At 46.5% G+C, this 203,592-nt stretch overlaps 2 protein-coding genes across 4 annotated transcripts; one reads left to right on the top strand and one right to left on the bottom strand.

Moving 5' to 3' along the window:
* Window positions 1-34,592: 34,592 nt before the first annotated feature.
* Window positions 34,593-118,985, bottom strand: LOC142571194 (uncharacterized). Of its 2 annotated transcripts, none has more exons than XM_075679464.1 (9): window positions 118,829-118,985; window positions 100,637-100,754; window positions 99,922-100,064; window positions 87,118-87,223; window positions 75,660-75,817; window positions 51,856-52,000; window positions 44,646-44,785; window positions 37,772-37,892; window positions 34,593-34,767 (listed from the first exon to the last, which is right to left on the bottom strand). In XM_075679464.1, the coding sequence occupies exons 1-9, from the start codon at window positions 118,884-118,886 to the stop codon at window positions 34,611-34,613; spliced, it is 1,146 nt and encodes a 381-aa protein (XP_075535579.1). In that variant the 5' UTR covers window positions 118,887-118,985; the 3' UTR covers window positions 34,593-34,610. The 2 variants fall into 2 exon arrangements, with proteins under 2 accessions (XP_075535579.1, XP_075535580.1); XM_075679465.1 differs by having other exon boundaries at window positions 100,637-100,751.
* A 15,306-nt stretch (window positions 118,986-134,291) lies between these two features.
* On the top strand, window positions 134,292-150,007 carry LOC142571193 (uncharacterized). Of its 2 annotated transcripts, XM_075679463.1 has the most exons (4): window positions 136,609-136,693; window positions 143,669-143,754; window positions 147,129-147,384; window positions 149,595-150,007. In XM_075679463.1, exons 2-4 carry the CDS (start codon window positions 143,670-143,672, stop codon window positions 149,875-149,877), a joined length of 624 nt encoding a protein of 207 aa, XP_075535578.1. In that variant the 5' UTR covers window positions 136,609-136,693; window position 143,669; the 3' UTR covers window positions 149,878-150,007. The 2 variants fall into 2 exon arrangements, with proteins under 2 accessions (XP_075535576.1, XP_075535578.1); XM_075679461.1 differs by lacking the exons at window positions 136,609-136,693; window positions 143,669-143,754 and adding an exon at window positions 134,292-134,427.
* Window positions 150,008-203,592: the final 53,585 nt, after the last annotated feature.

The following is a 203,592-nucleotide window of genomic DNA, read 5'->3' as shown; positions in this document are numbered from 1 at the left end:
TCGCAAGGAAGGCCTCAGATCCGTGACAGGCACCTCAGCGGTAGGGTTAGCGACTCGCGATGCGATTGACGTGACCATCTCGTCCGCCAGAACGTTACCCTCGATGCTACTATGGCCAGGCGCCCAACATATAATGATATGCTGGTTAGATATGTACGCTTTACACAAGACGGAATAGAGCTCATGAAGTACTGGATTTTTGTGTCTATAGAGTGTCATCAAGGCCTTCACGACGCATAGGAGTCTGTATATATCGCTGATTTTTCAAGTTTTGATTTTCTTATGTGCTTCACAGAAGACAGTAATGCGTAGGCCTCGGCCGTAAAGATACTTGTTTCCGGATGCAGTACACCAGACTCTGAGAAGGATGGGCCCACGGCAGCATAGGACACCCCGGCATTTGACTTCGAAGCGTCTGTGTAGAACTCTGCGCAGGAGTGCTTGTGCTGGAGTTCTAGAAAATGCATTCGGATTTCGATCTCTGGTGCGTGTTTTGTTACTTCTAAAAAGGATATGTCACATTCTATCAACTGCCACTCCCAAGGTGGTAACAGCTTGGTTGGATGCATTAGGCGAAGCTCGAGGAGTGGGACATGCATTTCATCACTAAGCTCCCTCACACGAAGCGAAAAAGGTTGTCTTACAGAGGGACAGTTACGGAAAAGTGTAGTACATGTCATATCGTTAACAGTGTTAAAACATGGATGCTGATGATTGGAATGTATTTTCAGGAAATATGTAAGGCTGATGTAAGTTCTCTGTAGATGGAGTGACCATTCATCTTATTCTGCGTATAAGCTTTGAATAGGGCTTATCCTGAAAACGCCAATGGTTACGCGGATACCTGGATGGTGGACAGGATCTGGAATCTTTAGTGCGCTCGGAACGGCAGAGTTATAAACGACGGCACCATAGTCCAATCGTGATCGCATTAGGCTCTTATAAACATTCATCAGACACTTCCTGTCGCTACCCCACGTAGTGTGGGATAGAATTTTAAGTAAGTTCATTGTCCTTAGACATTTTTCTTTAAGATATTTAATCTCTCTTTCTAGTAAAAAGAACACAAGAACTTTTGTGGGGGTTGATTTTAAATCCGTTTTTCTCTGCCCACTTGGAAACCTTGTTCAAGCCCTGCTGCACCTGTCTCTCGCATACTGCAAGGTTACAGGATTTGAAGCCGATTTGAATGTCGTCCACGTAGACGGAATAAAGAATGGCAGGTGGTAATAAAGCACGAAGCGTGTTCATCTTCCCTACAAAGAGCGTACAACTAAGCACGCCTCCCTGGGGTACACCTGTTTCTTGTGTGAAAGGTCGCGACAATACATTGCCGATTTTCACGCGGAAGATGCGATTCAACAAATAGCTTTCAATTATTTCAACATATTTCCACAGATGCCGATTCCCGACAAGTCTCGCAAGATGCCGTAACGCCATGCTGTGTGATACGCTTTCTCCAAGTCAAGGAATATTGATAAGAAAAACTGTTTATGTACATATGCATCACGAATATATCCTTCAATGCGTACAAGATTATCTGTTGTCGACCGGCCTTCTCTGAAGCCACACTGATTGGGATGAAGTATATTGTTGACTTCAAGGAAATGCATGAGTCTCCGATTAATCATTTTTTTCAAAAAGCTTACACATGCAGCTTGAAAGAGCTATCGGGCGATAGCTTGCCGCCAGGGATGGGTCTTTCCCCTGCTTCAAAACAGGGACCACAATTGCTTCTTTCCATGTGTGTGGAAGGTATCCAGCAGCCCAAATAGTGTTGAAGAGTGTGAGTAGTGTAACTTGTGTGTCAGTGTGCAAGTTTTGGATCATGTCATACATGACTCAGTCAGGTCCCGGTGCAGTGCTCTTGCATGAGATCAAGGCAGCTCTTAACTCGGCAATACTGAATGGCCGGTTACACGCTTCGTCATGTCTGCATTTACGTGCAAATGGTTTAAGTTCTTCTATTTCCTTGTATTTAAGTAATGATTCAGAATAGTGTATTGAGCTCGACACACGCTCGAAGTGTTCCCCAAGAGAGCCTGCCTGGTCTTGCAAGGTATCCCCTTCGTCGTTCACCAGAGGCAACGGATGGAGTTGTTGCCCTTGTAGCTTTCTCAAGCCATTCCACACTTTTGCCTACTGCGCGTATGAATTAATGCCGGAGAGGAACGTCACCCAGCTTTCTCTCTTTCCCTGACGTCGCGTCCGCCTTCCCTGCGATTGAATTTGTTTAAAGTGAATTAGATTTTCGGCATTAGGCGATCTGCGCAATACGCCCCATGCCTTGTTATGTCTCTTTCGCGCCTCTCTGCAGTCTTTGTTCCACCAGGGAACACGTCTTCTTAGTGAACCACCATTCGCCGGTGGAATACACTTCTCGGCTAAATCAATAATAAAAGCGGTAAAATATGCAATGGCATCATCTATAGTAATATTATTTATAAAATCAGGTGATAAATAAGATGATTCTTTAAGATGCTCCCAATCCACCGATGCTAATTTCCATCGAGGAAAATGCGGAGGGTTCTCATGCAAAGTTATCAGGTTTAAAATTACAGCGAAGTGGTCACTTCCATACAATTTATTGATCACGGACCATTCTAGGTGAGACAAAAGAGAGGAAGTACCGATTGCTAAATCTATTGCTGAATATGTGTTGTGTTAGATACTGTAATACGTCGGCTCCTTCTAGTTAAACAGGCAGGCACTAGAGGTCAAAAGAAAATTTTCAATTAATCGACCTCTCGCGTCGCATCGCGAATCTCCCCACATCGTGTTGCGGGCATTAAAATCACCCACGAGTATGTAGGGGTCAGGAAGCTGATTAATTAGGTTATGGAAATCGATTTTTTTCAGGTGACAGGTGGTATGTATAAAGAGCACACAGTCACCAGTTTGTTAAAAAGGATTGCCCGAACCGACACGGCCTCAAGGGGCGTCTGGAGGGCAATCTGTTGACAAGCTACAGATTTATCCGCAAATACTGCAACACCGCCGGAGGCGTTAGCCTCGTTGCGGTCTTTGCGATAGAATATGTACTGACGTAAAAAGTTTGTCTGTGTGGGTTTCAAATGTGTCTCCTGAACACACAGCAACCTTGGATTATGTTTGTGTAACAGTTTTTTAATGTCGTCGAGGTTACGTAAAAGTCGTCGTAGATTCCACTGTAGTATTTGTGTTTCCATTATGATAATGTGTTGGGTGCTACGTGTTTAAGAGATAAGGATTGGCTCACGGGCCTTTTTTCAGGCGCCGTGATGGGAGTTTTGTCTCTTTTGGAGCGATCGAGAGTGCCCCGCCGGTCCTTAGGCGCTATTGGCGCCGTGTTGCTGGTGCTTGTGTCCATCGCCTCTTGCGAGGCGCTGAACACGCGCTCTTCCAAGCGCTTTGTTTGGCGCGAAGGCCTCGGCACATTGGACGAGGCCTTTAAGGTCACCTGCCCGGAGGTAGATGGCCCCTTCTGCTGGGTTGGCGTAGCAGCGCTAGCTGCAGGTGCCGGGGGGTCAGATGGCGTCACTGCCGCCTCACTGGGTGTGAGTCGGACAGTCGCCAGAGACCGCTGTGGCGCTGCCCCCTAACGCGCCACTTCGGCAAGTGTGTTCTTGGGGAGGTAGGATACCCGCCTGCGTGCCTCCTTGATACTAATATTTTCCTTTACTTTTATCGACGCAATTTCTTTTTCTTTTTTCCAGTATGGGCACGACCGCGAGTATGCGGCGTGCTCCCCTTCACAATTTACAGAATGGAGAGTGTTCTCGCAAGCTTCAGAAATATGTTCATGGGCACTGCACTTCGCACAGGTTTGACGGCCTCGGCAGCTCTGCGAACTGTGGCCGAAACGTTGGCATTTAAAACATCTGAGCGGATTGGGCACATATGGCCTAACACGGAGCTTGATGTACCCTGCCTCGATTGACTCGGGCAGGACACTTGATGCGAAGGTGATAATCAATTGTTTGGTTTGGATTTCTTTGCCATCTTGCCTCATCTTAACTCTTTTGACATAGATTACATTCTGTTCACTGAAGCCCTCCAAGAGTTCAGCCTCAGTGAGCTCCAGCAAGTCATCGTCCGTCGCAACGCCGCGGGTGGTGTTCATAGTACGGTGCGGGGTTACTGTTAGTTGGGTCTCCCCAAATGACACTAGTTTCGGCAGTTTCTCGTATTGCTTCTTATCGCGGAGCTCAGCAGGAGATCGCCGCTTGCCATCCTGGTCGCCTTATAACCGGCTCCAAAAACATCAGTCAAAGTCTTCGATACAAGGAAAGGTGAAATGGTGCGCACTGGTTTGCCGGGTGTTTCCGAGTGAACTACTTGGAAACGTGGGAAGTTGTGGGCTTGGCGTCCGAAAAACTGAAAAACTTCATCGGTGCGCCCTCTTTCTGCGGGTGATCAGGGAGTTGAGAAAAGGAGCTATACATAAAGATATGTGATATTTCGGCAGTAACGCCAGCCGCCAACCGTGGAGTCATATAAGGGGACGCTGCAGGACCTGTGAAACACGGCCTGCAAACGCCAGCTGTACATTACGACTATAACCAAATATGAAATAACCTAGGTTGGCTATTCACACAAGGTTAACCCTTGCTGCCTGGAAAAATTGGAAGTAAAAGGAAGCCAGAAGAACAGAGGAAAGGTGGAAAGTAAGGGAAAGACGAAGGTTGTAGGGAGAGAAAGACAGGAAAAGGCAACTACCGATGTCCCCCGGGTGGGTAAGTCCGGGGGTGCCGTCTACGTGAAGCAGAGGCCAAAGAGGTGTGTTGCCTCCGCCGTGGGGGCTTAAAGGTCCGAACACCCGGCATTGGCTCAACCTCCAGGATCCCCGTTTCCCTGGACACGGCTAAGCCGCGCATGGTTAGACGCGGGAAGGTCCAACCCCCATGTGCTCGGGTACGTGGTGTCGCAACACACCAAACGCCTGCTGACGCAGACGCTTCTGCGGGGAGTGACACGTGAACTCGTTTATCCTTTACGGGTGAGCGCTTTTAACGTCTAAAAAATGTTATCGCTCAGCGCAGGATGCTGTCTACATGTATCGGAAGTTTCTATATGTTATCGATGCTTCTATCCGCTGTCTGTTGTCACCGAACCTTGTGTAATCTTCTTGCATGTATGCGCGACGCGAATGGTGTAGAGCTTTGTGGAAGGCACGCGGGTCCCAGCGGTTACTCTGGAACATTCGACAACTGATCTATAAAAGCCGACGCGCTTGACCCGCTGATGATATTTTGACGATCGCCGACTGTGTTCGCCGTTGTCGCCGTTCTTTAGTGTAGCCTGTTTCTGTGGGCACAGGCTCGCCCAATAAATGTTAGTTTCGTCTTTCACAGTATTGCTACTGTGTTCTTCATACGTCACTCCATGTGACATCTGGTGGAGGTGCTTTCCGTTCACGTGCCGGACGCTCCCGACAAGCCGTGATCCAAGCCCGGACCGCAAAGGGAACACCAACGTAGTCCCGGACCATCGAGCAAGCCGCCGTCCTCAACAGCTGCTCCCGGATCACGGACTTCTACCTGAGAAGACCAAGAAGATTGTGGCCAAAGCAACCACAATGGCAGCCCCAGTGTCACCCAACGTATTTCAACAGCCCAGGGAGCCCCCTACCTTCCGTGGAGCTACGTCAGAGGATCCGGAAACCTGGCTCGAAACCTTCGAAAGGATCTCGACCTTCAACAACTGGACCTTTGAGGATAAGCTATGAAATGTGTACTTCTCCTTGGAAGATGCCGCGAGGACTTGGTTCGAGAACCGGGAGTCCACCTTTACAACATGTGACCTGTTCCACAGTAACTTCCTGAGGACGTTCACGAGCGTTGTCCGTAAAGAAAGGGCCGAAGTTCTGCTGGAAACCCGAGACCAACTACCCAATGAGACCATCGCCATCTTCACGGAAGAGATGACCCGTCTTTTCAGGCACGCTGAGCTGGAAATGTCCGAAGAGAAAAAAGTGCGTTCCTTGATGCGAGGCGTAAAGCAAGAACTTTTCGCCGGACTGATCCGAAACCCACCGAAGACCGTAGCCGAGTTCTTGACAAAGGCAACACCGATTGAGAAAACTTAAGAAATGCGCACTCTGGGCAATATAACCGACAAGTGCTCACGCCTCAGTGCGCCATCCAAGCAGTGGGCTCCGGTGATCTCCAAGAGACCATCAGGGCCATTGTGCGCGAAGAATTGCTCAAGGTCTTCCCTTCGTCGCAGCCTCAAGTGGCCTCGATCGCTGACATCGTGAAAGATGAGGTTCAGCGATCGCTTGGAGTTCCTGAGGTGCAACCTCAATTACCGCAGCCCCAGCCAGAAGCGATGACCTACGCCGCCGTCGCACGCCGTCAAGGTCCTCCTCCGCGACCGCGCCAGGGCACTGTAACGCCGCAATTCCGTCGTACGCCGCCGCTGCCGCCGCTGCCGCCAGCACGCCCACCCGTCGCCAAGCGCACCTATGCGAGGAAGACGGACATTTGGCGCACCCCCGACCACCGCCAGCTCTGCTAACACTGCGGCGAAGCCCACCATGTGTACCGCCTGTGCCCATACCGCGACCTGGGACTGCGAGGCTACGCCGCCAACGCAGCGCGCCCGAGAGAAGGTGAACGCCCACGTGACATCACCGACTACCTCGCCGCTACTCAGTGGAGCCCTCGACGACCGTCCCGTTCGCCGTCTCCATGGCGCTACCTGTCGCCGCAGCGCCGTCCATACACTGGTCCAGCCCGGGGCCGGTCCGTGAGCCCATATCCGGAAAACTAAAAGCAGCAACCGATGGAGTTGCGGTTGCTGTTCGTCGAACTGACAAAGACCCTCCGCCGCCTACGAAGACTACGAAGAGACTACATAAGGACACGCTGCCGTCCCGACGAAGTCTGGAAGCAAAGATTACGCAGACGAAAGACCACCTGACGACGCCACGTACCAGCCACAGGTCAACGCGACGCAGCCGTGACATAGAATAAAGAATAATCCGACGCCAAGGCCTAACTGTAACGCAAGACAAAGTACCACCGACCTCGACGCGCTTCTCGACGGCCACGAAGTCACCGCCTTAATAGACACAGGAGCCGACTACTCCGTCATGAGTGGACCCATCGCCGCCCAATTGAAGAAAGTTAAGACTGCATGGGAAGGGACATGTTCACAATGGCCTCCCTCTGCCGGTAGGGCTTGAGTAGATTGCTGTGGTGCACTTGTGGTGTCTTTCGTTTTCCCGGTACCGTGATTACGTAGTTTGTTTCAGATAATTTCTGAATTATGTCTACCGGTCCTTCCCATTGAACCTGCAGCTTGTTTTTCAATGAGGGTTTCAGGATCACCACCTTTTCCCGAACTTCAAAGCGTCGCGTTCGAGCCTTCCTGTCATAGAAATGCTTAGCCTTGCTTAGGGCCCTGCGCATTTCCTGCCCTGCTAATTCTTGAGGTGTGTGCAGTCATAATGAATCATAATGAATCATTTTGCATAATGAATCCCTACCAACTAGCTCAGCTTTCTGTCATTCATTCTAACAGCTCTAGCACGTAGGCCGCAACCGAAGGGTCGTCCGCCCGGCCTTCCCAGGCTTCTCGGACAATGCGAAGAGGGGACCACAGGCAGCTACCGTAAACGAGCTCTGAAGGTGAAAACCCTGTTGACTCGTGCGGTGCAGTTCGAAGCGCGAACACTGCGGCAGGCCAGCATACCTCTCAATCGGGTTTGTGCTCATAACAAAGGGCTCACAAAAGTCGTTTCATGACTGAGTGGACTTTCTCTACCGCGTTTGACTGCGGGTGGTACACTGAACTGTGAATGATTTTAATACAGCATGTTTCCAGAAACGTCGAGGTCAGTGCGCTGGTAAAGACGGATCCTTGATGTGACTGGATTTCTGCGACAAACCCTACTCGCGCGAAGATAGACAAAAGCGCGTTGACGATCTCCGCCGAGCTTAGTTCTTTGAGGGGCACCCACTCTGATAATTTTGTTGCGGGGCATAGTACAGTGAGAATATGCTGATAGCCAGACTGCGTTGCTGGAAGTGGTCCCACTGTGTCTATTATGAGCCGGCGAAACGGCTCCATGATAATGGGAACAAGTTTCATTGGCGCTTTAGCCTTATCTCCGGGCTTCCATGTCAACACATGTCAGCGCCTATGCGTTGACATGTGTCGCAGCTTCTTACGAATGCTTCCACTTCCCGAATGCATCCGGGCCAGTGAAATTCCTGCCGTAAGCGGTCCTTTGTTTTCCGAATGCCCAGATGCCCTGTCAAAAAGCCCCCGTGAACCAGGTGCAGCGGCTACTCACGATAGGGATGCGGCACCACGAGTTGGTCCAATTGCACTCCTTTTCGACTGGCGTACTTTCTATAGAGGACGCCTGCCCTCTTGAGGAACTTACGTTCTGTTTGGCCACACCTTCTTTCGCGTCGGGCCCTAGGCTACCCAGGGTGGAATCTTTTTCCTGGTCAGCAATCAATGTGGCAGTGCTTACATTCAATAACTTTTCTCGGTATTCTGCCTCTCGAGACATTTCAGACTCCGGTGCTTTCCTGACCTCTTCATAAGCTAGTGTACTTTCCACAATATCCCCTATTGGGCTGTCCTGTTCGGTGCTGGTTGACGAATCCTCCGTCAAGCCTGCTTCCTTGACCACTGGACATTCGTACACTGCCTTGGCCGCGAGCTCCCTTTCCTTGGAACGAGTTAGGGCTTGCACTATTCTTTCACTAAACCCGATTCCCTTGCGTCGCAGCAAATGCTCAGATTTGTTAGAAAACAAATAAGGATACTGTGGCGGGAGTTGAGCCGAGACGGCGGCTTCAGTATCCAGTACTCCAACAGGGCCTTCGATACGAATCTTTGCCACATGGACACAAACACTGGAGGCCTCTACGGCTTGCCTTATGCAAGCACATTCTCCCGTGAACTGGCCTTCATCTACGTACGACGGGTGCACCACGTCCATTGTGGCTGCCGAGTCGCGAAGCAGCCGACACAATTTCCGGTTTACCATGAGGTCTCGAATGTACGGTTCTAGTAATTTCAAATTTTCCTCGTTACTAGTTACTGACATCAGCACTAGTTTGAGATTTTTGCACCTCACGGAGATATGCCCCATTTGCTGGCAGTTGTAGCAAACTACTGGTTTCTTTGTCTCGAAAGCTTTTTTCTTTTGCCTTTCTGCCCTCTGTTCGGGTGACTCCTCCTTTCCCTTGTTGTTCTTGCCGCTAGTTTTCACCGAATCTGACCTTTCCTTGGAGTTATACTGACTCGACTTTGACCATCGCTCTGGCTTGGAGGGTCTGTATTTGTTCATTGTCTTCTTAGGAGCTTCGTTGCCTTCGAACGCACGGCGAGTTACGTACTCCTCAGCGAGATCGGCCGCTCTCGAGGCACTGTCCACGCCTGGTCCATCCTGAACCAAATACTTAACCAGAATGCGTTGTTGGGCAAGTTGGTTCATTGTATTGGGAAAGATTGGATGCGCTTTGTAGACGATCACAAGGAAGGGGACAGGACAGGCGCAACTCGACATGACCGCTGATGCTTGGCATGATGAAGGGAGAACACTAAAGGAAGAGCCCGATGTAGAAGAAATGTAGTTTAGCCGAATGCGTTGTTGGGCAAGTTGGTTCATTGTATTTGGAAAGATTCGATGCGCTTCTTCCTTGTGATCGTCTACAAACGCATCGAATCTTTCCGAAACAAATACTTGATGTTTTCTGGCAGCCGGCGGTAGAACTGTTCTAAAGCAACGCACTGCATTGTCTTTTCAGCGTCGCCGAGTGCACCCTCATTCTCTGAGCCATCTTCCAGGTTTACCTCCAAGGTGTATGCGAAATCTGAGTATGACTCACTTTTGGTTTTCTCGACCTCCCTGAATTTTCGCTGAATGGTTCTGCTGTGAATCTATACACCTTAAGCAGACGCGCTTTGACTTTATCAAAGTCCTCTGCTTCTTCTTTCCCCATGCGGGCAATGATATGAGCTACCTCACGTGGCAGTAACGTAAGCAAGCGTTGCGGCCACGTGTTTCTCGCGAATTTTGCCTTCTCACACGCGCGCTCAAACTGCACCAGAAAAAGACCTATGTCCCCTCCTACTACGTAGGGTGCCGTCAAGTCTGTCATTCTGCTTTCGCTTTCTCGTGCCTCTGTGGTAGGTCTGGTATTTTGAGCCTTCAGAAACTCCATATTTAGGCGCCTCATTTCGAGTGCGTCGCGTGCAACACGGTCGCGCTCTTCTTTGGCTTTACGTGCTGCCCGCTCGCGCTCTTCTTTCTCTTCTGTGCGCTTACGCTCTTCCTCCTTATCTGCAATGCTCTCTAGGCATTCCGTCAGTTCATCGTCGTCTGCCCCGCTCGCTTAGATCACCTTAATGATCTCGGCTTTTTTCTTCATTTGGCAACTTAGAAGCCCAACTCTCTGTCCAAGCTAAACAATTCCGGCTTCTTTAGTGCCTTAAAGTTCATGGCTGCCCTTAGTGCTGCTAACTCTTCACTCTATAACAAGCTCGACGTACTCAAAACTTCCGTCCACGGTTAAAGAAAAATCACTGCTTTGAACTTCCCCAAAAAATGCGTACAGCCAAGTGACATCTTAGCGAAGAAAAGCCGTGCACTCACCGTATGCAGTCGTGAATACTGATACCTTCCTTCCGAACGTTGTCACCAGGACGAAGAGGAGATGATCTCTTAGATGTCATCCAAAGTTGGGGTCTCCAGGGTAGCGTATTCCTCCGCTGCGAAGCAGTTGTTGCGACGCCGTTTCTCGAACCTCAACCGGCGTTACTATTGGGTAGCATGGCGTTGTCGGTGGGCTGCAGGCGTCCGGTAGACCAGGGCGACCAGGCAAAGACGAGACGATTTCTAGTGCGAAACTTGCACTGTTTATTCAATGGTTGGTGAAGGATAAGAAGAGGTAGAGAGAGAAAGCACTTTATTTGCACCCGTCAGGGAGTATGGGTGATCGGGGTGAGACGCAGCTCCCCTTTCACCGTCTACCTCCCCCCTAGACGTCGGCCGGAATTAGTTGGCTTCCGGCGGCGGCCGGGACCTGACCGATGACTTGTTTTTGGGCTTGTTCTTCCTGGCCGTGGAAGGAGGATTCCCATGAATTTATTTCCGTGTAGACCGTTTAGTGCTGGGCAAGCCCAGAGCATGTGATTTAGGGTCGCTATGCCTTCACAGTTTTTGCATTTGGAAGGGTGCACCTAGTGATGCCATTTGTGTAGGATATACGGGTTTGGGATGGTACCCGCAGTTTTCGCCAGATTACTTCTTCCTTCTTTGTGAGAGATCTATGGCGGGGAGGGGGGGGGGTTCTCCTGCCTATTCTATAGTGTCCTAGAATTTCTCTGTATGTGGTTAGGCCTCGCTTTTTGGACAGGGAGTGGCCTGCCTGCGCTGAGGCCCAGTGTGTGAGTCCTCGGGCGACCTCGTTGGCGATCTCGTTCCCTGTGAGTCCACTTTGGGCGGGCGCCCATATTATTCCAATTAGGTCATTGGGTACGTTTTACTTGCCTACCTGCAGAATTTTTCCGGCCTCTTTGGACACCTTGCCGGTGTCATAGGCTTTGATTGCAGTTTTAGAATTGGTGGAGAGGAAGAAGTGCCTCGGAAGAGGAACGCCCATAGCTGTGGTCTCTTCATTTTCCTGTGCCTCGGACGTTTTTCGACATCAGAGGCTGTGCAAGGGGCACAACGTCATCCTCCGGGATGGGGGATAGGAATCCCAACCAAGCGTTTGACCCTGGTCGTCCACCACTGGCTGCATCGAAGACAAGGGACCGCACTGGCCCTTCCACTATCGCCCTTGAATCTTCCGACAGCTCAATGGTTGAAGAAATGGAATCGGACAACGATTTCACAGTTGCCGTGGGTCGCCGTTTGAAGAGAAAACTCAGGAAGACATCAACAGACAGTGAATCGTTGCCCAGGCAGGACACTGGTAAGTAATCATTCACTGTTGCTTACGTCCCTACAACAGCTACCGACGATCTGAATACCTTGAACAGGCAGAGCTTAACAGAGTATTTTGAGTGAATTGTGCCAGGCCAAGTCAGCGAAATCAGAATTGACGCACGGAGGAACATCCTCTCGGTTGACGTGAACAACAAGTCAATTCTGGATACGCTAAAGGCTGCCACACTGCTAGGAAACATCCCAGTGTGCTCCTTCTTTGCGTATGGAAAAGGAACCTCGACTGGCGTTATCTCTGACGTGGACAAAGAAATCGCTGACACTCACCTCAAGAGGCTTTTGAATTCCACCGCACCAATAGTGGAGATTCACCGCTTCGGTCAATCCCGGTGTATTAAAATAATCTTTGGCTCTGAAACATTACCTGACTACGTAAAAGTAGGATACGTAAGACACCGTGTGCGCCCTTACGTGCCAGAACTGGTGCAGTGTCGGAAGTGCTTCAAAATAGGACACGTAAGCGCAGCTTGCAAGGGCGGCGTAACCTGCCAACGGTGTGGAGGGGCCCATCAAAATGATAGCTGCGATGCTACTACCTTATAATGTCCTAATTGCGCCATTCCACATGAAGCGACATCAAAAGAGTGCCAGAAAATCAAGGACGAAATGTCAGTGCTTCGAAAGATGGTGCGGGACAACTCCACTTACAGACAGGCTGCTACATCGATACGCCGCCGCAGACGCCGATCGCGACACAGACGACAGCAAGACAAGAGTACTTCCCGTACAGATGGACCATCGTCCACGTGGCAAACTCCTCGCTTACCAAGTTTGCTCCTGCGATGAAGATGCGGGCCCGACGCACCTTCTTCGGCAGCAGCACGTGGAACACATGCGCAGCATAACACGCCGATTCCACCGACCGACTCTGACATTGACTGGCCGTTGCTCCCATCCAAACAAACAGGCTTGAATGCGTCGGGTGATACGTCTGCAAAGGTGGCTGAGAATGATAAGACAGAAAGTGAAAATGTACGAAGTATGCTGAAACACCTGATAACTACGATGCGTTCACTTCTCTGCGGATTACAGACTTCGGTTGCTAAGACTGCGCTACATGTTCTAGATGCTTTGGAACCGCTCCTCGCGGCTCTACAATAAGACATCATGGCGCTATATTTTGAAAACCAATTTCGAAGACCTGCAATAATGCAGTGGAATGCCAGAGGCCTACGAGGCCGCCTCGCAGACTTTCGGCAATTGATATTCAAATACCAGTTTCCCGTGGCTGTAATATGTGAACCAAACATGACGTCTTTACTACGCGTATCTGGATATGTGCCACTGTGGTCAAGGAATGACCACAATTTAAGCAAAGCGCTCACTTTTGTTCGTAGGAGTTTAAAGTGCCTTTGTAATGACATTCCTGCACACGCTTCCAACGAATACGTTTGCATAACGCTGAAGTACAAGCGGCGCATATTCTCAGTAATTGGCGGATATATACCCCCAACATCGAGCATAGACTGTTCATATTTGCTGTCCATACTGAAAACTTGTCCGGGTCCCCACATAGTCATGGGCGACTTTAATGCCCACCATCCCATGTGGGGCTCTGCTTCTGAAAAGCCCTGAAAGCAGCAGGAAAGAACCCCCTATTCATAGTAGGAGACCTAAACGCGATGCATGAGGAATGGGGATACAACAGAAGGGATGGCAAGGGAAGGCAGCTGTGGGAGGACATACAGGAACTGAACCTCCCACTACACACCGACCCAGGAAACCCAACTAGAAAAGGAAACAGCGTCACCGCAGATACCACACCCGACCTAACACTCTCCAAAAACACCAGACAGTAACGTGGGAAAATACAGGACAAGACTTAGGCAGCGATCACTATATAATTGCCGCCACATTAATGAAGGGAGTAAAGGAAAAACGACTAAAACAGCCAAAAGTTACAGAATGGGATAGATTTAGAAAGCGGCGAGAGGAATCTCCAACCACAATCATCACAGACCTAATAGAATGGACAGACACACTTAAAAAACACGTCACCGAAGCAACGGTTACTTTAGAAGGCCAAGACGCTCCACTTATAGCAGACAACAAGCTATTGCACATGTGGGAAGCAAAGGGTAGTCTAGAAAGCCGGCTCAAAAAACAGAGATGGAACCGGAATCTAAAAAGAAGAATAGCCAGAATAAATCGAGAGATTGAAAAATACGCACTACAGCTATGCGAGCAAAACTGGTATAGCACATGTGATGACATGGAAAAAGGTTTGAGTTTAGCTAAAACATGGAACATCCTAAGACACCTGCTAGACCCAACCCAATCAAAGTCGCAGACAAACATAAGGCTAGCCAAAACACGACATAAATACGACGGAACAGACGAGAGCTTCATGGAAGAGATCAAACAAATATACATAGGAAACGTGACTAGCACCAACCTACCAGAATATGGGGGACCCCTAAATGAGGAGCTAGATGCACCCATAACAGAGGCAGGAGTGAGAGCGGAAATAATCAGACTTAAAACGAAATCGGCCCCAGGCCCAGATGGGATAACAAACAAAATGCTGCGGAACCTAGACGATGAGTCAATCACAGCTATAACCAAATACATTCTACAAGTATGGGAGAAAGGCGAACTCCCGAAACAATGGAGGGAGGCTAGCATCATACTAATCCCCAAACCGGGCAAGTCCCCTAAGCTAGAGAATCTCAGGCCGATCTCCCTCACATCATGCGTAGGGAAATTAATAGAACATGTAATCCAGACAAGGTTAACCCGACACATGGAGGGAAATGAACTATGGCCGAATGAGATGGTTGGATTCCGACCTGGCTTAAGTACCCAGGACGTGATGCTGCGGCTTCAGCACGACATCATAAACTCAAGATCGAGGGATATAAAAGCAATCCTAGCTCTAGACCTCAAGAAAGCAGCGATCACTATATAATTGCCGCCACATTAATGAAGGGAGTAAAGGAAAAACGACTAAAACAGCCAAAAGTTACAGAATGGGATAGATTTAGAAAGCGGCGAGAGGAATCTCCAACCACAATCATCACAGACCTAATAGAATGGACAGACACACTTAAAAAACACGTCACCGAAGCAACGGTTACTTTAGAAGGCCAAGACGCTCCACTTATAGCAGACAACAAGCTATTGCACATGTGGGAAGCAAAGGGTAGTCTAGAAAGCCGGCTCAAAAAACAGAGATGGAACCGGAATCTAAAAAGAAGAATAGCCAGAATAAATCGAGAGATTGAAAAATACGCACTACAGCTATGCGAGCAAAACTGGTATAGCACATGTGATGACATGGAAAAAGGTTTGAGTTTAGCTAAAACATGGAACATCCTAAGACACCTGCTAGACCCAACCCAATCAAAGTCGCAGACAAACATAAGGCTAGCCAAAACACGACATAAATACGACGGAACAGACGAGAGCTTCATGGAAGAGATCAAACAAATATACATAGGAAACGTGACTAGCACCAACCTACCAGAATATGGGGGACCCCTAAATGAGGAGCTAGATGCACCCATAACAGAGGCAGGAGTGAGAGCGGAAATAATCAGACTTAAAACGAAATCGGCCCCAGGCCCAGATGGGATAACAAACAAAATGCTGCGGAACCTAGACGATGAGTCAATCACAGCTATAACCAAATACATTCTACAAGTATGGGAGAAAGGCGAACTCCCGAAACAATGGAGGGAGGCTAGCATCATACTAATCCCCAAACCGGGCAAGTCCCCTAAGCTAGAGAATCTCAGGCCGATCTCCCTCACATCATGCGTAGGGAAATTAATAGAACATGTAATCCAGACAAGGTTAACCCGACACATGGAGGGAAATGAACTATGGCCGAATGAGATGGTTGGATTCCGACCTGGCTTAAGTACCCAGGACGTGATGCTGCGGCTTCAGCACGACATCATAAACTCAAGATCGAGGGATATAAAAGCAATCCTAGCTCTAGACCTCAAGAAAGCCTTTGACAATGTCAAACATGAGGCAATCCTGACAGAAATGCAAGAAATAGGTGTAGGATGCAGAGCCTACAACTATATAAAGAACTTCCTGACAAACAGGACGGCAAAGATTAGATACCAGGATTTGGAATCGGAAGAAATAGAACTGGGAAACAGAGGTACCCCGCAAGGATCTGTACTCTCCCCACTCCTCTTCAATCTGGCTATGAGGGGCCTCCCGGCTAAACTCAGGAAAATAGAAAATATAAACTTCAGCATGTACGCAGACGATATAAATGTTTGGATAAACAAAGGTAACGACGAGGAAATAGAAAACAAACTGCAAACAGCCGCGGACACAGTAATCGAGTATGCAGCAACTAGGGGGCTTACTTGCTCACCATAAAAATCGGAACTCTTAATGTACAACCCCAAATCATTAAGGCTGAAAAGAGACAGCGATCTCAACACCACGGTTGGAGGCAAACCAGTACCCAAAGTTGATAAGATAAGAATATTAGGACTTTTCATCCAAAGCAATGGATACAACGACGAAACCATAAGGAAACTGGAAGGTTATGCAGCACAAGTCACCGGGATATTCAGGAGAATATCTCTCAAGGGGAGAGAGCTAAGAGAAAGAAGCCTAGTTAAGCTAGTACAAGCGTACGTCATCAGCAGACTTAGCTACGCCACACCACACCTTAACATCCGGGCTTCAGAAAGACACAAATTAGACTCGCTAATCAGAAGATGCTATAAACGAGCACTGGGACTACCCATAGGCACCTCCACTGAGAGACTCCTAACAATGGGAATTCACAATACATGGCAAGAAACAGCCGAAGCAGTTAAAACCGCCCAACAGGAAAGACTCCGCCAAACATATACAGGCAGAGCTATCCTGAACATGGTGGGGCTGCAGACAGACAGAGGCATGCAAAAGAAACGTGACATCCCAAGAGAAATCAGAGAACAGCTAAGGATAGATCCACTTCCCAAAAACATGCACCCCACCTTCAACAAAGAAAGGAGGGAAAAGAGAGCCGAAGCACTGGTCAGACGCTTCAGCGAAATAGATAGGGAGTTAGTGGCGTACACGGATGCGTCCAGCGGCAAACTGGGTGCGGCAGTAGCCTCGGTGGCAGATGGCCAAGGCGAAGCAGTCTCAGCAGCAACAATAGCAGCCGCAATCCGGAAGCAGCGGAAGAAGTAGCAATCGCGCTTGCCTGTGTCGGGACCAAGGCGAGCTACATAATAAGCGACAGCAAAACAGCCATCCACAATTACGGAAAAGGCAGAATCGCACCGGAAGCGATACGAATACTAACGGGAAAGAAAATTGACAGAAAAATCAGCCTCGTATGGACACCAGCTCACACGTCGGTCCCAGGCAACGAGGCGGCACACTTCCTAGCCCGAGATCTCTACTTCCGGGCAGGAACAGAGCCTCCCGCTTGCAAGGAACTAGACGAGAGACTACAGACCTACACAGAAATAATTGAAAACTATAAGCTTCAGCGTATAACTGTCCCCCCTCCGGACAAGGAGCTCGGAAATAGAGAGGCGAGAGCCTGGCGCAGACTGCAAGCAGAAAACTACATAAATCCAGTATGGGCGTCACACGTACTGAAAGACGAAGATATAGACGATAAATGTAAGAGATGCAGGGAGAGGGGGACCCTCGACCATATAATCTGGCAATGCGTAGTCTCCCCAGGTGTCAAGGAAGAAATAAATAGTAGAGAAGCCTGGGACACCCTTCTGCAAAGCGCGGACCCCGCCATGCAGAGGAGAGCCATCCATCTGGCGGCAGAGGCCGCGAAGAGCCAACAACTTTTTGCCTGCATCTAGTAGCGGAGACCCCCACCCCTGTCCCTAGGCCTGCGCGCCAGGGGCATAGAGTAGGGGGTCTCCTTCTCTGATGGAAATAAAAGTTTTTGGAACGGAACGGAACATACCTTCGAGGCTCTTACTACAGCTGTTGTCTTGACATTGCGTTTGTTTCAAAAACCCTGTTGTCTGCTACACGATGGTGCACCGATCTCGACACCATGGAAGTGACCATCTACCAACATATATATAGTTGAAATGGTTACATCCCCCAGCTCCGCACACTGTGCGTTCTATCGATTGGACAACATTTCGAGAATCTGTGAACGCCGCATGTCAAGCCATCCAAGCACCATCCAATATTGAAGATGTCATCGCGACAACATTACGCGACACAACAAAATACATCAGCGCACCTTCACCTAGATCACCAATAGATGACCAGTACGAGCAACTTCGCGCGATACGGCGTCAAGCAGAACGGAAATACAGAAGGACTAAATCACCATTAGACGTCACTGCATCGCGCCGGGCGCAGCGTCATGTCCTGCGCCACCTTGACAAACTTGACAAACAACGCTGGAGATCATTCTGTGGCTCTCTGGATCCGAGAAAACCTCTCTCTAGAATTTGGAAAATTGTACGAAGCCTTTGCTAGCCTCCACAACAGCTTCACCCGTTCAGCGCTGTGGCCATACGGCAAGGCCGGCGTGAAGTTGAGGTCGCCGATGACTTCTGCAAATTACTTGTGAGCTCCTCTAACGATATACCAACACAATCACGGCTTACTTTCCCACCATCTAGTGATCACCGTCTAGGCGCGCCTTTTACTATGCACGAGCTTGACGCTGCGATATCTACTTCCCGCAGGTCAACTTGTCCAGGACCAGACGGAATTACATACTCCGCGATTTGTCATCTTGGAGTAGAAGCTCGAGAAATTCTCCTGACGCTCTACAACTCTACGTGGGACACAGCAACTGCGCCTAATCACTGGAAGTGCAGTCGTCTTGTGGCTTTGCTAAAACCTGGGAAATGCCCACATGATCTCTCACATTATCGGCCAATAGCCTTGGCAAGCTGTGTCCGTAAAGTGATGGAGCGGATGGTACTGAGCGGACTGGAATGGCTACTCGAGAAAAGTGGCGGACTTCCTGATTTTATCAATGGATTCAGAAGAGGCCGATCGTCCATCGACGGTGTGATCGACCTAGTATCTTCTGTTCAACAGGAAAAGAGACGCCGTCGTCTGGTATGCTCAATATTTCTGGATATCAACGGTGCCTACGACAATGTTTTCCACCATTCCATTCTTCGGGCGCTTGAGGATATTGGAGTTGGTAGCCGGATGTATGCATGGCTGCAGAGTTACCTCAGTGGCCGTACCATCTTCATGTCCACTTCGGATGGCGAGACTGATAGACATGACGTTCGCAGGGGTGCTCCACAGGGTGGTGTCCTCAGCCCAATATTATTCAATATCATACTGGTGGGCCTTGCAGACGAGCTACCTGCAAAAGTGCGTATCAGTACGTACGTGGATGATATTTGTATCTGGTCATCTGGTGTCACACGTCCACAAGTGCGTGCAAGGCTTCAACGTGCGGTTACCACAACGGCGAAGTACTTGCGCCATAGAGGCCTGCAACTCTCAGCAACTAAGTGTGCAGTCATGGCATTCACGCGCAAATCAATGCCAAATTATCCAATCGTTGTCGACGGAACGGCGCTCCCTTTAGTCACCCACCACAGATTTCTCGGCGTGATAATAGACTGCAGTCTTTCTTGGACCAAACATGTTACTGCGCTTAGGGCTAAACTGACCAACTTCATACCCCTTCTTCGTGTAATATAAGGACTGAGATGGGGCCCCTCTGAGCGAAGTCTGCTCCAAATGTACCAGGCACTTTTTGTGAGCTACATACGCTACAACATGCCTGTGTTATCTAACATGGGTCATCGTGTATACGCACGCTGGAGAGCCTTCAGGCACAAGCCCTACGGATAGGTCTTGGCTTGCCACGCTGCACGTCAACTAAGGGCACAATAGCGAAAGCACGGGCTTGTCCAATCGACATATACAGGTCTTGTGAACCTGTGCAAACCTATCTTCGCCTGCTAACCAGACACCCACACCATCCACTGTCAACACTTCCAAGCACCAACCTTGACTGTGGTTTTTCTAAAGCTATTGCATGTCACGCAAGTATTATACCTGCAAGATTCCAGGCCACCGACATCCCCGCAGCACCTCCATGGACATTGCCAAGACCACTAGTGAGGCTTCAGATACCCGGAATCATGAAGAAATCTCACGTTTCCTCCATTGGCTTGAAACAGCTCACCCTGTCCCATATATTTACATTATATAGTGGGACTGTACAAGTATATACCGATGGTTCGGTCACGCCATCTGCCACAACGGCCGCATTTGTCATCCCACAACTTGGAATTACTCGACGATTTAGATTAGACCACAAATCGACATCTACGGCTGCGGAGCTTGTGGGAATGCGGGAGGCTGTCCGTTTTATGAGAACGCAGACACCTCATATATGGACGATATTGTGCGATGCCAAATCAGCGCTACAGGCGCTAAAATGTTTTTTTTAAAAGAAAGGACCATACTACCTGCTCGTGCTGGAAATCGTCGAACTTCATCACAGTGCCGAGTTAAGTGGCCACGTGATCACCTTTCAATGGGTGCCTAGTCATTGTGGTGTTTTTGGCAATGAACTCGCTGACAGTGAGGCAAGATCGGCGTCCTCTTCCTCTGATGAAGTACGGATTGCCTACTCGCGACCTGACACCAACTCCATGATCAAGGCACTCATGCAGGACCTTACAAAAGCTTACAGAGCCCACTATGACAACTTTCACAGACGTCTACATATGATTGACCCAGATGGTAAATTCTGTTTGCCCCCGAAGCTTACACGGAGCAAAACATCATTGCTACACAGGATTCGGCATGGCGTTGCTTTCACCCGTTGCTACGCGCACGTCATCGGCCAATCGAACAGCCCTGATTGTGATCACTGCCAGACGCCTGAAACACTGCAACACCTACTGTGCGACTGCCCAGCATATATGCTGGAGCGAAGGACGTTAGAAAGTTTCTTAGCCAGCGCTGGCAGGCAACCACTGTCGGAGTAAGCTATCCTCGGCCCATGGCCTGACACTGCAATTTCAATACGCGCAACAAAAGTATTGTTGAAGTTTCTGCAGGACACCAAGCTCGACGAGCGGCTCTAGCAAGGCAACTGTCTCATGTACCTAAGCACTCACCACTTCTCTTATCATCATCATCCATCCCAATACTTTCACTCCCCTTCCCTCTTCCCCAATGCAGAGTAGCAGACTAGAGCACACTAGCTCAGGTCAACCTCTCTGTCTTTCCTATCAATAAATCCAATTCAAATTAGAATTGGTGGTAATTTTTCTGGTTGATGGGTTTGTGATTGCCAGGGCAATCGCCGCCATCTCTGCCTCCTCTGGTGAAGAGTGTCTCACGCTACAGCTCGAGATTAGCTCGCCGTTGTCGCTCACCACTACTGCAGCGTAGTGCCCGTCTGGGAACTCTGCCGCATCGTTGTACACTACCCCTTGTTTTTGGAGGAGGGAGCTTTGGAGTCTTTCGACTCTGCTTCTCCTGCGTTCCTCTTTGTGTATGGGGTGCATGTTTCTTGGGAGGGGGGGGGTATTCTTAACCTGTTGGCAATTTCTTTGGGGATGGTGGTTATCCCCTCTCGCGATTCTGGGCTCTGGTAGCCCAGTTTCCTAAGGATAGATCTGCCCGTTTTGCTGCCAGTTAATCTGACATATTGTGCCGTGAGTTTCACCTTGCACATTTCCTCTAGGGTTTTTCACACTCCTAGGTTGAGGATCGTCTCGGTTGATGTGCACGGTGGTAAACCTAGGGCTGTTTTGAGACCTTTCCCGGTGAGGATGTCTACCTTGTCTCTCTCTGCTTTAGTTGTCTTTAAGTACGGGATAGCGTAGGTGATACGGCTAATGATGAAAGAGTGGACAAGCCTAAGTAGGTTCGCCTCCTTCATCCCGCATTTTAGTTTGCTATCGTCTTGAGAAGCCTGCAAGTTTGGTTGGTCGTGGCTTCTAGTCTGTTTATCGTTTCGGTGTTTCTCCCATTTTCTTGTATCCACATACCCAGTATCCTGATCTTGTCCACCCATGGAACCGGGGTGTTGTTGACCAGGAGCTGGATATTGACCTGCTGCTTGCTCATGATTAGCATCTCCGATTTTTCCGGCGAGCATTTAGCCCTATGGGTCTCAGATTGCTTTCCGTTTCCCAGATTGCCCTTTGTAGGGTGTCTTCTATTTGGCCATCGCTCCCACCTTTGTCGACCCAATGGGTGAGGTCGTCAGCGTAGAGAGTGTGGCAGACACCCTCTAGCTTTCTGAGTCTCTCTGGCAGCCCGATCATTGCAATGTTAAAAAGGGTAGGGGATAGCACCGATCCCTGCGGTGTTTCCTTGTTGCCTAGCTTAATGTTTTCTGTTATTGTGCCCCCAATTTCTATGTTCACCGTTCGGTCCGTGAGGAAGCTTTTGATATAGTTGTATAGCTTGCTTCCTACATTTAGGTGATTGAGGTGTGACAGGATCGCTTTGTGTTTGACGTTGTCAAACGCTTTGCTGACGTCCAGTCCCACTATGACTCTCGAGTCACTAGTCTTCCTTTCCAATACTTGTTCTTTGAGTTGTAGCATGATGTCGTTTGTGGATAGTTGTCTGAGTGTAACCATGCTGTCTGAGTAGAGTTCCTTACTTTCCAAGTATCCGTTGAGCCTCTTCTGTATGACGTGCTCCATGGGCTTGCCGACACATGAGGTTGACGATATTAGCCTAAGGTTCTCTAGTTTGAGTTCTTTCTCTGGTTTGGGGATGAGGACTAGATTTGCTTTCTTCCACTCCCCGGGTATCCCCCCGCTCCCAACACTTTTGCATGAATGCCGTTAGTTGCTGAAGGGAGTTGTCATCGAGGTTTCTAAGCATCTTGTTGTTGACCCCATCTGGGCCAGCCGCGGTTTTTCCTCTGAGCTTGTTTAAGGCAGCTTGAACCTCTCTTATGGGGAATGCTTGGTCTAGCTCCTCGTTGTTTTCGCCGCTATAATCGGGTAATGTTTCGATGTTTGTTTCCCCTATGTACTTCTCTTTCATCTGGTTGATCATATCCTCCTCCGACCCTTGGAAATTGTGTGTTAGTCATTGAATTTTTCTCCTGGTCTCTGCTTTGGTGTTGTCTGGATCCAGGAAGTGCCTCAATAGTTTCCAGGTGGTGACGGAGCTTAATTGCTCGTCTAATCTATCGCAGATGTCGTTCCAGTGTTGTCTGTTTAGTGTTTGGGCACGGCTCTCAATTTCCTTGTTGAGAGCTGCTGTCCTCCTTCTCCGGTTACGGTTGCCCCTTTTTTGGGCGAGCTCGGTTTCCGCCTCTTTTTCTTTTGCTACAGTTGTCTCGTGCGGCTATCAACCCAGTCTTGTTCCTCATCTAATTCTATTTGCTCCTCAGCCTCCTTGCACGCCTGCTTTATGCTATTGCTCCATTCAGCTATGTCGGTGATCTCCCCGCAACCGCCTCCGTTTTCGTGGAAGGATTGCCAATTGATGGATTTGAGTGTTTTCCCCTCACGTTTGATTTTGACCCCATTTTGGACAACAATCTCTATGATTCTGTGATCACTGCCTAGGCTCTCTCTAGTGTTGTGCCATGTAGCCTCAACGTCCGCCCCGATCATGGCCAGGTCGGGAGTGGTGTCGTATGACACCACCCCCGACCCCTGCCTGGTCCCCTGCCTGGTCGGTGTGAGTGGATCGTTGAGGAGTGGTTAATTGCACTGTATCATGGCGTCCCATAATTCCGTCCCCTTTATCTGGGAGTGGTTGTATTCCTATGTTTGATGTGGCACATTAAAATCCCCTACTATTACGAGACGCTGCTGCCCTTGTGCCAGTGCTTGCGCTTTGGCAAAGAGCTCCCTGAAGCCACAGCCTTTCCTTAGTTTAGGAGAGCTCTGAACGTTGAGGACTAGCAGGCTGCGTTCTTTCCTCTTCTGCGGTATAATCTCCGTTAACACGCAGTCAATCTGCGTGCATCCTACCTCATGCTGCATGACGGTGATATTTCTCTTCACCAGGGTAGCAGTCTGAGTGTTTGGTGACCGGCCTGGGTACGTTTTGTATCCGCTCAGTTTAGCGTTCTTTCCACACTCATGGAGCGCGATGATGTCGGGACCATCGCGTCTCGCAAGGTAGGCGTGGAGAACGTTTCTTTTGTTTGTGAAGCCCCTACAGTTCCAATGCCATACTGTGTTTGCCCTAGTGTTGAGAAGGGCCATAATTCAACCACAGAAGGATTTGCTTTTGCTGTTCTGCCAGTTGGTCCATTCTAGTTCCCATTGGGGTGACTAGTTGGCTGAGCTGGGCTGAGAGTTGGTCTACCGTCTCCGCGTTACGCCGGTTAACTATGGCCATCTGTTGTACTGCCTCTTTGAGTTGCTGCATGCCTACCTCAAATTTGTCTACCCTGCCCTCGGCCTTCTCAAGGCGCGAATCGGTCTTTTTAACTCGCTTTTTCTTTGGCGGTGCAGCCGCCTCTGGCTCGGTTTCGGATCACTTATCGTTCATGGCCTCCTGATGTGCTTCCGGTTGACTGAGTTGAGCGTTGAGCTTATTGTTCTCCCTTTGCAGCTCGATAAAGTGATTACGGAGCTCCTGCATCTGAGCTTGTGTTTGCTCCTGGTAAAGCTTACATTGCTCATGTTGCTGTTTCATCATTTCGTTTTGTTGTTTCATTTGCTCTTTGAGATCCCTCACTATGTCTGAGTCATGGGAATTCCCCGCTTCCCAGCCTACCTTTTGGTGGGTGGTGACCCTTGCTTCTTGGGCGGTGGCGGTGGCCTGCTGTGGTAACAACGGTAAGGATGTGGACTGGAGTCGCTCCTTGTTCGTGGCCCTAGTCTTGCTTTCGTCCCGCCTGCTGCGATGTTCTGGTAGTTTTTTTCTCCTCCTCCTGTTGCTGGAGCTTCTCCCATTGTCGTTCCTTAACGATATATGGGGTTCTGAAGATCTCCTTGCAGGTTCTGTCGCCGGTGGGGTGCGGCTGGCCGCACAGCTTGCAGGTGGGGTTGCAGTCGTGTCCCTCGGATAGGTTGGGCATACTGGCCCCCGCATTTCTCCTCCTTGCTCTCGCATACGTTGGATCGGTGTCCCAGGTCTCCGCACTTATAGCATACGTCATACTTTTTCTTGTACAGGTAACAGTTCAGGATGGCACCTAGGCACCGTTGTCTTCTTCGCATGCCCGGATAAGAAGAAGAGAATGAGTGAATTGAAAAGTACATTGGGAGGCCCTTTAAATAGACTCCCTAAAATTGTAGGCGGGATCTTGCTCATGTCAACGGCACGTGACAGGCACTGAGTCTGGTTGTGGACGGGCGGCTGATCCCTGCTCCCAGGTGAGTGTTCCCGGGCTTGCCTCCTCTGGCGGCAACACATGGAGTCTGGTCGGGGATAGGCGGCGGATCTCTTCTGGGTGAGTTGGCACGGGCTTGCCTCTGGCGGAAACCTGCGGGTCCTGTTTGGTTCGCTGAAAGCGTTCTCCCCTAGAGTTGGACAGTTCGTGGAAAGGATTCTCTCCTTGGTCGCACACACAAGGGGGCCTTTCATCACTGCGGGGCGCCTGCCAGACCGGCAACCACACGAGACAACCATAGCAAATTAGGAATCCATCCTCCGTTTCGGTTGAGCAGGGTCTTTCGAGCATCCTTTTTTCCCGGGGTGTTACTCGCCAACCGTAACATGGGGCTTTTTTTTCGATGAGGGATGCTTTGGTAATCTCGACGATAGATTGTTTTCTTTTACGAGTACTGCTCCAGGAAGGTGCATGTAACGGCTAACAGAGTCTTCTGGAGAGCACGTGACATTACAAGCGTTCCCGTTGCCGCTTTAGTGCACTGGAGGCGCCGTCAATAATTCGCAATATTGACACGTTGTTACAACTAGTAAATAAAATCTAATAGAGAAATACAATCACGCCGAGGCGCCAAATTCTGGCGCAGTGCTATATACCGCGCCCGCGCGAGAATTACGAAACGCCAACGAGGAATTTACCGGCCCACGAACAACTACGATCAAAGTGCACATTAAACACCCCCAGGCGACCTAAATAAAGTTATCCGGAGCCGTATCTTTAGCTCAGGACGTTGAAAACGTTAATCACCACAAATCAAATCAATACATGCGGGCGTACATTCGAAGGTAAACGACAGCATCCGTAAGTCATAGTGAGCCTTGCAAAATCATCGATAATATGCTAACTTCTGGCGGAGCTCAAAACATAGCATGAATAAAGTCGCTTTTATGTCACAGGCGAGCTGCAGATGCGTACGCTTTCGCCGCAAGACGGAACTATATGAAAAAAGTTAGCACATTCGAAAGAAAGTCAACTTAAACGCGCTAAAAATAAACACAGCATGAACACATCACTTTTTCGAAGCGGCAGGCATGAATTAGGCTCAAAAGAAGAAGTTGTGGGGAACCGTGGCACTTCTCAAAGCCGTGCGTTTTTTGCCACTTCTCCCAAGTGAGCCTGCGCTCTCCTATGTATCCACACTTTTCGTCTTTGTGCGTTGCGCTCGCCGGATGGTTAAGAAGCTTTTTGCCGGCGCTGTGTCGGTTGCGGCAACCGAAGGAGCAGCAGCAAGGCATCACAGTTAAGTTCTCGTCCCTAACACCTCGATTTGTTCTGCCAACGCACTCGATCAGTTTGCGCGTACTTTCGTCGCGCAGGGCCAACAATGGCGGTGGGAGTGCGCTGGAAAGAAAAAAAAATGTACAAAAGCGCGGTGCCTGCTTTCACGCGACACAGATTGGCCAATGGGGGAGTGGAGAAGGCTGGGGCGGCAGAAGACGTGGAGGGGAAAACGTTGGGGAGAGCGGGGTAGCGTAAAATCTAAGAATGGCGCTACTTTTGGAAAATTGCGGGGTTTTCAATGCGTGAGCCCCCGCGAACGGAGCAGAGGCGAGTGAGAAAGCGCATCTAGGCGCCCTACGACGCGCGCTACTCTGACGCCATGTCGCAGCCATCGTCGCCATAGTCCGTCTTGCGCGGGACTACGCTTTTGTTCTCACGCTTTTGACATACCCTCCTCCTCCGCTTTCCACCTCACGGTTCGGCTGAAGCTTCCTGCTACGCTTTCCTCCTCGCGTTATCTTCGCTCGCGCCATCATCTTTCATTGCCCACTGCGCTCCGCTTCCACTCTCATCTTTCGATGTGCTCGTTCACTCGGTTACGAGGTACGAAGCGAACGCTCGCCACTGGGAAAGTCCCTAGATGCAAAGCAAAATAATATCTAGAGACTTTAGTCGCAGGAAGAGGCGCCTTATATTTGCGCTCGCAAGAAAAGAGAAAGAAAGGCAGAAAACGCTCGGACGCACGCTGCTGCAAACACTCGTGTTCCGCGTAGAAACTCCTCTGGTTGCTCGACGTCGGTGCGGTGCCGGAAACACAAGACGTAAGACTGCAACTACAATTTAGAACACAAAGCGGCCCGGGTTTCGGCCGTACCACTGGCGGCACCATGAGCCACTTAGCGGCCCCCTTTCATTGAAAGCTAGCAAATTTAACGTGCTTACACTTGGTTGCTGCATCACGTTGCTGGCGAAGTCTAATTCTTTCAGCTTCGTCCCTCACAGCGTGTGCCAGCTGACATCACGTAATCGTTTAAGGCGCGGTAACACTGGGTCGATACGAGACCGACAAGACGCTCACGCGCACGATTGACCGACTATTGTGAGTCAATGAAACCATTTTATCATACCAGGCTGACAACGGCGTAACCGACGAGCGCGAGCTGTAGCGCTGCGACGGGCTTTGAGCGAACCTCGCGCGATCGGCCATTGAACCGACAATGCGATAGCCTCAACGCCTTCGTTTGTGCATATAATTAATCGTGCTCAAAGTGAGTCACAACATGCCTAGGAAGTTGAAATGCACAAGCATCAACCCTCTCAAGCGGTGCGCATGAAGTTTGAACCAATGTTGTTCCTGTTCAGCGCAGCTTAGGCCTCGCGCCGTCGAGTTCGTGCGCCCAATAGCGGCAGACCTGAACTGAAAAGTAAGCAGGTTAGGACGCAGGAAACTGATCTTATAGTTCAGTTCTGGCCTTAGCTATTTCAAATCAACTACTTTTCGCCTCGCACGGCGCGTTCACAAGCGGCGACATCTGTACGTCACCGTTCCTGTATGCGCTGCCGGTCGCATACGCTATACGTAGATGGGTAGCTCTGTACATGTTGTCATGGTGACACATTTCTTAATTCCAGAGATGCACTGCTTACCTCTGCGTCAAACGCGAAACAAGATGCGGTGCATTCGTTACAGCGACATGAATAACCACTTCGCTGTGTTCGTCCGCTCGGTTACGGGGGACAACGCCGACGCTCGCCGCAGGAACGAGTGCTGCTCGAAAAGTGAGAATCAGTATTAAATTAACAAACCGTAATATAAGCATATGGATGACAGTTGCCGTTGTTTAAGTGGCTCGGCGCCGCTCATATTGATTAGCATCAGGGTGGAACAACGCGGCTCACGTGTGCAGATATGTGTGTTTTGCTACGTTTTGACATTATTTGACATGATATCAGCTATGCACCTTTTCCCCAATAGTTGGCGCTAACAACGATCTGTGGCTGTAGATGTCGATGCAAACAAGTGCACCGCTCCGCTAAGTCAGACGCGAGAGGTGGCGCTCGAAAACTTCTTGAATATGCGAAATGTCTAAATAATATGCGTGAAAAGAATACAAAAAGTGAGGTCATCCGGGCAACCGGTCAAAACTGAAGAAAATGCGGTCTCTGGCCCCCAACCCTTTGTGCATGACTGCCTTACATACGCTAGTTAGCGCCCGAAAAGTTACAAAAAATATTGCTTCCGAGTTCTTCCTAAAGTTTGATCACAATATTGCTCAAGCTGCAACATCTAGTACGCTGAAGTTTTATTTCTCCTTTCCAATAGCGAAGTTCATAGGATTCATTTTCCATACGCTTCACTTTCATCTTGTTGCACTGAGACAGGGTTGCCTGCGCTCTTTTGAATGCCAGCGGTCTGTGAGGGCGGCGGCGCGGGTTTTGCGTCGCCTCGACAGATGGAGCCAAGCTGCGTGGTGCCATAGTTCGGATTTTGATTTTGTGGCGGATGGACGTGCTTTTCGGGGCTCCGATCATAAGTTTTTGTGCATGATTTGAGCTTGCTTCTGTTTTTTTATTTGCTGGTTTTTTGCATTTAAATAGTAATTAGAGGTTTTCCTTTTCTTTCCTTTTTCACGTCTCTCGTATTTCGGGTGCGCGGGTGTGCTTCGTGTACATTTGTTTTTCAGGGTGATTAGAGCGTCCTTTCCTGCCATGTGTTCCAGCACGTGCAGCCGGGTGGGACGTTGAGTGTTTGTAGTCTTTAAATAGTAGCTTGGAAGTAGCAAGACCAATAGCTATTAGTGGTTTTACTTTGCGTGTTTGGTGGAAAAGTGAGAGCGTGGCCGCGTGATTGAGCGCGTGCGAGAGCGTGTCATACCTTCGGTCTCCGCGACATTGATTGTTTTTGAAACAGTGGTGAGAGTTGCTTTGCGGCATTTTGAGGATTTGGATCCTGTGCGTATCGTTTTTTCTAAAAGGTACGTGCTCTGCATTGATATAGTATTATAGTATTTGCAAAAAGCCGTGCAATACATGGCGAGAAAGCCGGTAAAGCAGGCAGTAGGCGGGGGGGGAGGGGGGTCCCTCGAGGCAGATGAGGAGACGGGTGAGAATGGAGAGGGCGTCGAAACAACCGGCACACAATGTGATGTCGACACTAGGCTGCAGAAAATGTACGCTTTCCAGGAAGAGCTTCTCAAACAGGTGCAAGAGCTCAAAAATGAGCTAAAGAGGGAGCGTGAGGCACGGAAGGTAGTTGAAAAAAGACTTGAAGCAGCCGAGGAAAAGCTGAACAGGGCCGCCATTGTGAACGAGAATGTGCGTGACAATGGAACGCAGACCCCCGATGCGACACGCGAGGGAGGCTCAGAGAAATACGTCGAACGCAGGAAGGGTGATGAAGGGTTAGCTGGAAAGAGCAGCACCTACCTTGAGGCCGCCACCCGGAAAAAGCAGGAGCCCAGGGGACAATGCCCCTTGTCGAGTCCGAATCACGCGGAAGATGACAAAGGGAAGCAGGGAGAGGTAGGAGAAAGTGAAAGGGTGATTATCGCTGGCGATTCAAACCTGGCTGGGTGCTCAAAAGCAATTGTGGAGAGGGTGAAAGGCGACAAAAGAGTGGCGGTAGGGACATTTCCAGGGCGCACGCTGGGTTCTGTCATGGAGCGAGCAAAAGAAAAGCTCGCGGAAAATGCCCACGTGCGTAACCTCGTCATAGTAGCAGGTGGGTTAAATAACATCCTAAACAGGAAAGGGCCAGGACTAGCCCAGCGCTTGGCGAAGGGGGTGGGCGACTTGCGTGAGCTATCCCCTAGGTGCAGATCGTGGTGTGCACGGTGCCGGAGGTGCCTGTGCGTGACAGTCACGTACAAAGAGCCGTAGTGGCTGCTAATGGGGCAATATGGAAAATGAGCCGAGACAAAGGCTTCGAGGTTGTCGAAGTAAGCAGGGAAGTCAGAAGTTGTGGTGGTTTTAAACGAGACGGGATCCACTTCAATTACAGGTTAGCACGAGAAGTGGGCTGGCGACTTGGTGGTCGTGCTGTTGCTTTATTAGGGGGCCCGCGGGCGCTCAGGAGGTCAGAGTAGATAGTAATGAAGAAGGTCCCCTTGGGGAACATCAGAAGAGCATCGCCGTCGATAATAGAAAAAAGAGGAAAACAAGAAAAAGAGCTCGCCATGCAATAGGCTACATAAACATGCAGGGCGGCAGAAGAAAGGAAAAGTGGGCAGAGATTGAGGAGCAGTTACACAGAGAACAAATAGGGGTGTATGCGATTACAGAAACGCACCTTAGAGACTCGGAAGAGCCGCCAGTTATTGAGAATTATGTTTGGGAAGGGTGCAACAGAACTAAGTCGGAAAGAAAGGGAGGGGGAGTCGGAACGCTCATCCATCAGGGAGCCAAATGGAAAAGAGTAGATTCACAATGTCAAGAGCATCTTTGGTTATCAGGTACAATGAGTGGGAAAGAAACTTGGCTGGGCGTTACGTATTTGTGGACTGGAAAAAATTGCACAGAGAAGAATAAAGAGTTAGTGGAATGCATAAGCGCTGATATTAAAGGTTTCGGGAGTGGTGCTGAAATTGTCGTATTAGGTGACATGAATGCCCACATACAGGATTTAGATGGCTATACCGACAATAACGGGAAGTCAATGCTGGACCTTTGTGAGCAACATAACCTCGTGATCGTGAATACAGGGCCTAAGCGTGAAGGACAGATCACGTGGGAAGTGGGAAACCGGCAATCGACCATTGATTACTGTCTGATGACAGAAGGAATTCATGATAAGTTGAGAGAGATGGTCATCGATGAGGAAGGGTTTAACAGCATAGGGAGGGACCATAAACGCATCATATTGAAAATGGGATGTGTAGTTGGGAAAGAGAGCAAGGAGTGCAAAATGGCCAGTCCAAATTTGAACGTTGAACAAATAGCAAATACAGTCACTAGAGTTCAGGAAGAACTTGGCAAATGACCAAGTAAAGAGTGGGAATAGGGTGAGCTTCTAAGTGTAATAACGACAGAAATACGGAAAGAGAAACAACATGTTCGTTGGAAAGGAAAAAAGAAACCGAAAAGCTGGTGGAACAAGGAGATACGAGAAGCGATCGCCGAACGACAGAAAGCATCTCGAGAGCACATGCAGGCAAAGAAGGCGCAGTTGCCACAGGATGCCACAGGATATCAAAAGCACACCGTTGTATGTGGCCTTTTTAGACATTACAGGAGCCTACGACAACGTAGACCGCAACATTTTGTGGGATATTCTGGAAGGGGAAGGCTTAGGTAACGATTGTATACAGCTTTTCAGAGAGATTTAGCTAGAAAATACCGTTTGCATTGAATGGGAAGGGATGAGGAGCGAGGAGAAAGTTCATATCAACAAGGGACTGAGGCAGGGGTGCCCTTTATCCCCGCTGTTGTTTATGATGTACATGGTGAGGATGGAGAGGGCGCTAGAAGAAAGTAATATCGGGTTTAATCTCTCATACAAACAGGCGGGTGCAGTAATAGAGCAGCAACTCCCAGGTTTATTTTATGCGGACGACATTGTGTTGCTAGCTAACAAGCAAAGTGATTTGCAACGTCTGGCTAATATCTGTGAACAGGAAGGCAACAATTTAGGTTCGAAATTTAGTGTTAGACAATCAGGTGTTATAGTAGTGAACAGACAGTGGAGATACAGGGCCAAGAAATACCTCGGAAAGCAGAATATAAATACCTTGGTATATGGATAAACGAAGGCAATGGATATATGGAAACACAGGAAAAAACCATAACAGTAAAGGGGAAGAGAAATGCAGCCATAATGAAGCACAGAGCGCTATGGTGATACAATTGGTACGAGGTCCTCCGAGGTATGTGGAAAGGTGTAATGGTTCCAGGACTTAGTTTGGGAAATGCGGTTGTTTGCTATAAATCAGGGGTACAATCAGGACTCGACGGGAACCAAAGGTCAGTGGGTCGCCTTGCATTGGGCGCTCATGGGAAGACTACAAATGAAGCTGTGCCGGGTGATATGGGCTGGACTAGTTTTGAAGTGAGGGAAGCTCGCAGTAAAATTGAGTATAAAGAACGGCTGAGGAATATGGAAGAAAGTAAATGGGCTGGGAGAGTGTTCAGGTATCTGTACAGGAAAAACATTGATTCACAGTGAAGGAAAAGGACTAGGAAGCTTACCAGCAAGTATGCGGCCTGTAGGGTGGGCAACACAGCAACAAAGAAGGTCAAGTGGAAAGTCAGAGGGGCTGAAATAATCTCATGGGTGGCGGCAATGGAAAAGAAACCTGCCTTGAATAACTACTTAAGAGGAAAAAACGAAACCAGGAAAGAAACAATTTATGATAGCTCAAAGAGAAGCTCATTACTTTTCGAAGCGAGATCAGGATGCCTTAGAACACGCACCTATAAAGCGAGATATAAGACGGAAGAAGAAGCATGTGCTTGCTGCGGTAAAGCTAGGGATACTACGGAGCATGTTTTATTAGAATGTGAGGACGTCTACCCAGCGGTCGATTTAGGCGCTACTGGCCTCCTTGAAGCACTTGGGTTCAGAGAGAAGAGTGGAAAAATAAACATGTCCGGCAGTAGGCATTAGTAAGAGGCGATTGAAGGATTGGTGGAAGAAAAGTAGGGAAACGACAAAAAAGGAGACGTACAAAAGCGCAGTTCGAAATAGGAAATCAGAAAATTTGGGTGGGGTAGTTCATAGTGTTTCTTTCTCTTTTTTATTGTTTAACCTAGGTAGGACATTAGGCAGTATAATAGCAAGAGCTTGGTGGCGCAGCCCACCGCCCCGTTCCAAAGGGGACGCTCATAACATCCATCCATCCATCCATCCTACTTCAGGCGATTTTCTTCTTCTAGCTGGGCAGCGCGCTCTGTGTCCCTGGCATCTTTCGCTTCCTGTCGTGCCTATTTCAACCGGTTTTCTTCTAGCTGGACAGCGTCCAAATGGGCCATTGCACAGTATGGCGTGATGTGGTGTGGTGGGGTGTGCCGTTGATAACATGCACTGCACCCATTTCAAGATTGTGGCTATAGTGTCATCTCCAACCACTCTGCTTTGCCGGTTGCCATTTCATGCTTATATCTACTCTTGATTACAGAAGAGCCAGCAATCTTTTTTTTTTGTGTGTGGGAATTATTGTTAAGGGCAAGCATTGTATTAGCGACTGTAGTCTTTAACAAAAGCGTAACCTTTCATGCTATAGAAAAGTATCCAATCAATCTAAACTATCCACCGATGACATGTAGCATGCATTTATCGCTAATTGACTACAAAGCTTTGCTTCCAAATATTTTTTGTACGTAAAAGCGTTATGCACGGCAGACATATCTAGTTCATATACATTAGAAAGTAGCTCATTTATAACAATGGGCTGTGATTGATGGTACAAATCCTGCTATTAACTTCAATGTGCCCTGTTCAATGCCTTAGTGGGCAGTTATGGTGCGCAGGTGAGGCTACAAAGCGCTTGTTAGAATGCTTCGGAAAGGCTGCCATGTATTTTCATAGAATTGATCCGAACTGTTCAACAAAACGCTTCAGAAGAGTACATTTGTTTCAAACCGTTATGAGCCTCCAGCCGAGACGGTTTGAAACGGTTCCGCAGCATTGCGCGCGCCATATATAGTGGAAAGCAGCGCGGGGAGGAGGGGGCGGCTTCGACTTCGCCAAGTGCGTACTTTGCACGGTCACGGGTGCCGTATCTGAAAAGGGATCTGTAGATGGCTCATACCTTTGCGCGCGCTGTGTTCTCGCCGCTCTTGCGCTGAGTTGATAGACCTCACAAAGGCCACTTCGCTCGCTGCTGCTGCCGCGATTGCTCACACCAACGTTTTGAGAGCAAGTGTCCGCGCTCAACCAGTATAATGCGTTCATGTTGGCTTGTGAGCGCTGATACCATTCTTGTTAATTCAGTTAGCAAATGAATGTTTGCAAGTTTATACAGCCGACAAAACTACTATGCTTACTTAGTATAGCTGTCCACTAATTTGTCATCGCAATCAATGGTTCGCCTTTCGGGCGAAACGACGACTTTTTTTTTGCCATTTGTAAACTTCCTGGAGTGGGTGCGGAATCAGTTCCTCTGCACACCTTCGCTCCAAACCGTGAGCAGATCCACAAGATGCAAGGGGTTCAGCCAATAACCGAGTGAAAATTTATTTCCGCACTTTCGCGTCTTCTGCGCACGGCTGCAACCTGTCGAGGAAGTCCATGAGTAGGCCACGTGCACCCTGCACATCGGGCGTCTCCTCGCAGCGACGCAGGCGGGAATAGCTGCGTTCCAGGCATCCGGACCAGCTGGAGCGTAGAAGCCTACGCGGTGCGACAAGAGTGCATGGCTGTTTTGTCCTTACTTTAACAACAACGCAACAAGCTCTACAACTACGACTATACTACCAGTTACTACACTGAGAGCTACAACAACAACAACAACAACTACTACTACTACTACTACTACTACTACTACTACTACTACTACTACTACTACTACTACTACTACTACTAATACTACTACTACTACTAATACTACTACTAGTACAATTCCTGTGCGGTGACAACGCCGCGCGTGTAGCCTCGTGGTTTCTGTCCTAGTTATTTGCCAATCACTGCTATGTACGGCCAGAGCGTGTTTCATGGTGCAATCATCCCTCAGACAGACAGACAGACAGACAGACACACAGACAGACAGACAGACAGACAGACAGACAGACAGACAGACAGACAGACAGACAGAGACAGACAGACAGACAGACAGACAGACAGACAGACAGACAGACAGACAGACAGACAGACAGACAGACAGACAGACAGACAGACAGACAGACAAAATGCTATATGCGTCTTCACAAATAATATTTTAATGCTTTATTTCAGCTGCGGAATTACCACACTGTTATTTCGGATCAAATGGGTGAAACATAAAAACCTACGTGAAGCGTCAGTACCCATATAGTGTCAAGCTGAGCGAAGTTGTTTGACATGCCGGCTCTTGATTTTGCGTTCGCAGCGGGCATTGGACGGTACAGTATGTGGCCATCATCAGCACCTCTACGTAAAGATGTACACATCACACACTTTGATGCCCGTTTTCTTGTCCTACGTGCACTAGAAGGTCTTACATTGTTTAATTTACGAGACGAAAGTGGCCAGAACCCGCAAACCCGAAATCAATCTGAAGTCGACAAAGACCTTGTCCTCAAAATGAAAAAAAAAAAAAAGATGTATTGCTTGAAACCAGCCGGGCTTAAACGCCAAACAGCGTGCTGTGCAGTGAAAGGGAAACAAAGAGCTGCTCCGCACAACCTTGTGACTGTGCAGCTCAAATTTTTTCTCACTTAAAACTAAATTTACCGTTTTAAATCTTTCTGAATGAATTGGCAGCAAAGCATACAATATAATGCTGATTAGGCCATATATTTATTTTGACCGCTACATTGTGAAAATTAAGTCACAAAGTGAGTCAGAAGGTAATTTTTTTCATTTTTGTCAGAATTTTAACAGAAATTTAAGGTATTATTGTTTCTCAGAATAATTTTTTGTCATATCGTATGCATTCTTACCAAGCCCACATGTGAATATATTCTTCATGGAGCAATCAGTTCTTTCTCTAAAAAAAAAACATTAACTTGTCGGCCATTCTCATGAGTAAAAATAATGTAAATTAAAACGAAAAGTAGTAAACTACAATAGTCATGAAATAGTGATGCCTACAGAATATAAGAAACCATTTCATAGTAACAGGTCCAAGCAACAATCCTTTAGAAATATTTCTGCCCCACGTAGTTTCACTTGTGTGCGCAACCTTCGAAGCGCCCGGACGGCATCAGAAAATTATTTTTCAGAAAGAAATCACTCGAGTAATTTCGTCTCACACTGAGATAAAATAGTACGACTTTCCTTTTCATCAGAATGGGAGGTGGTCGAAAAAACACTTAGTACTTTTCAGATGAATTGACCCATATATACATATATATCAGTGAAGCATAGCATATTACAGGATCCGACACACGAATAGTTCGAAGAACGCAAGCACGTCGGAACACAAGCACGTCGAAACACAAGCACGTCGGAAGACAAGCACGTGGAAACACAAGCACATCGGCCCGATTTTACAGATGTTTCGGCCGGGGTCCGGCCTTCATCAAGATCAAGTCGCTTCATGAAGGCCGCGCCCCGGCCGTAACATCACTTAAATCCTGTTGATTTTACTAGGCGCTTCTATTCTTAGAACTATATGTACATATATATAAGGTGGGAGTCTGCCGGGATACGGTAGTTGAATCGGCGCTTGTAGGTTGAGGACGCACGTACAAAACAACAACAACAAAAAACGATTCTTTATTTCTTGGGTTTAGGCCGGAGTCCGGCCTTTGTCATGGAAAGCCACGTATATATATGCATGTATATATACAGGCGCTCCTCTAAGCTCTCTCATTACCTGTATATCACGTGACCGGCTTGGCTTGCTTCCCACATTTCACACACAACCTTTTCTCCACTTTGATACTCCTATTCCTAACGGATTCATAAATAAAGGGAAATGAAACCATGCTGCGTTATTAGTATTTGTAACTATTGCCAAGGTGGCGACAGTCAATATCCTGCTTCAGAACCTTGGCCGGTTAGGTATTTTTGGCAGCCATCCTGCCATCGACAAACTTTTCACTTCAGTGCAGCCGATGTGCTTGGCTGCTGCATTTTCGCAGTGTCGTGCTTGGCGAGGCTAAATCGTTCGCTGAAAGTGTGCTCGCTTTAGCATAGGTGACATTGGCGCAGAGGCAATTAGAAATGTTTGGCAAAACAGAGGGGGCACATTGGAAGCAACATGAAGTGTATGGCGCATGAAGGGTATGTATGTGTATGTAACTGTATGTATGTATAAACGAGAAGAAAGGGGGTTAACCGAGGGGCCCGATTTTTATTAGTCATATCATGAGAAGCCAACAAACACTGACACCAAGGACAACATAGCGGAAATTACTTGTGCTTAATAAATGCAATCAAGAAACGATAAATTAATGGAAATTAAAGCGGATCAAAAAACAACTTGCCGCAGGTGGGAACCGAACCCACAACATTCGCATTTCGCGTGCGATGCTCTACCAATTGAGCTACCGCGGCGCTGCTTCCCCATCCGCTTTCTTGGGGGTTTGCTGGCTTCTCATGATATGCGTGTATGTACCACCAAGTGTACGCATTGGAAGCGACATGACGTGTAGACGCATATGACTGACGCAATGGGGACAGCGGTACTGCTGGCCCTCCGGGGCACTCCAGTCGTCCGTGCTGCGCCAGTGCGTCGTCCGTGTCGTCTCACCTGCATTGCTCGTTCGTCCTGACGACTCCCAGCAGGTGTCGACCCAGAGGCTTGGTGGCGTCGCCCAAGGCGCATTCGCGGAACACCTTCTCGTCCCAGCACAAGTTTGTCGCCGTCAGGTCTGCGTCGTTCAATGAGTGGGCGTGACTTTTATCGGCGATGTGACGTACTAACGGTTGGAAGACGACAAACTTCCATTCGATGGAAGGCGATCCCTGACAGTTGAGGTTACGTTCTTTGAAAAAATACACTAAATTTAGCCACTAAGAAAATGGCGTGGCCAGCTCGTACCACTTTTCATGCGCACTTAGTAAGTTTTAAGAATAACTTTACGCCGAAATAAGGAATTTTTCCTCCTGCACGAGTTTGCTGCACGAGGCATTTTGTTTACTAGGATGTACCAAAACACACTCTCAAAATTGCGACTAGGGCAAAATCAATTTCATAAGATTATGTGAGCGAAGATTTTCTCCTGAGGAGATATATACCGTGAACTCTCGCCTTTTCTTTGGTCGTCTACATGTAATTGTTCATGTATACATTTTGCCTTTGTTAAAGCGATACTGACATTGCAGTTTCGAATTGTAATCCTTTTCCTTAAACGAAGGTCCTAGACCTCGAAGCCTTAGAAAAGTTGCTGGCAAGCCTCAGAAAGTCATAAAAAATTAGTGCCCTTCCCCTCTGTGAAGAAGTATGACCAGCGAAGCTGTGTATGTGGGCCCCTTAAGGGCGAACTGCACCTCCACCGCGGGTCGGCCCGGCATTGCGCTATCTTCTTGATCTGCCCACATATGGGGAGGGCAATACACATCCTAGAAAACTAAACAGAAACTGACCCGTAGAGACGCAAATATAGTAAATTATTTTGGACGCTTTGAGGGCTCTGGTGATATGTCTTCTAAGGATTCGGGGATCAGGATCTTCATATATTGCATGAAAATAAAAATAAAAAAGTCTACAAAATCCAGTAAGTACACTTTTAACCTGATCGAAGTAGCTTTTAAATATACAAATTCTCCTTTCATCTCCGTGCTTGACTCATTCACATGTGACTGAAGGAGAATACATTTTATTAGCACATTCTATATAATTTTCCTGCGTTGCATACTGCAATGACAAATATAATCTACACTCACAATTTTGCCTTTAGCCCTAGTCATCAAACCCCGACCCCTAATTGCCCCTAACCCCCTTTTCCTTCCACGAGATCAATTCATAAAAAATAAAACTAAAGCTTGGAGTAGCCAAAAGAGACTTCTTCTTTAATTGATCCCTTATCAGTCCTACACAGTCCCTTTATTTCATTCAGTTATCCAATAATTCCTCTTGAAATCTACTTTCCTATAAGTCAAGTCAGCGTCGGGCATTTTATCTAGTTTTTTTTTTCCTCTCCGATGCGTTCGCCGCAACTTCCGGTTTAGGCGTGCGCGGCGCCCGAGACGCGTTATGGCACGATCACGCGACTCCCAGCCACCGTGCTTCATTTTCTTCATTTTTTAGTCCCGTGTTGCAGAAAATCCGGCGTCGGCGTCTGGGGTCGGCGTCCCGTGAGAGAGAAATATTTTACACCACCATAAAGTTCTTCTCTCATTACTAAAGATGCTCGTGCCTTGTCTTACGTTCTTTACAAAACCAGGGAAAGCAGGTGGAATGCGGGAAATGGAAATTCAAGGCGATGAGCAAAACGAGAACAAGTTAAAAGCGGACCCAATGTTTCGAGAAGTGGACTTGTCTTTTTGATATCTCGCTTTGACAAAGACAAGTCCACTTGTTGAAACGTTGGCACCTGCTTTAACCTTGTTCTCGATTTGCTCACCATTGTTTTACAAAGTTATTCCTCGGAATTTGGAAAACGATAGCCCAAAGACAAATGTCATAAAAGAAAAATCTGACAACGCATGCTTTCTATGCTAAATCTTCTCAGACTAAAATATTAACACTGCGAAACGATAACAGAAAATCGGTACAGGCAAGAGGCCGTGTTCTCCTAGCTACCTCGCCTTTGGGCATAGCGTTCGCCGCCAGCGTTTCTCGGTAAACAATACGTTACATAAGCTGCAGCCGGGAAGCGTGAAAAGGAGTCAGGGATCTTTGAATGCTGTGGTGTTCCATTTATTAAAGGCTGAGCTTAAGCGCCCTCCATTTTTGTTACAGTAGAGCTGTACATGTCTACCCTGCCATAGAGTTTTCAATGTCCGTGCCTCAAAACTCCCGCGCCCTTCATGACGAGACAAAGAAACCACTAAGGCATGTGCTGACACCTGGCGTAGCAAGAGGAAAGCTAAGAAACTTCAAACTATAGGCTGTGTGGATGCGCGACTCTCGCGCGTCCCCTGATATGTTTTTCCCGCATAGCGCGTCTCGTGTAATCCGGCTTCGCGGCGTGGCCTGGCGCCCGCGGCGGTCGGAGTGGTTGAGGCGCAGTACGAGTGATGGCGCGAGTGTTGCGCTGCTAACGCCGCCAACAGGCGGGGTTACTTGGGCGCCGAAAGACAAGGCGCTTGCTCTCTTGGGTTCGGGACAGCAAGTAGCACGGACGTGCCGTGCCGCGCGTGCGCCGATCCATGCTTCTGCGAGACCGTCTCGCATGGCCGCCTTCGGACGCGCCACCATTCGGGTGACCGTACGCGCGAACGACCAGGCGTTGGGATTCAGCATGGGGCGAACATATTCGCTCGCTATCCGGTCGCGGTGAGTCGGACTTCTAGATTTGTCGCGCGCCCATCGGCATGTTTTGTGGATAGCAACTCGGCTAGCAGGCATTGATCTATGAAAGGTGCAATAAATGCCCTCGTGATTGTTTGCACTACTGTGTTGTCGTTCCTTTGTCCCAAGAGCACGGAGGAGAATCCCACAAGGCAAGAGCACTTAGTTATTTATCAGTGCGCTGCTTAGCCTTATCTTTGTTAATTGGGTTGTCATATTCCAAGATCCCTTTCCTTACATTCATTCCTTTCGTTCTTTTATTTATATATTTATCCCTTTTCTCCGCGATCGAGCACCATTTTCTGGGGCTACGTTTTATTCTCTCTTTCAGATAGATGGATGGATGTTATGATCGTCCCCTTTGGAACGGGCGGTAGGTTGCTCCACCAAGCTCTTCTTATTTTATTGCCTAATGCCCTGCCTATGAGAAAGAAAACCGAGGATTAATTCCCATAAATAATGTTTCTGAACCCCTATTGTGACCTTTGTGTTTGTACGCCTCCGTTGCTTGCAGTTTCCCTACTTTTCTCCCTCCAATTTTTCAATCTCCTCTTACTAATCCCTACTGCGGACATGCTTACTCTCCCTTGCTCTCACTTAACCCAAGGGCTTCAAGGTGGTGCCTAAATCGACCGCTGGGCAGATATCTTCACGTTCTAATACAACATGCTCCATCGATTCCCTAGCTTGGCCGCAGCAAGCACATGCTTCATCTTCCTTCTTATATCTCGCCTGACAAGTGCGTATTCTAAGGCATCCTGATGTCGCTTCGAAAAGTAATGAGCTTCCCTTTGAGTTATCATAAATTCTTTTTTTCCCGATTTCGTTTTTTCCTCTCAAGTAGTTACTCACGGCAGGTTTCAATTGGCGCCACCCATGAGATTTTCTCAGCCTCTCTGTCTTTCCGCAGAGAGACGACAGTTAACTGACCCTCAGCGGAGGACGTATCCCTCCCTCTCCTTCCCTTCGTCCGGGCTGCTCTCGCGAAAAGAGAAACCTGCTATGACACGTCAACCGGCTGACACACGGCGCAGCCTCGCATTCCTTCCCGACGCACTATAGCGCATTATCTCCCTTTTTAGTTCTACACCCTCGCCGCTAACACATGCTCGGTCGTTACGTCACCCAACCGCTTTACCCTTTCTCCCCTTTAGAAGAACTGCACCTGTATATACTGTGACGAGAACATATGTCGCCTTGAAAAAGACAAGTCCACTTGTCGAAACGTTGGCTCCCACTTTTAACTTGTACGCGTGTTGTGCATCGTCTTGAATTTCCATCTCCCACATTCCCCACGTTTTCCCCAAACCACAATGCTTTATATAATAATTGTAAGAGGAAACTCTGGCGCTAGGGTCTACGGAAGCTGCAATCGGGGCGGTTCAGCCAGCAAGGGAATTATGGGAAGTACATAGATTTGCCTAAACTTCGTCCTTCTGGCTTGAAACGGCTTCGTGAGTTTGTAAACTCGACCTTTTCAACAATGTACTCTGTGATAAACCATTAAATAAACATTATTAAAACTGTCTGACGACAGGATTCAGACACTGGACATCTAGTACAGAGGCCCGATATTGAAACCATTAGGCCAGGGACGCACGCATCTACAAGCGGCATAGAACGCCCTGACGAATTACGTGCTGGCAAGTCAGCGCGTTGAGACGCTTGGCGCATTTCGACTGGGCCACCTCGACAGGCTGGCCCGCTGCAATTAGCAATTGTGCGCGTTCGCACACAATGTGTTTGCAGTTGCGAGTATGCTGATCAGTGTATATCGTAGCAACCACAAAGCCATTGCGACCGTCGTTACTAACCGACAATAAATGTCTATCACAATTACCAATTACCACAAATTTTCTTACCACGACATTTATAAGTCCGCTGGTCACCCACCTTCGCAGGGCGGAATGGGCTCGAATTTTTAATTGCAAAATTGGCAATTACTCTATTCCTGAAAATGTTCTCGCGATCATATCCTCTAATATCGCGAATATCCTCGCGAATATCCTCGCGAATATCCTCTACTGGATCCTCTCGCGGACACCTCCTACTTTTTGTATGGAATTGATGCCACGGTATGGCATGCTATGGTACGCGGACCCAGTCAAGCCTTTTCAAACTTTTTGTCCGTGCTCCAAACATCTGGCAGACGTAGAATAAAGCTGAATTGAATTGAATTCAATCATGAAATTAACCAATAGCGTTAGTGGGTCTAGCTACTTGCGATGACGCTACATGACAACATTGTGGAGGCGAGAGCGAGCGATTCTTCACTGCTTTTGACGCGAGATTGTAAATTCCACACAGCATGCAACGCAGTAATATTTGGCTCGCATGTTCACAGCAATCTCGACGACAGATCCGTAACTTTGTTTTACTATGTTCAAGAAGTGTTTGAGGCCTCCTTTAAATGTTGACCAACTACATGTCCCCCTGGATCTCTTCGTTTGTCGTGCTGCCATACCATATAAGTTTTCTCCAGCAGTCCTACAGGTCAAAAGGGTGGCACACACATTCTCTGGAGATGATTGTCGACGTTAGTGCAATTATCAATCCATCTTACGACGGGTGTGTAATTGGTGATACGTTTTATATATTATGGTGATTATCGTGAAAAGCTGCACGCACCTATTTGCACATACCCACTGCCAGAAAGCGTGCTAGGCAGTTAGCTCTTGCCCACTGGTAACGAGAATTCGCCCACGTCCTAGTTCCAACAACTGACGCAACTTGGTGTCAGCGTTGAAGGGTGGCACTTTCCTAGTAGCACATACTTAGTGATCCAAGGTGGCATTAAAGGAAAACAGTTATAGATCCACAGGATACCGGAAAGTGAGTGGAGTATACTAAAATTGCTAGTCGCATTAATGTAAAAATAACATAAATTGGACGTGATGAATTCCGTAATTACTCGTGGTCTCTCAACGAAACTCTAAACAACCACTTGGTCTTATTTGCATAGAATGATTGGTGTTCCTTTAAAACTTGGTGCATACGTGTTAGCTGAGAACTTCGTATACCACATAGCCGCCGAGTTTCCCACCCTAAAGTTATATCCAAAATATTCTGCCTCCTTTCCCTCTAATGTTCACGAGCTTTTGAATTTAATTTGCATTGTTAGCTAAAACGACGATTTCACAGGCATACATTAGTGCTGGCAGGCGATTCCTGTACGGTATGCCTAGTCGTCGACAAGTCGAATGAAAGCCTACAAGCCACTTTTGTGAGTGTTCATTTCATTTTCCACAACAACAGTAGTGGTGATAGAGGGGTATTCTTGCAGAAATGACAATTTTCTTCTGTCGTTCCTTCCGAAGTGATCGTTAAGTATTCTCATTATTCACGTAATGAAGAACGACGGCGTGGTCGCACTACTCCAATCTTCTTGATGGAAGTTATGCCGCAACGGCCGTACGCTATAGTATACACGTGTTTGATATCTGGGCCCGCTATCTAAGGACGTCATTTCTATTATTCCGCAATATCAATACAAAGGATAATAAAGAACAGACTAACCCCTTAACAGTTACCTTGTCATAAAGCCGATCTGTGATTCGTCGAAAAGCCCGCCCTCTTCGGCTCACTACTGAAGCTGGAAATTGCACGCTCGAATTCTTATCCGATACAACAGCTACTCGTGACCGTTAAAGGCATGGACAACTTTGTGCTTACCCTCACTCTTTATGCTGGTCATCGGAAATATATGTCGCTCATAGTAGCGTGTTTTCGTTACCGAATAAAAGTCGGCAAGCACTGAAGCCATAACCAGAGTCCTTCAATACTTTTTTCGCCATAGCCATTTGATGGGAACGATTTGCACAGCACCGGTACAGAGAAATACAGACTGATGCTGCTCTTCCAGTTGTCACGTTTATGCACGGCAGTCTTCCCCATTGCGAAACATGCTAACTTGAATAATAGGGCATTTCAAACGTTATTATATTTCGTGGCGCCACACTCAAAGCTCCTAAAATTGGTGCTATAGGTACGGAGCAAACGGGCGAGCTGTCACGGGCTCGTGCGCCTTAGGCAAATTATAATTATATCCAATTATGGCTCATCGGTCGTCGCCCAATACTCGGAGTCTTGTTGAGCACACCAAAACGCCTATCAAAGTCGGGCGGCCATGCCGGTGACTGGTTTTCTTGCAAGAGTGCCGGCGACTTACTGGCCAGCAGTGCTGGCGGTGCGGAGCACAGTGTTTGCTGCGCGGCCACCGTGGCCAGATGGAAGCGGTGCATCGCGTCCCTCTGCTCGCGTGTGCACCTGTCCAGGCTGTCCTGGGGCCGGCACGCAGCTGGCTCGACACTGCGCGAAACAGATCCCGTTTAACACACGGCACCAAGGTAGCGTTCTGCCGACCCGCTGATCTTGCAACATATTTTAGCGAGTCGAGCAAACGTCTCAGCGGTGGATCACATGCAGCTTTCCACAGTGGTCTCAGCTTGCACTAACGTTTAGACTCTTGCGTTTCTCGCCCATGCGGTTGCTATATTTGTCACGGACTTGTCGAGGATCCCGTGAAGTGGAAACGCGATGTATGTGCATTTTTCCACGCCAACAGCCGTCTCCTTAAGAGGTAAGATTTAATCTCTAATGGAGGGAAATCAAGCTTTCTTTCTCGACAACGTTTTGTGACAATTTAACATCACGACACGATAACGACATTAAGCAGTAGACCACAGGAAGGCTCCATGAAATAAACTTCTATTTAGCTATGAGTCTGAAACTCTCATTTCATACATTTCAATGCGCGCCAGCTGTGGTCAGAGTGAGTACAAACAGTTTTTCACTATGCTTCTCTCATTGCAGGTAGATTGAGCTAGCTGTCTTGCACAGTAATTTTTTAGCCCCTTAAAAATAGGGATATAAGCCATCGGAAAAACCAGCATCCTTAAAAGTGTGAAAACTTTTTGCTGTGGTGGCGCCTGGTGTTCCGGATCGAAACAGGACCGCTGTCTGGATCGACGAACCACTTGGGTGTCATGGCGTCGCTGCCGTTAGCTGCCTGTCCAACCATTACTATTATTCATTAACATTAACATTATTTAGCAACGACCAGCGAACGGCAAAATATTTAACGTCTCTGTTATCGCATTGTTTACGATACGTCGATCCGTATTGAACCCGCAGCGTGATGTTACGGATCCATGCTTTCGGGATTTATTTTTTTCAGGTGACGTTAGTTTGTATAGGTGATGGATAGCACGGTCAACGGGTCCTGCGTAACATGACTGCATCGCAGTCCCACCGCATGCTTATGCTCCTTCGTAATGGTCACCGACACAGAAGTTCGTTTCCTCTAATACAATTGGCATCCTTTCGTCCTTCTGGATTGATCTGTGTAGCGCTCGTGCTTGTAGCCATACTTTAAGTTTATTTTATGTTTACTCCACCCTGTATTGGCCTCTGGGCTAACAATATCAATAAATAAATTTAAAAAATGAAAAGACAAGGTGAACTGCGTTAGCAGATGCATCGGCTGAGGAAAAAAAAATATACAGTAGAAATATGGAGCCGCAAAATGAAGAATCATCTATTCATTCACTTACAAATATATACATAGCAACCAAATATGCACGAGGAGGTCTCAAAGCTCTGGCATGTACGGCCTGTACATGCTTTAAAAAATGAAAATCGGGCTAGCGCAGATGCGGCAAAAAGGTAAGGGTGCAACTAAAACAACAGACAAGTGCTAAACCACAGAAAAAAGTGAGCTACATATAATATAAGAAAACGTAACATGTTATACAGAGCTAAGGATTGAAAACTTATTAAAGCGCGGTAAATGACATTGCAGTAAAGCAATCACAAGCCGAGCAACAAGAAAAATAGACTCCTCTTAAAACTGCCTATACTCAGATGCAGCTTAGTGTTAGCAAAAACAGAGTTCCAGAAGAACAGCGTCATGAACAAACAAGCGAATTTTCCGCAATTATTCGTAACTTTAGGCAATATTTCCTTCTTTCTTACACAATAAACAATTGGAATAACCACTCTAACGAAGCTTTGACCCAAAAACCTTTGGTATCCCTTGAAAAGCATTTAATTTGATGTGTTCTGTATCCTGTTAATACTGAATGTTATTGGTTGTCTTTTCTTTATTTCCCAAATGTATGTTTGCTTTGAAAATGAACCAATCTGCCATGGTCTAACCAAGACCGCAGTAAAACAAACAAACAAACAAACAAACAAACAAACAAACAAACAAACAAACAAACAAACAAACAAATAAATAAATAAATAAATAAATAAATAAATAAATAAGCTGATGTAAATCGAATTCCGTTGTGATAAACAAGTTGTTTTCAGCTGAAAATTATTGAGAGAACGTTTGAGTGAAAGTTGGGTGAAAGGAGCTATACACAAGGATTGTCATGCTTGATTTTAATAGCGTATAAATTCTGAGAATCTGATGGTCTCGCAAGAGTACCGATGTGCTACATCGTGATGATCGGAAAGTAATAATGCAGATGGCCTGGCTTTGAAAAAACAAGGTGAGAGTGATAAGTATTACCCCATGACGAAATGCAGTAGATGTAGTAACGGTGAATGAGCGCATGCTGTAGAGAAATCAAGGTTAGCAAGAAAGCTGAACTATGGGCATGCTTTTTAAGCACCCGGATACTATATGCTGCTTTTTGCTTTAGATGTGAGGTATAGAAAGTGACTTCAAGTTAAAATCAAGGACAACCCCAAAAATCGGCAAAGAATAATTAGTAGCCTAGATGGGGTTATCATTGAGAGTTATGGTAAATGTGAAAACACTGTGGACATAGGTTTAGGCGCACATTAAAGAACCACAGGTAGTCCAACTTTGCGGAGTTCCCCACTATGGCGTGCCTCGCAATCAGATCGTGGTTTTGGCACGTAAAACTCTATAATTTATTTTTTTAGCGTTATTGTTCGAATCAATTTCACCTTCTTTTTATGCGCAGTGAAATAGCACGAATACCGTTTTATTGAGTTTAATTTCCAACAACTTGCAACGGTAACAGTGAATGATGTTTTCAACGTCATCATTCTGGCAGCAGTGGCATTACACGACCCATATCTAAGCTTGAATCCTCTGCTTGCGCAGCTGTCCTTGTCGGCCGCTGTTTCTTCAGCGAGAGTCTTCGCACTGCTGCCCCGTCACTCTGCTTTCCTGGATGGCGATGAACCATCCACACGGGGTGAACCTGCAACTGCGTAGCCACATCGTGGTCTGCTGTTGGCATCGGCAAAATCACCTCTGGAGATCGTTGCTATCACGGCGTGCCTGCTCTTCACTGGCAGCAGCGGCCTTGCACGACCCACATCTAAGCCTGAATCCTCTGCTTGTGCAGGTATTCCTACGCTGACCTTATTTTTTCTCTTTTTCTGCCACTGCTGCTGCTGCTGCCATCAACCATGCTTTTTTTCTTTTCTTCTGTCTGAGTATGTGTTCAATACCCATACCATGCCAACGAATGCAGAACTGTAAAAAAATTGAGGGACTATTTAAGATAAAATTAACAACATGGCTAAAGGCACCTATGAACTCATATTTGGTAATAAGATCTTGCTGAGAATGAAGGAGTCTAGGATTGATGTTGTTGAGCTCAAGAAAGGAGTTGATTCTTTGAGTACAAGTGCTGAGTTCTCGAACGGACTTGCTTAGGAACTGCGAAACGCTAATCGCTGAGAACAAGCAATTCAAATCACCAGAACCACTGACTGATTCGCAAGGTTGAGGAGCTTGAGCAGTACTCTCGCTTTAGCAATGTCGAGATCAAGGGCGTTCCCTACTCCCAAGGAGAGGACTGTGTAAATGATAAAAACAGTAGTGGGCAGAATTGGCTGTCCCGTATCGCCTAGCGATCTGGACATTGTTCGTCGCGTACCCGCCAGATCAAATGACAAGAAAAACATAATCGCTCAATTAAACTCTAGAGCTAAGAAGGCTGACTTTGTTAGCAAACCACGTAAAGGCAAACTTTGACATAGCGACATTGCATTCTCTGGCCCTCTCAACGCTCACGCTTTTGCAAAAGACCACCTAACCCCATATAACAAGGCCTGCTTTTCGCAAACTCTAACACTGAAGGAAGAAAGAAACTGGATGTTCCTATGGGCTGACAACTGCCAAAGCAAGGCTAGGAAGACTACTAACAGCAAATTTGTGCGCATCCGAGAGGAATCTGACCTAAGCAAAATATACGAGAGCTCCTTCTTTGACCAAATGACATAACAATTATGACTTCTTTAGTTAAAGCCGATGAAGTGAATTACTGCTTAAGCGTACTTCATTCCATCATTCATTTCAATGCAAGGGGTTTTCGTAAACACTTCGATGCAATCAATAATTTACTCGCATTGCTAACTTGTTCGTTTGCATTTATTGCCATAACTGAAACTTGGTTATCCGACGATGACAAAAATTTGTATTGCTTCCCTAACTATATATCGGAATACTGCAATAGACTAACGAGCAATCACAGCGCTGCAGTCATATATGTTTCTTCTAATATTGCTTGTCGAAGACATGACCTATGCTTAACCGTTACTGATTGCGAATCTGTTTGAATTGAATTCAGTAACTCCTTTCTTGCTCAAGACAACAAGATTTCATATTTCGCTGCATTTACCGTTCTCCTTCATCATCAGTTAACGAATTCTGTACCAATAGTGATAATATCTTGCATACCGTATCACTAGAAAACAAAGATGTTGTTATAATGGGTGATATAAACATTAACTTACTCGATGAAGCATCACCGATCTGTATTTACTATACTAGTTTGTTCCATAGGTACGGATATGATTGCTTAATTGACGTGCCCACACGCGAAGCCTCTAAGGGCACTGGCACACCTATTGATCATTATCTTTCTAACTTGCTCTATTCACCAGACGCGAAGTTTTGCAGATCGACATCAGTGATCATTACCCCCTGCTCTTACGCTTTAATTATAATGTACCAGCCTGCCTACTTTCACATACTAAACATGTTCTGGACAAAGACCGCTTCATAACCGCTGTTAATACAAATTGGTGTGAAACAAGATCACTAAACGATGCTGAGAAAGCCCTTTCCACATTTTTTCACTAGTTGTATAATACTCACGACAGTTCACCTTCAAAAATAAATGTAAAAATACCGTGGCATTTTGTCACAAGCCATAAATCTCACAGCACTTATTAGTAGCATTACGCAAACGGGACAACTTATGCCTGCAAAAGAAATTAAGATCGTCGTGCGCGCCACGCAGAGGGCTTGATATTTCCAAGGCAGGAGCTGCATGCGGGGCTACTGCCATCATGGCGGCAGCTGGAATTGAGAAGGCAGGTCGAGCTGAGCATATGGCGTGTCCCACTACCCAGCAGAACATTATGGTGCTCAGCACTCCGAGCGGGAAGCGAGCGGAGAAGTGTGCTCGAATTCCAGCTATCAACGTCCAAGGCAAAATATACGAAGTGAGCGCTTACGGAAGGACCACCCACGACACAGTGAAGGGCGTGATCAGGGGCACAGCGCTCGAAGACAGTGAAGCCGAAATAATGCAGCAGATCGTTATCGAGTACAGCCCCATCGCCGCGGGGGCGAAGCGTATCGGGAACACGACAGTAATCGTAGTGTTTAACGGTATCAAGGTTCCCAAGTGTGTGCGTTACGGATCCACGCTGTACCCGTGCTGTCTTTTACAGGAAGCAAGTATAAGTTCGCAAAGTATGCGCCAAGGTCGGCCCCAGGCGCGACGTGTGCCCCACACCGAAAGTATGTTTGCCTTGCATGCGGTGTTTCTAATCCTAGAGAGGGCCACAAATGTCCCCAAGTGCAAGCTCTGCGGCGAAGAACACCCCACCGGGGACCGCCTCTGCAGAGCCAAATACAGGGTTCCATACGTCGTGTGGCGACGGCGATGGGAACGTCGTTACGCTGAAGAACAGCAAATGCAAGCATTCGAATGAAGCTCGTTTCCACGCCTTGGACACTCACACTCGCGCAGTGCTTCCCGTAGCGGATCCCGCAGCGCGCCGCGCCATGCCTCACGCCACGCTGCCCGTCATGCCTCGCGCAGCGCATCCCGCGGCCGTGACTCATCTTGCAGGAACAGCTGCGGCGCTAAGCGATCGCGCTCCCGTGACAGAGTCAGCTGGACCAACGCAAGGGCGAATAGCGCCACTAGTGGCCGAAGCACTCCGAGCAGCTGGCAGGCGTGGATTACCAGCCCCTACTACAAGGAACTCGAACAACTCCGCGCAACCAACGCGACACTGGCAGAAACCCCGCGCCGGCTTGCCCAAGAGCTAGCCGAGCTCAAGAAAGAACTCCAAGCACAGCGAGCCCAACCTAGCACTGGCTCAGCTCAGTCACCCGCGATATCTACACCCATCGTTATTCCCGAGCAGAACACCGACACTCCACACCAAGGCACACAATCGATGGACACAACTCAAGACGAGCCCCAGGAGGAGAAGACCACTGACCCAACTCTCAAGAAACGAGCACGCACCTAGAGCCACAAAACAAACCACTCTTTGCAGCAGCAACTTTATTTTCTGAAGCAATAAAGCGTGCAATGGCGCGGCGTCGGCCGACAGCTTGCCGGCGAGATGCGGAAGCACGCGCGAGCCCATGTGAACTAGGGGCGGTCGGCGCACGGCAGGCATAGCTTTGGTTACAGAAAGAAAAAGAAGACCCGTTCATTTTCCTAGTCCGCACGAACTGTTTTATAAGACTTCCTCGGTAATCTTTCACTGGGATGTTGGTTTCCAAGCATGAAATCTCAGAGCACATCAAAATAACCTTACTGTGCGTGCACGAAGAAAATGTTGATTTCGTCCATTCGCACTAGTTGACTGTCTCTAACGTGCACCTGTAACTGCTGTCCCAGTTTGATCGTGGGTGCCGAATTCGTCATCGTGCGCTCGCTCGAAACAAAATATTGTGAACATACAACTGATGGCGTCCAGTTATTTATGTTTACGCTGCCAATTCGAAGTGGGCGCTTGTGTGCAACCGCAGCGACGGAGTCTACGAAGTCGCCGCGTTTGAAGATGGAGTTCGCGTTCGCTTCCGAAAGATAATTTTGCAGCCAGATGCAGCACAATGGTAGCCCGCTGACCACGAGTTATCTGCCATCGCAGCAATCACAGACGGAACGCTTTAGAATCGCCCTAATTCGCAATAACACCGCTACCGTTCTAGGCTGCCGGTGGGGAAAACGACGGTCTGCACATACCAGTGCGAGGAGGAGAGCGCCCCGGCGCGCTGGTTTGAGGCTGCGTTGCTCCTCGCCGATAAAACGGTCTACATATGGTCCCAGAGACCTGTTCAGTTGACATCTGGATACTATTTTTATCCCATTACCATTATCGCGTACGATGTTCCCTTTGAAATGGGCACGGCTCACCCGCACATCTCTTCGTAGAAGAGACTGAATTTCCTGTGGGGCTGTCCGTAAAGTAGGAGCAGGGCCCTCGCCATGTCCATGCTCTGCGTCATGCACATTTCGTGCAGTTGGAAAGGACACTCCTCCAGGAACGGATCCACCGGCCCTGCGAGCACAAGCGGCACATTTACACAGGATTCGCATAAAACTCTTAAACTAGGTTGTTTTGCGCCTAGCTCCTTGCCATAAGAGCCTATTTTTGAGCAGCAAGGACAGAGTGTTTCATTTCTATGGATTGATTCACGGTATATACACAATGTTGTAGGCGACCTAAACTATTTATGCCATGGAAATAGATGTTTTTCTTTAATTCGCATACTCGCACCTCCCTCATGCCTAAAAAGTAACGAACTTCCTTATTTCTCTCGAAAATAACTGTCTTCGATCGCAACTCAAGTAGCTAAACATATAACAAAGTTACATTGACACCAAGGCTACGAATATTGAAGTTGGAGGGCGCAGGTGACAATGATGACCTGAAGTAAAGTGTGCCAAGGTATCACAAAGCATGACGTCGAGGACGGATATCTACAGAGGAGGCAGTATGACAGAGCTCGAAAAATGAGAGTAAGACGCAATGCCTTCATAAAAATTGGAGATAATAGCAGAAGAATAAGCAGATATAAATAATGCATTTATTTCTTCAATACACCTTGCCTGTATTTCAGCATTTCGCAAAGAGCATTAGTGCAATGATATTGCAATGTAAAAAAACATAAAAATAGGCCCCCATAACGTAAAACTATTCTAATATGTTTGTATTCCAATCTCCTGACGTCAAATTTGCGTTACCGCCGACGCAAGCCTAGGGCGGTGACTCGCGGAGTTGTCTGAACAGGCCAATCAAACGCACTCCTCGTTTATAGGAAGTTACTTCTGTTTGCTTTAAAAATTAATAGCATTGCCTGCACGGAGCAGCTTATCTTATCTAATTGGCTGATAAGAAGTGAGGAGCGCGCTCAAGTGCAGAGTGATTCGATGGGGTCGAGATAGTGCACTGAAGATTGGTAAACGGGTGAAAAGGGTGGTGCCGGCGTCTGCTATCGGTTAGTTTCCAGTTTTCCCTTACTTAACTTGTGGTGGCTGGTCGAAAATCGCGGCGGCATGCAACGGAAGGTTAAGAGTTCAGTTAAACAGGATCCTCAGCAATGTTGGCTGAGCGAGGTGACAAACGTGCCGAAAGTGCTCGAAAACGTTACACGGCAACGCAAAAAGTTTTATTATACGCAAATAAACCCATGCTCTCCGGCAGGTGCAAGTAGCCAATGCCTGAGGGATCGGCGGCAGCCATCTTTTATTTCTTTCGAAACAGTGCAGCCTGTGGCTATTCAGAGAAAAGTTCAGTTTTGTTCGGCATATTATTGGATCTTTAATGTGCACACGTCACTTTGACGCGGTGCGTTTTCGCAGTTTTGTGACGTCGCGTGACAGGCAGGTGGAGTGGGTGCAGCCCGAGAACTTTTGACCAATAGCTGAAGGCCAATAGCGAAAAGGCGTCGAATCAAAAATAACAATATTTCTTTTGTTCTGTCCACTCATGCATAATCAGAGTGTACACGTCATATCAGATGGGGAGCTCTCTCGGTTTGCGGGACGTCGCGTGACTGACAGGCGAAGTGGGGGTGGCCCAAAAATGCTCTTTGACCCACTGCGGAGGGTTGATTAAAGAATTGGAATGAAAAAGTTTGGAATAGGTTTACATTATAGCACCCATAATTTAGTAAAATTATCAAAGGATATCAGCAATACATGCATGAAACAAAACAGACAACGTAGGCATGAATTCGAGCAGTTTAGGCAAATCCATATTCGGTTTTAAGATTAAAATTTTCTATTTGGTCATCCTCATTGTCGTTGAAAAGGAAAGCATATAATCAGTGTGCTTTGCGAGCACTAACCTACGGGGACAAAGCTTGGAGGATGAACCGCGCGATGAACGATGGAACGGAAAATCGTGGGCGTAGCTTTAAAACAACACAAAAGAAAACGGGAGTACGGAGGGAACAAACGCGGGTAGCTAAACTTACCTTGGGGTTAATTGGTCCTGAATGAGCAGTATATACCTCTAAAGCAATCTTGGCCACGCCACAGAGCTGGTGGATGTATTATCGTCCAATTAGTAACCTGTAAGTAGCCCCTAAGCAGACGACGCGTGGGTGGTAGCGGCTATGACGAAGGTCCAAGCACGTTGCCTCTGAGATTTTTTACCGCGCCGCGAGCGCCACCCAGTCTCACAGGTCATGCTGAGAAGCAGCGTATTGTAAGTCATGCGTCAGTTCCAGCGAGGGGGAATGACGTCATTCTTTTTTCAGTGTCGCTGTCGAAAACGGCCAGTTTTGTGAGGTTTTCGTGGCACTTTCACTCACATTTGCCACGTAAGCGTAAGACTGCACGGATGCTCCTCAACATCAGCGCCACCTTAAGATATGTTTTTTACGCATTCCAAAATGTTGTTGCCACTTACCTTTAAAGGACCCATCACCAGGTCTGATAATTTTGAGCTGACAAGCGCAAAACATACATTGCGCGATAAAGATCGTATCTGCAAAGTATTCCATCGCTACACACCGCGGAAAGGCCTGAAATTTCAAACCGAACGCCATTTTTACTTCTCCTCGCGGCCGCCACGCTCCAAGCCAAAGGATGACGTACTCGTGCACCCGCGCCTACGCACTGGGGTCCGCAGTGTGACGTTGCTCGTGGTGACACGTGACTTCGAGAATTATTCAAGACAACATCTGTTGTCTCTGTGATCTGCTGCTTGAATTGACGAATTGTAGTTTAGAAAAATAAAAACACACAAGCGGAATGTCTGCGTGTTTTTTGTTTTACTTCGCACTGAAGCAAGTGAGATGTACTTCCGCTTCGTCTGCTTGTTACTACGGTCGTGCGGTCACGTGCGCAGGTACGGAAACTATGCCATTTTCTACAGTGTTCCAGCGCGTGATCGTGCTCAGCGATCCGCTTGTTCTGCCTCAGTATTCGTGTAGCACTGAATTATACCGCTAGTCATGTGTCTTTGTGCACAGCGTGCAAAATCGTGCGCTGCCCGAACCGATAACAGCTCGCGCGTAACGCCGCCAGCAGAAGTGCGCATCGCCGAAAAAAAAAAGCGAGAAAAAAAGTTAGAGCAGGGCCCGTGAAGTATGTGTCACGCGATCCTCGAGGTCCGGCATGGGTACAGTGAACTAGAAGTATATTTTCTAGTGCACTGTAGGCATGGGAGAACGCAGGGAAGGAATTTCGCTTGCGGAGGCTAGACGGGGCGAGTGGAGAGAGAGTCTCGCTTTGCAGTGGAGCTCGCCTCCTGAACTCACGGGTTCGCGGCGCTGAAATAATTCTACCTTGGCTATTAATAAGCCGATTTGAAAAATGTCTGCGGCAGAGCGCTCCCTAGAGGAAATGTAACTTCCAGCGTATAACCAAAATTTGCTATGGAGCCTGGTGAGGGGTCCATTAAGAGAAAGTAGTGGAGTTGGTCGTGTCTTGTAATGGGCGCGTAGAGCAGACAACCAAATGTCGATTGGAAAACAGTGTATGGCCGCAACAGAGGCTTGCAGAGGTTTAGGTGCTGCGATGAAATGGGAAAATCTGCACGCATAAGGTGGTGTCGGATGACGCAATACAGTAGGAATTGGAGATGTTTGGAAGAGACCCTCGTCCAGCGGAAGACACAAATAGGCTGATGGTGAGGTACTATTCTTACGGACATCACTCTCTGAACATCGCAATACTTGGTTTCCGGTTGCCGGCTCTCTATTACGCTGCAGGACAGACCTCCACCTTGAGTAGAACCCCATACAAAAACAAAATACGACGACACGTAAGCACTTATTATGAGTTGTGAATGCGAAAGCATTAATGTCCAATTGAACGCCGTTTAGCGTTCCTTCGAGTTATGCATAAAATCCTCCCGGGAAAGCGAGCGTGTTAAGACGCTTGGCTAACGTCTCCGGATGGCACAAAGCCGGCGCATTTTATTCCGTGACGTCACGCTACCTCGTACGACTGCCGTAGAATCTAATGGGGACGCTCCCGAGTAAGCTGCGGTGATTTTGATGTCATCGCTTTCGCCACGCCGGGCTTGGCAATGAAAATTTCGGTCCAAATAGCATAACGTCATAAAACAGGGTGCACAGGCCTGCTATTTAGGAGGCGTTGGTATAGGCCAGTGGGCAAAGCGTGCGGTCGTAGGTGCGAAGCTCACCACCGCCAATGTTCTTTATTTCGAGTTTATTGTTTTTAATGAATTAATTTCTTTATACCGATTGCCGAGGTGAAGTTAGAACGCAGGCGAGAGCTCGTGCGGTCAAGGAACGCGCGGATAAGAAATGCTTCCGACTGTGCCGGTGACGTGGCGTCGCGGCGATGCCCTCTCCACTCACGCAACACGTGGCGTGCCATCGCGGCAGCAGGTGTCTGCTTTCGCCGCCCGCTCTGTTCAGCCGAGGCGCTGTTGCGTTTCGCCTGCGACACGCGGGTTTGCCGGCGCGACTGCGGCGGGGCGGCAGACATTTTGGCCCGTTCGGCGTCGCCGCAACGCTCCCCGCCAGGCGTTGCCAGGCGTTTCCAGGCATGTTCCGATGCCACGTGTCTTCATGTGCGTGTGTGAGTGTATGTGCCATTGTGCCCAAACCAGGCGATGCGACAGCAGGGGTCACCCTCTCCTTCCAGTCATTGTGCCCGAACCAGGCGATGCGAAAGCAGGGGTCACCCTCTCCTTCCAGTCTTTGTGCCCGACCGGCGGCAGTGTGCGTCACCTTAGCCCATTGTACAATCACGTGCTCGTCTATTGAGGGGTTCCTTCTTGCCCTCAACTGCGAGAGTATAAAAACAGCTGCCCCCGGACGCCAAAAGGAGGGCTCCGATTTCTTCTGTGGAGTAAAGTGCTCTCCCGTCTCTCTACTTCGGTCAACCTGACCACCAACTCTTTGCGATGTTAAAATAAACAAGTTGTTTTGTTGTTACCAGTCGACTCATGCTTTGCCGGGACCTTCGGATGCTTCCAGTTGTACCCCAGGCCGCCAGGCCAACGCTACCCTTGGGGCTTGCGACCCAGGTACAACCACGGGCGTCAGCGCCGAGTTCCCAACAGGTCGTACCATCGGTGCGATCCAAAACATCTGGTGGCAGCGGTGGGATCGCCTCCGACTCCAAACAACTGTCTGCCAGCGGTGAGATCGCGACAACGGAGGCCAGCAGCGAAGAGATGCAGTTGACTGTATGCTGAGCAGCTCAACGACGATCCGGGAGCAGTGCAACGAGCCCTGTGTGATGACTGGTTGCCTGCAGCGGAACGACTGCGCTGGACTCTTGGCTGCGAGGTTTGGTGAGTGCGGGACTTTCTTCTTCTGAGCTTTGCCAGGCTTTTGTTAGTGTCAGAAACAGAGCTGGTAATTGTGGTTGTCGTTGCTGCCGGGTTAGTTTGCGGCAAGACAATAGTAAGCAGTAGAGAAAGCAGCATTCAGAGCAGCCATGGATTTGAAGTCGTTGCGCAAACCGAAATTGTTGGAGCTTGCAAGAGAGTTGGGTCTGGATGTCTCGGACAAACTCAGAAAACCAGAACTGCTAAAGGCTATTCTTGAGTTAGAGGCTGAGGATGACGAGCTGTCGGAATGCCTTGAGACTATTGAGGAGAGGTCAAAAAGACAGGAGCGCGAACTTAAAGAGCAAAAAGAGAAACAGGAGCGCGAACTTAAAGAGCAAAAAGAGAAACAGGAGCGCGAACTTAAAGAGCAGAAAGAAAAAGAAGAGCGCGAACACGCTTTGGAAATGAAGCGTCTCGAGGTAGAGATGGAACGCGCTCGTAATGGAAGTCAGGCACACGGTGCAGGAGAACGAGTATTGTTCAAAATGTCTGACCTGATGCGGCCGTTTAAGCTTGGAGAGGACATTGGTTTGTTCCTGGTTAACTTTGAGCGAACGTGCGAGAAGCAGGGGTTCTCTCGGGAAACGTGGCCACAGCGCTTGCTCACTTTGTTACCCGGCGAGGCGGCCGACGTAGTCGCTCGCTTGGATAGAGAGGAGGCAGAGGATTTCGACACAGTGAAATCGAGTCTTCTAAAAAAGTACCGGCTGTCTGCGGAGGCGTTCCGTCGGAAGTTTCGGGAAAATGAGAAAGGCAGAAGTGAGTCATATACAGAGTTTGCGTATAGGCTTATGTCAAACATGCAGGAGTGGCTCAAAGAAGAGAAAGCGTTTGGTGACCACGATAAAGTTCTGCAGTGCTTCGGGCTAGAACAGTTTTATAGTCGGTTACCGGAGAACGTGCGATACTGGGTCTTGGATAGGCCAGACGTTTGTACGGTGGCTAAAGCCGCTGAGCTAGCCGAAGAGTTTGTGACGCGTCGGGCTCGCGGAGCTAAGGACGGTCAAAAGGGTGAATTTGGCTCGAAGTTTGAGAGGCCGAAGTTCACACCCATGAGAGCAAAGGGGAACACGCGTAGTGCGGATGCGAGTGGAAGCAGTGCGACCGAACCTAAGGAGACGGCGGCAGCCGAAGCCGAACGCAGAAAGCGGTTCGAGATGAGGCAAGCGCGCGTTTGTTATACGTGCCAGAAGCCGGGTCACTTTTCGGCGTAGTGTCCGGAAACAACACCAAAAGTTGTGTTTTTTTCAATAGGCAGCACTGACGAGAACATGAAGCTTCTCGAGCCTTACATGCGAGACCTCCTCGTGAACGGGAAAGAGTGCCGAGTGCTTCGCGATTCCGCAGCTACGATGGATGTAGTTCACCCGTCTTACGTAGAACCCCATATGTTCACGGGCGAGTGCGCGTGGATCAAGCAAGCCGTGGAAGCTCATAGCGTGTGTCTGCCAGTAGCAAAGGTGCTTATTGAAGGACCTTTCGGAGCGCTTGAGACGGAGGCGGCAGTGTCATCTATGCTGCCCCCCCAGTACCCGTACCTATTTTCAAACAGGTCCGATCACCTCCTGCGCGAGAAGCGGCTTTTGTTTGGTGAAGCTAGTGTTCAGGCCTTAACCAGATCGAAGGTTCGGGAGCTCGCTGCAAAGGCGGTAGTTGCGGGGCCGACGTCATCAAACAACGAAAAAGGGTCAGAGGCGCAGCAAGCTGATATTCAGAGCACGCCCGAACTGAATAAACTTGAGTCTGTAACGTTAAAGGCACCAGATACCGGAGAGGAAAATCCCGATGCGGGAAAGTTAGAAGAGCTATCTACTGATTTGCTCATCGCGCCTACGTCAGACGGACTTGATAGGTTGCTAAAAGTCAGACGGTCGGCTTTGATAGCCGAGCAAAAGAAGGATGGCAGCCTAGAAAACGTGCGCTGCAATGTCAAGGAAGGTATCGCCCGGAAAAATGCGCGTTTTGTGGAAAGAGGTGGAGTCCTGTACCGGAAGTATCTAGACCGCCGAGGAGTGGAGTTCGATCAGCTGATCGTTCCTCAATGCTATCGTCAGGATCTGTTGCGCTTGTCACACGGGGGTTCGTGGTCCGGACACCTAGGAGTTAAGAAAACTAAGGACCGTCTCTTGCAAGAGTACTATTGGCCAGGGTGTTTTCGGGACGCAGACCATTTCGTGAGGACATGTGACACCTGTCAGCGGGTAGGCAAACCAGGGGACAAATCGAGGGCGCCGTTGAAATTGGTACCTATCATTACGGAGCCTTTTAGACGGCTCGTTATTGATACAGTGGGACCTCTGCCGGTAACAGCCACGGGGTACAGACACATTTTGACTGTGATCTGCCCAGCGACAAAGTTCCCTGAAGCAGTGCCGCTTAAAGAACTCAGCTCAGTTGAGATAGTCAATGCACTACTGTCCATATTTGCGCGAGTTGGTTTTCCTGCGGAAATCCAATCAGATCAGGGCACAGTGTTTACTAGCGCTTTGACGACAACTTTTCTCGAAAGGTGTGGGGTAAAGCTGCTACACAGCTCAGTGTACCACCCACAGTCGAATTCCGTTGAGAAGCTCCACTCCGTCATGAAGCGCGTGTTGAGAGCGTTGTGTTTTGAACATCGAACTGACTGGGAGCTGTGTCTGCCTGGGGTGATGTTTGCTTTAAGGACCGCGCCGCATGCGGCTACGGGGTTTTCGCCAGCTGAACTGGTGTACGGTCGCTCGCTTCGATCTCCGCTTCGCATGCTTCGAGAATCGTGGGAAGGTAGGGGCGACGACCCAGTCGTGGTGGAGTACGTACTTAAGCTCCTCGAACGCTTAAGAAGGGCACAGGAGTTGTCAGGTGAAGCAATGACAAAGGTCCAGCAGAGGGCCAAGGTTTATTATGATCGGACAGCCAGGGCCCGTCGTTTTGAGGTGGGCGATGAGGTCATGATATTGCGCACATCGCTAAACAACAAACTAGACGTGCAGTGGGAGGGCCCAGCACGAATTGCTCAGAAACTGTCGGACGTTAACTACGTGGTAAGTCTGCCAGGAAAGCGGAAAGCACAGCAAGTTTACCACTGTAATCTGCTCAAACCTTATAGACAAAGGGAAGCAGTGGTGTGCATGATGGTAAACGTTCCTGAAGAGCTTCCGGTCGAGCTTCCGGGACTAGGCTCAGTGACGAACAGGGAAGACACCGGTCAAGTCATTAGTGACCTTATCAGTAAAGCACCGCTGTCGCCCGAGCAGAAAACCGAACTACACCAGCTATTACAAGAGTTTCAAGGTCTGTTCTCTGAGAGGCCTGGTAGGACTTCTGTACTTACTCATGATATAGAACTTACCTCCCCAGAGCCAGTACGATCCAAGGCGTATCGGGTGTCACCCCGCCAGAGCGATATTATGGAGGCTGAGGTAAAGAAAATGCTACAGCTCGGTGTTATTGAGGCAGGTGAGAGTGATTATACCTCCCCTTTGATTTTAGTTGAGGTACCGGGCAAGGAACCTCGTCCTTGCGTCGACTACCGCAGGCTTAATTCCATCACTAAGGATCAAATTTATCCGATCCCTAACATCGAGGAGCGCCTTGAGAAAGTTAGTAGCGCTCAGTTTATTTCCACCCTAGATCTTGTCAGGGGTTATTGGCAGGTTCCACTTACAGAAGAGGCTAGTAGGTATGCGGCGTTCATTTCACCAATGGGAACATTCCGTCCTAAAGTGTTGAGTTTTGGTTTGAAGAACGCGCCATACTGTTTTTCAAGCCTCATGGATAAAGTGTTGCGGGGACAGCAAGAATTCGCTTTACCGTATCTAGACGACGTAGCGATATTCTCCGCATCCTGGTCTGAGCATATGGCACACTTGCGGGCAGTGCTAACCCGCCTGCGCGAAGCGGGCTTGACAGTCAAGGCTCCTAGTGCCAGTTAGCACAGGCCGAGGTTGTCTACCTCGGTCACGTGATTGGTCAGGGTCGTCGCCGCCCCTCTGAAATAAAAGTAGCCGCTGTGCGAGACTTTCCGCAACCGCGCACAAAGACCGATATTCGGTCGTTCTTAGGTGTCGCCGGCTACTATCAGAGGTACATCCCCAGGTACTCTGATATCGCGGCTCCCCTGACGGATGCTCTAAGAAAAACAGAGCCCCAAACAATCGTCTGGGACGAGACAAAGGAAAGAGCGTTTAGCGCCCTAAAGAGTGCCCTAACAAGCCAGCCTGTGCTACGATCGCCAGACTATACAAAAGGGTTCATTGTTCAGTGCGATGCTAGTGAGCGGGGCATGGGCGTTGTACTGTGCCAACGGGAAAAGGGAGAAGTAGAACACCCCGTCCTGTATGCTAGTCGTAAGCTGACCAGTCGTGAGCAGGCGTATAGCGCCACCGAGAAAGAGTGTGCATGTCTCGTGTGGGCCGTTCAGAAATTGTCATGCTATCTAGCCGGCTCGAGGTTTATCATTGAGACGGATCACTGCCCTCTCCAATGGCTGCAGACCATCTCTCCCAAAAATGGCCGCCTCCTGCGCTGGAGCCTCGCTTTACAACAATATTCCTTTGAGGTGCGTTACAAAAAGGGGAGTCTCAACGGTAACGCCGATGGCTTAAGTCGAAGCCCCTAACGTAGGAATCAGCCTCAAAATTGTTTGTTACTGATGTTTTTCTTCCTGAGGCAGGATTTTTTTTTAACATATTGCTTTTGTTTAGTGTTTCAAAGTGATGATATGCTTTCTAGTGCAATTTTTCAATTTGTGGACGCGTTCTGAGTGATGCTAGACTACTGTAAGGAACTAGGCAGTGGTATAAAAAGGGGAAAGAGCCTGGCAGGGCTTTGTGAGGGTTGTGCCGTGCTTGCTGACTGAGCGGTTGAGTTTCAGCGTAGTTCTAACGCTTGCCGGGAACGAGAACAAAAATGTGAACTCTCCCGAAGTCACTTTGCAGTGTCCCGTGCGAACCTGAACGAGAGAACGAGGCCTTCTCTGTGCGCTGCGCTCAAGAAACGTCGAGGGACGCCCGACATCGGTTATGAGCATCATCGAGCGACATCCCTCCGGACAGCGGATGCAGTCCCCTGTCCATCGGGATCTCCTTCCCCCGGCGGGGCGGTCTGTTGCGTTTCGCCTGCGACACGCGGGTTTGCCGGCGCGACTGCGGCGGGGCGGCAGACATTTTGGCCCGTTCGGCGTCGCCGCAACGCTCCCCGCCAGGCGTTTCCAGGCGTTTCCAGGCATGTTCCGATGCCACGTGTCTTCATGTGCGTGTGTGAGTGTATGTGCCATTGTGCCCAAACCAGGCGATGCGACAGCAGGGGTCACCCTCTCCTTCCAGTCATTGTGCCCGAACCAGGCGATGCGAAAGCAGGGGTCACCCTCTCCTTCCAGTCTTTGTGCCCGACCGGCCGCAGTGTGCGTCACCTTAGCCCATTGTACAATCACGTGCTCGTCTATTGAGGGGTTCCTTCTTGCCCTCAACTGCGAGAGTATAAAAACAGCTGCCCCCGGACGCCAAAAGGAGGGCTCCGATTTCTTCTGTGGAGTAAAGTGCTCTCCCGTCTCTCTACTTCGGTCAACCTGACCGCCAACTCTTTGCGATGTTAAAATAAACAAGTTGTTTTGTTGTTACCAGTCGACTCATGCTTTGCCGGGACCTTCGGATGCTTCCAGTTGTACCCCAGGCCGCCAGGCCAACGCTACCCTTGGGGCTTGCGACCCAGGTACAACCACGGGCGTCAGCGCCGAGTTCCCAACAGGTCGTACCATCGGTGCGATCCAAAACAGCGCGCACGTGACGTGGCGTTGCAGCGAATGGGAATTTAGGCGCAGTTTCGCTGCTACAGACGCTGGCTTATTCGCTCAATGGTTCACTTGATGATCAATAAATGAGTTAAACCGAACCGGTAGGCTGTGTACGATAAACATGTGCCTAGCGGAAGTTTCTCGTGCAAGTAGGCAACATTTTTAACGAGAAACAGACGTGGCGACGCCACGCTCAATTTCCTGCAACAACTTTCTGTCAAGTTGTTCTGGGCGTTGCACGTGATTCGAACCAAACGTGCCAAAAATTGATTGATTATTTGGTTCTCATGGCACAAGCGCTATTTCTGGCTAAAAAGCGCCGAGGATTTTACAAAAAAAATAATTGCGCACTACAAGCGAAAGTGACAAATGGAATATTGTTCACAGTCGTGAGTTATTCAGAATATTTTTGTAGTACATTTATTTAGAAAACCTGTTATGCTCATGCAATTGCGAAAGTTTTAATTATTTGTCTTAAGACAAAGTTTGTATTTGGAAAAGCTGTCGAGCTTTGAATAAAGTTTTCTCTTCTAATTTATCTTTGAAGCGATACATTTTCATCGAGTTCTAAAGAAAAAGCCAGAGAGACATCAAACGATGACGTCACTACTCATCAGCACGCCTGGAGTGCAGAACTGTCTATTGCATGTTCAACAAAGGACGCCGGAATAGGCACAATCAAAATTGCTACCAACCAGAACGGAATCGAGGTTACTGTATAGGGCTACTTATAACATGAAGGCTCCTATAAAAAGCCAGGACAGAAAAAAAGTCACAGGCCTGCCCGGCACACGCAGCACAGTCACAGCGTCAGCTGGAGGAACGGCTCCACAGGAGCTCAGTTTTCGGCATCACGACGCACTACATGTCTTCGCGGCAAAGTTTTTTTGCGCCGTTGTCACGAAAGAGATCTGAACTGTCCGCCCGGCGTCGAAGGCGGGCTGCGGCTCGTCCTGATCTCTGCACAGCGGCGTGCTCAGACCGATGTTGCCTGGTTGCGGTCGCGCGCGTAGCTCTAGGAATCGTTTCTTCAGGTTCGTCCCTTGCGAGGAGGCGCCATAACGTGTACCGAAGCGTAAACACATGCACCCAAACTACGGGGCGCACATGTCACATCCCTTTACCTGGCACGGTACGTTGCCGTTGATCATTGTAAAGATAATGATGGCGTCCCATTCGAAACCGTATGGCGAGAAATAGTCACCTAGTCTGCTAGGTCCAGGGTCAGCTACATGCAGCATACAACGCTATATAAAAGTGCTACACGTCGGGACATGTTGAGAAATATAGCGGAACTGCAATGCAATTTTTAGACGTATCGACTCTACGCGGTGCGCATGTCAAGTACCACAATGCGATGGTACTAATGATGAGGCTGATTTAATGCATTCCATTTGAAACGGGACGGTAGAAAACAGCCACATAGCCTGCTTGAATCAATCAGATATCTCGTACATATTTGTCATTACATCAATATTTATACATCTCCACAAACTTCTTTTCCTTCGTCAATACTTTCTATCTACCTTGCACCGCTACCTATGCAGCTGCCACATGGCGTGCCACCTGGTAAAATAATATGCAACAGCAATGCAAAGGGCGCACGCGTACACGCTATGCGGCGCAAATATCACACTGCAAGGCAAGTTGCACGATGCAATGTCAATGATGATGATTTGCTGGCATCCCCATTGAAACGCGACGGTGATATAGCCGCCTAGCCAGCGTGATTTAATCAGATACACAACTAATATTTTTTTCTACCATTCTTATATACCTCTCCTTAAACGTATTTAAGTGCAATGAAAACGTGCACCTGTCGCAACGCAGCGCGCATGCCACAGCGCGTATGCCACAGCGCGTGTCTCCGCCCGCGCTAGAACCCGTTTATAGGGCATTTTTCCGTTGCATGCCAGCTGGCGTGGCTCAGTGTTACAGTAGCAGACTCCCACGTAGCGGGCCTGTGTTTGGTCCTGGCGGGAACTCAGTCTTTTTCTCATTCCCGGCGACAGCTGCTACGGACACCCCACACCGGCGGCCGAGGGGGCGGCGGACTGTCTGGCCACCCGAAATGGCCGTAGGAATGAGCCCATAGAAGTTTACGCTTTAAAAATCAGCAGAACGCATCCGCCTTACGATGTTTCGCATTTATAAAATATAGCCGAACAACGTACTGCCAACGTCGAAACGAGTTTTATGTGAGGTGTGTTGTGCAGCGGCGGAATTCTATTTCGCACTTCTCTAGGAACACGCCGCGCCATCTAGCGCCGCCGTCACGAAGCCTGCGCGAGGCCTCCGAAATGCGTGGCGGTGTGTGCGAACGCCTGGAAACGCGTCATGCGGCAACCGGGCTGCTCTATCGCAGATTTTGAATGCGCAAGCATTACTATGCCAACCTAGCGAGAAATCTCGACCGTCCGTCCCGTAAGACGAATCGCTATAACAAAATAAATATACAAAACAAAATGAATTCGAAAGAAAAAATTCACTGACCATTACGATACTGCTTAAGGCAAATTTTCAGCGCAGTTGTTTGGATGTTTTGAATTCGCGACATATTGTGGCAAATAATTCATTCTGAACGACTGGGTCCTCTCGGCCTCGCCGCTGAGCCTCGGCTAGGGCAGCCCGTTTAGCAGCAACGGCAGAGGAAGCATTTCCACCGGTTGCGTCGCTTGTAACTAGCAAGGACGACGGAACAGCATGATGACCAGAACAAGAAGAACGATTGCTTTTTCAAGCATTTGATTATATAGGCGCGGGACCGTGCGCCGAGAGTATCTGCACATTTAGGGCGCGCAGTCCTGCTACAGTTGCCTTATCGGATACATCCCTTTCCGGTAACAAGTAAATTATTATAATTGTACACCTTACTAAAAACTTGTTGAAAGTTCATCGCACCACACTTAAGGACTATACAGACACTTGATTAAAATGTTCGTCATACTGAACACGTTGCGGTGGCATCACGGTTCGGGTCGACTTTCTCAAAAGTGGCGGTGGTATAACCGGGATCGCTGGGTCGCCCGTTGTCGATGGGTAACGCGTGACTGTTTGAGAGGTAGGAGCTCTCGCTGTTGAATGGTGGCCAACGTCGTTGCCCGCAGGGGTGATATTGATGCAGTCATCGCTTGCCTCTACGAGCCGTTCGCCGGTTTGCAGTAGGTGACGACGGTTGCGCCTGAGGAGATTCTGGTCCTCCGTTTTTTACTAGGTACGATCTTGGGTAGGGCATGCCCATCACTTGGGCTTTTCGGGACCGTGCAGTATCTCTGAGCCTCACGATGGTACCCTTTTGGAGAGGAGGCAAAGGCCTTCCAGCTTGTTTTTGACTGTGCTTATTGACGTCGGTCGCAGTCACAGCACTGAAGTCCGGGAGGTTGGCGCGAAGGCGCCTTCCTTGCAGGAGTTCACCAGGGGATCGCCCGTCCTCCAGTGGCGTAGTGCGCTAAGCCAGCAGTCCCAACCAGAAATCATCCCCCGACTCTGCAGTTTTCGTCAACATGCGCTTCACAATCTGCACACCTTTTTCCGCAAGCCCGTTAGACTGCGGATAGCGAGGGCTGGATGTAATGTCTGTGAGGTCAAATTTCCTTGAAAAAACAGCAAATTCATAGCTAGAAAATTGCGGACCATTATCAGTACATACTTCAATTGGCACGCCAAATCTTGCAAAATAGCACTGAAGGCTGCAATGGTTGATCGCGCCGATGTGTCTGGCAGTTTCTGAACTTCTGGAAAGTTTGATAAGGCATCAAAAACAACTATGTACGAGTCTCCCGCAAACGAAAAAATGTCAGCCCCTACTCTATACCATGCACATCCTTGCACGGGTCGCATTTTTAGCGGTTCCTGCGGCTGTTTGTATGCGTAGTTTTGGCATGTAGGACACATTTGCACCAGAGAAGTGATCGCAGCGTTGAGCCCTGGCCAAAATACGAGATGTCTGGCTCTTTCCTTGCATTTTTGCATGCCGAGATGACCTGCATGAATTTTTTGCAGCATTGTTTCACGCATGCTTTTCGGAATAACCACTTTCGATGCCTTTAAAGCTATTCCATTGACAAATGAGAGCTCTTGCTGAAAAGGCTTGAGGCCACCTTGTACCGGTGTACCTTGTACCTTGTACCTTGTACCTTGTACCGGTACCAACGACAAGCTATTGATTACAGACTACAGGTAGCAGTCACGAGCTGTTGCCGCCTGCAGTTCTTTCTGTGTTTCTGCCGTGACTCTGTTGCCTAGTAGCTGGACTGCGTGAACTTCGACGTCGTACGTGGCACTAGCCTTGTCTTGCTTGTCAGCAGTCGACTGGGACAGCATGTCAGCATGCAAAAGGTGCATCCCAGGAATATACTGCAAGGCGAAATTGTACTTGAGCAATCTCAAAAAGAATCGTTGAAGACGAGGCGGCATGTCACCGACTTCCTTTTGAGCAATTGCCAAAAGTGGCTTGTGATCCGTTTCGATCGTCACTTTCCGCCAATTGATGAATTGGGGAAATTTTTCACATCGGAAGCAAAGTGCTAGGGCCTCCTTTTCTATCTGAGCATAACGATGTTCTGCTTCAGTGAGGACTCGGGATGCGTAAGCTACGGGCCGCCATTCGTCGTTGTGGCACTGCAAAAGAGCGGCGCCGACGCCGTTCTGCGATGCGTCGCAAAATAACTTTGTGTCCCTTCGCGGGTCGAAGATCGCTAACACGGGCGCGGTGGTCGAAATTTGCGTGACGCTTTTCCACTCTTTGGCGTGGTTTTCCGTCCACTCAAACTCCGTGCCAGCTTTGATAAGAGGTCTTAATAGCGCTGTTCTTTCAGATAGCTGCTGCACGAACTTGCCCAAGTTGTCCAACGCACCAAGCATACGGTGAACATCGGCCTTGCATGTTGGCACCGGCATTTGTACCAAACATTTAACGAGCCCTGAGTTTGGCGATATGCCTTTTTCGCCTATGATATCACTCTGAAAGCGTAGCTCTCTTACGCCGAACTTGCACTTCTGAGGATTAAACGTTAACCCAGCTGCTTCAGCAGCTTTCAACACAGCCACCAGGCGCTTATCATGCTCCTCTTTCGTTGAGCCCCAGATCAGGATATCGTCTATGTAAATAAGCATGCCAGGTAGACCATGAAATATCTGACAAAGCGCCTGCTGAAATACCTCAGGTGCGGACGAGATACCAAAGGGTAGCCTTAAGAAGCGGTATCTGCCGAAAGGTGACGCGAACGTACAGATCTTGGACGCTTTCTCTTCCAGGGACACCTGATGGAATCCGGCGTGTGCATCCAGACAGCTAAAATAGGTAGCTCCTGTTAGTCGTGATTCCAAGTCCTCGCGCCTTGGTAAGGGGAAGTGTTGCCTCTTGATGTACATGTTTACTCTTTTGGGGTCCATGCAAACCTTTAGAGCACCCTCTTTTTTCTTTACTAAGACCAGAGGACTTACCCAGTCTGTGGGCTCCCTTTCTCTGACTATGATTCCCGCACGTGTCATCCGCTGGAGTTCCTTCTCCAGAGGTTCCTATAGTGCCAGTGGAACCATACGGGCTGGCTGAACAACTGGGACCGCGCTTGGTTCCAGGACCATGCTGTACGGAATCTTGAAGCAGCCCAACCCTTGGAAGACTTGCCTAAAATCTTTCAAAAGTTCATACTCACAAAAGGCATTCACAGTGTCCACCGAGCACCTCACCAACCCGAGCGCCTCACTGGCATCGAGTCCTAGAATGGCTTGACGCCCATTCTTTACGACGAAAAATTTGATGGTAATCTCTGCGGGTCCAACGGACACTTTCTGTGACGTTGTTCCGTAGCTTGAAATTACACCCCCGTTGTATGCTCGCAGCACTAATCCGGTAGGTTGCAATGATTCTTTGGTTCGAAGCTTTCGGTATATTGAAAACGGTAGCAAGCTTGCCTGCGAACCTGTGTCCACCTTGAATGTAACTTCACGGCCACTTACACGTGCTTTAACTGTCCAGTCCTTCCTGTTACCATTTTGGGAGCTTATTTAAAGAATTTCAAAGTCATTCTCGTCGACTTTACCGACTTCACTGACGGCGGTCGACTTCCGGCAACAACTTGCAAAGTGATTGAACTTGGGGCAAGAATGACATATCTTACCGAACGCTGGACACTGTTCAGGCCTATGTTTACGGTTGCATTTCCTGCAGCAGTACTCTTGATTATCGCGACACAGCTCTTTATCGCGTTGCTGCTGTTTTTTCATTGACACTGTGCGACTTAAAACGCAGTCTTCCGACTTATTCCAAACTTGGCTCCTTAGTGCCGCCGATTCTGCAGCCTTGCACAATTCTTCAGCTTTTAGTAGCGTTAGGTCTTTCTCGACGAGCATTCTTTCACGACGCTTTGAGTTATTCGTACCAAACACAATTTGGTCTCTAATCAGCGAATCGTGCTGATCCCCAAAATTGCACTGGCTTGCCTGTCGCTTTAAGTCGCGAAGAAATTTCTCAAAAGGTTCCTTCTCCATCTGGCTCCTTGTACGAAATACACATCTTTCATGAATTACGTTGCTCACCTCGGAGAAATAAGCGTCGAACTTCTGCACCACAGCTCCGTAGCTTTCCTTGCTTTCACCGGGGCCGTACTGGAAATTGTTGAAGATGTCGAGCGCTTCGTCTCCGGTGAAGCTCAGCAAGAGTGCAGCTTTTGAAGCATCACTTTTCGGAGCCTTCTCTACTGCCGTTGCTTGCAGATACAGCTCGAACCTTTGCTTGAAGCGCTGCGAATTTTCTGATAGGTTGCCCGATAGACGCAAAGGCTCCGGCATCTTTAGTAGGTCCATTCCGCGCTGTTACTGCTCGGCTTCGGTCCGCGGTGGCCGCTTCTGACACCATGTAATTAGCAAGGACGACGCAAAAGCATAATGGCCAGAACAAGAACGATTGCTTTGTTCAAGCACTTGATTATATAGGCGCGGGACCGTGCGCCGAGAGTATCTGCGCATTTATGGTGCGCAGTCATGCTACAGTTTCCCCATCGGATACATCGCTCATCGTTCAGGAAGCCAGTGCGAACATGGGAACGCGTGGCTCGCGCGGAGCGCATTCTCTAGCGGCGGCGGTGCAGGCGAAGCAGCGCATGCTCATTGGGTCCGAAGCCTACGCCAACGCCTTGTTTTCATATACGGTTCGGTGGACGCGGTCGCCGCATGCAACGTTTGCCACATGCCCGATTGGCGCCGTGCAGCAGGTCTCGCTAAAGCCCCTTGATAATTTGAAAGTAGCGACACTCTCCTCCTCACGGCGCTTTCCTCCTCGATTCTCCTCGCCCGCCGGCTGCGCACAGCGCGCTTTTCCTCTTGGGCTTCCCCGGACGGGCCGCAGGATTCTATGAAGGCGTGTTATTTTGGGCCAGTTGCGCGCCCCAGTGGGTTTGAAAATTTTGAGAAATGCTAATAGTAGCATCGATAATGCTGGAGGTAACGTTTATGAGGAGTTTGGTTTTTTCTTAAAGCCGTATGAACGGGGCATACCGATGCAAAGGGAGCTTTGAGGCGAGTTCTATACTCCAGACAATTTTTCTGCCACATGATCAGATGCTTTGCTTCGTGCGTCTGATCTAGTATTGCTTGTGACACATCTCTTTGTGTGTGGCGTAATAAGCGAAAGCCTTAGACCTCTGTTTCAAGGTCCCGTTGTGAGCTAAGAAAATATCACGTGACCGAAGGAAGGCGGAAAGCGAACCAAAGCATGTGCAGCCGCGTATAAGAGATGATTAATGATAAGCAAAGTAATAATTGATTAGTGATTGAATCAAGATGAATTCGGCTGTATTAAGGAGGATTAAGGTGGAGAAAAGTCGATGAAGGTGTATTAGGGTGAAAGAAGGTAGATTAAGGTGCATAAAGGAGGACTAGGTTGGATTAAGGTCGATGAATGTGGATTAGGGTGGATGAAGGTGCATTAAGGACGATTATAGTGGATTAAAGTGCATGAAGACGGATAAGGGTAGATTAAGAAGGATTAAGGCGCATTAAGGACGATTATGGTGGCCTAGGGTGAATTAAAGTGAATAAAGGAGGATTGTGGTGGACTAAGGTAGATGAATGTGGATTCGGGTGGATTAAGGTGAATTAGGGAAGATTATATGGGATTAGGGTGGACTAAAGTGAATTAGGAAGCATTAGGGTTGATTAAGGAGGATTAAAGTGCAATAAGGAGGGTTAGAGTAGATTAAGGTCGATGAAGGTGGATTAGGGTACATTAAGGAGGACTTTCGTGGATTATGGTGGATTGAAGGTAATGAAGAAGGATTAAGGTCGATGAATGTGGATTCGGTAGATTAATGTGCATTGGGAGGATTATGGTAGACTAATCGGTCTTAACACTTAATGAACCCTAATTCACCTTAGTCCGCCCTAATCCACCTTAATGCTCCTTCATCCACCTTAATACTCCCCATCCAGCTTCATCATCATCATCATCATCACCAGCCTGGTTACGCCCACTGCTGGGCAAAGGACTCTCCCATACTTCTCCAACAACCCCGGTCATGTACTAATTGTGGCCATGCCGTCCCTGCAAACGTCTTAATGTCATCCGCCCACCTAACTTTCTGCCGCCCTCTGCTACGCTTCCCTTCCCTTGGGATCCAGTCCGTAACCCTTAATGACCATCGGTTATCTTCCCTCCTCACTACGTGTCCTGCCCATGCCCATTTCTTTTTCTTGATTTCAACTAAGATATCATTAACTCGCGTTTGTTCCCTCACCCAATCTGCTCTTCTTATCCCTTAACTTTACACCTATCATTCTTCTTTCCATAGCTCGTTGCGTCTTCCTCAATTTAAGTAGAACCGTTTTCGTAAGCCTCCAGGTTTATGCAGCCTACGTGAGTACTGGTAAGACACAGCTGTTATAAACTTTTCTTTTGAGGGATAATGGCGACCTGCTGTTCATGATCGGAGAATGCCTGCGAAACGCACCCCAGCCCATTCTTATTCTTCTGATTATTTCAGTCTCATGATCCGGATCCGCAGTCACTACCTGTCATAAGTAGTTGTATTCCCTCACCACTTCCAGTGCCTCACTACCTATCGTAAACTGCTGTTCTCTTCTAAGACCGTTAAACATTACTTTAGTTGTCTGCAGATTAATTTTTAGACCCAACCTTCGGCTTTGCCTCTCCAAGTCAGTGAGCATGAATTGCAGTTCGTCCCCTGAGTTACTAAGCAAGGCAATCCACCTTAATAGAACCTAATCAGCCTAGATCACCCTTAATGCACCTTAGCCTACCTTATACGGTCTTAATCCTCCTTTATGAACCCTAATCCATCATAATCCGCCTTAATCATCCTTCATCCACCTTAATCCTTATTTATGCCCGTTAATCCAACTTAATCCTGCTTAATAGTCCCAATCTACCTTAATACACCCTAATCCATCTCTATCAAACCTAATCCAGCTCCATGGTCCCTAATCCTCCTTTATCAACCCTAATTCACCTTAATTCACATTAATTGACCTTAATCTACCTTTATCCACCTTAGTCCTCCATAACCCTTGTTCATGCACCCTAATCCACCCTAATCGATCTTAATACCCTTTCCTCAACCCTTTATCTTAATCCGCCATAATCAGCCCTAATCCTCCTCTACCCACCTTAATTTTTATTCATGCATCTTAATCCTTCTTAATGCACTCTAATCCACCTTAATCTTTTTTAATACACTCTAATCAACCTTAATCCACCCTAATCCACCTTACATCAATCACTAATAATTCATTAATTAACTTGGGTAATCATTCTCTTATACAGGGGTGGACATGTTTGGGTCACCTCTGGCCTTCCTTGGGTCACGTGAAACTTACAGTTTACAACGCGACCTTGAAACAGAGATCTAAAGGCTTTCACCTAAAAACTTAAAAGAAAACAATGTTGAGTAGCTAACGCTCCCTCTCCCCCTTCCCCATCTTTCATCTCCCCCATCCCTCTCCCATGTGTAGGGTAGCAAACCGGTTAAGCTAAACTTGTTAACCTCCCTGCCTTTCCTTCTCCACTTTTTCCTTCCTTCCTTCCTTCCTTCAGGGCGCAAAGCAGAATCTATAATGCTGCACTTCCGACTGAATAACAGTTAGCGACGTGCAAGGTGATGGAACCGCCCCAGAATATTAAGCATACTGAGGACAACCGCAACAAAAACACTGGTGAGCAGGCCGGAAGAATGAAAAAAGAAAATTCAGCATTACGGGATGCTTTGCTACGAGCTCTAAGAAAGACGCCTCAGCTGGCAAACAACGCTGTTCTCTGTCGGAACAAAGTTCTTTCGGCCAATGTCATGCAGCCACTGCTTCCTACGCAAGCCTTCACGCTTTCCTTGTGGTATCATAAAAACGGCCTAACCATCTTCAGGCTTCTTGCTGCAGTTATATGCGCAACAGCCCGGCATAGCGCTAGCACATGGATCAGGAAACACAGCGTACAACGTTCGCTACGCCGAGCCAGCCGTGCTCAAGAGGAAAATGGCGCGAACGAAAAAGAAAAACACAAGCAAAACTCAAGATCCGCGCGTTTCCAAGGGCAACGGCAGGGAGACCAATCGTCGTGCAGAAAAACAGGGGCAAAACTGATTGCCGGGGGGGAACGCGCAAGGGACGAGGCGGAGGTGAGGAGATGGCGCGGCGGCGGCAGAGTTCAAAGAGTGTTGCTACTTTCAAATTATCAAGGGACTTTAGGTCTCGCGCGGCAGTCCGCTTTCCTCCTCTCCCTATCGCTACACTATCTTCCTCCGCTTTCCTCCTCATGTGCACTCCTCCTTCGCTTTCTTCCTCACGCTCTCTTTGCTCTCGCCGTTTACATCAGCCGCTGCGCTCCGCGACTTTTATCCTTCGCTGTGCTCGCTCGCTCGCTTCCGCCGAGGGGCGCCGACGTTCTACGGAGGATCGGCGCTGAGAGCTACCCTCGAAAACGTTGGCGAGTTTCCTACATACGACTCCACGTCCAGAAGCTGATTGTCTTACTCAATGGGCTAAAGACCCACGCTTGCAGACGGTGAATGTATCTGAACCATAGAACGCGTTGTACTGGCGGTACGACACAAATGTAAGAGCAGAACAGTTTATATGAAGGCTTTGTTCAATGATTTGATGATGGTGGAATAAAAGCCATCTCTAGGACCACTTGTAGAGCCGACTTGGAGTATTGTCGACATAAGGAAAATTCCAAGCTTGCGAAAATTCATTGCCAAACACGACACATCCGCGATGCCTCTCCGCGGTCGCGGAATGCGCCTTCCGTTGGGCGTTTCTTCACGGACCGAAATGCAATCTATATCTGAGGGCTTCTGCGCTTCCCGTCGGGCAGCATAGATAGATAAGCAGTCAATCACTCGATAAGGATGGTAAGGAGCGATGGAGGGTTTTATTGGTCTCATTACAGTTGATAATAGTTTGGCTCGGATATGTAAGGTGCTGTAGAGTGATAAGCTTACAATGGCTGGCGCAAAATCTGATAATGTTAATAAGCACCGATGGGGGATTATAAGGGTTGGTTAAGTATGTTATTGGTTGATACGGACTGATAAGAGTTCATAAGGGCCAAGTCACTCTGATAAGGCTGATAAGGACACGTAAGGGTCGATAAAGATAAAATCGATTGCGATCCGGTTGATAGCAACCTATAAGGGTTGATAAGGGTGGGATCAAATTCGATAAGATTTATAACGAGCGATAAGGGTTGTAAGGGCTTATACTGTTCAGCTCCCAGAGTTTCTGCGTGAATTCTGTGTTAACTTTTTGGGACACTGCGCCATCTAGTGGTTTTCCCCGGAATTCCGCGCGTGGCTTCCGAGACGAGTAGTACGGCGCGGCACTGCCCGCGAGCGCCGATTATTCCCTTGCTTGGCGCACGCTCGGTGGCACATATTCAGTCATCCAAGTTGGTGAGAGGTTGACTGAACAGCGCCGCATACCGAGTGCGCTCCTGGCGCAGCTCGGTAAAGCGTTGGCGTGAACGATGATCATTGAAAAGTGGCACATACCAAGTGCATTTGTGGCGCAGCCTGCTAAAGCGTCGAGTCGCTGTCGTTGCGCAACCCTTTTGGCGTGGGCTCGATATGACTCAGCATTAGACGAATTTAAGGAATCCATTTTTTTCATTGAAGAGCGGCACATTCCCAGTGCCACATACCAACTTACCCAAGTTGGCGTGAAAGACGTTCATTGAAGAGCGGCACACACCTAGCGACCCAAGTTAGCATCAAAGAGGTTCATTGAAGACCAGCAAAGCATGACTGGCAAGTGCCCATTACTCCAAGTCGGCGGGGAAGAGTTTCCTTGAAGACTGATACCTACCCAATCCTGCATCTATAGTGACCCATGTCAGCGTGAAAGATGTTTGCTCAATTACGTCACGTGTGTAATCATTGCCAGATACTCAGCACCCCAAGTTGGTCAGGTGGTTGGTTTCGAAATCTGTGCCTTCAGTACAGCAGCCCGTCGTGTTAGCCATTCGACCACGGACTATCCAGTGACTTAGGTAGGCGGGAAAACGGTTAGATACACACATACATTGATAGGCACAAACATATATAGCCTTCGCCAAATGCGTGAAGTACACAAAGATTGCTAGCGCATTAACAAAGATATCGACAGCAGACTCACTAGGACTCGTTGTGGGCAGCAGCTCGACAGCGTCCCGGCATCCGTACCAACGCAGGAAGGCGGCGATAGAGCGAGTGGCAAGCACGGCCCGCTCTAGTGGACGGCTGCACACACTGGCAGGCTCTGAGAGGCACCGCACCAATTCCCCTTCCAAGGCACTGCAAAAAGGCATACGCTCCTGCACCATGCTGTAGCCATAATTGGTGGGCTTTAGGTGTCCAAAGACACTGGATACTCAAGATAGGGAGGTTGCACTCCACAGCTCGAACAAGGTACGAGACTCGGAAAGATGGTCACACGCATAGGAGCTGTGCGCCATCCTGCGCTTATGACCACGTTTTCCTGCTAATTGCCTTCGTAAGACTATACTGCAGTCGCGTAGCCAGAAATTGTTTTCTGCGTTGGGCCCGTACTTGAGCGTGGAGGGTCAGGTGGAGGGATGGGTAGAAGGGGTGTCTGCAAGCCGCATACTAAGACAGGAATTTCGGGAGGAGGGAGGGCTGGCAGCTGTTGTGTTACGCTCTGGCTATGTCACTGCTATATTGTTCACTGCGCAAGTTAATTTTTATGGTAAATAATCTACTAGCCTTCACATAACTTTTACTTAACTAGATACAATGAGTGAATACGCCGTCAAGCAGGGATGAGTGCAAACAGTCTGCTAAGGTCTGGGAGGCACGCCGCAGTTACGGGAGTCCAGAACCAACGGAAGGCCCACTCACATTAGGGAAATTACAGAGTGCTCAATTGAATTCATACGCCCGTCGGTGTTTCAGCTCTCGTTCATAGCCACACAACGAAAACTGGCCACTTCTCTCAAACTGTGTATGGTGACAAAGGCTCGTAGATCTGTGGTCACCTTAGAGGAGTTGGCATGGTGGGGCGTGGCATTAAGGCAGCGTAGATGCACAATTTGATTAATATAGAAATACAGTGAAGGGCTCTGGCATAGATTACAATCCACTTGCCTTTGCGTGTTTTAATAGTGCTTCCGTGATTATGCATAAGGAAAGATAAAGAACTGAGGCTTAGGAAGTTTCAGTGCAATGCATGGAGCGCAGAACTGGTAGAACTGACCATGTTTGTGCATCCTTTAACTCATTCAACACGCCTTGGTTTCGGCAATACACAACATGACGTAAGAAATTATGTCTGGCCTGGTATTGAGCCGGGTATCACACACCTTCGAGACGAGCATTTCACCTACTGCTAAGTGGCCGCTTCGCGCAAGTGAATGTATAGTACTTGCATCGCATGAACGCTCAGACACACAAACGCTTTTCTTTGGGTGTCGCGCTGTCCTGTGTGTTACAATGCCAGCGTTGATCAAGACGCGCAGTGCCTTCTAGGTTCGTGCACATAGACCGCGGGGTGACCTACTTTTGCTTCACGTACATCCGCACTACACTGCATGTACTCCTTGTGATATTCATTCAGTGCTTTGTGAAGCAGGAAGGAAAAACAAGATGTTCGGAGAGCCATACCGGTCTCACTAAATGTAGGATCACGAACGTCTGGCTAACAGGGGCGAGTCTTGCATGTCCTGCTTGCCAGTGGGCAGCCCTGCAAACCAGGGGCGTAGCCGGGGGGGGGGGGTGTCTTATGGGGCTTCAGCCTCTCCCCCTCGAAATTTTTTCGTGCTGTCATGCACCACCGTCCGAAACAACCCCGGCGGCGGAACTCATTCTGTATTTTGTCTAGACTGTCTTCTTTTATGCTCGAAAAGGCATTTCGGCGCGAATATTGATAGCTAGGGCTGGATTTCATGGCACCTCCCATGCACCTGGAGTCACATAACGCAAGGCACCCCATCCGAGCACAAAGTTTCAAGGGTGGTGGCACCTCGCGGAGGCCGCGGAATCCACAGAGTGCTTAGATTTTAATGCCGAAACTTTATGGGCATCAAGATCTCATCAACGTGTGAATCGAAAGGTGCATTGACATTTCCAAAGTCGTACTTTAGATTTTCAATTCCGGAACTTCGTGGGCTTAATGTTCTTATAAGCATTTGATACCAAAGGTGCATTGACTTTTCTGTCATACATCGGACCCTAAACGAGACAAGCCAAGTCAACACACTATCATGCAAGTTGACAAAGCACGCAGCCAGGTCCTATGAGACGAAGCATTGTCGTGGTTCATTTGCGCCGACATGTCACAGAAAAGAATATCAAAAATTTTTTCACCTGCGCCAAAGCATCGACGTCAAGACAGTAAAGCCAGCAAAGGTAACTATGTTCTTATTTATATTATCTACTTTGACTTTTATTCGCGAGGACATATTCAGCCTTTTCAATTTTCTTGTTCTCGCTACTCGCGGGCTGCGAGAGCCAGCCAGAGCGCGTGCGCTTTTCTCGTGTCGCCCCGACCACCGCGCGGCGCACTGTGGTGCGCGTTCGTTTTTCTCTGGCCAAGTGGATTTTGGCCTGCCAGAGTTTTGGACGCCTTCTGGCTAGCAGACGAGAAAAAAATGGCAGTGGCTTAGTTCGGCTATGCCAGGATATACGTAGCGAAAGCTAAGGCAGAGCATGGTTAGCCTTGGTTAATCTTGATTGCAAGTCCACGTTAGTCTGGTTGTCTAGCTATGTTACGATGTTTAGCCAGTCGTTCGGCGCGCTGTTCGTCTGTTTCCTGGGCGATTCGTTTCCTCTTCATCTCGTTCCGATGTCCATTCCAGGCCTCCTCCTGCTTATCAGAATTGTCGCCGTCCATACTGCCGCCTCAACTGTGGTTGCGGCGCACGCGAGCTCTCCTTTTCAATCCTCCGACATGTTATCAGGCATGCGACGCAGCTAGCGAAGCGAGCAGAGGCGAGCGCAACAACGAGGAACGCGGTGTGACGTCATGTGCCTCCTCGGAGCACGGCCATGGCGAAATCGCAAGTTCGCGGCCAGTAAAGCTTTCGCTTTAAAAGAAACAAAGGAAGCTCGCCACCATCACTGTGGGGATTCGATGGATTGCAACGCCGCCGCTTGAGAGCATCACCTTCACTTTGGTGTTATTGCATCCCTTCCGGAAAGTCTTTTATCTCTCCGGTGTAGGATACTGAGCATTATACGCATGGTTCTCTGCGGACCAAGCGTCTTACGTTTTCTTCGATATTCCTTCGGTACCAACATTAGGTGCCCAAAGTAGACATTCGATTGTGGCCAATATGCTTTCCTTTGCGTTTTCTTCCACTTCGGTGCACCCGCCTCACGAAAGAAAGAAATACATTGTTGCGGCGTAGCGAATTGTCTCATGGTGAAAGTTTGATTTCGTTACTCCTTTTGCGGAAAGTGATGGGCCACGGGACTCTGATACTCTTATTATATGTTACGCGAAGGACGAGTCAGTAAAACGAGCAACTATTTACAGGTTATATTTACAACAGTGGCTGCAGCGCTGACCGGTTAGATTCACACCGTGAGCCCAGTTTGTTCTTCCTCCTCTTTTCTCGAGGGATGGCGCCCATGCGCCTCGTTCAAACAAGCAAATACCACACCCGTGTAGCAATATTATTGCGATAGCAAATATATGGGCACCTCAGGCGCATTCCTGCCGTTCGCGTCATGTTCCGTGTAAACTGCAAGAGGTCAAATTGAAAGTTTGACGGCAGCTCGTCTGGCCGGAAAAATACCTGTTCAATAAACGCGAAAAGGCTGCGTGATTTCAAGGGCTAAACGACTACAACTACAAGCAAGAATAATTGAGTGGAAGGCTAAGGTACGTATACTGAAAAATGATACCTTCTATGCCCGTCGCCGTTTAGAGTTCCTGTGCCCTGCCAAATTTGTTTCAATACAGCTACACGCTAACTTTCTAGCAAGCATTAGAGCACGCAAAAACGACGACATGCACAATTCCAAGCTGGAGAGGCTGCTACCATCCTGAAAGGGCACGTCCTGAAGTTAACCCAGAGAAGCTGCACACATTCTTTCTTCCTATAAACCTGACAAAGTGGAACTCTTGGTCCTGAGCCTTGGTCTAAACTTGAGCACAGGGCCCTCACGAGATACGAAGTAGCGGATTTGTGCTGTTGAAGAGGATACTAAGCCAAGTCGACGTCACTAGACATGACGAAGCTCGCACGCGTGTTATTAACGTACTTTCTAGGTTTCAAAGCCCTTCTTCAAACTCCGTGCTGTCGCTAGAGGAACATGAGGGTATCGACTGGCTTCGAAGCAATCTTGACATCGTATTTCTTCCGGAAGGCAAAGGAAACGCAACTGTTTTGCTTGATAGCGGTGACTACAGTAAAAAGATGCTGGCGCTGGTTATTCATGCCAATACCTATACTCGCCTGACGCGTGATCCCACAGGAAAACTGCAAAGGGACTTCCAAAATCTTTTAGCAGAAGTCTTCCATTTGGTGCCGCCCCAACATAAATCACTCTATTACCGACTACTTTTGCCACAACGGATCAGCTACAGCACTTTATGGCCTACTAAAGATACACAAGCAAGGTGTTCATATGCGGCCCATTGTTGACCACGCTCGTTCACCTCTGTACAAACTTTCCTGTTTTTTACACCGGATCATTTCGCAACTTGTTAGAAAAAGCGGCCCTCACGTACGCAATTCTGGCGACTTTATTGAAAAGATACGGCAAGTTGTTCCTGCTCATGATGACGTCATGGTCTCATTTGATGTTAAGTCACTATTCACAAGCGTTCCAGTAGAACTGGCTGTAAAAGTTTGCACTGCTGCCCTCGAAGTTGACGGGTCGCTGCCCGATAGGTCGCCGATTGACGTTTCAGACCTGTCTCGTCTCCTTAGGTTCTGTTTCTCAATACATACTTCGTCTTCCAACAGAATTTTTACCTGCAGACGCATGCTACGGCTATGGAAGCATTTATATCAGTTTCTGCTGCGAATCTGGTCATGGAGGACGTCGAACGTCGGGTGTTTGCATCTTTTGTCCCTTCTCCAAAGGTTTTCCTGGGATATGTAGATTACTGCTTCTGCATATTTCGCAAGGATGATTTCGCTACCTTCACTGCTCGTATTAACAGCATGGAACAGGCGATACAGTTTACTGTCGAGCAAGAGGAGGAGGAGGAGGAGGAAAAAACTTTATTTTGCAAAGGAATTTGGGACCTCCCAGGCCCCCTGGGTCCCCGCACGACCCCACTGCACTCAAACGTTCATGTTTAACATGTCCATGACACTGGCAGCCCGGTTGGCGGCGATCTTCTGCTTTGCCGGGTCCGTGGAGTGTAGTGAGGTCTCCCAGTCCTCCCAGGTTTGGAGTGGTACCGGCCCGCCGGGGGGAGGAGAAGCCGGGCAGGGCAGGAGTATACGGGTGAGGTTTGCTTTCGGCGCGTTGCACAGAGGGCAAGAAGGGGGGATGGGTCGGTAGTGGGATAGGAGGAAGCATACAGTTGTCTATACCGTTTCTTGATGTTATTGTCAAGCGCGGTGATTTTGGCCTTTCTTTCTACGTCTGCAGGAAGCCCACACATACAGGCCGGTACTTGCATTTTAACTCGGTACAGACCCGCCGAGGTTGCTCAGTGGCTATGATGTTGGGCTGCTGAGCACAAGGTCGCGGGACCGAATCCCGGCCACGGCGGCCGCATTTTGATGGGGGCGAAAACACCCGTGTACTTAGATTTAGGTGAACGTTAAAGAACCCCAGGTGGTCAAAATTTCCGGAGTCCCCCACTACGGCGTGCCTCATAATAAGAAAGTGGTTTTGGCACGTAAACTCCCTAATTTAATTTTAACTCGGTACATGCGCTTTCACACAAAAGGTCTGTTCTTGCTACTCTGTTGCAGCCAGCAAAAACAATATGCACAAAACAGGAGGACTGCATGCGTGATATTGGGAGCATCTGTGAAGATTTAAGAACCTGCGGCTACAAACCGTCTTTTTGTCCTCGTGTCACTCCTGAGTGTCACTCCAGGAAAAACAGCGTTCTACGTCATCTCCGAAGAATTAAGTGAGCTACCATTCCATATGTCCCTGGCACAAGTGAGACCATCGCTTGTACCATGCGCAGGGCGGACGCCAAATTGCGCATGTGCCAACCCGCAAACTAAGAAACGTTTTCATCATCATCATCATCAGCCTGGTTACGCCTACTGCAGGGCAAAGGCCTCTCCCATACTTCTCCAACTACCCCGGTCGTGTACTAATTGTGGCCATGTTGTCCCTGCAAACTTCTTAATCTCATCCGCCCACCTCACTTTCTGCCGTCCCCTGCTACGCTTCCCTTCCCTTGGAATCCAGTTCGTAACTCTTAATGACCATCGGTTATCTTCCCCCCTCATTACATGTCCTGCCCATGCCCCCCATTTCTTTTTCTTGATTTCAACTAAGATGTCATTAACTCGCGTTTATTCCCTCTGCCAATCTGCTCTTTTCTTATCCCTTAACGTTACACCTATCATTCTTCTTTCCATAGCTCATTGCGTTAGCTCATTGCGGCTGTTAAACATTACTTTAGTTTTTTGTAGATTAATTTTTAGACCCACCCTTCTGCTTTGCCTTTCCAGGGCAGTGAGCATGCATTGCAATTAGTTCCCTGAGTTACTAAGCAAGGCAATATCATCAGCGAATCGCAAGTTACTAAGGTATTCTCCATTAACTCTTATCCCCCATTCTTCCCAATCCAGGTCTCTGAATACCTCCTGTAAACACGCTGTGAATAGCATTGGAGAGATTGTATCTCCCTGCCTGACGCTTTTCTTTATTGGGATTTTGTTGCTTTCTTTATGGAGGACTACGGTGGCTGTGGAGCGGCTATAGATATCTTTCAGTATTTACATAGGGCTCGTCTACAATTCCGTAATGCCTCCATGACTGCTGAGGTTTCGACAGAATCAAACGCTTTCTTGTAATGAATGAAAGCTATATATAAAGGTTGGTTATATTCCGCACATTTTTCTATCACCTGATTGATAGTGTGAATATTGTCTATTGTTGAGTAGCCTTTACGGAATCGAGCCTGGTCTTTGGTTGACAGAAGTCTAAAGTGTTCCCGATTCTATTTGCGATTATTTTAGTAAATACTTTGTAGGCAACGGACAGTAAGCTGATCGGCCTATAATTTTCAAGTCCTTGGCGTCTCCCTTCTTAGGGATTAGGATTATGTTAGCGTTCTTCCAAGATTCCGGTACGCTCAAAGTTCTGAGGCATTGCATATAGAGAGTGGCCAGTTTTGTAGAACTATCTGCCCACCATCCTTCAACAAATCTGCTATTACCTGATCCTCACCAGCTGCCTTCTTCCTTTGCATAGCTCCCAAGGCTTTCTTTACTTCTTCCGGCGTTACTTGTGGGATTTCCAATTCCTCTAGACTATTCTCTCTTCCATTATCATCGGGGGTGCCACTGGTACTGTACAAATCTCTATAGAACTCCTCAGCTACTTGAACTATCTCATCCATATTAGTAATGATATTGCCGGCTTTATCTCTTAACGCATACATCTGATTCTTGGCTATTCCTAGTTTCTTCTTGGCTGCTTTTAGGCTTCCTCCGTTTCTGAAAGCATGTTCAACTCTATCCATATTATACTTCCATATGTCAGCTGTCTTACACTTGTTCATTAACTTCGAAAGTTCTGCCACTTCTATTCTAGCTGTAGGGTCCGAGGCTTTCATACATTTGCGTTTCGTCTTCAGATCTTTCGCCTCCTGCGTTAGCTTACTGGCATTCTGTCGAACGGAGTTACCACCGACTTCCATTGCACACTCCTTAATGATGCCCACAAGACTGTCGTTCATATCTCCAACGCTAAGGTCCTCTTCCTGAGTTAACGCCGCATACCAGTTCTGTAGCTTGATCCGGAATTCTTCTAATATACCTCTTACCGCTAACTCATTGATCGGTTTCTTATGTTCCAGTTTCTTCCGTTCCCTTCTCAAGTCTAGGCTAATTCGAGTTCTTACTTTCCTATGGTCACTGCAGCGCACTTTGCCGAGCACGTCCACATTTTGTATGATGCCAGGGTTAGCGCAGAGTATAAAGTCTATTTCATTTCTAGTCTCGCCATTCGGGCTCCTCCACGTCCACTTTCGGCTCTCCCGCTTGCGGAAGAAGGTATTCATTATCCGCATATTATTCTGATCTGCAAAGTCTACTAATAACTCTCCCCTGCTATTCCTAGTGCCTATGTCATATTCCCCCACTGCTTTGTCTCCAGCCTGCTTCTTGCCTACCTTGGCATTGAAGTCGCCCATCAGTACAGTGTATTTTGTTTTGACTTTACCCATCACCGATTCGACGTCTTCATAGAAGCTTTCGACTTCTTGGTCATCATGACTGGATGTAGGGGCGTACACCTGCACGACCTTCAATTTGTACCTGTGATTAAGTTTCACAACAAGACTTGCCACCCTCTCGTTAATGCCCTAGAATTCCTGTATAGCAATATTCTTATTAATCAGGAACCCGACTCCTAGTTCTCGTCTCTACGCTAAACCCCGGTAACACAGGACATGCCCGCATTTTAGCACTGTATATGCTTCATTTGTCCTCCTAACTTCGCTGAGCCCCATCATATCGCATTTACTGCCCTCTAATTCCTCCAATAGCACTGCTAGACTCGCCTCACTAGATAAAGTTCTAGCGTTACACGTTGCCAGGTTCAGATTCCAATGGCGGCCTGTCCGGAACCAGGGATTCTTAGCACCCTCTGCTGCGTCGCAGGTCTGACTGCCGCCTTGGTCAGTTGCTTCGCAGCTGCTCGGGACTGAAACGCTGGGGACTGCCGGGGTTAAGAAACGTTTTAGTAAACGTAAAAGACAAATTGCCACAGGAAAATTTCCCCAGCGTAGCCTACGCCATAACGTACGAGAACTGTGATTACAAGTATATCGACGAGAAAGGCGACTTCAAGAAACGTGTGAAACAGCATGAGCATGACGTCAATATACGGCACGTGGCCTCGCGAGTACCCTTGCTGAACATGTGAATATTACAGACCACAATATTGACTGGGCACGTGCACAAACTTGCGTCATGTCTTCATCTGTAATTTTTCCCCATACAGGCCATGGCGGACACGCTGAATAGAAATGACAGGACACTTCCAACGGTGTACACTTGCTGCTTGCGTCACGTACTGCAACGTACTTAAATACGTTGTATCTCTGTTATGGGTTTTATTGTAAGCAAGGCTCTCGTATGGGGAGCCGAAATGTCAATAAATTATCAGTTATCTAGATCGTTGCATCTTTTCACGCTTTTCCATCCAACTTCAAGGGCGATAACATCGTCACCGCGTGCCGCATGCTGTAGGTGTGAGTGAAAGCGTAGGAGGTATGGGGGGCGGGCCTTAGGATTCTGTGATCTGTGAATGTGTAGTTGCGCAACATGTTTGTTTGCCTTGTTTGATGCATTATATAACGTGATTTCTTTATATACGTAGATTTATTAGAGACGTATACATAAATTTAAATATCTTGTTCCGAGCTTTTGTGTGTGCATGCAGTGAACTTTGTTTCCAGTGACACATTTTTTCCTTTTATCAAGCTGTATCTTCGTATTTGTAGATTACTTGGTATCTTCGGATTTCCAAGGTATATATTGCAGAACTTTCGCTTTTGATATATGCTCTCTGTTGCGACTATAATTTGGTGCAATTACTCAGAATACACGACCGGTGACAGTTGTTTCTGCGCAATACATTGGAATGAAGGACAGCGTCATTGATATTTTCCCCTGGTCATTGCATATGTACAAAAATGTGAAGAAGGTTCTTGAATTACAAAGCTTCATCGAAGTATCTGTACTCAACTTGTTCATTTCATGGCCTTCACGTTTTTCATATCACCGGCATGTACTGCTTTGCTGATCTTGAACTCATATAGTTCTAAAGTTCGTGTGATATTTCTTTTTAAATAGACAAAAAAGGTGGAAGCATTGATAAGAGTTATTTGTGGCGCAGTTTTTTGCGACATACGAACATATTCTTTTATGAAAAATTACATATTTTACATGTATGCTCAAGAATTCGTTTGCAGCAGTTTTGGCTATGTCAATGCAGTTATCATTGATGTACTTGATCCCTCAACAAATTCTATAAGGTGCAGGCCGAGCTCGAACGTCAGAACCCCCCCCCCCCCCCCCCGAGCGAAATGTCTGGCTACGCCTCTGCGGCGAACAGTTGGCGTTTACTGCATGCAACCGACAAGCAGCATGCTTCTCGTACTGTGCAGGAGTTTTCAGAAGCTTTTCTGGTGAGGCGGGGGTTCTCTCAAAGATCAGAAAGAATTACCGCGATATGCTTCTCAATATTACGAGGAGACTGCTGTTCGCAGCAATTTAAATAAGGGATCTGAATACACACGAAGTATGGGGCTTTTTCTATGGTGCGTCACTATACAAATGGTGGCGTCTAGGTTGGCGTGACCACTCAGACCAGTTGCTCAGGCTTGCTTGAACGTAGGCTAAGCTTAACGCTACCGACGTTTTCTGGTGGTGATACATGCAGGGGACTGCTGCGTCTCCCACAACCTTAACAATTTTTCTCAGTCAAATATGTTGCTAGTTAAAGGAAGGCGGACACTTTCCGAAATGTCGGCCTTCATTATGGTGTCAGTGAATACTTCTCAAATGTGAGTGAGAATGAGCCCCATAGTCACGATTACCGAGCCGTGGATAAACAATGTGGCAAGGCGTCAAGGGATAATGATCGATTCAAGTGGTAGCCATGTGAGAAAAGAAATTGTATTTCTAATTGATTATCATCAGTACAGAAAGTGATGTTTAACAGTCTCGGAAGAGAACAGCAGTTTACGATAGGTAGCGAGGCACTGGAAATGGTAAGGGAATACATGTACTTAGGGTAGGTATAGTGACGGCGAATCCGGATCATGAGACGGAAATAATCAGAAGAATAAGAATGGGCTGGGGTGCGTTTGGCAGGCATTCTCAGATCATGAACAGCAAGTTGCCATTATCCCTCAAGAGAAAAGTGTATAATAGCTGCGTCTTACCAGTACTCATCTAGGGGCAGAAACCTGGAGGCTTACGAAAAGGGTTCTACTTAAATTGAGGACGACGCAACGAGCTATGGAAAGAAGAATGATGGGTGTAACGTTAACGGATAAGAAAAGAGCAGATTGGGTGAGGGAACAAACGCGAGTTAATGACATCTTAGTTGAAATCAAGAAAAGGAAATGGGGGGGGAGGCATGGGTATGACATGTAATGAGGAGGGAAGATAACCGCTGGTCATTAAGGGCTACGGACTGGATTACAAGGGAAGGGAAGCGTAGCAGAGGGCGGCAGAAAGTTAGGTGGGCGGATGCGATTAAGAAGTTTGCAGGGACGACATGGCCACAATTAGTACATGACCGGGGTTGTTGGAGAAGTATGGGAGAGGCCTTTGCCCTGCCTGATGATGATGATGAGTACAGCAACCGACTGCGAGGAAAATGTTCTCGCGCGGTTATAGGTTTGCACTGTCGGCATTGGACGACCTTATGCGGGTGCTATCGCAGACGGAGGACAGCATGCGTCTCACCTGCAAGCAGTGGCTGTGCTCCCGGCTGCGAAGAACACATCTAGCGGTTGTGCCATGCACTGCCTGATCTTGTCCAAGGGGCTGCAGTCGCCGTCGACCTCAAAACCTGCAAATGCACGGGTTGCGAACACACTCACGGAACCCGGGCGCAATACTTCTCCTTAACGCGAAGCCCGTAGGACCTTTGCAGGGTGCTTGTACCCACGCGAACCCTACCTGTGACCTGGAAAACGTCGGCACAGAACTAACATTAAAGACATGCAAACAAAACGAAATTCGGGACCATCTCGAAGACGAAGAAATAATAGAATGCTAGTTGAGTTGATCTATTTCTCGGGACATTAAATGCGCATACATTAGCTCCGTTTAAATTTGCAGAATGAATTTCACAAACAGCATGAATTTGCATTTGTCGGCTAACGCACCCACCATTATTTTCTATACAATTTCACTTTACAAACTTAAAGCCTTTGTAGTTGAAACATAGCGCAATATACGGGAACAAAGTGAGGAGGGATAGAATGACACTGAACAATATTAACAGTCTCAAGGTTGAAAAAAGCAAAATATAATAACATATAACAAATACGAAAAACTGTATGTGAATGAGTATGAGGGATGAAAAACACAAAATGCATTATATTACTAAAACTCCCAAGAATCATAAGCAAACAATTGAATAAGTAACAACTAAGTTGCATGGCAAACAATTTGTAAGAGAAGACGTTGAAGAAAAAAAAAGAAGCGCGATAAAATTTAACAATAACAGCAGGGCAAAAAAAATGCGGCTTGTGAGTGACAAAACAATATAAAAGTGCAACAGCGTACGTATTTCCTGGCTGGTTGGTTCGTGACTTGACCAGAATGCAAGGTCCAATATGAACAAATGCAAAGTTGACAGTGACAAACGATTCTCGGATGCTAATTCATTTGTTGGGAGCTCGGTTTAGCGGAGGAAAGTAGTACAAGTTTTGACAGGTTGAGAACGAAAGTAGACTGGGCGACTGGATTTATTCCACGGTAAAACAGGTTTTCCGAGTGTTCGTGGTGGCGCCCCTGTCGGGCAGCCACCCGTATTTTTCCAGGGTTCCGTGGTGGCGACGAAAACATAATTTTTGTGTGCACGCTTTGAGGTTGCTTCTGTTTTTAATTTACTGATTGCTTTTTGCCTTCAAGTAATAATTGGCTAGCTTTATTTTTCTGTATTTTTTGTGTGCGCGGATGTGCGTTGTGTATATTTGATTTTAAAAGACAGCCATAGCGTGCTTTCGCATCACGTGTTCAACACCTGGAACCGTGTTGGACGGCGAGTCGTTATAGCCTTTGAACATTATTTTGGAATTGGCAACACTATTAAATATTACGGTTTTAGCATGTGTGCGCATTGTTATAGGTAATATTGCTGTGGTAGAACCGTGAGAGCGTGGCTGCTTGCTTGAACAAGTGAGAACACGTGTCATACCTTCTCAAACATTGTTAATTATTTTGCGGCCTTTTAAGGATTTAGATTGTGAGCGTATGGGCCTTTTCTACAAAGCCCGTGCTTTGAAAGCTTCGGTGTTTGCATTACGAAGAGTTAAGTGCAACACATGGCAAGAAAGAAGGTCCCCTCAAGGTAGACCAGGGGAAGGATGGGAATGCAGAAGAAGTCGAGTCAATCGGCAGACACTGTGATGGCGATTCTAGGCAAAAGAAAATGGAGGATTTCCAGCATGGGCTTATAAAATAGGTCGAAGACCACAAAAATGAGCTAAATTTTGAGCGTGATGCACGGAAGGCGCCGGAAAAACGACTTCAAGCAGCTGAGGAAAACCTGAACAGGGCCGCCATCGTGAACGAAAATGGTCGTGACAATGGAACGCAGTCTGCTGACGTGACAGGAGAGGGAGTGTCAACAAAGCACGTGAAATGCGTGCAACGTGGGGAGTGGTTAGCTGGAAAGAGCTGCACCTGCCTCGATGCGGCCACAAAGGAAAACACGGAACGCAGGGGTCGATGCCCCATGTCAAGTCCGAATCACCCGGAAATGTGTGACAAAGGGAAGCAGGGGGAGGCCTCGGCAGTTGGAGAGAGTGAAAGGGTGATTATCGCCGAGAACTCAAAGGTGGCTGGGTGCTCAGAATGAATTGTGGAGAGGCTAAAATGTGATAAAATAGCGGTCGTAGGAACATTTTCAGGGCGGACATTGGGTTCTGTCATTATGCGCGCAAAGGCAAAGTTGGTGGAAAATGCCCAGGGATGCAACTTTGTCCAAGTAACAGGTGGGCTAAATGACGCCCTTAACAGTAAAGGGACAGGACTAGCCCAGTGCTTGGCGAACAGGGTAGACGACTTGCGCGAGCGGTGTGCGAGGTGCCGGAGGTGCCTATACGTGACAGTCACATACAAAGAGCCGTAGTGGCTGCTAATGAGGCGATATGGAAAATGAGCTGAGAGAAAGGCTTCGAGGCTGTCGAAATAAACAGGGAAGTGAGAAGATGTGGTGGTTTTCTATGAGACGGGTTCAATTTCAATTACAAGCTTACACGAGAAGTGGGCTGGCGACTTGCTGGTCGCGCTGTTGCTTTTTTAGGGGGACACAGGCACTCAGGAGGCCAGAGTAGGTAGCAATCAAGAAGGTCCCCTAAGGGAACCTCAGTATAGCATCGCCGTCAGTAACAGAAAAAGGAGGAAAGGAAGAAAGAGAGCTCGTCATGCAATAGGCTACATAAACATGCAGGGCGGCAGAAGAAAGGAAAATTGAGCAGAGATTGCGGAGAAGGTAAATAGAGAACAAATAGGGGTGTATGCGGTTACAGAAACGTACCTCACAAACTCAGACGAGCCACTAGTGATTAAGAATTATGTTTGGGAACGGTGTAACAGAACTAAATCCGAAAGAAATGGAGGCGGAGTAGGAATGAACATCCATGAGGGAGCCACATGGAGAAGCGCAAATTCAATATGTCAAGAGCATATTTGGTTATCTGGTGCAATGAGTGGAACGAAAACTTGGCTGGGCGTAACGTATTTATGGACCGGAAATAATTGCACAGAGAAGAATCAAGATCCACTGGAATGCCTAAGTGCTGATATTAAGGGTTTCGGGAATGATGCCGAAATTATCCTGCTAGGCGACATGAATGCATCCATAATACAGCATCTAGATGCCTATACCGACAACAATTTCAAGTCAATGCTCGATCTTGGCGAGCGGCATAACATCGTTATTGTGAATACAGGGCCTAAGTGTGACGGGCAGAACACGTGGGAAGCGGGATACCGGTAATCGACCATTGATTACAGTCTGATGACAGAAGGAATTAATGACAATTTAGCAGGGAAGAAGTTTGGGCGTGTTGGTGGGATACATACGGACTGGGATACATAGCGCAAAAAATGACACAGGGACAAGCAGAACACAGGCGCTCGTCCTGTGTTCTGCTTGTCCCTGTGTAATTTTTTGCGCTATGTATCCCAGTCTGTATTCATGACAAGTTGAGAGAAATGAACATTGACGAGGGAGGGTATTGCAGCCTACGGAGTGGACATAAACGCATCTTTTTGAAAATGGAATATGTAGTTGGGAAAGAGAGCAAGTAGCGGAAAATGGCCAGTCCAAATTTGAATGCTGGACAAATAACAAATATGGGGCGCTATAACGTAAAGATATTCCGAAATTTTCTTTTCCAATTCTGCAATCAGCCCTCTCCTATTGGTCAAAAACTTTTTTGGACCACCCCTACTTCACCCGTCTGTCACGCGACGTCATGGATACCGCGATAGCGCCCCGTATGATATGACGTGTACACACTGATTATGCATAGTTGGACCGAACAAAAGAAATATAGTCATTTCCGATTCGAAGCCTTTTCGTCATTAGACCTCGGCTATTGGTCAAAGGTTTTAGGGCTGCACCCACTTCACCTGCCTGTCACGCGACGTCACAAAAATGCAGAAACTCACGCGTCAAAGTGACTTGTACGCGCTAACGATGCCTTCAGATGCCGAACAAAACGAAACTTCTTTTCTGAATGGCCACAGGCTGCCCTGTTCCAAAAGGAATAAAAGATGGCTGCCACCGATCGCTCGGGAACCGGCTACTCGCGCCTGCCGGAGAGCATGGGCTTATTTGCCTCCGATAAAGCTCTTTGCGTGGTCGTGTAAAGTTTTCGAGCACTTTTGGCACGTTTACGACCTCGCTCTGCCAACTCTTCCTTGCTGAGGATCTGTTTTAGCACCATTGTCAACCTTCCGTTGCATGCCGCCGCGAGTTCCGACCAGCCACCGGAAACTAAGTAAGGGAAAGCGTACCAATCGCAGACGCTGGCAACACCCTCTTGATCCGGTTGATCCCGAAGGCGAGAATTAGGTCTGGAATTTAGGGCTAAAAAATCTGATATTGTGGTACTCAAAGAAAACCGCTGACAGCTACAATGCAGGACCAGGAGATACCTCGCGTAAAAGAACATAAATACCTTGGTATATGGATAAACGGAGGCAATAGATATGTGGAAACACAGGAAAAGAATTATAACAGTAAAGGGAAAGAGAAATGCAGCCACAATGAAACACAGAGCGCTATGGGGAGGCAAGAGGTACAAGGTGCTCCGGGGTATATGGAAAATTGCATTGGTTCCAGGACTTACTTTTGGAAATGCGGTTGTTTGCTTAAAATCAAGGGTACAGTCAGTACTCAATGGCAACCAGAGGTCAGGGGGACGCCTCGCATTGGGCGCTCACGGGTAGACTACAAATGAAGCTGTGCGGGATATGGGCTAGACAAGCCTTGAAGTGAGGGAAGCTCACCGTAAAATTGATTATGAAGAGCGACTGAGCAATATGGAAGAATGTAAATGGGCTGTGAGGGTTTTCAGGTATTTGCACAGAAAAAGCATTAATTCACAGTGGAGGAAAATAACTAGGAAGCTTACCAGCAAGTGTGCGACCTGTATGGTGAGCTACCCGGCAACAAAAACATCAGCCGGAAAGTCAGAAAGGCTTAGATAATCTCTTCAGTGGCAGCAATGGAAAAGAAACCTGCTATGAGTAACTACTTCAAAGGAAAAAACGAACTCAGGAAAGAGACAATTTATGATAACCCAAAGGGAAGCTCAATACTTTTCGAAGCGAGATCAAGATGCCTTAGAACTAGCACTTATAAAACGTGATATAAGAATGAAGAAGCATGTGCTTGCGGCGGTAAAGCCAGGGAAACGATGGAGCATGTTTTACTAGAATGAGAAAATATCTGCCCAGTGGTCGTTTTAGGCATCTCTGGCCTCCTTGAAGCCCTTGGGTTCAGCGAGAACAGGGGGTAAGTAACTAGGTCCGCAGTAGAGATTAGTAAGCGGCGATTGGAAGATTGGTGGAAGTAGGGAAACGACAAAAAACGGAGACATACAAAAGCACAATTCGCAATAGGGGATGAGAAAATTTGGTTGTGGGAGTTCATAGTGTTTTTTCTTTTTTATTGTTTAACCTAGGTAGGACATTAGGCAGTATAATAGTAAGAGGTTGGTGGCGCAACCCACCACCAGGTTCCAAAGGGGACGCTCATAACATCCATCCATCCATCCATCCATCCATCCATCCATCCATCCATCCATCCATCCATCCATCCATCCATCCATCCATCCATTCATCCATCCATCCATCCACCCGTCCATCCATCCATTTATCCATCCATCCATCCATCCTACCACCAGGTTCCAAAGGGGACGCTCATAACATCCATCCATCCATCCATCCATCCATCCATCCATCCATCCATCCATCCATCCATCCATCCATCCATCCATCCATCCATCCATCCATCCATCCATCCAGTTGTCTGTTGCTGGTGCTCTAAGCAGCCTCCACAGAGCACAGGCCACGCGCTCGCGTGTTCCCTTTCATAAAGGACCACCCTATACCTAACCACCTTCCCATCAGCCTGGGCCACTGGGTGGGGTTCAGGCAATAGGGGTTCAAGAGAGGTTCAGAAATTTTAGTTAGTATAATTCATCGGGGGCTTTCTTTCTTTTTTTAATATAGGTATGACATTAGGCAATAATATAAGAGCTTGGTGGCGCAGCCCGGTACCCCGTTTCAAAGGGGACGCTCATAACTTCCGTCCATCCATCCCAACCTTACATGCCTTACATGTAGCTGAGGTTGGATATCATCTCATCCGACCTCAGCTGGAATACGCACATACAGTACGTAGCTAAAAAAGCCCTAAACAAGCTGTTATACCTCAAACGCACCTTATCGCATTCTACCAGCCAGCAAAGCAGCTTGCTTACGTCACTCTTATCAGACCGGCACTCGAACATGCCAACATAGTAGTTTCTACATACCAAAAACCACATTTATACACTCGAACGCATAAAAAGAAAAGCAGTCCGATTTATCTATAATCGTTTTAAACGCACAGATTCACCAACCGAACTTCTTTCTCGCGCAGGCTTCGCTACGCTCGAAATTCGAGCTAAGTTTCAACGATTAACGTTCCTTTACTTAGTATTACACAGTGCACTGAAGTTGGATCCCGCCGCCTTTGTAAAGCACAAACACACCAGACCAACTCGGCATAAGCACGCTTTCACTGTAGAAGAATTTCTTCGTGATAACAATATTTTTTCTTTTCATTCTTTCCGCGAGCTGTGCGAGAGTCGGACTGATTTAACCCTGCTGTTACTGCCCGGCCCACGTTAGAAACATTTACAAATCATTTAGAAGGAACAGTCCCCATCACAACTTAATTTTTTTTTTGCAAGAGCAATTGTGTGCAGACCATTGTGTTACTCATTGAATGTAAGTGTTTATGTTTTATATGCTAACTTCTTGTTTGTTCAGTGTTATTTTGCTCATATTGTACTTTTATGATGACCATATGCCCACTCCTGTAATAATCCCTATCGGTATTGACAGTATTGTGAAATAAATAAATAAATAAAATGTCAAGAAAGAGCAGGGGGCAATGATTCTCACGTGGAGGCCAGGCGAGTTAACTGGATTTTACCGATGCGGGTTACAACTCACAGTTAAAGTGGTCGCTGCAAAGGCTCCTACCCAAGAATGCCGGAGGCTTAGGTGTGAATGGCGGGAGGAGTGAAGCGTTAACGTTCAAGGTTGGCGTGTTTCACGTGATCGCCCGACACTGTCGCTTCTTTGCCGCGTAAATCAATCTTCAAGGTTTTCTCTGAATGCGAAGCCACACAAAAGGGGCTTTCATAGGAAGGAGCCACCGGTGGCTTGATAGAGTCGCGCCGCAGAAAGACGTGCGCGGTTGTTTCAATTGTCGAAAAACTAAACACAGGCTGCTCGCGGGAGATACGGGGAGGTGCAGGTCGAAGCTGGTCGAACCAGGAATGTAGCCTCTCTAAGTGCTGCGCCGCCGCCCCTGGCGGAATTCCTTACTCGGCGCCGAAAAACTGGCCTGGAACGCGGATTGCTGATCCATAGAGCATCTCGACAGTGCTGACTCCGAGGTCATTCTTGATGGCTGTTCGCAGCCCCAGTAGTACTAGGGGTAGCCTTTCCACCCAGTGCTGTCTGTCGATCGTGGCGGTGAATGACGCCTTCAGTTGTCGGTGGAGACGCTCGACCATGCCGTGGCTCTGTGGGTGGTAAGCCGTGGTGTTATGCAGGTGTGTGCCGAGCACTCTCACCAGTGCAGAAAAAAGCGAGCTTTGGAATTGTCAGCCTCGGTCAGTAGTATTCGCAAAGGGCAACCGTACCACTATACCCGTGTAGCAACAAATGCTTCTGCCACTGCCATCTTGAGTACCACTCGACAAATGCTAGAAGGAACCTGAAACCATGCTAGGGCGGAAGAGGCCCCACCAAATCAAAATGCACGGGATCGAAACGGCTCTCTGGGGGTTGAAACGGCTGCACCGCTGAACGCGTGTGCCGGGTCACTTTCACGCCTTGGCAGGCTTGGCAGCTTCTTGCCCAGCTTCGAACATCTTTGTTGATCCCTGGCCCTATGAAGTGGTCTGTGATAAGCCACTGTGTCGCTCTGATGCCGGGATGACTTAGCCCGTGCAGTGAATCGAATAATGGCCGCCGAAACTGATGGGGCACGAACGGGCGAGGAGCGATGCGTCGCTGTGTCGCATGCGATTTGCCGCTCGCGACCAATGTTGTTGTGTAGGGAAGCGGCTCCTCCGCAAGCTGGAGTGACGACCTTTTTTCCCGCAGTTGGTGCAGCTAGGGTTCGCTTTTGCTGGGCGGAGGCTAGAGCTTGCAGATCCGCAGAGCTAGCAGGCACAACGCCGATCAGCGACAGTGCATCAGCCGCCTGATTTTCGGTCCCAGAAATATAGCGGATGTCCGTAGAAAATTTGGAGATAAAGGAAAGTTGTCGAAGCTCCCATTCTGAGTACTAGGAACGGTTGTTCTCGAAAACGAAGGTGAACTGCTTGTAGTCGGTCAGTATGTAAAAGTTGTAGCCTTCAAGAAAAAGCGGAAATGCTTGACAGTGCAATAGATGACCAACATATCCATCCCGAAGGTGCTATAGCGAGCTTCTCTGGGTTTGAGGCACTTTCAGAAGAAACTCAGCTGCCTCCAGTCTGTGCCATCGTACTGCTGTAGTATGCTGCAACCTCATAAGGCGAGTTGGGGCGTCGGGAAACGGATGAATCAGCAACACTGCAGTAGGCAACCGCGTTTGGCTTCCTAGAAGGAGTGTTCGAGCTCCGAGGACCAGTGGAAGGTAGGCGGTTTTTTTTAGTCAGGACGCAGCAGGTCGGTAAGTGGCTTAAGAACTTGCGCACAGGATGGTATGAAGCACCTGTGAGAATGTATGAGCACCAAAAACTCGCGCGACTTTCTGAAGGAGGTTGGAGAGGGGAAGTTCTCGACTGCCTGCACCCGCGATTCCAGTGGCTTGATGCCTTGGGGTGAAATGTGATGGCCGAGAAAATCTAGGATTTAAACTCCGAAAAGGCATTTCTGGGACTTTAGGACTAGGCCGTGTTCATCCAGTTGCTCAAATAGAAGGCGAAGGTTGTCATTGTGCTCTTCGTCTGCGCGACTTGCAATGAGAATGTCGTCAAGGTAGACGATCGAAAATGAACGGAAGTCTAACCTTCGAAAAGTTTGCGCCTCATTCTTCAAACCGCAAAAGCATACGGAGAAACTCAAACAGGGCCAAATGGAGTAGTGATTGCTGTATTCGGAATGTCACTGTGCTCGACATAAATTCGGTGATATGCTCTCATTAAATCGATCTTGCTGTGTATTTTCGTTCCTGCGAGACGAGCGCCGAAGTCATGTATGTGGGGACGGCGATAATGATCCGGAGTAGTGATGATATTCAAAGCTCTGTAATCACGGCAAGGCCACCGGTCACCACTGTCCTGCTTCGGAACCAGATGGAGAGGAGAAGACCAATTGCTGGAGGAGGACGAAACACCGAGCGGAAGCATGTGTTCGAACTCACGGTGGGCGACTTCCCCCCTCCGTCCAGAGGCCCTCCGTGGCCGTGTGGCGACAGGTGGGCCGGTGGTGGTGATATGATGCGTCAACTTGTGTTTCACGGGCAGCGCATCGTTTCGGGGCGTCGTGAGTTGCGGATACTCAGCAAGTGTCTTGTCGTACGTTGAGACCGGCCGAAACGTAGGGATGCCAGATGAGGTAAGGTTGGACTGCAGGCCAAGTACAGCGAGGGATGTGAGGTTATCATTTAAGCGCCGATCGCGAACACTCACATGTAGGTTCAAATGGCTGAGTAAGTCCGCGTATGGCAAAGCAGACGTCGGCAATCACAAACACACACCTGTGCAAGCGCCGGAATCCGACGTCCATCGTTATTGACCGGAGCCCATACGACGCGATGGCAGTGTTGTTCACCGCGCGGCGCGTGGTTGCGGTCTTGCCGCGTTGGCAATTTGCGGCAGTGGCGGGAACGATAGAGAGCTCGGCCCCGGTGTCGACGAGGAGGCAGGTGCCGGTGATGCGGTTGACTACGAAGAATAAGCGGCTTGTATGAGGGCCGATGTCGCATGACGCCATTAGCGACTGGCCAGTGCGTTTCCGTCTAAGAACAGGGCTGGGTGCAGCGACTTGCTTGTTCGCGAAAGCGACGATTGTACCAGCACAACTGGCGCGGCGAGTCCCTAGGTGCGCTGCGAGACTGTGAAGGCGAATGGTTGCGCCGAAGTTGGTCGCCAATGTTGCCACCCGTCGTCAGCTTCTCCGGCGCCCTGGTAAAGCGTTCGACTGCTCCCTCCAAATGCGAGAGTCGGTCTCCTGACTTTGAGATTCTGGCAGCGGTGATAGGTAGCTGTGATGCAGACGAGCAGTCGTATATGCGGTCACCGAGTGCAACCAGCCGATCGAGACTCGTCTCGTCGGAACCCTCGAGCACCACGTGCGTGGACTGCGGGAGGAGCTGCAAGAACAGCTTGCGCAAAATTGGAAGCTGGCTCTCGTTTGGGGAGTGGCCACCCAGTAGCTGACGTAACCGGTGCAGGAATTGTGACGCTCGTTGGTCGCCGAGTTCCTCGGAGAAGAGCTGTAGAAGCCCACTCTGTTGCCATGGCTCGAGGTACTGCAGGACCATGCGTGTCAGGTCGTCGTATGCTGTGGCCGAAGACGTGCCCGCTAGCAAGTCGTCTATGGCATCGGCGATGTCAGTGGGTAGCGCAGCGACGACGTGCAGCTACCTTGCTCTCTGTGAGGTAAGGCCCTGATAAGGCCCAATGAAAACGAGCCATGCGTCTCAACACGCTCACTTGCCAACGAGGCGCTCATAACTCGACGGATGCTCAGCAACGTTCAATTGGACATTGGGCCACCCCGAAATATCAAGTCGGCTCACACCACATTTGAAGTTTGACCACCCCGAAATTTAAGTAGGTCCACCCCTAAATTTAAAGTTGGTCCAACCCCACATTTTCTTGTGCCAACCCCAAATGTCAATTAGGCCCAGCCCGAAAAAACTTAAAGTTGGCCCACCGCCTAATGTAAGTTGCCCCCCAACTTTCAATTGGGTCACTCCCCACCCCCCAACTTCAAGTTGACCCATCTGTAAATTTAAGTTGGCGCACTTCCAACTTTCAAGTGAACCCACCCCGAAATTTAAGTTGGCCTCCCCCTAAATTTCAAGTTGGCCCACCTCCAGATTTGATCTTCGCCAACCCTCAAGTTTAAGTTGACCCTACCCAAAATTTCAAGTTTACCCGCCCCCAAATTTCATTTGGCCCACATCCAAATTTCAGGTTGCCCCACCCACAAATTTATGTTCTGCCTCCATGAAAATTTCGAGTTTGCCACCCCTAATTTAATTTTTCCCACCCCCAAGTTTAAACTTGGCCCACCCCCAAATTTTAGTTGGCTCAAGTTCAAATTTAAAGTTGGCCTAGCCGCAAATTTAATTTTGCCCCTGTCCGAATTTCATGTTGGCCCACCCCCTAATTTAAGGTGGCCCAATCCACATTTCAAGTTGGTCCACCCACAAATTTCAAGTCGGCCCACTCACCAATTTTAAGTTCGCCCTAACCGAAATTTCAGTTGCTCCACCTCCAAATTTCATGTCGACCCACCTCCAGGTTTCAATTGGCCCACCCCTACTATAAGCTTATAACGAGCGCTATATGGGCATGGTCTTATATTATTTTTTTGCTTTAAGTTGTTCCTGATCGCTTGAAAGCTACCAATCATCTACATTTACATGATCATTTAAACTTTCATAACTATTCAATGTGCTAACTTTGCAAATTACGTATTTTTGTGTAGATACAAGGCATGACACTTTTCGCCATGACAGGGCTGGGGAGCTTGCCGAACATTGCTTCCGCATTCAACATCGCTCTTTCTGGCTTTAAAGCTTTCAGCGGTTGTGCATTTGTGCCGAGTTATGCGTGCCGTGGTGGTTGCCTCTTTCAGCGGCTTCTGTTGCCATTCCCGTGCACACAATCAAGCAATAAAATTCAATAGAATTCAATGAAAGTTAGCGCCTCTCCGTGCCTATCCTGGTTGTCACCATTACCTTTTCGCACTTCAACGCTGCTCATTCTGGGCGGCTAAGCTGTAGTCTTTTGTATTCTTGGGAGAATTTGGCTTTGAAGTTAATTATAATACGCGGAAATGCGTTTAGGTATAAGAGCGACGTAAGGAGCGCTTTTACGTTACCAAATTCAGTCACTGTTTCCTTACAATGTGCAGCCAAACTGGGCCAATAGTAAAGGGCGCTTAGTCCCGAAGAACCCCTGCTATAGTCATTCGAACGCTAATTAAGGAGGACCGGTGCTTTTACACATTTAATCGGGAGCGGACGCTGGTGACTAATGGTGCATTCGGCTGCTCTCTAGCACGCTCGATCCGACTCAGATTGCAACACCGCGGAGCTCTCGAACGGAGGATGCGAAAGCGTGACCCAGCCGACCTCGCAACTGCTCACCAGAGCAACAGGTTGCCGGAACAGGAAGGCTGCAAGCCGTTTCTTTTGTGTAAGCAAACAAGGCTCTACTCGCGTATGCCGCCCATCCAGACCCAACGCCAACAAAAGCTGCGGGGATAACGGGACCAGAACTCCGCCCGATCTCGGTGGCGCTCCCAAGCGTTCCAAGCTGGAGCGCGGCGCTCTAAAAGAACCAGCAGAATGTGTTCCGAGAGCTCGACTTGCACCAGTCGAATGTCACGCGTGCCACAACAGCGCTCTGGGGCGCTCTAAAGCAACCAGTCCAATGTACCCTAAGTCAGTAAGGAGTTCACAGAGTAAACGAAATGGTTTAGACTAAGCGAATAAACTCATGTCACATCTCGAATCTGTCATTCGAGGTTCGAAGGATATCGAGTGAGCTGTCTGAAGGAGCCGCTGCTGCTTACTCTTGAGCAGCCGGTGTTGCGCGTCGTCGCAGAGCTCGGCGCTCACTTGGCGGTAGAGGCGCTCCATCCGGTCGACCACTTCTTCTCCCCGGCAGGCCTTCGTCTCCGCTTTGCCGGAACACGACGAGTACTCCCAATAGTGGCTGCACTTAACAACGTCGAACGTGAACGAGCGCGTCCCGTTGTGGAAGCCGATGTCGGCACAGATTAGCACAGTTAACTAGAAGACGGCACTGCGACGACATGGCTCGCGTGGAAGTGCCGGGAAGTGAAGGCTTCGGAGCGACATCTTTTGCAAACAGCCAGCACGCCTCGAACGCAGTCGATGTGTCGTATGTTACGATGCTTTAATTTCTACTGAAACAACGCGTAAGAAGCTGTTCTTGTTATAATATTATGCACTCTGGAAAACAATTCCATTATCAAATAAATAATTGGGTGGACAGTTTCACTAAAGGTAAGCAGTAATATTAGTTCGTTGAAATAGGAGGGAAGACAACCACCTGCAGTCATTTCGCGCCAATTTATGCGTGCAATTCAATTTTGTTTAATATATTTTATACGTTAACTGCGAGATGTATTCCGGGGATCGGATACATTGTACCTCCGAGAAATCGTTATTCGCGCGGACATGACCATAACCATGGTATCGTTAGCCATAACTATTGTACGAGCATAATACACGTTTCCTCGTGATTTCTCGTGGCCCATTCACCTGCAGAATGTGGCCGCCGCGTCCCCACGCTGTGCACGGGAGGCGAAGAACAGTGGCACGCTGTCCATGATGTCCTCGTAGCAGGCACGAACCGTGGCCAGGTCGCAGGTGGCGGCTGCTGCGTGTGCGCGAACAGTTGTGCCCAGCTAAAGTCAGTCGCCCAGATCAAACAGCGTCTACGTGACACGATCAATAGTGCCAGCTTGCGACCGCCGAAGACAGGAACAAAGACGCGTAAATAGCTGGAGCACACGCTCGAAGAAGGGAGTAGCTGCTCAGGTTTACGTACTAGATAAAGAAGGTCGTGTGGAGAGAGCGCCGCGGTGGGGGCTTCTTGCCCATGTGCGCTTGAAATAATGGGTATATATACATATAATTTATATATATAATGGGTATGCTCTGCACCATCTTGTGTGGCATTACTGCGGATGACTGCAGCGCAAAGAAACCGGATGTTTAATTGATCTAAAATTGTCTTACAGAATCCACTTGGAATGTGAACACCCGCGCCTTATGCTGTGCTCAATAGTGGGTTGATATAATTCCTGAGATTACCTCGGAACGCAATCTCGCGCCGGTCTCAGCTGTGCCATGATCGATCGCACGAACGAAAGTGCAGTAAAGCCGTTCTAAAACCTGACAACCAGTGTTGCCGTAATTTTTTTAAGCGTGTCCCAATTGCGAGACGAAAAAAGTCAGTACATTTCCGCAAAATTTTGCTTCAATGTAGCTTTAGTTGTCGCTAAGAAAGCTCAGTAAATTTTAGGCAACGCTGACGTCTTGGAACACCTTAACATACGCTAGTGTGGCGTAAATCATTTACTTAAACGTTTCACGTTGGCCTATGGTCTGTGTGAATCAGGAATAAACAGTGAATTTACTAACCATCTGTACTGAGCTTTTACCTAACCATTAAGAATACCTGACAAAGGATGACGACAGCTCAAATTCGACGTTCACCCTTAGACTGTGAGACTGAAAATGTAGCATCATTCAATAGAAAACATGTGATATAACTTTTGTAGCACGCAAATGCACTTGGTCTACAATATCCTAGAACATTGTCAGGTTCTTGGCGCTTCCGAAAGCACAGAAATTTCCTGCAAGACGCTCAGGTCGCCTGTTGAAGGGTTCCTGAACCACCCGCCGGGCATGGTGAAAAAACGCAGTCCACGGACAGCATATACGCTGCTGCGAACATCTCAGCTAAATGTTACAGTCGTGCGCGGCGCGTGGGGCCTGCAAGCAAAGCGCGAAGTCACCTTTTTCTCAAAGGCTCTTATTTTAAGAGGAAGCTTTAAGTTCGGGTGCTCCTATATAAATACACGTAAACGGAGAATTCGTTTTTCTCGGCAACCACTGTACCAAACATGGCGAGGTTTGTGGCATTTAAAAGAAAAACCTTAAATCTAGTAACCGCTTGCTGCGAATCTTTTATTTACGTCGTCCATTCTTTATTAAAAATTCGCAAAAATGCCAACTTTCCAGAACAGAAACTATCATGTTTAAAACTCTGCAACTCAACAATGAAAAATGATATCACAATTATGTGAATGGCATCTAACGGTATATCTAAGGCCGACAAAACTGATGCGTTTCACATAAATCTCAGAAAAGTTATTTTTTAGTAATATGGAAATATAGCTTTTGCAGAACCCTTGTACGCAACGTAACAAATTAACGTAACATTTAAAATGACATGTCAAATGTGTCCCATTTCAATGGTCTAGTGGATGTCGTTTACAAAACCGCGATATCTGTTCTTGATGCAGAGCTATGAAGTTGTAAACATTGTGCTTCCATTTTTTTGTTCAAACTTTCGAATATTTGAGAATCTTTCTCACAAAATTCAGGCCCTGAATCGAAATTCCGCTTTTAACAGTCACTAGAACTTAACTTTCTCTCTAAAATTCAGCAAATTTCAGCAACATCGGTTCAGGGATTTTTTCAGAAAAACGTTTTTGCATTTCACATGCAGTTGAATAGTCCGCGTCGGAGTTGGGCCGAGTTGAAGCTTCCTCTTAACAGAAGCCTGCTCTTTACTCTTTTCTGGGAGCTTCATTTCGTGATATAGCAGATTCTCATACGCGGCTTCATTGATGTCAATAGCTGTCATCAATGAAGAAGGGTGTTTGGATCAGTGTGCTTCTTGTTGTACTGTTACAGTGTCTGTTTATGTTCGTAGACTGGCTACAGTGCATGAAAACCGCAGCTAAAAATCTCAGAAGTGTTCCCTGCCCAATTCCTTGAGGCTTCGCTAGAAACCTTAGACGAGCTGTCTCAGTCTTGCAGCCGGAAGGGTGGCACTTAGTTTTAAAGATGCTAGTGAACCAGCTGTAGGTGAGCGAAGCCGTCGTATCTTAGCGTAACCGAGTTAAAATGTCACAGAAATTCGGTGAATTGCCTACTAATTCGTAAGCTATCGTTCGATCGGCTGCTACTTCGCTTTTGCTTACTTATTTAGCTAGCTTATGCATTTATTTTGCAAATATATTGTATCGAATACGCTAAAATGCCGTCACAACCAGTTTTGCCCCGCCATAGCTTTCGTTTTTATTTTATTTTTATTACGACCTTGACGTGGCGAAATTGGAGCCGACCAGTGATTTTTTCATTCTTTTTTTTTCTAACGCTACCAGTCAGTGTGGCTCATACAGTCAATGTGGCTTTGCCTGGCACGATGCAGTCCCTGGTTCGAATGCTGGTCAGAAGTATTTTTCTGCTTTTTTTTCTTACGCTAGGAATCATCTACTATTAAACTATACACTATATAACTATATAACTATAAACTATATAAGAATGCTTACGCATTAGAAAACAATAGGACAGCGCATCGGCAACGGAACACTTGAATTATCAGTGAAACTAAAGACACGTTAGACACTGCCGACATAGGAACAATCATAGCATTCCTTGAAATGCTTTAATGTAACAACTATGACCGCCTAAAGATTAACGCAGATTTAGAAGAATTCATAAGCGATAAAGATTTCCCGACAGAATATGCCAATTCTTCACGTATGAAGACCCAGGAAAGCACGTGCTATAGGTCGCTTTAGGGCACCATACCGCGTTGAGAATCACAGCACAACGTTTGCCACCAGAGTGGCAGCTTAATATATTTGACGGAGACGTTTTCAAATGGCCGAACTCTTGTGAGCAATCGAACAAGGTTGTGCATGAGAATCATAGCTTGACAAAAGACGAGAAGTTTTTGTATTTACGGGGTCTATTAAGCTGCCTCGATTAGTGGATTGGATGCCACAGGAGCCTGTTACGATGATACAGTAGACATTCTAACTAGGTGATTCAAAATGAATCCGCGAACACCTACTGAAGGTGCGGTTCAAAGAATGTGCAAGTTTCTAAGACTACCTTCATTGCAATATACGCGGAGAAAAAGAACTGAAAATTACGCCTGCAATGTATTCCACGATGATGACAGATATCATCCTGAAGGCCGCACCGACAGATATACGCAAAGTATCACGGAAAAGTCGCTAATTCGGCAGGGTCAAGGACACGCGGCGATTCTAGGAAGCTCTGCAGTATCAACACCAGCACTTGCAGTAGGTACGGCTGCAGAAGACGAGCTCAATTTTATACTAGATTACCTCCTGACTAGAAGTGGGTGAATATTCCAAGTTGAAATTAAGGATGGAGTACTACACACTAGCTATTCATATACGTATTCGAAAATGAACTATTCGTTGTTTTCGAATGATCGAAAATAAGCAATTATTTCCATGTAATGATAAGGTCTGGTTACAGTTCTCCATCTGCTAACCAATGTATCGCAATTTGTCAGTAGTGAACAACGAGAGAAGTTTTCCGAGCAATGGCGAAACAAAATTAGGAACGCAAGCTTCGTTTTCGGCTTCCCAGTGAAAGTCTATGTGACAACTTGTGACTTAATTCATTAAATTATGGAGTGTTACGTGCCAAAACCACTTTCTGATTATGAGGCACGCCGTAGTGAAGGACTCCGGAAGTTTTGACCACGTGGAGTTCTTTGACGTGCACCTAAATCTAAGTACACGGGTGTTTTCGCATTTCGCCCTCATTGAAATCCGGCCGCCCAGGCCGGGATTCAATCCCGTGACCTTGACCTCAGCAGCCCAATGCCATAGCCACTGAGCAACCACGGCGGGTGACATCCTGTGCTCATTGTGGTGTACTTGCAATTTCTGCCAGTGTAGTCATGTAGAATTTTTTTTACGCTATAAACTGACTCGAAAGGAGGAGGAATAACCTTTTATTTTGGAAACAGTATTCCGGGGTAAGCCCCGGTTCTACTCTCGGTGGGAGGTCTCCTCAATCCAGGAACCCTCTGGCCTTCGCTGCCTCCTTGGCCCTGGCGACGAGGCGTCGTTGTTGTTCCAGGTCCTCGGAGACGAGCTTGGCCTCCCACGTTTCTATGAGGTCTTCGCTTTGTCTGGTGTTGCAACAGTCTCGCGGTGAAGGCAATGCGTCTTTGTCTAGATACCATGGACATTCGAGGATCAGGTGCGCTAAGGTGTCCGGTACGCCGCACATTGGGCAGTGGTTTCCTTGTAGCGTTGGGTACAGTCTATGCATGATGATTCCGTGGATATAAGTATTACTTTGCAGTCTTCTGAGTGTAGTGCTTTCTTCTTTGTTGAACTTTGGGTGAGGTGGTGGGTACACCCTGCGTTCCAGCCTGTGATGTTGAAGGATCCCTGAGTACGTGATGGGTACGGTCTCTGCCTCCGCTGGCGTAGACCGGGCGTGTCGAGAGTAGAAAGGTTGGCCCGGCAGGTGTGGCCTCGGGCCGCGGCGTGTGCCGCTTCATTCCCCTCTAGCCCCTCATGCCCAGGAACCCATGTCACGCAGGTGTAGGGGGTCGAAGTACTGCGGTGCTTCAATAGCTTCAGTGCTTCTGTCGCACGTGACGCTTAGCGTAGTTCCTGACCGCTGCTTGAGAATCGGAGATGACAGCTGCGCCCATGCACGTGGTAGTTGCTAGGGCGATTGCCGTATCTTCTGCAGACTTGGGGTTTTGTGCACGGACTGTGGCAGACGCTAGCTCTCTGCCCTGAGAATCTACGACGCTCAGGGCGTAAGGGTTTCTTTGCGCGTATTTGGCTGCGTCGGTGTATCTGGCGTCCGGATCTTGCCTGTGTCTTCGCCGTAGAGCATCTACTCGGGCTTGTCTTCTTTCCTTGTGGCACGTGGGGTGCTTGTTGCGTGGAATTGGAGCTATGCACAGGGATTCGCGGAGGTTTGAAGGAATTCTTTCTTTTCGGTCCGTGGTGGCTATAAAGGTTTCACCGTAGCTCAGCCGTTGCAGCACTGATCTTCCGCGGTGTGAACGATCACCAAGGCGATACGCACAGAAAGCGATGTGTAGACAGGGAAAAGAACATTTTCACAGCCTCCGGTCGGTTTATGTGCATCGTCATCCACTAAAACTACGACGTGGTTTTCTTGCGGCTCAGATCAGCACAACAGCAAAGTTTGTGATGCGTTGCTTAGAAAAGAAAAAGAAGTTGAGAAAGCTAACCAAGGACAGTCGCTGCTTCTAATACAACATAAGCGACAGCCTGTCTGTAGGAGTTTCCGACGCCCCGTACATTGTAAGAAGTGCAGCGGAAAACATGTGTCGTCAATAAGCGATCCTACGAGGTGACCAAATGAGAAACGCAGGAAACTACGACGAAAACCATAAACCTACATACGAATTCACCTTGCAGAGATTTTTGAGTAGTATTGGACAGAGAAAGAGAGATGGATATAAGGAAGGCAGGGATGTTAACCAGTCAAGAGTCCGGTTGGCTACCCTACGTTGAGGGAAGGGAGAAGGGGAAGAGAGAGAGAGAATATAGATACGTGCACAGACAGTCGTTGAGTTTAAGCCGCTCGTGCAATACAGACATTCTTAGAAAACACAAAAGGGCCTTCACTGCATTCTGAGCTGATGGTCGGTGGGGACGGTGCTCTAGTACTGTCTGTTCACTCAGAGGACGATCTTCTAGTTTCCTCAATGTGTTGGACAAAGATTGTCTTTGTGCTTGAAATTGAGCAGACTGGCACAATAAGTGGTTAACGTTCTCCTCGCTTACGCAAACATAACATGCTGGACTATCAGCCATTCGAATTAGTGCTGAGTAAGCTTTCGTGAAGGCAAATTCTAGCCACAACCGACGCGGAAGAGACGCTTCGCGACGGTGCAGTCCAGCCGGAGGTCTGAGTTGCAATGAAGGGTCTAGTCTGTATAGTCAGATGCGCCTTGTATGTGCGGTATTCCACTTTGCTAAGGAGAGCGTGTGTGCTAGAATGCGAAGTTGTCTTGCAGGGTCGGTCCTAGAGAGGGGAATGGAGACGCAAGTAGTACTGCAGAATTTCCGATTGTGGATAGTCTTTGGACAAAGATGCGGCTATCTTCGAGGCATGATAGATAGCGGAAGTCATCCACGAGATATTTTCGAAAGCGTTAAGCCTCAAGGAACTCAGACGAACAAATTTGCGACAAAACACGTTCCGCGAAACAAGATCCTCTAGGCCGTCGGCTTGTAGAAGCACGCCTGGGAAGTCAGTACGACGAAAAATACACTGCAGAAGCAATTGAAGTTCCCTTCATCTACCGAAACTTGACTCAGTTGGCACTTGACAATGACTTTGTCAAAGATATGAAAAATAGTGACCATCACCGTTGCAAACAAACTTCTAGAACCAAATATGGCTGCGGTCCCCAGGATGATGTCTTTTGGATGGTGTGGACTATTTGCGGAAATTAATGATAACGGACATTAATCATTTGCCAAGCATTTCTAAGTTGATAATACCCGGTTCTGTGTTCTGATGGATGACTGAAGGATTGGTTTCTATCAGCGATTCTATCAGTGTAGGATTCCACGTATGTGTTAGCGCCGCCACGGCCAAGCAATCACTATTTTACGGGCTAAGAATATTCCAGTAAGAGTAGGTGTTTGTGACGAGCGTCGCCGTCCAAAGGCCATCTCTTGGCGACGCAGCGACAAACGTAGGCCTTAAGTTCAGCACGGAAAAATTGGGAATTGTGATCTTCAACAAAGAAAGGAGTAATTACGTGGTGCCAATTTAACAGCAAATCACATCCACCGTCAAGCAATATAGATACGTCAGTGATACCTCAATAAAAGGGAAGCGGAATGCAACAATAACGAAACGTAGAGCAATTTGGGGCCAGAATAAATATGAGGTGGTGCGTGAAATCTTGAAAGAAGTAATGGTGCCAGCGCTAACGTTCGCAAATGCCATTCTGTGCTTAAAATCGGATATCTTGTCGAGGTTGGAAGCTAACCAAAGATCGGTAGGCCCGTTGGCTTTGGGAGCTGTAAAACCACGAATCAGGCAGCGCAGAGTGAGAGCCTACAATGACAGCCTACCCAGGTATAAGAGCTGCAAGCGGGACTCAAGAAGTTTTAAATTCGCTTTTGCAAAAGAAATTCTGATTATCGAAGGAAGCACTCTAGCTAGAAACTGGAGTCACGGTGACTTGAAGAGAGGGAAGAATTTTCTACAGGAGCCAATATTTACGTGCCTACTACAAGAGACGATTTGCGCATGAAAGCAGACTTGCACGAGCGCTAGAAGGCGATATCCTTCCACCGAAGAATCCAAGGCTTACCGCAGAGCACGGATACTCACGGAGGAGAAGCAAAATGCGTAAAGAATTTCAGTAATGATAGTCGTAGAGAACGATATACGTTTCCTCAGAATGCCAGAAGAATTCACACCTGGAAAAGACATACGATGTTCTGAAAGCGGGAAAGAAGGCGCATCAAACGCAACAGAGAAACCAGATCCAACTCAAGCACACCTCTTCCTAGGGCCTTTATAAAAGGTGGAGGCGAATATATATGCGATACACCAGGACAAGAGAAAGGGCCATTGCCGCACTTGTTTGAACATGATTGTCCGGTGACATTTTTGCAATTGCTATTACGTACATCGGGACGTGGCGTTTCTCGCGAAGCTCGGCGTTTCTGCGCAGGCGCGAGTAAAAGCGGGTGCAAGAGAGAAAATCTGGGGACTTTGCTTCTTGAATATTTGACTCTTCCTATAGAACTACTGGGGAGAAGTTTCTTTACGCGTGTTGTATGCGTTTGTCCCCAGGCGTGCCGGCATTGCGGAGTGGGGTCGAAGTTGTTTACGCTCGGACGCTGGCTGCCGGCGCTGTGAAACAAGGGAACCAGCGCGCACTGACGCCTCATTTGGTGACCGCTGCGTCTAAAGGCTGCAGCGGTGGCGTAGAGGTCGAGCATCCGCCTCGCGTAGTTCGAATCCCGGTGCTGCGCAATTTTCCACCGGATTAAAAAATCCACGTGTTGATAAAATTGCATAAATAAGGCCTTGAGTGCGGCCTGATCCCGCTGACCAAAACCGGTAACGCACTCCCTCACCAGAGCAGGATGGGCCATCCTGGTGCAGTACATGGCCACAATCTCCTATATGAATACAACAATCAAACCCCGGCCCTCAGTCCCCAGCAGCTGCGAAGCAACTGACCACGGCGGCGGTCAGACCTGCGACGCAGCAGAGGGTGCTAAGAATCTCTGGATCCGGACAGGCCGCCATTGAAATCTGAACCTGGCAACGTTTAACGCTAAAACGTTATCTAGTGAGGCGAGTCTCGCAGTGCTTTTGGAGGAATTAGCGGGCATTAAATGGGATATAATAGGCCTCAGTGAGGTTAGGAGCACCAATGTGAAGCATACGCGGTGCTAAAAAACAAGCACGCCCTCTGGTACCGGGGCTTAGCGGAGAGACGAGAACTGGTGGTCGGATTCCTGATTAATTAGGATATAGCTGGTAACATACAGGAACTCTATAGCATTAACGAGAGTGTGGCATGTCTCGTTGTGAAGCATAATAAGAGGTACCAATTGAAGGTCGAACAGGTTTATGCGCCTACATCCAGTCACGATGACCAGGAAGTCGAAAACTTATAAGACGACGTGGAATCGGCGATAGGTAAAGTCAAAACAAAGTACACTATACTGATCGGTAACTTCAATGCCAGGGTAGGCAAGCAGCAGGCTGGAGACAAGTCAGTGGGGGAATATGACATAGGATATAGGGGAGAGTTAATAGTAGAGCTTGCAGAACGGAATATTTGCAGATAATGATTACCTACTTCCACAAGCGGGATAATCGAAAGTGGGCGTGGAGGAGCAAGAATGGCGAGACTAGAAATGAAATAGACCTCATACTCTGCGCTAACACTGGCATCAGACCAGAACAATTACAGACCAATTTCTTTAACTTCCCAATCGTGCAAAATGCTGGAACATATTATTTACAAACACATAATAGATTTTCTGGAGTCCAACACCATTCTAACTAATGTTCAGCACGGCTTTAGACGTGGTTTCAGTACTGTCACGCAGTTAACCGACTTCACCCATGACATCGCTTATCAGTTGGATCTCGGTAAACAGATTGATGCTATCTTCATTGATTTTTCTAAAGCTTTCGATTCATTACTTCATTATCACCTCTTGCAAAAATTAAATGCAATACTAAAAAATTCCCATCTGGTCAATTGGATCGCTAGTTTCCTTTCTAACCGGTCCCAATACGTCGACTTTAGTTCTGCAAGGTCATCCGTACTTGAAGTAGGCTCCGGGGTTCCTCAAGGATCCGTCCTGGTTCCTTTATTGTTTTTAATTTATGTCAATGACCTCCCAAAACATGTTTCCTCTAATATTCGTCTTTATGCTGACGATTGCGTCTTATACGACGTGATTGATTCCCCGAATAGTTTTCAGCGATTAAACGATTCCTTTGTCTCTTTCAGTGCTTGGTGTGAAAAATGGAAAATGAACATTAATTTTAAGAAAACGGTTGTTTTGTCCTTCACGAAAAGAGCAGCACCTGTAATTGCGACATATTCATTGAATGGGTCACCTTTAACCAGAGTTCGACAATAAAAATACCTTGGCGTAACATTTACTCACAATCTCTCATGGACTACACACATTGACCAAACATGTTCAAAGGCCCTAAAACAGCTTGGATACCTACGTCGTACTATGCAAAAGGCTCCGAAGGCAACAAAACTTTTAATGTATAAAACTCTTGTTCGCCCCATTATCGATTATGCCGCAACAGTCTGGTCACCACATAACCAAAACAACATAATCAAACTAGAAGCAGTTCAGAAAAAAGCCGTCCGTTTCATTTTACATTGGTATGACGGCTATTTTTCACCCTCGTCTGCCCTCCCTACACTGTATCTAACATTACTTTCAGTACGTCGTGATGTGGAATCATTAAAATTTTTGCACAACATAATTAACAAGTCATACCAGACTTCAAACACAGCTTGCATATCTTTCACCAAGCCTTCTTGCACGCGTAATTTCCACGAGCTTAATCTTACACCTCTCTATGCCCGTACAAATACCTTCAAGTACAGCTTCTTTCCCCGCACAATAGAAGTATGGAATTCCTTGCCTGGCTGCCTTCGTTCACTCCCGATAAGCGAATTCGAAAGTGCTGTCTATGAAAACCAGTATATGTAACTACTTAGATCAGGTTTAGTTTATACTTTATGTGTGCGTATTGCTGTGTCATTGCTTTTTAATGATCGATGAAAACAATTTGTAAGATTTTGTAAACGATTGTAACGATGTTGTAAGAGTCATTGTTGATTTTACTTTATTTTTGTTCAACACTGTTTTTACCCACTCCTGCAATAGCCCTCCTGTGGGGCTGCAGTATGTATAAATAAATAAATAAATAAATAAATAAATAAATAAATAAATAAATAAATAAATAAATAAATAAATTAATTAATAAATCATACAAGGTGTGGACGCGCTCGGCAAGGTGCGCTGCAGTGACCATAGGATGGCAAGATCTCGAATTAGCCTAGACTTGAGTAGGGAACGGGAGAAACTGGTACATAAGAAGCCACTCAATGAGTTAGCGGTAAGAGGGAAAATAGAGGAATTCCAGATCGAGCTACAGAACAGGTATTCGGCTTTAACTCAGGAAGAGGATCTTAGAGTTGAAGCAATGAACGATAATCTTACGGGCATCATTAAGCAGCGTGCAATAGGCGTCGGTGGTAACTCCGTTAGTCAGGATGCGAGTAAGCTATCGCAGGAGACGAAAGATCTGATCAAGAAACGCCAATGTGTGAAAGCCTCTAACCCTACAGCTAGAATAGAACTGGCAGAGCTTTCCAAGTTAGTTAATAAGCGTCATAAGGAAGCCGACATAAGGAAGTATAATACGGATAGAATTGAACATGCTCTCAGGATCGGAGGAAGCCTAAAAGCAGTGAAGAAGAAACTAGGAATAGGCAAGAATCAGATGTATGCGTTAAGAGACAAAGCCGGCAATATGATCACTAATATGGATGAGATAGTTTAAGTGGCTGAGGAGTTCTATAGAAATTTATACAGTACCTGTGGCACCCACGAAGATAATGGAAGAGGGAATAGTCCAGAGGAATTTGACCTCCCACAAGTAACACCGGAAGAAGAAAAGAAAGCCTTGGGAGCTATGTGAAGGGGGAAGTTAGCCGGGGAGGATCAGGTTACAGCAGATTTGTTGAAGGATGGTGGGCAGATTGTTCTAGAAAAACTGGCCACCCTGTATACGCAATGCCTCATGACCTCGAGCGTACCGGAATCTTGCAAGAACGCTAAAATAATCCTAATCCATAAGAAAGGGGATGACAAAGACTAAAATATTACAGACCGATCAGCTTACTGTCCGTTACCTACAAAGTATTTACTAAGATAATCGCAAATAGAATCAGGAACACCTTAGACGTTTGTCAACCAAAGGACCAGGCAGGATTTTGGAAGGGCTACTCAACAACAGACCATATTGACACTATCAAGCAGGTGATAGAGAAATGTGCGGAAGATAACAAACCCTTACATATAGCTTTCATTGATTACGAGAAAGCGTTTGATTCAGTCGAAACCTCAGCAGTCATGGAGGCATTACGGTATCAGGGTGTAGACGAGCCTTATGTAAAAATACTGAAAGATACCTATAGCGGCTCCACAGCCACCATAGTCCTCCGTAAAGAAAGCAACCAAGTCCCAATAAAGAAGGGAGTCAGGCAGGGAGGTATGATCTCCCCAATGCTATTCACAGCGTTTTCACAGGAGGTGTTCAGGCACCTTGATTGGGAAGAATTGGGGTTAAGAGTTAATGGAGAATACCTTTAACTTGCGATTCGCTGATGATATTGCCTTGCTTAGTAACTCAGGCGACCAATTGCAATGCATGCTTATTGACCTGCACAGGCAAAGCAGAAGGATGGGTCTAAAAATTAATATGCTCGAAACTAAAGTAATGTTTAACAGTCTCGGAAGAGAACAGCAGTTTACGATAGGTAGCGAGGCATTGGAAGTGGTGAGGGAATACATCTACTTAGGGCAGGTAGTGACCGCGGATCCGGATCATGAGACTAAAATAATCAGCATAATAAGAGTGGGCTGGGGTACGTTTGGCAGGCATTCTGAGATCACGAACAGCACGTTGCCATTATCCCTCAAGAGAAAAGTCTATAAGAGCTGTGTCTTACCAGTACTCGCCTATGGGGCAGAAATCTGGAGGTTTACGAAAAAGGTTTTACTTAAATTGAGGACGACGCAACGAGCTATGGAAAGAAGAATGATGGGTGTAACGTTAAGGTGGGGCCGGGGCATAAGAAGAGAACCGATTGGGTTGGTTGGTTTACACGCTTGCGAAAATGGTCAAGGGGGGAAACATATTCTTCGCAGGAAGATGGAGATTGACTGACATACGCAGAGAAGAAAGAAGCGTCAAGAAGGGAACTGGGCGGACGGTGATAAACAAGGTAGAATAGCGAGTAACCGGTTGTGCGTTGAACGGCGGTGTTATACGCGAAGGTGACAAATATATATATATATATATATATATATATATATATATATATATATATATATATATATATATATATATATATATATATATATATATATATATATATATATATATATATATATATATATATATATATATATATATATATATGCATATATATATATATATGTATGTATGTATGTATGTATGTATGTGAACGAGAAAACAGGAACCAAGAGGCCCGACTTTTATTAATCATATCATAAGAGGGAGTGAGTGACAGAATAAACTTTTATTTGGTCCAGCAAAGCGTGAGAAAACGCGCACCCGGCTAATCCGACGACGGGACTGCCAGATCTAGTCTGCCTGCCCGATCGCGGGCGCGCTGGACGGCCAGGATTTGGTCCTCAAAGACGGGACTTCGCAGGAGCGCGTCCCGCGCTCTTCCTTGGTGAACTTCGGGCCCAGCGACCCGCACTCCCAGAGCATATGAGGCAACGTAGCTACCTCACCACAGGCCACGCAATAACAATTCGGATAAATCTCGGGATATATGCTATTAAGGGACGCCGGATTTGAGTATGAGTTCGTTTGCAGAAGTCTTAGTGTGACCGCCTGCGGCCTGCTTAGCTTGGAGTGAGGCGGGGGGAATACCCTACTCTCTAAGTAGAAGAATTTAGTGGTTTCGTTGTGTGTGAGAGGAGGAATCCAACGAAAAAAGACACCAATAACAACATAAGGGTACCTATTTGTACTTAATAATAGAATTAAAGAAACAATAAATTATTAGAAATGAAATTGTATGAAAAAAGAACTGGCCGCAAATGTGATACGAACACACGGCTTCGGATTACGCGTGCGATGCTCTTACCAACTGAGCTGCCGCGGCGCCGTTTTCTCATCCACTTTCTGGGGTAATTATATTTATCTAGCAGAACTACCAGGTTACTTGTGGTGGATAAATATAAATGCCACAGAAAATGGATGAGAAAATGGCGCCGCGGTAGCTTACGTGGTGATGTCTTCGCTGACGTCTTCGCATGCATAATGCGAAGACGTCAGCTCGTATCCAAGCTGCGGCCAGTTGTTTTTCATCCGCTTTAATTTCTGTCAATTTATCATTTCCGTATTTCTATTAGTAAGTGGAAGAAATTTCGCCTATGTTATCCTTGGTGTCGTTGTCTGTCAACTTCTTACATGATTATATATATATATATATATACACCACCCGACTGGCTACCTACACTCGTATTGGTAACGCATTAAAAAGGCCAATCTGGTTCTTTTTAAAACGTGCTGATCTTGTTTACTGCATGAGCAGGCTCCTACTGAGTGGCGATATTGAAACAAACCCGGGCCATACAAAACGCTCCACCATCAAACGGATGATTCTGGCTCTATGGTATCCGAAATGTTCGCTCAGCTTCTTGCCGGGCAAACTAACATAACAAAGGATATAGCAGACATGCGAAAATCTATCGACGCTCGTATTGAGGCCATTGAAAAACGCGTAGTTAATCTTGAGCAGCAGGCACCCACGTTTAGGGCAGCACAATACGATAACCTACAGAGCCAGATTCAGAAAATGTCATCCACTATTAACACACTTTCTTCCTAAAATGATGATTTAGAAAATCGCTCGCGTCGCAAGAATATTAATGTTTATGGTCTAACAGAATCTGAGCATGACATTAATGAATCGCTGCAATCGCAAGTTAAAAATTTTTTTACTGACGTACTAAAGCTTGATTTTCCTCAAGTTGAGCCATTGCATATGCTTGGTAGACCTAGACGTGGGAGGCCCCGGCCCGTCATTATGAAGCTCCTAGATATTCGTGAAAAGAATAGTACCCTAAAGAATGGCTATAAACTAAAAGGATCCCAGTGGCGCATATCCGAAGATTTTTCTTCGAACGTGCGCTCTATCCGTAAAAAACTATGGGTCGCTACAGCACAATTCCGTAACAATGGTTCAGTGGTACACCTCCGGTATGACCATGCGTTTGTTGATAATGAGCTCTAAAATTGGGGTGTTGTTTCAAAATCTCTTGTAAAAGCTCGTGATGGTACCACTCACCCTCATTTACCGCACTCCTAGGGGAACAATCCTTGACTTAATAATGACATGCAGGATAAACTTTGTATAATAAATCTTAACGCAAGAAGCCTATCTAACAAATATTCAAGCTTTTCCTCTTTGGTGACATCACATTCCCCGCATGTGATCGGCGTTACTGAGACCTGGTTGCATAGCGACATCTATGACGGCGAAATACCCCCCCCCCCTTCCCCAGGATATAACGTATTAAGAGTAGACAGAAAAGCGGGCAGAGGTGGAGGCGTTCCTTTGTTTTTGCGTTCCAACCTACAGTTTTCTGGACTACAATCCCCACTTGAAATCGAGGCGAGCTGTTGTAAGGTGCACATTAATAAAACAAATGTAACCATTGGTGTGTTTTATCGACCTCCCAGACATACCTCAAATGAAATAATGATCCTTAACGCGTTCATCCAAGAGCGCCGTTTTGGCTCTTCAAATTTAATCTGTATTGGGGACTTCAATGTACCAAACGTTTCGTGGGCTTCATTATAGGTAATTGGTGATAACGTCCCTATTTCTAGAGAGTTGCTTGAATTTTCACTATGCCTTGGATTGAAACAAATTGTATCTGATCCTACAAGATTTGATCCTACAAGCCTTATTAGATTTGATTTCGTAAATGTATCGCTCTTTACAAGTGGCTTTGAGTGTGAGATTACGGACGGTATTTCCGATCACATAGCTGTTATTGCTACTATTAATCTTTCAGTTTCAAAGCGCCACTATGAATATATCAGTTTTTTACGATTATAATCATGCAGATGATACGTCCATACTTAATACATTAAGCATTTCATTCGACAGATTCTCCCGGTTATGCACTACCAGTGATATCAATACTATAGTATCCCATTTTCAAAACATTGTTCATACTTGCATAGAGCACTATGTGCCATTAAAAACAAAAAATAAAAACCTTGACCTTCCTTGGATGACAAGGGAAATACTGCATTTGAAGCGTCAAGTAGCCAGAGCACGTCGGAAGCGCCACATGAGAGCCGAAACAAATGAGCAGTGTCGCTTTATGAAGGAAGAGCTCCGTCAAAAAAAGGATCCAGTTAAGAACTTTTATAATCAGTTCACTCTACCTAATTTAATTTAAAATAACCCACGAAAATTTTCGAGCTCGATTTCGCCTAAGAAAAACACCACCTAGGCATTTATATTAGATGATCCCAAAATAAGTGATCCTAGAGCTATTTCTAAAGCATTCAATGAATATTTTCAGCCGGTATTTACACAGGACAATGCGGTAATTCTTCCCTGCTCCACAACAACTAGCATGTCCTGAGTAATTAGCAATGTTACAATATCAAAGCAAGGAGTCCTGAACTTTATTTTAAATCTTGACACCAAAAAAGGCTGCAGTCCAGACAATGCCAACGATGTGTTCCTTCATCGTTATGCGCTTTGAACGTGTCAATGCCTCACATAAATTTTTGAGAAATCAGTGTCTAGTTGTTCAGTTCCTTGTTCATGGAAACGGGCTAGAGTCATTCCGTCGTTCAAATCTGGGCAGACACAATATCTTCTAAATCATAGACCCATTTCTTTAACTTCTCATGCATGCAAACTCCTTGAACACATAATTTATAAACACATTATCACTTTTCTCGAGTCTAATAACATTTTGTGCAGCGCTCAGCACGGATTTCGTAGTGGTTTTAGCACAGTGATTCAATTAACTGAATTTACACATGACATCAGTTTTGCTCTTGATTTAGGTTATCAAGTAGATGCGCTCCTCATTGATTTCTCCACAGCATTTGATACTTTACCACATCCTAAACTATTACATAAACTAAGCCTTATCCTTAATAACCCTCTTCTCGTTGACTGGATCCGTAGTTTTCTTGATGATCGTTCACAGTGTGTTTCTTTTAATTCATTCAACTTCCCTGACACATGAGTATCTTCCGGAGTACCCCAAGGTTCCATTTTAGGGCCATTGCTTTTTTATTTATATTAACGACATCCCAAACTCTGTTTCAGTAAAAATTCGGCTTTACACTGACGACTGCTTTCTCTACAATGTCATTTCTACACCTAACGATCATAACACTCTGAATCGATCTTTTATAAGTTTTTGTGAATGGTGCGAAGTCTCGCAAATGAACATTAACTTTAAAAAAACAGTCGCCATGTCCTTTCCTAAGCATGCTTATTCCTGATATTCCAATTACTCCTATAAATCCACTTTTCTGCAGCACGCATATGAATATAAGTATTTAGGCCTCCTTTTCACTCCAAGGTTATCCAGGTCAGAACATATTCTAACTTGCAACAAAGCATTAAAAAAACTTGGACCCTAAGTGCTGCCCCCGGAGAAACTAAACCCATTACACACAAAACACTTGTAAGACCTATGCTTGAATGCTCGGCTACCATATGGAACCCTTACACAATTTCGGACATCCACAAAATTGAATCTTTGATGAAAAAGGCGGTCCGTTTCATATACAGCCGTTGTAACAGAATGATTTCAACGTCATCTCATCTGCATATGCTCGGTTTAACCCCTCTTTTCCACCGTCGTCACATTAATTCTCTGAAACTTCTACACTCTCTATTTTACTCTCCGCATTATGCTTCCCCTAACACATATCTGACCCGTGCAAAGCCCCTAATCACGAGAAACAGCGATGACTTAAACTTATCTGTCTTCTTTGCTCCCACCAACACTTTTAAATACAGTTTTTTTCCTAGGACAATTGATCTCTGGAATGACCTGCCTGGTCCCATCCGTTGTTTACCACATAGCGAATTTGGGGATGCTATGTAGTGCTCTCCTTAGCCATGTTACTCACATGTGCTTCTCTTGTATGGTGCTTTGTATTTTCCACATTTTGTATTCACCCACTTCTGCAATAACTATATATATATATATATGCCTGTACGACCTGACCGGCTTCCTACACTCGTATTGCTAACGCATTAAAAAGGCCAAGCTCACTCTTTTAAAAACGCGCTAGTCTCTATTTGCGGCTGTCACAAGTATCAGTTCTCGTGCCAATGTCGCCGCCGTGGTACCCTGGAAGGCGTTAGGCATTTACTTATACGGGGGTAGTTTGCGTGCCGCTCTTATTTCCCTTGCACGCCAAGACATCGCTCGGCAGCATAAATGTCCTAATGTTACACGCAGTGGCCACCTGTGCGAAGCAATTTGTGTGAGACTACGAGATCTGACCATGTAAACCATCGATGCGAATTGCAGGTTGAGGGCAAGTGCTTACCTTTCGTGGCAGTGCAGGAACAGGCAAGTACAAGGGCGAAAACCACTGCCGGCGGCATTGTGTACTCCGATGGCGGACTCTTCGGCAGACCTGTTTCGAAGGCGGACACGAATTATCTGGCACATTGAATGCATTGTCTCGGCCGATACAGCATTGATATCTGTAGTGGAAGGCAGGTAATCGCATGCCACGCTGTGTGTTGAGTTATATAGGCGTCACGCGATAAGAGCATGGATCTATATCACGAGCGCGTGCTAACAAACGAAGCGTACAGCCCAGACAGTCTGCAAGGCTGGTAGTCTTTCATCTGCTCTTGAAAAGCCTGATTGTGAAAGCTGTGGCCCTTAAGGCTTGCATCACCCTTAAGGCTTTCATTTGACAAACGCACATAAGGCAGATATATCATTATGGAAGTTGGAGGAAGGTGGAGAAGACTAATAAAACACATCTTTGAAGCCGCGAAGGGAATTTGTTCGCAAAAATTTGCTTTCACGCCTTCCACCGCTCCTACACAAGCTTTGTGGCAATATCTATCTATCTATCTATCTATCTATCTATCTATCTATCTATCTATCTATCTATCTATCTATCTATCTATCTATCTATCTATCTATCTATCTATCTATCTATCTATCTATCTATCTATCTATCTATCTATCTATCTCTTATGAGAGAGAGAGAGAGATAAAACATCGTTATTGGAAAGTCCCTGCTGGGTTCGAAAGGGGAACGGAGAGGCTGGGAGGCTAGCTCCGTAAAGCTACCTTTTACCGTTAGACGCACGCCAGGCCTTGAACCTCAGCGGAGGAGGGTATAACAAAAGCGTTAAACGAAAAGCGTAATGCCGTGCAAGACGGGCTTTGCGGTGATGATCGCTACGAGATGGCGCCAGAGTAGCGGACGTCGTCTGTATAAAAAAAAAGAAAGCGCAGCATGGGCGGAGCTGTGGCGGCTGCTGCCGATTGCGCCCACGCGTTACCCACGCGCCGCCTCTCGCGATCTTACGATTAGCGACGCAGTGGTGCCACATCTCGCTCCGTTCGCAACGTGCCGCACGAGACAAAAAATAATAAAATTATGGAGTTTTACGTGCCAAAATCACTTTCTGATTATGAGACACGCCGTAGTGGAGTTATGTTTTATGCGGTAGTGGAGGACTCCGGAAATTTTGACCACCTGGGGATCTTTAACGTGCACCTGAATCTAAGTACACGGGTGTTTTCGCCCCTATCGAAATGCGGCCGCCGTGGCCGGGATCGACCCCGCGACCTCGTGCTCAGCAGCCCAACACCATAGCCACTGAGCAACCACGGCGGGTATCACGAGACAGATTGTCCGCGCCAACCAATATATTGCGAAATCAAAGCACGTATACAGCTGCGCTCAAATTTCGCATTAGGGAGTATCGTAACCGTAGGTGAATTTTTCGATTGGAATCTTTTGCAGTGCAACACCTGTGGTGTCGAGGAGACTACAGAACACCTCCTGTGAAACGGAAGTTTCATCATTTAAAACTGAAAGTCATGACCTCTGCACAGTACTAAATCAGTCGCATAGAAAGCCATTCGCCCTGAACAAGACTTTGGGGTCATGGGCTCGCATATCGCAGCTACAAAAGGTCACTAAAGCGCTGTTGCAATTTTTGAAGGCTACCTGACTGAGTGACCGTCTGAGATATAAAGTATAAAACCGCCTACTGCGGCGATATATACCTACAGCGCACTTTCCCTTCTTTTCTCAATCTTTCCCCGCTTTTTCCTTTCCCTCAGTGCTTAGTAGCAAACCGGGCTCAATCCTGGTTAACCTCAAGCCTTTTATTTATCATTTTATCTCTCTTTCATGATGGGATACTCGTCACGCCACTGTAGAACAGTTTCAGTCATTCGTTCACACTTCGAATCCTGATATATCTTATCGTGAGTCATACAGAACAGGGAAAGTGGGCCAGCAAAATACAAAGACGCAAGGCAAGCAAGAGATCTGTGTATCACCTGCAAGAAAGAAGCTCAGACACATCAAACCTTGATCTTTTTCTGTATTTTATGGGGCTGAATTATATTGAAGTTTAATGGGTGTTGGTTTTCCCTCAACGAAGTTCAGTGTTTGACGGAAGCCCGTCTGGTCAGGATGGGAGATGGTGAAAAGGTAGACGAAACCCAGGGGCACTACGCCGACCAAAGTAAAATTTAAAAGAAAAGAAGACGTTTCGGCTCCCACACGGGAGCCTGGCTCACATGCAAACGTAAATCAGGTAAGTTTTACATGTGAACAAGGCTCCAGCCAAAACGTCTTCTTTTCTTTTAAATTTTACTTTGGTCGGCGTAGTGCCCCGGGTTTCGTCTACCTCTTCACCTTTTATCTAAACCTTAATACTGGTTTTGATAAGACACTTTGTTTACTTTATCTTATTCGATTTTATACTCTTCTTTGTAGCTTTTCTATGTACTGCTTCAGTCACCAGCCGTCCATTAGTGGAGCTCGATCGCACCTGACCTGCTCATTGGCTTCTAGCCTGCTGGGCACGTACCATTTTGCTTTCTTTAGAGCGTCAATGCTGGTCATTTAAGCGCGCTTGTGTGTTGGCCGCAGGCCGACACAAACACGAGATTAGAAATGGTAGATCTGACGCCGTAGTTGTTGAATTGTCATGGAAATGTGATTGGCTACAGAAAACTATTTTTTCTACCATTTGCATGACCTCGTTAAGGTAACACACTGAAATTGTTTCGTACCTTGCCCCTTGTGGTTCAGCTGGTTTGTGCGCTAGCAGCATATTTCTTTAGAGCAAATAAATTTACGTTCACAAATAAACTATTCTGCAAGACAATTTTCAGTGCATAACTAGGTCGTGAAAATTTTGGCCAAGCTTTTCGTTAGTTCTAGATGACATTTCGGCGATAATGTGGCGCTCATCATAGTAGAACTTTTTGTAAAAGTTCGAAGAGATTTTTACCTGTAACTTTCTGAAAACAATACGATGGTGCGACAAGGAGGAAAATTGAGAGTATCTTCATAGAACGAATTTGCAATGAAAGATTTCGCTAATATAACAAACGAGATGTTTGTTCAAAACCAAATGCGGCGAATTTTAGACAGATCCATGACCTACATATTACTCCATAACTAGATGAAGCGAGGTACTGTCAGAGTGCGTAGACACTAACTCAATTACACATAGCATTCTTAGTGTGAAATACTGTGACACGATGTCACACTCATTAAGTATAAACGCTGCATTGTACCTTTGTGATTGATGTCTTCAGGTTGCGCTTTTTGTGTTGTTTTGTCATGTGAACTTCAATGCGTATAATTAGCAGACTAGCCATCAAATGGAGCAGTTGAATGTTCGGCGCTACCCAAGTATTTATTTTGTATGCCTCTACAGCGTCATCATTCCTTGCGCCCTTTTAGTGCTGGGCTGCTAAGCACGAGGTCGTGGGATTGAATCCCGGCCACGGCGACCTCATTTTGATGGGGCGAAATGTGAAAACACCGGTTTACTTAGATTTAGGTGCACGTTACACAACCCCAGGTGGCCCAAATTTCCGGAGTCGCCCACTACGGCGTGCCTCATAATCAGGTCGTGGTCTTGGCACGTAAAACCCCATAACTTCATTTAAATTTTTTTTGCGTCCTCTAAAAGTTAGTGTCAAATTTAATTCAGCTAACCAGAAGAAACTTTCTCGATGCGTCAAGTTTTCCTGTTTGCAGCAGCAGCGCGCTAGTTCCTCGGTATCCCAAATGACGCCGTTGACTGTTTCCAAGAAACGTAGCCTTGGGATATGACCCAGACGTGTAAATTATGCATTATGGCGTAATTGATATGCGCAAAATTGTGTTTGTCAAACATTACTTCTGAATAATGTATGAGTATAATGTTATCTCATGCTCATAAATCGATGCATATAATTAATTGCGTGAATAATTGATAAGAAGAAGATTTTGGGTGCAACATGGCAGCCAGTTGCCGACTGCTACTTTCTTGGTTTTGCGATTCTCGACGCCGAACAATTTATTATATTCAAAGGTAAGCAAAAAATTCTTGCACAGGATAAGAGAAAAAAACACAGAAAAGCTCACAAATTAACTAGACTGCGAAATAATGTTTTTAGAGTTATATAGCATGCAAACTATTATAAATGAGATGTTACTAAACTGGAAGAAATGTATATGGCGTGCCAAGAGCACGTGACATTGAAAAACATAGGGGATCACAAAGTGGGAGACGCCTATGAAAATGGGGAACTAATTTTTTCGAAACAATCCTAGTTAAGGAGATATAAAACCGTGGCCAAGAAATGAGACATCAAAAAGAAAATAATTGATAAGATTATATAAACATAAAGATGGCATGAATAATTTGATTGATTGCAGAAGGCTTACAAGAAACACTTGGAATGTGATAAATGTAAGCAGACGACAAAGAATAGCATTGAAATTATCAGCAATCATTTAGGAGATAAGGGGCGCTATAACGTAAAACTATTCCAAACTTTTCTATTCCAATTCTGCTATCAGCCCTCCGCGACTGGTCAAAAACATTTTTCGACCACCCCCCACTTCACCTGTCTGTCACGAGACGTCACGAAAGCCGCAATACCTCCCCATCTGATATGATGCGTACACACTGATTATGCATGACTTGACATAAAAAAGAAAAACAGTTATTTCTGATTTGACCCCTTTTCGCCATTAGCCCTCGGCTATTGGTAAAAAGTTATCGGGCTGCACCCACTTCACCTGCCTGTCACGCGACGTCACAAAGCCGCACAAACTCAACACGTCATAGTGACGTGTACGCGATAAAAATGCATTAATATGCCGAACAAAACTGAATTTTTTTCGGAATAGCCGCAGGCTGCCCCGTTCCGAAAGGTATAAAAGATGGCTGCCGCCGATCGCTGAGACGCTGGCTACTCGCACCTGCCGGAGAGCATGGGTGTATTTGCGTACAATAAAACTTCTTGCGTCACCGTGTAACGTTTTCAAGCGCTTTCAGCACGTTTACTACCTCATTCTGCCAACTCTTCTTTGCTGAGGGTCAGTTTTAGCGTCATTCTTAAAGGGACACTAAAGTGAAAAATGATTTCTTCTGCATCAGTAAATTACTTTTCTACAACATCAAAAACACCACCCTTACAACGATAAGACGTTTGGTAAGCCAGAAAAATCGCAAGAACGAAATACGGGTGGCGACGCCTACTTAAGTTCCCGCACCTGGTGGCTGTGACGTCATGGATTTTTATGGCATCCTTTAGGGCCTACTAATTATATATAGCGGTACAGATACTACAACTACAATAACTACGGTACTACAATGAACCAAATATTAAACATGGCAAGTTTCAGGAACCTTTACTCAGCCAACGCGGCCCAAATGCGAAAACATACTTTGGAATCCATGACCTCACGCTGACGTACCGGCGCTGGGGTTCTGGCGCGAAATTCAAACACTGATACCTGGACCTTCATTTTCTCATCTAATAATCAAACTATTTTTTTGAAGTGACTGCCTGCAGGGTTCTGAAACAATGCTTCATTAGTCTAAACTGATTTATTGTTTCGCTTTAGTGTCCCTTTAAGCTTCCGTTGCATGACGCCGCGATTTTCGATCAGCCACCACAAGCTAAGTAAGGGAAAGCCGACCAATCGCAGACGCCGGCACCACCCTCTTCATCCGGTTATCGATTTTCAGTGCACTGGCTCTGCCCCAGTGAATCCCTCTCCACTTGAGCGTTCTCCTCGCCTCATGTCAGCCAATTAGATACGACAAGCCACTCAGTGTAGGCAATGTTATTCGTTTTTCAAGCAAACAAAAGTGACCTGCTATGGACGAGGAGAGCGTTTGATTGGTCTGTTCAGACAACACTGCGGGTGACCGCCCGGTGCTTGCGTCGGTGGTTACTCAAATTTGACGTCAGGAAATTGGAATAGAAACATATTGGAATAGTTTTACGTTATAGGGCCCAAGGATTCACTTAGGCAATAAAATCGCTTAGGAAATGAAACACAAGAATTTGCTGCTACTTTATGGACAGAGAACAGGATGTGTCGTTTATTTGTAACTGGAGAGAATAAATGACATCAAAATTATTCACGCCAGAGCTCAACCTCGTTGCTCAAGATACCACCACATTACACTTCATGCTGATGACACTTGAAAAACAAAATATGATAATGCTGGATAGCTATATGTTAAATGAGTACATAAATATGCTAAATATGCATACAATATGCATAGAAATATGCATAGAATACGGTAAATGAGTACATAATTCTTAAGTGCAAGACGCAATAAAGTCGGAAAGAAAATTACTCAGAAGGAATACGATCCCAGAGATTAAAAGAAGTGCACCGTAAAAATATTCCTTGGCAATATACTCCACTTAAGAAACACAATCCCATTACTTGAACAAGTTAAAAAATTTAGATATAACATGATCCCTTTAATTGGAGGCTAGCTACAATCTACCAGCCGGAGAGGAATAATGATGCCTGAATTATGGGCAAACAAAAGGCATAATCAGCACGCACATGCCAATGGCTGTGCTGAGCATCTGTACTGCAATGGACCACTTCACGATATTTGTCGTACGCAATTATATAACCGAACGAACATTTACGTAAGAAAACCTCAAGATTAGTCTTTAGTTGGATGCCGCACTGCGCCGCTTATTTACTGTTGCCGCTTTGCGCCAACGCTAGCGGACAAATTATTCGTAAGTGGCGGTTCGGCTTGTCGGTGACATTGTGAAGTTTGTAGTTTTCCGGTCTATGAGACACAGACGTTTCAAGAACAAACAACTTCCCCGAAGACCACAACATAACACAGAAAAGGGATCGCAACGGTCAGGAAGAGCGTTGAATGCATCATGAAGTAAGGTTGTTGCTGCTTCAAAAAACGTCGCTTGTACGCACTAGAGCGGTAGGCTGTATAGGATAAATTGGAAAGTACATAAAATACCAAAAAGTGGTAAATAGACAAACACCGAGAACGAAGCATTAGGCAACTGATGGATAACATAACCTTTGAGAGGGCTAATTTATAAACATAGAAAAAAATAAAGTGCATCATGGTCATTGATGCACTTCTGGACGTTTCAATTAATTTATAACACTAATCACAGACCAGCGGCTTGTGCCTAATTGACAGGCATCAAATAACAATATGTTTGGCGTTACGACTGCTGATCCCAGTTTACCAGTCAGAAATATCAGCAACATTCTGCGGAGGGAGGAGAAGCAGCGGCACGAAAGAAAGAAAGAAATGGTCAATAATTTCTGGTTCGTTACAGAAGGGGCAGAGGTTAGTTGTAGATAAACCATGCCTACGAAGGTATACATTTAGGCGAGAAATTCTGGAAGCGAAGCTTGATAACGTCACATCGCATGCTTGCTCGTGTTCCACGTAAATTTCAGATGTCCAATATCGTCAGCGGAGAGTAGGGATGATTCATTACAATTTAAAAATAAAAGTTATTTAAATGTACTTCCTGTTATGAAAGATAAATGAGGCAAGACATTTAGGATCGGGCCATTTAGGAACGATGACGCGAGCGAGTCACCAGATTCAATTGAAACGATCGCACTATGTCCTGGCACCCCGAGAAAGCATACTTCATGCGAACAGTCCGGGGCAAGTGTCGGAAATATACTCAGCGGGTGCGACAGCTTATAAACTCATCGTGTGCAGACCAAAAGCGCATATGCAACAATTATCGCTTTATATTTCTGCAGGCCAAATTTTCTGATGGCCAGGATAATTGCCAGATATCCTGCAAGAAATGTTGGGCAGACAGAAAGCGAGACAGAAAGCAAAAGACCAGTTAAGCTCATTGGAAAACATAACAACTCAGCCTCCTCTGAACTTTGTGTTGCGTCTGTAGAAAGAACAAACGGAGAAGAGAATTGACCAACATGAACTTGACGGAGACCTTCAAGTAGCGTGCTGGAAAGTGTTTCGCCTGTTTTATAAAGATATAATCAAAAATCAATCAAACCTTCAACGAATTTCTTTTTGAATATATCAGGCACGGTAGATTAACTTAAAGTTTTGATAACAGCGCCTGAACAAAAGCATCCTTTGGCTGTCTATAACGCCATTAACATGCTCTGAAAAAAGAAACAGAAGTGATAAAAACGGATTGCAAACGAGAGTGAGATGCATCGTGAAGCTTCAGGAGAGTCGGACCAGCAAGCTGCTTAAATGTGGACTTAATCGGAACAATTCCAACCTCAAGATGAAGGACGTATTTAGCCAGAAGTCTTGGCCGGCCTGAGACAAAGACGCAGCGCTTGCCTTTCCAGTAGTATTATAAGTGGTGGCTTGTATGCTGCACATCCTAAAATAAGAACACAGACGAAATTTAGAATGTGGCGGTCGTAAAGGTTTTACATAATCGGTAATGCGGTTCCGCGCTCACGCATGTTTTTATTATTAAACCGGCGCAACAGTGTGATTGCATGTTATCGTTTACTAGAGTTTCTCTCCATTTGCTGCTACCAGTTTAGCTTACCGTTATATGTTATTTCCAAGTACTTGAAAGCTGAAACTTGCGGTACCGGCTCATTTCGATACTGAATAAAAATAAAAGCCAGATTTGAAGATGGAAGCAAAAGTGAAAAGCATTTATTGACGTTAAGAGAAAGAGACAGTCCGTCTAGTTGGGACTCGAGTGCAAATACGATTGTAAAGTGTGGTATAACATTTCATTATTCCGCGATAAGCAGAAAAATGCTATGTCATTGGCTTAGAGGTAGAGCTGAACATTCTAATGAACTGGCACAAAAGTTAACAAAACGGTAAACAAACTGGGAGAAAGAACTGATCCCTGGGGTACACCGCTTGTCTGTTTATATATACACGACACACCCCATCCTTGAAAAAAAAAGAAAACAATTGCCTACCAGAAACTCTTGTATCCAGGCCACTGTATAGACGGAAACAGCATAGCTTGCTAATCTCCGCACAGTCATGCAAGTCGAATGCACATTTCTATGTCAACATGAGCTAACCATATCGATTATTCAGTGCTAAATCCTATTTGTCTCGAACACAGAGCACCCCGAGAAGAAGCAAATTCACTTAGACGAAGATGGATTACTTTTTTAATTAATTCGGCTAGATTACACGTAGGGTAATTTGGCCGAATGTTATCCGAGACATATTCGACTTCCACGGGCACCCTCACTAGCTCTGGTCATTTGAGCGCACAGTGCGTGCAATACGTGCTAAGAATCGTGTCTGTCAAGTATTACCCCTCTACGCGCCGCGAAAACAGCTGAAATTTCAAAGCAAACATGGCGCGCGCTTCTCCTCACAGTCGAGGCGGTCCCAGCCAAAGAGACGGCATACGCTGTGCTGTGACGTCACTCACCGTTGTGACAGCGTTAGGCTGTGCTGTAAAGTCACCGCTGTATGAAAAGAATCCTGATCGCGTGCTGTGATAAGACGTCACACCTTGGTTATATATAAATTTATCCGTATGGTTGCACTGCATAAACAGGCATTTGTCCGTCGTCCACGTAAGGCGTCAGTCGTATTATCAGGTGCAGAGAATCCTTGGCCTTGTGGGGTCACGGCTTGGAACGGCATCGCGGCAGAAATTGTCTGCACGCAAGCAATGGGCACCGGAGCACAGCTGGCATGCCCTTCGATAACGCGCTCATTTATCCCGTGCAGATATCGTCCTATCGTCCTTCTCAGTGGAACACGACGGATCAATTCCTTGGACGTATTCTTCCTAGACAAAAAAATAAATAAATAAAACCCCGACTCGCGCGCGGAAAGCGAGCCGTTTGACCTGGCGACCAATAGTTTTCCAACACTTCCGACGGTGTACACTCTATGGCGACCAACGCCAACTCTTTCGCCGATGTATGCTTGCTGCTTGCATCACGTACTGAAACGTACTTAAATGGCTGTGTGAACAAGGCTCACGCATGGGGAGCCGAAAAGGCATCAAATTTTCAGTTATCTTGGTCCGTCCATTTTTTCGTGCTTCTTCAATGGACTGCTGCACATGCACCCACATTGCCCGATGAGGAGCTCAGCGCCGACACCGTGTCGCAATCAACACACAACGCTGTAAGAATGGCCAGCGATCCTCGGACAGTTCATCGGCTCGGCAGCACAGCTGGGATGCACTTCGTTAAACCTTTCATATACCTCGTGCAGCTTTTGCTTCTAGTGCGCAATCACGCGCTGTCTTATGTGGAATAGCTTTCTTCATTTGTTAAAATATGATTGTAAGCCATCCTTACAAGCCTCCATCGAACGTGTAGCATAATAATTTTAATCTAGACGCGAGACACCTTGTGAAATGAAGAAACGTTTATTTTTCCCTAAAAATGCTCGTTCCTCCTTTTGGTAATTCATCTAGTGTTGTGGCACCATGTAAGCAAGACTAGTTCCCGTACCAAGCTTCACCGTACGGCATCAGGTGAAAAAAGTGAATTACATACATGTGTAATTTTGTTATTTAGATGTTACAGGAATATTGGGTGTAGAGGCGAAACACGCGAAAGTGGTCAATGGCCAACGTTACGAACAAGGACGAATAGCTTTTACAAACATGCCATAGAAAACGCCTCACTCATCCCAAACAATACCGTACGTAACGTATGACGAACAAATATATGATTTGCAAGCATTCACGCAATCCTGGGTCTTATTTCCTGCTCTTTAGGAACGCAAATACACGGATGACGGCGTGTTTTCGACACAATTTGGCCTCAGCTGACACGATGGTTCGCCACGCGCATACAGGTGGCCACAACGCAGGTCTACCAGTCACACGCTCGCAGAATGCCTTCTACTCGCACTCATGGTAAACGTGCGGGTGCAAAGCCTGTTTTCAGTTGTTCAGAAAACAGGATTTTCGAGCTAGAAGTTAGAAGTTCATGGCTTTTGAAGTCCTAGGCGTTATTCTTCGCGCGTTCTGCCGGCGCGAGCAATACACTCCCGCGTTATTGTTCTTGACAATCGCTCGTTGCGTTTTCGAAAAGCGTGAGTACCCAAAGAGGGTATATGTAGTTGGAGGGGGGGGGGGGGGGAGGTCATAAAAAGCGTCACAAACTTGGCCCCGCATGATTCAGCCAACGCGAAACTAACCAAAAACTTTAAACTAACAGCGCCGACGTGCCTTTCGCTAAATGTGTCACAAAGCGCTGTGTGGTGAGCGTGCAAAAAAAGGGCCCCAGAAATATCAGAAATAGGTTAGACTAATGTTTAGGCCTAATGTGTTTCACCGGCGCCGAAGGTACCGGTGAAACACGGTGTGCCTTCTTTGAAAGAGCACGCCCTTTCAGTTTTACCCGCCGACACGGATTGTTATTCTCGCTGTTATTTCTCATGGGTTATTCAACGAAAACTGCTTAGAAGCTGTCACAAAAGCCTTTAACCCTGGAAAAAACATGTCCGTGTCAAGAGTAAAATCTTAACCAAAAAATATTGTGTAGTACGCTGGAACTAATAAGGCTTGTTAAGGGCATAGAAACAACCAAGCGGAATTGCCTAGAGGTCTTTTTTAGTGTCAAAACACACAAGGTTCACGCCCCCCATTAGGGCAGTCGTCTCGGAAAAACACCACATGGCAAGAATCAGTTGACCGGCGTGTAAGTTGTCAAAAATATGTGCAATGACAAACAAAAGAGAAGTAGCCGCACTGCACGACTCAGCACAGGAATAAATTTACAGAATGTATGGTAAACGTTACCTATGAAATTCGTTTCAGTTGCGGTCGCCGGTATGTCGGCCAAACGGGCAGCTGTTTCAACGCGCATCTCATGGAGCATAATCTTAATGTACGCAATAAGACTGGTGGCTTTCAGCCTGAACATTGCAAGCTGTGTGGCTGGAAGCCAATTCGGTGCGCATTTGTTCGGCTGCCCTGCCGTGGCTCTGCCTCAATCGTGTTCTAACGTGTTGGCGTATGCTCCATCCTACCTCTTTATTGCGTAGCGCAGCACTACACAATAACGAAGCGACTGAAACGCCAAAGCGCGTTCTGTGCAAAGGGGAGAAAACGAAACTCTTCGACCGCCCACATCGTTGTCGAGGGTAGCGTTACTCAGTTCTTTTTTTCTAAACGTCGAATAGGACTGGACAAGTAGCCTTTCCTTCCGTCTTACAATAAACTGCGATTAAATTTTTCTATTAGCAGTGGTTGAGTAACAGAGGCAGAATTGTAATGCTCAGTGCCTTCATCATCGGGCTAGTACTTGAGTGTCCCAGGGGAGTCTCTAACCTTGCCCTGGATTTCGCTCGATTTCTGGCTTACTGAAGCTCCGTTCCCTACAATATTGACGCCTAGGACGTTCACGCACACTAATCTATCACTTTAGTTTGGCCTAATATTTGCCTGTGGTGACGGCACTTGGGTGCGAGTGCTGCTGTCCCAAACGACTGCAATTTTTTCTCGTAAAAGCCTTTTAAGACGTTTTGTATTTCACGTGCAAGGAGTCAGTGCGTTTGAATTCCCTATATCAGTTCTGTCACCGGCGCTGCTGTCTAATCGACAGCTGCGTCAGGTGTGTTAAATCTGCCGAACTTCAGTTTTTTTCGATTGGCGGTCGTGGCGGCTGCATTCCAAAGGGCGCGGATCTAAAAGAACGCTCTTGCACCGTGACATGGGTGTACTTCAAGAAACTACCGCCGATTGAAAGTAATTCCGAGTCCTTCATTATACGGGAATCCTCATGACCACAAAACCCAGGTGATTTGCCTTTTCATTCGATCAAGTCTGCTTTCACATCTCCAGAAGAAATTGTCGCTCGTGAAGTGAAAAAATTATTGTCCAACGCTCTCGACAGGGAGCGCGGTCAAGGACGTTCTGGAAGGAGGCGAAAAAGACACGCACGAATGCTGACCTACGAGGGTCTTATTTTTCCAAGCAAGCCTTCACTACGACAGGTGACGAAGGGCAGTGCAAAGTTCACACTTTTCTATGACGTCGCTTGGGCTGGTTATTGGTTCAGTCGCACGACTCCCAAGTTGTGGAATTACACTGTAAGGAAGGCATGCTACTGTAGCCGTCAATTTTCTCTAAATAAATGGCTCTTCATTGCAGTCGCTTGCAGACAGAAGGCAGTTTGCCTTAGATTACCCTAGTTTGCCCTAGCAGCTGTCCTCTACATATATATATATATATATATATATATATATATATATATATATATATATATATATATATATATATATATATATATATATATATATATATATATATATATGTCCTCTACACACACACACACACACACATATATATATATATATATATATATATATATATATATATATATATATATATATATATATATATATATATATATATATATATATCTCCTCTACACACACACAAATATATATATATATATATATATATATATATATATATATATATATATATATATATATATGTGTGTGTGTGTGTGTGTGTGTGTGTGTGTGTGTGTGTGTTGCCAGTAACGTATCTTGCCTACCTTTCCTTGATGTTTTCTTTCTTTATCGAAACCTTTATCTCTACATTTAGATATGCATGTAACGACTCCGGGTCCATCAATCTCTCCTCTGCTCTTTCCCAACAACACTCGAAGCATCTTTGTTTATTTAGACTGCCTGATTATTTACTATCAAGAAAGGCGCTGACAGGTGGAATAGCACACTGTGGTATAAAGTGAGGCACCTTAGCCCTGTTTACAAACTTTATATAACAGTGACTATTTAATAGGGTTTTGCGCGTCCAGTATTCCGCTATACGTAAGGGCGCTTGCGTAATAACAGATAATCGGACGCTGGTAGTGACATATTGTGAAGTTCCATCTAGCGACAATGCCCTATATAAAATGTCTTGCCTTCTATAAATGTTCCTGTCGAAAAAAAAAACATTTAGAAAGGCTGCGTGTTCATGATCACGTCACTGCCGAAACTTGAGATCAACGGGGAAGTAGAATACACTTGGATACTGCAATATTTCCTCTGCGTTTGCTCGGCTTAGCTCTGCGCCACCACGTGGCGGCACCAATACGTCGGCTAAAATTTAAGCCTCCGCTAAGCCCGCAATCCGCTCACGTATAATGAGAAACTGGACACGCTAAAACTGTCTAATTCTTCCATCTCTTTTGGAACAGAGTGTTTTTGAAAAGTAGACGTTCCCTGCGGGTCTTGCTGGGTGAATATCGCGGCATTCATTGACGATGTGCTCAGTTTTTCCCAGATTTTGTCTGCAGCAGACATATGCTTCACCATGTTACAAATGTTAGTGTCGGAACGATTTTGTCCTCGCGCAGCCAGCTAGAAGCTAAAATAGCGAGGCACTGCACTTTTTGGTTTTTAGTATACATTTTCGCTCCTCAATAATGTTCTGCCATACCTGTAAATCTCTCTCGTTTTCATTTATTTTTTTGCATCATATATACCGACTTCATTTCTCTTTCTTTGTGATTAGTACTGGATGTCTATCTGCGCTTCCAATTAACCTGTACTTCATTGCCAACTTCCATGTCCTCTTTCTCCATTCCGTGCCCATGCTTTCGCGGTACAGGTATATGTGTACTTTAGTCGTCCGTTTTTGTTATTCGTGTTCTCGTATCTTCCTTCAAAGCTTATCTTGCTCTGCGCTTCTCCGTCGTAAAACAGCCTCTAACACACGTCCCCCTGCACTGCTTCGCTTGTAGTTCACCGTGTGCCCCCCTCGCCGATCGGGCCTCTGACACTTGCTTAACTTCGAACCCCGGCATTGTCTCAAACTTTAAGCACAAAATAACATTTGGTAACATTAGCACTAGCACATTCAATCCCATTACAATTTCTTCGCACGCCCTCATATGTATTTTGGCCGCTAATTGATGTTTAATTATTGCTACGTCACGTTTCCCCATCACCCTCAGATTATCTCTGTGGTTGTATAAGTAAGTGTTTCCTTCGGTTCTATCTGCACATAGACTTTTATATTGCTTGGCTATAGGCATGGGGCAATGGCGAGGCTCCGATGAGAAGTGCAGTGAGCCGCCCTTCGACTGGCTAGGACACTGCGCTTCAATAGCGCTTAGCTTACCGGCAATTCGCATACAATGGACAGTTGCTCTGAAAACACATCCTCGCTCCAGCGTACTTGAGTTTGGGCCAGAAGCATTTGGTTACTAAGCCTTTGGCCAGGAGCACCTTGGGCGTTTCATTGCAGCAAAGTTCAGGTCAAAGGTGGCACTGCCGCCCAGTGTCTTGAGATAGAATACCGAGCGGAGAAACCCTCGGGGTACGGGTGTGAGATGGTGCGTTATGTGGCTTAATTTGACGAGTTGTTGAAGGCAGTCGTATGGCAGCATGCGGCAAGCAGGCCACATCTTGGCCATGCCTTGGCATAGAGCGCCTGGGCAAGATACGGCCCCCGCTTCGCAAACTTCCCGTTACGCCCCTTCCTGTGTTTTATATTGGAACGAGATTAACCGTAGAAAGAACGTGAGTTCCATGACACTCTCAAGGACCGAAGAGTACGGCCTGCGGCCGGATGTGACGGCGATCACGTATGCCTTAAGGGTACCGCCGCTACGACGCCGCCTTCTTCAGCTGTACAACGAGGACACGTCCACATCCACTTCAGGTAGGCTGCCTGAATGCATTCTTGCCTTTACAGATGCCTTCGCTTCTAGCTTCAGCTGCCTTCGCCTATCTAGCTGTTCAACCACTCAATTCTGACGCGGAGTGCAGCCTAACTGCGTACGTAAGGCTGAGAGCTCGTCACAACTTTTAATGATTACGATAATACATTCCAATATATCTTAAGTAATCCGTGAACCATGTATTACTATTTTACGCGTGCTACATGATTGCTATTGCTAATTCGGGAGATTGAAAAATAAAGTGTGAGGCAAGCACACAGTAAAAATTATTGTACCCTTAAGGGTAACTCGTTTGTCCCATGGCTAACACGTACCATAATATCTTACTTAAGGTGTAAGGTCGAGTTGTTGATAGTAAGAAATACCAGTGTTCATACATGGCGGCTTTTCGTGGCAAGTGAACATGATTGTCGCTGCGACAGACAACACGAACACTGCACGGAATAAACTTTAATGCTTATCAGTGTCAAACTCTCGCGTCGGATATTGCGGTTCGCACCAGCCGGTCGGAATTATTACAGGCGCTTCTACTGCGGGTATTACAGCCTTAAGAGGAAGCTTTCGCTCAGGGGTTGCTATTTAGATATATGGAAGAGGAGAAATTGTTTTTCGCAGCAGCCATTGCACCAAACTTGATGAGGTTTAAACCAAAGGTCGATATATCTAAAAGAAAAAGTGGAAAGCAACGAATTTTTTATTTAGGCTGTCGATTTTTCAACAAAACTTGTTTAAAATCGCAAAAGTAAGAAAAGCTAAACGATGAAGATTACAACTATTAACTCAACAATGAAAAATGACATCACTAAATTGGACTAATAGTACATCTGAAGCGGGCAGAAATGACGTTACAAACATGGATCTCAACCGTACCACTAAGACGTGAGTGGGACTTTTGCACAACCCATGTAAACATTGTAAATAGCTTGCGGCGCACGCGAATTAATACATCAAATTTGTGCACTCAGGATGTTACAAGGGTGTAATTGACAGAACTGTGATATCTGTCTTTTATATGCAGTTACGAATTTGTAAACTTTGCGCTTCTATATTTTTAAACTTGGCGATTTTCGGCAAGTTTCCTTTTTTTAAATTCAGGCCTAAATGAATGTTTGGTTGCAACAGTCATTATAACTTAAACTATCCCTCGAATGCAACAAATCTCATTTAAATCGCTGCTGAGGTGATGGGAGAAAAATATTTCTGCGTTATACATGCATATAGATAGACGGCATCGGGGTTGGGTTCGAGCTCGAGCTTCTTCTTAAGGCCAAGGGCATTGGCCATGGGACAAAGCTGCACACTAATGTGTGTGCCACTGATTATTAAACAAACTTCTTCAACTACATGAAAACAAAGAAAGCGCTGACTCATAAATAAATTTGTTCAGGAAATAATTGGGCTTAAATAGCGCAAGGAAATAAATGGAAAGCACCACTAAAAACCATACAAAAGCCCCGGACAGGCTACGATAATGACGAACTGTTCAATCTAATATAAAAATTCACGGATGACCTCAGCGCGCGAGGTGGTTGTGCCGCTCGTCACGTGTACCAAATGTCAAAGAAGTGTCGCACGAAATCTTTATATCTTTTTTTACGGATTTGTTCACAGAAATATGCATGCACATTTTAGTCTAGGAGCATGCAGCACATTGAATGTCTGGATAAAACTTCGCTGCCAATCAATACTTCCAAGTATCTTTTCACAGTGATAGTCTCTTTTCTCATGATACCTTTTCTCATGATACAAAATTTTAAAGTGCTTTTCGTTTTTTCTCTTGGGGTGATAAGTGAGCACAATATGTTGATTTCAGTTGTGAGTTTTGTTTTTCATTGTTCCTGTTTCATTGTTCTGGTCGGTTCATACGTACTTCATGACACAAATATCATTCGATCATAGTTGCGTGTTTCTCGCAATGCAGAATTGTCTTGGTCCATATGTTTTCGTTTTGATGCATTGTTGCCAGTGCTTTCCACTGATTTATGTTGAAAGTTTTGTCGACAAGCAATGTAGTATTTATTACAGCGATGTTGGGTAAGATGTTTGGGGTGTGTAGGGAAGGGGGCTGACACTCTGTCAGGCATTATATGCCTTTATGTCTGCCTTCTAGACAACCGTTTCTGACGCTTAAATAAAATACTTTGACTTTGACTTTGTTTAGAGCCTCCTGGAAAGAGTCTGCTTTAGAGTCTCCAATTGAAATGACACATCGCCACGCTTCCCGGAGTCGTGCTTCACTGCCAACGTGTATATGCTTTCTCGTACTGCCTCGACTAGCGTCCGCAAGCACCTTTTTGTCCTTGCCTTCTCCCAAACCGGAGCTAAGGGACCGCGTCACGCTTACGTCCCGACTGCCGCTTCATTTCTTTTCCTCTTTCTGCTGCACTCCCAGTGGCGCTACTGGACATTCTGCATTCAATGATTTACCTAGGTCACATGTCATAATCTGTGACGTTACAGGCAGTGTGCGGAATTCGTGCACGTAATGTTGACTCCAACGCGGCCCGTCCCTCGAGAGAGAGCTTTCAAATGTTTTTCGAATTTCAAATGTTTTGTGCTCCTCGCAGTCGCTTGATAGTTTGCAGACATGATTGCCACCACGTGATCTGCGTGCTGCGCTTGTTTGTTTGGAATGGCCAACAGGGGTGACAGGCCCCTTTAGAAATTAAATCAGGTAATAAAATATTTTTCCCCATTCCATGTTTCTAGCCCTACAGCATTTCGTGTGCTACTTGAGCAATCCTTTTTTAATGGCTTAAGTATTACTATTGGCAGCATATTTCATTGAACAGATCACTGCAGGGTAGCTGTAACTACTCAGCTTAACACAATCTAGTGTATTGAGTTACTAAAAATACACAAAAGGAAACTATTGCGCTGCTTGTGTCTTATGTAGGAGAGAGCACAGGGCCTATGCCAATCGTTAAGCAGAAAAAGGAAACAAAAATGCTAATCCACCATTTGACCAGCAATACTACTTTGCTGTTTGAGAGGTCTCTGTTCCCTGCTGAAAAAATTATTTCGAGAGTGTACTATTGTGTACATTCAGATACCAAAATACCGCAGAGGAGGTTTATAAACATTTGTTGAAATAAATAATGTCAGGAGGAACTATTCTCATCTGAACTAGAAGCAGTTATATGATGGCACTTTGCACTTGCAGGATCAGTCTTGAAGTTGTGTTTATCAGACGATGTATGACTGCTATCAACTTCCTTAAATAATAAAAAAATTAGAAAAGTTGTCCCACGAAATAGAATCACATGCGATGCCGCAGGCATCCAAACAGATTTAGCCCACGCTCAGGCACTCTATAAGTATCTTGCATACTTAACTTCGCTGAAAGCTAAGTGCACAAAGTTCGACGGGCGGCCTGTGGTGAGATGAAGTTAGTTGTTGAAATATTTGGCGTAAACGTGCCCATTTATTTCTCCTGGGATAAGACGAGCCCCGCAGATTCTGGAATGCCCGCTCGGTTGCCATGCCGAGCCATCGGGGTTGACTCACTTTACGGCTCGCATCCACGCTGCTCTCGTCGTCAGATTCTTCTTGTCGAACGGAAACCAAAATAAACTCGTCCTCCGTTTGCCACTGAAGCAATATGAGCACCCATACGCGGCACAACTAGCCGGTGTTTTCACAAAAATATTATGCTCACAACGATCACTAAACGGCGTCTCAAGGCGAACTAGGCCCAGCGTCGGTTGTTCGCCTGCTTTTTGCATATAACCAGGTCGAGGACCCTCGTGACAGTGCTGTTCACGCATGCGGAGGAGTATTTTTCGCAAATTATCCATTACGTTACGCTACGCATTGTAATTTATAAATTGCAGCTGGACAGTTCGCAAGGTGCATCCCCTCGGAACAAATTCTCAGCATGACACCAGTTTCGAGATATTAGGTTTCGAACTGGCTTAACGAGTGGTCTCAGTGCACGGATGATATTGAAATTTTATGTCTTAAAGTAGAAAACTGTGTATTTGTTGCAGTATACAGACCACCCGATGGCAGCATAAACAATTTGATACAGTTTTTAGATAACATATTTTCCTTCGGTAATGACAATGGATATAAACTCGTGTTGGGAGGTGACTTGAATATTGATATGTTAGCAAGCACAAATAAGCAAAAGTATCTTTCGGCACTTCTTGATTCCAACTTTTTATCGAATGTTATTGTCACTCCTACTCGTATTACTGACTCGAGTGCAACATTAATAGACCTGTTCATAACAAACTTTCCCTCCGATTCCGTACTTGCTGGCACTATTTGTACTGCTATCAGTGATCACCTACCTATATATTTTATTGTACACCAATCCCACTGCACACCCAGACAAGCTGGTTCTGGTATATATTATAGAGCTGTAAACTTAAACTCCCTTTCGCGCTTTCGTGATGAAATTGCGCAAACGCAATGGGATGACTTATTTCCTTTCTCCTGTGCTGACTTAGCTTACGACAGCTTTCTCCGAACGATCACTTCAGTTTATAATAAACATTTCCCACTTCACGTTTTTAAAAAACCAAAGCGTGCCCGCAAACCTTGGATGACCACAGAGATCCTAAAAATCATGAAGGAAAAGGATAGGCTTTTTCATGCATTCTTAGTTAACCGAAGTCCAGATGCTTTGAGGATGTTTAAACAATGTAGAAATTTGGTCATTAAATTACAACGGCAAGCAAAACGAAATTACTATTATAACATGTTCGAGGGCGTCACAGATATAAAAAAAATGTGGAATAAATTACACTCCATTATATCTCCAGGTAGAGCAAGAAGTAGTTTAGAAGAACTTGTAGTTGATAATGAAGTTAACGAAGGCAAGGAGTTAGCCCACAAATTTAATGAATACTTTACGTCGGTAACTGAGAGCTCACATCAAGATAGTGCCTTTGATTACTTACCCGTGCCGCTCAAGGAATCAATATTTTTTTTTACCCAACTGATGAAAATGAAGTATTAAGAGTATTTAAAAACTTTAAGATGAATAAGAGCGAGGACATAAATGGTCTAAAAATGGAACCGATTAAATATGTTATTGATCTACTTAGCCCGTGTGTGACACATATTTATAACCTTTCCTTACAAACTGGCATTTTTCCAGAAAATATGAAGAATGCTAAGGTGACGGTAATACACAAAAGTGGAGATAAAAACATTCTCGGGAATTATAGACCTATTTCAATCGTTCCCCTATTCTCCAAAGGACTTGAAAAAATTATTCATCTTAGACTGTCAAATTTTTTTGACAAACATTCCGTCATAACTGAATCGCAATACGGATTTAGATCAGGTTTTTCAACAGAAAGTGCTCTACTGTTTCAAAAAGAATTGATACTTAAAAATATTGAAGCAAAAAAAGTCACACTCGGCATATTTTTAGATATGTCCAAGGCCTTTGACAAAATCATCCATGAAACATTAATAGGAAAGCTAAAGTGTTATGGAGTTCGTGGTGTTCCCCTAAATCTAATTCAAAACTACTTAACAAACAGAAATCAATGTGTATCGATAAAGAGAACTCTGTCTTCTATGCAACCTGTTAAATATGGGGTTCCCCAAGGCAGCATATTGGGCCCACTTTTGTTTAATATATTTATTAATGATATTGTAAATGTTGACCATTCAGCCCAATACGTACTCTATGCTGATGATACAAGTATTTTCTTTTCAGGAACAAATATGCATGATCTCGTGAATCTAGCTAACTTAACATTAGAAAAAATATGCAGCTGGACACTTAGCAATTCTTTACAAATTAACTGCTCAAAAACTAAAGCTATTCTCTTTCGATCTAAATCTCCACTTTATGAGCTCTCTAATTCTTACAATCTCACGTTGAATAATAATAAAATTGAATTTTCTTCTACAGTAAAATCTCTAGGTGTAATTTTTCACGAATATATGAAATGGGATCACCATACGGAACATTTACAAAACAAACTTTGCAAGCTCTTGGGCGTACTGAGAAAATGTCAGCGTGTATTGCCTGTTCCTCAAAAACTTTCGATATTTAAGGCACTCTTCTCATCACATCTGCGCTATTGTAACTTAATTTGGGGTAACGGAACACAGCAATCCATAAATAATCTTGTTATCCTATAAAAAAAAGGCACTACGTTCTGTTGCAAACCTACCATTTAATGCACATACTTCAGAACTATTCGTCAAATATAATGTAATTAAATTAAATGTGCTATATGAATACACTTTATTAGTTTCCTTTAGGTCTGATACCGTAAGAAATCGCGGTCATATACACAGAGTAGCTAACTTGCAACTAGATCCTTCTTCGCGCCTAAACAGACACTCTGAAAAATGGCATGTGCCACGGCCGCGCACAAATTATGGCTATCAAACATTAAGTTATTGCTTGCCGAAGACATTAAATAAATTCCAGATTTCTTATGAAAACGTTCGCACACTCTCTAACACTTCTGTTTTAAGCATGCTGTGTTAAATATGTTCAGTTAAATCTCACTTTTTGTAAAGTATGTTTTCTGTGCATATCATGTTTTTCTCATTTGTTGCTGACGTTGAAATGTATTTTTCTTTTATTGCCATGCTGCCTTAGTGAACCGGGGACGTGGGGCCAGTCAAGCTGTTTGTAATGCAGCTTTTTTCCCTCGTTCCAACCACTTATGTGGAACTCCATGTATGTGGTAAATAAATGAACTTGAACTTGAACTTTGCTGCGAAGAAAGTCATTGGCGGTCCAGTTACTTTTGTGCTTCAATGCATGAAACACATTTCGTGCAAAAGTACAATGAAAGTGCATTTTTATCACAAGTTTGATGTCGCATATCGCTAAAATTGTGTGATTCACAGAAGCTTTTTTTCAATTGAATATGTCTTGTAGTCTGAGCGGCTACAATTTGTATAGTATAATGTGCATTGCAAGGTGATGGGTGAAGTAGTTAATTAATAATTTGTCGTTAATAATTGAAATAGGCGTTTTGATTTATTGTGCAAGTAATGCCGCACGCTACGAATAGAAAAGCTCAAGGGCTGGTACTGTGCACTGCATGTGCACAGTGCATATAGCACTGCGCTATATGCCACAAGCGATCTTTAAAAATTGCTTAACATCTTAACAGGATCGCCTGGTGTATTGTAATCACTGCATCTCAATTGAAACTCTGCACTATCCCCAGCAACCTCGTTGCAACAGCGTTTCAGTTGCTTTCCATCAAAACACCTCGAAACAGAGTTGTTTATTGTATATGGGACATATGGCTACATACCCCTTGTGTCACCCAAGTTGTCGATTTGTGTACACATCCCCAGTGGCCTTATCGGTAGGACAGCCGCCTGCGCACACCTAGTGGCCAAGCTAGTGAACAACTTGGGTCACTGGGTATCTGATGAGGTCAGATACGCACTACGAACTTGGTGAATGTTCCCAAGAAATGCTAATCGCAGTAAAGAGGCCATTCATTCAACCCCTAAGTGTGTTGCTAGTCGTGGTAGGTAGTAGAGAGAAAAGCGGGTTTAACGTAAAGTCATGGATGGAGACACACACGGGCGCAATGAAGACTAAACTAGCTATGGAACTATATCGAACAGTGTAGAAGCAATTCAGAGTGAAAACAATTCTGCAGTAATTCAAAAAGCCTTGCTCTACTAGCATGGCGAAACTCTGCGATACGAATCACTGCTTAGGACATGGACGTAAAAACTACGGCAATAGAAGTACTTGAAGCGCACAGACTGTTTATTGACAGCGACGAAAAATAATGTATGTGGCACAGGGGTACATCATATCACACAACCAACCGACTTATTAGAATACATTAGTGGCTGTGTTCTACTATTCGACCGCAGATCAGAGTGTCTGAGAGTCCCGTTTAATAGCAGAACGTTGTGAAATAATGATTCGGGCATGGCATATGGAGATGTAGAAGTAAACATTGATCACGTCCGTGTATACCTACCCAGTGATAACCGTGGAAGTATTTAGCCTGCCTGAGGCACTCACTTTTCAACAAAGTCGGGGGAGTGCAAATGAATCTGTAGTGGACACTAGCAACAAGGGACTCGAAGACTGATTTCGGAAAGAAAGACGAGATATGCATAGAAGCAAACCTATATGGAATACGGTAGTTTAACGCAACAAAAATCATTGTAATATTTACATACACAAGAATTGTTAAACGAAGGAGCATAGGGGTGACATGTGTCACCACCTCGTCTCAAAGGACATGCACACATTATCACTTGAGCCCCTGCTGGTCATGCGCCAGAGTTTGCGGTGGCTGGAGTTTGATTTCATTTTGCTGAAAGTTGCACGAGTTGGTGTTGATTCATGCTCTTGTGTAATTGAGGGCGCACAAGCGACTAGAGGCACACGAACGCAGCACTGACTCGCGAAAGAATATAAATGTTCTCACGAATGTTTTCTTCTACCATATGCTGGAAATTAGCACATCTTTCACTTTAGGATGATCAACATTCCCGCTTTGCCGAATAGTGTGTAGATCAAGTTCTGTTCTCCAAGTTTTAAGGAACTAAAGTGACGTGATGAGTCCGGCATTGTCGAGCTGTCAGCCTGGCAGGAGCGAGGTGATTTTATTAGCACCCCAGTTCAGGAATCTGCCTGTGTGAATGCATATTAAGTCCGTCTTTTTTCTGTCTTTATTTCTTATGTGTTCCTTTATATCCGTATTTTAATGTTTTTCCTTCACCCCACTGCAGGGTAGCTGACCAGAAACTTCTCTGATTAATTACCCTGCCTTTCATTTCCTCCCTCTTCATCTCTCGTTTCAGACTTCCTCTGTCATTCGAGAGCCTCTTTAAATGACACTCCCTCACCTTCGTATCATTTCAACACGCAGAGGCACAAATATGGAACTTGTTGCTTATAGCGCACGGAAACTGGAATGCTGATTGACGCTTCTCTCTGTTGCTTGCTGCCAAGGAAGCGGCCACGTTGATAGCCTTCATATGACGTCGCACATCGCATTAGCATATCTGGTGATCGAGCCGTCTAGTGAAGGGCAAAACAATAGGAGAACCATAGATGTAGCGCACTCTGTCTTGATGCTTTTCTTCTATAGGCACTTTGAGTTTATGTTTTTACTTTTTCTTACACCCTGCATTAAAACTTTCAATGTTCTTTGTTACGATAAACTTTATTCTAAAACACTCTATCTATAGGAATACCCGCATTTCTGCGATTTTCTTTACACACGTATCCTGACTTTTGTCCCCACTGCATAGAATGGACAGCTGTGTCACGATGAAGACTGTCGGAGGACTGTTGCTGCTTTCAGCGCTGGTGTCTACACAGGGAGCTGCGAAATTCGGTGAGATCCTCGCCTAGCTTACGTCCCCTGCACTAAGCCTGCCACGTTCTTAGAATACTGCGCGCATAGGCGCCTTCTCATTTCGACGTTGTAGCAATGAACCATAGTATTCTGCACGCTTAAACTTCGACAATCAGCCACACATAAGCTACACTATAAAACAGTTTAAATATTCTTGTCTAACATTTGGTCGTTGGTTGGCGGTTAAGCTCCATCTTCAAACTTTTGCCCTACGAATGTCCAGTGCTGGATCCTTTCTTTTCCCTGACCACATCGCTTATATGTCGCTGCGGAAGGGAAGTTAGTTCCGCTCTGAAATGTGCAGCGTGCGCAAGCCTAAATGTGCGCCTTTGTAGGAGCCGTCACCGACATACGAGGCGTACCGGCTAACTTTAACGAACGTTTAAAGATATTCTGACGTGCTTTTGGAATACGTAGTAAAATCGTGTTGTCGGCAACTCTGTGCGGAAAGCAATTGAATTTTAGAGCGCTGCTGTTCGGGGGGAATTCCACAGCTGGCTTCGTGCGGCGAATGCGTGCAGAGCCGTGCTCGGTATCAACCGTCATTCAATAGCCACAACGCAACGTGTGTTGCAGTCCAGAATTTCCGCTTTCAAATTTATTTATCAATTATAAGAAAGGGTACCCTGCTCACGGCAACGTCTTTTTTTTTCTTTTTTGCGTGGGTTTTGAGCCGGCAGCCTGCAATTATTGTTTATCACGTGGCGTTTCCGGCAACGGCGGCGAAATGTGACGCCAGCAGCGCAGCCTGCGTGGCAGCCCCGGGCACCGGCCGCATGGCCTAGGGTGATGAAAAATCACCAAAAACTGCCATCAAAGAAGCAGTACTTCAGTACTAGTTCTTCCGGCGAGAACTCGCTTATCTAGCATCACTGTGTTTCGCAGATATCACTTGATGGCATACATCTTTCCTAACCTTTCTTGTTGGATATCTAGTGATGCTCAATGAACGCCTCAAGACTTAAATATTGTAACAAAAACTTGCGCTCAGGACATTGTATAGTGTTACAGAAAACACCTGATTGAGCAGCATTTGCATTCGTGCTTATATGCAATGCTTCTTTTCCCGCATCGCCAAGGAACCTGGACACATAATAAGGAAATATCAAATGAACCCGTGTTCACGACAACCCCTTTACAAATTCGTCACTATGCACAAAACATTTTTAAAAATTCTATTGTTAGAGCATCCAAACAGCACAAATATATTAACTTACAACATACGTGATATTGTTACAATATTTACAAGGTTATTGTAAACGTTCTGCTAACAAATTAGTGGTATATTAAAACCCGCCGTGGTTGCACAGTGGCTATGGTGAAGGGCTGCTGAGCACGAGGTCGCGTGATCGAATCCCGGCCACGGCAGCCGCATTTCGATGGGCGCGAAATGCGAAAACACCGTGTACTTAGATTTAGGTGCACGTAAAAGAACCCCAGATGGCCAAATTTCGGGAGTCCCCCACTACGGCATGCCTTATAATGAGAAAGTGGTTTTGGCACGTAAAACTCCACAATTCTTCCTAGTGGTATATTACAGAGTATTGTATAATATTCATTTTGTCCACTTTAGATTTTAAAATGATATGCAGTTATCAGAATTACGGAATTATTCATTCCTGAGTTGCTATTCCTTATTTATTCCACACTTGACGCTTCACTTTTTTAATTTAGAGTTTTCAAGAACTTGCGTAAAGCACTTACGGCCTAAAGCGACAATGCGCTTTCTGCAGTCATTAAGGAAATTGTGACGTTTTCTCTAAGTGCAACACACTTCATCAAGATGGCTGCAATGGTTATACAGAAAACATTTTTTTAGCTCCTGTGTTTCAGATGGGAACTTCTGAGTTAGTTCCAGCTTTAATGGGAACAGAGAGAAAAGCGAGAAGGGAAAGGCAGAGACATTGATTACCCTTCTTATCGTTGAAAAAAGATATACATGTATTCATTGCGAACACGCCGGTAGAACAATGTTCGCTAACAGCGCTAACAGTCCCAGTCGGTCGTTCAGCCAAATAGTCTTCAAGAGAGAGAGAAAAGAATACAGAGAAAGGGGGTCAAAGTCGCCTTCAAGGAGTGCCATAAAGGATTAGCCTTGTGCAAGAAGACTCTTTAGGCCAAGTATTCAGGATATTTTCCTCCGATATATAGTACGCTGCCACAAAAAAAAAAAAAAGAGGAGGGGGGGGAGCTGAGCCATTGATGTGGCGGCGGATTAGCCAGCGAAGCTGTCGATCGCAGACCGAGCAACTGCGGCCAAACTACGCGTCCAGAAAGATTCTCTTGAATTCGTACTTCGCCCCAGTGAAACTCGGAGGAGACGGAAGCTACCCTTCTGCCGCTTGGACGATGACTCGAACGACATAGTGTGACGCTCACGAGCGGCCTCCAATGCGCGATCTTCATAGGTAGCTTGCGCTCGATGTCGATGATTACACTCTCGCATCTGCTCTGGCTGACGTTCTTCGGAGGCAAAGTCACTGGCCGCATTTTCCGCTTTATCACGTGCACGTTGTCGTTGGTTATAGTCGCGTCTCTGCTATCGACGCCTAGCCTCGTAATCGGCTTGTTCCTCGGTCGTGCGCGCCAATGCGGGGTCTTTCCGATTTTACCATTTTGTTGTACTTGCAGATGCTGCAGTGGTCTATCACTGCGATGAACAATCAAGTTCTTACCCACCGTGGCGGCTGCCGAGCGCATATCCCCGTGTTTTCGCGCCACCAATGTAGCGCCGTTGTAATGAGGGCAGACGACAGCAGACGCAGCCGGCAGCAACGGAGGACGCGGTGAAATCTCGGGCGCACCGTTCTACCATTCGTTATCTTTTTGGCTCACTTTACGGACGTTAGCCAGTCCAGATACCCACCCTACGAGAACACGCACATACATACTGGTCCGTCAGGCAAAGAGCTTTTCGCTGTAAAGATGTCAGGAAGGCGAGAACTCAAGATTATATAACCCATTTATCGCAATCAAAGAAAGACTCGTATCCTGCTTCCGGCTTCAACCGCAGGTTGAAGCCGACGTTTGCACTGTTGCCGAGTCGCCTCATCAGTACCACTGCGCTCGATTAAAAGAGACGGCCGAAAAACATTGAACTCCGATTCGTTGTCACTGTCGCTACAGAAAAAGCAAAGAAGTGCCGCAGCATACTATATATCACATTCCGAGTGCGTTCAATTATTGCATTCATATTTGTAACATTGCCCTTTGTCCAAGCAAGGGTAATATTTCTTTTAAGGCGCCCGAACCCGGGGCGTGTAATGTACAGAAGATAGCAACACCGCATGCAGGGTTTCTCTCGCGCTCACGTGTGAAAACCAGCTGAGGAATATTCTCGCGTTGCCTTCCAGGCAAGTGCACCTTCCCCGGCGTGGACCTGGAGGAAGCGGTGGACGCGTTCCTGCAGCGGCTGCCGATGACCTACGAAATCCCGAAATCGGAAGGCGGCGAGCTGTTGCCGGGGCTGCACATTGGCAACACTACCCTGCTGGGACTGTCCACACTGGCGATGCGTGGCGCACCGCGTCCGTTTTGCCGAAAGGGCAAGCCGATGCTCGAAGTCGCCGTGAGCACGCAGGGAGCGCTGCGTTTCGTGGCTCCGTGGAGGTACGCAAGTCGTCAAGACGTGACCATGCTGCAAACAATGACAGTTCTTTTGGAAACAGCGAGACAGTGTGCAAGATTTATCCGGTTGGCTTTTGTCCAGCATATGGCCAACACCTTAGACGATAGGAAAAGAGAGATGCCTCTCGTGCTAGTTTCGTACTGTACTGTACGAGATGCCTCTCGTACTGTTTCCATGTCCGACGAGTTCACGCCTGGCGCTTTGTTGGAGCTAGCTGGAGAGCGTCTATTCACGTTGATTTTGCGCTCGCTGAGATTCCTTCATCGTATTCACTCCCCATAACAACTTCTAACCAGCTCACAATTTTTTTCGAACGATACATTGCCTTCTGTCAGGATCAATCTTCAATGACGTCGCTTGTGAACAGGAGCGAGACTTCATAGCGAATTCCACGAGGCGATGAGGATCAACGAGGCGCTATTGCAGCGGTGGGGTCAGCAACTCTTCCACCAATGTTTTTCTTCGTCCAGTGAAGGTCTTTATTGAAGCACCCGGACCTAGGGCGACTTGCGTGCCGTGGAGGCAGTGCTGGAATAGAAACTACTCATTCAGTGAGTTAGCAGAGTTACTCGGGCATCGAGAGTTCTACCTGACAAGGTGCCATTTCCCGTATTGGATGGAGGGCCAAAACATATTCGCTCAATTAGTGCTGGGCACAATGTCTCCGTTCATGAAAGGAAGTTTTTTTCTATATTGTCCACTGCCATTCGTTTTAAAGCCTAAGCAGGCGCAGCCGTATTTCTGGCGCGCGGTTTTAGAATTCCGACGGTGATAATTTATCCACACTCTGTTTATTTTTCGGGACGTAAAACCCAAGATTGTCTTATTTTGATGCCCGAGTATGCTTTATTTGGCTTCCTTGTTGGATGTATTACCCGTGGTCTAGCGTAGGCTACCAGGCAGACGTAGGCGCGAACTGCCATGTCTAGGAAAAGCGAAAAATAGCAATATGCGAAAGGAAGGCCTGATATTTATACTTATCAAATTCTGTGTATACTCTGATTGACAGGTTGTTTAAGACATTGCTGGTTTTCAATGAGCGAAAATCATCCAACCGGTGGACGCAATTTGCCTTCTTGTTTATGAAAAACAATTGTCTTTGATTACGATCAGGGGAAGCCAAGGGCTGCTATTTTTTAATAATTCTATGAAGCGAACAACTTATTAAGCCACGGAATACATAAAGGAATGGAAATGAAGAGCATTGAGGTAAATAAAGAGATAATTCGACGAAGGTAAAATCTGAAATAACCTTCCCAGTCATAATAAAGCTAAAGGGACATGAAAGTAAATGAAGATATGTATTTTCGACAGGGGTGATCAAACTTGCAACCTTCACAAGATTCGCACGGTCCTCTACCCCATGAACCAGGGATATTGCCTAAGCTCATTTGGTAGAACACCGTAGGCGCCATAAAAAAGGTTGTGTATATGCAGAGCCTAGATGGTTACTGGCCCACACCGTTGCGTTTGGCGCCTGCCAAGGCAAGTAGTCTTTCCGCTCTATTGAAGATATAAAGCTTACCACAAATTAAACCCCCACGACGTCTAAAGAAAAAAAATCTGATAAATTCAAGTTTCATATGTAATATGTATGTAAGTTTGTACACTTAATATTTACACAAAAATTGAGGGTTTGGACTCCTGAATAATTGATTCCTCAAGGCAACATACTATACAGTTTACGAGGGCTCATTAGCCAATTGCCTGTTCGTATGATCCAGTATTTCACGAGGCGCACGGTTCCGTGGACGTTCCGCGTACTCTATCATGTCCACTAGTGGCGCTAACACTCCCTGTTGTATGTCAGAGACATGTCCGCATAAAGAGCCGGGGAACTAAACGCAGGTACAATTACAGCTCAATTTATCGCAGTCGTGAAACAGAGGATGTGTATTCCAATGTATGTGGCAGTAAGTAGTCCTAGAATTTTATTTCGCTTTTGTTCCATTAGGCGTATGAATTTGATAAAAAAATTTACTTATCGTACACAATAATTGTTATAGTAACAGAGTGCAGTCCCCTTTTCGTTCTCCTGCATGCTTGTTTTCTTGAAAGTCTGTTAGCTGTATACTGTACGGCTGTCTCTATTTGGCATGTGTGAAAGGAGTTAAAAGCTGTCGCAACAAATATTTTATAGAAAGTTGGAATAATGTTCAATAAACCTGGGAAATATCCGACGCCAATGCAGGTACTGCGCTGGTCACTCGGGCGAGGTGTCGACAACCTCCAGCTACGTTACTCTCAACGTCCTGTTCGAGGTGACGGAAAGCGGGCTGGTTCCGGTGGACGTGTGGCTCACCTGGCTGGAGGGGACATACGTGTTGCTGCACGGTGCCTCGGATGCTGGCAGCGTAGCGGCCGCGGTGCTGACCAAGCTGCTGCCGGCCGTCGTCAGGGACTTCTGGGTCGAAGAGGTGGCCTGGCGCTCGAGTTCCGTATTCCAGGCAATCACCGCTAAAGGGAAGAACTAAAAAAGCGTCAACGCATGTCCTGCTATGTTGTTTTAACATTTCTCTTTTGTAATTTGCTGACACACCTGACCGTTACGCTTCAACAGAATATAAATGCTCTTTTTTTGATTAAACATCTACATGCACTCTATGTTCTACGCTGTGTGGACAACTCATTCAGCGGACTGTACGTGTGGAAGAACTTCTTATATTATGCGATAGCAATTATATCGACGCTCCAGATTAACTTGCGCCGTCGGTGTTGCCATCATCGTGATGTTTCATGCGAAGTCCAAGTGCGATAAAATTTGACATTTATTTATTAATTTATTTACCATCATCATCATCATCATCATCATCATCATCAGCTTATGTTATGTCCACTGCAGGACGAAGGCTTCGCCCTGCGATCTCCAATTACCCCTGTCTCTGCGCCAACCGATTACAAGTAGCACCCGCAAATTTCCTAATTTCGTCGCACCACCTAGTTTTCTGCCGTCCTCTAGTGCGCTTCCCTCCTCTTGGCACCCATTCCATCGCCCTAATGGTCCAACGGTTATCTAATCTTGCCATTACATGACCTGCCCAGCGTCATTTTTTTCTCTTGATGTAAATTAGAATATCGACTATACCCGTTTGCTCTCCGATTCAAGCCGCTCTCTTTCTGTCTCTTAAAGTTATGCCTAGCATTCTTCGTTCAATCACTCTTTACGCGTTCCTTAACTAGTTCTCAAGCTTCTTTGTCAGCCTCCAAGTTCCTACCCCATATGCTAGCACCGGTAAAATGCACTGATTGTATACCTTCTTTTTCAATCACAACGGTAAGCTTTCAGTCAGGAGCTTACGATGTCTGCCGTATGTGATCCAACCAATTTTTTGTTCTTCTATGAATTTCGTTCTCATTATCATGGTTCCCCGTGCTTAATTGACCTAGGTAAACGCACTCCTTCACAGACTCTAGAGGCTGACTTTCGATCCTGAACTCTTGTTCCCTTGCCCAGTTATTCATTATTATATTTGTCTTCTGCATAATAATCTTCAATCTCTGTTAAGTTCCTCAATTACTTGTTGTAACTTGTCTGCAGTATTGCTGAATCTTGAGGAGCTGGGGTTCTTTAACGTGACCCTGTGCACGGGGAAAGGGCGTTTTTGCTTTTCGCCCCCCATCGGAATGCGAGCGCCGCGGCCGGGATTTGATCCGGCGACCTCGTTCTTAGCAGGGCGACACCACATATGCTAAGCCACCGTGGCGGGTAGGCCACTGCCATGAAAGATAGAATCGTATGTTTCCTGTAGCCGCAACATTTGGCACCTTAAGCGAACTTGAGGATAAAATGTACGCAGATATTTAGCAGCTTTATGAGGTGGTATGCGAGAGCGGGATGACGTGATGTGCAGTCGCGGTCGCTGCACGCAACATGGAATAGAAATATCATGTCACGATCAAGCAGTCATTCGCGCAAAGTAACAAGGCCCAAGTCCACCAATATCGGTTCGTAACTATATAACCGGCTTCCGCCAGTGTCCCTGTCGTAGACAAGGAGCAAAAATTTAAGCTGCGCTTTAGCTGAGCTGCCGTAAGAACGTGACCTACAGTTCCAAACGACTGATGCAACTCTCCTCAATGGCGCTGGTGTACGGTAACTCGCTCTCAATCCAACCCAGCGATCTCTTCGTCGTCGGTCTCCTTGGCACGACACTGGCGCGACGTCAGGTTAGGAATGTATAGGTGAACTAACCAGAACTGCAAGCTGGGGCAGAACCTAACGGTGTAATGGGAGAACTGCAGAATGGCTTCAGAATAGGTAGGCGTCTACACTATAACTTATTTGTTCATACTCAGTGTATCTAAATATCCAGAGAGCAAGAGATACCCTCATATGTGGCTGTTTTTAGACATTACCGGAGCGTTTGACAACGGGGACCAGAACGCTTCGTGAGATATTCTCAAAGGGAAACGCTTATGGAATTACTGCACACGGCGTTTGAGATATTAACGATCGAAAAAGTGCTACCAAAAACGGATACCATCATGAACGTTTACCAACATGCCAAACTGACAGCTATATTCAATTATATGTACTGTAAGGCGGTTTAATTAACAAGCCAGAACGTTGCACGATACACAGGCAGGTCCGTTGATCAAGCGTCGGGCACCGAGCGCGCGAGCTCTGTCCTCGAGCGAGGCGTTGACGATGCGCCTGAAGCACACGCCTGTCCTCTTCGCTGCAACTTCCCCCCGGAGAAGAGGGCGCCATCCTGGCGAATCAAGGGGAGGAGAGGACGACCAAGTCGTGGTAAATGTCTCATTCGCTGCACGAGCACCGTCTCAGTTCCACGGCGGCCTAAGTCAGCTGACAGCGTGTGAGGCTCGACAAAGTAATTGACAGGAGACGTCTGTTGCACGACGAGGTAGGGACCGTGGTACTTGGCTAGGAGTTTAGAGGAAAGACTGGGTGTGGTGCAAGGTATCCAGATCCAAAGAGTCCGGCTGATATGAGCTGGTGGCTCGGTCGTCATCGCGATAAAAAGTCATAAAAGTCATAAAAGTCAGTCATAAAAGAGCGGACTATATATATAGTTGGCTGCATTCTTCGACGTACCTGGAAGTTTCAGACAATTGCGTGCACTCCGATGGGTCAGGTTCGTAGGGGAGAATCGTGTCGAAGGTGCAGGACGGTTCACCTGCCATATACGACGAAGAATGGGGAAACGCCTGTCGTGGCCTGTGAGGCGGTATTGTATGCGCAGGTCACATATGGTAAAACGAGGTCCCAGTTTGTGTGGTCGGACGCAATGTACATGGATAGCATGTCGCCCAAAGTGCGATTGAATTGCTCAGTCATGCCGTTAGTCTGCGGGTGATAGGCAGTAGTCGTACGGTGGACAGTACGGCATGCAATAAGGAGCGCGTTAACTACCTCGGGAAGCTAGACACGTCCTGTGTCACTGAGAAGTTCCCGGTGCGCATCATGTGGCGGTGGCGATGTAAGAAGTGTTGCAATAGGTAGGACGCAATGTCGCGGGCTGTGGTGGTTTGTATGGCAGCTTTTTCTGCACAGCGCGTAAGGTGATCTACAGCAACAACAATCCAGCGATTCCCAGCAGGTATGTAGGGTAGGGGGCCGTAGAGGTCGATGCCGACGCGTTCAAATGATCGAGAGGGGCACGGGATTGGCTGCAAGGTACCTCAAAGACGGTGAGCAGGAGACTTGCGGCGTTGGCATTCTGAACATGAGCAGATGTACCTCTGCAAAAACTGTACATTCCACGCCAATAAAAGCGCAAGCGGAGCGTGGTGCACGTTTTGAAGAGGCCAGCGTGGGCGCATTGTTGGTCTGCATGGAAAGCGAAGCACACATCTGCGCGGAGGTGGCGAGGGACGACGAACAACCACTTGCGACCGTTTCAAGCGTAGTTGCGGCGATAGAGTGGTCCATCCCGTACCGTAAAGTGAGAAGCTTGACGGTGGTGAGGAAGGGAAGTGTGAGTCGCCGGTAGTCTGCCCAATAACTTAGGGCAGACGTCGTTTTCGGAAAGTGTCAAGGCTCGCACGCTCACAAAAGACGGTGTGCGAATGCATCAGTGCTCAGTGAACGTGTAAAAAATGAACTAATTATACTTCACGGGCGTGTCCAAAGGCGTGTGAAGTCAAAACTGAAATTCTTAGCAGGACATGCAACGGCAAAAATAAAAGTAACAAAAAATACCCTCGCTGACACTGAGGGCTTTAACAAGATATAGGATTTTTGGTGCCTATTATGTAGCCCTATGCCAAGCATTTATATATTGTATTTTGCTGCCATGTTTGGAAACTACATTTATTTACCAGGCAGTAGCATGTAGGATGGTAAGCGGTCTGGTTGATTCATCAGATACAAAATTTACCGTGCTGGAAGACACCCTAACCAGAAGGCTGACATTATTAAACTAACGCCAAGTTCAGATTGATCAATACAAAATTATCACAAAAAAACTTGAAAGCTTTTTGGGTATCGATATAGTTAACAAAAATCTTTCGATGAAACTATACACATGCACACATGCGAAAGGAGTGAACGCCCGGAAAAAATGTTCACCAGAATACGATCGCTAAGAACACTGATTCAAACAAAACTTAACAACACACTTGCTGGAGAAAACACGAAAAATACATATTTCTCTGCGTCACGCGTTGATAAGCAAAATAGAGTACAACAGAAAAACAAAGCAGTGTGAAATCTCCCGCACCAGGCAAACAAAACGATGAGGTAGACGAAGGCCGCGCGGTTCGTATGGATTGCAAAGCTTTTTCATGCGCGTAAATTGCAACATTCCATCAGATGTTTGGACGGACATATCCCAAAGAAATTGCACATTTGCAATGAAAGAAACAATTTAAAATAACATTTGATGCACAAAGAAAATATATATTTTATCGGACTTCTAAGAGTACAATAAACAACATTGGCAAACAAAAAAGCACTCTATTACATAAAATTTACCGATAACATACCAAGGCCGAGTAACAAAATCTGTTTGCGAGCTTGAGAAGAGCTAAACAAGTATTCCAGATGAGCACAATATATGCAGCACAATAAACAGGAAACTTACCATATGCAGAGCATTATGGTATGGTTATAGTAGCATTATATGTAGAGCATTATAATATTAAAGAAATGTAGGAAGCGCTCAGCCCCTAAATTCCTAATTATACAGCGTCACTGGCAGTAGAAGTACATGGTAGTACACAAAGGGCACTCAGTCCTGTGGGACACACAACTCTTGCGTAATATCTGCAGCTTGCAGAGCATCATCCTCTGGCTTTGATTGCGGTGCCATGGGGGCGAATTTTGCCACTACGTCACCTAGCAAGCTATATCCGTGGCATTTCTTGTGCTCGCGAAGCCCGTCCCGCACTCCTAATAGCGCGTTTAGTCTGTCAATCTCCAACCTATTACGACGCTTGCTCATGACAGTGTTCATATCGCTAAAGCATCTTTCTAATCCTGTGTTTGACTGAGGCAACGAGAGCACTCTCATGGCAAGCGTGGCCAGCTCGGCAAAGGGCTTTTTATCCTTCATGTCCCTATAGGAACCGACTTCTGCCCAGAAACCATCGGTTGTATTCATAGAGCACCATTTGAAGTGCCGCAAATTCCTCCACTGCGTTTCGCACGTGGACACGGCTTCCGCGGAGAGGAACTGTGACGCCAATTCTACAAGTGGCGCTTGCATTGCTTTCAGTGCGGGCTTTAAAAAGGGGAGAGAAGACTTTTGCAAGCACTCCGCGTTTTCTGGAAGCTGTTGGTGCAGCTGGTCGAAGAGTTCCGCAATGAAACGTCAAGAGTGAATGCGCAGCTCTTTTTAATCATCGCGCGGCAAGCATGCATGCCGGAGTGCTGTTTTAAACCGGTGACCAAAATACGGACTTGGGTCGAGATACTCGTCGATATTCAGCGTTAACACATCGTATGGGGAAGTTGGCAAAGATATTTTGTAGCTGTCGACTTCATAAGGATGAGATCTTTGAACAATTTCATCGGGTCTTGTTTTTCCGCTTGAAATGATTTGTTGACACGCTGAACTTCCGCTAAAACCCAGTCTTACAAGCGTACGTAGCATTTCCTTTTTGGGGTCGCTGTACATTGAACTAAGCATCATTGCCGAGCAGCACTTTTTTGTTTCTCTGTGTTTTTTCAAACATTTCCTTCAGTTCAGTCCATTGGGCAAGTGTGCTATTTGCTGTCGTGTGTATTGTCAAGCAGCGTGTGTCAAAGCCTTGCGGTATAGTAAGCGAAGTAACTCCATCATTTTTTTGGCGGTATAAGCTTTGGTATTCGAGTTTCTTTGTTGAGGGGTGAGCGAACCATCGGTATGTTTTCCTCACCAGAAAGTTCGTGTTTTGCGGCAATGTAACCAACGCATGTGGAACTGCAAGCTAAAGAGAATGGCAGGCGCATGGCACTATAAGAAAATAACGAATTTTGTTTCATAGTCAAATGTATACGCCACTATTCACGGCGGCCATGAGGCTTGCATTGTCTACTCCAATGCCAACAATGTTTCTAGGGTTCAAACCCTTAAACCGCAGCCCTTCTAAAAGCGCTGAGGCGATGTCTTCAAAATTGCAATGTTCGAGTTCTTGCAGGGTAACTAAAGTCGAAATAACCTCACTGTTTGACTGGGAAGAATACCTGATGACGATGCCGAGGACCTTCACGACACTAATATCGGTCGAACGCTGGTACTTTTGTTTGGAAATATGTTCCCGCAACAATTCTTAATAATGCGGTCCAAGGACATTTTTTAACAGATTAGCACACTTTGTGCGGTGAATCTTGATCTTAGACGCGACTGGCTATTCTGAAAAATCCACTTGCTCCCAAGTGTTCCATGGTTTTCATCGCGCACTGTTCAGCAGCAAAATGAGCAAGGACGGTTTCTGGTTGCTGTACAGGACTCTGCGTTACACATGGCATGACATCAGTTATAGTAGGCTGCTGAAATCCTTTGTGTGGCGCACATGCCAGGTGTTTTGTGACGTGGCGTGCTTGTCGATGCCCGCTTTCTTCGTCTTGACAGAACATTTACAAAATTGTCAAAACGCCCTGAAGGGGTCCTCGGATACCGTCACGAGCCACTTGTACTTATTCTTTTTGAGCCAGCAGTCTCTGAAGCCCTGTTAGCGCCTTTTGCTCTTGCCTGCCAAGTTTTCAGAGTTTTTAATAATCCTAAAACTACATGTACGCGGCACTCCTAAATTACTTTTTGCAAACAGAGGAATGATAAAAAGGAATGATCAGTGGCCACAGAAACAGTCCTGTGACCGCAGGATCCCGTTGTGGCCGTCCCGATGAATGGAGCAGAGTCGATAGCAATATTCGAGTCCACTCACGCTTTACACTCGTGAGACATGAATGTGAGTAGTGAGGGTGCCAACCTATGGACATAAGAAGTACATTATTCAATGTTTGAATTAGGGGAATAAAGGGTTGAAAGTGTTGCGTTGTTTCTTCTGCACATAATTTGATGTTTAAGGAACTGACTGTGATCGGAGGGCTTCTTTTGAAGATTAGTTTAGCATGGCATTTGTTGGGCTAAAGTGGATGTTTAAAATTTATTTTTGCCTTCTTCAAGAGCTTTATATGTGACCTAGCTGAGTATCTCGCACCCACAGGATAAATTAAAATGTATTGTTTTTTGAGAGCAGATTATTGTAGCTATTCTCAAAGTGCAATGTGTGCCTGAGAGATGCAAGCATCACAACTAAAGTAAATGGCCAGCTCTTAAAGTTGTGGCTCTCTGCCCCAAACAGCATGAATTCGTTTGAAACATTAGCCCTCAATTGGACCATTTGCTTCTGGGAATGTGCTTAATGGAACAGGAGTTCTCTTTTTTAGCCTGAACCTAGCGAAGTCCTTGCAGATGCTGTCTTCGGTAAAGGCGGCTACCTTGTCGGAGAGGACATTCTTCCGTCATCAGTAAAACCTGTTGGTTCGGTCTGTGCAGGAGTGTTAAAAGTCACGCGGACCTCAATTTGAACAGAGAAAAAGTAAAATTAGTCAAGAGAAAACAAGTCAACCTAGAGACAGCATGGGTAAAAGCAGACAAATTAAGTCTGGTACTTGTAAAGAAATATGCAGCCTTAGAAACAGAGAAATGAAGATGACATATGGGTAATGACTGAAACCGTAACTAGGCTGGCTTCAGAAGCATCAATTTAAGTTTCAGGTAAGGCCCCAAGGCAGTAGAAAAGCTCTCCCAAGTCATCATCATCTGCAGCAGCCTGGCTACGCCTACTGCAGGCCAAAGGCCTATCTCATACATCTCCCACTACCTCGGTCATGTGCTAATTGTGGCCATGTTGTCCATGCAAACTTCTTAATCTCATCAGCCGAACTAACTTTCTGCCGCCCCATGCTACGCTTCCCTTCTCTTGGAATCCAGTCCGTAACACTTAATGACCGTCGGTTATCTTCCCTCCTTATTATATGGCCTGCCCATGCCCATTTCTGTTTCTTTATTTGAATTAAGATGTGGTTAACTCTCGTTTGTTGCCTCACCCAATCTTCTCTCTTATCCCCCTAACGTTAGACCCATCATTCTTCTTTTCATAGATTATTCCGTCATCCTCAATTTAAGTAGAAGCCTTTTCGTAAGCCTCCCCTCCCCCGTTTCTGCCCCGTACGTGAGTACTGGTAAGACACAGCTGATATACACTACTTTTCTCTTGAGGGATAATGGCAACCTGCGGTTCATGATCTGAGAATGCCTGCCAAAGGCACCCCAGCCCATTTTTATTCTTCTGCTGGGGAGATCAACTTCCGGTTCGGATGAGAGCGCACGTCTTTTCCTGGCGCTCTGTTTCTTTTCGACAGTTACGCGCGCTGTTCGCGTCTCAACGTCTTCTGTCGCACAACCTCTTCATCGGTGTCGCTTCGGCCACACGTCGAGACAAGCATCGGAAAGGTGCGTTGCTTTCTGGCCGTTTTACGGCCACTTCTACGCGCCAGCGGGCGGCCTTGCTAAGCCTAATGCATGGCCATGACTGCGTAGATGACCGAGCCCGGGTCATCGAAGCTACCTCCATCTGACGACCACGAACAGCGCCAGGGACAATCAGCTTTGATGACGCCTACGCAAGACTGCGGCCATGAAGCGGCTACGCCACGTCCCGAACGCGTTCCGGAAGCGTCTACCACAGAACGCTCTGCTGGGATGCATGAAGAACGCTGTGGGCATGCTACCGCTGACCAACAACATAGACGCGAACACCAAAGACGAAAGAACAATAGGGAACCGAACGAACGCAGCCGCAGCCGCCACCGTCGTGATAGCGACCGCTCTGCAAGTCTGTCAACGACGGCCAGTGCGGCATCGAAACGAACGCGGCACGATTCTTTCACGTCATCGACCTACGAAGACGCGTCCGCCCCTTCCAGTGACGAAGACGGCATGCAAGCATAAGCACCACCGACATCCTCAAGCCTACAGTCTGATGTGACAACACCACGTCAAGCAGAGACTGCATTGCACGGGTCTCAAGAACTGTTTTCTTACGCAAACTCAACTGAGAAGCTAGAGACAATTCGAGACACCACAGCCCTCTTCCAGGACGCGTTTGAAGAGTGCGGTGACGAAGGAGCGTGGAAAGTGCAACGCCGTAAGCACAACCAAACGCTGCCCGAGAAGGAAACATCGCCAGAAACTTTTGTGCTAGTCGTGAAACCACGGGTAAACATGGCGCTCACGACTGTACCAGGCAAGGACCTCCACCGCAACTTCGTGATGGCCACACCCGCTGCCGCCAACACCAAGCCTTTGACGTACACGTTGCAACCAGCGTCTAACACCATAAGATTGCTCGTTCACGACAAGAGGCAAGCAGACGGGCTTCTCAAGCCTTGAACCACATCCTCTGGGGCTGCCCGGAAGACCCCCCGCCCGCCGACCTCGTCACATCACCCCCCACCGACGAACAATGGGAGGCCCTTCTCTCCAGCACCGACCGAGACATCCAAACACGGGTCCTGGCACGAGCTGAGGACGCCATCGTGAAGCACAACCTGGAAGCCTACGTAGCTTAGCCTCCCTTATCCCTTACCCCTTCTAATAATAAAGTTGACACTCACTCACTCACTCAAGCTTTCACACCTAGACGTGAACCACGGACAGATACCAGTACAAGTGTATCGGGCACCCGGACGAGACATGTGCCGAGGTGTTATATGCAACGTTGATTGCAATGAAACAAAGGCTGAACTCCGGGCAGCCTTGACCTGTGATCACCGGCGTATCCTTGACGCGCGCCCAATGGGAAAGCGTGGGGCATGTCTACTGACTTTTGAAGGACACCACCCCCCTAACAGAGTCGTGTATTACGGCCGCATCACCCGAGTTTCAATTTACGAACCTAAAAGCATCGTGTGTAATCGTTGTCATCGCTTTGGTCACAAAAAGGATGTCTGCCCGCACGAAACGGTATGTCCTACATGCGGCAAGACACACGAAGGTAGCACTACTGGCAATGAATGCAAACAGACGACGCCCAGATGCCGCAACTGTGAAGAAGAAGGTCACACGGCGACTGACCCGAAGTGTCCAGCTAAACTGAAGTCCGACGCAAAAATTGCTAAGAAACTACGCTCAAGACCCCGCTCTCGTCGTACAAGGCACGGCGCACACCGATCGAGAAGCCGCACTAGAACTGTCCAGTGCCATGACGTCAAATCGACGCAGCAGCTACTTGAACGTGAAAACATCTCAACGCAACCACGTACCATAAAGGAAGCAGTGAACGAGATTGTTTCAAAGAACTGCGCACAACCAACAACGGGAGGAAACGGCTGCAACCTCAACTACGCAGCAGCGCTCAAGCGAACTCAACCAAGTGGAGACAAACCGGCGAGCTCTTCACCTTATACTACACCTATGCTACCTTCACCATCGCAGCTGGTTGATACATCGAAAGACAGTGTAGAAGCTGAGATTGCAGAACTCGCACGAGAGAACGTCGAACTGCGGCGGAAACTAGGATAGAACAAAAAGAGGCATGCAGCACTGCTCGAACGTGTTCGTGCCAAGCGACAGCAGCAGCCATGCAATCCGCAGGAGCTCACTAAAATGCAAGAAACAACCTCTACTACCACACAGCAGACAGACCTGGCTCTGCTGGTACAACAACTTTTGCACCCTCTCCTCCAAGCGCAGGAGAAGCACTTCCAACGACAATATGGCTTGCTTCAACAGCTCTTCGCCTCGCGTCAATAGCCACCCGGCTTCGCGTACAGCCCTCGACAGTCCCACTCCACACGTTTTACAGTGGAACTGCCGAGGGCTCGGAACTTGTGCGACAGAACTGAACCTCTTGTTTGACTGTGTCGGACGCCCCCTTGCGCTTTTACATCAAGAAACTAATGACACAGATCGGACACTACGGCAGTTCAATTGTTATTACCAACCGTCAATAGAGCATAGAAACAGGAAGCGACACCAAAACCCGCAGTACAATGGTATCACCAGTGCAGCCGAAGAATTTGTAATACGGGAACAAGCGGCTGTCTTTGTCCGCACAGACATCCCTCAAACGCAGATTGACACTTCTCAGTACTCGACTGCCCTGCAGGAGGTGGTGGCTGTCCGTTGCACGATTGCAAAGCGAAATGCAGTGCTGGTATCGGTATACATGCGCCCTGAAGTTAGCTCCTGTACACGCGGTTCATTCACGTGGATTCGCGCTTTGCGGAGACGTTACCCAAACGACGACTTCCTTATAGGAGGCGATTTCAACGCCAAGCATCCACAATGGGGCTATGACTATCACACGCCCCGTGGAACGGTGCTCGCAGATGCCACGGAGTCAGCTGACTTAGTGCTCGCAAATGACACCGACTAACCCAACCGCGCCGCCCTGCATAGTGGACAACGTAACACGACCCCAGACCTGACGTTATCCACACCAACCTACGTGAAAGACTGGCGATGCGATCCGGACGCCTGGGGCAGCGACCACTATCCACTGTGGATTACTTTGAACGTGGGACGAAAGCGTGCAGCCGGGCGCACTGTGCGCACGATCAGGTGGGATGCCTACAGAAGAGCATTTGCGGAGCAACCCAAGACTTCATCCGTACGGGAGCGGGCGTCCCGCGCCGTGCGCAAGGCCACTACTGAGACTGAGGTGAGAGCTGATGCTCCGGCGCCGGACATACATATGCTAAACCTTTGGGATGCGCGCAAGCGAGCACAGTTGACGTACGAAGCCAATGGCCGACGACATCGCGACCGTGTGCGACTTCGACGTCGCACTGCCATCGCTAGAAGATACGCCAAGCGCCTGTATCGGGAACGTTGGAGCCAGCACTGCTCATCATTCAACGAAAGAACTGGCCTCCACAAGGTGTGGCACACGTTCAAGGCTATGACAGGTCAGCGTAAAACACGCAGCGCTATTTCAAACGTCTTGCTCAAAACTAGCCAGTCAGTCAGCCAACTCCAAAATGATGCCGCGAACACGTTTTTTCCCCAACCGTCGACGCCCCCGAACGTCGAAATTTACCGGAAAACGCCGCCAGTGACCGATAAGGGCATCCAGGCCCCATTCTCACTCTTCGAGCTCGAACAGGCACTTTCTTCCATCAACGCGCGCAGCGCGCCAGGCTATGACGGCGTGACGTGGGCGGCTCTGAGGAATCTGGAAGAATACGCAAAAAAGCAACTTCTCGAGGAGATTAACGAAGTGTGGATCAACGGTGAAATCGCGGCAGGATGGAAGCATTCGATAGTCACACCCATACCGAAACCAAACGAACAGCCAGATGTACTGTCGAACATGCGCCCTGTATCTCTCACACTTACTACGTGTAAGCTGGCGGAGCGAATGACCTTGACACGCATATCTCACTTTCTAGAAACAGAGGTTCGCTTTCATCCAGCACAGACAGGGTTTAGACCTAACCTTGGCACTCTTGACAGCCTCCTACTTGTGAGGGAGGGTGTACTGTGTCGAAAGACAGTCGGCCGCGCAAAGCGACACCCGAGCGTCCTGATGGCGGTGGACCTCCGTAAAGCTTTTGACACTGTGACGCATGAGGCAATCATCGAGGCAGCTGAGAGGCACGGAATCAGGGGCCGCCCCCTCAACTTCGTGCGTTCCTTCCTTCATGATCGCACTTTTGGCATACGGGTAGACGGAGACGTCGGGAAGGTTTAGCCAAACATAATGGGAGTCCCACAAGGCTCCATACTATCACCCCTCCTCTTTAATTTGACTATGATAGGCCTGGCTGAGCGACTGGAGGCTATTTCTGAACTGGGCTTCACAATTTACGCAGATGACATCACGTTATGGACTGCATCACGATCAATCGATGAGCAGCAGGAGACCCTGCAGGCGGCACTTGACGTTATTGACCACTACCTGCCACAAACTGGCATGCGGCCATCTCCAGAGAAGACAACCTATGTGGTGATCCAAGGTTCAAAGCAGGACGAAGCAGCCCTCACGCTCACTCTCGCAGGCAAAACGATGCAGCGAGCAGAAAAATCAGTGCGCGTTCTCGGGATACCTATTGACCGCACAGGCACAGCGGATGCGTGGCTCGCAGACCTTCGTCGGACATGGCACAACACTCTGCAACTCATAAAACTAATCTGTTTCCGCATGGGCGGTGCTGGTACCGACGTATGCCGAAAGCTTGTTAGTGCTTTGCTGACATCCCGAGCGATATACGGAGCGCGCTGATATGACCTGCTTGCTCGGCACTGGACACAGCTAGAGGTACTCCACAGATCAGCTCTCCGTGTTATCACAGGGCTCCCGAAACACACACGTGTCGAGGAGCTACATCGCTATACGAAGTTGCCTACCCTCCGAGCAACCATCGAAACATCGAAGGCAGGACACGAGGAACGCCTGAAGCACACCAGACAAGGCAGGACTCTATTGGCCTACATGGGAAAGGATACATCAACTTTGCCACAACTGCCATCCGACATCTCAACGTGGGATGACATTGCTGTCATCGACACTACACCAACGCCCCGAAACATGGGCGCCCAACATGCGCACCGCTGGGCAGCATTCGCTGCGCGTCATGTGCAGACATTGGCAGACGCACCACCAAGCCATGAACAAGTGTACACTGACGCAGCTTTCGACCCACGCACCAGCGAGGGAGCAATCGCCTACCACGTAGTGGGTTCTTGTGAGACACATTCTACCTTTACAACTGCTGATGCTGACGACCCAACGGAACTTGAACTCCGCGCAATAGTCTGGGCATTAGATAGAGTTTCAAGCACCACGCAAGCAAAACACATCGATATATACACCGACTCTCAGTATGCGCTGCATGCCTGCAAGTAGCGCCACACAGTATCATCGGAAGTACTCCTCGTCAAGCAGGCCTTCAGGCGTGCGAAGGCCCACGGGATCACTGCAACACTTCATTGGATCCCTGGCCACCAGGGCATCGAGGGAAATGAGAGAGCCCATGAGGCGGCGCGCGCCCTTCTTTCCAACCGCGTCGTCTCCCGGGATCCTTCAGAAACCCTCACAACCAGCACAAGCAACACGGAAAATGGAGCCCCGTATGACCCAGACAGAGCTCTGAGAGCAGCAGCCAACCGACGCAAGAGGGAACTCCGTGCGAGTGTGCCCTCAGACCCAGACCCACTTCCAGCGGGTCTTCCCAGGTCGGGGCAGGTGCTGCTGCATAGGCTCCGTTCCGGCTTCATCCTCACAACAGATGTGTTGGAGCGGTGGCGGCAGTACCGGCGACGCTGGGAAAGACGCCCTCCATCTCCATCTCCGCCTCCCAACTCCCTTCCATCGCAGGAACCCGGCCATCTCACAGCCTCCGCGGACCAAGAAGCGCTCCAGACGCCACACAGGTGCCCTGACTGCGACATGGCCACGCGGCCATCCGCAGCCCATCTGTTGTGGGAGTGCCAGCGACACGCTCAGCAGCGGGACCACCACCTGAGGGCGGTGCGAGTGTCGTCCTACGAGGAATGGATTAGACCGGCAACTGGCTCGATGGATTCCGACAGGCTCATTCTGGACTCGCTATGGAGAACTACGGTGGCCGTGGAGCCGCTATAGATATCTTTCAGTATTTTTACATACGGCTTGTCTACACCCTGATTCTATAATGCCTGCATGAATGCTGAGGTTTCGACTGAATCAAATGCTTTTTCGTAATCAATGAAAGCTATATATAAGGGTTGGTTATATTCTGCGCATTTCTCTAGCACCTGATTGATAGTGTGAATATGGTGTATTGTTGAGTAGCCTTTACGAAATCCTACTTAGTCCTTTGGTTGATAGAATTCTAAGGTGTTTCTCACTCTATTTGCGATTACCTTAGTAAATACTTTCAAGGCAACGGACAGTAAGCAGATCGGTCTATAATTTGTCATCCCCTTTCTGATGGATTAATATTATGTTGACGTTCTTCCAAGATTCCAGTACGTTCGAGGTCATGAGGCATTGCGTATAAAGGTTGGACAGTTTTTCTAGAACAATCTGCCCACCATCCTTCAACAAATCTGCTGTTACCTGATCCTCCCCAGCTGCCTTCCCTCTTTGCATAGCTCCCAAGGCTTCCTTTACTTCTTCCGGCGTTACTTGTGGGATGTCAAATTTCTCTAGATTATTCCTTCTTTCATTATCGTCGTGGGTGCCACTGGTACTGTATAAATCTCTATAGAAGCCGTCAGCAACTTGAACCATATTATCCATATTAGTAAGGATATTGCCGGCTTTGTCTTTTAGCGCATACATCTGACTCTTGCCTATTCGTAGTTTCTTCACTGCTTTTAGGCTTCCTCCTTTCCTGAGAGCATGCTCAATTCTCAAGAGCCGCAGCGATGGCGTGGAGGTAGAGCATCCACCTAGCGTGCCAAAGGACCGTGGTTCAAATGCCGGTGCCGCGGCATTTTCCACCGGATTTAAAAAACATCCGCGTGTTGATAAAATTGCATAATGAGGCCTGGAGTACGGTCTGATCCCCGTGACCAGAACCGGTAACGCACTCCCTCAGCAGAGAAGGGTTGGCCACCCTGGTGCAGTACTTGGCCACCACCTCCTATATGAATACAGCAATCAAACCCCGGTCCTTAGTCCCCAGCAGCTGCGAAGCAACTGACCACGGCGGCGGTCAAACCTGCGACGCAGCAGAGGGTGCTAAGAATCTCTGGATCCGGAGAGACCGCCATTTGAACCTAAACCTGGCAACGTTGAACGCTGGAACGTTATCTAGTGAGGCGAGTCTAGCTGTGATATTGGAGGAAATAGAGGGCAGTAAATGGGATATATTAGGGTTCAGTGAAGTTACAACAGAAGCATATACAGTGCTAAAAAGCGGGTACGTCCTATGCTACCGAGGCTTAGCGGAGAGACGAGAACTAGGAGTTGGATTACTGATTAAAAAGGATATAGTTGGTAACATACAGAAATTCTATAGCATTAATGAGAGGGTGGCAGGTCTTGTGACACATCAGAAGAGGTATAAATTGAAGGTCGTACTTCTCTAAGCCCCTACATTCAGTCATGATGACCAGGAAGTAGAAAGCTTCTATGAAGACGTGGAATCGGCGGTGGGTAAAGTCAAAACAAAATACACTATACTGATGGGCGACTTCAATGCCGAGGTAGGCAAGAGGCAGGCTGGAGACAAGTCAGTGGGGGAATATGGCATAGGTTCTAAGAACAGCAGTGGGGAGTTATTAGTAGATTTTGCAAAACTGAATATTTTGCGGATAATGAATACCTACTTCAGCAAGAGGGATAAACGAAAGTGGACGTGGAGGAGCCCGAATGGCGAGACTAGAAAGGAATATTCACCAAGATATTCTCCAATAGTATAACGGCAGCACTGGACTTTAGTCAGCCGAGAGAACAGGCAGGTGTCAGAAAGGAATAGTCTACAATGAATCGCATTCATGTCATCAATCAGGTAATCTGGAAGTCTGCAGAGTACAATCAGCCTCTCTATATAGCTTTCATTGATTACGAAAAGGCGTTTGATTCAGCAGAAATACCAGCAGTCATAGAGGCATTGCCTAATCAAGGAGTATAGGACGCATACGTAAATACCTTGGAAAATGTCTACAGAGATTCCACAGCCAACTTAATTCTACACAGGAAAAGTAGGAAGATACCTATAAAGAAAAGAGCCAGACAAGGAGACACAATTTCTTCAACGCTATTCACTCCGTGCTTCGAAGAAGTATTCAGACTATCAAAGTGGGAAGGCTTAGGAATAAGGATCGACGGCGAATACCTCAGTAACCTTGGGTTTGCCGATGACATTGTTCTATTCAGCAATACTTCAGACAAGTTACAACAAATGATTGAGGACGTTAACAGAGATTGAAGATTAATATGCAGAAGACAAAGGTAATGATGAATAAGCGGGCAAGGGAACAAGAGTTCAGGATCGCAAGGAAGCCTCTAGAGTTTGTGAAGGAGTGCGTTCACCTAGGTCAATTAAACACAGAAAACCCTGGTCATGAGAAAGAAACTTGTAGAAGAATAAAAGTGAGTTGAATCGCATACGGCAGACATTGTCAGCTCCTGGCTGGAAGCTTAGCATTATCATTGAAAAGGAAGGTATACAATCATTGCATTTTACTGCTGCTGACATATGGGGCAGAGATTTGGAAACTGACAAAGAAGCTTGAGAAGAAGTTAAGGACCGCGCTAAGAGCGACTGAATGAAGAATGCTAGGCACAACTTTAAGAGACAGAAAGAGAGCCGTTTGGATCAGAGAGCAAACGGGCATAGCCGATATTGCAATTGACATTAGGAGAAAAAAATGGAGTTGGACCGGTCATGTAATGCGCACGTGAGATAGCAGTTGGGCCATTAGGGTCACAGAATCGATACCAAGAGAAGGGAAGCGCAGTCGAGGATGGCAGAAAACTAGGTGGGGCGATGAAATTAGGAAGTTTGCGGGGGCTAGTTCGAATTGGTTGCCACAGCACAGGGGTGATTGGAGATCGCAGGGATTCGTCCTGCAGTGGCCATAAAATGGGCTGATGATGATGATCTTTCTATACTGGTCAAAAATGGTGACTCGGTCGAGTGAGCTGTACAGCGAGTATGCTCTTGGAGACGCTCCATTGATATTTATTGAAGCTGCCGGCAGGCATTGCCCCGGCCAAACGTCAGCCTTGCTATTTTTTTTACTGATATTTGGTGCAAGAAAGCAAGTTGAAATAAATGTTCAGCCAAAGCGAACATCAGGCAAAATCCTTGTGGCACGGACGCCTGCGTCCGGGAATTTCTTTAGATTTGCCGCACGCAACTACGGCAGCAAAAAGGAACTGGCGTGAATGCACGGCAACTTAAGAAAATCGTAGTTTTATTGACCGGATCCGAGAGATATGCATGCATATGCATGCCAGCAAACAATCTACGCGCATAACCATTTAGATTGTCGCTGTAGCGCCGGACTTCGTTTCACGTGAACGAATGGCTAGGCAGCGCCATTCCGACGTGAAATATTATGCAATGAAGCCATAGAGCTCACGAGAGCGGAAGAGCATCACCACTGTTTCGCGCACCACCATTGCCATCATCTCTGTTGAACACAGTTTTCTACCCCGGCTTCGTCACTTAAGCTGGTGGCGATGGGGCGGTAGTAAACATGGCCCAGCGCGTACGACGCCATAATCGCTTCTGCTGCTCAGACACATCGCTTGCTTCACACAATGGAGGAAAGAAACAAAATAGGAGAGGCCCTGACGTCACGTTTTTGAAGCCGGAAATGCAGCCATGTTGGTGTGCCGTCACCCTTTGCGCCTTCAATTAGCTCGCCGGTGCATTTAAGCTCGAGCTTTGGTCTTTCATTGCTACGAGGCGCCGGAAGTGTGTGCTGTCAACGCGCTTCAGAACGCCTAAGAAATTTCTGTAACCGCTTTAGTGAGGCAGAAGCGCTCCTGTGCCTTTCCGTGGCGCGTTGAAGAAGACGAAGAATCACACCGCGATCGCTTGAGCGTCTCTGCTGCTGGCTGACACTCACACTCATAGGCCCTATGCATAACTTTCAAGCTTACACACCACGCTCCAGTCAGCTTGTCTCGCGAAGAAAATGTGCTGCGAGAAAGACATGGGCTGGAAAACCTTGCCTCACTTTTCACAGGCCGAGTGCAGCGGCGAGAGCCTCAGGAGCGCGGTTGCTATGGCAACGTTGACGTTTGGGGTACCTATCCCAGTGCTCCTGTGCGAAAAAACAGCACATGACTTCCGCCCCACTTTCTCCAACACATCCGTGGGCCTCTTCGATTTTTGGAGTTCTGGCAGCCCACTGGGAGCCAGCTAGTTCCGGTTCTGATAGGAAGTCACGTGAGCTGGGATGCCAAGACAACCTGAATCTGTCCGAAGTTTGCAAAATCAAACGCCGGTACAGCTGGCCAAATGTAAACATGCCACCAGCATGGCAGCGCCCGGCGAGGCTGGCGCGCGCTCTGCGTAGTCGGTCCATTTATGCGTTGCCAGCTTGAAAATGTATAGTTGCCTTCAGGGATACGATCACTCTCGCGCGACTGGGTGCAGAACGTGCACTGGGCCAACCTCACCATTCGCAGCGCAACAGATGGCCTCCGATCGACGCGTCCGATGACAAGACGCGAAATCGCGTGATTGTATTCTCGAAAGCGATAGCTCTAGGATCCCTGCTCGCAGCGATCACGTCGTCCACCGGCGACGTTGATGAGTTGGCGTTGTGTCATCCCTTCACAAGACATAAAAAAGCAGGATATCGGGTACGTCTCATACGCATAAAATTTCGTGCCATCCTGCTTGGGCTAGCTTCGATTTCAGAAAGTTTGTTGTGCATGGCTGATAGTGCTTCTCAGTTCGACCCTATAAGGAGCTGGGGACGCGTCTGGCGCATGAAAATGCACGCCGCCTCTGACCAGCGAAACATTTCACACGAAAAACAACATTGATCACGATCATGAGAGCATTAAGTCAATGTACGTGTGTCTAACGTACGTGTGCCTATTACTCAATCAGTGCATTCTTAGATCAACGGCCTGCAGTTTGAACACATATCGCTTTCGAGCTGCCACCCAAGCATACGACGGAGAAAGGAAGCGAACACGGGTTAGCTGCAAAGCCTTCGCTAACTGCAGAAAAAGGATATATCTCCGCATACATACGCGAAATATGTGAAAAGGGACGCCACCAGAGACAGACGAACCGAAAACGTACCGCAATGTGTGAATGAGCGTCTACAACTTGCGTGGAACACGATGCAGAAAACATGCACGCATGAGAGCGCGGCGCGCTGATCACGGCCGCGAAGAAGCCTTCAGGGGACACACACACACACAAAAGCTTCAAACGGTTCACCAATGTTCGTATCACACCGCTTCGCAATGCGGAACTGAGCGTTAGCACCTAAAAAGATAACGCTAGAAGTAAGAAAATCCGAAAATGACCGCAGACAGTTGGCCGAGCGGGAAAAATTTAAGTCCTCAAGCGCCCGCGTTGCAATCCCGTGAAGTCCCCGCAAAAATGGTGACGAGCGCCTATCGCCTGTTTTCGTTGTCTGCTAGCCAGACAACCTCCACAGAGCAGCCAGACCAAAATCGTCCTCGCAGGTTCTGGCAGCCCGCGGGTAGCCAGAACCGTCAAGCCCGAGCAAAACGAACGCCCGGCGGAAGTGCGTGGCGCGGTGGGCGGAGCAAGCCTAGAAAAACGAAGACGCTCTGGCTGGCTCTGGCAACCCGCGGGTAGCCAGAAGTGGAATATCGAAGAAGCCCACACGTGCTGGCCGGGGCATCTCCTACGCTATGGTTATACTATGGTGGTTAGAGAGGGAGGTGTGAGCATCGGCTGGGCTGCGCCGCGTATGTGGTGCGGCATTTTTTCAAGACAACGACAGGTGGCACGCTCGTCGTCTCCAAGATGCCTAGCGCAAGGTTGTTTGAGCAATCTCTCCGGCTCTAAGTGCGCGTTGTGAAGTTAGCTTCGCCTGCGCCGCTTTTGTTTGCTTGTCACAAGGAGTTCTGAGTAGCCCCCCTACTTGACCCACGCCACTGCAAAAATTTGGTCGGTATGCAGAGTAAGCTGGATGATCTCCTGGATGTGGGCCACCTAAATGAAGTTCACGAGATGGTAAAGCATTGTGCTGCGATGCCAGATCATCGTGAAATGGTGCGATCAAATTACTACTCTCGCATAGCCTACTACGTTAGCGAGTATGTGAGCAGGAAAATGCTAATGAGAACAAAGTGCGAAAAGTGTTCTCTAGCTGTTGCTTCAAGCAAAAGACTCGCGCTTGCTTCCGAAAGAGTCGTGCCTCACCAACCACAAGGATAGAGGTGGCCTACTTTACCAATCTCAGGCACTAAAAGACTTGGTTGCTGCGAAGGAAGATGCCTTCTTGCATAGTTTCAGCTTTAACAAGTTGAAGGCTGACAGCGTCATGGGCCTTATTTTCTGCCTGTCAATAAATAAGCTGGATATGATTGGCTGTGCGCAACATAGCGTAGAAATCACCAACCAAGTGATACGGCTTTTTGTCATAACGAGGTTGCACGTCCTTGTCGCAGGAGAGAACGCATCGAAGCAAGGGAAGCGAGAAAAAATGAAGTACCTCAGGCTGAGGCGCACAACATAACTGCATAACTGCAAAGTTTATATCAGCAGGACACATATAGCGTTTGTATATGCATGTAGTACAGGAATTGTTCACATCACATTGTATGCCCAGAAATATCTGCATATCTGAACAGAACTTCCCACCCGACAAATTATTATTGTTTGTACTGCACCTTTTTCACCGTTTCTGGGCGTATACCTCCATTATATATTGGATTTGCGCTCCATTTCGTGTCATATTGTTTGTTTGAGAGCTAACAACCATGTATATATTCTTTTTTTGTAAGGCAGTTTTGGCATTATCTGAGCGGTACTAAATACGCGTACTTAGTTTTTTGCAGGTTTCTAATATTGGAGACCAAATTTCCCTTAGCGCTGTCATTATGCTGAGTTTTGACCATTGGGGCCTACAGTTCTACCTTTCATTGCAAAATTTGAAACATTGCAAAACTTGAAATAATCATGGTTCACTCGAGCGGCCCGTTTCAAGTGCTGAGGCGCGCACCATCCAGTATACGATTAGGACAAGGGCCTGTTGCTCAAGGCACTAATAAAGTCACGCCAGACAGAACTGCATACGGCACCACATAATAGTCCCTTAAATGTAAAAGCGGCACTGGAAAACCGCAAACAACCGCCTACTGCGGAAGCTTTCTCTGTTCGGTGCAATTATGAGTTTCACAAGTGTTGCACTGAGCGCGAAGCTAAAGCACGGCGATAAAATGACCAAAATTTAGTACATAGTACGTTAGGCCAGCTGCAGTGGCAAAGTCGCCTAGCCTTTAAAATGATTTTCCGATACGCGTATTGCGCCCCAAGAAGCCGCGAAGCGAGAAAGCTCTTCACAACGGAACCACAAATAACCGCTGCGGACCTCAGCCAGCGTACGGGAGGCATCTCGGAGCCGACAGCAGCGCCGCCGCATCATCCTGAACAAATGCTGCCTCTCGGGCGCTCCGATGCCGACACCTCCCTCTCTAGCCACCATACCCACGCTTTCCTTCCTCCATGCTTCGCACCAAGTTGGCGGTGTCGAAGACATGGCACGCGATACGCAAATGCGGCAACAAACGACAGCTATGCTACGACCTCGCGTGGTACGGTGGCTGAATTTGTAGCAATGGATGGCTTTGTTCCATGCAGCAACATGACGTCAGACATGACTTGTCAATATGGCGGTGGGCGCCAGAGAGCGCGACTTAGAACCGGCGAGTTCTAGCTCATATTGTGGAGACAAATATGCTTCTATGCGGGCAGCCCAGTTATACGTCTATAGCCCCCCACAGTAGACCTTCTACTACATTTTCTCGCGGAAAACCGCTAATTCCTGGGTTGCCATGTCATGCCTCCTTTAACCGCGCTAATAAGCTAACGCTCAACTAAAGCTCTAGTACCGCCTTCTTAAGATACGGGCCTTAGGTTGCTTTCAAAGCATATATAAGCTTTACCACTAATTCGATATTTTTACTGGCTAGAAAAACTTGAGAAAAAGGTCTGCGGGTATAAATAAGAAACAAGCATCACATTAAAATTTTTACTATTCCTGCCGCTACATCTTCTCATTGACAAAGATGACAGTGATCTTGTAATCACACTCAATAAAATATTCAACAATGTCTACAATAAATTACGTAAATGAAAGCAATTTATATATCATATGAAGCTTTTTTATAATTACAAATTTATGCGGATTACAAATCAGAAAATCAGAGGGAGCAGGAAATGAACGAGAAAGACATGTAGATTCTTCTGAAAAAGTGATGAGCTACATAATATAGGTTGGTTACCTCAATCTAAACCAGTGTTGGCATTATCTTACCATAAGGCAGAAAAGTCTGTCACAAAGATGTTTAGCTATCGCCAAGCAAACCACGCAACGGGATTGCAATGCAATAAATCTACTGCAATTGCGAGATAGACTACAAGCAGTTTTCAATGTTTCTCTCTCCATTGTATGAAATCCTGAACCTTTTATTATTTTATGCGTCATTCATGTTGGAATAGAATGTCTTCAGCTTCATAAAATAAATGGAATTGCACTTGGTGGGGGCCAGAAAGCAGCAACGAAACCCCTCCTTGTTAGGTGCCTAATTGGTACACCATGTACACTTCAACGGTAAAACATCAGCCTAACAAGAAATAATTACCGCTAAGTCACTAATCTAGAATTGAAAAAGAAATTACTGGGTATCCGTAAAATTTGGCGTGCTTCTTTGTTATAAACATCGGTTCAAAATTTCCGAAATAAGATAGTTCGCCGACATGCATCGGGTTCACCTTATAAATTTGCGTTGTAGCTATGGGAAGAGTAACACACATTTCATGAAATTTACCCAATGCTGTTGCTGTGTTAAAATGACATTAAAAATAAGAAAAATTGTTACAATCTGGCAGATTCATTCCTCTTGGCTAAAGGTTTAAAGCAGAAGTGGCAATTGAACGTTACTGTTGTTGTCCATTTGCTGCAGCAAAATGTGCATTCACATGTAAAGCACGAGCAGATTTCATCAGGTAAAGAGTATCCTTAGCTGCACGAAACTTAACATAACGAGCGTCAAAACAGACTTGATGGTACTTTAAGTGGTTTGAGACTAACCTATAGTGGGGGAATTGTTTGCTGTGTAAGGGAGGCTTTGAGCCTTCGTCAAACGTTTGCCCCCTGACGGATCCTAGCAGTGCCTCCCCAAGGCCGTCTTAACCGTTTGTCTAACGTGTTCGTAACGGCTACCATATAGGTTCTGATTCGGGTTGGTTTCCAAGATGGCGGGAAAATAACAGTTCAGTTTGGGTCCGGTTAAGCTCCGGTTATATTCGACGCTCCTGTGACGATAGATTGAAGTGTTGGAATGGTGTACCTCCTATTCATACAGCCTTTCAAAGTGTGGTGCCCGTTTGACTTTAATGTGACGAGAGTTCCTAGCCTAGCACGTTTCAGGGTGTCAGCAACCGTTTTCCCGCCGACTTGTCACTGTTTAGTCTAATTGGTATAGCGTCAGGTGGCTGTGCTGAGGTAACCGCGCTCGAAACCAACTCTTGAAAGAACCTGAGTCACCGAGTCTGTAAGACCGCGTGCGTGCTGCTCGCCAACGAACTTCTTTCACGCCAACTTAGGCCCCGGCGTACGTGCTGCTCTGCTCTTTAGCGAACCTCGCTGGGGACTCACTAGGTATGAGCCACTCGTTAGCGAATCTCTTTCACGCCAACTTGGGCCACCCCTCCATCAATGACAGCAAAAACAAAAAAAAAACTTTAAAAATTTTTCGGTGCTGGGTTGAATAGAAGCAGCGTCGTAGACATTCTGACATTCTTGTCTAAATATATGTTTTGACACGTGCAGTGCACGGGAGAAATACCCGGCTCTGTGTTCACTGCTCCTGTATGACGAGTTTCGGCGTTGCCCAGGTAGCACAAAAGAGATACGTAACGTCTTCGTAGCGTTTATCCAAGACGATAAAAACGGGTTAAAGAAGACACGAATGAGAGAACTTCGGCGGGAAAACGTCGGATATCTCTGCTAATGTCCGGCTTAATTACTTTCTTGAGACGATCTAGAACAGGTCTGCAAGACGTATTCGAAAAGCTGGTCTAGAAATAGGATTGGGAAAGACACAAGTAATCCCTTTGCCAAAACTATTCGTAACCAATTTCTAAACGTTTTTAGGACGTTATCAAAAAGCTGGTCTAGAAGCGGTCTTGAAAGGTTTACGATCATCTGAAGCTAATTTTCGCGGGTGACGGACGCGATGAGACATCGTTGTTCAAAACACGCGTTTAGTTTCGCCTCACGCGACTGGCCTATGCCGCGCAGACGTCGTCAGCCGCAACCGTTGGCACGGCCTAGGCCAATCGCGTGAGGTGAAACTGATCGGGCGTTTCGAACAACGATCTCCAATCGCGCCCCAGATGAGTAGAAGCGTCGGTGTTGACTGTAAGAGCCATGGCGCAGTGCCAAGCACTGTTCCCCGCATGGCCGGCGCATCGTCTACCAAGTCGCACGAAAATGAGCCTGTTGGGAATAATAAATCCTTAATACCGCCTTTAGTAAGCTACGATACTTACAACCACAATGGGAATGACATCCTGCAAAGAACAAATGGCCACGTCTTGGCAGGTGGCCAGACCAAGCCCTTCATGCCAAGAGTACATGAAATGAGAACATTGTGACAAAGCAAGAACACTTTATTAAAATGTAATGCTTATGCAAGGTTCGAACAAACTGTGTGAGAAATGCAAATAGAAATAAAAGTAGATCAACAATGACAAAAGTCGCAGAAAGGATTCGTAATGAACTCGAAAGTGAACATTCACTAGCACATAAACAAAATTCCAAGTACACATACAAAAATGAACAGAAAAACCTGGAGTGTACTAAAGTGTCTAATTTATCATAGTAAAGTGCGCGTGCTATTAGATGGACTAGAGTTATGCAGAAGTGACATCGGAGCGAATGGAAGAAGTAGACTGCAAAATGCAAGAGTATGAATTGGATGGTAACTGCCTCCAAGCAATGTTACCAATCATCTAGAAGCTTGAAAAGAGCACAAAAAGAAATACCACCGCATACCATCATAAAACAATCCTGTGACAGAAATAAAAAAAAATGGGAACAATGCAAAATTGGAAATATTGCCTTTAGGATATATCAAAGAAGGTAATGGCGAGAAAAAATAACCATACAACAAAAAAGCAATAAAGTGAAATTAGTGCAGAATACTTAAACGGGGGATTCAGTGTAACAAGTGAACACTACTGTAGTACAGCGAACGATGAGACAGTAATGCTGCATCTTGCCACTCCAGAACGTGAGAAATGAATATGCAAGCCTCATATTAGAAACTTACATAAACATGGAAATAAACTGGAATGCACTGGAAGCTGCATTTGTGTAACAAAGGAAGCAATGGTCATAATAAATAGTAAGTGTTTTATCTAAAAAGCCCTTTACAAGAGGCAAAGTTGTACCTCTCTGGCAAAAATAAAGTTGCAACGAATAATTTGCAAACCAGCAAATACATTAATTAGCACACTGACATGTCACACTTTGCGCACATCTCCAGTCTCCTAAAGTAAAAAAAAGCACTCTGAATGAGAAAAACCTTTAACACATGTAGCCCAGAGCAAATTCTTTGCCAGTTCACTCACACTTTCACATCCAAAAACATTTGCCACAAAGTTCAGGCACAGTTCCACTGATGTTTACTAATTCACCCCCACTTTCAAGTCCAAAAATATTTGGCACACAGTCCAGGCAGAGCTTCATAGATAAACAGCTTGAGAGCACCCTACTGATTATTGTGCAGTCCCGCTGCTGGAAATAGAACTGCCGCACATGCTGGTAGTGGTTTCAATCTAGACACACTTGCTGCCCTGGACAGGTATGTTCAGATATCTGCACTGGTGCTCTATTTTGTCGAAGTAGACACATTGATGCACTACGCTGGTAATTGAAATGTTTTGAATGCACATGTATTGGCTTCACCAGAAAGACTTGCCCACATACCACCACTGGCATATATATGCACTTGCTCTTCACTCAGTAGCATTGAACTTAAAGTGTTCCCTATGTGGGAGCCATGTGTAAAACCGGTGTCACACGAGCACTCTCGATCGCGATCAAGCCTGATCCGGATCGAAATTATCGATGCGACTGGCTCACTCTCGTAGCTTGCGCAGAGGAGCCATCACGACCGAGAAATTCGATTTGTAACGGACTGGATAGCGGCTAAAAGAGCCCCGTGTGTAACCGGTACCAAATAATGCACAGACGTACGCTAGGAAAATGTGTTGCACAAGGACAAAGAACTGCGACATGCCCTGTTGTGCGAAGCGCGCGAACAGAACACATGTATATATATACTAAAAAAAACTGCGAGAGCGCTTCGCGAACTCCATGCGCACACATGGCACCCGCACGAACTCGGCAGGCCGCCGTAAAGCGCGAAGGGCGCACAGCGTACATTCCGACACATGTCCCAAACTGCAGACAATCGTACTACCTAAAGCATACAAGTTATTTTATACCAAGGGCATACTCGACTCACGTATGCAGTATGCACAAGCGAGTTATGCAGCGTACATGCTGTATCCATTCGCCAAATAGTAAAATTGATAACAAGCACAAAGCTACAAGGGACTCAATACATTACTACCATTTGAGGCGTCAAATAAAATCGAATTTGGCCGTTTCATATATTGGACACAATATATGGACACATGTGGTACCCGGTAATACCATGAAATACCCATCACGTGGGTAAAGGGGGCGAAAACACAATCGAGAACCTCAAGCGCAAACGATAAAAGCACGGTATGGTGCACGCAAAATTCTGTCAGTGCGCTGTAGCGCGAGGGAAGAAAATAGGGTGAGCACTTGACCTCACCTTTTGGGATACCGCACTAGTAGTGAATCATTAAAAAAAAGCCTGTTTGAACCAGTTCCCTTGTCTGCAACACTCTTGCTAAACGGGAGACTAAAATACCACGATGATGGCTCTATTGCGGAGATCGGCAAGGTGCGCACAGACAGAAATTTTGCCGCCTTTCTTCGCATTCTGCAAAATGCTTTCTTGTTAGGATCACGCATAGCGGCCGACCCCGACGCTAGGGACACACAGGCACGATTTCGTCCCTCTAACTTTCGTCCTTATACTGCCCTTAACGCCTTAATTACAGCGTCAGTGAAAAGGCGCCTCACATAACATGACAATGAACTTGAAGAGCTGATTAGTGCCCTCCACTCAGCGCCCTCCAATTGAAAACACTACTGATTTCCAAATTAAACTACACAAACAGATCGCCCAAACCAAACTAATCACACAACGTCGTTTTCTTGACGGCAAAACCCTGCAACACTTACATGACAAAGGGCAGCGGCAGCACATTCAGAACAGCCGCTATCATACCACAGCGCAATGCAAGTGCGATAACGTTATTATGCCCGGCTCAAACAGATCGCACAACCCAAACTAATCACAGAATGTCGTTTTCTTGACAGCAAAGCACTGCAACACTTACATGACAAAGGGCAGCGGCAGCACATTCAGAACAGTCGCAAACAGACCATAGTGCCATGCGAGTGCGATAACGTAACTATGCCCGGCTTCACGAATAACGTGGCCGCCTTGATCACATAACAATTGAAAACACTACTGATTTCCAAATTAAAACCACACAAACATATCGCACAACCCAAACTGATCACAGAATATCGTTTTCTTGACAGCAAAAACACTGCAACACTTACATAGCAAAGGGCAGCGGCAGCACGTTCAGAACAGCCGCAAACACACCACAGCGCAATGCGAGTGCGGTGACGTGACGACGCCATGACGACGCGACTATGCCCCGGCTCGCCTGGCTGCCCGGCATCACGAATCACGTGGCCACCTTGGTCACATGATTTGACGACGGTATCGCCACCTTGCGCAAGGTTGGATCGCGTTGATGGGTTGTTGAATATTGTAGAAGCCGCTAAAGAGGCTGACGCACCGTGGCGTGGCGGTGGCGTTTTGAGTCGTTTGCAAAACGTATTCACCCCTCGTTTTTAAGCTGTCTGGCTTCCAACGTTATCAAAACGTATTCACCCCTCGTTTTTAAGCTATCTTGTTTGGAACGTCTTTGATGCGTCGATTTTGGTCAAAAATCCGTTTCAGACGTTGAATCCCTTAATACGACGTTTTCAAGACTTTGTGTGCTACCTGGGTGTCGATGTGTTGTGTCGCTTGATTACTTTAATGCTATTTGAAATAATAGCGTCGTTAATGTTGTGATAGGTTCGGTGGGAGTACTTTTTATTCTACGGCTTTTCTCACTACGCATAGGACCATGATAGCTATTCACATTTTCTTTCGATAATTCGAAGGCATTAAAGGTTTGCTCTAGCCGCTTAATGCTTGACAGTGCGGCCAACATCATTGCAAGCTTCTTTTTTTACTATGCCACGTTTTAAAAAGCTTACAATATATTATTGCATTTATTACAAAATTAATAACATTTTCGTATTGTAACGAAACTGTATAGGAAAGGTAGCGTAATTTTGCTGTTCCAAGTAACTTGTTTCTAAATCTTGAGAAATTCAGCTTGGGTCACCGACACAGATCCTGTGATATGTTTTAGGTACACTGCAATGGTGACAGAAGATTCAAGAGAGATGTTATCACTGCTTTCATTCGAACTGAAGCAGGGGACTATTGTTACCTTACCTACCTCAGACATGAGTAATTTATGAGTTGTTGCCGGTTCGTTCATTCAACGAAAACAGTGGGGTGCATCCTCACCTCTGAAGTGTCAATTTTCTGCCAAACCATGACTATAATCTTCTCTGCTTTGTTGTTAATAACGTCTTGCATCGCAACGGTGTATCTCGCTTCGAATTTGAAATTCTAAGTGACTATTCATTCCCACAGGAGTTGGAGGCAAGGCAGTCTAACTTGAGCTGTTCTGCAAACTCCTCCTGAGAAAAACACTATCAGTACATGACCGCAACTGTGAGGGGGCGTACTGCACTGAAGCGAACCTACTAGCCAACGGCAACATATGGTGTAGGTACCAAACCTCAAAAATATACTTCCCGATTAAAAGAATTACCGCAAATAAATTTTCTGAAACAAATGGTAAAGTGTCCTATGAAACACGCAACATTTGATGTTTGTAGGAGATAACCTTCAATGGGCAACTTACGGCTAAAAAGGTGATCCAAATGGAACTTTTCGAAACTCCGAACCACTTTGGCTACAATTATTTGCGGTTGTTGCAAGTTAAATATTTTAGCGGAATCTTTGAACTACCAGGAATAAGTTTACAAGAAAACCACGAATAACTCTACAGTTGAATTATTATAAACTATCTTTTAAAAAAAACCCTATCTAGCCTTTCTGTCCACATGAAGAATGTACGTAGTCGGGCCTTGGACAAGAGTGCGCGTTGTAAAGCCCAATGTTCTTGTGGTACTGATGCATTTTCGCTTTCTGAATTATTTGCATTTTTATGCTTTCCTATGTTAGATCATGTTTTGCTCTAAAGAGTACAATTAGAATGGGGCTCATTAATTTTTTTTGTTTGCGAAAGAAGCAATATCATGAGAATGTGTTCATTTAAACCAAGGAAAAGCGTACATCTTTTTCAGAAAAGATCGGTGCAGTTCTAGCCTATGGCTGGTGCTTTTGGCTTGGAATGAACCGTAGTGTCGTCTACCATTTTGCCTACCTCTCCATCAGCTTATAAAGTTATCTGTGCCTGTAACGACGGCGGCACCTTTTGTTACTAGCTTTCTCTTTTTTTGCGAATACTTGGTACATGTACGGCATAAGTCTACACTGGTGTCCAGTTAACGCTTCGATCAGGTTTGAACGTAGGCAGTCCGAGCAGGTAGACATTTCCTGCGGTTCTGGCTAGAAAGTCTTAGCTTACCCGCAAATTTCTTACCACTTGCGAATTACCTTGTTATTGGAGACGTAAACGTGAGAGGTAGAATTGGTGACGCCACCTGGTGGGGGAAACCTGAACTAAACAAACAAATAGCTATTTTTGCACTATAAGCAAATGTATTCTACTTTTCTTCTGGTATAAATTCCGAGAAGCTACGTAATCTTGAAGACGTCTTTTAAAATTATATTTCATGAAAAGGACACTCATCAACACGAAAACGTATCTAAAACATTGTAGTTCGACGGAGCGTCACAAGATGCCGCTGTAAGCTTCGTGGCCGTGCCGCTGCTCTCTCTCGAGTGAAACCGAAGGAAAAGGACGAGCGGTCATAGCAGAGCAAATTCTCGGGGCAGCTGGAGCAGAGCGCGAAGCGAAGAGCTTTATTCCTTGTTTTAAAGCAAAGCTATATTTGCCTCTTTTTCCGACTTTCCCGCTGCTGCTGCGCTGCTGTCGAGCACACCACGTACAAGACAGGAGAAAGGCGACGCGAGAAACTCTTGACAGCTGTAAGTACCCGCGGCTTGAGTTTTTCGTAAGGCAATACCAATATCGACGCCGACACGAGTGAGGCAAACCAAGCTTCGCTGGAAAACAACGGGTCATCTTGCCAAAGGCCAGACTAAATAAGTACGTCAAAACAAGCTAGCAAGTTAGTGAAAGAAACTAGCTGACATTTACCACCGTATCCAATCACTTGAAAAAAAATCGGAAGTGCTTCTAGTAATTTGGTCAAACTTCAACCGACAGCAGAACGATTCGAAAACAGCAGGTCGTCATAATTGCGCGTCTGGATGATTTCGAGAAGAGGTCAAGGCGTAACAATCCATTTTATTATGGTATACCAGACTCCCGTGAATCATGGCTGCAAGCTGAAAAGAACACAGTCGCTGCCTTGTCGTCTGCTATGGAAAGTGACCTCCCAATGAACTCGGTTGAACGCGCGCATCCTATAGTGACCTTTCCACACGGGAAGTGCCGCCAAGTCATAATGAAATTATCGAATTAAAGGTTAAGGAAACCATGCTATCGTCGCGCAGCAAGGAGAAAGCTAAGAACTTTTCTGTGTCTGTGGACTTCTCACACGCAACAAGACACGCAAGGCACGATTTATTATTTTACTGGCAGACAATCCTTCATGTACATACGACCTAACGAGTGACAGCGTCAAGCAAATCCAGCGCGCACTCCCTGATGGCGCAGCCACAAGAGTCTCTTCACGCAGACACTTTGCCACACAGAAGCACGCGAGGGGTAGATGCGTTGCTTCAGCAGTACACGTCCCAATACTTGCTAACGCAAGAAGCGTGATGAACGAGCGCGACGCACTTAACTGGCTCGTCGCCAACTGTGATGTCGGTATTGCTCTCACTTAAGCATGGTTGCATCCTCAGGTGTATGACTGTGAAATTTTCGACATAACTCGCTTTCGTACCTTCCGTTGTGATTGCACTGCTGGCCGTGGTGGAGTCGCGTTGCTTGCCATTTCGAACCCCTTACCTGGCCACCACGTTACCTTTCACAATGACATTGAAATAATGTGCGCCTGCGTTGACCTAGGCCATCTAAAATTTTTTTTCGCTGTTTGTTACCGTCGTCCCTCTTGCCCGCCCTCTTTCACTGCCGAACTTCATCGCGCACTAAACAAACTTTTTGTGCTGCATCCAACCGCGCCGGTTATATTAATTGGGCACTTTAAGTTCCCGAATATAATTTGGAACACTGATCCACCTGTTTGTTATCCATGCTCTTCAATGTGTAGTGAATTTCTTGTTGACCTTTGCACTTTATCTTCTTTAACTCAACAGCATAATTGACAGCAGCGACAGCACACTGGACACCGATTTAACGCGCTTCCATGCACGTGCAGCTTTCGACGCTGGCCGCCTCACGTCACGACACGTGCAAGAACGGAAACGTTGCGCCTAAGTCATCAAGATGCCTGTACTGCGACCCTAGCAGCTGATGCGGACACCAGAGTTTGTCTCTACTTTAGCGTGGAAGCTTCGACCGGCGGCATCATTGGCAGCAGCGACAGTACAGTGTACGCCGATTAAACGCGCTTCTCGGCTTGTGCAGATCAGTAATTCTTTGCTTTGGCACGCAACTGTATATCTGCTTTTGTTTCTTTGCTGTCGCTGCTGCTACATATATTCCGTGTTTTGTGTGCAGTGTAGTTTTACGAAGGTTCTGTTTTCTAGCATGTGTGTTTCCTGGCTAAAGCTTTCACTATGCTCACTTGTGCTGAGCTCGCGAAAAGAATCGATGAACTTGAATCAAAATTAGGAAATGGGGATCGATAGATTTGAAGAAGACATATTTGACAAGCTAATGGTAACATTCAAGTCTACTGGCATAGATTTTTGATGGAATGAAAGAGCAGATAGGTAAGCTGGCGTCGAGGGCTGAATTTCTCAAGGACATGGTTGAAAAACTGCGCTTAGAAAACGCCTCACTTCTAATGAAAACAAAGAGCTGAAACTGCAATGCACCTGGCTCACTGCTGAATGTCAAGAAATCAAGTTGGAAAACAGTACCCTCTCTCGCAACCTGTATGATCTAGAGCAGTATTCCAGGGTAAACAACGTCGAGAGTAAAGGCATTTCGTGTACCCAAGGTGAAGATTGCAACCAAATCATTCAGACAGTCAGAGATAAAATTGGCTAGCCTGTCTCGCCCATCGATCTGGAAGTCGTTCACCACGTTCCAACCAAACTTAAAAGCAACAAAGCATCACAGCGCGATTTTACTCTCGAACAAAGAGAGCAGACTTCCTGAGCAAGGCGCGAAAAGTGAAGCTTTGCCCCAGTGACTTCGGCTTTTCTGGAGCAAGGTTTTTGGTATGGGCTAGTTGGTATTACATGGTATCAATGGCTTTTCTGGACCAGTTGAGGACACTGAAATGTATGGCAACGATCATTTGACACCGCAGAGAAAATCACCATTATCTAAGGCCCTGTCATTAAAGAAGGCTAAAAAATGGAAGTTCCTCTGAACAGATTTAAGTGCACAAGAGCATTGGCAGTAATTTGTTTCGTATTTCTAACGAATCTGACATGGTTGTACTTACTTAATACAGCGCGGAAGCTTAGGAAACGTTTCATAAACCCTCGTTAAGAACAAGAACAAAAATGTCTGCGTATTCTTCAACTAGCCAGTGAAATAAACTAAAGTATAATAGTTCATGCTCGGCCGTTTATTCTAACGCACGAAGTTTGCACAAACACTATGACAACTATAATCCCGCTCTGTCTACCCTGTCTTTCCGATTTTCGATCTTCAGCATTACTGAGACGTGACTCTGCGATGAGATTTTCCTTCTTTTCCTACTCAGCCGAATACTGTCATAGACAGACTAGCAGTCATGGTGGTATGGCCGTTTACGTATCATCACGTCTTAGCTATAAGCATCGTCATGACCTAGACCTAAAGCTAACTGTGAATCTGTTTGGTTAGAATTCAATCATCTTTTTCTTCAGGCTGATAACAGAAACTTTAATTTTGGTGGCGTTTACAGATCACCGTCTTCATCTTACACTGACTTTTGTTTCATCCTCGATTAATCCCTGGAGAAACTATCATTCGAAAACAAAAATGTGGTTATTATGGGCGATATTAATATAACGATTGGCCTGACTGCGTAACATCCTCACACTATGTACTGTACGCAGACGACACAAGTATTATTACCTACGATAAAAATATTTCGCCCTTGGTTACTAAACTCAATAGTGACTTAGCTAAGGTTACAAACTAGTGTATCAATAACATTCTTGCTATTAATCCCTCCAAAACCAAGTTTGTTGTGTTTAATTCCCCCAGAAACCTTCTTGTTCAGATCCATTGCTGAATCTTGGTTCCCATTTAATTCCTCCCAGCACTCATTGCTCATTCTTAGGAGTAGAATTGGAGTATAACCTCAAGTTTCATTATCATGTCTGGAATATTAAAAAATATTGCCTGCGGCATTCGTTTACAGATCAGAGCCCGCCAATACTTTAACCGTGCTGCACTTGTATCGCTATATGACACTTTGATACACTTATACATTAACTACTCGTTAGTATGTCGGAGAAATACATGTAATATTCACCTCAGTTCACTTTAAATTATACAAAAGCGAGCAATTAGAATAGTTTCGTCTAGCCCCTGTAATACTAGCGCTCTCCAATTGCTACACCCGAATAACATTCTTTCTGTCAACGAAACAGTGTTGTATAGCTTGGGTACATTTATGTTCAAGTTATTGAATAATAAGGTTCGTACCTGTATAATTCCCAAAAACCTGCCTAATAACGACTAATCTCCCTACATTTCCTTTAAACGAAATGTCATTATAACTCAGGTGTGCACCATGTATGGCAAACAATCAGTTAATTTTTCAGCTTCTTCATTTTCGAATTCCATACCACTTTGCGTCAAGACATACGTTCAACGACCATATTGAAAAAAAAAAACATTGAAAAATTTTCTTCTACAGAAAATATTTAACTATTTTTTTACCCCTATTACTTCAAATATTCAGCTGTTCCGGAACTTTTCTTTTTTACTGATGGTCAGGTATTTTCTGAAGCTTTCTTCTTTGTATTGTTGCAGCGTTTGGGTGAAATTGTTTGTGTTTTTTTGTCTGTCCGTTACTGTAAATTTTGTTTAGTCCATTTAGTTTTACTGCATTCGCTCCTTGCGATTGTATAATTTCCTGTGTTAGATTTATTGCAATGAATAAAGAGAAAATCAAACATCCACCCTTTCGTAGCAATTGCTACAAAGGAAACCCGTGCGGGTTCCTCGAAAGAAAAGCCTCATAGTTGAAGAAAAATTCGTCCTGGCCCGGGGCTCGAACCAGGGACCACCGCCTTTCCGGGGCAGCCGCTCTACCATCTGAGCTAACCAGGCGGCTAGCAGATGGTAGGGCGAAGTCGAATTTGTCGACAACATGAAGCAAAGGCAAGTGTTTGCCGTAGCAGTTCTGTGAAAACCCGCAAGGCGTCATTTCAGCCTGCCATCTGCTAGCCGCCTGGTTAGCTCAGATGGTAGAGCGGCTGCCCCAGAAAGACGGTGGTCCCGGGTTGTAGTCCCGAACCAGGAAGAATTTTTCTTCAATTATGAAGCTTTCCTTTCGAGGAACACCTACGGGTTTCCTTTGTAGCGATTGCTACGAACAGGTGGATGTCTGATTTTCTCTTTATTCATTACTTCTCTCCACCTTGCGGGTTTCCGCAGAACTACTACGCAAAACGCTTGCCTTTGCTTCGTGTTGTCGACAAATTCGACTTCGCCCTGCCATCTGCTAGCCGCCTGGTTAGCTCAGATGGTAGAGCGGCTGCCCGGGAAAGGCGATGGTCCCGGGTTCGAGACCCGGACCAGGACGAACTTTTCTTCAACTATAAGGCTTTTCTTTCGAGGAACCCGTATGGGTTTCCTTTGTAGCAATTGCTATGAACGGGTGGATGTCTGACTTTCTCTTTATTCATTACTTCTCTCCACCTTGCGGGTTTCCTCAGAACTACTACGTCATAGATTTATTGTGACTCCCAAATGCACAAGTATATCTTGTTTTGTATGCTCCATTACTTACTTTCTTTCATGATTCCTTCTATATGATTTTAATGTGGTGCTCCTGGTTGCTTTAGAAAAAGCATATTAATAAGTAAAGCAGGTCCAGAAACAGCCATCGACAATGGGACCTCCTGTATATTATTGTTCTTGATAACCTGTAATCTAGTATGAATATGTCAATTTCAAATCTCTGAACCAAAAGGAATTTCACAGGATACTGCCAATATTTTAGACTTAATATTATTAATATTATCCTGACCTTATTACGAATGTTTAATGTATACATGGCATACGCGACAATCTAACTTTTTCGATTAACATTACGTCTCCTTTGTTAAAGCGAACTATTAAAAATTGTTAATATTCGACTAGGATAAAGCAAACTTATATTATATAAACACTGAACTATCTAACTTCTTTGACATATATTTAAGTAAGTTTGATTATCGCATGGTAGACGATAACTGGATCATATTGAGAAACAAAGTACATGAATTCGCTGATACGTTTATGCCTTCGCGTATAATACCATCAAATTCTAAGTCGCCTTGGTTTATTTCCCACCTAAAGAGGTTTTGCAATCGGAAACAGTGCTTGTACCGCCTCGAAAAAAGAAGTACTTTGGTGTCTAAGTGAGATACTGACCAGAACGCGAACGAAGCTTACATAGCAGCTGAAAAACTTGTGAAAGTCTTCAAAACCAACTTTGCCTACACTACTCAGAGATGCTCTGAAAAAGCTTTGCCGCGTTATTGCCCCTTCCAGAGATAATACACTAACATTAACTAATTGTAGTGGATCAACAATACCCGATACTTAATGTCCCCGTATCCTTAACTCCATATTCTGCAGTAATTTCGTCCTATGACCTGATCCTGTGCCTCCAACCCTAGAGAGTTGCAATTACCCGGCTATGAATTTTATTACGATTGATCCACTCGGGGTAGAAAATCTAATTAAAAATCTCAAGTTGTCGTCAAGCCTTGGCGCAGACCTGGCTAACGCAAACTTTTTGAAAAACACTGCTGTTTACTCATTTTTCTTACTTTAAAAAATATTCCGGCAATCTTTGGACGCACATCAGCTCCTTGCATAGTGCAAAATTGGGAACGTGGTTCCATTTCACAAGTCCGGCAACAAAGATTCGCTTCATAACTACTACCCCATTTTCCTTGGTAGCATTCCTTGCAAATTACTAGAACATATTTTGTTTTTACACTTAGTTAAGCACTCAGACGACAACTCTCAACCCTGCAGGGGCGTCTGCGTCAGCAGGCATTTGGTTTGTTGCGCCACCACGTACCCGGGCACATGAGGGTTGGATCTTCCCGCGTGTAGCCGTGCGCGTCTTAGCCGTGTCTGAGGAAAAGGGGATCTTCGGGGTTGAGCCAACGCCAGGTGTTCGGACCTTTAAGGTCCCCCGGCGGAGGCAATACACCTCTTTCGCCTCTGCTTCACGTAGACGGCACCTCCAGTTTGACCCACCTGAAGGAAATCGGCAGTCGCCTTTTCCTGTCCCTCTACTCAAACTCTTGCTTTGCCTCTCGCTGTTTCTTTTTTTCCTTTCATCGTATCACTTCTCACTTCCGAATTTCTAGGCCGCAAGGGTTAACCTGGTGTATGTATACAACCTTGGGTATATTATATTAGGTTAAAGTGGCTACGTACAGCTGGCGTCTGCGTTTCCTCTGGACTCGTGGCGTCCCCTTGTTGGGCTCAGTGTTGGGTCGCTGACGTAGCTACCGAAATTAAATCAATTCTGTTTGGCTAAGACGCCGTTTCCCCCTCTTTCCGATCTTCTTCTTTCCAAAAGAGGGCGCACCGAAGAAACTTTCCAGCTGTTCAGCCAGCACAAAGAAACATTCCCCCGCTTCCATGTGATACACAGTCAAGATCCCGAAAAGACAGTCACAACTATTTTACCTTTCATCGTAGCTAAATGTCTTACCGACAGACTAGGTGTTGTCTACAAAGTGACGAAAATGAGCAATGCGACCTTCTTCTTGAGGCCCGCGACACTCAGCAGCATGCCAAACTCTCAAATCTCTTAGCATTCCATAATGTGGCAATAACTGTTACCCCCCGTCGATCATTCAAGACATGTAAAGGAGTCACCTCTGATGAAGATCTCTTGAGCCTGAGCAAAGAAGAGTTCCTGGAGGGCTAGGAAGAACAGAACGTGATTCAAGTGCAGAGTATAAAGATCAAGCGGGACAACCAGAATATTCCAACTAAACATCTCATCCTCACCTTGGCGTCGAGCATGCCACCACGAACCCTAGAAACAGGATATACCGAAATTCGAGTCGGACCTTACATCCGAAATCCCCGAAGATGTTTCAAGTGTCAGAGACATGACCATGGTTTGCAAAGCTGCCGTGGCCGACTGACTTGTGCAAAATGTGGAGAACACGAACACGAATCCCACAACTGCAGTGGCACATTCCGCTGTCCCAACTGCGACGGTGGACACGCAGCATATTCTCTAGCTTGCCCCAAATGGAAAAAAGAAAAAGACATAATCATAATGAAAATCAAGGGGAACATCTCATTTCAAGAAGCGCGGAAACGTGTTTCCTTTTTCTATACCTCAGGGTATGCTGGATGTGGCGCGCAAGGGAGCAACGTTGCAGCAGACTCCGTCACCAGCCCGGCCCACAGAGTGTGGTTGCGGCTGGGCCACCAGCCCCCTTGTCATCAGCAGCCAGCGCTGCTGCGCCGTCCCTGGAGGAGGGCCCATTGACCTCTGGGTTGGTGGCCTCCAAGGCCCTGCTTTTCGGGGCAAGGCCTAAGGTGAAAACACCCCGCTCGTTTGAGGGGAAGTCCAGCGGCTCCTAGGAGTCTATGGACGCAACCCCGAGTCAGACAGCGCATCTAAGGCCTCGGGAGCGGCGTGAATCTCGCGACCCCTCCAAGAAAGGCAAAACCCGAATCACGGCGCCTGAAGAGGCTCCGTGAGCCATCTGTCCAACTTGACTCCTCTGGACACACAGCTTAAGATACGAACAATATGTCTACACAAATAATACACTGGAACGTTAGAGGTCTTATCTACAACCTAAATGACATTAAAAATCTCTTACAGAAATACAACCCAAAGGTGGTGTGCGTTCAGGAGACACATCTTAAATCTACACAAACAAACTTACTTCGTCAGTACGCCACCTATCGTAAAGACCGCAACGAGGCGAACACCTCGTCTGGCGGTGTAGCAAAAGTTGTGGACAAGTCTGTAGCGTGTCATCACGTCGCCCTTCAGACGTCCCTTGAGGCAGTGTCAGTTCGGGCTGTTCTTTTTATTGAAGTGGTCACTGTATGTTACATATACATTCCTCAAAATTATCATCCCGGAAAAAGCGATTTTTATAACTTAATTAGTCAACTTCCGGACCCCTAGATTAGGCGATTTTAGTGCCTGCAACACCATGTGGGGAGACTCGCGATGTGACGCGAGAGGTAATTTCATTGAAAATTTCCTTGTCAACTCCGGTGCTTGCCTTTTCAACAAGAAGGAGCCAACGTAATATAATATGCATGATAATTCATATTTATCATAGACCTGTCAATTGGCTCTGCTTCAATTTTCCCTGACTTGCAATGGCATGTAACCAAAAATCTTTATGCAAGTGACCACTTTCCTAAGATGTTAAATTTAGTACGTCAACACGAATGCCCCCCCCCCCTACCCCTCGGTGGAAACTAGCCTCCGCCAAATGGAATCGTTTTAAGGAATCCACTTACTTGTCACAGCATGTTATCACCGATTTTAGCGTAGATAAAGCAGTAGCGTATTTTACTTGTTTTGTACTCGACGCAGCAGAAAAATTCATTCCACAAACACGAGGACTCCCATGTAAAAGACGAGTTGCCTGGTGGAATGAACAGTGCAGACTGGCACGAAAGAAACAAAACAAAGCGTGGGTTTTGCTGCGTCGCTTCCCGACGGCAGAAGACCTCATAGACTTTAAACTGGCACAATCACAAGGAAGGCGCACGCGGAGACCGCAGGGAGGGCTACCTGGGAGAGGTTTATCTCGGATATCACTTCCTATACCCAAGAGCCTAAAGCCTAGGATGGCGTAAGAAAGCTAAAGGAGGAACAAATCCACCATTGCCCTGAGTGGACGATAAAGGGGCTGCCTTGGAAGACCAGACCAACGCTCTGGGCGAACACTTCGAAGATGTATCACGCTCCGCACATTACACAAAATCATTCCTCAAACATAAAGAATTTGCTTAACATAAGGCACTGGATTGTTAATGCTGTCCGGTTGATCCATACACCCGTCCTTTTAATATTGGCGAGCTGAAAGCTGCCTTGAGCGCATGTAGAAGCTCTGCACCGGGAGCTGATCGAATCAGGTATGGCATGATTAAAAACTTACACAAAGACACACAAATAACACTTCTGGCACTTTTCAACCTATCTGGACGGCCGGATACCTCCTATCCTCATGGATGGAAGCTATTGTTATTCCCGTCTTGAAGCTGAGTAAAGATCCTTCCTTGGCGGCAAGTTATCGCGCGATAGCTCTTACAAGTTGTCTGTTTAAGCTACTTGAAAAAATGATTATTCGTAAACTAATACATTTCCTTGAACGAAACACTATGCTTGATCCCTATCAGTGTGGCTTCACAGAAGGACGCTCCACGACTGATCATCTTGTGCGCATTGAAAGAAATATCCGTGATGAATTTGTACATAAACAGTTCTTATCAATATTCCTCGATATGGAGAATGCGCATGACACAACGTGGCGATACGGTATCTTGCGAGACTTGTCGGTAATGGGCATTCGTGGAAATATGTTAAACCTACTAGAAAGCCAATTGTCCAAATGTACTTTCCGCGTGAAAATCGGCAATGTGTTGTCACGACCTTTTATGTAAGAAGCTTGCGCACCCTAAGGGGGTGCTCTTAGCTGCACGCTCTTTGTCGTGAAGATGAGCACGCTTCGTACGTCGATACCACCAGCCATTTTTTATGCTGCTTACGTAGACTACATACAAATAGGTTTCAAATCCTGCCACCTTGCAGTGTGTGAGAGGCATGTACAACAGTGCTTGAACGAAGTGTCCAAATGGGGAAACGAAAACGGATTTAGAGTGAACCCCAACAAAAGTTTTCATGTTCTTTTCACAAGAAACAAAGGGCTCATTGCACATCCCAATATCGAAATGTATGGACAGCAAATACCTGTGAACAAAGAGCACATGTTCTTAGGCCTCATACTTGACTCTAAACTAACTTTTATTTCATACATAAAGTATCTCAAGATGAAATCCTTAAAAACAATGAACTTACTGAAAATTTTATCCCACACAACATGGGACAGCGACAGACACATAAAATATCTCAAGATGAAATCCTTAAAAACAATGCACTTACTGAAAATTTTATCCCACACAACATGGGACAGCGAGAGGAAGTGTTTATGAATCTTTACAAGAGCCTGATTCGATCCCGATTGGACTATGGTGCCGTGATCTACCATCCTGCTACCCCGAGCGCGCTAAAATGCTAGATCCCGTCCACCATCTAGGGGTCCGACTGGCCACTGATACTTTCAGAACAAGTCCCATTGAAAGTTTATTGGCCTCGAGCTCCACCACTGGAAAAGCTGGCGCCACCGTCGGCGTGACGTGCTAGGAGGGATCACGTGGACATAGCGGCCGCGTCGGCTGCTTCGGGAGCGCCGAAGCCAGCGGAAAATGAGAGTTTAAGTTCCCTCGTACGCTGCGGTCCTCACTTAGTGGCGAGATTTTCCTGCTTCGAGTGTCTCTTATACAACGATTGAAAGCACTACAATAGATAGTGGCTGCCTTTGAAGGCGTGCAACATGGTATACTGCTCGGTGCCGCAGTTCCAGAACGTACGCAATGGAGCCCGGTGTAAGCCTTATTCACAAGTAGCCGCAGGACAAGAAGCTGCGTGAAGCTTGGCTCGCGAAACATAAAACCGGCAAACAGACATCGGCTACAACTCGGGTATGCAGCAAGCACAGACGCGAGGAATATTTCTACTACGGCGCCCCGTCTGCGATGTTCTGAAAACGCGCACTGAGACGCTCGTCGGAGCACGCTGCCCGACTAATGTCATGACGGTGTGATCTATGAATTTGTCGATGCTATAGATAATGGCAAGTTCAGTCGAGTGGAAAGGCAGCGGTAAGAAGCACATTTTAAAAAAGCATGGCATATGGTCATGTGTGTGTTATGAATTAATGCACTGGATTACAAAAAAGGAGCAGCGGGAAATTGCACGTTGAGAGCACCGATAAACATACAGTGCGACACAACTCGAGAAATAATATTGAAAGGCCAAAGAATTTCGAAGATAAAAGATTGAATCGTCGCGACGGCACATCACAGTCCCCGTAGGCGTCGAAGTCTCTACAATGAAATTGTTCTTGAACAGCTCTGATAGCGCCCACGCAACAATGGTTGCTTGTATACTGTCAAATGCTCACATTCTGCGGCCTAACGCTCATGGCACGGTGGGAAAACGCGCGCGCGGAAAAAGCGAAACAGTGCGCGGACAAGCGTGCAGACGCGCAGTCGGTCGCTGCGAATCTGCGCGATCGCTGCATTGAGGCTTCGTTCTATTACGCTCCATTTAGTTATACAAACACTATAAGAATATATTTGACATAGTTTGCTCTCAGCGTTTACCTACCTTTCACGCAAGAAGCCGGTTCGGGAGACCCCATCGCGGCTACCGCGCTAAGTGGCGTTCACGTATTCGGTAAAGAGATAGCGTCTGTAAACGATTGTGTGCTTTCAGTTTGCCCAAGATTATTATTTAGACAGTAAAAAACTTCTCTCGTTTCGAAAGTACTTACAGAAATGTCCGGGAGAGCTCGCACGTGGTGTTTTCAGTGAGCGCTGACAGCAAAACCTATAAGGAGCGCGCCGCGTGATCCCTCATACTACGCCAGCGAGGCGCTTCCGATAGATGGCGACTCCGTAACTCCTCGCCGCCAATACGTAGAATCTAATGAGTGGTCACTCCATCTGCAGAGAACATACATCAGTCAAGCACATTTTCTGAAAGTTCACTCTAATCATCAACATCAGTGTTTTAATACGGTATGGTAATACGATATGACACGTGCTACACTCTTTCGTAATCGTCCCTCTGCAAGGCAGCCCTTTTCACTGCGTGTGAAAATGCTGAAAGCTTAATGTTGAAATGGATGTCTCACTCCTCAAACATCGCTTAACGCCTCCATCTAAGCTGCTACCTCCTTGGGAGTGGCAGCTGATATAATGTGATATATCTTTTCTACAATTTACAAAACACGCTTCAGAGATTAAAATCCGAATGCATTTCCTGCAACTCCAGCGCAAGCACTCCTGCATGGAGTTCTACAGAGACGCAACGAAGTCACACGACGGGGTGTCCTATGCAGCTGTCGGTCCATCCTTCTCGAAATCCGATGTGCTGCATCCAGAAACAAGCACAGTTATGGCTGAGGCCTACGCACTTTCGTCGGCTGTGAAGCATATAAGGAAATCAAAATTACGAAAATCAGTTATATATCCGTACTCCCTAAGTGTCGTGAAGGCCTTGAAGTCATTCTGTAAGCACAAAAATCCAGTAATTAATGAACTCTATTCCGTCCTGCGGAACGTGTATATATATCTTACCAGCATGTGATTATATGTTGGGTGCCGAGTCATAGGGGGATCGAGCGTAACGTTCTGGCGGACCAGATGGCCACGTCAATTGCATCACATGCTGTTAATCTTACCGCTGCAGTCCTTGTCACAGATCTAAAACCCTTCTTACGAAGGAAACTGCGAAACTACTGGCAACGCAGTAAGACGTGGAAACAAATAATAAGCTGCGTGTAATAAAGTCATAATTAGGTTTCTGGCCTTCTGCAACAAAATCACGCCGAACAGATGCCTTATTCTGTCGTCTGTGGTAGATGAGAGGAGCGGCTGACCGTCCTGCACGACCTCCTGGAGTGTCGAGAAGTCTAATCTGAGTGTAAGAAACATTTTCCCCTTACATACCGGCAGCACATCCCCCTTCATCCTGTAACGCTACTCGGCTCACAACCTTTCTTTGACACCAACGCAGTCCTAGGTTTCCTGAAAGATGTGTTACATGTTATTAGCCTCATACATTCGTAACGCCTCCACTCTGAAGAGGATGCTGCTGTGATAGTTGTTTCGTAAAGCCCATGCCTCTAGGCTCTTGCGTTTCAAGGGCTCTGGGGAGGCAGTAGTGCTCTAGCGATTTTAGCATCTCACATATTTTTATATTACATCATTCTTTTAGTGCGCATAGTAGTATTATAGGAGCATATATTAGTGCGCATAGTAGGCGTCATTCGTCATTGCCATAATTTTATTACGCGTAGATTTTATGCAATTTAGACCAACTCGTTTAGGCCCCTTTACTGCCACGTCACATTAACTTCACAGAACCCATAAGCCAGCTACGAACTCTTTAACACTATCAAGGCGCTCTTTGGCCATACCTGGCCCTTGCGCCATTAAACATCAAACATTCAACAACTCTCTCTTCACACGCGCACAGCATAGTTTTAGCAAAATTTTCTCCTGTGAAACACAACTGCTATTGTTCACTCACGATCTTCATCTTATTCTTCATAAAGGTTCATGTGTTTCTTCGACATTCCGAACGCCTTCGTGAAGGTACGTCACAAACTTCTCATTTTCAAACGCAGTAACCGGAATCTTGAAGCTAATCTGTTTGTATGGCTAGAACACTTTCTTCTTAACCGATAACAGTTTGCTGCATCTAATAAGCACTTCTCTCCATTTAGTTCTGCTGAATCTGGCGTTCATCAAGGGTCAGTTTTAGGCCCTCTCCTCTTTCTAATTTAGATTAACGACTTGTCCAATGAGATATCCTTCTAACCTTTATCTCTTTGCTGACGATTGCGTTATTCTTCGTAAAATATATGAGGATGCTGATAATAACGCCTTGCAACATGACACAGATGTTGTCTCTAACTGGTGTCACTTTGGTTAATGTAACTAAACCCATCTAAGTAATAGACCATGCATGTAACCCGCCGTCAACTTCCTCGCCAGCCTATTTATTATCCTTTGCAATACTACCATAGAAGCGGTTACATGTTACAGATGCTTCGGTGTTTGTTTAACCTGTGCAATTTCCTGGTCTTTACACGCCGACAGTGTGAGCAATAGAAGTAATCGTATGTTAGGTTATATTCGTCGAAACTTCTCTTTCACTCCGTCATCATTACAGTTCACTTTGTACAAAACGTTAATTAGAAGTAAAATAGAAAACTCCTTGATTAATTTGGGACCCGTATACTGAAACAATAACCAAGCCTCTCGAACGTGTTCAAAACATTGCCTCGCGTTTCATCCTAAGCAACTATAACCGTACGACAAGCGTAATCTCTATGAAAAACATTTTGCGACTTCCACCGCTTTCTACTCATCGCAGATGCTTTCGCCTAGCTCTGTTTTATAAAACACACTTCATGAATTCATGTCAGCGCGATAATCTTATTTAATCGCCTACCTACATATCTCCTCGCATTCATCATCACCACGAAGTTTGAGTTTTGCAGTATCGCATTAGGGCTTGTCGTGAGTGTTTTGTTCCCAGGTCCTGTAATGAATGGAACCATCTTTCAGGCGCAATTATTCCCATTTAAGAGGACGCACAATTTCGCACGGTCATAAGTGACACCATGACTTTGGTCTTCACATGAATATCACTACGACACTTTTTGCCTTTTTTTCTTTATTGCTTAGTAACGTTCTCATTTTTCACCCCACTCCCCTTTGTAATACCTGTGGGTCTAGAGGGTGGAATAAATAAATTGAATGGAACTAGCTACATGCTTTACTCGCTTTTAGAATTTTACCTAAACTCAACTTCTGTCGTCCATGACAGTACATTTTATGTTCAACGAGGAGGTATTTGATTTTGGTATCCAATCGCTCTGGTGCTGCGTAGCACTTTCCTGTCCGTCTTGACAAATGCATTTCCAACCCTCTCGGTGATAATCCAGTGGTTAGGGTTTAAAGTTCTGTGGGCGATTTACTCATTTTTGCGAGTTCAGCAGTTCAGGAGCTTCGTGAAGTCGCAAGCGATGTTTTATATATGTTTTACCATTAAACTGAAGGCCCAACATTCACGTCTGAACTGCCGGTCAAGGAGGCGACACATGATAGCTCTAAACGTTTCGTTCGGTCCGGGAGCGCCCATTTTTGGGGCGTATGATCGCCTCTGCAAGAAAGCTCTTTTGTCGTGCGACAGTGCCCACTCAAAGGTAATAAAGAGAGGCATTCTTACCACGTATATAAAAGCAGCCCTCCAGAAATCGCATACTCATGAGCTCCCAGCTAGCTTCAGAGCCTAGCTCACCCGCATCAGCGAAGCAGGATAGCCGTCGGTATTGATTTCCGGCGTTTGCGAGAGCGCCTTGGAGCAGATGTCAGGTGGAAAGGAAGTGCCGAATGAAAAAAAGCAATGAGGAAACGCCTCTGCAAGTGATTCCATACTTTTATGCTCTTTGGCAAACTGCCAAGAAGATAGCCTGCGGCTATTATGTAACAGTTGGCATGTCATCACCATGCAAACTATCCGGTTTGTGCGTCATGATGAGTCGTTGGAAGAACATGTGTTCCACAAAGCATGTTACTATGTTTACGAAAAAGTGCAAGTAAGATTGTCCATTAGTTGAGGAAAAGTGTACCTAGGCCTGTGTGGCCAGGGCTACAATGATCGTGCCAGACAATGCCGCCCCAATGTAAGGAATGGTTCCGGCACCTTAATGGCAACAGCTTTGCGGGTGCTATTACAGGTTCAATACAACGAAGTTCATAGACAGGGCAAGAGACATAATGGAGAAGGAGCTGATAGCGGCGTTTTGCATAAAGAAAACGGGTTATGCCTGTATCAGCAAGCCATCATTATCCCTTCCAGATAAGGAGCTGAGATTTCTCGGCAACAGTTTACGTTTCTTCGAGTAGTAGACGAAGGTCTACGTAAAGAGTGGTGTGATGCGTGCATACTTTTATCACGTGTGCTGGACTGTGCTATCAAATAGTCTTTCTTGTGCGGAATAAGATCGGTTGGAATTGGCACCCGTCTTCTTGTTTGTGTTCTCCGTCCTCGTTTGATTTGTGCCAGAAAGTTTGCTGTAAGGAAGGAGGAGGCTGCAGTGAAAGCATCGGGCGCAAAGCAGAGAAGGAAACTATGGCGAAATGGTGAGGAGAATAGCAGAAGAGTACGATAGCGAATAGAGCGCGAGGAGGAACGCAGAGGAAGCCTCCTTGAAGTCCCACCAAATGGCGCTCACGTCCGTGCGTGGCGGATGTTGGTGGCGGACGGACGTGTTTTTCCAGGGCTCCGTGGCGGCGACGAAAACATCAGTTTTTATGCGTGCTTAGAGCCTACTTCTGGTATTGATATACAGATTCTTTACTCCGTAAATAATAATTGGCTAGAAGCGTATAGACTGGGCCAATTGATGCATCATGTAGTGCCGCTGAGCGGAAATAGGGGCGGGAAGAAAGGGAGTGGGCAGGACAGACGCTCACTTACACCTCAACTATTTCACAACTCAACTTTTTTTTCTCTTTTTTTTTCGTGTGCGCGGGTGTTTCCTGTATATTTGTTTTTACAGGATAGTCAGAGCATGCTTTCGCATCACATGTTCAACACGTGACACCGTGTTGGACATTAAGTCGTTATAGCACTTAAACAGTTGTTTGGAACTGCCAACACTATTATATATTAGCGCTTTTAGCGTGTGTGTGCATTCGTATAGGGAATATTGCTTAGGTAGAACAGTGAGAGCCTGGCTGCTTGTTTGAACACGTGCCAACACGTGTCATACTTTCTCAAACATTGGTGATAATAATTTTGCGCCATTTTAAGGATTTATATTCTGAGCGTATCGGCCTTTGCTAGAAGGCATGTGCTCTAGAAGCTTCGGTGTTTGCATTAGAAAAAGCTAAGTGCAACACATGGCAAGAAAGACGGTCCCCTTAAGGTAGACGAGCGGAAGGATGAGAATGTAGAATAAATCTAGTCACTTGGAGGACACTGTGACGTAAATGCTAGGCTAAAGCAAATGGAGGATTCCCAGCATGAGCTTGTGAAACAGGCCGAAGAGCACAAAAATGAGCTAACTATTGAACGTGATGCACAGAAGGCGGTGGAAGAAAGACTTCAAGCGTCTGAGGAAAAGCTGAACGGGGCCACCATCGTGAACGAGAATGGTTGTGACAATGGAACGGAATCTCCCGAGGTAACAGGGCAGGAACTGTTAAAAAGCACGTGAAATGCGTGCAACGTAGGGAGGGGTAGCTGGAAAGAGCTGCACCTACCTTGAGGCCACCACAAAGGAAAAGAAGGAATACAGGGGTCAATGTCCCTTATCAAGTCCGATTCGCGCGGAAAAGGATGACAATGGCAAGCAGGGGGATGCCTCAGCAGTAGGAGAGAGTGAAAAGGCACAGCTACAGGGCTAGACGAGGTTCCTGTTAGGCAGATTAATGAACTAGAAAAAAAAAGTAAGGAAGCTCTCTTGAAAACGCTAGAAAAGAAGGCTTAAAAGATAGACGAATACCAGAAAATTGGCGACAAAGTAGAATTAATTTAATTTTTAAAGATAAGGGGGAGGAAGAATTCTTTCGTATAGATCATCGGTATTATACGGAGTAGCAATGCAGGCCCTAAATTAAAGCTGCAAGCATGGGCAGAGAATAATGGCATTTTGAGAGAACTTCAGAATAGCTTCAGTATAAGTAGGCATCTGGGTCACAACTTATTTGTCCTAAGTCAGTGTACTGAAATATTTAGAGTAGAAAGGTGACCGTTATATATGGCCTTTTTAGACATAACAGGAACGTATGACAACACAGACTGCAAGATTTTATGGGATATTCTGGAAGAGGATAGCTTAGACAACGATTGTCTACAGCTTTTGAGTTCTACTTAAAAAATACCGTTTACGTTGAATGGGAAGAGATGAGGAGCGAGGAGAAAGTTGATATCAACAAGGGACTGTGGTAGAGGTCCCCTTATTTCCCACTGCTGTTTATGATGTACATGATGACAATGGAGAGGGCGCTGGAAGGAAGTAATATCGGGTTTAATCTCTCATAAGAACAGGCGAGTACAGTAGTAGAGCAGCAGCTTCCAGGTTTGCTTTATGCGGATGACATTATGTTGCTACCTTGCAAGCAAAGTGATTTGCAACGTCTGCCTAATATCTGTGGACAGGAAGGCAACAATTTAGGTTTGAAATTTAGTGTTAGAAAATCAGGTGTTATATTATTCAATGAGAACAGTGGAGAGACAGTGGAGATACAGGGCCAAGAAATGCCTCGGGTAACAGAATATAAATACCTTGGTATATCGATAAACGAAGGCAAGAGATATGTGTAAACAAGGGAAAAACAACAATAGTAAGGATGAAGAGAAATGCGGCCCTAATGAAACAGAGTGGTATGGGGATTCAATAAGTACGAGGTGTTGTAGGGTATGAAGAAAGGTGTAATGGTTGCAGGACTAAGATTTGGACATGCGGTTGTTTGCTTGAAATGACGTGGACTATCAGGACTCGATGGCAACCAAAAGTCTGTGGGACGCCTCGTATTTGAAACTCACAGGAAGATACAGATGAAGCTGTGCAGGTTGATATGGGCTGGACAAGTTTTCAAGTAAGGGAAGCTCAGAGTATAATTGATTATGAACAACTGAAAGTGTGTGTGTGAGAGAGAGAGAGAGAGAGAAACGACGAGGAAATATGGAAGAAAGTAAATGTGCGTGCAGAGTGTTCAGGTATTTGTACAGGAAAAATGATGATTCATAGTGGAGGAAAATAACTAAGAAGGTTACCAGCAAGAATGCGACCTGTACGGTGAGCAACATGGCAACAAAGCACGCCACGCGGAATGTCAGAGGGGCTGAAATAATCTCAGGGGTGGCGGCAATAAAAAAAAACCTGCTATGAGTAACTAAGACGAAGAAAACGAAATAATAAAACATTTCATGATAACTCAAAGGGAAGCTCATTACTTTTCCAAGCGAGATCAGGATGGCTTAGAACACACACTTATAAAGCGAGGCAGAAGGAGGAGGAAGCGTATGCTTGCTGCGGTAAAGGTAGGGAAACAATGGAGCATGTTTTCTTGGAATGTGCACACCAGACATGTTGAATAAGGTTTAGATTAACGTTGATTTAGGCACCTCTGGCCTCCTTGAAGCCCTTCGGCTCAGCGAAAGCAGAGCAAAAGTAAACATGCCCGCAACAAAGATTGCTTAGAGGTCATTCCAATGACGGACAACCAGAAATCTCGGCTTCTCGCACAGCGTTATGAATTTCCTGGTAAAGGTTAGGGTCGCATAAACTGCAGTAGCCGGAAATGGCAACTGTGTAGCCTCCCTATACGGTATGCGTCAGCGAACATTTCGAAAATATATTTTAAGATTGCCTGTGGTAGATATCGCAATTTTAGTACGTGAGCTCGTCTAATCTATGAGGCGGACATGCAAAAAAATAAAAACAAATCTAGATGCATAATCGACCATGTAGCAGAATTCACAAATTAAGTTTTTAACGAATTGGACTTATTGCAATTACGGCACTTATTGTAATGTACAAGTTGTAGGTGGGGACTTCGCAGGGCGGATTGCCTCGGAACGAATTCTCCGGATGTCACCAGTTTAGAGGTATTATTTCCGGAACTTTACCAAGAAATGCTTTGGAATTTCAGTTACTTGTGTGCTTCAATACATGAAACGACGTTTTGTTTAGACAGTAAGCGGAACGACAGGACATTTTTACCGCAAGTTTGACGGCACATATCTCCTAAATGGCGTCATCCACACGCTTCTATTCAAGCGGATGTCTTGCAGACTCCACTGCTATATTCAGGAAATTGTAATATTTCCCAAATAAGTAACTATAAAAACCTAATTAGTGAGTTTTGGTGATTAGGTTATTATGCATTTCATTTTTTGTGCAAATAATGTCCACCTATTAGAGTGAACCAGCGCATAGACTAGAAATGCTTTACCTGCCAGAAGCAATTTAACAAAAAATTGAGAGTGTGCACTATAAGGCCCTGTATTTTTTGTGAAGATGCACTGTATTCTATTCTGTCAAGTAAAATTTGGTTGTAGCATTTTTCGCTCCTCTTTTTGTTGCCTTTCGGGCAATATTTTTTTCACGGTTATCCCGCGGTGATTTTCCACCTTAAGCTCAGAAATGACTTGCGGCGAACCAGGTATATGTCAAGCTAGCGCAAATTAGTGCACTTTTCTTCACCCTTTTTTATTACTTACAAGCTCCCGTCAGTCACTCAGCCAAGAAAAATATTTAGGCTGTCTGCAGTAGCTCCTGTCATAGCATGAAGCATCTGCGCCGCTTATAAGGAGGCTCATTTTGTTAGGGTGGAAAGCCCGCCGGTTCTGACAACTGGGCACAAAGAGGATGTCGAAATATATGCGTTCCCAGCCTCATCCAAACGCTGAAACCTTTCACGGAAAGGTAGGAAAATTATTTTTCTGTCATGAAGAAGCGCCAGAAAAGCGCCGCTAGCCCGGCACGCATGGTGGCATATCACGCCGATATGAAGCATCTATCTATTCACCGAGAAGGCGTTAGCAACAGTTGTTCATTCCAGAAAATTCTCCGAAATTTCCCATTTCCACGGAATCGTTACTTTCTCGTTCACACAAGCAGTAGTTATAGCTCCCTTAGCTTTTTCGACAAGGTTCTGTGAACTGCACGGATCCACTATGTCCGTGTACGCGTATAAAGATATTACAACTGATGTACTGGCATTCCAGAGTGAAATCGGCGAAAAGGAAGGGGTACACTATTATTATCAGGTACGAGCTCTTGTCATTTCCTTTTTTTATTCCTACAGCAGTATTAAACTGGCAAACGCATTTGCCAATGTTTGTAATGCAGCCGTACCTACACCTCCGTAGTTAGTCCAGATCGACTACGCAGATATAAACTAATATGTAGACAATGAGGGGTATACACAGGAATATTTTGCATATAATTATTTCCCTGCTAATCTGTGTATCTTTTACATGGCAGTGAGAAAAGTTCTTGGCTCTTCTTTTATAAAATTTGGCCTTTGAAATGCGCCATAAACATACGAGTAGCTGACTGATTATTTGCATATGATGACGCGCGTTGTTTTTGCTTTGAGAAAACGATTCGAGCACCTGGAACATGTAACCATACAGATTATTTGTTGCCTTACCCGAAATCGTCTATTTTCTACTCTGCGTGTACTTTTTGTGCTGGTGGGCCTCAATCACCTACACGAGCACACAGTCCCGTGTTTCGAATGTGAGTTAGCTGAACTGTATTATAACAAGATGCTATCGAAGCTTCCAGAACCTTTACTACGACAGTAGCAGTAGGCTGAGAAAGATCTGCTAATGTATCATGAGTAACAACGCGACTTGCTCGACGAGTTTGTACATTTAACATACCTAATATTTGAGCGATTTGATTTACTTTCACTTTGTACGTGTCTGGGTTACGCTGCTCATCCAAAATGAGGACTGTACATATTTCACAGCAGAGAGCACTGTACTCTGGGCGATAACCGTCATGTGTGCTTCCGCTCAGAGCCCCGAGTTTAGGGCTGTTTACTCTCAAGTAACGCCTGTAACACAGCTGGCCTACGAGGCTAAACATCTGGAGCTGCATCACCGCAAAATTAAGATACTTATGGTACGATTACGATAACAACATGTGCATTGAGAAAATAAAAACATCTTACGTCTACTTTCTGACCGAAGTGATTTAGGTAAACGGTAAAGGACTATGACGAACCGCCACTGACACATTAACGATTCCGAACTGCCGCATGCTCACAGCGCTTGAGCGAAGTGGCACGCGAGAGGACCATTCAGGCATTTCGGCAGCACCCCATCAGCGCGATGTCTGTTCGTTCGAACGACTCAATAAAGCTGTGGCGGACACGTTGCCTTACCACTTCCCTCAAGTCGTGGCTTTCGGACGCCGAACGGCAGCGCCCCATCTCTCATACCATTCCCGACGCTCGCGCCAGACTTCCATAGCCCCTCTGGTCATTTCCGGGCCACCTAATCAAGCCTCGAAGCCCGTCCTTTCCGGCAGAGCATGCGGGACAGATTGAACAACACACCGCGGAATACCACGGTAGGCTACCATGTCACCGCTGCTCTTACCCTGTACAACACAAAAGATCTTCACCATATTGTAGCAACGTCAAAAACAAGGGTTGTAGGGCGCTATTCAGGAGGCACAGTGGCAGGTCACCTTTTTAACACCGAGCGCAACTGCGACTTTTTCTTCTTCACTGCGCCTTGACGAAAACGCTCATGCATTCTCCCGTTGTCCTCTTCTTCATCGGAGTACTGGCGCGACATTCGCGTCCCTCCGAAGGAAGTATAGTCCCGATGCGCAATTTAAGCGTGACAGTGGGGCAGTGAGACAGAGTACACCAGGACAGAATCACACACACAACAAAAAGAAAATAAGAAAAGGAAAAGTTAGTTCGACAACTACGGCTTCATCGATACCACATGTGCACCAGTTCCGGTAATCGCTTGCGGCGACAAGAGCTACTGTCGCTGTCGGCAACGACCTCGTAATTCACGTCACTCAGG

This window comes from Dermacentor variabilis, chromosome 2 (genome assembly GCF_050947875.1).
Source record: "Dermacentor variabilis isolate Ectoservices chromosome 2, ASM5094787v1, whole genome shotgun sequence".
NCBI classification, from domain to species: Eukaryota; Metazoa; Arthropoda; class Arachnida; order Ixodida; family Ixodidae; genus Dermacentor; species Dermacentor variabilis.
This window is presented reverse-complemented; position numbering and strand designations above follow the sequence as displayed.

What these genes read in the sequence shown, in the direction of transcription:
- LOC142571194 (XM_075679464.1), bottom strand. Translation starts at nt 118,886, where the DNA reads ATGCCGCCGGCAGTGGTTTTCGCCCTTGTACTTGCCTGTTCCTGCACT. An exon ending in GCTGCCCACAACGAGTCCTA is followed by an intron (nt 52,001 to 75,659) that starts GTGAGTCTGCTG and finishes TTGTGCTCGCAG; the next exon opens with GGCCGGTGGATCCGTTCCTG. An exon ending in TTCTACGAAGAGATGTGCGG is followed by an intron (nt 44,786 to 51,855) that starts GTGAGCCGTGCC and finishes TGTTTCGCGCAG; the next exon opens with TGTCGAGCCAGCTGCGTGCC.
- LOC142571193 (XM_075679461.1), top strand. Translation starts at nt 134,295, where the DNA reads ATGACACTCTCAAGGACCGAAGAGTACGGCCTGCGGCCGGATGTGACG. An exon ending in CACGTCCACATCCACTTCAG is followed by an intron (nt 134,428 to 147,128) that starts GTAGGCTGCCTG and finishes GTTGCCTTCCAG; the next exon opens with GCAAGTGCACCTTCCCCGGC. An exon ending in CGTTTCGTGGCTCCGTGGAG is followed by an intron (nt 147,385 to 149,594) that starts GTACGCAAGTCG and finishes ACGCCAATGCAG; the next exon opens with GTACTGCGCTGGTCACTCGG.